Source organism: Amblyomma americanum, chromosome 10, assembly GCF_052857255.1.
Source record: "Amblyomma americanum isolate KBUSLIRL-KWMA chromosome 10, ASM5285725v1, whole genome shotgun sequence".
Classification (NCBI taxonomy): domain Eukaryota; kingdom Metazoa; phylum Arthropoda; class Arachnida; order Ixodida; family Ixodidae; genus Amblyomma; species Amblyomma americanum.
The window spans coordinates 102106596-102374095 of record NC_135506.1 but is presented as its reverse complement, the minus strand read 5'-3'; the positions used below and the strand labels follow the sequence as shown (position 1 = coordinate 102374095).

The 267500-nt window shown below is 49.2% G+C and overlaps 4 protein-coding genes, 1 long non-coding RNA gene and 1 pseudogene across 5 annotated transcripts in view; 1 reads left to right on the top strand and 5 right to left on the bottom strand.

Annotated features, from left to right (window-relative positions):
- The window catches only part of LOC144108583 (spindle assembly abnormal protein 6 homolog), a 42795-nt gene extending 29832 nt beyond the window's left edge, over positions 1–12963 (bottom strand). The window contains exon 1 of the mRNA XM_077641781.1: positions 12901–12963. The gene's annotated coding sequence lies outside the window, so the exon portion shown is untranslated. The remainder of the gene's footprint in view (positions 1–12900) is intronic.
- Positions 12964–30111: 17148 nt separating this feature from the next.
- LOC144108582 (piwi-like protein 1) lies at positions 30112–250671 on the bottom strand. The gene is made up of 12 exons (XM_077641780.1): positions 250646–250671; positions 249650–249729; positions 247510–247603; positions 246321–246498; positions 244903–245166; positions 46400–46723; positions 41166–42011; positions 40665–40805; positions 36900–37169; positions 36608–36850; positions 35439–35822; positions 30112–30622 (listed from the first exon to the last, which is right to left on the bottom strand). Exons 2-12 carry the CDS (start codon positions 249705–249707, stop codon positions 30173–30175), a joined length of 3252 nt encoding a protein of 1083 aa, XP_077497906.1. The 5' UTR covers positions 249708–249729; positions 250646–250671; the 3' UTR covers positions 30112–30172.
- LOC144107286 (uncharacterized) lies at positions 52392–131876 on the bottom strand. Its single transcript, XM_077640288.1, has 5 exons — positions 131790–131876; positions 56282–56415; positions 55791–55848; positions 54856–54935; positions 52392–52788 (listed from the first exon to the last, which is right to left on the bottom strand). Exons 2-5 carry the CDS (start codon positions 56407–56409, stop codon positions 52392–52394), a joined length of 663 nt encoding a protein of 220 aa, XP_077496414.1. The 5' UTR covers positions 56410–56415; positions 131790–131876.
- On the bottom strand, positions 212352–238296 carry LOC144107283 (piwi-like protein 1). The gene is made up of 9 exons (XM_077640282.1): positions 238268–238296; positions 233726–233787; positions 233306–233418; positions 230808–231653; positions 230307–230447; positions 224852–225080; positions 218445–218722; positions 217332–217715; positions 212352–212922 (listed from the first exon to the last, which is right to left on the bottom strand). The coding sequence occupies exons 1-9, from the start codon at positions 238294–238296 to the stop codon at positions 212470–212472; spliced, it is 2535 nt and encodes an 844-aa protein (XP_077496408.1). The 3' UTR covers positions 212352–212469.
- Positions 250672–250678: 7 nt separating the features above from the next.
- On the bottom strand, positions 250679–251557 carry LOC144108780 (uncharacterized). The gene is made up of 3 exons (XR_013309501.1): positions 251484–251557; positions 251134–251267; positions 250679–250703 (listed from the first exon to the last, which is right to left on the bottom strand). It is a non-coding gene; the product is annotated as an uncharacterized LOC144108780 (long non-coding RNA).
- Positions 251558–257317: 5760 nt separating this feature from the next.
- On the top strand, positions 257318–258350 carry LOC144106532 (uncharacterized; annotated as a pseudogene).
- Positions 258351–267500: the final 9150 nt, after the last annotated feature.

Sequence of the window (267500 nt, the reverse complement as noted above, 5' to 3'; positions counted from 1 at the left end):
TAAAAAAAGCACTGTTCTGATGCCTGACGAGAAAAAAAGGGCCTGGAGTGGGTTCTGAAACCTCTCAAACGCGGACCATGGTTAGACGGCCCGTCAATACACGGGTTTTCCACAGCCCTTTTTTAAGCTTTCGCGAATTCTCATGAACCCGAGCACCAGGCACGGAGAAACCTTGTACCCATTAGAAAACCGGCACCGGGGATCGAGCCCAGCACCTCCCGAATGCGAGGCGGATGCTCTACCAAAAGGCCATCGATTCGGTGGCCGACACTGTTAAAGAGAATCCACATACTCGTTATAAAACAATAAAAAAAAAGATTCGGCAGTGAGAGCGAGCACAATCCGCCACCGCGGCAGAGATTCCGCGGAAAAACCAAGATGAAAGCCTGATAGGTTCAGGCCAAACTTCTGGCGCCGCTTCTAGGAAGTTGCATTCCCGCGACGACAAACATGGCGGAACCCTTCGATGCAGGACGCCTCTCTTCAGACAGGATTCGACATTGTTACGATCCATTTCAGCGCGTTATTTGTTAGAATTGGGGCACCGGTCTGTCGCTTCGTCTCGTCTTGCCTATAAAAAAACGTATGAGTGATGAATTTGCTCTATTTCTTTTTTCTTAGAGTGATAATTCTGACGCCGGTTTTTGTTGACAACAGTGGTTCCCCTCTTGACGATCAGATGGCGCCACTAGGCGAAACTTATCTATGCTTCTTGAACATATCGGAGCCGTGCTAGCTGACATAAAGACCGTTTATAACGCGCAGTTCTTCCGTTTGAGACCAGATGGCGCCACCGGCTTGATCGGAACTAGTCTTCCTGTATATCCTTCCGCAGGGAGCAGAGTTGCGCGACTGTTTTCCTCGCGCCGCTCTTGACGCCATTCGTCGAGCGGCCGTCACGTGATTCTGCTGTCGACGTTTGTTTCAGTTTGAAGTGGAGGAGCCGACTTTCCAGGCGCTACGCCAGTTCCTCGCCGGCCGCAGTACCCTCTCGGCTGCCATCGTGATCGGACGCGTCCGGTGCGGTCGGCTGTGGTGTGTTCCCGCCTTTTCCATGCGCTCCAGTTGTATATATTTTGATAGTGTGCAGTGACGGCAGCCTCCAACTATGACGGGGTGCAGTGCGCCAAACTGCAAGAACCGTACCGAAAGCGGCAAAGCTTTTTACGCAGTGAACAAGCTTTGCCTAGGCTATTTAACAATTTTATTTGTTAAGAATGCCTTTAAGGTTCCACTGACAAGGATGTTAACAGTGGAGGAGAGGGGAACAAAAATAGAATGAAATATTTGAAAGCAAAATTTGATATTTAGATAAGTTTTTTTCCTTGAGTAAAAGCATGGAGCAGTCCAAAACAAAGATACAGTGTTGTGCGTTTTTATCGTGAACAATTTAAAAAATTTCCCCGCCTCAACCGCTGGATCATTTGCCGTGAAACTGCAAACAGAGCATGCGTATTATGGTAACTTTTGTATCGTAGCAAGTTTCACAACGGTGCTTACTTAGTTGAGCCATGCATGATGCGAAAACGTAATCGTCTACGTAGAGATCGGCAACCAAAACCCGCAGACGACACTTTTTCGCTGAAAGGCGGCGGTTGCGCCATCTGTTTTGGGCAGTGGAAACCGTCACGACAAGGCCGCCGAGGCGAGCATTGCAAGCAATATTCTTTAAAAAGTAAAGCCTCGTTAAATCATTTGTTCTGTTATTTTTCCGCTTAATTAGTCGAAATTGTTGTAAGCGCTTCAGTATCGAAACGACAGGAACGGCATATTCAAACGGCCCGCACTCCTTGCAACGCTCTCCTCGACGGCCTTGTCTTGACGCTTTGCGCTACCGCAAACAGATGCCGCCACAGCCGCCCTTCAGCGAAAAAGCGTCGACTGCGGGTTTTGGTTGCCGATCTCTACGTAGTTTTCGCATCATACACGGCTCAACTAAGTAAGTACCGTTGTCAAACTTCCTACGATACAAAAGTTACCATAATACGCAAGCTCTGTGTGCAGTTTCATCGCAAATGAGCCAGCGGTTGAGGCGGAGAAACTTTTGAAAGCCTTCACGATAAAAACGCACAATACTGTATTTAAGAATGCAGAGAAGATACATATAATTCAAGTAGGTCAAGAGAAAACGCAATAGGGCTTAGGGAAAAACGAGCAAATAACAGCACCAGAAAGAGATACACATCACTTTTCGAGATACTTGGAAACCCGTATACCACAATTCAGCTGCAGTGACTTGAGGCAGGGTTCTCTAACTTTCGGATGTTAAAGAAGTACGGCACGTGAGGTGTTTGGCTTGAAAAGATGACCATGACATAGGAAAAATGCAGTGGAGGGCTAGAAGTCAGAGGAACAAGTGGTATGTATATTTTGTGAAAGATAAGTGCACGAGTTTGCGATTATCTGCGCCCCAACGTGAAAGACTCCAATATCGGTGAATAATAATAATAATAATAATTGGTTTTTTTGGGGAAAGGAAATGGCGCAGTATCTGTCTCATATATCGTTGGACACCTGAACCGCGCCGTAAGGGAAGTGATAAGGAGGGAGTGAAAGAAGAAAGGAAGAATGAGGTGCCGTAGTGGAGGGCTCCGGAATAATTTCGATCACCTGGGGATCTTTAACGTGCACTGACATCGCACAGCACACGGGCGCCTTAGCGTTTTTCCTCCATAAAAACGCAGCCGCCGCGGTCGGGTTCGAAGCCGGGAACTCCGGATCAGTAGTCGAGCGCCCTAACCACTGAGCCACCGCGGCGGGGGAATATCGGTGATATACCGCTAAACGACAACAATGAATGTTCAGATTCTCATCCGGAAGGCGAGAGAATACCACCCTGGCACACCATTATCAAATTAGTTGGTTTGGTTATCAAATTAAGAAGACGAAATGGATCACACCTAGCGCAGACATGCAGCAGCGTTCCGCCGCTCACTCGCAGCGACTGCAAGATCGTCATTAGACCGAGAGGTTGGCCTTGTTATTAGACGAGCACTGCGCCATCGGGCTCCTATCTCAAGAACCTCAATAAAGTTACTTGTAGCAGCCATCCTGACTAGACTGCCGTCAATCGCGTGCTGTCTACATCAGGCGATCATTCGAATGAAGACCGAAGAAAAGGCCGCAGCTATCAGCATTAGGGATATACATATATATGGTGCTGCTCTCTGCTACCTGGAAACGATTACTTATCGAAGGTGAAACGAAGAAAATAGGATCACTGACATCGCCCAACAATAACGCAGGCGGGCGGTCTGGGAACGAAATTCCCCAATGTGAGGTGGATAAGCTCAAGCTGCCAGAAGGCCATCGCTTCGGTCTGCTAGAGCATAAAAAAAGCGCTGTTCATATGCCTGACTAGAAAAAAAAAGGGCCAGGAGTGGGTTTTGAAACCTCTCAATTGTGGACCATGGTTAGACGGCGGTACGAATCACTGGCCCGTCAACCACGGGTTTTTTTGTCCACAGCCCTTTTTCCAAGATTTCGCCAATTCCTGGAGTACCCGAGCACCAGGACAGGAGAAACTTGTACCCATTAGAAAGCCGGTGGGTTCCCGGCGGCACTGGGGATCGAACCCAGCACCTCCCGAATGCGAGGCGGATGCTCTACCACAAGGCCACCGATTCGGTAGGCGACACCTTTGAAGAGTATCCACATAGTCCTCAGAAAACAATAAAAAAAAGATTCGGCAATGAGAGCGAGCAGAATCCGCCACCGCGGCTTAGATTCCACGGAAAAACAAAGTTGAAAGCCTCACAGGTTCAGGCCAAACTTCTGGCGCCGCTTCTAGGAAGATGCATTCCCGCGACGACAAACATGGCGGCACCCTTCGATGCAGGACGCCTCTCTTCGGACACGATTAGACATTGTTACGGTCCATTTCAGCGCGTTATTTGTTAGAATTGGGGTACCAGTCTGTCGCTTCGTCTCGTCTTGCCTATAAAAAAAAACGTACGAATGATGAATTTGCTCTATTTCTTTTTTTTTATGGTGATGATTCTGTCCATTTCAGGCTTAAGAGAAGCGTCGGTTTTTGTTGACAAGAGTGGTTCCTCTCTTAACGATTAGATGGCGCCACTAGACCGAACTCAACGATGTTTCTTCAGCATATCGGAGCCGGGCTAGCTGACACGTAAAGACTGTTTCAACGCGCAATTCTTCCGTTTGAAACCAGATGGCGCCACCGGCTCGCTCAGAAGACGGCGCCATTATGGGCTGCACTCTACAGTGGAAATCAGCGGGGCTGACTTACCCAAGGCATTGGGGTTTAGGGTAGTGAAGGGAAAGTGGATTTTAAGAGGTTAGAAGTAACCAAGCGAAGGTTATCTGATTGGTGGCTAAAAGCAAGACAGGAGTAAAATTTCACAAGACATGGCTAGGTGGCTTGAGCCACCGCCCGATGTAAAGGGTTCAGAAAGGTAGAAAGGTAGAGGAAATACGTGCTGTATTGTGGATGGCATGAATTCCGACACAGATTTAAAGGTGCGGGATGCGATCGTTTGCGGGCTTCACGGAACCGAACCGCACATGGTCGTGCTGCACCTGTTTGCGCCCGTTCGCCATGCATTCTTTCGGTACGAGCGAAAGCAACAAAGACATTCACCAGCGTCAGATAGCCAATATAGAAAGACAGGTTTTGATCATGGAAAATCTGCGAGGGTTAAGTGCACAGTACAGCCGCATAAACAAGTTGTTCCGCCACTGAAACAGCACTACGTGCTTTTACTTTATCTGCAGTTGCGTCTGCCTGAGTAGCGAGACGCCATTGCACGTGAGTTGAGGTGTTCCGAAAATAGTAACAGAAGCGCCCGGGGACGAATTAGGAACGGAAAAGAAGGACGCCTGGTGTTGCTACATACCGCTACTGTAGATTGTGCAGTGCGCAGCCATGCGAACGGAAAACGTTCAGCGCGTGTATTACATGCCGTCTTGGTGCTATACTGTTGAACTTCGCTCCAAGTAGCGCTGTTTTCGTGCACCATATTCGGAATAAATCCTTTGCGTTACTGGTTGTCACTTCCTCGCTATCCATGCGAGACAGTCACTAAAAGTGACTCCGCAGGCCAGCGCTCAGAGTGGAGCTGTTACTTACCACCAACGAGACTTCGAGCTTTTTCATGTCCGAATATCGAGCGACATGTGAGACTGCAGTAATTGTGAAGTTCGTGTGAACGCCATCTCGGGAAGGCTGCCTGATGCATGGTACTGCTACTATGATGGTTAACATTTGTATGTATATTTATTTTTGTCGCTTTTCTGTCTTTAACAAAGCTCTAAAAAGCTTTTATGTTTCCTAAGCCCCATTAACAACAGGTTTAAACAAATGCGTACGATGTGCATGTGAGCGTTTTGGAGCGGTGTCTGCATGAATGTACACACTACAACAAGGGTATGCGATGCCGCATTAATAACAACAAAAAGCATTCAGAAAAGCCTTCAGCGATTGTAAAGACAAGCATTCAGGCGATCTATTCGCTGGCTCGAAGAGGCTCGAGATGCTGAGCGGCTCTCCGCGACATGAAGCCCGTTCATGTTTTCACGCCTCAACAGATCCAATTAGGGTTCCCGCATGTCATTCGAAGGTTTTGATAAAACCACGGTGCCGTGTTCCCACACCTTTACAGCCACATCAGCCGAAACACTTCCTGTTGGAAGCGAACCATCAGACGTAGCAGCTGTCGCAACGAGCTGTTAGGAGGTGTGTAATGGCGGGGTGATCACGTGATCGAAGATGGCAGCCCACAGGATACGACGCTGTAAATAATATTTTACGTAAACCTGTTGTGAATGCACAGGTTCCCTACACAAAACCACGGCCGTGGTAAAACCGTTGTACCTCTGACCCAGTAAGTCTCCGGTATGCTAAATAGCTAAAATTGGCGTAACGTCTTGCAAAATTGCTGGATTTAGCTTAACCGGCCAGCGGTAGACAGCGTCGATTAATCTATTTTTCTTACCATATCTGTGCACGCCATGGGCAGACGAGGACCGAAGATGGGGTGGCCATATCACGTCTGAACGAGGCAGCATTTCTGCGCTGCCGCGGAATGCACTTGCTGTCGCCGCCGAATGCTGAAGTGTGAACGCGCCTTTAGGGTTGTTTGACTGCGAAACGAATCACTGGTCCGTCAACCCGACTCTTTGATCCACGACCCTTTTGCCAAGCATTTTGCTTCAGATGTTCGAGCCGAGCACCATGCAAGGAGTAACCTTGTACCCATTAGAAAACCAGTGTATACCCGGCAGCACTGGGGATCGAACCCAGCGCTTCTTAAATGCGAGGCGGATGCCCTGCAAGAAGGCCATCACTGCAGTGCGTATTCGAACCCGTACGGAAGTGAATGCTCAACGATGCGTTCAGGGCGATTTTGGACTGCGAATTCCACCGCTTTAAAAGTCGTTTGTTGCCCACATTCGAGGGGAATTTCGCGCACGATGCCTTCTCCGTCAGGAACGGGCGGGCAGTCCGACAGCGTCGCGCGCGTCGTCACGGAGTGGCTGTAAGCCTTCTTCGCCACCTATTAGGCGCAAAACTAAATAGACCCATTGCTCTATTATGGGCTGCAACCGCACCTTCAGAAATTCTCGCATACGGACATCTTACGGGTTTCTAACGCCACATTATTAGAATACAAACGCGAGTGCTCGATTCTACGCGTTCGTCCCCAGAAGCAATTTTGCGTCCTATTTTTTTTTTAGCCAGGTAGTATCGCGCAGTGACCGAACGCTCCGGGTGCGCTACCTTGGACGATTAACAGCTGGGGCCCCACCCCAGCTATTGTGTTCAAAGTGTTGTGCGCGTGTTTTTTTTTTCTTCATTGACTGTTCACGTGGGCAACTTGGACAAATGTATATTATGTAAATAGTGTATTTATGACCGCCCCTTCTATCCCATCTCACGTTCGGTTCTTAATTTAAATAAGCTTATCAGCATTGCTTTTTTATCTGAAAAATGTTTTGGACCGTTTGTCAGTCGTTGCCTGTGCCATGGCCAATCCCCCCCGTAGTCGGTTCGTGTCATTAACTATACTTGAGGACAACAGCAACAACAACAATATTAGGCGCGTCCATCATATACAGTTCGATATACAATGGCTAGGAAATGAAGAGGAGCCAATCCGCCGACATCTGGCGACGGCAAAAGGAGCGGGTCATAGTAAATTTTGAGGGTACGCCTGCTGGATAAAGACCAGGTTATTGTGTGCGGAATTTCGACGACAACCCAGCCGTCTGGGATGAGATCCAGAGCCAGACTAGTCATTCCGTACAGGAAAAGGTTAGCGTCAGGTTTGTCGTGTCGATGCTTTCGGCAGCCTCGGGATTCTGAGGTAAAAGAATGGGACAGCTGAAATTTTTTGCATGCTTTGCCATTTCTGGTTGGATAGGGTCCATATTGCAGGGTGGCCAGCTCACTCCAATACAATAGGAAGAAAGACGAAAATCTACCGTTTGACTGCGTCACCAGCTTGGCTCTGTTAGGAGGACATCGTTCGACCCAGTGGCGTTCGTCCTGTTCATCGCTGCCCCGACGGCTCTGCTCTGCTGGGAACGATCGGCTAAGTTTCGGGTGGCTGATTGTGATTGTGGCATTTTCTTTCTGCGTCTTTGCGCGGTAAGGCAGTAAGCCCGGACTGTGTCCACCCAGTCTCCCGGCCAGGGGAGTTCCCTCTGGTCGGCTTCTCTGTCAACTGATCTACCGTTGGAAGCTTTTTTGCGCAGTGGTGTCGGCAGTATCCCTGTCGCGCTGGTGCCTAAGGATGGTGGTGCTATCAGGATGAACAACCCTGGTGCTGTTCGGGCCGCTCTCCAGTCGGCGACTTCTCATTATGAGTCAATCTCAAACGTTCGCCAGTTTGGACGCGGTGGGATTCTGTGCAGATCGCCAGACCTCGCCTGTGTAAGAGATTTACTAAACTCCTCATCCTTTGCCTCCCTTCGGGTAAGTTCCTTCATCCCTTCTCATCTGGCGTGCACGAAAGGTATTGTACGAGGTGTAGACTCTTCCCTGTCTCCGACAGAGACTCTTGAGCTTCTGTCGGCTGCAGGTGTTGTTGCTGTGCGCCGCTGTAGCCGGGATGTAAACAACGTGCGGATGCCCACTGAATCAGTGATTGCTACCTTTGCCGGCACTTCCTGCCCCTCTGAAACCAAGGCATGGCCTCTAATTTTTCGGGTAGACCCATTATCATCTCGGCCTCTGCAGTGTAACAACTGCTGGCGCTATGGACATAGCGCTGGCGGTTGCAAATCCAACTTGAGGTGTTGCAACTGTGGGGATGGTCATTCAACAGGCACCTGCACTGAGAAGAATGAGAAGTGTTGCCTTTGCGGTGGTGCGCACTCTGCAAACTACTCAAATTGTACCTCTCGAGCTCAGGAGATTCAAATTCTGGAAATAATTGACAGGAAACGCTTTTCGCGCCGTGACGCTATTTCAGAGGTCAAAGAACGTGCCCACGGTTATGCCGGTGTGACCGCTCGGCAAGGTGCCATGTTAGACTCAACGCTGTCCCAGGCAATTGCGGCTGCTGTGGAGGCTTCGATGTCTAAAATGGTAGAAAAGATTGTCGCAAGTGTGTCGGAGTGCTTTACAAATGTTCTAGCGACTCAGATTACACATGCCGTGCAGGCTAGTTTGGCACCTCTTTCGACAACAATTCCCTCTCCTCTTATCCGGTCTCAAATTCCAGTAGCATCACAACCCCAGGAACAAACTTCTGTCACTTCCGCTGTACCTACCTCGGGTACTTCGAGGGATGTTGATATAATGTATGATTCCGAGATGGTGGAGCCTGATGCGCGGCTTCTTAAGCGCAGTGGGTCCCCCATGTCTCATTCGTTGTCTTCCCTGGGCACCCAGCCCAAATCAAAGAAGAAGCAGCTTGGCACTAAACCCAAGGATACCATTTTGGAGCAGGCAGTTGCTGCTGCTAGACTTTCGCAACCATAGCGTCGTTGCGAGTTCTGCAGTGGAACTGTCGCTCTATTCTTTCCGCTTCCACAGATTTACACTGCCTTTCTACTCAGCTTAATCCGGATGTCATAATTCTGCAAGAAACGTGGCTTTCAACCGACAAACATTTTCATATCAAAAATTACCGGTCATTTCGCCTAGACCGCCAGTCAAGAGGCGGGGGTTTACTAACTTTAGTCTCTTCAAAATTTTGCCACAGGGCTGTGGTATCTTTTCAACAAATGTCTCCTGACTGTGAGGTTTTGGCAATAGACTTTGTACTTCCTGGGTGCTCTCCATTTTCAATAGCAAATTGTTATTTCCCCAATGGAGTCCAGGATGTTAGACCTCTGGATTTTTTACTCGTAAACTGTAAAAACCCAGTTCTCGTGGCTGGGGACTTCAATTCTCACCATGTGTCTTGGGGTTTTAGGACTAATTCATGCGGCAAGCGCCTTTGGGACTGGGTTTCTGATCACAACCTGATGTGCTTAAATTCAAGATCGGCCACTTATCTTCGCTCACACACTCAATCTGTTTTAGATCTCACGTTCATTAGTCCTGGAATTGGCGTAACGAATTGGTCGACAGTTGATAGCGGCACTTCAAGTGATCATATACCTATTCATTTTGATATCATATGTCGTGTTACTCCGGCGTCTTCTCAGTTGCGGTCACATGTAAATTATGACAGATTTCAGACGGCGTTGCGCTCTGCCCTTGCTCCAGTGTCTAACATCGCCGAGGTCCACCAATCAGCAAGCATATGTCTGGCTATTGAGGAAAGCCGTAAAAAGTCGAGTTCCTGGTGAGGCCAACAAAAGGGAATTCTTCTAACTGGTGGAATGTGGACTGTACAAGAGATTACAGGCGGAGGAAGGCAGCATGGAAAAAGCTTCTTCATAACCAATGTCCGAATAACTGGAGTGATTATAAATTTATTGCAGCCACCTTTAAACGCACAGTTTCTCGCGCAAAGGAAAAATATGACTCAGAACACTTCGATTATCTTTCAAAGGCGGGCAACCGACGTGCACTATTCGGTTTTCTACGGTCTAGAAAACAGCTCATGTCCTCTCATAATTTTCAGTCATTAGTTATGTCACCTGTAGAAGCTATCCAGGCGGTTGAATTAATAGCCACAGGCCTGCAAAAGCGGTTCTCGTCTTTACTACCTATGCGACCATTGTTGTTTGCACCAGTCGTACCAAATGATAATGCCTCACAAGTAAATCTATCAGAGCTTTCACAAGTTGTCCAGAGATTGCCAGCTGCTGCTCCTGGCCCTGATGGTGTTACCACAAAGATGCTCAAGATTCTATTTGAAGAGTCTCCCAACTCCTTATTGCACCTAATAAACTACTCTCTCAAACACGCTTGGGTACCTTCTGAGTGGAAGCTGTCCAAGGTGATCCCTTTACTTAAAAATCAGGGTGGAGGCTATGAATTGGATAATATTAGGCCAATTTCTTTAACATCAAACGTGGTAAAGTTGATAGGAAGGTTGTTACTAATTCGGGTGTCAGCCATTGTGGACCGCAAAAGTATACTCAGCCCGTGCCAACTCGGTTTCCGGCCACGGTGTTCGATATGGAATGTACATGCTGATCTTGAGAGCAGAATTCTCCTTGCTCGTCGTCAACGCCTGGTCGCGGCTTTGTTTACGTTAGATGTCGCCAAAGCTTACGACAGTGTAGAACACTCCATCCTGATACATAGGCTACAGTCTTCAATTTCCAGATTATATAGTTGCATGGATATCAGCATTTCTTCATAACAGGGAATTATTTTGCGTCCATAATGGTGTTCATTCAGAGAGGTATAGACAAACGCGAGGTGTACCGCAAGGACCTGTTCTTTCTCCTGTGCTTTTTAATATTCTGTTAAGCTCAATTCCTCTCCACCGCCATGTACGCACTTACGTCTATGCGGACGACATTGCGTTTTTTGCTGCTGCGCCGGATATACATTCTCTGTATGGTCTGTTGCAGTCATATTTGAATACACTTGAGCACTGGTTGAGCGCATTACACCTGAAGTTAAATGTTGGCAAGTGCGCTACTCTTGTTTTCCCTCTATTCACTCCTGTAGTGGTCTCTCTCACTTGCCAGTTAAAAATAATACCGCAGGTTCAATCCCTAAAATACCTAGGGGTCATTTATCACAACAAACTCACCTGGCGACCTCACATTGACCATGTCGCGGCGAAAGGGGCTCGTGCCGTGGGCATGTTACGGAGATTATGTCATCACCGGTACGGCATGCGCAGAGATGCGGCTATTAATGTTCTACATAATGTATGTCAGGCCAATTTTAGAATTTTGATCAATGTTGTTTTCAGGCTCGGCTACATATAAACTTCGCCCTCTCGTCCTTTTAGAGAGGGAAGCACTTCGCATGTGCCTCGGCCTTCCAAAATTTGTGGCTATCAATGTGCTGTACCTTGAAGCCCGCATTCTGTCTCTCTTATCACGACTTCAATTTTTAACTGTGCAATCTTACCTCAGGATCTATGAATCCCATTTCCACCGTTCCCAAAGCATTTTCTGTTCTCAGCCGACCTCCTTTTTTGGTGTCCCCTGGTCTCGTTTCAATTCCCCTCAGGTAACGTTTGTGCAAAGATCACTTCAGCCTTTAGATGAAAACATTTATGATATCCTTCCTGCGCTTCGGAATGGGCCCACTATCCACATTGTTTTCGACGACATATTCCCAAAAAATGCAAAACTTTTGCCACCGAGTATTCTAAATTGTCTTCTAGAAGATCATCTGAGGACCCTACCAACAGTTATAGCAATAGCCACTGATGCATTGCAATGCAATGAAAAAGCAGGTGTGGGAATATTTTGCTCGCATTTAGACTGGTCCTTTTCTGTGCGCCTTCCAGATTTCACCCCTATTTTTCAAGCAGAGTTTCTAGCAGTTGTACTTGCTCTACGCAAGCTAGACCCCTCTATTACAGCAGTTGCAGTAATTACTGATTCTTTATCTTTGTGTTCGTCCCTCGCTGCACAGATTGACGGTCCCATTTTATCAACTTTCTTATCCCTACTTCCTCCGCATTTGAGCCTTGTTCATTTAGTATGGGTTCCCGGCCACAGCAGTGTGACAGTAAATGAGATTGCTGATAATCTCGCAAAGGCTTCCCTCAGCGGCCCCGTGTTGCCAATCAACGCGGCTACAGTCTACATTACAGCATCTAGATTTCGGCGACGTGCGTTTTTAAGCACGCAAGACACATCACTTTTAACATCGGCGGATTATGAGCACCTTAAATATTATTGGAAGAGGAAAATTTGTTGCTCTCGGCAGTTTGAAGTATCACTGACGAGGCTGCGCTGCCGCATCCCCCCTTTAAATTTCTATTTACACAAGTCGGGTTTGGCGCTCTCTCCCCTTTGTGCATTTTGCCGTGAGCCAGGATCTATTGAACATTTTTGGCTGTATTGTCGCCGATTCAACTCACTGAGAAAAAGGTTGCTGGAGGAGCCCTTGCAGCATCTTGGCCTTAGTTTGAGCAGCCCGCTCTTGCTATCATTTGGCGCCACCACATTTGGGGTTCAGCCACAGATCTGTTTGCACCGCTGTTCAAAATTTCCTGATAGAATCTCACCGACTGCCTTGCTAAGTGTTCCAACCTTTTCTTTTCTATCAATTATTACATTTTGACTGAATCATGAATATTTATTCCCGCTCTTTATTATTATTCTTAAAATTTTAAAATCAAAACACTCATCCCTTTTCTGTTCATGACGAAAAATTCACCGGTGTTGCGCTCCCACGTGCTTTTCCTTTTTGTTAACTGCGTTCAGGTGAATAGCCACCCGATTCTTGGCCGATCCCCCAGTGTGGGTATGTGCTATCTTTTGATAGGCTAACAACAACAACAACAGCGTGGCAGTGCCGTACGCGTACGTAACGAAAGGTAACATAGGATTGTAGCTTACCTTGGTACGATGAACGATGCGACATCCAACGAGGAGTGTTTCAAAGATGTTGAAAAGAAAGACACGTCCACTGTCCCTAAGCGACTCGCTGGGTGCGCCGTGTCGATGCACAAAACGATGCAGCGAGCAGACACACAGCGCCTGTGTGTGTGTCTTCCTTTCTTGGTCCCGTCTGCTGCGCTGTTTCCATGCAGAGCAGATAGCAACTTCCCGGGAAGTACCAACGGGAAAGCGCAGTGGCTTCGGCATACCAGATGAGATGGCCGACGATCATCAAGCGGCTCCTAGAGACCGTGTAGGTCAGTGGCCCGTACAGGTGAACGCCAACAAGAGACCGAATGGGCGTGCAGGGTATGGAAGTTCCTCCAAGGTGTCGGTCAGACTTTGCGCGGCGGAGGACTTACGGAGTTGACAAGCGAGGCAGGATGGGACGTGCTTGCGTATATACCCGTACATTCCGTGCCAATAGTAACGCCGCGAAATCCGTTTGTATGTTTTCAGAACTCTAGCATGTGCACACTGAGGATCGGCATAGAATGAAGCACAAATGTCAAACTCCAAATGGCGAGGAATTCCTAGGAGCCACCGACGAACATCAGGCTTGTAGGTGGACCTTGGAGATGGCCGTCCCGGAGTGCGGAATTTGGAACTTCGCGGCGCTGTGCGCGAGAATGTTAAACCGCTGGTGATGTGGAGACAACGTTGACGACGGACCCATGCCGTCGGTCTTTCCGCTGCTGCTTAGGCGTACCAGCGACGGTAAGGGGTTCGAGAACGAGATTTGCGGCCGAGGAGCTTGCAGCATCGCTGTGAAGCTGAGCGAGAGACACAGCACCGGCGCTTTGTGATTGCGACCAGGTTGGTAGGTTGCACGGATGTCACTCGAATGCAGAGAGCCCGGCGGGCGAGGTATCCGGACGGCTCTTTAAAAGACGACAGCCAGCAAACCGTGCGATGACCCATGACGACATCAAACTGGCGGCCGTATAGATATAGGGCCGAACTATCATTAGCGCCCAAACGACAGCTAAACATTCCTCCGTAACGGAGTACTTACATTCAGCTTTGGTTAGCGCCCGACTGGCGTACGAAACGACATATCCTTGAGGTCCACGTTTAAGCTGAGCCAAGGCAACTCCGGAGGCCAAAGCCATTCGCGTCAATTTTTACCTCGCTAAGTGGAGCTGGGTCGTAGTACAGGAGTTCTGACGGTGAAGTCAGGCAACGCATCCTAGCGCTCGGCGGACCAAGTAGACAGGTCACGTGGTCTGCCAAGAAGCTTCGTCACTGGCGCAGAGACACAGAATTGGCGTACGAAGCGCTGAAAATGGGAACACGGAGCTGATAAGTTTCGAAGTTGCTTGATCGAAGTCGGTCTTGGAAACTACGCCACAGCACCGAGCTTGGCCGGTCAATGGAAATGGTCTTGGTTGGAGACGATGTGGCCAAAGGTTATCAACCCCGCCACTTCAAAGATTTAGCTGCAGGTCGGCGTCGGTTAGGCACGCCGAAAATCGCTGTAAGCGCGCGAGTTGGAAGCGGAAATCGTTGGAAAAGAAAAGTACGTTGTACTTAGCAGGGGAACGCGGGCCACTTGAGCTTGCGTAAGATGTTTTCCATCATCCATTAGAAAGTGTCTATCGCTTTACACAGGCCGAGTGACATTAGAGCAAACCCACACAGACCGTCGGATGTAACGAATGTCTTCTTATCTCTGTCAGAGGCGGCCATCGCCACATGCGCCGCCGCGGTGGCTGAGTGCCTGTAACGCTCGGCTGCTGGCCCGAAAGACGAGGCTTCGATCCTGGCGGCGGCGGTCGAATTTCGATGGGGCGAAATTCTAGAGGCCCGTGTACTGTGCACGATGTCAGTGCACGTTAAAGAATCCCAGGTGGTCGCAATTTCCGGCGCCCTTCACTACAGCGTCCCTCATAGCCGGAGTGGCTTTGGGACGTTAAACCCCCATAAACCAACACAAACCATAAACCATTGGCCCATGCCAGTAGCCAGCACTTAAGTCAAGATACGCAGAGTATTCTGTGCATTGAAGGCAGTCAAGATAAACGGGCAAGAGTGTGATTGTCCCTATGCCTAACATAGTTGAGGCGGCGCTAATCGAGACGTAATATGATAAAACTCTCATTCTTCTTACCAGTGCCAGCTGAGAATACCAAGGGCTTTGAGGGGGACGTGCGACACCACCGTGCAGAACGTTCTCAACTTGCTCACTAATCACGTGACGCTCGGCCACAGCGACAAGATATGGCCGCTGTCGAAAAGGCAGGTGAGAATCAACCGGTCTTTGCGCGACGTGGGGCAGTTGACGTCTGGCCTAAAGGTATCCGGGCAGCTGCTCACGGTGGGTCGATGGAAGTTTGTCGTCAGGCAATACATCAGACACGGAATCTGAATGCAGAGGGTTCTCTGTGGGACTGTAGGCAGTCTCGCGATCTTCGAGGTTGGAGAACAAGTAGGTTGTTTGAATAGAATCCAGCGAGCCACCACGCCGAAGGGTAAGTGTGCACGGGGACGGATTGTAAGCCACCATCTTCGTAAGACTTCTTGCGGACATCAAGGACCGCATACAACAGCGGCGGGTTCTTGCGGCGCGCAAAGGAAGCAGACGACGTAAATAAAACGGTGACTGCAGACGTAGGAGTACACGAGGGAGTAAAAAGCGTTCAATATCTTGGTGCAACTTCGGCTTCCTCAGCGACGGTGAGCTTCTGCATCCAGGTGGAATGGGTCTCAGCTGTAAGTTCGTCACGCAGCGCAGAAAATTCCACCTCAGCGCAGGCGCTATCACTCACGGATTACGTCACGTTGCGAGGAGAATTTCCATCGGAGAAGCCGGTCACGAGAACAGAACGACAGGACCGAGAACTGGACTGTGTATGAAATATCGCCAAATGACGGCCCGCGCTGCGCGTTCAGTCAGAGGTGCAGTTCGCTCTTGACTGGCAGTGCGGAGCGACAGACCGCGAAATAACGCTGTTGCTGCGCGCAGTGAGCGGCATAGCCTTTCATGAGTCATGGAAACCACGGAAGCCGTGCCGGCAAGCGCGTATATCGGCGGTCCCTCGACCGTGACTTGTATGACGCTGTGGGGGGAAAGGTGACGCCTTGAGCTCATCGAAGCTTAGGCAGTTCGTGCCTACGAAATGGCAGAACTTAGTTTTCCTCGTCAACGAAGGCAGGGAAACTGCGCATGGGTGAGAGCGAACAGCGACGAGGGGGAGGGGAACGACAAGTCGCATACGGACGCTGGGTGGTTGCTTACACAACCTGAGGCGAGGACGAACGGTGGACCGTCCTTAATCAGGGAGAGAAAGTCATTGCTTGCTGTGACAAAGGACGGTCTACTGTCAAAGACGGTTGAATGAATAAAAGAAGATAACCACACAAGTTGTGACCATCTCATTCTTCAAGTTTTTTCTGGCCCATCGGACAACGCAGACAGCCTCTTTATATACCTCACGTCCCCCTCCCCATTGGGAGAGGAGGACGTGATGTGGGAAGGATGGCGGGATGGCGCTAAAGAGGATTAACCGGTTGGCTTGCCAAGCTTAGAAAAAGAGATGCGCCAGCTAAGCAGAAAAGAATCCGGGGGGGAGGGGGGGATATCAAGCGTGGGCTAGAAATGCTGTGTGTGTATTTTTCTGAGAGGGCAGCTCCGGAGGTTGCTGGAGTTAAATATATTCTAATGACACATCTACTAAGGCTTTTTTCGCATTCCTAATTACATCCACTAAGTTTAGCAGATATTCAACATTTCGTTTTCACGCAAATAAATTTAAAAAATAGATGTTTTCCTGGCCAGAACTCAGATGATTTGTACGGGAAACACTGCACGTAATCCGCACGATGATCCCGCTCCCCGCCTAACAAAATTTTGAGGTGTATATTAAATGTTGTTGTTTGTTAGTGGCCATTTATTAATAAAATTACAATGTACGGAAAACATGTTGGTAGCCGCGGCATCTGCCATCCAAAGCTGAAGCACCTGAGCTGCGATTAGCGGGAATATAAGGACAGGGAGAGGGAAGGAGAGCGGTTAGCGATAGTAAGAGCATAGGAGTGGTGGGAAATACGCACTGTGTACCAATACCGTATAGGAAATAAATGCGGCCTCCATGGCATTTTATGGAAACACGTCATTTACAGTCACTGCTTCAGCCATTCAACTCGCGTACTAGTGTTTTCCCAGTAACGTTCGCGACCTCATTACAGCGTCATGCGAAGCATCGTCACCGGCCACCGACTGCGTTTCGGCTTCGGTTTCCTCTCTCTGCTGCTCTAAAATGGTTTGTTGTGGGGGAGAGACGGGATACTAGGGAATTCGATGCCAATGTCAACACAAAATGTTCGAAGAGCCCCCCCCCCCCTAGTTGCCGTTTATCTGTAGGTTAATCTTGAGAGCGTTCGTCAGCGCTGTGCCCTACAAGAGTGGCGGACATGTGGCGTCCTCTATTATCGCAAGTGTCACGTGGAACTTGATCGAGGGTAGGCAGCGTGAAGTGCGCGAGAACCCTGGCATGCTATCTTTGGCATCAGGACCACCAGAACCGAATCCCTCGCTATACGATGAGCACATCGAATAAGTGAATTTAGCGGTGCGCTATTATTTGTTGCAAAAGAACACAATTATGTGCTTGTGCCTGTGTTTATCTCTTTCGTCCTGTCTATTAGCGCTGTTCAGTGGGCTTCCATCAAAATGCACCAGCCCTACTCAGTCCTCTCCTTGGATTGAAAAAAAACCCCCAGATTTGCGAAATTGATACGGCAACCTCGTCACTACGGCGTCTCTAATTTCCCTGGAGCTGCTTTAATTGCGACGTTAAACCCCACAAAACAATAGAGCCGGGCAGACTGACCTTTTAATGTAGGAGCGGGTAAAAAACAACACTAGTAAACAAACACTGATTACGTTCAAGCATAAAGTCGAGAAAAGAACACTCTTGAATCAAAGCAGTCACACTTAATAACAGCGCATGAAACACATTCGCATTAAGAAGAAGCACTCACACACACGGACGAACGCTGCTCTCGCGTCTGGTTTACTGCTGCAAAACAGGCCCTGCGTCGTGAAGGCGTGCACAAATATCTGCTGCGGGTCCTTGGACCCAAGATATTACATTATTTTTGTAATATGGCGGCGTGCTTGGCCCGGTATTGCACTGCCTCCGCGATCGGCGTGGGGCATATTAACGCGCGCCTTTTCTTTCTATCTTTGCTCTCCTATCTTTAATTAAAGTCCCCTTCTTTCACCACGCGGCAGCGAGCGTGGCTCGGCTTGAGCCAGTAGGCAGGCCCGTGCACTTTCCTATTCTTTCTTCCTATCAGACACAGCAATGGGCGCACAGAATGCACTGAGAAAGACACGTGCAAAAGGAAAACCTAGAGTCGAGATGGACGCTAAGAGACGCCTTCTGACAGGGAAAAGGTCGAATTCCAGTGTGTACAAGAAAATGGCAGCATCGCTTACTCCGTTATTGCCCCATAATAAATATTGCAGTAATTGCGTAAGCGATGCTTTATTTTCTTGTACAGATCGGAATTCAACCTTTTCTATGCCACAAGATATCTCTTAGGGTGCATGTCGGCTCTAGGTTCGCCTTTGGTACGTGTCTTTATCAGTGCATTCTGTGCGCGCATTCACGGCGACGGGTTTATATGCAGCATGTCTTGTTGCCATTACAAAATTTTTAGACAATCTATAGACTGTCTATAGGCTTCTGGATATAAATTGTATAGAATCTCTATAGGCAAATCCCACTGAGAAATCTATAGGCAATATAAAACCTTTAGACAGTCTATATGAACCCGCCGCCGTCGCTCAGTGGCTGGGACGCTGGGCTACTGATCCAGAGATCCCGAGTTCGAACCCGACCTCGGCGGCTGCGTTTCGATGGAGGCGAAAGGCTAAGGCGCCCGTGTGCTGTCGTCAGTGCACGTTAAATAGCCCAGGTGATCGAAATTATTCCGGAGCCCTCCACTACGGCACCTCTTTCCTCCTTTCTTCTTTCACTCCCTCCTTAATCCGATCCTTTACGGCGCGGTTCAGGTGTCCGTCGATATGCGAGACAGATACTGCCCCATTTCCTTTACCCAAAAACCAATTTTGATTTTCTTAGACAGACATAGACAGTCTATAGATTTATGGCCACACACTTTTAGTAGACGTGTGTCTATAGACAGTCTGTAGATTACGAATAGAAAAAAAGAAATATCTATATGAAGGCAATGAGTATAACAAGTAGACAGACTGTCTATAGACCATTTTTATAAGGAATGCAGTGAACCAGCCGTGAGCGCAGCGTTCATCTGTGTGTGTGTTTTTTCTTATATGCATGTGTTTCAAGTGCGACAGTTATGTGTGATTGCTTTGTTTTCAGGTAGGGTTTCTTTATTAATTTTATACTTGAACATCATCAGTGTTTGTTTACTATGTTGTCTTTTAGCCATGCACACCCGCATTAAAAGGTTAACCTGCCAGGCTGCATCGTGTTGTGGGCTTAACTCCCCAAATTAAATCGTTTGTGCTCAAGCACGCAACCGTTAAGGTAATGAAAACACGTATGCCACTCTTGTTAGATACTTCAACAGCGCTGTTTGTGAAGGTTTTAGGGGGGAGGTGGGGTGTTAACTTCCAAAGCGACTCAGGATATGAGGGACGCTGTAGTGAAGGGCTCCAGAAATCTAGACCACCTGGGATTCTTTAACGTGCACTTACATCGCAGAGTACACGGGCCTCCAGAATTTCGCCTCCATCGAATTTCGCCCGCCGCGGCAATCAGCCGAATATCGATGGGGGCGAAATTCTAGAGGCCCGTCAATGAGAGATGCATTAAAAGAATGGGAAGGGGAGCACTGTGTAGAGATGTGGATCAATAGCGAACGCCTGGAGATCTGTACTCGTACAAGGGTGTGTCAGCCACATTCGGCCTGGAACATGGTCTGAAGAATGGTGGTGGTGGTAGTGTTTTTTTTTAAATTAAAATAATAGTAAAAAGGAAGAAAAAGATTTCTGCTAGCCCCGGCATCTGCCATCGAAACTGAAGCACCTGAGCAGAGTCAGCGGAAATAAAGGATCGCAGGCAGAATGGAGAAACTAAATGAAGGAGGTGAGGGGACCCTGAGCATTGCTGCAAATTTCATATTTAGATGTACGGTTAACCACCGTATCAATCGGTCGCTGTCGGAAGAGGGCGACCAAATTACTCTATCTGAACCTCAAAATATGCGTGACAGACGTCCTAGATGAAACTGGTAATAAATCCGATCGGACCTCGTTGACACTCTCATTTTTCGATATTGAGCGTCCTATACTGCACCAGCTGTTTTGCTTGTTTTGTGGCGCTACGCGCATGTTTATATCAATGCCGCTTATTTCCGAGCTATTAGCCCTCGCACTCCGCTGACTGAGCCAGGTTTTTATGTCAAATATATTGAAAAGGTGTTAAGGCATTAATATAACTGTTTGAATTTCAAAATTACAGTCCCATCTACTATGGCTGCCGCGCACACACATGCTTGCACAGAAACCCTTAACATTTTGTGCAGCAGCAAGACTCCTGTGCCCAACAGTTTCAAGTGGCGGACAAAAGGGAAATGATGCACGTACGTAACATTATACTATAAACCGGGCGCCGGTGATTCCATGGACGATTCCACCGACGGTGCACGCCGTCAGCATTACAAACTCACCGTCGACAAACACTACATGCAGAGAAAAATTGGACTTGGCTGATTTACCACTGCCCCACCAATTCTTGCCGATCCCTGAAGCTCGCATTCTTCGCCGAATGCAATATAATCTCCTTCGTACACCAGCAAAAATTTTATGGGGACGTTTTCGATGCACGCGAAACGAAAAGGCATCAGTGTGCTGCGCGATGTCAGTGCACGTAAAAGATTCTCAGGTGGTCAGAATTATTACGAAAGCACATCCCTTCTACGGCACCTCTTCTGATTTTCTTTCGCTCCCATCTTCCTTTTCCTTACAGCGCGGTTCGGGTGTCCACCGATATATGGGACGATTACTGCACCAGTTCCTTCCTACAAAAATTAGCTGCGATTTAACTACTGCTGAACCTGGTTAGAGCGCGAAAGCTGCGGTACATCGGGCAAGTAGATGCGGCTCTGCGTCTGGAACGTTGAGAAAATTGATTTCGAGGAAAGAAAACGACGCAGTAACTCTCTCACATATCGGCGGACACACGAACCGCACGCACCGTAAGGGAAGGGATAAAGAAGTGACTGAGAGAAGAAAGGAAGAAATAGGTGCCGTAGTGCAGGTCTACGGGATAATTTCCACCACCTGGGGATCTTTAACGCGCACTGACATCACACAGCACACGGGCGCCTTTTGCGTTTCGCGTCAATCGAAACGCGGCTGCCGGGGACGGGTTCGAACCCGGGTACTCTGGGTCAGCAGCCGAGCGCCCTAACCATTCAGCCACAGTGACGGGCAATGTACTTATGCGTTACAGCGTTCTAGACTACGATGATTTTGAGAAAAGGAAGAGCGCAAAACTTTCTCCCTTGGTCAGCCCCCCACTACAGTGCCTAGAATACTGCCGGTATATTTTAGGCACTGTACCTCCACTAAGAAACCTCTTCGTGTCTTCTTTCGATCCCTCCTTTATACATTCCCTCATGGCGCGAATCAGATGTCCGTCAAGATGTGACACAAGTACTGTGCCATTTTGTTTAAAAAAAAAACTTGTTTTTTCAGCTTGAAGCGGCGCAGCGTCTCCCCAATTGTTGCCGTTTCTGGTTTTCCCGACGGGGTCTAGGCGTCCGTCTCCGCCTCAGAGGAGAAAGGACGCGGGAAAGGTGACCACTTATGACATTTGTAAAAAATAGATAATGTGATTAGGAATACTATGTATGTTATGAGTTTATGGCATTCCTGATCGTTTATTTTTTTTCAAATGTCACTAGTGGTCGCCTTTCCTGCGTCTTTTCTTCAGTCCGCGACGTCTATGCGGCGGACTGAGGCGGAGACGGTCGCCTATACCATAAACTCGGAACATGCACAGCAATGTCATTGATCTGTGTACACAGTGCAGCAACACAAGCGGCAGAAGCTAATGTGCGCGGCACTTTTTATTGATACCAAAGTTGCATACGATAACGTGACGCATGAGGTCATACTTGATACGCTAGAGGCTGTTGTAATCGGTGGACGGGTGTATAGGTGGATCTAAAGATATTTGACATAAAGGGCATTTTTATTATGTGTGAAGAAGGCTCCATTCTCGCGCATTACACCTACCGGGTCGTGCCCCAGGGCGAAGTGCTCAGTCCTACTTTGTTTAATCTAGCACTTATAAGACTCCAGGAGTACCTACCTAATACCGTCCTTATCTCTATGCATGCCGATGACATCTGCACCTGGGCCTCCTGCGTGACGCGTCTCCAGGTGCGAGCAAGACTATACAGAGGGAAGCAACCATAACTTCCTCCTATCTCCGAGAGCAACGTCTGAGCGTGTTAGCCGAGAAGTGCGCTATAGTGGCATTTATGTGCAAAAGTATGACTCATTATCCGCTAACTATAGACGGCCATGTCATTGCCTATTGTGCATCTCATCAGGAATTGCTATAGATCGCAATTTATCATGGAGCCCGCATTGCAGCATTGTAAAGGAAAAGCTAATCTCTATCACTCACCTGCTCAGATTTAATTGCGGCAGATCATGGGGCTTGTTGATTCTATCAATGCTGCAGCTGTACAGAGCACTCGTTTTCGGATTTTTGCGGTATAGTGCACAAGTGCCTTCAAGCACATGCAAGACAAATTTGCGTGCCCTCCAAACTATACAAGCTGAGGCATTTCACACATGCCTGCGTCTCCCTTGCAGAGTATCAACAGTTGTCATCATTGAAATCGCCCAGGACTACCCACTCTCGACGTATATAACCCTTGACAACCTGCGGATCCACATACGGCGTCTAAAAAGAATTCCCCAGCACCACCTTGTGCCAGTGGTGGATCAAAGACCACACGCAGCGCTTTCAAAGGTTATACCAGCCCGCCAGTCTTCCTATCACTGTTCACCCCGACAGCACAGCCTTCCTCAGCGCTCTGGTCTGCGGGAGGCATGCGTACGCCTTACAATTGCGGGCATAACGAAAAAATCGAAGTTATTGACACCGGCCATTAAACAGCTGACACTCTACCTACTCCCCGCCGCATATAGTGACCGCACTCATGTGTATACAGATAGTTTGGTCCCAGGTACAAGTTCAACCTATGCCGTGGTCATTCCTGCGAGACAGACCTGTATTATCCAGCAAACTTCACGTTGGACAACCTCCACTGAGTCAGAATTGGCCGCTCTTCTTGCAGCTGTGCCGTACATCGGTGAACAAGCATCCCACAAATGGGCAGTGTTCTGCGACTGAAAAGCAGACCTACAGTGTCTTATTTCTGCTCTACGCCATGGCAATCGCGATCAACTCGTAGCTGAATTAAGACATCTCCAACGCCAGGCGCAGGAAGAGGGTCACGACATCGTCTGCCAGTGGATACCGGGACACTTTGGCATTGTCGGAAACGACGCAGCTGACGCTCCAGCTCGAGCGGCTCACGGCGGTGCCAACAATGTCCAGACACCATTGACAAGAGCCGGCGCAGCAAGACACTGCGAATACTTGGCCGAAGAGAGCTTTTAGCGTCATGGTCTTCTCCTCATGCCGTCTGTATGGTCTGTACCGCCTAGACCCCTTACTTACACTCAATCCTCCGTAAACCTCTCGCGCTGCGATGCTACGCTGTTGTGTCGCCTGTGGCTGGGAGTGGCGTTCACAAATGCCTACTCCCACTTAATCGCAATGGCAGACTATCGTGCGTGTGAGATCTGTGGGTGCGACGAAACTATAGAACACCTTTGTAACTGCCCTCAGTTTCAGCGTGAGCGTGCACTCCTGGCTGAAACACTCTGCCGTTTAGATCCTCGGCTCCTTACTGAAGCCATGATTCTGGGTCCTTGGAGTAAGCTTTCATCGCAGAGGACAGCTTTGAAGGCACTTTTCAAGTTCTTGAAGGACTCAGGACTGAGTGCAAGGTTGTGAACTATCAGTGTGTGCCCTGTGCACCCTGCAAGTAATGGCCCACGGACACGTGGAAAAGTGATCATCTCCCTTTGTTGTCTCCCCTTTCCATCTCTCCCTCCATTCCCATTCCCACGTGTAGGGTAGCATACCGGGCGCTGCATTGGGTAGTTAATCTCCCTGCTATTCCGTTTGTCTGTCTTTCTCATAACATACACAGATTCATAACTCAATAAACAGATTCATGCTCTGGAACAACCCGAAATACTCCAATAACAATAAAAAATGCCTGCTGTGAAACCGTGATGGGTGTATGTATGGGCAGCACATGCCATTTAGCTCAACAACATCACGGTAGAATGACAACAGATTGTCTTGAACCAGTATCTGTTTATTATAGAAAAACAGCCCATGGGCTCAAACAAAAATGTATCGAGAAATAAAAAGCGAAAGAAATAAAGCATCGCTCAAGAAGGCCTCAAGAGAGAGAGAGAGAAACAACTTTATTGCCATAGATTGGCGGGATTTAGGGCAGGTGGGCTTGGTGTGGCCCCCAGGTGGGGGCGACTTCCTGGGCCCATGAAATGAGTGCCAGTTGGATGCTCTTGTCTGGCCTTTTGAGGAGTTCGTTCCATCCATCTTCGGAGGGAGCTGGCAGTAAGGTTCGAGGGGGCGGATTTCCCGCGCAACCCCAGAGGATGTGAGCCTGGGTGGCGATTTCTCCCTGGTAACAATTTTGGCAGACGGGGTCGTATTCCCCGTCTGTGATGAGTGAAAGTCTAGAATGGCTAAGGATAGAGTGTGTCTGCAACCTGCGGAGCAAGGTGGCTTGCGCTCGGTTCAAGTCGGGGTGTGGAGGCGGGAACTGGCGTCTCATCTCTCTGTAGAGGTTGGTAATTTCGGCAAAGGTATGGGGAGCCTCGGCAAGAGCGTCTGGGTCCGTGGGGCCGGCCGCCCGGTTGGTTAGTCCTCGGGCTAGTCGGTCGACCCCTTCGTTTCCAGAGTTTCCCGCGTGGGCGGGTACCCAGACCAGGTTGATCTTATGGTCGGGAGTGCAGCCGCGAAGGATGCGTGCAGCGGGGTGGCAGATAAAACCTGCCGAGTAATTTTGTATTGCTCTTTTGGAGTCGCTGAGGACTGTGCGCGTACGTGGGTCAGCGATGGCCAGCGCGATGGCGGTTTCTTCTGCCGCTGTCGGAGAGTGAGCTACTACTGTGGCGGCGGTGACGAGAGTAGACTGTGGCGTGGCTGCACAAGCCACGTATGTGTTTGCACTTTGCCGTGCAGCATCTACGTATATTGCGTGTTCGTCGGCAAGGTATGTGGTATCTAGTGCTTGGGCTTTCAGCTGACGGCGCGTATCATGGCGGCCAGGTAGCATGTTTTTGGAGATTGGTTTTATAACTAGGCGGCTATAGACCCCTATCGGAATGGGCGTCGTGGGGTGGACGTCGCCTATGGGGTTGATGTTGAGACGGTCAAGTATGAGCCGCCCGTGTTTAGTGCGGGAGAGGCGGTGGATTTGGGCGGTCTTGTGTGCCTCTATGAGTTCTGTGAGCGTGTTGTAGATGCCGAGTTGGAGGAGGTGCTGTGTGCTGGCGTACTGAGGTAGCCCCAGTGCCGCTTTGTAAGCTGAACGTATAATGCTGTTCACAGCTTCCTCGTCCTTCCGGTGGAGGTGATAGTAGGGGTAGGAGTAGACTATCCTGCTAATGAGGAAAGCTTGCGTGAGCCGACAGAGGTCATCCTCCTTCATACCTCTGCGGCGGGTGCTGATGCGGCGGATAAGGCCGTTGATCTGGTTGGCTGTGGTGCGGAGGCGCTGAATGGCCTCCGAGTTTTGCGTGTTGTTCTGTATTAACATACCCAGAACGCGAATAGTGCGGACCGGAGGTATGGGATGTGTGTCGACTTGAAGCACAATAGGTGCTTGCGGGTCGGGGACAGGCAGGCGAGCTCGTCTGTCCCTGATGACTAGTAATTCGGACTTCGTGGAGGAGCATGTGAGCCCGTTCGCCTGTACAAAGGAGTGTACTTTATCGATTGCTGTTTGGAGGGAGTTTTGGATTTCCCCGTCAGAGCCAGAGTTGGTCCACAGGGTAATGTCGTCGGCATATATTGAGTGTTTAATGTGAGGTATCTTTTCCAGGAGCAGAGGGAGGCCTCTCATTGTAGTGTTGAAAAGGAACGGAGATAGGACTGCTCCTTGTGGTGTTCCTCGGGTGCCTAGTGTGATCTTCTCACTGTGGAGGTCTGCAATATGAAGTTCTGCTGTACGGTTATGAAGAAAGTCGGCGATGTAGTTGTAAGTGCGAGTGCCTACATTCATTTGTGAGAGGTTTGCCAGGATGGAAGCATGTGACACGTTGTCGAAAGCCTTGCTGACATCTAGGCTTAGGATGGTTCGTGTAGCTCGGATGGGTCTCGGATCGAGGATGTCGTGTTGGATTTGCCACATAATGTCTTGAGTGGAGAGGCCGGTTCTGAAGCCGATCATAGTGGGGGGGAAAAGGTCCTCTTGGTCTACGTGAGTGTGGAGTCTATTGAGTATGACGTGTTCCATGACCTTTCCCAGGCAGGACGTGAGCGAGATGGGCCGAAGGTTGCCCAGCTCGAGTCGTTTGCCTGGCTTAGGTATGAAAATCACTTTGGCATGCTTCCAAGTGTCTGGAAGGCGACCCTCATGCCAATGTTGGTTGAAGAGGTCCGTGAGTGCTTCGACGGACTGATCTTCGAGGTTACGAAGCATCTTGTTGGTTATGTGGTCGTCGCCAGCGGCCGCGGTGGTTTTAATCTGGTTGAGGGCGGCGCGGACTTCTCCTGCCGTGATGTCGGCGTCCATGTTGGTGTTCTGAGCACCCGTGTATCCTGAAGGGATGGGAATTTCAGTTTAAGTATTGATGTATTTGTCTTTCAGGGTAGCGAGGAGTTCCTCATTTGTTCCCTGAAAAGCGTGTATGACACGGGTGAGGTTCTTGTGAGATGTGGATTTGGTGTGAGTTGGGTCCAGTAAATGTCTGAGCAAGAACCACGAGTTTTTGCATCCTAACTGGCCGTTAAGACGGTTTGATGCCATTGCTCCTGACTCAGTTTGACGGAGTAAGCTTCGATCTCTCGCTCGAGGCGAACGAGACGGAGCTTGAGGGGTCGATTGTGCTTTTGGCGGAGCCAGCGAGCCCTAAGACTGCGCTGGGCCTCCCACATGTGTATTAGTTTGGCGTCGGGAGAGGGGCCATCCTCGTTCTGGGTAGTCGTGGAGGTGGCATTGGCGGTGTCTTCGAGAAGTGCGTTTGCCCATGCGTCCAGGTCGTCTATGGGGGCCGAAGTGCGTTTGGCGCGCACGTATCGGAAGGCGTCCCAGTTAGTGTGCCTGATTGTTCGGTTGGGGGCTTTGCTGTGTGTAGCCGTGAAGGTTGTGCTGAGAACATAATGGTCGCTACCTATGTTCATGCCGAGGTTTTCCCAGCGTGCGTCTGGGATGTTGCGGGCGAAAGTGAGATCGGGGCAGCTGTCCTGGGTGACACTGTTTCCAATGCGAGTAGGCCTGTCGGGGTCTAGGAGTAGTGTCAGGCCCAGTGTTTGGGCTGTCTCCCACACTTTGGCTCCCTTACGACCGCATGCTTTGCGGGGGTAGCCCCACTCGGTATGCGGCGCGTTGAAGTCACCTAAGATGAGTAGCATCCCTGTTTGTTGCAGTCGCGCAGGCCTTACGAACGAGGGTTGCCACTCGTGTGCTTTTGTCGCTAGGGGGGCTGTAGACGTTAAGGATGTGGAGCGGGGCTTGTGAGCGACTGTTCGGTAGGACCTGTACGAAAGTGTGCGGAACCTCGGGGTAACTAAGGTCTATATGATTAGCTGCTAAATTTCGGTGGACCAGGATGGCGGTGTTGGGCCGTTGGTCTGGTGTCGTTTGTTGGTTATATGCGGCGTAGCTGGTAAGTTTCGTGTCCATGTATGTTTCCTGAAGTGCGATGATGTGGGGGGTGTGCGGCTGGGCCTGCAGGGTGTGCTCCAAGGCTCGCCGCTTCGCCTTGAAGCCCCTGCAGTTCCATTGCCAAACTGTGAAGGGGGAGCTAGCCATCGCGTTTCCCGTAGGGTTCGGGGCGCTGTGATAGCGCGACGGGTGATTTAAGAATGCCGCCTGCACGTGAACGCGCGGTTGCACTCTCCGATGTGGCGACAATAATGGGTGCTGGGTAGTTAGGAGGGGTTGGCGACTGCAAGGGGGTTGCTGATGTCGGGGGATTCGTGAGGGTATCGAGCCTGGCATGAAGGGTTTGGATGTTGGCTGCCATTGTGGCGCAGCTTTCTACTAGACGGTCAATGGTGGGGGCGAGTCGAAGGAGGGCGCCCTCGAATTGGGCCATTCGCGCATCAGCTGCCTCGAATTTGGCATCTATGTCTGCTTGTGAGGAGGGGAGAGGTGCTTTACGCTTCGTGCGCTTAGGCTGCTCAGTGTCCATGCGTGGATCACCTACAGGGTCGGATGTGGGAGCGTGAGCCACCTGCTGTGGTTGCAATTTGGGGTTTGCCTGAACTGATTCTAGGCTATGAATTTTAGCGTTTGCTTTGGCCAATTGTAGCTGTAGTTCCTTGACCATATCTGCCAGCTCCCTTACCTGTGAATCTGGTGGAGAAGCGGTGACTTGTGCAGGAGTCTTCCATCCAACTTGTTCGGCTGCTTTGGTCCCCGGCCGGGCTTGAGAGCTGGCCCGAGAGCTGGGTGAGGCGGATGTGGAACGGCTGCGAGTGCGGCTGGAAGGGCTGTCGCTGCCGTCGCTGCCAAGCGGGGGGAAGGAGCCGTCCCGCAGTAGGTTGTCGTCGCCGCGTTTGCGGTCTCGGGACCGGGACTGGCGTCCGGGGTTTGCCAAGTTGGAGCCGGTATCGGTGTCAGTGACCGACGGGGAAGACTTGGGCCGAGTGGAGGACGTGAACCGGTATTTGCAGCTTCTGCTGCCTGTAGGGTGGGCACCTTTGCAGACGATGCATGAGGCTTGGCACGTGGGCGGTTGGCCAGCTGGAGGAGGGTCATGGGCTGCGCCACAGCGTCGGCAGGTCGGTTGTCGCGGGTGGGGGCACACATCCGCCCTGTGGCCTAGCTTCCGGCAGTTGAAGCATGCCTCCGGACGGCGTTTGTAGGGGTACACCTCAAAAGTGAAGCCGAGATACCTCACGTAGCGGGGTAGCTTGGCATTGGCGATAGTCACCACGAAATGTCGTGTGCGGCCCATGCGGCGTGCGGCGACTACGGGGAGATCAGGGTTTCGAGCTTGGAGCTCAGCGAGGATCTCAGAGTCGGTCTCGTGACTGTAGGCTCTGTATATGATTCCTCGAACGGAGTCATCGGGGGCTGGGGCGTACGTGGCTACCCGGATGGCATTGGAGTCAATGGTTAACGTTTGTATTTTAGCATACAGGAACGCCCGTTCTTTTTCCGGTGTGCTGATGGTAACAGTGTTGTTTGTGGGGTGGATGCGGACTTGGTCGGCGGTGATTGCAAGGCGGCCGTCGATATTGGCGGCGTTGTAGATGGCCATCGCCAATTTGGCCGGGCCGACTGCGGTGAGGTCGACGGTACCTTGCGGTCGGAAGAGGATTTTGTAGTCCTCTGTAGGCAGGCGAGGAAGTGGTCGTTTTTTAGTCGGCGGTGGTGGACGGCCGCAGGGTCGTTGGTCTGACAGGACAGTGGTGGCTGCAGGCGTTTGGGTGTTGGCCGGCGGCGTTGCCGGTGGTGGCGGGCGTCTGTAGCGGCGTTGCATTTCGAGCGCCGTCCATGTGCCATCGGCCAGCTCCGCGGCGGTAACATCCGTGCCGGTGACTGTGTACTGCATCTTTAAATGCAGGGAAGCGCCGTCGAGGCGAAGCGGGCGTCGCCGCCGCAGGTGGGAGCAGAGCACGCACTAGGCGTGCTGAGCCGTTAGGCCTAGCTCCCGCGGTCGGGCGTTGCCGCAAATCGGCCGTAAAGTTGAAGACACTCGCCTGAAAGTAGTTAAAAGTCCCACAGGTGACGCCGGATGGGTGGCGGGCCGTCCTGTGAAAAATTGGGGGCTGTAAATAGCCGGAAACTGGTGAAATCGCCGGAAAATCGCAGACCGCATATAAGATGCGTCCGCTCGCTCCGAGCGCAGTCGGCCAAAAAAACAAGAAGGCCTCAAGCCTTCTCCCACCTTCCTCACACCAGCCAACGTCGGCAAACCCCGAACGCCAGCAGCTTAGAGGTAAAAGAGGGTGGAAGAGAGGCGCGGGTGTTGCTCCGCGTGCAGCGACTGGCCCGCGAGGAAGGCCAGCTTGTGGGCGTACTGGCACGGGGCCGGCACGCGGATGGTGCCCGGCCAGTTGAAGTACAAGTCGGTCAGCTTGTAGGCCAGGCGCTGCATGTGGTCCGGCTTGAGGCCCGTCGTTTCATAGATGACGTTGTAGTGCGTCGGGGCCACGGTCCCCTGGCACACGCTCTGCGACACCAGGAAGTCGTAGCGCTCGGGGAGCGTCACCTCGCTGTCGACCACGGTGCCCGGTGGCGGGTTGGTCACGTGGTCACGTCCCGACACGAAAAAGCGCGTCGAGATGCGTTTGGTCACCACCACAAAGGCCAGCTTGTGCTCCACGCCCTGGAAGAGCGCTTGCAGCGAGGCCAGGATCTGATCGATCTCCCACACCTTCACCTGCGCCGCGCACAACAGAGACACGCTTCAGTCGCGCCCGCTGCCGCCACCAGCATCACCTGCCAGTGTATTTCTGCTGAAAGCAGAGGGCATTTGAAGTTACCAAAGAGTGGCTGCTCAAAGGCAGAGAGGTGACATAAGGTTAAAAGTGAAGGACTGAAATACGGAGAATTGTGAGACCAATTTATATCATAGTAAAAAAAATTGTGAGATTACTGTGGCACCCGCATTGAAGGAATGCGTAAGCATTGATGCCTCCTCGCCCCTCTTTGCTTAAATTAAGTACCATCATTGCCCATTTTGAGTTAATAACTTGGCGCCATGCTTCGTTTTAAAATATGGCACCAGGCTTTGCTCCGTCTTCACTTCTCGTTTTTCAGATTTGTCGGCACGCTTTAGCTCCGCCTACTTGCGGTGTTTACAAATTTTACGCCACTTTTGCTCCAGCCCAACCCACTTTCGGGACATTTTTGGCTCTAATATATTACCCTACATGGACCTCATGATTTCCCCTGCGAGATTTTTTGATGCTCAATCTAACGCAAACATTGTTTTTCTTATAACTCAATTCGTTCGAACGTTGTCGTGATAGCATATAGTGACCAGGAGCTTCACCAGGAGCTTTCACCCAAGCCCCAGTGGCAGCCGTGTTGTTGTATATTGATGGAACATGGTGGAAGCCCGCGCGCAAGTCTAATCTGCTTGTCGCCACTTGCTCGGGCTTCCAACATCGAATTTTCATGTTGCACATCATCACACAGCCCACGTCACCTCATGTGGAACCCACCAAAAAACAGTATGCTTAAACTTTCAATTACCGCACTGTACTGCCGCAAGTTTGGTCCAGAGCAAAACGTGCATGCCTGTCACATACTTTCTAGCCATGATGACCTCCTCATGAAAAATCGACCACTCACGCAGGTGCCATCTGCAATGTTTCCAATATCCGCACATTTCCTCATGCTATTCGGAACTCCCGGGAATCAAATCAGTGCGTACGTACATGCCAGATGCTCAGAGCTCCAGTCTATTGATTCCTAATCCTATTCTATTACTCCGAAATTCAGCCTACCTTGCGATAAAAAGTTACCGTTCTCAGAAGAAAATCTAAGTTTACTGTGGAATAAAATCTTTCTGTAATCACTACAACGCCTCGGCAAGAAGTTAAGCATGGTCCACTACTGCAGTTTCCTGCAGGATCAAACTTCCAACATGGAGGCCGCATCATCTCTAGCGGACACGAAATGTAAGAATACCCGTGTAGTCTACTATGTAAATGGAAGTTAAAGAACAGCTTGTAAAAATTAATTAGCCACCAGTGGTCTAAATTATCAACCTGCCCTCCACTACACCATATCTCGCAGCCTTCATGCAGCTTTGATACCCTCAGTGCCAAACGTTTTTAGGCGATTGAATATACATGTCGTCGGTCGAAAAGCCGTCGTTGTATTCGGCCCCTCGTGTCGGAAATAATGGGGGTTGCGTAAAACAAATCTTACCATGCCAAGCGTTTTCCGCAGAATGTTCCGGATTGTCTCATGATTCAGCGTTTCGCGCAGTATAGGCTTACTAAGTTCGAGTCTAGCTCACGGCAGGAATTCGAACCGGCGTTTTATAATGGGGCTGCGTAAAAAATCCTCTCATGCTAATCTGCGGTTCTAGTGATTGAGGATTCATTGGTGTGGGATGGGCAATGACGAGGTAAGGAAATAATTGAATTTAATTGAAAAACTGACATATTAAAGAAAAAAAAATGTAAAAAGCGGTGTTTGAAGATGTCAGAATTCTCAGAATGATATGTCAATGCTTGACGATGCTATTTAAGACAATTTAGGGGGTAATTGAGAAATTATTTAGTTGAAACAATTGAGAAAAATATAAAAATACGTTCAAAGGTGTCAAACTGCTAAGAATGGAAAACCTAACCCACTCCGCTATCGCATTATACCGTTAATGCGAAGTTTAAGCGTCCGGTTCAATTTTTTGATGTGATAGCATTAAATGGACCATGAAGGCGGAAACTCGCCAGCAACGTCTACGCGAAGCACCCGCCTTAAAGGGACTTCCCTCTCTTCACCCTCCACCTGTCAACTGTCCTCTTGCAGGGGAGAGAAGCAAGACGTGGGTCGATGAATGAGGATGAGGCCCATGCTCAGAATATATAGCCTCCCAGGGAACGCTGTGTGCGAAATTGAAGCTTCCTGGATCCATTCCTTCTCGCACAGCTCGGGAAGAACAACATGGTTTTCAGAGGCCCACCGGTGGCTCTGTTTGAAATGGACACCTTCCTGTGCAGAGGTATCCCTTACAAAAATTTCTTTAGACAGTCAATACAGTGTCTATGGACAAATGCTAGAGAGAAGTCTGTAGGCAATACTAATCCTATAGGCAGTCTATACACATTCTATAAATTTATGGCCATACAATTTTAGCTGACTTTTGTCTGTAGACATTCTATAGACTATGAATAGACAAAGAAATATCTATAGGAAGGCAATAGAGTCTATAACAAGTTTATAGACTATCTATAGACAATTTTTGTAAGGGATATCGCATAACCACTACCGCACTGCTCTGGTAGTGGTATGATGAATTGCCACAATCTCAGATTTTGAATAGAAAAGAAGTGGAGTAGACTGGGTAGTGGAAGACAATGGACTCAGAATTGGAATAGAAATATAATTAGAATAAAATGAAAACTGCAATAGAATGGTGAGGCGAAGAAGAATGCTGTCATATTTCGTCTGCATCAATCCAACTGATCGCTCTAAAATGTTTTTTCTTACCAGCTACGAAACACGCTATAGCAAACAGATATCAATACCTTGCAGTATGACAGGGCAAAAATGCCGAAGTCTGTCTCGCCAGGACAATTTAGCACCCACAAAATGCTTGCCAAGATGTAATGAATCCTCGCGCCCATGTATTTATTTCCAGTGGTGACGAACGCCACAAAACAGGCACACCATGTTATTATCTAGAAAGATGGTTAGACAAATTCTTTCTGCGACCTTCAATGGTCCATCCAGGTGGGAGAGATAAGATGACGCGACGCCTGCATCATCCAAGCCATGCAGTTTTCGAAGCTACATGGTGCCATATACCAGGCCATAATCACGTCTTCAAAATTCCTTTTTTCCAAAAGCTGCAAAGAGAAAGGTGGGCATGCCTCTCGACCAGTTAATGTTGGAAACTCTTGAGAACTGGCATCCCCTGCCAAGAACAGTAATAGACTCTCGATGTATTTCTACTGAAAGTCGACAGAAACTCTGAATTTTTTGAAGGGATGGCATTAGCATCGGCCAGCTACATATTTCTCATTGAGACTATCTTAATAAGCACAATAGTTATGTAGCAAGCGATTGCAATTTAGCTAAGCAGCTTACCTGTAAACCTGATTCGCTTGTACTTGGATGTTTATGGTTTATGGATTATATGGGTTTAACGTCACAAAGGGACTTTGGCTATGAGGGACACCGTAATGAAGGCCTCCGGAAATTTCGTATGTTCGCCACCACTACAGTAACAGCGCAAAATGCCTGCACTACGAACCTGCATTACAATCCATATGCACCTACATTATTTGATTTTATTTAAATAATACTGCAGAGCTCGAATGGTCCAGGAAGGTTGGGAAAAAGCTAGAAAAAATGAGTATTCATAAAGCCAAGAAATAACACAGTTCAATGGTCACAGTACAAATTTTGAGAACATATAGGCTCTGCCTTAACGATATGACGTGACAGCATAAAAGGTTGATTCCCATATGTGCAGAAGGTCATTCTGTACATTCATAGAACCATGGGACACCTCATACCCCTCCTAGTGCAGTGGTGCAGCGGTTAAGCAATGAGAAACGTGCCTTCGCCCTTGTGTGCCCCGGGTTTCTCTTTTCGAGCGACCAATCATTAACTGCCATCTGCGATGCTGGGAAGCTTGCTTCCTATCCGGTAGGCAGGTTGCGACGCCATTGCAAGGCCACATGACCTAGATGGCCCACCTGCCTCCTGGGTTGCTCTGTGGGCACCACCTGCCACAGTTATGCTCGTGACTTAAGTTTGTCAAGGAAGCGTCCGTCTGCAATGAAGGTCAAATTGACCAAAACAGTTACCACGTGACCTCGCTACATTACAGCAACAGTGGGTACATAGCGCCTGAATAGATACCTATACTTCCGACTCGTTATATACATGCTAGTATATTGGTGCCATTTTCATAAATTCTGGGGGCCACCAGCTTAATGCAGAATGTCCAAAATGGTGCCAAATGATTTGACATATTCCAGAGGATAAAACTGCTAATTGAGATGAAGCCGAAAATATGTGCGAGATTCGCACCAACGACCTTCCCAACCCAAACCTAAATTCCGATGGTGTTCAGGCGGCCATTGCGGCCGAACCGCCCGTAGGAGGGGGTTCCGGTTGGTGTCAAACGATTAGTCCTGTTGTGCTGCACACGTTTATAAAATTCATTACCTGACAAAACGAGAAAATATACTGGATATAGCCAACCTGTCATTAAATTGCAATAGTAGTTCAAAATCCATGATGTAGATGGCGTTGCTTGTGTCTTAGAAGGGCTGTTTCTGGAAAGGAAACGTCCTTGAACATTCGTATTTACTCTTGCTCATGTTTGCTGAGCACACCGTTGCAAATAAGAAGCTCCCGTAGCTGGCACTCTGAAGTCGAACACTGGGGCAGCGTTGGCGGAGAATTTTTTCGCTCACAACGCCAACGCCGGGTGTTTTGGGCAACGAGGCCTCTGACACTATCGCGTTAAAACTGCAGGTAAACAGAGTACCACCAGAAATGCTCACCTGGGGGATCTGTCCGTCAGACACCCCGTCGCGGAAGAAGATGATGCGGTCAGGCGAGGCGCCGTCATTGCACTGCGAGTACTGGCGCAGTGCGTCGCGCAGCAGCGAGGTGAGCGATTTGCCCAGCCCCTCGTGGGTATCGTAGAAGGAGATGCGCTGGTACCAGCGCGTCAGGCTCTTATTCATGCTGGCCACGAATGCGCCCGCAGAGCGATTGGGCGTGCTCGAGTCCGGGTAGGTGTCGTAGCTGATAACCATGGTTCTGGCCAGCGGGATCTCCAGGCACCAGGCCTCACCGCCCAGCTTGCAGTTCAGCTGCACCGCCACCTTGGTGGCCACAGAGCGGATGGTCTTGCGGTTGCCGATGGTGAGGGCGAGGATCACCTGGAAAGTGTACCGAAAACAGTGAGGGTCATCGTCACGATTATGCACAATACTGTGTTAGCCGTGACTTTGCTTTCCTCAGTCTACTTGCCTCATCTGACCCTACAGCTCCTTGCTACGTTAACACTTACATACACGTCGACCAACTTTCACACCTAGACAGCCCTAGCATCGCTCTTGGCGTAAGTGTTTACAGTGCTGGGAAATGATTCAACAGCTAATCTTGACAGCAATATACATTACAGTACGACAAAGTAGACAGTGATGCTCCTGGCCAGAGAATTGCTCGGTGCTCACCACGTCAAATGAAGTGATTATTCTCTTTGCGCACAGCATTCTCGCCAGTTATGAACTGGAGCCTCCAATTATACAAACGAAACCAACTGAACAACAACTGAAATGAGATAATTCTAAATTATTTGAGTCCTGGGAAGCACACAACATCACAGCACACCATACATTTTCCCTATTTTGCAGACAAGTGGCAAAGGGAACACTCATTCCAACTGATTCCAATTGTGTTTCAAGGAAGCTGGACTTGCCGCTCTCTAACAATAATAATAATAATAATACTTGTATGCATCAATTGCAACATACATGATGCTGTTGGTCTGGAGAAAAAGCTGTAATGAGCACAGCTTGACGAAGCCGCAGGCCACTGTACAATGGTCATCTTATAAGCATCGCAAGAACAGAGTCAGGAGAAGTCTTGAAAAGTAAATCCAGACTTTTTACTGGATCCCGCTACCGGCTTCGGGCGGCAAGGAACAATAGCCTCGGCCTACCTGCGTGTGGAGGCCGAGGTCGATGCAGGCCTCCTTCTTGATAAGGTCGTAGCGGTCCTTCCGGTTGTTGGGAAGCACGATCATAGCCAGCTGAATATTGCCCCCTCTTGCAAGCTGGTTCAGGCCTTGTACGAAACCTGAGGGCCGGTCGTCGTTCAGCAGCACCAGGCGCGGTTGTGCGATCTTGACGCCCATGGGTGGGCACACGGACATCAGGGTGCGCACGAACTCCGTCACGTTGGCCTCCTCGCGCCGGTGGCAGAGGACGATCCACGACTCGACGGCCACGTGCAGTGTCGCGCGTCTCGCGCGAGAAGTCGGCTGTGGCTTCGCTGTAGCGGTACGCGTTGCTGCCCTGCATCACCTTCTTGGGCGGCAGCACGCGGGCGTCGATTGTGACGAGCGAGTCGTCGAGCCGGACACCCCAGCTGTCCATATCATTGCGGATGGCCTCGTTGTTGTTGATGCGCTCCATGAACTCGAGCAGGTTCCGCACCCGTTTGGAAGGCTCCACGCGGGTGTGCTGAGCCAGGTACCGCATCACGGACACGTTGGCCCGCATCTGCGAGAGAATTGAGGGCCCTTCAGACAGCGACTGTGGTTTGTGGTATATAACCGTCCCAAATCAACTCACACTATGAGGGACGCCGTAGTGCAGGGTCTGGGGATACTTTCGACCACCTGGAGTTCTTTAACGTGCACTGACAATGCACGGCACGCGAGTCTCCACAAATTCGCCTCCATCGAAATGCGACCGCCGCGGCCAGGATCGAACCCGCGTCTTTCAGGACACCAGGCGAGCACCATGACCACTCAGCCACCGCGGTGGCGGACGGTGGCACTTATATGAGTAGCTTCAACTGTTCAGACACGGCCAACGATTTCCAGTCGGGTACCAGAAGGCCCGTATACACATTACATGCTAAACCACCTTACGGGACTTTGTAGGAGAACATGTGCTATTGGCGACCACTACACAGCGCAGGGTACGCATTCTTTAAAGTGCCCAGCCAATGCGCAAATTCATATTGGCATGCCTTAAACTGCGCTTGTTTTATGGTCCTACAAAGAACGGTAAAAGATGATGACGTTGGTCCATAAACGTTTGCAGCACCTTCAAATAAATTCAAACAAAAACATTATAAGAAGAAGAACCACAAACCGCCATTTCTGCTTTCCAACCTTTCAATATAAAATTCAGGTTTTTAGTATAAGTCTTAAGCATTTTGCAGTACCAGTTTTGTAATGCAGTAAAATCTCGCCAAGCCCGCTCAAGGCGTACTCGCATAGCAATAGGTGCGCTTAAAAAGTTGCAGCATGAAGTACCCTGCCTCCGTTCCCTTTCAGCCTCATATCCTGATGCCCGCTTAGAGCATAGTGGCTTATCGCGAACGTTTCGGTTAACGCGTACCGATCACGTAAAGGGCTGAAGGAGTATCTCATAGCGCACCCACGAGTACGCCGCGCATTGTAAGGAAGCAAGCTCCACGGGTAATACGTCGGTACGTATACTGCGTAGCACGCTTGAAGCTGCTGACATGCTCGGAGAACGAGCACTTTAGAGCGAGACGGTGGTAAGCAATCGGAGCGAAGCAATTGCTCCGAATGCTTCCGATTGCTCTTCAACGATGGGAAGCATTCGGAGCGAAGTTCCGAAGCGAAGCTCCGAATGCTTCCCACCTTCGAAGATAACGCCTGAGAAGTGCTCGTAATCGTTTACAGTGGAAAGGAACTCTAGAAACTGTCACCTTTTCAAGCTTACAGACAGATAGTGCATTTTAGGGGGCGCTATAGCGTGGTCCGATAGCGACACTGTTGCCTCTGTCACTGTGGAAACGCCATCGAGGAAGCTTAAGACGGGCTTCTCCTGTTCAAGCAAAACGGCCGGGGCCTGGCGGAGAAATAAGTGGGTGTCTAGTGGGGAAATTTAGTGCCGACTGAAACGCCCTGGAAGCTGCGCTAGTATAGCCTCGAGGCATATGAAAGAATAACAAATTTATGTGATCATGCGCAAATAAAAATGGCAGTTAATTTTCGCCTAAATTCTATAAACGTAGGAAAGGAGAACTGCATAAACTCTAGCCACTCAAATGCAACCGCATGAAAAGACACGGCACGGCATGAGCGATTGCTCATGTGACTCCGACCATAATGGCTGTCGCGCGCTGTGAGCGGACAGGCGGAGTGCGCTGGCGACGCGCTACGGGTGAGGGAATTGGCCAAGCGGTGCGCGCTAGGATTGTAAACGATGGCGGAACCGTCGGCTGTGATGGCACAAAGCCATAAACAGCGCAAGATCTTTCTCCAGGATAACCCATTTTAGTAGTGTTTTCCGACTAAAACGGTACAGTACGGTATATGGGGTTCAATGACCCACAGCAACACAAGCCATGAGCGACGCCATAATACAGGGCCCGGAATAATTTAGATCACCTGGGGTTCTAATAGCGTCCGCGTGTTCCGTCCTTGATGGAGTGACTATTATTGATGCAGTACTAAGTGCAATATGACGTTAATAGGACGTAGCATAGAAAAATACTTGAGGTGTCGCCATGCAGTCGTCACGCTCGCCTTTCGGTTTCGAACCAATCGGCGGGGCGGACTGAAGCGGACCTGCATGTTCCGTGGACACCTTTCGAATATGGCCTCAAGCGTCCATGACACGATGTAAAATGTAAATTGCAAACTGAGGGAGTTTAAGCTCCGCATTAATGTCGACCACCTGAGATTCTTTAACGCCCGCTCACATCGCACAGTACCTGGGCTCCTTTCGTGCTTCGCTTCCATCGAAGCGCGCAGACATGAGCCCAGGTCTTAGGGCTCAGTAGCCGATCGCTCTAACCACAAGGCCACCGCGGAGAGTGGAGTAGCATAGCATTCACAGCAGATGTACTCTACTCCAAACAGGACGTCTGGTACTTCAGCAGAGTAAACCAGCGAAATTCGATAGACGACGTCGCGAATGACGCAGTGGCAGATAGTAATGCACTGCGACAGCCATGTTCCCGTTGTCCCGAGCGCTGTCCTGCCTCTTATCCTGTAAGCAACAGGTGGCACTTATTCTATATTCTATATTATATATTCTATATTATATACACTGCACTGTTGCGCCGCTCACTGCACTGTCATGAGAATCGGCCGACGCCGTTGGCTGGAAGGAGGTCCTTTGACGGGGAAAAGCCGCTTCGTTCTTGAGGTGTATCCGACTGCAGCTGTGGTCATAAGAATGAGTGAGATTTGATCTAGCGACCTATCACTTGCCACCTTCTCTACCATCCCTCTCGTATTTTCCCTCCCCCTCTCCGATTATACGGAAAGCTGGATTTCACTCTTTCCACTCTGCAACCTGCCAACCGTGGCAAGCGAATTGAATTAAATTATGCTCTTAAGTCTGACGCTGAAGTAGATGACAAGGTACAATTCCGGGATTTATGAAAAAACTACAACTATATCAGCTGTCGCTGACAAAAGAGACGCAAGGCGAAGAGCCGTATAGGAATTGTTGGTCTAGAGTTCCTGGCACTATGGCTGGCAGATTAGAAGTGCCATGAGGTTTGTAAAATGACAAATTGACAAACATTTAGGTTTGCGGCGCCTTACACGAGAACACAGCTGCAACTATTGCGCTGTTCAACTAAACACAATTTCCCTTTTCCGCACCGCGCCGTCACTGCAGAGCCCTTTTGTGTCTTGCCGCTGCACCTCATCCTCTCCCAACGCACTGCATTGTATTTTCAAGTATTCACGCGCGTTTAGCGGCGCGTCAGTGGCCTGATCCCTTCAGGCCTCCTCTTTAAACCTCCTGGCTACAACCTCTCTGCAATTTTTAAATAAATGCTTTCACCACCACCACCTCCCACCACACTGCGTTGCACTTTCTAGTACTCACGCTCAACGAGTGGCGCATCAATGACCCCATTCCTCCGCGCCTCCTCCTCCTTAAACCCTCTGGATGCGCGGACGTCTACGGCCAAGTCGCGAACACAGCAGTTATGCCCATTAACCGCGGCCGCCGTAGAAAAGGAGAAACAGCACTTCATTCGAACTGACTGCCCACCTCGTCAGTGAGTCCCATCAGGACACACAGCTCCGGCACCAGGTAGATGTTCTGCTTGCGGCCGGCGCGCAAATCCTTGTCCTTGGGACGGACCACCAGCAGCGGCTGGCGCATGTGGCGGATGTGCTTCTCGTACTGGTCCTGCACATGGCATCGCCCAAAGACAGACGGGGTCGGTCGTACCTGCAGCTATACTGCTGAGCACACGATCTCTCACATACGCCGAGCTTTGCAACACATGGATAACTGTTTGTGAGGCAACGAAATGATCTGAATGACAGATAGCTGTGGTTTGGCACAGAAAGACGACATCAAGGAAAAAAAAATGCGATTCAGTCAAAGGCGGCTGAGCCAGATAGAGAGACAAACTTGGAAAAATTCGGGGACCTCTTCGGAATGGACCCTCCTGGCATAGTATATTGGAAGAACTATCTGATGTGACGGTGACGACGCCACCAGTTAATTCACCACTTTGAGCAGAACCTATAACATGCGACGTACCCGGTAGTAGTCGGCGTACGTCTTGGGCCCATCCTTGGTATCAAAGGTGCAGGCCGGGTTCTGGTCCCAGTCGATGTCGTCCACCCGGTAGGTCTTGTTATTGTACGGCGTCATGACAATGCAGCCCGCGACCCGTTTCACGCACTGGTGCTTGTAGTTCGGGACGTGCTCGATCTGAGACATGAGGTCATAGATGCTGTCGCGACGCAGCACCTTGTGCAGCGTGTCCGTCACCAACATGACGCGCGACTCGTGCTGACCAATGGCCGTGACGAGCCCCTGCCACAGCTCGAGCCCGTGCTTAGGAATGCTCGACACGGCGCGCCTTTCGAAGAAGTGCCGGTTGATCTGCACGAAGTCCAGACGCTCCAGGTTGCGGCGCATCTGCGTGTTGAACAGGCGCAGCAGCTCCGGGTGTGTCGGAGCCAGTTCCTGGACCCACTTGAAGCGGACGCAGATGATCATGCCGTCGGTGCGTCGCTGCTGGAACACCTCGGTGATGTCCTGCTGCAGCCGCGTGGGCGACTTCAAGTCAGACATGCCGTCGAACACGAGGCACTTGTTGAACATGTGCATGTGGTCCACGAGCAGGGCGCGCCGCATGCGACTAGACTCCACCGTCGGTGTGAACTCCACGTGGTACTGGTGGATGCAGAACTGGGGCATGGAGATGAGCCGGAAGTAGTTGGCCACAACATTGATGGGGCTGCCCGAAGTGCCCCTCTTGTTGTCGATGTGCGCAGGCCGCGCCTCGACGACGGCGAACTCGTCGCGGTGACGCCGGCCCACTGGGCGGCCGCCGTCGCCACTTTCGTCAGGTGTGACGGCCGGTGCGAACTGGAACTGCTGCACGAAAACACGGAGAGGGAGGGAGAGAGCTTTGCACACAAAGCCGCTGCTCACACTACGCATACACTTAAAATTACATGAATGCACTTGTCTCCTTAAGTGCGGAATTACGAAACCGTTCCCCTGTCCTCTGTTTCTTCCCTCCATTTTTCACCCGCCGCGTGGCTGAGCGGTTAAGGCACTCGATTATCGAGCCGATGTACCCTGGTGTGATCCCTCTTGGGCGGTCGCGTTTTGGTGAAGGCGAAACGCAAATGGCACCTCTGTGCTGTGTCATGTCGGTGCATGTTAAAATATACCCTGGTGGCAGAAATTATTCCGGAGATCTCCACATGGCACCTCTTGCTTCCTTTCTTATTTCACTCCCTCCTTTATCACTTCCCTTACAATGGGGTTTGTGTCCGAGATATGTGAGACAGTTACTTCGTCATTTCCTTTCCTCGAAAACCAACTTTCCCTCTATTTTTCAGTATTTTTATTATTCCTCGTCTTTTTTGTTAACATTTACTATTTCATTTTTGTAACTTCTAATTATTGTTTTTATTTCTCTGCTTTTATTTTAATGTTTCTTGTGTTGTTGTTAACTTAAATTTCATTGCCTATATGTTAACTGCTTGTGAACTGTTGCTTTGCTTTTATACATTTATTTACCACAACACTTATTGAAGTTCGTGCTAAAAATTTTCGTCCACAACTTCTGTCCACGACACTCATGAGTGAAGATAGGCTTACGTCTTAAATCATACTCCTCTTGAGGCATGCATCAACGACGTTATCTTGAATACTGCAACAACCCGTACAACTGTTACATCAGATACGCGCTGATGTAAAAGCTACTGCTCTTTTGAACTGTTACAAATAGGTGCGAGCAATATGGCTGCTAACCATATCGAACTAAGGCTCTAAAACGAGAAAGATGCCTACAGTGTGGGCATCGCATATTAAAAAGCTCAGAACAACTTTCTGGTGCTGCTGCACTTATGCAGCCACCCTCCATGAACAAGAGCCTCATGCCTGCACCCCGTGGTGCTACCACTGCGGAGGGGACCACCCCCTTTCAATGCAAGCTGCTCTGTCCCACAGCAAACGGACTGAGTTAGTATACAGGTGGCCTATGGTCACCGTATTAATCTTCACTGAATGCTGGACCGTATCTTCGCAACTGACAGCCGTTCGGACGCAAAAAAACCCACAAATTCACCATGCCCCACTCCATAGATCTCCGTTCGGACCTCAACTCAGGTGATCGCCTGCCTCATCCGCCTCTGGACACAGATCGGAAGGGGCACCGACACTCGTCCTCCCTCATACAGCAACTTGGGCTAGACTCGAAAGATTTCCAGTGCAAATCACGTCAACGCAACCCCATTCCCGATCACAGCCGACACCTTCGCCGCGGAACAAACGGACAGCAGCTGAGGTCTCACCATGCCATCCCGCATCACCTTGGTCTAGTGCGGGCTCCCCAAGTCAACACCTGCTAAGCCCGTACCGTCGCAGACCAAGTCATTTACCATCCTAGCCCTTTCCCTTGCCTTGTACCACCCAAGCTAACTTCATCAAACCACCCTTCATCAAGTACTTGCATCGAACAGTAATGTGCTGCCTTTAAAGATTGCTTGGCATCATGCGAACAACAAATCTCCTGCCCAACGCAAGGCATAACCAGCCTGAAATCCATGGTCGCGAACATTCTCAATGTCGTCAGTCTTCTCGTCTCCCGCATTGACGACATCAATAAGGCTGTTGCCGATCTTAAACACATAGTCACCACCCTTGCGGACTGCCCCACCGCCATGGGAAGTGATCTCCTAATCTCTTAAGCGCCCCACTCTTCTAACCAGGACTATATACCTAGCCTCTGTGCCCCCACAACCTTCGGTCACTGCCTCCTGGGCCCTCCACTCATGTAAAGCCCTCACCAAGGGCCCTTGAGGTATATATATTAAAAAAATAAATAAATAGATTGACTCCGCGATTTAAAGTAGCGGGTTCCTGCGTTCCACATTCTACAATAAAACTACCACAGCTAAAAATCTAGCCATGTTCCCCTTCACCAAATGGCTCCTCACCCTCCTTCACCCACTCACCCTCACCCTCCACGGCTACTGGGCTGTGCAAGCCTCCCTCCTGAATCCCCTCTTGTCTCCACCTACATACACCAAAACCAGCGCTGTGAGCAGTTGTATATGCCTGCAATTCTCGGCCCATGTCTAGTGGGATGCGCTTACTACAACCCTTCTCCAAAATATAAACCGCTATGATTTCTTAACTTTTTAAATCCCCTCACCCGATACACATACACAAGAAACACCGACTCTTCCATCCCCTGTTCACGTTCAATGCAGAGCTGGTTTCCAAATGAGAATCCCTGCAGGGGATTTCAGTGCTTCCAACGTCACTGCCTTCCGCCCGGGAAAGCTACACTTTTTACACCACCAAATTGCATTACACAATCCTCATCACATCGACGACACCAACAGGCGAAGCCACCCGGAGACCCACACTAACACCCGCCTTGTCAGTGATCACTATATGCCTCTCTCTCTCGACACCCACAAGCGGAGTCGTAAAAGAACTATCAAATTAACTCATTGGCATACTTTTTGCTGACTGCTTTTTTCGCCCAGTCCAGCACCCGAACAATTGCGACGCATGGCTCTCCACCATTAGCTACGCTCGAAAACAAGGCACAGAGCAGCAGACGATTACCACCCTGTTCAAGATCTACACCCCAACCGCCCCTTGAAACGCCGTAGGTGCCTACTAAGGCGCATTCTAGAAGCAACCAAGAAATCGAAAGCTTCCTGATAAACTCGCCTACTTCAGTACAACCATCGCCACCCGCTGCGCCAGACTCGATACATCCCACTGGAACCTTGTGCGTGACCAGATTAATGGCTCCCTCGACCAGAAGAAGGTCACCTGTTACCTGCTATGCTCTCTCCTAGGTCCACAACCGCTCCCATTTTTATCCACAAGTAGATTTCTCTCTCACCACGATCTTATTTCTTTCAAACCCTACAGGTCATCTGTCTCACATATCTCGGTGGATGCCCAAACCGGGCTGTAAGGGAGGAAAAATGAAATGAACAATTGCTCTCAAGGAAAGGAAATGACGCCTGTCTCACATTTCTCGCTGGACACCCAGATCGTGCCGTAAGAAAGAAAAATCGATCGTCAATCAATCAATCGATCGATCAACCGGTCAATCAACTTATCAATTAATTATTCACTCAATCCGCCAATCCATCAATCAATCCTAAACGCTGCCACGTTAAAATCCCTTCGATTACAGCGGGGTTCAGGTGTCCACCGAGATGCGCCATTTTTCGCTCACGGACAAAGATGCCGACGACACCGGCTTTTCTGTGAAACGAGCTCCTTACCACTGTTGCGTTAATATAAAACGGTGTTTTATTCTTCTTGCCACTCGATCTGAACGATCTGAACGTGTGAAAATTAAATTGGTTTTCAGGAAAGAAAATGACGCAGTAACTGCTCACATATCTCGGTGGACACCCGAACTGTGCCGTAAAGAAAGAGATAAAGGAGAGAGTGAAATAAGTAAGAGGTGCGGTAGTGCAGGTCCTCCGTCTCCATCTTAGCGTAGAGAAGCTTCGTTTCTAGTTGAAGCAGCTTCCCGCCGTTAGATTAATGCGCTAAGCTGTTTCATGTATATGGACGAACTTCGGCAAGGTTCTTCCGTGTCACCACTGTGAAATGCCAGATTCAGGGGCTGCTGCGGGGTTATCTTCTTTTAATTATATATATATATATATATATATATATATATATATATATATATATATATAGAGAGAGAGAGAGAGAGAGAGAGAGAGATAAAGAATTCGAGAGCGACATGCATACGCGTATAGTTACAGAGCAGCGTCACTTCGAAGTACTTAACTAGCAGTATACGACGCGAAACCCAGGTAACGGGAATTTAACAGGTGTCGTTATAGAATGAAACGCCTCCGATTGCATATCCCTTCGCTCTCTCCATACCCTACACATTCCACGCTCGCCGGACATTCTTCGGACGGTTTCCATGGCAACCAACTTTCCGTTGCGCATTACTGCTACTACGACGCAAAAGCCAGGGGTGCCCCGCGGTGGCTTATTGATTATGGCGCGCTGCTGACACGAAAGACGTGAGTTTGATCCCGGCCGCGGCGGTAGAAATTCCATGGAGGAGAAATTCTACAGGCCCGCGTACTGTGCGATGTCAGTGCACGTTAATGAACCCGAGGTGGTCAAACTTTTCGGAGCCCTTCACTACGCTCTTAGCCTCAGTCACTTTGGGACATTAAACCCCATAGACCAAGGCCTAAAACATAGGCAAGAGCCCTTTAACAGCTGTCGCCGTAAACGAGATAACTCACCTGCGGTACCACAGCTGAAGGGGCCATCGCCGCCATCTGCTGGTGGTGCGCCCCTTGTCCGATGGCCATCCTGTCGATGGAGGACGACAGGCCCGCCACACTGTCGAGGGCGGGCATCGACGGCAAGGACACCATCGCAGGCCTCAAAACACCGGGCTCCCTTGGCGCCGCTAGCGGCGCCATGGCAGCAGGAAATTGAGGCACCGTAGGTGCCGCCTGTGCTCCGGCCAATACGACCACGGTCCGTGCCCTGCCGCGCGAACGGCCGCGAGCGCGACCGACGGGCGGAGGTGCTTTATCGCCACTGTTTTTGTCCATCTGGCTCTGCAAAAAAAAGCCCGGCTGAGTTACAGCGATGCCCACCGGTACAGTGGTGTTGTATACAAGACAGCTCAAGGGCGAGACCGCTTAGGTATATGTCCTCGCCTCGTCGACTCCCAGAGCGTGAAAATGGGCAGCAGAAGCAATGCGGCGACGAACAAAGACACAATCGTCACTTTTAAAATACAAGGAGGACAAAGGGATCATATATGGGGAGGCGACTGCATAGCACCCTTACATGAGCGCTGACATTCAGCACACGCGCGCGCTTTCATCTCTTTCGGGGGATAACACAACTTGCACCTCAGCCGCCGAGGTGGCTCTGTGTTTATGGTGCTCGGCTAATGACGCGAATGACGTGGGTTCGATCCCGGCCGTGGTGGTCGAATTTTCATAGAGGGGAAATTCTAGAGTCCTGTGTACTTTGCGATGTCATTGGACGTTAAAAAACTCCGGGTGGTCGAAATTTCCGGAGCCCTCCACTCCGGCGCCCTCATAGCCTGAGTCGCTTTGGAACATTAAACCCCATAAATCAAACCAAAACAAACAAGTTTGGATCTCAAAAGGCATGATCTTCTGTTCGATGCAGCGCGACAGGACAGAGCAGCAGAGGGACAACAGCAACAAAGCTGACTCACGTGGCATCGTGCTTCAAATGGTGGCATTCACGGCTCAAGAGCGCTATCTCGGTGTCCACCTGGTTGGGTACAAGGCCCGACCGAAATATGGGTTTCCGTGTACGGCTTAGGTGATTTTCAATCGCAAATATTAATTAGGCACTACCTGCGACATTGCGTTCCGGGTAGTTCGGGTAGAGGTACAACGCGACTAAGGCGTTGACGAGAGCGTTTATTTCCTTCCCGAACGAGCACACCTCAACTGCTGCGTCAAACACTAAGATCCACAACCGCTTGGTGCTACCAGAACTCTTCGCATCAAGGATCTGACAGTCACCCGTCGCTCTATACTAAACATTTTTGTTTGACCAGCCAAAATATATAGGCATCCATGCAATCACTGAAATGCACTGCGAGGCTGATCGTTTCGGCGGATATTCCTCCTGCAAATTAATTACGACGGGATGGAGTAGACTGCGCTTATACGTGTCTGGTTCGATGGCTGCTCCTAATTTCCACCAAGAGATGTGGCTCTCAACAGCGTACCGATAGCTCAAGTACACGAGGGCGTTCCTGTGCAGATATTCCTTTTCGCCTCGTATGAAACATGCCGGGGATCCACGAACGCTGCACGTAGCTCGCAGCTAAGTATAGCGTCCAAGAGGCGGTTCACGCATGCAGCATTGCCTCACGACAAATCTGCACAACAGCAAAGCTCGGGGTGGATGCAATCGGTGATCACGTGATCGCGTAACGGAGTAGCGAATAACTCGGCAGGAGAGCCCTCTTCGAATGAAAGAACGCTAGCGACAGCTAGATGACCGACCACGTCTGTTTTAACGAGGTAGCGTATGTAATTAATGAAGCATACGAAAAAAAGCAGTGGCTGACCTGCCAAGGCCCAAAGAAAGTTTTAAGAAATATTGCGCAGCACACACACAAACAAGAAAAGACACTAAACAGGAAACCTCGGTAACTATCGGATGTTAAGGAGCGTCTACGCTAGCAAAGTAGAACGCGCAAACACCCGCGACATTCCGGGCTTACATAGGCATAACGTACAACTGCATTGAAGATTACAGGCTCGCGAAACAGTGAGAAACAAATTTAACAAGGCGGCACAAAACATTGCAGGACGCTTAAGCGTCGGCTTTAAGTGCGGAACCCGACAGTGCGTTGCAGCGCTGCCAAGGAGTCCACTTAACGCCATCGCCCGTTCGGCGCAACGCCTTGCCCATGAAACATATGGCTCGGTGTCTCTAGCAGGCTTCTGAAGAAAGCCCATCCGCCGCCCAAAGAGGTCACGAATGGGCTGCAGTGACGCTGCTCCCTGAATTGGCCCTTGTGCGTCTCCGTTGCGATTTCAGAGGAAAGAAAAGGCGCAGTAACTTCCTCACATATCAGTGGACACCTCAACCATGCCGTCAGGGAAGGGAGGAAGTTTGCAGTGAAATACAAAGGCTGTAATGGAGGCCTGCGTCCCCGCTGGCGTCGCGTTCGTTGAACACAAGAGCACACGGACGCGTACTACATCAGAGGCCCTCGGGCGGTGCGAGCACCACGACATCGCAATGGTTGCCACCCGCACAAAACATGACGCACACAGGTCGGACAACCGCTGCCTGCCCGTCTGCAAAGCCAAAAAAGGTCGCGATGTGTTGCACCCACTCTGCCGCGCGCAGGGGCGGAACCGTCATGTTACCACCGGGCACAGAGTTCGGACCAGTTGACGTTTTCAAATATTTCGTCTGCTGGTTCCCTAAATTGAAATCCATAACCCTGATGCGATGTCAGTTCATGCTAAAGAACCCCAGATCGGCGAATTTACCGAAGCCCTCCAGTACGGCGTCCCTCATAGCCTGAATCGCTTTGGAACTCCGAACTCCACAAACTCAATTCGAACATGGCGATCATACCACCTATCGTGCCTCAGTGCAAGCTATTCGCATTTACTTCATCTCTATAACAGAGATGGCTCTACGTTAAAGCAGCTGACGGCAGTTAATTGAAATGCATTATCAGACCGCGATTTTTATGGGGTGCCGTTTCAAAGTTTGCACACTCATAATTACTCATGTACGCATCAGTACAAAAGGACACTTCACGAAGTCAGAGATCACAACGCATTCACAAAATCCGCCTTCTAATCAGTTCGAACCGACGAGCCTTCGTAGCGCGTACTCACCTCGCAATCTGAGAGACCTTGATTCGATTCCCAGAGTCTACGCGATTTTTTAAGGCGAAAGCCTTTATATGCTCATGATTCGCCAGCGGGGATGTTTGCAGAAACGTGACACACTCAAACTCATGACATCAGGAAAATAAAACAATAAAAGGTCAAGAAACATTAAAAAATGAATGAAAAATAAGAACAATAAATAAAAGGAAATTGACAAGAAATAAATAAAAATAAACAGAAATTGAAATGAGAAATCGCAAAAAATAACAAGAAATAAACACAGAACACCTACTGCCGCCGTGGAAAAACTCTCGTTGTACAAAGTTCCATGCCTTCGCATTATCTCCGCGTAAGCAGACTTAAGTGCCCTAAAAAAATTTATTTTGAGACTGTCGTGTTTCGTGTAACAACGCCAACGGTCCACAACGCCGACTTTCCTGCGAAACGAGCTCCTTAAGGGCCATTGTACGATCGTTTCGGAGCGCCTTCCGCCACGTCCGCTTCGCGAGCGGTCCGCCAGTTTTCGGCCGCCAGGCGGACGTGAGGCGGAAAGGTGTTGTACGATCACTTTGGCGCTTGCGAGCGAGGCGGATGATCCCAGCATGCCAACTGGCGCGCCCGGCAGTGCCTGCCGTCTAATCGCGTGCGGCGGTACATGCATGCATGCCTGTAGCAAAACACGCAGATATCTTGCAGTAGGAATAGCCCGTATTAAATGCGGCGTACTCGAGACATCCGTTCCGTCAACGCTCTTTTTTTTTTGCCGCAGGATTTTCGTCGAAGGTACAATCGTAGTCGGCTGTGATATGTGTGGGAAACGACATGTGGACCATTTATATCCAAGAGACCGAAAAATATCGCGAACTCCTCCTCGTTCGTCGCGATGTTTTCACAACGGTCGACGATTTGCCAAAATAGCAGAAGGCTGCCCCCTCTGAAAGTTAGGCTACCCTCAGGATTTCAGAACAACGACGCTCTAGTGCTGTTTGTTTAAGTTCATAACAAGCTCTGGGATAGATGAATGTCCAAAAAAGTATCCTTACTGAGAAAGTATCCTTTCGAGCCATATTCAGCAAGGACTTTTTTCGTGATTCATTCGCTAGCTTCTTTTCCATTTACCAGATCCGCCTCCAGTACAGGAACTGTCCAGTGATGTTGGTTGTTTAGCTGTCAGTTGTGACGTCACAAGTCGCCACTGTAGCAATGGTAGAAGAGCCAAAAGATTACTACCCTTGAAAGGCCCAGTTAACAAGAGCTGACCGATGACACACTAAGAAGAAATATCGGTAACCAACTATTTAATACGTTACCCATTTAGTTCGGTACTTACCGGGCCTTTTGCACATATTAGAGCGTTTCGACATACAGTTCTTGCCTACCGTCGCTTCATCAAGCTTGTCTTCCCACTATCAGCATTCGAGCCTGTTTTTCACGCCTGAAGTTTTTTTACCTACTTTCGAGTGGAGCCCTGAAATTAGGCGTAGTTCAATGCCTATCCCACTCATTAACAAGAAACATGCGCACAAGACATTCTAAAAATTTAACGGAATTTAGATTCGATTGCGACACATTTAGGTATTTTTATTTCTGGCAAGCAGTCAGAGAATGGAACTCACTAAGAAATGATACATTCAGGAGCCCGTCACTAAATGAATTTCTACCGAATCTAAGTACATCTCTTCTTGATCGTTGTCCTGTATTATTTCTTATTGCACTATAATTAATGTAATTTCTATTGTTTGAATATTTTCCAGAAACATTTCCTTTATTTCTCGATTTGCCTCGTGCAATTGTGGCATTGTACCCTTTTATTTCGAACATCAATGCTCCTTTCAATATACTATTGGCTTGGCACTTAAAACAGTCTTGTTTTGTGGTGGCAATAAACTTTTCTTTATTTATTTTTCTAAATTCCTTCGCCTGCATTTGTATATTCTTGTGCTTTTTGCTTCTCAATTTCGCCCTTTCGTGTAACAACCTTTGACGAAGCTAACAGTATGATCTAAATAAAATAAACAATTCACCATGAGCAAATTACTGCTTCTCACAATTGTCTGCTTTTTTTTTCTGTACAGATCGGTGTTACGCAGTTGTGCGTAGCCGACATATAAACTTCACTACAAGAAAACGAGGAAAACAGGCATTACGCGAAAGAGAAGAACCAGGGTAGGATGTTTATTTTTATTGCGACAGTGTGCCTGCTGGCACAAAGTATTATTTATGAATAATACTTTCTCGGAGGTAGCCCATGAAGGCAGCCCTCGATGGAAGCGCAGTAACATCCAGTAACAGTATTTATTTTTTTTTTTGCAAAAGCGGTCCTCTTTTACAGCCGGTGACCTCTCGCAACAGGTCACCTCGAGTTCATACGTGCAGCACTGCGCAACTGTCACCGTAGCTGTATAGCAAGCCCTCGACGTTTTGCTGATCGCTGGAAACGCTTAGTTGTTGACCGCGGACCTAAAAGATACGCGAATTCTTGCGAAGATGTGCACGCAAGTATTTAGTGATATTAGAAATCATTTGCGTCAAGCCTCTGGGCAAAAAGAAGCCTAACAGTGAAAGTTAGAAATACAAATTGACTAATGAGAATTAGTTAAATAACCTGCTAGTAAGCACGTCTTAGCTGCATTGTGATGCACAGCACTGCTGACAATGTCATGCAAAAAAAAAACAGAGCTTTACAAAAGCGAAAAAATACAAGCTCATAAAAACGGACTACACGAAAGATTACCAACATTGCTGACACAATGTTAGAAATGCATTTCAATGCGTAAATAATATTACAAGCATAGCTAAGGAGCGAAAAAAGAAGGCTGTGCTTAACGTACATCCCAATAGGCTGCTCGTTAAGACTGATTCCAAGGAACAAAAACTAGCGACGTGCATCTGAAGACTTGATGTCCATTGCGACATGACACACTTTTATTTTTTTGACAGGCTTATTCCAGCTGTGTTGTCTACTTCCTTCTAAAATGTCCCCGAGGCAAAGAACATACCTAAGTGAATTAATGAACCAGTAAATAAGCAAACAAACAAGAAGATGTGATGACTTAACCCACAAGAGCAGTATTTGTGATGTATACGGCTTTGGAGACACTATGTAGTAGTCTTTATACGAACTAGCAAAAAAAAAGCATAAAAGAAAAGCAAAATGAAAGAACCATGGAACGCAAACCTTTTGATCATCTTTGGAACACAGCTCAAGGAGGTCAACAAACTTCTGTGGAAATGACAGGAAGTCCACGAGAAGGCCCTGCTGTGCCTTGAGGCTGCGAGACGAGGTGTGAATGTAGCAGCGTAAATGAAAGCCAGAAAAGCAAATATTCTGGCAAGGTTTCCCAAGTGCTTCTATTTAAGGGGTTCTAAAACATTCTTCAACAACTTTTATAATGCACAGTTCTCCCCTACAAAAGGCAAACGTTTCTTTCCCAAAATATTTCGCAAAAGAAAAATTACTTAATGAAATTTCTTTTAATTTATTTTAGACTTATCGATCTCTTGTACAGCTTTCGGCTGGCTTTGGTAGTGACACAAGCGAGTAGTCATTTTTGAAATAATACGTTTGGCACAAAAGTTGAAATTGTGCATAAAAATATTTCCTTGCTGCCACCGGGCATCCAATGCCGTTCATATACTTCTATGTGAGCTGCCTCTAGATACAGGAAGTGTCATCATAAGAACACTGTTCAAGAAAATGAAGGGTGCTTTCACTGCCATGTGGGTGAGTCATTTTAGGTGGAACAGGAAATTCAGAACATAGAGTCGCATGTGTAAAGTGGTAAAACCGTGCTGGCCCTGAAGTGTTTTCACATGTGATGTCACCAGCTCTTCATTTCTTCATCCTCACTCTCTTTTGAACTACATTCCACTTCGAAAATTGCTGCGAAAATTGTGAAAGTCAATGCTTCGGAACAGGAGTTTGAGTGTCAAGAAACCTCACAGCATCTGCACCTGCTTTTGCTGCACATATAATGACTACACGCTGCCATGTTCAAAAGCCAATGAAGGCTACTCTTTCGCTTCCTGCACCAGTTTTATCAGCTGAAACCTTTTCCTTCCATTTTCATGGTGTGCCAACCATCACCTGATGTCGCATGATGTGAACATGTTGGTGTTGCTCGCATATCTGAAGAGGACAGGGATGCCACCTAGCTCTATAATGGACGCCGTTATCTTATCACGAAGGAAAACCAGCATTTTAAAGAAAATTAAAGAAAAAGTTCCAGGCTTTTCAGACCACTTCAAACACTGAATTAGACCACAGAGAGTGATGCTGGCATGTAGAGATAATTTTCTAGGTCACTTTACTGCTTTGAATTGTCTTAGTAAGTGGGGGTAGTTCTCACTCAACATTTACCCGAGAGGCTGCCACTCTGCAGCAATTGCTGGCAGCAATAACAACGCTAGTCCTGCCAGCAGCTGGCGTAACAATTGCACACAAGACAGCTGTTGCTTCATCGAACCAATCAGGAACAGACCAAGATACCAGGCATGAAGTAGAACTTTTGCACCTAACGCTTTAACCAGTGGGGCCTGCTTATGGCAAGCAAAGGGTTTTCTGCCATTTCGAGGCATCTGATGCCTTCCATCTCCTCTAAGCGCTGCAAGAAAGTTTGGAGATTCATAAGCAGCAGGTGCTCTGATGAAGCCCAGCCCCGCATGAAGTATCAAGTCGCATGTGTCTACCTTCTTTGTAGAGACACTGCAACATTGTTTGTAACACTGTAACTTCAAGGTAATATTGTTTCTGTATTGGAATGTAATACTGTTTTCATTTTTTGTACTTCAGCCGTGACAGGCATTAGTCATTTACATATAGTTGATAAAATAGTTTACATGCACCTGTAATAAGTTGTACATTAAAAGAAACCATATTTGACAAAAAATACCTACCTATGTATCTATAGCATATATCTATAAGCCAATAGCTTGACAGACCCTCTAACGAAGGTCAAGGGTCTGCCAAGCTCTAAGTAGGTTCTCCCTCTCGACTCTTTTTCATTCTTGTTGGAAGAATAAAGCTTTTTTCCCCTCTACTTAATTGGCAATACAGCTACACATCTGCTCTTCTATGGTGCAAGAAATATAGCCAATGGTTTCAGTTTCAGTGACTTTTCAGTTTCAGACACTCTGATGCCACAGAAGCAAGGATGGAAAGGAAAGGAGGGGCTGGCAAGAGAAAGCTCAAGAGAATTCATAAACTTGGGATAAATGTTACATTGCTTGTGTTTAGCACAACAGCATGAACCAAAAAATAAGACTAAAAAGAGAAGTGAAGAAAGCTTTTAACAAACAATGGCACAAAAAAGTAAATAAAAAAGTACACAAAGACTTGCCTCTGGAAGTCTTCTTCAGTGAGAGTGAGAGTGTAGACAAAAAATGGGTCTGCATCATCTGTAAGCTGGATCTGGAGCTCCTGAAACGTGCAAAGGCCATAGATTAAAATGAAAAAGAGAATGAAAATGACCTATGGTTTAAAAGAACTTGCCGATGGGCTAGATGGTTTTCAGATTCAGATGGCATTATTAGTGCTTACAAAACACGTACACGTTTTGTTAGCATTAATAATGCCGTCTGGATAATAACAAGTAAAGCCTCAAAATTCCTTTGGCTGACACATTCTGCAGCAGAGATTACAGGCAAAGTAAAAAATTCACTTGAGGTTACCCACTGCAAAATCCATTATCGCCTCTGCACTGGTTTTGGACATCATAATGTCATTTTGGGATTATATGCAGTCAAGCTACACAATGCAGAGGTCTGTCATACGGTGATACCCACATCATAAACGTTTCCCAGAGTATACATCGAGTTGCATCCTTTAACCATTGCACACTGTAAATAAAGTCATTAAAGGGAGAAGATTAAGGTTTGGGCTTTGTCCAGTGACAATGTGCCATCCGTAGTAATATGAGCTGGTTTGACCTCAACGTGCCAAAGAGTATCTCTTCAAGGGTGTATTGCTGTCCTTTCGTTGAACCACAGAGGGGCAAAAATATGAGCCTTTGCCAGTTATGTCCCTTCTCACGAGGTGTGTCAATAGAAGAATGCATAAAACATTTACATTTGCAGAAACATAGAAAACTCCAGCGGCATATATGAGCAAACGAGCTGGGAACCTCCTGTGATGCAACCTGCTCAAATTGCTCTTTACAAATATTAAAACACGCACATATCGCCTCTACATTTTTAGTAAGAGCCATTTTATGCCCTACCTTTCTTTGCCCTTTCTATAAGAATCCAACAAGGAGAAATAAGGAGCAACACTGACCTTTCGACCAACAGTCGATGATTTGCTCTTGCGTATACTGAGGCACACGGACGAAACACTGAAAGAAAGAACAAAAAAACATAACGTGAGTATCTGTTCAATTGCAACACCTGTCCCCGGTCATGCCGGCAGATGGTTTTTCTCCGGTTCACTCCTCGCGTGATCTATTCGCTGTTACTAAGAGCAAATGCAGATCCAACCAATGGTATCCCCTAAACCTAACCCACTGACAAACAGGAAGATGTGAAAACTGCACCGACACGCCCTTATGGCGAAGCCAACCGTTGGCGTGAAGTGATCATGCTTTAATACGAGCTTTCAATGCTCTTTGAGCCCCCCATGCCGATTTTCTTCAATACGTGCCAAAAAATATATTTTATCAGCTATGCTGTCACTTCAGAAATGATTCGGGGTACCGAAAATTTCAAAAATCCTCCCTTGTGGAGAGGCGAAACCACAGCCCGGAGCTGCCGCGATCTCCCGGAACTCACCGCCGTGCCGTTGCGCAAAAATCATCCTTGAGTTGGACACTGAGTGTTCGGCAGTACAGGCTCTCATCCTGGCCCGATTCGCTGGTGCTTACGCCATCTGCCCTCCTGTACTGCGAGTCGAGGATCATCTCGGTCTGGAGAAGAACAAGAAACCATAAGAGAGCGCCAGAAGGCGACGCCAACACACAACTGAAACACGCCACCGAAGAGCGCACAGTGGATAAAGAAGGTAACACCATTTGTCGAAACACATCGAACTCATCTTTTGTACTTCCTTGCAGCGATAGGGGGGCGTTATAATGTTTGTTTTGGGCTATAAGAGGGCTGGAAAAAGCAGGAAGCGCACAAACCTTGTCAACAACTCCATCGAGAACATTGAAAAACGACACGCTTTAATCTCATTGGTTGATAAGTTGGATTGGCTATTATACCCTACTTGACTGCGTTTCGGCCGCTCTGACGGCTTTCATCGAGAAAGCATCGTGATATATAAAGAAAGCTAAAACTTTCAACAAAATTAAATTCGTCTCTATACATAACAACACAAATATAGGCCTTATATATTAATTGTAAAAATGTGTTATTTAAAAAAAACATTTTGGTAACGCATCTTGGTGACCGCAGTAGCGCTATGGCGCCACCTCCGCCCAAAGAGTAGGCGCCAAGTTCGGTTGTCACAAGATGCCTCAAGATTTTTGTTTGCTGTCCTGCGAAGTAAAGTCGAAAGATGCATATTGCGTAGCACAGGCGGTTCTGGCTGTTTGCCGGTATTATAAATAAAATGTACAAAAGAAATGCGAAGCGAAGCCGGAATCCGCGGCTCTCAACCATGCTCTAAATCGTGCATCGCCGTGAAATCTTGGCCTGATTTTACTTCTATTTCCAGCGCTAGGCACACACGGAGGCTGCACTAATTCCCAGATACCCCTACTGAGAGAGCAGCATAGCACTTGTACGTCATGAGCGCTACCTCTAGGGTCACTTTCTTGGTGAATATATATATATTGTAGTGTGGTAATCTTCATCGATATAACCACTGACATGCGTCGCGGGCTGCCGCTCTCAAGGACGAAGAAGTTGTTCGCTGCCTTGCTCTTTCGCCACGCCTGACGCTTCGCTGCGAGTCTCCCCTGAGCGGCTGGAATCATCTGGGTTCACCGAATAAACACACCCCTACAATTGGTGCAGGTGCTGCTGGGTACGTTCCCGTCCACCCTGGAACTAAGAAGCCGCACGTTACCCTCTGCTTCCAGCATGCCGGATGACACTGCCACGACATCGTCGCCCCTCCCAACCACCGTGCTGTGTTCTGGAGCTCTACGGCAGCGTGATCCGTGCTTCTTCAGTGGCACAGCCGACCAGGACGTCGACGATTGGTTGGCGGCATATGAGCGCGTCAGTAGCTACAACAGATGGGACGACGCTATCAAGCTAAGCAATGTAATCTTTTATCTGACTGACGTGGCGAACCTCTGGTTTCGCAACCATGAGGCAGACCTGCCATCTTGGTCTGCATTTAAAAAGAATTTTGCAGAAGTGTTCGGCCGCCCTGCAGTTCGCAAGCTCCGGGCAGAACAACGCTTGCGTGAGCGCACTCAGCAAGTCGATGAGTCGTTCACTAGTTATATAGAGGACATCGTGGACCTATGCAAGCGTGTCGATCCGCTAATGACTGAAGCGGATAAGATCGAGAACATCATGAAAGGCATCGCTGACGACGCGTGCCAAATGCTCTGGGTAAAAAATCCTGCCACGGTGAGTGACGTGATCAAGCTTTGCCAGAGCTACGACGTGCTTCGTAAGAAGCGCGCTTCTACCCGGCGGTCCGGTGTTAGAGACGACGCCATCTCTACACTTGCGCTGGGCGGTTCTACCCCATCAGAGGACAGCCCTTTACTTCAGCAAATCAAAGCCTTCGTTCGAGAAGAGGTCGCCCGCCAGCTATCGCTGGTCCCTCAGTTACAGGATAGTGGCCGCCTTGTTCCTGACATGGCTCCGTCTTTGGCCCCTACCATACGGCGTGCCGTTCAAGATCACATCGCTGACGTTCTTCCTCCCAGCTCCATGCTCCCGCCCAGCCCTGTGCTGCCGCCCAGCCCCGTGCCAGCGCAAGTAACGGCACCACTGACTTACGCCCAAGTTGCGGCCAGGCCGCTCATGCCATCAGCATCTCTTTCCTACCAGGCCGCTCCTTCCAACCTTCCTTCGCCTTTGCCTGGGTCTGCATTCCATGTCCCTATTCCAAGGGTACGCCAAGGCCCTACGAACCCTTGGCGTACCGCGGACAACCGACCAATCTGCTACTCTTGCGGGCTGCCGGGCCATGTCGCACGCCTTTGCCGCCAACGCCTTCCACCTTCTCGACCTGAACTATGGAACTACTCCTACAATACAGACCAGCCCTCGCCGAGAAATCCGCCCAGTTCCGAATTTGTATCTCGTGACAATCAAACGTACACAGCTCGCCGATCACCTTCCCCTCGTCGCCGTTCCCCGTCCCCACTCCGACGTTCTACCGGCACCGTTGAGGGAAACTAACAGTCGCAGTTCCCGGGGCAAGAACTGCGCTTGGTTCGAACTCTTCAAGTCCTCGGTGTTCTCCCACTAACGTAATTCAAGTGTTTGTCGACGGCGTCGCAGTACTCGCTCTAGTCGACACGGGCGCTGCCGTATCAGTCATCAGTGAAGCTCTTTGCCGTCGTCTTCGTAAGGTGACCACCGCACTTTCCGACTTTTCGCTTCGCACCGCCTCATCACAGCGCATTCATCCCTCAGCGGCGTGCACGGCCCGTGTTCTCATCGAAGACGTCTTATACACCATCGAGTTTATTGTACTGTCTCGCTGCTCACACGACATCATCCTGGGCTACGATTTCCTTTCCACTCATCATGCCGTTATTGACTGCGCCCGCGCGGAAGTTTCCTTTTTACCTCTTTGTGATACCGTCTTGTGTGACGTCCCTACCCGGCCTGCAAAACTCCTCGTCGCCAGTGACACAGACATTCCTCCATTTTCTGCTGCCCTCGTTCCACTCTCCTGTGAAAGCGTTATTAGTTCGACTGTCTTCTTCACACCTTCCGACGCCGCTTCACGCCATCCCTGCCTCCTGCTTCCATTTGCGGTCCTCAAGATCGAAGATGGCCTTAGTGCAATGTACGTCTCAAATCCATTTTCGTGCCCGTCCGTCCTGCTACGCGGCGAGTGTCTCGGTCGTATTGAAGAACTTGATCCCGCGCTTGTAAATACTCTTCCTGCAACGCCTACTTCATTAGCCGTTAATGTGCTCAGCTCTTGCGATACAGCGACCGCTTCGACACCACCCGATGTTCTTCAACAAGCTATTGACGCAGATCTCCCACCCGCACAACGCGATCAACTCGCTGCTCTTCTACAGAACTTCACTTCTGCCTTCGACCTTCCTCACACTGCTCTGGGTCGCACGTCTGTCGTTACGCACGCAATCGACACTGGTACAAACGCACCTTTACGACAGCGTCCTTATCGCGTGTCGGCCTCTGAGCGCCAAGTCATTGCTGACAACGTGGACGACATGCTTCGCCGGGGCGTCATACAGCCATCTAACAGTCCATGGGCTTCTCCGGTTGTTTTGGTCACCAAGAAAGATGGTTCCATCCGGTTTTGCGTCGATTACCGTAGGCTTAACAAAATCACGCGCAAAGATGTCTATCCTTTGCCGCGAATCGACGACGCCTTGGACTGTTTACAGGGAGCCGAGTATTTCTCCTCTTTGGATTTGCGCTCCGGCTACTGGCAGGTACCGATGGCTGATAATGACCGCTCGAAAACTGCCTTTATAACACCGGATGGATTATACGAGTTCAACGTTATGCCCTTTGGCCTCTGCAATGCCCCGGCTACTTTCGAGCGCCTGATGGACACTGTTCTTCGTGGACTCAAGTGGCAGACCTGTCTTTGTTATCTGGACGACATCGTAGTTTTTTCTGCCGACTTTTCTTCTCACCTTCTCCGCCTAAAGGATGTCCTCACGTGTCTCGCCGGCGCTGGGCTTCAGTTGAATTTGAAGAAGTGCCACTTTGCCGCTCGAAAACTCACAATTTTAGGCCACGTAGTTTCTAAGGACGGCATTCTTCCCGACCCCACCAAACTTCGCGCAGTTGCAGAGTTCCCGAAGCCAACCTCCCTGAAGCAGCTTCGGAGCTTTATCGGCCTCTGCTCCTACTTTCGACGTTTCATCTTGAACTTCGCCTCTATCATCGCTCCTCTGACCCAGCTCCTTGCCGGCAGCTCCGACCTTTCCGCCTGGACTCCAGCCTGCGATAAAGCCTTTGACACTTTACGCCGCCTTTTGGTTTCGCCGCCCATTCTACGCCACTTTGATCCGGCTGCGCCTACGGAGATCCACACTGATGCCAGCGGTATTGGGCTTGGTGCCGTCCTTACCCAACGTAAGCCTGGTTACAGCGAGTATGTTGTGGCATACGCCAGCCGAACATTGACAAAGGCAGAATCTAATTATTCAGTCACAGAAAGGGAATGTTTGGCCATTATTTGGGCTATCGGAAAATTTCGTCCTTATGTGTATGGTCGACCGTTTTACGTTGTGACCGATCACCACGCTTTGTGCTGGCTTGCCTCTCTGAAAGACCCATCCGGTCGCCTTGCTCGCTGGGCTCTTCGTCTCCAGGAGTTTGACATTCATGTCATTTATCGATCCGGGCTGAAGCATACGGACGCGGATGCTCTTTCCCGCTCGCCATTGCCTAGAGATAATTCGTCTGACCACGTCTGTGCCTACGATATGTCGACTCTTACAACTATCGACATGGCTACCGAGCAGCGGAATGACCCCTGGATCAATGCACTTTTGAATTTTCTCTCAAGTCCTACTCCCGGTCATTCCTCCAAAGCGCTCGTCCGCCAAGCACACCACTTCTCCATTCGTGACGGTCTTCTCTATCGCCGCAATTATTTGCTTGATGGACGGAAGTGGCTTCTAGTCATCCCGCGTCATCTCCGCGCCGACATTTGTGCTGCGTACCATGGTGACCCACAATGTGCTCACGGTGGCGTATTGAAAACCTACACACGCCTACGTCTGCGATTTTACTGACGTGGAATGTACCGCTTCGTAAGACATTTCGTGCGCGCTTGCGAATCTTGTCAACGCCGAAAAACTCCTCAGAAGTCCTCTGTTTCGTTGCAGCCGTTACCCTGCCCTGCTCGTCCGTTTGACCGCGTTGGCATAGATCTCTATGGCCCTCTTCCGACTACTCCTGCTGGAAACCGGTGGATTATTGTGGCAGTAGACCATCTGACTCGCTACACTGAAACATCACCGTTACCCTCTGCCTCTGCAAGAGACGTTGCTTTGTTCATTCTCAACAACTTGATTCTTCGCCACGGGACTCCGACGGAACTGCTCAGTGACCGCGGACGCGTTTTCTTGTGCGACGCTCTCGAGGCCCTACTGAAAGAATGTCGCATCATTCATCGCACCGCTACTTCTTACCACCCTCAGACGAATGGCCTGACAGAACGCTTCAACCGTACTCTGAGTGACATGCTGGCCATGTACGTCAACGACGCTCATTCCAACTGGGACCACGTTCTTCCCTTCGTAACCTACGCGTACAACACTGCGATACAGACCACCACTGGATTCTCTCCCTTTTTTCTTCTTTACGGGCGCGAGCCAACCTGCACAATGGACGCGCTTTTTCCCTACCGCCCTGATGTTTCTGAATCGACGCCACTCTCGGACGCCGCCCAGTATGCAGAAGAATGCCGTCAGCTCGCTCGTTCGCTCACAAAGGAAAATCAATGGCAACAAAAACACCATCGTGACACTGGTGAGGCGCCTTCATATGCGCCCAACTCCCTGGTGTGGCTCTGGGTTCCTGCCACAACCGCCGGCCTGTCAAAGAAGCTTCTTGCTCGGTATCACGGTCCATACCGAGTGCTTCAAAAAACATCTCCTGTGAACTACGTAGTTGAGCCCGTTACGCCATCTGCGGACTTGCGTCGCCGTGGACGCGAAATAGTTCATGTGGACCGAATCAAGCCCTACTACGATCCGTCTGTCCTTTCGGCACCATGAGTCGCCAGGATGGCTCCTTCTCTGCCCGGGGGGGAAACTGTAGTGTGGTAATCTTCATCGATATAACCACTGACATGCGTCGCGGGCTGCCGCTCTCAAGGACGAAGAAGTTGTTCGCTGCCTTGCTCTTTCGCCACGCCTGACGCTTCGCTGCGAGTCTCCCCTGAGCGGCTGGAATCATCTGGGTTCACCGAATAAACACACCCCTACAATATATATATATATATATATATGCTTGTTCTACTGGGAAAACAAAACGCTCTTGCACCATTGGCCAGCACAGGTATGCTTTTTGACATGCTGGGCGAAGTTGTACTAGTGACATGCTTTTCCAAGATCAATTGTTGCACCTTGCCTCTTGTCGAGGAACTGTCTTTCTGTCTTCGGATTGTGATCAAGGTCCATGGAGCTTGTACACTTACTAGAAGATGAGCAATGCCTTATTTGTTCAGTTCTTGAATCGATTATTTTGTACACAGAACGCATTTATGTTCTCTGAACCAGCAGCCAATACGTTTGATAATTTTTGTTCTACTGGCACGACTTCAGCAGCGTGACTTTCAAGATAACGCCTGATCTAGTTTGCAGAAATAACAAGTACGTTACCGGTACACCATTGACAGAAGGGTACCAAGTCAATATGATGGAAGGGTCGGAAGAAAAGTCAACTTGAAGTGACCAAAGCAATGACAATTGCAGTCTCGAAAGTGTATGCTGCTTCTCGGAAATCAGCCCCTGCAAAACTTTCCACCTCTGCAGTCGTGTTTAGCTGTAGGTAGGCAGTCGTCACCGCAGGTCTTCTATGGTCACCACGGAAATCAAGCAGATAACGCATGCTCTACTTGCACGATTTCTCTTAGCATTAATATCTTCTGCATCACATTAGCGAGTGACCAAAGCCAGTAGGCTGTTGACCATAGTCATGACGATTTCAACAAAATTTTTGTTGAACGTAGTTACCCGGGGCACAACACGAACTCACTGCACGAAAACACAGTGCGTTCCACGTGACAGCTGGGCGCACATAAAAACAGGCCACGGACGTGTCAACACCACACACTCCTGGGCAGCCGACGAGAGTATGTTGCACATCCCGCCGCACATATACCGCACACCGCGATTACCCAGGCCGATGGGAGCGGTACACACAGGGCACTGCAGCACAGGACTTCTCCTCACATGTGGTGGCCGAATGGCAACCAACATAGCCGCGTAGCCGCCGTCGGGGCTCCCCATCGTGGACCCGCACATATGTCTCCTGCAGCGCGATAACCTCTGGCGTGCTTTCGGTGATGCGCACGCGAAGCTCGGAGTACCGCGCTGCAAGAGATCGAACGTTCCACTGCAGGATTGGGGGGGGGGGGGGGGGGGGGTCCGTGGTGGATCCCCTGCTTCATTTCGAGCCCCGAATCATTGGAAAACACGGGAATGGAGCGACTTGAGAACGTAGCCAGATTTGCCCCTCCGCCTGGGATACGAATGTTCTTCTCATAAATCGTCACGAGGTTCTGGGATTTTGTGTTAAGAACTATGTGGATATGATATACCGCTAGACGACAATAATGAACGTTCAGATTCTCATACGGAAGGCAGAGAATATGACCCTGGAACTTGCGTATAAAATTGTTTTTTTTTTTGTTACCAAGGAGACGAAATGGATCACAACTACCTCTGGATAGATGGATGGAAGGTAGGTCGTCCCATATGAAACGGGGGGATGGCAGTTTCCACCTTGCTCAGCTTTTTTTCTCTTTATTTTCATTTAACTCTAATGTAAGTTGTTATTAAAGGTCGCCATTTTTATATACGTTTTCCTACACCTATAATCTTATGTCACCTCCCTGCTTTTGAGCCACAAACCTCCCCATCACTTTTGGCTAATTTCCACCGCAGATTCATTTACATGACCATTGTTGTCTCTAAAGCCCAGCGCCTCAGGAAGGTGGCAGCGCCTGAATCGACAGCGGGATGCATACCATATCACAAATGAGTATGAGACGTTCTATTGTTTCTAGAGATTTACCACACACAGCACATGTGCCACCTTCTTCGTTAAATTTATTTTTGAGAAAAAACGCTAAGGCGCCCGTGCGCTGTGCGATGTCAGTGCACGTTAAAGATCGCCAGGTGGTCGAAATTATTCCGAAGCCCTCCACTACCTGACCTCTTTCTTCCTTTCTTCTTTCACTCCCTCCTTTATAGCTTCCCTTACGGCGCTGTTCAGGTGTCCAACGATATATGAGACAGATACTGCGCCATTTCATTTTCCCCCAAACCAATTATTATTATTAGCTGTGCGTTGTAAGACACCCAGACCTAGCTTTAAAGGGTAGGGCACTGCCTCTTGAGTCATCATAAAACGCGTTCTTCCTGATCTGCCTGTCGCAGTATAGATTTATGTTTCTAGACTATGGTTATTTTAAAATTATATTTATCCAATTTTACATTCAGACATGCACAGCCATGACACCTTTCCGCCGTGGCACCGTTCCGCACAAGATCGCACTATCACCATCGAAGGTGAAACGAAGAAAATAGCATCACTGACATCGCTCAACAATAATGCAGGCGGGCGCGGTGTGGGAACGAAATTTCCCAATGTTTGAGTTTGAAGTTCATTTTCATTTCAAAAAGAAATGAGGGACCCGAGGCAAAAACTGAAGGTTAATTCACTTGACGGCGCTAGGGCCCCATTACATGGCAAAACAGCAATTAAGGTGTGGGTAGTAACATTTGGTGCACTTACAATTTAGGCAGTACATCCCAGTACATTTACAGACATTTTAGCTCTTACTACGCGAAGTTCAGTCTTTTTGTTGTTAAAGGTAGAGGCACAATATGAATGAGAAACATTATCAGCGAATAATAGCAATTGTACACAGCAACAAACCCTCAAAAAATCCAAAAGACACAGGAGAAACACACCTCACGAAAAGCAGAAAAATTACATTTGCGAGAGAAAGAATGAATGTATTCTTTTCTTATTTACATTTTCAATATTAACTTTATTTTCGCGAGAATAGTTTAAAAGAGTGGGTAGAGTATGTGCAAGCATTTGCTGGCCAAACGTTGTTCTTACGAAATGTACCGCCCAGTCATGAGCAGAACGCGAAGAATATGTTCGTGTAAGTGTTCGATTGGCGATCGAAAGCATTGTTGCCACAAGCTGCCACAAGGCCTTCGCTTCGGTGTGCTAGAGCATAAAAAAAAAGCACTGTTCTCATTCCTGACGAGAAAAAAAAAGGGCCAGGAGTGGGTTTTGAAACCCCTCAAATGTGGCCCATGGTTAGACGGCGGTACGAATCACTGGCCCGTCAACCACGGGTTTTGTCCACAGCCCTTTTTCCAAGATTTCGCCAAGTTCTGGAGTACCCGAGCACCAGGACAGGAGAAACTTGTACCCATTAGAAAACCGGTGGGTTCCCGGCGGCACTGGGGATCGAGCCCAGCACCTCCCGAATGCGAGGCGGATGCTCTACCACAAGGCCATCGATGCGGTAGGCGATACTTTTAAAGAGAGTCCACATAGTCGACTCAAAAAAATAAAAAAAAAAGGTTCGGCTGTGAGAGCGAGCAGAATCCGCCACCGCGGCAGAGATTCCGCGGAAAAACCAAGATGAAAGCCTGATGGGTTCAGGCCAAACTTCTGGCGCCGTCTCTAGGAAGTTGCATTCCCGCGACGACAAACATGGCGGCACCCTTCGATGCAGGACGCCTCTCTTCGGACACGATTCGACATTGTTAGGGTCCATTTCAGCGCGTTATTTGGTGAGAATTGGGGCACCGGTCTGTCGCTCCGTCTCGTCTTGCCTATAAAAAACGTACGAGTGATAAATTTGCTCTATTTCTTTTTTCTTACAGTGATGATTCTGCCCCATCCAGATTTAAGAGAAGCGTCGGGTTTTGTTGACAACAGTGGTTCCCCTCTTAACGATTAGATGGCGCCACAAGGCCGAACACACCGATGCTTCTTCAGCATATCGGAGCCGTGTCCGTAAAGTCTGTTTACAACGCGCAGTTCCTCTGTTTGAGACCAGAGCTGCGTTCCAATACTCTAGACGTCTAGCAATAACAATAATTAAAAACGTGTTTTCAACAAGTTTACACATTTCTTCTGCAATGACTTTGCGCGTAAACCGGACTGGTGGCTGTGCCTATCGGTCAGTCTACTTGTAGCAGACGGGACCGCTCTCCGAAGACGACGCTAAAGTGATATGCGATTATTCTTTTATTATTGATGCTAAACTGTACATGCTCCTCGAACGTGCTCGTCCAGATGGTCCTGTAAACATAAGAAAGAATACGAAATACCGTAATCAATATGCGCAAAATGCGATACGGCTAATATACACTGCAACAGGAAAACACATACGTGACATTAAACCTGCTGTCTGCCCTACGTGGCACTCGGAGACAGCGAGAGACCTAAATACAGCAGCGATCTTTAATCCTGCAAAGACAAAAATCAATTCGCAACATGCCGGTGTATTTGTTCTGAGAGTGTAAAGATAAAAAAGAATGCACGCTAAAGAGTTGGTGCAACTAATACAGCAACAGAAGAACACATTTGTTAACCGTGACGCCAGCCGTCTTAACGCCCGTCGAGGACACCAACGACAGCGACGAGTATTCTCTAAAATCAAGGTGCTAATTAAGGTGCATCGTCAGATGCCGGATCACGTAAACAGACCTACAGCGTCCGCTGCTTTAGCAAAGCTCTCAACTGCACGATTTTCTCCTGCGTGATTCACTGCTAGGAATCACACGTCCACGAAGATTAATTAGCCACTAGTTTGCGTACCAAATAACATAATGGAATGACTCACATTTTTCCTTTCCTATACTCCGTCTACAGTCCGACGCCCGCAAGAGCACGACTCGCTCATCCGCGTACATCAGCTCCGCCATCTTTAGACAGCAAGTTAGCCTGCATCGATGTGGACTTCGGCGAAGCAGTCTCAATGGAACGCGTCCCAAGATGGCGGCTGTCCGGCTAGACGTCTAAGTAGCCGTCTACTTTGGAGTATTGGAACGCAGCCCAGATGGGCCACCGGCTTGATTGGACCAAGGCGCCATTAAGGACGTAGTAAGTCGCTGGCGTGTACGTGTCGACGCAGCAGTGAAAATATCGAGCATTTGTTCAGAATGCGCTCCCTCTACGAAGATGTAGAAATTGTAGAGGAACTACGGGCTGTGTTGTGGATTGCAGGAATTCCGACGCAGAGTTAAAGGGGCGGGATGAGATCGTTTGCGAGCTTCACGGAACCGAACCGCACAAGGCCGTACTGCACCTGTTCGCGCTCGTTCGCCATGCACATCTTACGGAAAGGGCGAAAGCAACAAACACATTCTCCAGCCTCAGACAGCCAATTTTGAAAGACCAATATAAAGAGCCAATAGAGATATAGACAGTCACTAAAAGTGACTCCGCAGGCCAGCGCTCAGAGGGAAGATGATTACTTAACACGAACGAGACCTCGATCATTTTAGTGCCCCCGGGGTATCGTGCGACATGCGAGACTGACATAATTGCGAACTTCGTATAGCATGAACGCGTTGCCGTGCACGCGTTATAACAATTATGACGCGGAATCTTTCGAAACGATTGCACGCCAGTTCGTGTAGGCGGCTTGATGCATGGTAGAGCTACCACGACAGTTAGCACTTGCGTGTCTATTTTTCTCGCCTTTCTTGGTTTAAGAAACCAGTAGAAAATATTCTAGGTTTCCTAAGCACCGTTAACACGTTGTAAACAAACGCGTACGATGTGCACGTGAGCGTTTTGGAGCGCGCTGTCTGCATGAATGTACACACTAGGACAACGACACGCGCTGCCGCAAGAACATTAGTAATAACAACAAAAAACATTCAGCAAAATGTTCAGCGGATGGAAACACAAGCATTCAGGCGATCTATTCGTTGGCTGGAAGAGGCTCGAGAGCCGATCATGTTTTCGCGCCTCAATGGCTCAAATTAGGATTCTCACATGTGCTTCGGAGCTGCAGAAAAACGAAGGTGCCATCTTACCACTCTTTTAGAACCATATCAGCCAAAACACTTCCTGTCGGAGCAGAACCATCAGGCGCAGCAGCCGTCGCGGCGTGCAGTTAGGAGGTATAAGGCGGCGTGATCACGTGATCAAAGATGGAAGTCCACATGATTCGACGCTGTAAAGAGCATTTTACGTCAGCTTGTCGTGAATGTGCAGGTTCCCTACATAAAACCATGACCGTGGTGAAACCGGTGTATGTCTCACATAGGAAGTGTGGTATGCTAAATTTCTAGAAATGGCGTATCGTCCGGCAAAATTGCAGCATTTACCTTCACCGGGCAGCGGTAGGGTAGCGTCGATTAACATCTTTTCTTGCCATATCTATGTATGCCATGAGCAGACGACTAGTGGCGACGTGGTGCTTGTCACGTGAGAACGAGGCAGACTTCCGGCGGCCGCGGATTTCGCTCGCTCTCGCCGACGAATGCCCAAGTGTGAACGCGCCATTAGGGTTGCTTGACGGCGGAACTAATCCATGGCGCGCTGACCCAACTCTTTGTTCCACGACCTTTTCCCAAGAACATCATCATCAGCAGCATCTCTGCACCCCCTACAGGGCAAAGGCCTCTCCCATGTCTCCCCGATTAACCATGTCCTTTGCCAGCTGCGCACACCCTATGCCTGCAAGCTTCTTAATCTCATCCTCCCAAATAATCTTCTTACGCCCCCTGCTACGCTTGTCTTGTCTTGGAATCCACTCCGTTACCCCTAACAACCATAGGTTATCACACCTTCGCATTACATGCCCTGCCCAAGCCCGTTTCTTCCTCTTGATTTTACGAGGATCTCATGTTTGTTCCCGCAACCACTCTCCCCCTTTGGGTCCCTTAACGTTAAGCCTGTCATTCTTCTTTCCACAGCTCAGTGCGTTTCTCTTAACTTAAGCTCAACCCTTTTCGTTACCCTCCACTTTTCTGCCCCTTATGTGAGTACCAGAAAGATACAGCTATTGTACGCTTTTCTCTTGAGGAATATTGGTAAATTGCCATTCATAATCTGACATATGCGCTCCAGCCCATTCTAATCCTTCAAGTTATTTTCCTCTCCCGATCCGGATCAGCTGTCACTACCTGCCTTTATAGTAGGTGTATTTCTTTACCGCTTCCAGCACCTCGTTGGCAACTGTGAACTTCTGTTCTCTTGCTAGACTATGTAGAGCATTACTTTGGTTTTCTGCATGCTAATGCTTAGACCGGCTGTTCTGCTCTGCCTGTCTAACTGACTGATCATAATTTTCAGTTCACCTAGCTCCTGATCGAGTGACTAAGCAAGAGAATGTCATCAGCAAATGGCAGAATATTTAGGAATTCTCCTTTAAGCCTTATTCATAACTGTTCCCATGCAATTCAGTCCCGGAATTACGGGACCATCTGCCACGAATTTCTATCGAATTCGACAAACGATTCCATTTTTATTGCTCTATAGAGAAGCACTGTCGGATAACACCGCTAAGCTAGGCCTAACCTCCTGCCCCTTACTCGGGCCAACTAGGAGGCCCAAGCGATGACAGGCCTCAACGTGCAAGAGTCCAATATCGGTGATAAACCGCTAAACGACAACAATGAATGTTCAGATTCTTATCCGGAAGGCGAGAGAATACCACCCTGGCACACCATTATCAATAAATTAGTTTGTTTGGTTATCAAGAAGACGAAATGGATCACACCTAGCGCAGATATGCAGCAACGTTCCGCCGCTCACTCGCTGCGACTGCAAGATCGTCATTAGACCGAGAGGTTGGCCTTGTTATTAGACGAGCACGCCGCCATCGGGCTCCTATCTCAAGAACCTCAATAAAGTTACTCGTAGCAGCCATCCTGACTAGACTGCCGTCAATCGCGCGCTGTCTACATCAGGCGATCATTCGACCAAGACCGAAGAAAAGGCCGCAGCTATCAGCATTAGGGATATACATATATATGGTGGTGCTCACTGCTACCTGGAAACGATTACTATCGAAGGTGAAACGAAGAAAATAGGATCACTGACATCGCCCAACAATAACGCAGGCGGGTGGTGTGGGAACGAGATTACCCAATGTGAGGTGGATATGTTCTAGCTGCCGCAAGGCCTTCGCTTCGGTGTGTTAGAGCATAAAAAAAGCAATGTTCTCATGCCTGACCAGAAAAAAAAGGGCCAGGAGTGGGTTTTGAAAAACCTCTCAATTGTGGACCATGGTTAGACGGCGGAACGAATCACTGACCCATCAACACACAGGTTTTGTCCACAGCCCTTTTTCCAAGCTTTCGCCAATTCCGTCCAACCCGAGCACCAGGACAGGAGAAACTTGTACCCATTAGAAAACCGGTGGGTTCTCGGCGGCACTGGGGATCGAACCCAGCACCTCCCGAATGCGAGGCGGATGCTCTACCACAAGGCCATAGATTCTTTTTTTTATTTATTGCCTGGCTTTGACCCATAACATTTACACAAAAAACACTCAACAAAAACACACAAAACGCCATGTACATACGACACTGTCGTGGTCAGCCATCATGAGTCTGGCTTCGTCATACTAAAATTCATGAAGCATACAGAGCGGCTCTAGCCTCGAGAGCCACTCGGCAGGCTCCGCAGCTGCTTTCTGGATGGCCAGAAAGCAGTCCATTCTTTCCCGAAAATAAATTCGGGCAGGTCGTGCGTCTTTGTCACAATAATAGCCAGCCATTCTGGAGCGCCATATACTGTGGAGGCCCAAGAGCATTATGAGATCAAATAGTACCCCATCCTCATTGTCTGTGCTTAAATAACGAATTCCCTGCGCGTCAAGTGGTAGCTCTTTCTTTATTGTCCTTTGTAACACATCCCAAAAATAAACCCCTTCCCAGCAATGCAAGAAAACATGGTCTATTGTTTCGGGCTGTTTACAAATTAAGCAGTTCGATCCCCACGGTAAAAAGAAATCCTTTCCTTCCAAAAACTTTTTAACTGGGAGTGTCCAGGTGTGTAATTTAAAAAAGAAGGTCTTTACTCCTGGTGGCACCTGCATTTTCTTTACCCTTTTTAAAACATCAGCTCCAGGACCTCCACTGTACAAGGCCCTGTACATAGGCTCTGGGAAAACAATATCACAAAGATCATGGTACAACTTCTTTCTTTTAGTTTTATACAAATAATCGCTAGAAAAACGCGCTGAAAGAAACCTAACACTTGCTACAATCTCTTTGTAGTAACCAAAAATTCCACCCGAGAGCTCTTCTGTGGTAACAACAAATCGGGCAGCAATCGCCGCAGCCTCACCTGACACACGGTGCGCAAGAACGGGTCTGAGACGTCGCAAAAAACAAAAAAACGGTTCACCAGCTGCCTTAAAAAGAGGTGCCCTAGCCCCAACCCCCCGTCTTTTACCCGCCGGAACAGGTTCGTTCGGCTGCAACGTTCCCATTCGGAAGCCCATATAAAGACGGCAAAAATCCGGTGTAACTTCTGAATGTGCACCCGAGAGCAATGCAAAACCTGCATCGCATACCAGAGCTTGCTAATAAAAAACAGGTTGCAGGCTGTAGCTCTGGCGAAAATGGAGAGATTGGTGCCTTTCCATTTTCCAGCTCTGTCACGTGCTTCTTTCGTTTGCTGTTTCCAATACTCCTCGCTTTCGCGATAAGCATCGAGCGGAACGCCCAAATACTTGCCCGGTGTCGTCGTCCACGGTACGTTGGCAAAATGGTCCGGGTGGGATGGCCACCATCCATGGCAGAGTCCGAGGCATTTGGACCAATTAACCCCGCTACCGGTGACTTCGCTGAACTCGCGTACACACCCGACAGCTTCGCTTATGCTCTCCTGATCAACCGTGAATACAGCAACGTCGTCAGCATACGCCAGCAGCTTAACTTCAGCAGCTTGCAACCTAAAGCCATTAATACTATTGTCTTCTAATATTTTCCTACACAGTGTTTCGATGTAAATACAAAATAAGAGAGGGCTGGGGGGGCAGCCCTGACGCACCGAACGCTGCACGCTAATGGGGGCCCCCAGGCACTTGTTAACAATCAATCTTGTCGTGCAGTTTCGATACGCCAGGGCTACACCCTCGCGGATAACTGAACCGACATTCACATGGTCTAAAACGGAAAACAAGATTTCATGAGAAACACAATCAAAAGCTTTTTCGAGATCAATCTGAAGCATAGCCACCCGCCCATTAATTGCATCGCAGGTTTCAAGTACACTGCGTGCTTTGTGAATGTTGGAAAAAATCGATCGCCCTTTTATTCCACATGTCTGGTGGGGTCCAACAATTTCCTTTATCACTGTCTGTAGTCTTCGCGCCAATACCTTCATAAAAATTTTGTAGTCCACATTAGTGAGTGCTATCGGTCGATATGCGGTAACAGATTTTATTTCTCTATATCATCAGTTTTCGGTATGAGTACCGTATGGGAGGTCCCAAAAGACGGAGGCAAAAAGTGTATTCCATAGGCTTCGTTAAACATTGTACATAGCACCGGGGCAATTTCATGCTTAAATTCTTTATAAAATGCCGCACTGGATCCATCTGGTCCTGGTGATTTTCCGAGGTTTAATTCATCTATCGCATGCCCTACTTCGTTTTCAGTTATTTCTAGTTCCATTTTCTTTTTCCTTTCTTCGTCCAGCTGTGGCATTGCACCAAGAAACTGATGCTTAAATGCAACTGCGTCTGCCGGATGCCACGAAAAAAGCCTCTGGTAGAATTGTGTAAAGGCTGCTTCGATGTGGTCATTGTCTGCCGATAAGATACCCCCCATTCTATTTTATCGATGTGATTACTTTCAGCTGCATTGAAGTGAAAGGACAAAGCCATCGATTCGGTGGCCGACACTGTTAAAGAGAATCCACATACTCATTATAAAACAATAAAAAAAAGATTCGGCAGTGAGAGCGAGCACAATCCGCCACCGCGGCAGAGATTCCACGGAAAAACCAAGATGAAAGCCTGATTGGTTCAAGACAAACTTCTGGCGCCGCTTCTAGTAAGTTGCATTCCCGCGACGACAAACATGGCGGCACCCTTCGATGCAGGACGCCTCTCTTCAGGCAGGATTCGACATTGTTACGGTCCATTTCAGCGCGTTATTTGTTAGAATTGGGGCACCGGTCTGTCGCTTCGTCTCGTCTTGCCTATAAAAAAACGTATGATTGATGAAATTGCTCTATTTCTTTTTTCTTAGAGTGATGATTCTAACGTCGGTTTTTGTTGACAACAGTGGTTCCCCTCTTGACGATCAGATGGCGCCACTAGGCGAAACTTAACGATGCTTCTTGAACATATCGGAGCCGTGCTAGCTGATAAAGACCGTTTATAAGGCACAGTTCTTCCGTTTGAGACCAGATGGCGCCACCGGCTTGATCGGAACTAGTCTTCCTGTATATGCTCCCGCAGGGAGCAGACTTGCGCGACTGTTTTCCTCGCGCCGCTCTTGACGCCATTCGCCGAGCGGCCGTCACGTGATTCTGCTGACGACGTTTGTTTCAGTTTGAAGTGGAGGAGCCGACTTTCCAGACGCTACGCCGGTTCCTCGCCGGCCCCAGTACCCTCTCGGCTGCCATCGTGATCGGACGCGTCCGGTGCGGTCGGCTGCGGTGTGTTCCCGCCTTTTCCATGCGCTCCAGTTGTATATATTTTGATAGTGTGCAGTGACGGCAGCCTCCAACTATGACGGGGTGCAGTGCGCCAAACTGCAAGAACCGTACCGAAAGCGGCAAAGATTTTTACGCAGTGAACAAGCTTTGCCTAGGCTATTTAACAATTTTATTTGTTAAGAATGCCTTTAAGGTTCCACTGACAAGGATGTTAACAGTGGAGGAGAGGGGAACAAAAATAGAATGAAATATTTGAAAGCAAAATTTGATATTTAGATAAGTTTTTTTCCTTGAGTAAAAGCATGGAGCAGTCCAAAACAAAGATACAGTGTTGTGCGTTTTTATCGTGAACAATTAAAAAAATTTCCCCGCCTCAACCGCTGGATCATTTGCCGTGAAACTGCAAACAGAGCATGCGTATTATGGTAACTTTTGTATCGTAGCAAGTTTCACAACGGTGCTTACATAGTTGAGCCATGCATGATGCGAAAACGTAATCGTCTACGTAGAGATCGGCAACCAAAACCCGCAGACGACACTTTTTCGCTGAAAGGCGGCGGTTGCGCCATCTGTTTTGGGCAGTGGAAACCGTCACGACAAGGCCGCCGAGGCGAGCATTGCAAGCAATATTCTTTAAAAAGTAAAGCCTCGTTAAATCATTTGTTCTGTGATTTTTCCGCTTAATTAGTCGAACATGTAAGCGCTTCAGTAGAAGCAGACGAAACGACACGAACGGCATATTCAAACGGCCCGCACTCCTTGCAACGCTCTCCTCGACGGCCTTGTCTTGACGCTTTGCGCTACCGCAAACAGATGCCGCCACAGCCGCCCTTCAGCGAAAAAGCGTCGACTGCGGGTTTTGGTTGCCGATCTCTACGTAGTTTTCGCATCATACACGGCTCAACTAAGTAAGTACCGTTGTCAAACTTCCTACGATACAAAAGTTACCATAATACGCAAGCTCTGTGTGCAGTTTCATCGCAAATGAGCCAGCGGTTGAGGCGGAGAAACTTTTGAAAGCCTTCACGATAAAAACGCACAATACTGTATTTAAGAATGCAGAGAAGATACATATAATTCAAGTAGGTCAAGAGAAAACGCAATAGGGCTTAGGGAAAAACGAGCAAATAACAGCACCAGAAAGAGATACACATCACTTTTCGAGATACTTGGAAACCCGTATACCACAATTCAGCTGCAGTGACTTGAGGCAGGGTTCTCTAACTTTCGGATGTTAAAGAAGTACGGCACGTGAGGTGTTTGGCTTGAAAAGATGACCATGACATAGGAAAAATGCAGTGGAGGGCTAGAAGTCAGAGGAAGAAATGGTATGTGAAAGATAAGTGCGCGAGTTTGCGATTATCTGCGCCCCAACGTGAAAGAGTCCAATATCGGTGATATACCGCTAAACGACAACAATGAATGTTCAGATTCTCATCCGGAAGGCGAGAGAATACCACCCTGGCACACCATTATCAAATTAGTTGGTTTGGTTATCAAATTAAAAGACGAAATGGATCACACCTAGCGCAGACATGCAGCAGCGTTCCGCCGCTCACTCGCAGCGACTGCAAGGTCGTCATTAGACCGAGAGGTTGGCCTTGTTATTAGACGAGCACTGCGCCATCGGGCTCCTATCTTAAGAACCTCAATAAAGTTACTCGTAGCAGCCATCCTGACTAGACGCCGTCAATCGCGTGCTGTCTACATCAGGCGATCATTCGAATGAAGACCGAAGAAAAGGCCGCAGCTATCAGCATTAGGGATATACATATATATGGTGCTGCTCTCTGCTACCTGGAAACGATTACTTATCGAAGGTGAAACGAAGAAAATAGGATCACTGACATCGCCCAACAATAACGCAGGCGGGCGGTCTGGGAACGAAATTCCCCAATGTGAGGTGGATAAGCTCTAGCTGCCAGAAGGCCATCGCTTCGGTGTCCTAGAGCATAAAAAAGCACTGTTCTCATGCCTGACGACAAAAAAGGGCCAGGAGTGGGTTTTGAAACCTCTCAATTGTGGACCATGGTTAGACGGCGGTACGAATCACTGGCCCGTCAACCACGGGTTTTGTCCACAGCCCCTTTTCCAAGATTTCGCCAATAGACTTGAGTCTCTGCGCATCCCGAGCACCAGGCACGGAGAAACCTTGTACCCATTAGAAAACCGGTGGGTTCCCGGCGGCACTGGGGATCGAACCCAGCACCTCCCGAATGCGAGGCGGATGCTCTACCACAAGGCCACTGATTCGGTAGGCGACACCCTTGAAGAGTATCCACATAGTCGTCAGAAAACAATAAAAAAAATTCGGCAGTGAGAGCGAGCAGAATCCGCCACCGCGGCTGAGATTCCACGGAAAAACAAAGTTGAAAGCCTGATGGGTTCAGGCCAAACTTCTGGCGCCGCTTCTAGGAAGTTGCATTCCCGCGACGACAAACATGGCGGCACCCTTCGATGCAGGACGCCTCTCTTCGGACACGATTCGACATTGTTACGGTCCATTTCAGCGCGTTATTTGTTAGAATTGGGGTACCAGTCTGTCGCTTCGTCTCGTCTTGCCTATAAAAAAAACGTACGAATGATGAATTTGCTCTATTTCTTCTTTTTTTTATGGTGATGATTCTGTCTATTTCAAGCTTAAGAGAAGCGTCGGTTTTTGTTGACAAGAGTGGTTCCCCTCTTAACGATTAGATGGCGCCACTAGGCCGAACTCATCGATGCTTCTTCAGCATATCGGAGCCGGGCTAGCTGACACGTAAAAACGGTTTATAACGCGCAATTCTTCCGTTTGAAACCAGACGGCGCCACCGGCTCGCTCAGAAGACGGCGCCATTATGGGCTGCACCCTACAGTGGAAAGCAGCGGGGCTGACTTACCCAAGGCATTGGGGTTTAGGGTAGTGAAGGGAAAGTGGATTTTAAGAGGTTAGAAGTAACCAAGCGAAGGTTATCTGATTGGTGGCTAAAAGCAAGACAGGAGTAAAATTTCACAAGACATGGCTAGGTGGCTTGAGCCACCGGCGATGTGAAGGGTTCAGCCGTATCCATCCATCCAAATCACTGGCATGTACGCGTCGACGCAGCAGTGAAAATATCGCGTGTTTCTTCAGAATGTGTTCTCTCTACGGAGATGTAGAAAGGTAGAGGAAATACGTGCTGTATTGTGGATTGCTTAAATTCCGACACAGATTTAAAGGTGCGGGATGCGATCGTTTGCAGGCTTCACGGAACCGAACCGCACAAGGTCGTGCTGCACCTGTTTGCGCCCGTTCGCCATGCATTCTTTCGGTACGGGCGAAAGCAACAAAGACATTCGCCAGCGTCAGATAGCCAATATAGAAAGACCGGTTTTTGAACTTGGAAATTGTAATAGGATTAAGTGCACAATATAGCCGCATAAACAAGTTATTCCGCCACTGAAACAGCACTACGTGCTTTTACTTTATCTGCAGTTGCGTCTGCCTGAGTAGCGAGACCCCATTGCTCGTGAGTTGAGGTGTTCCGAAAATAGTAACAGGAGCGCCAGAGGACGAATTAGGAACGGAAAAGAATGACGTCTATAGTGTTCCCACATACCGCAACTGTAGATTGTGCAGTGCGCAGCCATGCGAACGGAAAACGTATAGCGTCAGTCCTTGTATTACATGCCGCCTTGATGCGGCATACTGTTGAACTTCGCTCCAAGTAGCGCTGTTTTCGTGTACCATATCCGGAATAAATCCATCGCGTTACTGCTGCTGTGCTGGGTGGTTGTCACTTTCTCGCTATCCATGCGAGACAGTCACTAAAAGTGACTCCACAGGCCAGCGCTCAGAGTGAATATATAGACTGCCGTCAATCGCGCGCTGTCTACATCAGGCGATCATTTGAATGAAGACCGAAGAAAAGGCCGCAGCTATCAGCATTAGGGATATACATATATATGGTGCTGCTCTCTGCTATCTGGAAACGATTACTATCGAAGGTGAAACGAAGAAATAAGATCACTGACATCACCCAACAATAACGCAGGCGGGCGGTCTGGAAACAAAACTCCCCAATGTGAGGTGGATAAGCTCTAGCTGCCAGAAGGCCAGCGCTTTGGTGTGCTAGAGGATGAAAAAAGCACTGTTCTCATGCCTGAAGAGGAAAAACCTCTCAAATGTGGACCATGGTTAGACGGCGGAACGAATCACTGGCCCATCAACACACGGATATGTCCACAGCCCTTTTTCCAAGCTTTGGCCAGTTTCTGGAAAACCCAAGCACCAAGCCAGCAGAAACGTTGTACCCATTAGAAAACCGGTGGGTGCCCGGCGGCACTGGGGATCGAACCCAGCACCTCCCGAATGCGAGGCGGGTGCTCTACCACAAGGCCAGCGATTCGATGCGCAACTCCCTTAAAGCGTATCCACATAGTCGTTATGAGCCAATTAAAAATGATTCGGCAGTGAGAGCGAGCAGAACCCGCCACCGCTGCAGAGATTCCGCGGAAAAACCAAGATGATGGGTTCAGGCCCAACTTCTGGCGCCGCTTCTAGGCAGTTGCATTCCCGCGACGACAAACATGGCGGCACTCTTCGATGCAGGACGCCTCTCTAGAGCACTGTAGCCTCTCTTCGGGCAGGATTCGCCATTGTTACGGTCCATTTCAGCGCGTTATTGGTTAGATTTGGGGCACCGGTCTGTCGCTTCGTCTCGTCTTGCCTATAAAAAAAAAACGTACGAGTGATGAATTTATCCTATTTCTTTTTTCTTACAGTGATGGTTCTGCCCATTTCAGGCTTAAGAGCAGCGTCGGTTTTTGTTGACAACAGTGGTTCCCGTCTTGACGATTAGATGGCGCCACTAGAGCGAGCTCATCGACGTGTCTTCAGAATATCGGAGAGCTATAGCTGAAATAATAATAATAATTGGTTTTGGGGGAAGGAAATAACGCAGTATCTGTCTCATATATCGTTGGACACCTGAACCGCGCCGTAAGGGAAGGGATAAAGGAGGGAGTGAATGAAGAAAGGAAGAAGAGGTGCCGTAGTGGAGGGCTCCGGAATAATTTCGACCACCTGGGGATCTTTAACGTGCACTAACATCGCACAGCACACGGGCTCCTTAGCGTTTTTCCTCCATAAAAACGCAGCCGCCGAATATAGCTGAAACGTAAAAACTGTTTACAAAGCGCAGTTCTTGCGTTCGAGACCAGATGGCGCCCCTTGCTTGCTCGGAACGTGGCGCCATTGAGGGCGGAGTACGTCGCTGGCGTGTACGCGCCGACGCAGCGGTGGAATGTGTTCCGAATGTGTTTTCTCTGCGAATATGTAGAAAGGCAGAGGAAATACGTGCTAGGGTTGTGGATTGCAGGAATTCCGACACAGTGTTAACGGTGCGGGATGCGATCGTTTGCGATTCTGAACGTAAAAGCGCAAAAAACACAAGGACACAGACTAAGGCAGACAACACGAGCGCTTACTTCCAACTGATTTTATTTCATGCAAGAAGCGAAATTTATACTCTTGATAAGTGTCTGCACATGCTTACAGGGCAATTACCGCAAAGTTATGACTGATACCAGTTATCATGTAACACATATGAAAGATGTCAGATATGCCATCTCTTTTTGTGACAGCAGAGTTGATGGAGCACTTATGCAATCATCCCCAGCTCGCGCTATCTCCAAAGCTTCCACAATTTCTCGGGTAATTTGGCATTTGTGCACGTAAAGGACTTTGCACTTGTGAAAGAGAGGACGACAACCCTCTTTACTTTTACTTTTGCACTTTAAACAATGAATGCTCATGTGCCCCCCTTTTTTGTTGTTCACAACGTAGTCATGCTCGCTCAACCGCTCGTTCAGGCATCGTCCCGTTTGGCCTATATAGTATTTTCCACATGATAAGGGCACTTTATAAACAACACCTTCACTGCATCTCACAAACGGCTTTTGATGCCTGATTTTGCAACCAGTTTTTCTTTGGTTTCCTGAAGTACTTTGCTTACATAATGACATCAGCTTATTTGGGGCAGAGAACACCACGTCAACGTTTGCCCTGTTACCAATTTTTTTGAGATTGTGTGAAATCTTATGTTTATAAGGAATGACTGCAAATTTCTTATTGGCTTTTGTCTCTTCCGGCTCGTCCTGGCACTTGGCTTCCCATTTTTTCTTTTTGACAAGTCCTTCCGCTACAGAAACCAGCAGGTGTAACGGATAACCCACATCTTGCAATTTGTTGGACTGCAGGAGAAGGCTTTCTTCGATTGCATGTTCACAAGACTTCTTTGTACAGTTAAGAAACCCTAAACGAGCTATGTTTCTTTTTATAAGCTTTGAGTGCGCGGAACTGAAGGGTAAGGGCATTTTTCCATCCCTGGGATGATAAATCCAGCAAGTGTGGTCTTCTAGAAAAGTTAACCTGATATCGAGAAAGCGTATGCTACTGTTCTCTGGCATTTCATGCGTGACTACAAGAGGAGATAGGCTACACTTGAAATGATCTAAAACCTTTTCTACCGCCTCATTGAGATTGATTGCAGTGGTGTCTAAGAAGATTAAAAAATCGTCGACAAAACGAAAAACTTTTAACACCCCTACGTCTTCAAGGCAGGCTAAAAGCCTTCTGTCACATTCAGCTAAAAACAGGTCACTTAACAAAGGAGCTACGCTGGACCCAATACATATTCCTTGCTTCTGCAAAAACAGATCGTCGGCCCACTTTACAAACGTAGAATTGAGATATGTACTTAATAGCTCCAAAAAACCCCCAACACTCACTCCCACTGAATTCTGGAAAGCAATGGGGCCAGCGTTCTCAATACATCTTTCAACGCACTGCAATAATCCGTTTTTCGGCAAAGAATAGTAAAGGTCTTTGACATCGACCGAGAAGGCAAACATGTTCTTTCCATCGCTTTGCTTTAGAAAATCAATTACATTTCCTGAATTTTTTATCATGAAAGGGTCATCAACAACTAGCTGTTTTAGACATTTCTGTAGAAAGTCAGAGACTGGTTTTTGCCAGGTGCGCGCTTCCGAAACGATAATTCTTAAGGGGCATTCCATTTTGTGTGTTTTAGCGGAAAAGAACATGTTAAGACTTAGATCACTGGCCTTTTCTACGGACTGAGCTAAGCGGGTTAAATTCAAGGAGATGCACAACTTTTTTGCTTTCAATCTTACTTTTGACAAATTTATACCTTTTTGCCTATCAAACACTTTCTCAACAGCATGACTGACTTTTTCATGAAAAAGGACCTTAGGCATCACAGCAAAACCACCTTCCTTATCACAAGGAAGAAGACATAAATCGCCTTGCTTCAGGAATTTCAAAACACTTGAAGGGGAAACTTGAGGCTTTGTCTTCAGACACTTCTTTAGAACGTCGACACCCTGCGAGACGCAGCTCCCTTGATCACTCGTAGGTGCATGTTTGGAGACTGTTCGGACCATGGCCAAGAGTTCCGGTTTTGATTTCTTTTGCTCCACAGCGAACTTGGGCCCCAGCTGAAGTGTACGGCGTACCTCTTCGGGAAGTGTTACCTCCCCAAACGTATGGACGTGGTTTTGCGACCTAGACAGCCGTGGAGGGACCAGTTTGCGAAGCCCTGGCAGGACAGTACTCCATAAAAACTCAGAAACCTGGTCGAGCGTTCGATTGAATTGTTTCCATTTACTTTTGGCACTCGGCAGGCTCTCACCTGTGAAAATCCTTGCTTGCAAGCAATCCTTGTACAGTCTTGCTTGCCTTCTCCACTCCGCTCGAAGTATCTTGAGAATCCTTCTGCCATGGCTGACCGAAGGTGGAAGGGATCCAAACAGGGCTAAGATAGTCGGGGGCAGCACGTTGCAGCGAATACAGAAGGAGAGAGCACGAGCTTGGCAGATGGCGTTTGCGGTGAGGGAAACCAGAAGATTCGAATACTTGTTCACACATGAAAAAGAGCCCATTGTACTAGAAATGTAATTCAATAATGGCTGCATTTGGGCGAGTTGGTTTTCCATTCTGAACGTAAAAGCGCAAAAAACACAAGGACACAGACTAAGGCAGACAACACGAGCGCTTACTTCCAACTGATTTTATTTCATGCAAGAACCGAAATTTATACTCTTGATAAGTGTCTGCACATGCTTACAGGGCAATTACCGCAGAGTTATGACTGATACCAGTTATCATGTAACACATATGAAAGATGTCAGATATGCCATCTCTTTTTGTGACAGCAGAATTGATGGAGCACTTATGCAATCATCCCCAGCTCGCGCTATCTCCAAAGCTTCCACAATTTCTCGGGTAATTTGGCATTTGTGCACGTAAAGGACTTTGCACTTGTGAAAGAGAGGACGACAACCCTCTTTACTTTTACTTTTGCACTTTAAACAATGAATGCTCATGTGCCCCCCTTTTTTGTTGTTCACAACGTAGTCATGCTCGCTCAACCGCTCGTTCAGGCATCGTCCCGTTTGGCCTATATAGTATTTTCCACATGATAAGGGCACTTTATAAACAACACCTTCACTGCATCTCACAAACGGCTTTTGATGCCTGATTTTGCAACCAGTTTTTCTTTGGTTTCCTGAAGTACTTTGCTTACATAATGACATCAGCTTATTTGGGGCAGAGAACACCACGTCAACGTTTGCCCTGTTACCAATTTTTTTGAGATTGTGTGAAATCTTATGTTTATAAGGAATGACTGCAAATTTCTTATTGGCTTTTGTCTCTTCCGGCTCGTCCTGGCACTTGGCTTCCCATTTTTTCTTTTTGACAAGTCCTTCCGCTACAGAAACCAGCAGGTGTAACGGATAACCCACATCTTGCAATTTGTTGGACTGCAGGAGAAGGCTTTCTTCGATTGCATGTTCACAAGACTTCTTTGTACAGTTAAGAAACCCTAAACGAGCTATGTTTCTTTTTATAAGCTTTGAGTGCGCGGAACTGAAGGGTAAAGGCATTTTTCCATCCCTGGGATGATAAATCCAGCAAGTGTGGTCTTCTAGAAAAGTTAACCTGATATCCTGTTAACCTGAAGTTAACCTGAAGTTAACCTGCGGTAATTGCCCTGTAAGCATGTGCAGACACTTATCAAGAGTATAAATTTCGCTTCTTGCATGAAATAAAATCAGTTGGAAGTAAGCGCTCGTGTTGTCTGCCTTAGTCTGTGTCCTTGTGTTTTTTGCGCTTTTACGTTCAGAATGGAAAACCAACTCGCCCAAATGCAGCCATTATCGTTTGCGAGCTTCCCGGAACCGAACCGCACAAAGACGCACTGGGCATGTTCGCGGCCGTTCGCCATGCACCTTTTCGGTACAGGCGAAAGCAACAAACACATTCGCCAGCGTCATGTAGCCAATATAGGAAGAAAGATTTTTGATCTAGGAAAATGTTCTAGGATTAAGAGCACAATATAATAGCCGCATAAACAAGTTGTTCCGCCACTGAAACCGTCACTTCGTGCTTTCGCTTGCTTTGCGGTTGCCTCTGCCTGTGTAGCGAGACCCCATTGCTCGTCAGTTAAGGCGTGCGGCCATTGGTAACAGGAGCACCCGAGGGCGAATTCGGAACGGAAAAGAAGGACGTCTTGTGATCCTGCATACCGCTACTGTAGATTGTGCAGTGCACAGCCGTGCGGACGGAAAACGCTTACCTACCTTCAGTCCGTGTATTACATGCCGCCTAGGTGCTAGTGTTGAACTTAGCTCCATGTAGCGCAGTTTTCTTCGACCATATTCGAAATAAAGCCTTTGCGTTACTGCTGCTGTGCTGGGTGCTTGCCACCTCCTCGCGTCCCATGGGAGACAGTCACTAAATGTGACTCCGCAGGCCAGCACTCAGAGTGAAGCTGTTACCACTAACGAGACCTGGAGCATTTTCGTGTCCGGGTATCAAGCGACATGTGTGACTGGCATAACTGTGTGAACTTCGTATATAATATGAATGCGTTGCCGTGGGCGCGTTATAAAAATTATGTTGCGGCGCAATCCTTTAAAACGATCGCACGCCATTTCGTGAAGGCTGCTTGATGCCTGGTACTGCTACCATGATGGTTAATATTTGTATGTCTATTTATTTTTGTCGCTTTTCTGTCTTTAACAAAGCCCTAAAAAGCTTTTAGGTTTCCTAAGCACCATTAACAACAGGTTGTAAGCAAATGCGTACGATGTCCATGTGAGTGTTTTGGAACAGTGTCTGCATGAATGTACACGCTAGGACAACGACATGTGATGCCGCAGGAATAACAACAAAAAGCATTCAGAAAAGCCTTCAGCGATTGTAAAGACAAGCAATCAGGCGATCAATTCGCTGGCTCGAAGAGGCCCGAGAGCTGAGCGGCTTTCCGCGACATGAAGCCCGATCATGTTTTCACGGCTCAAAAGATCCAATTATGGTTCCCGCATGCAATTCGAAGGTTTTGCCAAACCACAGTGCCGTGTTCCCACACCTTTACAGCCACATCAGCCGAAACACTTCCTGTTGGAAGCGAACCATCAGACGTAGCAGCTGTCGCAACGAGCAGTTAGGAGGTGTGTAATGGCGGGGTGATCACGTGATCGAAAATCGCAGCCCACATGATACGACGCTGTAAAGAATATTTTACGTAAACCTGTTGTGAATGCACAGGTTCCCTACATAAAACCACGGCCGTGATAAAACCGGTGTACGTCTGACCTAGTAAGTCTCCGGTATGCTAAATTTCTAAAATAGGCGTAACGTCTGGCAAAATTGCTGGATTTAGCCTAACCGGCCAGCGGCAGACAGCGTCGATTAATATCTTTTTCTTGCCATATCTGCGCACGCCATGAGCAGACGACGACTGAAGATGGGGTGGTCATCATGTCTGAACGAGGCAGCATTTCTGCAGCCGCGGAATGCGCTTGCTGTCGCCGCCGAATGCTCAAGTGTGAACGCGCCTTTAGGGTTGTTTGACGGCGAAACGAATCACTGGTCCGTCAACCCGACTCTTTGATCCACGACCCTTTTGCCAAGCATTTTGCTTCAGATGTTCGAGCCGAGCACCATGCAAGGAGTAGCCTTGTACCCATTAGAAAACCAGTGTATACCCTGCAGCACTGGGGATCGAACCCAGCGCTTCCCAAATGCGAGGCGGATGCCCTGCTAGAAGGCCATCACTTCAGTGCGTATACGAACCCGTAGGGAAGTGAATGCTCAACGATGCGTTCAGTGGGATTTTGGACTGCGAATTCCACCGCTTTGAAAGTCGTTTGTTGCCCACATTCGAGGGGAATTTCGCGCACGCTGTTTTCTCCGTTAGGAACGCGCGGGCAGTCCGACAGCGTCGCGCGCGTCGTCACGGAGTGGCTGTACGCCTTCTTTGCCACCTATTAGGCGCAAAACTAAACAGACCCATTGCTCTATTATGGGCTGCAACCGCACCTTCAGAATATTCTCGAATACGGACATCTTACGGGTTTCTAATGCCACATTATTAGAATACAAACGCGAGTGCTCGATTCTAAGCGTTCGTCCCCAGATGCAATTTTGCGTCCTATTTTTTTTTTATCCAGGTAGTATCGCGCAGTGACCGAACGCTCCGGGTGCGCTACCTTGGACGATTAACAGCTGGGGGCCCCACCCCAGCTATTGTGTTCAAAGTGTTGGGCGCGTGTGTTTTTCTTTTCTCCATTGACTGTTCACGCGGGCAACTTGGACAACAGTATTATGTAAATAGTGTATTTATGACCGCCCCTTCTATCCCATCTCACGTTCGGTTCTTAGTTTAAATAAGCTTATCAGCATTGCTTTTTTTATCTGAAAAATGTTTTGGACCATTTGTCAGTCGCTGCCTGTGCCATGGCCAATACCCCGCAGTCGGTGCGCGTCATTAACTATACTTGAGGACAACAGCAACAACAACAATATTAGGCGCGTCCATCATAGTTCGATATACAATGGCTAGGAAATGAAGGGGAGCCAAACCGGCGACATCTGGCAACGGGAAAAGGAGCGGGTCATAGTAAATATTGAGGGGACGCCTGCTGGATAAGGACCAGGTTCTTGTGTGCGGAATTTAATTCGACAGCAATCCCGCCGTCTATGATGAGATCCAGAGCCAAACTAGTCATTCCGTACACGAAAAGGTTAGCGTCAGGTTTGTCGTACGTGTCGATGCTTTCGGCAGCCTCGGGATTCTGAGGTAAAAGAACGGGACAGCTGACGACATTTTTTGCATGCTTTGCCACTTCTGGTTGGATAGGGTCAGTATTGCAGGGTGGCCAGCTCACTCCAATACAACAGGAATAAAGACGAAAATCTATCGTCTGACTGCGTGGCAGTGCCGTACGCGTACGTCACGAAAGGTAACAGGATTGTAGCTTACCTTGGTACGATGAACGATGCGACATCCAACGAGGAGTGTTTCAAAGATGTTGAAAAGAAAGACACGTCCACTGTCCCTAAGCGACTCGCTGGGTGCGCCGTGTCGATGCACAAAACGATGCAGCGAGCAGACACACAGCGCCCGTGTGTGTGTGTCTTCCTTTCTTGGTCCCGTCTGCTGCGCTGTTTCCATGCAGAGCAGATAGCAACTTCGCGGGAAGTACCAACGGGAAAGCGCAGTGGCTTCGGCATACCAGATGAGATGGCCGACGGTCATCAAACGGCTCCTAGAGACGGTGCAGGTCAGTGGCCCGTACAGGTGAACGCCAACAAGAGACCGAATGGGCGTGCAGGGTGTGGAAGTTCCTCCAAGGTGTCGGTCAGACTTTGCGCGGCGGAGGACTTACGGAGTTGACAGGCGAGGCAGGATGGGACGTACTTGTGTATATTCCCGTACATTCCGTGCCAATAGTAACGCCGCGAAATCCGTTTGTATGTTTTCAGAACTCTTGCATGTGTACACTGAGGATCGGCATATAATGAAGCACAAATGTCAAACTTCAAATGGCGAGAAATTCCTAGGAGCCACCGACGAACATCAGGCATGCAGGTGGACCTTGGAGATGGCCGTCCCGGAGTACGGAATTTGGAACTTCGCGGCGCTGTGCGCGAGAATGTTAAACCGCTGGTGATGTGGAGACAACGTTGACGGCGGACCCATGCCGTCGGTCTTTCCGCTGCTGCTTAGGCGTACCAGCGACGGTAAGGGGTTCGAGAACGAAACTTGCGGCGATCTTGCAGCATCGCTGTGAAGCGGAGCGCGAGACAGAGCACCGGCGCCCCTGTGATTGCGACCAGGTTGGTAGGTTGCACGGATGTCACTCGAATGCAGAGAGCCCGGCGGGCAAGGCGTCCGGACGGCTCTTTAAAAGACGACAGCCAGCAAAGCATGCGATGACCCATGACGACATCAAACTGGCGGCCGTATAGATATAGAGCCAAGCTATCATTAGCGCCCAAACGACAGCTAAACATTCTTCCGTAACGGAGTAGTTACATTCAGCTTTGGTTAGCGCCCGACATTCGTACGAAACGACGTATTCCTGAGGTCCACGTTTAAGCTGAGCTAAGGCAACTCCGGAGGCAGAAGCCATTCGCGTCAATTTTTACTTCGCTGAGTAAAGCTGGGTCGTAGTGCCGGAGTACTGACGGTGAAGTCAGCCAACGCTTCCTCGCGTTCGGCGGACCAAGCAGACAGGTCACGTGGTCTGCCAAGAAGCTTCGTCAGGGGCGCAGTGATAGACGCAGAATTGGCGTACGAAGCGCTGAAAATGGGAACACGGAGCTGATAAGTTTCGAAGTTGCTTGATCGAAGTCGGTCTTGGAAACTACGCCACAGCACCGAGCCTGGCCGGTCAACGGAAATGGTCTTGGTTGGAGACGATGTGACCAAAGGTTATCAACTGCCTGGCTCCACCCCGCCACTTCTCAGATTTAGCTGCAGGTCGGCGTCGGTTAGGCACGCCGAAAATTGCTGTAGGCGCGCGAGTTGGAAGCGGAAATCGTTGGAAAAGACAATGGTGTTGTGTAGGTAGCAGAGGAACGCGGGCCACTTGAGCTTGCGTATGATGTTTTCGATCAGCCATTAGAAAGTGTTTATCGCTTTACACAGGCCGAGTGACATTAGAGCAAACCCGCAATGACCGTAAGCCGTAAGATTGTTGGATACTTCAACAGCGCTGTTTGCGAAGGTTTTAGGGGGGAGGGTGGGGTGTTAACGTCCAAAGCGACTCAGGCTATGAGGGGCGCGTAATGAAGGGCTCCAGAAATTTACACCACCTGAGATTGTTTAACGTGCACTTACATAGCAGAGTACACGGGCCTCTAGAATTTCGCCTCCATCGAATTTCGACCGCCATTCTTGAGGCCCGTCATTAGAGATGCATTGAAAGAATGGGAAGGGGAGCACAGTTAGAGATGTGGAACAGCAGCGAACGCCTGGAGATCTGTACTCGTACAAAGGTGTGTCAGCTACATTCGGCATGGAACATAATCTGAATAATGCTGCAAATTTCATATTTGGATGTACGGTTAACCACCGCATCATTAGGTCGTTGTCGGAAGTTGGCTAGCAGCAAATATTACTCTATCGGGGTCTCAAAATGCGCGTCAAAAGTGTCCGGACTCCGCACTGGCAATGGAACCGATCGGGTCTTGTTGCGACTCTGGCATTTTTCGATATTGAGCGCCCTACACTGCACTAGCTGCTTTGCTTGTTTTGTGGCGCTACTTGCGTGTTTATATGAAAACCATTTATTTCTGACCTATTAGCCCTTGCACTCCGCTGACTGAGTCAGCTTTTTATGTCAAATATAGATGAAAAGGTGTTAAGGCATTAATATAACTGTTTGAATTTCATATGACGTGGTTCGGGTGTCCACCGAGATGTGGGACGATTACTGCACCAGTTCCTTCCCACAAAAATTAGCTGCGATTTAACTACTGCTGAACCTGGTTAGAGCGCGAAAGCTGTGGTACATCGGGCAAGTAGATGCGGCTTGGCGTCTGTAACGTTGAGAAAATTGAAAATTGATTTTGAGGAAAGGAAACGACGCAGTGACTCTCGCATAACGGCGTACAATATTGAACCGCGCCGTAAGGGAAGGCATAAAGGAGGGAGTGAAAGAAGAAAGGAAGAGAGAGGTGCCGTAGTGGAGGGCTCCGGAATAATTTCGACCACCTGGGGATCTTTAACGTGCACTGACATCGCACAGCGCACTGGCGCCTTTCACGTCGAGAGCCGGTGCGCCGAGAGCCGTGTTTAACGCTCCTTTCCGTTTTCTATCGCTGTGCAAATTCGTTGTCTTTTCTACTCCTTTACTATTTCCACCTCCCCGTTTTGCTCTGCGTTTTTCTGTGCTTTATTCAGCCACTGCCCCTGTGAGAGCTGCTGCGCGGTACATTATACGGCCACTTGCCCCCACTCTCAAGTTTGCTATGAGGGCGGAGTTTATACATCCTCGCCCGTCTTGTGTCCTTATATTGACAATGTTTCATTGTAAGCCTGCCCTGACGAAGGGAATACCATTCCCGAAACTGTTGCACAATAAACCTTTAAAACGAACAGTCGCGTTTGTCGTAATACTGTACTTACACACACACACACACACACACACACACACACACACACACACACACACACACACACACACACACACACACACACACACACACACACACACACACACACACACACACACACACACACACACATACACACATACACACACACACACACACACACACACACACACACACACATATATATATATATATATATATATATATATATATATATATATATATATATATATATATATATATATATATATATATATATATATATACATGCTTATTTTACGGGGCTAACAAAATTCCCTTGCACCACTGGCCAGCACACGTATGCTTTTTGACATGCTGGGCGAAGTTGTACTAGTGATATGCTTTTCCAAGATCAATGGTTGCACCTTGCCTCTTGTCGAGGAACTGTCTTTCTGTCTCCGGATTGTGATCAAGGTCCATGGAGCTTGTACACTTACTGGAAGATGAGCAATGGCTTATTTGTTCAGTTCTTGAATCGATTATATTGTACACAGAACGCATTTATGTTCTCTGAACCAGCAGCCAATACGTTTGATAATGTTTGTTCTAGTGAAACGACTTCAGCAGCGTGACTTTCAAGATAACGCCTGATCTTGTTTGCAGAAATAACAAGCAAGTTACCGGTATAAAAATGACAGAAGGGTACCAAGTCAATATGATGGAAGGGTCGGAAGAAAAGTCAACTTGAAGTGTCCAAAGCGATGACAATTGCAGTCTCGTAAGTGTGTGCTGCTTCTAGGAAGTCAGCCCTTGCAAAACTTTCCACCTCTGCAGTCGTCTTTAGCTGTAGATAGGCAGTCGTCGCCGCAGATGATTTGGCGCGGGGCACAACACGAACTCACTGCACGAAAACACAGCGCGTTCCACGCGACAGCTGGGCGCACGTAAACACAGGCCACGGACGTGTCAACACCACACACTCCTGGGCATCGGTTGTCGCCGCCGCCGAGCAGACGAGAGTATGTTGCGCACATCCCGCCGCACATACACTGCACACCGCGATTACCCAGGCCGATGGGAGCGGTCCACACCGGGAACTGCAGCACAGAACATCTCCTTACATGTGGTGGCCGAATGGTAACCAACATAGCCGGGTAGCCGCCGTCGGGGCTCCCCATCGTGGACCCGCCCATATGTCTCCTGCAGCGCGATAACCTCCGGCGTGCTTTCGGTGATGCGCACGCGAAGCTCGGAGTACCGCGCTGCAAGAGATCGAACGTTACACTGCACGATTGTGGGGGTCCGTGGTGGATCCCCAGCTTCATTTCGAGCCCCGAATCATTGGAAAACACGGGAATGGTGCGACTTGAGAACATAGCCAGATTTGCCCCTGCGCCTGGGATACGAATGTTCTTCTCATAAATCGTGACGAGGTGCAGTGATTTTGCGTTTAGAACTATGTGAATGATATACCACTAGACGACAATAATGAATGTCCAGATTCTCATACGGAAGGCGAGAGAATATGACCCTGGAACTTGTGTATAAAATTGATTTTTTTTTTGGTTACCAAGGAGACGATATGGATCACAACTACCGCTGGATAGATGGACGGAATGTAGCTCGACCCATATTTTCGAAACGGTGTGATGGCAGTTTCCACCGTGCTCAGCTTTTTTCCCTCTATTTTCATTTAACTCTAATGTAAGTTGTTATTAAAGGTCGCCATTTTTATATACGTTTTCCTACACCTCTAACCTTATGTCACCTCCCTGCTTTTGAGCCATAAACCTCCCCATCACTTTTGGCTAATTTCCACCGCAGATTCATTTGCATGACCATTGTTGTCTCTAAAGCCCAGCTCCTCAGGAAGGTGACAGCGCCTGAATCGACAGCGGGATGCATACCATATCACAAATGAGTACGAGGCGTTCTATTGTTTCCACAGATTTACCACACACAGCACATGTGCCACCTTCTTCGTTAAATTTATTTTTGAGAAAAAACGCTAAGGCGCTCGTGTGCTGTGCGATGTCAGTGCACGTTAAAGATCGCCAGGTGGTCGAAATTATTCCGAAGCCCTCCACTACCTGACCTCTTTCTTCCTTTCTTCTTTCACTCCCTCCTTTATAGCTTCCCTTACGGCGCTGTTCAGGTGTCCAACGATATATCAGACTGATACTGCGCCATTTCCTTTTCTCCCAAACCAATTATTATTATTAGCTGTGCGTTGTAAGACACCCTGACCTAGCTTTAAAGGGTAGGGCACTGCCTCTTGAGTCATCATAAAACGCGTTCTTCCTGATCTGCCTGTCGCAGTATAGATTTATGTTTCTAGACTATGGTTATTTTAAAATTATATTTATCCAATTTTACATTCAGACATGCACAGCCATGGCACCGTTCCGCCGTGGCACCGTTCCGCACAAGATCGCACTATCACCATCGAAGGTGAAACGAAGAAAATAGCATCACTGACATCGCTCAACAATAATGCAGGCGGGCGCGGTGTGGGAACGAAATTTCCCAATGTTTGAGTTTGAAGTTCATTTTCATTTCAAAAAGAAATGAGGGACCCGAGGCAAAAACTGAAGGTTAATTCACTTGACGGCGCTAGGGCCCCATTACATGGCAAAACAGCAATTAAGGTGTGGGTAGTAACATTTGGTGCACTTACAATTTAGGCAGTACATCCCAGTACACTTACAGACATTTTAGCTCTTACTACGCGAAGTTCAGACTTTTTGTTGTTAAAGGTAGAGGCACAATATGAATGAGAAACATTATCAGCGAATAATAGCAATTGTACACAGCAACAAACCCGCAAAAAATCCAAAAGACACAGGAGAAACACACCTCACGAAAAGCAGAAAAATTACATTTGCGAGAGAAAGAATGAATGTATTCTTTTCTTATTTACATTTTCAATATTAACTTTATTTTCGCGAGAATAGTTTAAAAGAGTGGGTAGAGTATGTGCAAGCATTTGCTGGCCAAACGTTGTTCTTACGAAATGTACCGCCCAGTCATGAGCAGAACGCGAAGAATATGTTCGTGTAAGTGTTCGATTGGCGATCGAAAGCATTGTTGCCACAAGCTGCCACAAGGCCTTCGCTTCGGTGTGCTAGAGCATAAAAAAAAAGCACTGTTCTCATTCCTGACGAGAAAAAAAAAGGGCAACCATTCGCTGGCCAAACGTAGTTCTTACGAAAGGTACCGCCCAGTTATGAGCAGAACGCGAAGGATATGTTCGTGTAATTAAGTGCTAGATTGGCGATCGAAAGCATTGCTGCCACAAGCTGCCACAAGGCCTTCGCTTCGGAGTGGGTTTTGAAACCTCTCAATTGTGGACCATGGTTAGACGGCGGTACGAATCACTGGCCCGTCAACACACAGGTTTTGTCCACAGGCCTTTTTCCAAGACTTCGCCAATAGACTGAGTCTCTGTACATCCCGAGCACCAGGCACGGAGAAACCTTGTACCCATTAGAAAACCGGTGGGTTCCCGGCGGCACTGGGGATCGAACCCAGCACCTCCCGAATGCGAGGCGGATGCTCTACCACAAGGCCAGCGATTCGGTAGGCGACAACCTTGAAGAGTATCCACATAGTCGTCAGAAAATATTAAAAAAAGATTCGGCAGTGAGAGCGAGCAGAATCCGCCACCGCGGCAGAGATTCCGCGGAAAAACCAAGATGAAAGCCTGATGGGTTCAGGCCAAACTTCTGGCGCCGCTTCTAGGAAGTTGCACTCCCGCGACGACAAACATGGCGGCACCCTTCGATGCAGGACGCCTCTCTTCGGACACGATTCGACATTGTTACGGTCCATTTCAGCGCATTATTTGGTGAGAATTGGGGCACCTGTATGTCGCTCCGTCTCGTCTTGCTTATAAAAAACGTACGAGTGATAAATTTGCAATATTTCTTTTTTCTTACAGTGATGATTCTGCCCCATCCAGGTTTAAGAGAAGCGTCGGGTTTTGTTGACAACAGTGGTTCCCCTCTTAACGATTAGATGGCGCCACAAGGCCGAACACATCGTCCTTGTTCGTCCTTCTTCTTTTCTGTCTTCTTTTCCTTGGCTAAAAACGTGCCGTTGCGCTGAAGAACTATGAACTTCAATCAACAATACCAACTAGCCCAAGAACTAACTCTACTGAAGTACATTTCTTCAGCATATCGGAGCCGTGCTAGCGGACACGTAAAGACTTTACAACGCGCAGTTCTTCTGTTTGAGACCAGATGGCGCCACCGGCTTGATTGGACCATGGCGCCATTAAGGACGTAGTAAGTCGCTGGCGTGTACGTGTCGACGCAGCAGTGAAAATATCGAGCATTTGTTCAGAATGCGCTCCCTCTACGAAGATGTAGAAATTGTAGGGGAAATACGGGTTGTGTTGTGGATTGCAGGAATTCCGACAATTAGTGTAAGGTGCGGGATGAGATCGTTTGCGAGCTTCACGGAACCGAACCGCACAAGGCCGTACTGCACCTGTTCGCGCTCGTTCGCCATGCACATCTTACGGAAAGGGCGAAAGCAACGAACACATTCTCCAGCCTCAGACAGCCAATATTGAAAGACCAATATAAAGAGCCAATAGAGATATAGACAGTCACTAAAAGTGACTCCGCAGGCCGGCGCTCAGAGGGAAGATGATTACTTAACACGAACCAGGCCTATCATTTTCGTGTCCGGATATCGTGCGACAATCGACTGACATAATTGAGAACTTCGTATAGCATGAACGCGTTGCCATGCACGCGTTATAACAATTATGACGCGGAATCTTTCGAAACGATTGCACGCCAGTTCGTGTAGGCGGCTTGATGCATGGTAGAGCTACCACGACAGTTAGCACTTGCGTGTCTATTTTTCTCGCCTTTCTTGGTTTAAGAAACCAGTAGAAAATATTCTAGCTTTCCTAAGCACCGTTAACACGTTGTAAACAAACGCGTACGATGTGCACACGAGCGTTTTGGAGCGCGCTGTCTGCATGAATGTACACACTAGGACAACGACACGCGCTGCCGCAAGAACATTAATAATAACAACAAAAACATTCAGCAAAATGTTCAGCGGATGGAAACACAAGCATTCAGGCGATCTATTCGTTGGCTGGAAGAGGCTCGAGAGCCGATCATGTTTTCGCGCCTCAATGGCTCAAATTAGGATTCTCACATGTGCTTCGAAGCTGTAGAAAAACGAAGGTGCCGTCTTCCCACTCTTTTACAACCATATCACCCAAAACACTTCCTGTCGGAGCAGAACCATCAGACGCAGCAGCCGTCGCGGCGTGCAGTTAGGAGGTAAGGCGGCGTGATCACGTGATCAAAGATGGCAGTCCACATGATTCGACGCATTAAAGAGCATTTTACGTCAGCTTGTCGTGAATGTGCAGCTTTCCTACATAAAACCATGACCGTGGTATAACCAGTGTATGTCTCACATAGGAAGTCTCTGGTATGCTAAATTTCTAGAAATGGCGTATCGTCCGGCAAAATTGCAGCATTTACCTTCACCGGGCAGCGGTAGGGTAGCGTCGATTAACATCTTTTCTTGCCATATCTATGTGTGCCATGAGCAGACGACTAGTGGCGACGTGGTGCCTGTCACGTGATAACGAGGCAGACTTCCGGCGGCCGCGGATTTCGCTCGCTCTCGCCGACGAATGCTCCAGTGTGAACGCGCCATTAGGGTTGCTTGACGGCGGAACGATTCCATGGCGCGCTGACCCAACTCTTTGTTCCACGACCTTTTCCCAAGAACATCATCATCAGCAGCATCTCTGCACCCCCTACAGGGCAAAGGCCTCTCCCATATCTCCCCGATTAACCATGCCCTTTGCCAGCTGCGCACACCCTATGCCTGCAAGCTTCTTAATCTCATCCGCCCAAATAATCTTCTTATGCCCCCTGCTACGCTTGTCTTCTCTTGGAATCCAGCTCCGTTACCCCTAACAACCATAGGTTATCTTACCTTCGCATTACATGCCCTGCCCAAGCCCGTTTCTTCCTCTTGATTTTTACGAGGATCTCATGTTTGTTCCCACAACCACTTTCTCCCTTTGGGTCCCTTAACGTTAAGCCTGTCATTCTTCTTTCCACAGCTCAGTGCGTTCCTCTTGACTTAAGCTCAACCCTTTTCGTTACCCTCCACTTTTCTGCGCCTTATGTGAGTACCAGAAAGATACAGCTGTTGTACGCTTTTCTCTTGAGGAATATTGGTAAATTGCCATTCATAATCTGACATATGCGCTCCAGCCCATTCTTATCCTTCAAGTTATTTTCCTCTCCCGATCCGGATAAGCTGTCACTACCTGCCCTTATAGTAGGTGTATTTCTTTACCGCTTCCAGCACCTCGCTGCCAACTGTGAACTGCTGTTCTCTTGCTAGACTATATAGAGCATTACTTTGGTTTTCTGCATGCTAATGCTTAGACCAGCTGTTCTGCTCTGCCTGTCTAACTGACTGATCATAATTTTCAGTTCACCTAGCTCCTGATCGAGTGACTAAGCAAGAGAATGTCATCAGCAAATCGCAGAATATTTAGGAATTCTCCTTTAAGCCTTATTCATAACTGTTCCCATGCAATTCAGGTCCCGGAATTACGGGACCATCTGCCACGAATTTCTATCGAATTCGACGAACGATTCCATTTTTATTGCTCTATAGAGAAGCACTGTCGGATAACACCGCTAAGCTAGGCCTAACCACGTGCCCCTTACTCGGGCCAACTAGGAGGCCCAAGCGATGACAGGCCCCAACGGGCAAGAGTCCAATATCGGTGATAAACCGCTAAACGCCAACCAACAATGAATGTTCAGATTCTTATCCGGAAGGCGAGAGAATACAACCCTGGCACACCATTATCAATAAATTAGTTGGTTTGGTTATCAATTAAGAAGACGAAATGGATCACACCTAGCGCACACATGCAGCAGCGTTCCGCCGCTCACTCGCAGCGACTGCAAGATCGTCATTAGACCGAGAGGTTGGCCTTGTTATTAGACGAGCACTTTTCCATCGGGCTCCTATCTCAAGAACCTAATTAAAGTTACTCGTAGCAGCCATCCTGACTAAACTGCCGTCTATCGCGCGCTGTCTACATCAGGCGATCATTCGATCAAGACCGAAGAAAAGGCCGCAGCTATCAGCATTAGGGATATATATATATATATATATATATATATATATATATATATATATATATATATATATATATATATGGTGCTGCTCTCTGCTACCTGGAAACGATTACTATCGAAGGTGAAACGAAGAAAATAGGATCACTGACATCGCCCAACAATAACGCAGGCGGGTGGTGTGGGAACGAAATTTCCCAATGTGAGGTGGATATGCTCTAGCTGCCGCAAGGCCTTCGCTTCGGTGTGTTAGAGCATAAAAAAAAAGCAATGTTCTCATGCCTGACCAGAAAAAAAAGGGCCAGGAGAGGGTTTTGAAAAACCTCTCAAATGTGGACCATGGTTAGACGGCGGAACGAATCACTGACCCATTAACACACGTGCTTTGTCCACAGCCCTTTTCCCAAGCTTTCGCCAATTCATTCCAATCCGAGCACCAGGCACGGAGAAACCTTGTACCCATTAGAAAACCGGTGGGTTCCCGGCGGCACCGGGGATCGAACCCAGCACCTCCCGAATGCGAGGCGGATGCTCTACCACAAGGCCATCGATGCGGTAGGCGACACTTTTAAAGAGAATATATATATATATATATATATATATATATATATATATATATATATATATATATATATATATATATATATATATATATATATATATATATATATTCTTCACGATTAGATGGCGCCACTAGGCCGAACTCATTGATGCTTCTTCGGCATATCGGAGCCGTGCTAGCTGACACGTAAATACTGTTTACACTTGGCCTCCGCGATCAGCTCCGGCGGCGCGCCGTTGCTCAGGCCGTCCCATTCGGCGCATAGCGCAGCGGAGAAGTGTAATTATGCTAACTCCGTAACACGCCGCGAGGTGGCGACCTTAGCCCAAGGCTAAAAAAAAAATGTATCAGGGCCTGTAGAGATACAGCGGCCCCGGGCTTAGGCAAGGATGTCCTTTATCCCCTTTGTTGTTCATGTTGTACCTGCAAGGGTTGGAGACCAAGCTAGAGGGGAGCGGACTAGGCTTCAACCTTTCTTTTTTCAAACAAGGGGAATGGATTAAACAGTCTTTACCGGGACTAATACACGCGGACGATATAGTGCTAATGGCTGAAAACAAGGAAGACTTGCAGAAGTTGATAGACATATGCGGTACAGAGGGAGATAGATTAGGTTTCAAGTATAGTAAGGAAAAATCTGCAGTCATGATATTTAATGAAGACGGCGGCGAGCATAGAATGCAGGAGGTCATGCTAGAGGTAGTCGATGAGTACAAGTATATTTGGGTGGGGATAAATAATAGTGTTGAGTATCTGACAGGGCATGAAAGATATGTAATGAATAAAGCTAGTAGGAATGCAGCTGCCATGAAAAATAGAGCACTGTGGAACTACAATAGGTATGAGGTGGTAAGAGGGATCTGGAAAGGGGTGATGGTCCCTAGCCTGACCTTCGGGAATGCGGTCCTGTGTATGAGGCCAGATGTTCAAGCAAGGCTGGAAATTAGGCAACAGGGAGTAGGGAGGTTAGCTTTGGGAGCACATGACAATACACCAAATCAGGGGGTACAGGGTGATATGGGATGGGCGTCTTTAGAGAGCAGAGAGGCTAGCAGTAAGATAGCATTTGAGGAAGGATTGAGAAAAATGGGGGAAAAGCGGTGGGCTAGGAAAGTTTTCAGATACCTGTATATAAAGAATGTTGACACGAAATTATGGAGAAAGCGAACTAGAAAATTGACAGGCAAATATCTGGACAGCAGTAAGGGGGCAAATCTGCAATTATTGGTTAAGAAAAAGGTTAATAATAATAATTGGTTTTTGGTGGAAAGGAAATGGCGCAGTATCTGTCTCATATATCGTTGGACACCTGAACCGCGCTGTAAGGGAGGGGATAAGAGAGGGAGTGAAAGAAGAAAGGAAGAATTAGGTACCGTAGTGGAGGGCTCCGGAATAATTTCGACCACCTGGGGATCTTTAACGTGCACTGACATCGCACAGCACACGGGCGCCTTAGCGTTTTTCCTCCATAAAATCGCAGCCGCCGCGGTCGGGTTCGAGCCCGGGAACTCCGGATCAGTAGTCGAGCGCCCTAACCACTGAGCCACCGCGGCGGGGCTTAAGAAAAAGGTTAAAGAAACAGAGAGTGCTCTGTGGAAAACAGGGATGGTGACGAAATCGGCAGTGGGAACATACCGAACCTTTAAACAGGAAATTGCCAAAGAAAATATCTATGATAATTGTAGGGGATGCTCTTTGTTATTTGAGGCCAGGACTGGAGTTTTGCTGACTAAGACAAGTACCACGAGATAGACACTTTGTGCACATTGCGTGTGGAGAGGAGGAGGAAACGGCTGAACGCTGGATAATTTCATGTAAAGGGCTTCACCCTACAGTGGAATGCAGCGGGGCTGATTTACCCAAGGCATTGGGGTTTAGGGATAGTGAAGGGAAAGTGGATTTTAAGAGGGTATAATTAACCAAGCGCAGGTTATACGATTGGTGGCTAAAAGCGAGACAGGAGTAAAATTTCACAAGACATGGTTAGGTCGCTTGAGCCACCGCCCGATTTAAAGGGTTCAGCCGTATTCATCCATCCATCCATCAAGCGGCGCTAGCCTGGCCGGCACTGCCTTCGATTTAAGTGGCGACATCAACTCTGCTGGCACGTTTTCACGCAGAAGAACAGTGAATACGAAGTCCATTTCTTTCGACTTCTTCTTGCAGCTACAAAGAAGTCGAGGTACGTTGTTAAACAGTTACGGATTGCTTTTGCATGTAGTTTTTGTGGTCGTCCAAAAGTCGACTGGGGCAACCGAGGCTTTACAGCGCAACATTTCGTCCAGATTGCATGCCATCGTGCTGAATGTTTTTTTTTGTGTGTGTGTGTGTCGCAAAAGATGCCACGCTGTATGACAAAACTCAGGTATGCTTTTTGTGCCTTTCACTCAAAGTACTAGGCAGCTACTTTACAGCGAAGCTCTCTCTGGCTCGAACAACATAATCAGTTACGATAAGCGCTCGTGCATTTATACGCCACCACGAGAGTCAGAAGTTCTGAACTCTGCTTTTTTGCTCTTGAAGCGAGAACTTTTTGCTGGGCTTTGTTTTGCTGTGCTGCATGTGTTTCTGGTAGGTGCGAGTGGTTTCGTGTAACTAATGTGATACCGCAATTAAATTATTTGCTGTGTGATGAAAACTGCGTCGGTTCTCTGTCATGAGCTTCGCACCACAATCCTAACTGCTTCTGTATTTTCCAGATAATTGTACTGCTGCGTATCTTTCTGCCACTCTGACAGAAAAAAAAAAACTTGGAATAAGTTTTCACGAATTTCCCTCGAATGATGACTCTGAAGGCCATATCAAGAAAAGATTTTGTCCAAATGACAAGTCTGCTAGCAATGTCGTCTGCAGCCTTCACTTTTTAGATTCGGATTATACTTTGACGCCTGAAACGGGATGCTGTTCCGAGCGTGTTCGCGGGTTACCCAAGCTACATGCAGCCACAAAAAAAGACGTAAGTTGGAGCGATTGACGCAGAATTCTTCTCCAAACCAAGAAAGGGCGTCAAATGTATCGAGCGGCCCTGATGAAGCTGCTGGTTCAGCCTGTGGTCGCAAAAAAGCACAGCTAGGCCATTCGGCAACTTCTGGCTGCTCGTTTCCTGTAGTGTATGAAGATAGCCTGATTCATGCACCCTTGTTAGGAGATGAAGAAGCACGCCCTAAAGGTGCAGGATATGGGAAACCAAGTGCACAAGATGCAGTCGGTGAATTACAGCAGTCTATATAGTGAGGCACTTGATTGCGCAACGCAAACTACCGATGACCTTCTTCCGCGCAAGCAGTCGGATTCAAGAAATATAAACCGAATGAGAGTGCAATTGTTCAGGAAAGCAGATGCTATCGGGAGACTGCAGCGAGAAAACAGCCGACTAAAAAAGATCAGTGGTTTTGAAAACCACACTTCCACTCGGCGTTGAGAAAGTGCTTGGACAAGGTCGGCACAGCCCAGTTCTGCTTATTTTGAGGGAATGCACTTTGAGTGGCGACATGATAAATGTCATATTTGGTTTATGCACAAGCTTAATTTGTCTTTACATGCTGTCTAAAATTTGCTCTGCGGAACTTTAAAAAAAAAGCTGTTTTTTTTGTGCTCTCACAAATGGGAATACATTGCAGAATGTCTAGCTCTCATATACTAATATGGGTATGTTCTATTTCAGTGCAGCGGCCCCCATCAACCATAGCAAATGCCAGCATCGCTCATGTGGCTGGGTTCGTGGCGAGAGCAGCTGAGGAGCGAAGAACATGCAGCTTCTGCCCTCCCTCCACCAACCAGTCGGATGGACCCGGCCAGTCCCGTGCTGATGGGGCTTATTGACCTGCAATCAAGGGGTATGGGCTGACATTCCCAAAGTCAGAATTTGTCACGGTCCTTGTGACCGTTAAGAAGGCTGTTGACATTGCCCTGCCGCACATAAAAAAAAAGCAACGTGCGTCAGCAGCTGGCTGAACTGTTATTGTCTCGACTAGAGCAGTGCCGCCTTTTCGTTTGCCCGGCAAGGGATGACCACGCCGCAAGCACACTATCTGTAGTGTTTGATAAGTTCATGAGGCCACTCTATAGCCAACGTCGGCGCTACTGTGACAGACCTGGGCTGCTTACCGCAAAAAGCGGGCCTGCAAGCTACTGCACAGGAGAGTGCTCCGTGTTTAAAATAAACACAATGTAAAAACGGATGCCGAACAATATGGCTCCGATTTCGTCTTTGTAAATAAAATGTCATTTATCCTCAAATGGTTTTATCTGTCCTCCTGCCAAGATGCAGCTTCGGCGCTTTAAACCCTCTTTTTTGCTTGCCGCGCACGAAAGAAAAAAAAAACGGGACTAAATTCTCCTCAGTTCCAACCATACACAACGTAAAAAACCTTATGCATTGCAGACTTATTTGGGGATACTGCTAGCCTCTTTCGAGGCTTTAGCAGGATTGGGGTATAATATGATACATTTGAACACGTCACAAAAGAGCCATCCACAAGGAAGCCCAACATTTGAGTGGGACAATGCATTCAGTGGCATCTGCAAATCACATTTGTACAATTTCTAGAGGAAAACTGACAGAATTCCTTGATCTCTATATATCAAAAGTAATTTCAGGCTCTAAACTAATATGTAAAAGAACTGCATAATTAAAATAATCCTCTCCGCTCAACTGTAAAATGTTCCGTGTTTTGAAACCATGCGCGGCTACAGAAATAAATAAAATTGTTTGCGTGTTGTGAAACGAACCCTCTTATGACGATCTGCCTCACCCCGGGCCTAAATTGCCTAATTGCACCAGTCAGCGACTTGTGCTGTGCGATAATTTAGTAGTGCGCGTCGCACACAGACTGCGAAAACTGCGTTTTCGTCCTCTGCGCCCGTCCGGATCAGGGAAAGCGAGCCTTGGGCTGCGCGCGCCACGGTGCGGCGAGAGGTGCAGTCACACCGCTTTCTCCGATTACGCTCTCTCCGTACGAATGGGACGGCCGGAGCAACGGCGCGCCGCCGAAGCTGATCGCGGAAACCACGGTTACAACGCACAGTTCTTCCATTTGAGACCAGATGGCGCCAGCGGCACAAGATTGCGCTATCACCACCGAAGGTGAAAAGAAGAAAATAGCATCATAGACATCGCTCAACAATAATGCAGGCGGGGGGTGTGGGAACGAACTTTCCCAATGTTGAAGTTTTTTTTCATTTCAAAAAGAAATGAGGGACCCGAGGCAAACAGTGAAGGTTAATTCACTTGACGGCGCTCGGGCCCCATTACATGGCAAAACAGCAATTAAGGTGTGGGTAGTAACATTTGGTGCACTTACAATTTAGGCAGTACATCCCAGTACATTTACAGAAATTTTAGCTCTTACTACGCAAAGTTTAGTCTTTTTGTTGTTAAAGGTAAAGGCTCAATATGAATGACAAACATGATCAGCGAATAATAGCAATTGTACATAGCAACAAACCCGCAAAAAATCCAAAAAACACAGGAGAAACACACGTCACGAAAAGCAGAAAAATTACATTGGCGAGAGAAAGAATGAACGTATTCTTTTATTTACATTTTCAATATTAATTTTATTTTCGCGAGAATTGTTTAACAGAGCGGGCAGAGTTTGTGCAAGCATTTGATTGCCAAACGTCGTTGTTACGAAAGGCACCGCCCAGTTATGAGCAGTACGCGAAGGATATGTTCGTGTAATTAAGTGTTAGATTTGCGATCGAAAGCATTGCTTCCACAACTGCCATAAGGCCTTCGCTTCGGTGTGCTAGAGCATAAAAAAAGCACTGGCGAGAAAAAAAAAAGGGTCAGGAGTGGGTTTTGAAACCTCTGAAATGTTGACCATGGTTAGACGGCGGAACGAATCACTGGCCCGTCAACACACGGATTTTGTCCACAGCCCTTTTTCCAAGATTTCGCCAATAGAGAGACTCTGATGCTACCCGAGCACCATGCACGGAGAAATCTCGTACCCATTAGAAAACCGGTGGGTTCCCGGCGGCACTGGGGATCGAACCCAGCACCTCCCGAATGCGAGGCGGATGCTCTGCCACAAGACCATCGATTTTTTTTTCTTTATTGCCTGGCTGTACACAAAAAACACTCAACAAAAAACACACAAAACGCTATGTACATACGACACTGTCGTGGTCAGCCATCATGAGTCTGGCTTCGTCATACTAAAATTCACGAAGCATACAGAGCGGCTCTAGCCTCGAGAGCCACTCGGGAGGCTCCGCAGCTGCTTTCTGGATGGCCAAAAAGTAGTCCATTCTTTCCCGAAAATAAATTCGGGCAGGTCGTGCGTCTTTGTCACAATAATAGCCTGCTATTCTGGAGCGCCATATACTGTGGAGGCCATCGATTTGGTGGGCGACACTGTTAAAGAGAATCCACATACTCGTCATAAAACAATAAAAAAAGATTTGGCAGTGAGAGCGAGCACAATCCGCCACCGCGGCAGAGATTCCGCGGCAAAACCAAGATGAAAGCCTGATGGGTTCAGGCCAAACTACTGGCTCCGCTTCTAGGAAGTTGGATTCCCGCGACGACAAACATGGCGGCACCCTTCGATGCAGGACGCCTCTCATTGGACACGATTCCACATTGTTACGGTCCATTTCAGCTCGTTACTCGGTGAGAATTGGGGCACCGGTCTGTCGCTCCGTCTCGTCTTGCCTATAAAAAACGTAAGAGTGATGAATTTGTGTGTTTCGTTTTTCTTAGAGTGATGATTCTGCCCATTTCAAGCTTAAGAGAAGCGTCGTTTTTCTTGACATCAGTGGTTCCCCTCTTAACGACTAGATGGCGCCACTAAGCCGAACTCATCGATACTTCAGCTTATCAGAGCCGTGCTAGCTGACACGTAAAGACTGTTTACAACGCGCAATTATTCCGTTTGAGACCAGATGGCGCCACCGGCTTGATCGGAACAAGGCGCCATTAAGGATGTTGTAAGTCGCTGACGTGTCCGCGTCGACGCAGCAGTGAAAATATCGCGTATTTCTTCTGAATGCGTTCCCTCTACGAAAATGTAGAAAGGTAGAGGAAATACGGGCTGTGTTGTGGATTGCAGGAATTTCGACGCTGAGTTAAATGTGCGGGATGAGACCGTTTGCGAGCTTCACGGATCCGTCGTACTGCATCTGTTCGCGCTCGTTCTCCATGCACTCTTACAAAAAGGGCGAAAGCAACAAACACTTTCGCCTGTCTCACACAGCCAATATAGAAAGACCGGTTTTTGATCTTGGAAAATGTTATAGGATTAAGTGCACAATATAGCCGAATAAACAAGTTGTTCCGCCACTGAAACAGTCTATTCGTGATTTTCCTTTATCTGCAGTTGCGTCTGCCTGAGTAGCGAGACCCCATTGCTCGTGAGTTGAGGTGTTCCGAAAATAGTAACAGAAGCGCCCGGGGACGAATTAGAAGCGGAAAAGAAGGACGTCTTGTGTTCCTACATACCGCTACTGCAGATTGTGTAGTGCGCAGCCATGCGAACGGACAACGTTTAGCGTCAGCTCCTTGTATTACATGCCGTCTTGGTGCTATACTGTTGAACGATCGTTCCAAGTAGCGCGGTTTTCGTGTACCAGATCCGGAATAAATCCATCGCGTTACTGCTGCAGTGCTGGGTGGTTGTCACTTCCTCGCTATCCATGCGAGACAGTCACTAAAAGTGACTCCACAGGCCAGCGCTCACAGTCGAAGCTGTTACAGTTACCACCATCGAGACCTCAAGCATTTTCATGTACGAATATCGAGCGATATGTGAGACTGCAGTAATTGTTAACTTCGTATATACTATGAACGCGTTGCCATGGGCGCGTTATAAAAATTATGTCGCGGAATCCTTTAAAACGATCGCACGCCAACTCGTGAAGGCTGCCTAATGCATGGTACTGCTACCATGATGGTTAACATTTGTATGTATTTATTTTTGACGCTTTTCTGCCTTTAACAAAGACCTAAAAAGCTTTTAGGTTTCCTAAGCACCATTAACAACAGGTTGTAAACAAATGCGCACGATGTGCATGTGAGCGTTTTGGAGCGGTGTCTGCATGAATGTACACACTACGACAACGGTATGCGATGCCGCAGGAATAACAATAAAAAGCATTCAGAAAAGCCTTCAGCGATTGTAACGACAAGCAGTCAGGTGATCTATTCACTGGCTCGAAGAGGCTCGAGATGCTGAGCGGCTCACCGCGACATGAAGCCCGATCATGATTTCACGCCTCAACAGATCCAATTGGGGTTCCCGCATGTCATTCGAAGGTTTTGCCAAACCACAGTGCCGTCTTCCCACAGCTTTACAACCACATCAGCCGAAACACTTCCTGTCGGAAACGAGCCATCAGACGTAGCAGCTGTCGCTACGAGCAGTTAGGAGGTGTGTAATGGCGGCGTGATCACGTGATCGAAGATGGCAGCCCACATGATACGACGCTGTAAAGAATATTTTACGTAAACCTGTTGTGAATGCACAGGTTCCCTACATAAAACCACGGCCGTGGTAAAACCGGTGTACGTCTGACCATGTCTGACCCATGTCTTGTGAATGCCAATATTGCCATGTCTTGCGATGGATGGATGAATGGATGGAGGGATGGATGGATGGATACGGCTGAACCCTTTACATCGGGCGGTAGCTCAAGCCACCTAGCCATGTCTTGTGAAATTTTACTCCTGTCTTGCTTTTAGCCACCAATCAGATAACCTTCGCTTGGTTACTTCTAACCTCTTAAAATCCACTTTCCCCTCACTATCCCTAAACCCCAATGCCTTGGGTAAGTCAGCCCCGCTGCCTTCCACTGTAGGGTGAAGCCCTTTACAGAAAAGTATCAAGTGTTCAGCCGTTTCCTCCTCCTCTCCGCACGCAATGCACAAAGTGTCTATCTCCTGGTACCTGACTCTATACGTCTTAGTCCGCAAAACTCCAGTCCTGGCCTCAAACAGCAAAGAACTTCCCCTACAATTATCATAGATATTTTCTTTGACAATTTCCTGTTTAAAGGTCCGGTATGTTTCCAGTGCCGATTTCGTCAGCATCCCTGTTTTCCACAACGCTCTCTCTGTTCCTTTAACCTTTTTCTTAACCGATAAATGCTGATTTGCCCCCTTACTGCTGTCCAGATATTTGCTTGTCAATTTTCTAGTTCGCTTTCTCCATTTCGTGTCAACATTCTATATATACAGGTATCTGAAAACTTTCCTAGCCCACCGCTTTTCCTCCATCCTTCTCAATCGTTCCTCAAATGCTATCTTACTGCTAGCCTCTCTGCTCTCGAAAGACGCCCATCCCATATCCCCCTGCACCCCCTGATTTGGTGTATTGCCATGTGCTCCCAAAGCTAACCTCCCTACTCCCCGTTGCCTAATTTCCAGCCTTGCTTGAACATCTGGCCTCATACACAGGACCGCATTCCCGAAGGTCAGGCTAGGGACCATCACCCCTTTCCAGATCCCTCTTACCACCTCATACCTATTGTAATTCCACAGTGCCCTATTTTTCATGACAGCTGCATTCCTACTAGCTTTATTCATTACATATTTTTCATGCTCTGTCAGATACTCAGCACTGTTATTTATCCACACCCCAAGATACTTGTACTCATTCACTACATTTAGCACGAACTCCTGTATTCTATGCTCGCCGCCCTCTTCATTAAATAGCATGACTGCAGATTTTTCCTTACTATACTTGAAGCCTAATCTATCTCCCTCTGTACTGCATATGTCTAACAACTTCTGCAGGTCTTCCTTGTTGTCAGCCATTATCACTATATCGTCCGCGTATATTAGTCCCGGTAATGTCTGTTTAATCAATTCCCCTTGCTTGAAAAAAGATAGGTTGAAGCCTAGTCCACTCCCCTCTAGCTTGGCTTCCAAACCTTGCAGGTACAACATGAACAACAAAGGGGACAGAGGACATCCTTGTCTAAGCCCCCGCTGTATCTCTACAGGCCCTGATAGATTTTTTTCCCATTTTATGAGCACTCTGTTACCTCTATATATATCTTTTAAAAGGTTAATTACTCCATTTTCCACATCCAATGTGCCCAATATGTCCCACAAATGCTCCTGAGTAACGTTGTCATAGGCTCCCCTAATATCCAGAAATGCTAGCAATAAGGGCCTATGTTCCTTTTCCGCCATTTCTATACACTGTGTCAATGAAAATAGATTGTCCTCCAACCTCCTTTGTTTCCGGAACCCATTCTGTAGTTCCCCTAACACCCCCTCGTTCTCCACCCAAGCCTGCAGTCTATCCTTTATAATTTGCATCACCACCCTGTAAACCACAGATGTCACTGTTATGGGGCGATATTTACTTACGTCTGCTTTGTCCCCCTTTCCCTTATATATCATGTTCATTCTACTTAATCGCCATTCATCGGGGACTTTCTCATCCACTATCATTTTGTTCACTACCTGTATTAATGTTTGCTTGGATTTTGGTCCTAACTTCTTTATCAACATAATCGGGATCCCATCTGGTCCTGTTGATTTGCCACTAGGAACCTTCTTCTCTGCCCTTTCCCACTCTCCTTGCTCAAGTGCAGCTATTGCTGTAACCGGTCTATCCTCCTTCGATAAACTATGTACCACGTGCTTTGCTGAAAATTTTTCCGTCATCCTTGTTCCTATGTGTTTTATTGCTTCATCCCCTTCTAGTCGAATACCCTCATCTGTAACAATAAACCTTTGTTCTAGCATAGTTTTATTACTCATTGCATTTAGATGTTTCCAGAATTTTTGGGCTGCTTTTCTATCCTTTTTATTTACTTTTGACATCCATTGGGCACCCTTTCTTCTAATTTTCTCATTAATCAAATAGGATGCGTCCCTTCTACACTTTATGAAGGTATCCCATTTTCTGTCTACTTCGGGTTTTGGTTCCCCCCTCTTCTTGGAATATCTGTGTTCTCTGGATGCTTCCTTGCGCTTTTCTATTGCCCTCTTGACCTCCTCATCCCACCAACTCTTGGGTTTGCGTCTTTTCCCTTTTAACTTTACTCGCACCTTAGCTAGCTCTAGCTCCAGTAATCGAGCTAATTTGGTATAAGTCCATTCTGTTTCACTATCCTCAAAAATTACTTTCTCGATTCTTTTGGCTGCTACTTCCAATTGCTTTTCTGAGTAAAAATTTCCCCCTGATTGTTCATCTTGCTTCAGTCCTACATTGCTTTTTCCTCTGAAGCTCAACTTGATACGCTTGTGGTCACTACCTAGACTTCTGGAACCATCTTCATCTATGCTCATTACCCCTAATCTGTTATACATCCTCTGTGACATTAGTGCATAATCTATCGTCGAGTGCAGACTCCCCGCCTCCCATGTTATGAGCCCTTCACACTTCTCGGTGCTGTTGCATACAACTAAATCATGCCTGTCACACATGTCCTGCAGCATGCTTCCTGTCGAATCCGTGTACCCATCCAGGTCTTCTATGTGTGCATTCATGTCACCTAATATAATTATCTCGCCCTGTCCTCCTAGCTCATCATTGTCGCTTGCAATACATTCTAACATTTTCCTGTTTTCCTCTCTGGCATTGACCCCTGTCCACAGGTATACAAAGCCAAGGAGTGTTAGCTTGCCTGCCACTGTTCCTTTTAGCCATAAATGTTCCCTGCATCCCAGTCTAACCCTTTGAAAATTCATACTTTTATGAATGAATGCCCCAATTCCACCTCCCTTTCTGCTGCCCTCTGTTCTATTGCAATATTCCCATGCGTAGTCTGGGTTACAGGGTGGTTGCTCCATGTCTCTAAGATGTGTTTCCGCTAAACCATATACCATTAATTCCTCTTGTCTTAACTGTTCTTCTATTTCCTCCCATTTCAGTCTATTCCTGCCACCTTGCATGTTAATGAAACCTATATCTGAATTAACTTGGCCCTGGCGCTTGCGTCTCTTTCTTTTCCTATGGTTCCATTGTCCGTTTGATCTTAATTCTTCCTTCTCTACACTGGTTCCATCAGAGCTCTGGGTCCCCCCAAAAAAGCTGTTGCCTGGCGACCTATCCTACTACCCACCTTCTTGCCAGTGGCACCACCGTAGTGGATGCCATCCTGTGCAAAAGGGTGGGGCCTAACCTCATACACTTCCCTGTTCACCTCCATCACCTCGTATCTTAGTCGTCGACTCAATAGCCTAATTACCCGATTAGTCTCCACGACCCTCCTTTCCTTTTCGCGAGCCTGTCTCTGGACCTCTGGGATTGTGCATATGGTCACATGCACACTCCCAGAGGCCTCTCTAAGCCTACGCATCCCCACCTCCAACTGCGTCTCAAGATTCTGGCTCCTCCCCTGCAGTACATCATTGAGACCAGCATGGATGACCACAAGGTGTTCGCCATCCATGCTGCCCACCACCACCTCCCGGGCTCTGGCCATTGCATCCACCATGCACTTTCCCGACTGAGCCTCCACCTGCACCCGCCTGTCTGCCTTCACTGCCGTCAGAACGCCTCCCTCAACCCTCGCTACATTCGAGTCCCCGACCACAAGAACTCTCCTGCGCCCCAAACGTTCGCTTCCTAATTCCATCTGTTGGCCTCCGGATCGCTCTAGCTGCCTCTCCTGCCGCTGTACGCTATTGTCGCGAGTTTCCATGCCCGTTTAACCTTTTTCATTGCGTTCTCATTTTTCTCACTCGATGCTCGCTGCACTACAGCACTGTACGATTGACGAGCCTCGTCCCCCGCCTGACACTTCTCCGAACTGGGGTGCCCAGCCGGCCGCGACCTGAGCGCTTCAACCTGTTTTTCTAGTTAGATCCGCTTTTCCCGCTCTTCTTTAATCTCGCCCACCATTCGCTTCAACAGGGCGGCATTATTCTCCTCCTTTTTAATCAAATCGGCGACCTGAGCTTCCAGCTTAATCCGTGCCTCTCGTTCGACCTGCCAGTCCGCATTAAGTGCATTAAACCCAGCTTCCCATTCCCCTTTTAACGCATGAACGGCGTCCCCAAACCGCTTGCACATCTTACACACGAAGCTAGCCTCATCCGCCTCGGCTAAGCTCCCGAACCCAGTCTCATCTAAGTAACACCAACGGTCGCACTCCTGGCACTGTACTAACTCCCCGTCCTCGTCCTCCTTAACTTTCCTAGCTTGCCGACCCATCGTCCGGCCGGCTACGCCTTGTGAAAGCCCGCCAAAATTCCTATGCCGATAGCCCTCGACCCTGCGCAACGTAAAAACCCGCTAAAAATTATTCTCACACACCTCCGCTGGCCTCCCTACCCTTAACTCGGTTTAAAACTACCGCCCGACAGCATGTATAAAGTGTAAATACCAAAAACACTTAGCTTCGGACGTAGTCGCTGCAGCTCCCAGCCACGTTGCTCCCAGCGTCCTCGTGGGCACCGCATCTTGGGCTGCGCGCGCCACGGTGCGGCGAGAGGAGCAGTCACAACGCTTTCTCCGATTACGCTTTCTACGTACGAATGGGACGGACGGACGGACGGACGGATGGACGGATGGACGGATGGATGGACGGATGGATGGATGGATGGATGGATGGATACGGCTGAACCCTTTAAATCGGGCGGTGGCTCAAGCCACCTAGCCATGTCTTGTGAAATTTTACCCCTGTCTTGCTTTTAGCCGGAGCAACGGCGCGCCGCCGAAACAGATCGCAGAGGCCATGGTTACAACGCGCAGTTCTTCTGTTTGAAACCAGATGGCGCCACCGGCACCATATCGCACTCACCATCGAAGGTGAAACGAAGAAAATAGCATCACAGACATTGCTCAACAATAATGCAGGCGGGCGGTGTGGGAACGAACTTTCCCCATGTTGAAGTTTCTTTTCATTTCAAAAAGAAATGAGGGACCCGACGGCGCTCGGGCCCCATTACATCGCAAAACAGCAATTAAGGTGTGGGTAGTAACATTTGGTGGACTTAAAATTTAGGCAGTACATCCCAGTACATTTACAGACATTTTAGCTCTTACTACGCAAACTTTAGTCTATTTGTTGTTAAAGGTAAAGGCACAATATGTATGAGAAACATGATCAGCGAATAATAGCAATTGCACATAGCAACAAACCCGCAAAACATCCAAAAGACACAGGAGAAACACACCTCAGGAAAAGAAGAAAAATTACATTTGCGAGAGAAAGAATGAATGTATTCTTTCCTTATTTACATTTTCAATATTAACTTTATTTTCGCGAGAATTGTTTAAAAGAGCGGGCAGAGTATGTGCAAGCATTTGCTGGCCAAACGTCGTTGTTACGAAAGGTACCGCCCAGTTGTGAGCAGTACGCGAAGGATATGTTCGTGTAATTAAGTGTTAGATTGGCGTTCGAAAGCATTGTAGCCAAAAGCTGCCACAAGTCCTTCGCTTCGGTGTGCTAGAGCATAAAAAAGAGCACTGTTCTCATGCCTGACGAGAAAAAAAAAGGGGGGGCCAGGAGTGGGTTTTGAAACCTCTCAATTGTGGACCATGGTTAGACGGCGGAACGAATCACTGACCCGTCAACACACGAATTTTGTCCACAGCCCTTTTTCCAAGATTTCGCCAATAGACTGAGTCTCTGTTCATTCCGAGCACCAGGCACGGAGAAATCTTGTACCCATTAGAAAACCGGTGGGTTCCCGGAGGCACTGGGGATCGAAACCCAGCACCTCCCGAATGCGAGGCGGATGCTCTACCACAAGGCCACCGATTCGGTAGGCGACACCCCGTGAAGAGTGTCGACATAGTCGTCAGAAAACAATAAAAAAAAAGATTCCGCAGTGAGAGCGAGCAGAATCTGCCATCGCGGCAGAGATTCCGCGGAAAAACCGAGTTGAAAGCCTGATGGGATCAGGCCAAACTTCTGGCGCCGTTAATAGGAAGCTGCATTCCCGCGACGACAAACATGGTGGCACCCTTCGATGCCGGACGCCTCTCTTCGGACACGATTCGACATTGTTACGGTCCATTTCAGCGCGTTATTTGTTAGAATTGGGGCACCGGTCTGTCGCTTCGTCTCGTCTTGCCTATAAAAAAAACGTACGAGTGATGAATTTGCTCTATTTCTTTTTTCGTAGAGTGATGATTCTGCCATCGGTTTTTGTTGACAACAGTGGTTCCCCTCTTGACGATTAGATGGCGACACTAGGCCGAACTCATCGACGCATCTTCAGAATATGGGAGACCTACTAGCTCAAACGTAGACTGTTTACAAAGCGCAGTTCTTCCGTTCGTGACCAGATGGCGCCACTGGCTTGCTCGGAATGCGGCGCCATCGAGGGCGGGGTACGTCGCTGGCGTGTACGCGTCGACGCAGCAGTGGAATATGTTCCGCATGTGTTTTCTCTGCGAATATGTAGAAATGCAGAGGAAATACGTGCTAGGGTTGTGGATTGCAGGAATTCGGACACAGAGTTAAAGGTGCGGGATGCGATCGTTTGCAACCTTCCCGGAACCGAACCGCACAAGGACGCACTGGCCCTGTTCGCGGCCGTTCGCCATGCACCTTTTCGGTACAGGCTAAAGCAACAAACACATTCGCCAGCGTCATATAGCCAATATTGGAAGAAAGGTCTTTGATCTAGGAAAATGTTCTAGGATTAAGTGCACAATATAGCCGCATAAACAAGTTGTTCCGCCACTGAAACCGTCACCACGTGCTTTCGCTTGCGTTGCGGTTGCCTCGGCCTGTGTAGCGAGACCCCATTGCTCGTTAGTTAAGGCGAGCGGCCATTGGTAACAGGAGCACACGAGGGCGAATTCGGAACGGAAAAGAAGGACGTCTTGACATCCTGCATACCGCTACAGTAGATTGTGCAGTGCACAGCCGTGCGGACTGAGAACGCTTACCTACCTTCAGTCCGTGTATGACATGCCGCCTTGGTGCTAGTGTTGAACTTAGCTCCAAGTAGAGCAGTTTTCTTCGACCATATTCGAAATAAAGCCTTTGCGTTACTGCTGCTGTGCTGGGTGCTTTCCAACTCCTCGCGGTCCATGGGAGCTTAGTCACTAAAAGTGACTCCGCAGGCCAGCACTCAGAGTGAAGCTAGCTGTTACCACCAACGAGACCTGGAGCATTTTCGTGTCCGGGTATCAAGCGACATGTGTGACTGGCATAACTGTGAACTTCGTATATAGTATGAATGCGTTGCCATGGGCGCGTTATAAAAATTATGTCGCGGAATCCTTGAAAACGATCGCACGCCATCTCGTGAAGGCTGCTTGATGCATGGTACTGCTACCATGATGGTTAACATTTGAATGTCTATTTATTTTTTTCGCCTTTCCGTCTTTAAGAAAGCCATAGAAAATCTTTTAGGTTTCCTAAGCACTATTAACCACACGTTGCAAACAAATGCGCACGATGTGCATGGAAGCGTTTTGGAGCGGAGTCTGCATGAATGTACACACTACAACAACGACATGTGATGCCGCAGGAATAACAACAAAAAGCATTCAGAAAAGCCTTCTGCGATTGCAAAGACAAGCAGTCAGGCGATCTATTCGCTGGCTCGAAGAGGCCCGAGAGCTGAGCAGCTTTCCGCGACATGAAGCCCCATCATGTTTTCACGCCTCAAAAGATCCAATTAGGGTTCCCTCATGTCATTCGAAGGTTTTGCCAAACCACAGTGCCGTGTTCCCACACTTTTACACCCACATCAGCCGAAACACTTCCTGTTGGAAGCGAACCATCAGACGTAGCAGCTGTCGCAACGAGCAGTTGGGATGTGTGTAATGGCGGCGTGATCACGTGATCGAAGATGGCAGCCCACATGACACGACGCTGTAAAGAATATTTTACGGAAGTCTTGTTACCTACATAGGAATGCACAGGTTACCTACAGAAAACCACGGCCGTAGTAAAACCGATGTACGTCTGACCTAGTAAGTCTCCGCTATGCTAAATTTCTAAAATAGGCGTAACGTCTGGCAAAATTGCTGGATTTAGCCTAACCGGGCAGCGGTAGACAGCGTCGATTAATCTCTTTTTCTTGCCATATCTGTGCACGCCATGAGCAGACGACGACCGAAGATGGGGTGGCTATCACGTCTGAACGAGGCAGCATTTCTGCGGCCGCGGAATGCTCTTGCTGTCGCCGCCGAATGCTCAAGTGTGAACGCGCCTTTAGGGTTGTTTGACGGCGAAACAAATCACTGGTCCGTCAACCCGACTCTTTGATCCACGACCCTCTTGCCAAGCATTTTGCTTGAGATGTTAGAGCCGAACACCATGCATGGAGTAACCTTGTACCCATTAGAAAAGCAGTGTATACCCGGAAGCACTGGGGATCGAACCCAGCGCTTCCCAAATGCGAGGCGGATGCTCTGCTAGAAGGCCATCACTGCAGTGCGTATTCGAACCCGTACGGAAGTGAATGCGTTCAGTGGAATTTTGGATTGCGAATTCCACCGCTTTGAAAGTCGTTTGTTGCCCACATTCGAGGGGAATTTCGCGCACGCTGCCTTCTCCGTCAGGAACGCGCGGGCAGTCCGACAGCGTCGCGCGCGTCGTCACGGAGTGGCTGTAAGCCTTCTTCGCCACCTATTAGGCGCAAAACTAAATAGATCCATTGCTCTATTATTGGCGCTGCAAGCGCACCTTCAGATATTCTCGAATACGGAAACCTTACGGGTTTCTAACGCCACATTATTAGAATACAAACGTGAGTGCTCGATTCTACGGGTTCGTCCCCAGAAGCATTACTATCATATTTTTTTTTTTTAGCCAGGTAGTATCGCGCAGTGAACGAACGCTCCGGGTGCGCTACCTTGGACGATTAACAGCTGGGGGCCCCACCCCAGCTATTGTGTTCAAGATGTTGTGCGCGTGTTTATTTTTTCTTCATTGACTGTTCACGCGGGCAACTTGGACAAATGTATATTGTTATGTAAATAGTGTATTTATGACCTCCCCTTCTATCCCATCTCACGTTCGGTTCTTAGTTTAAACAAGCTTCTCAGCATTGCTTTTTTATCTGAAAAATGTTTTGGACCATTTGTCAGTTGCTGCCTAGCTGTGTCATGGCCAGTACCCCGCAGTCGGTGCGCGTTATTAACTCTACTTGAGGACAACAGCAACAACAACAATATTAGGCGCGTCCATCATATTTCGATATACAGTGGCTAGATTGGATTGGATTGGAAAACATTTAATTCGTCAGAAAAGGCAGAATGCAGACGATCCGTGCTAGGTGGCGATCAGTCCACGGCTGACAGCGACCCGGGTAGCCCATTCAATGACCCGGGTTTGAACTCCCAAGTCTGAGCTGACCGACACGGCCTCCCACTTCTCGAGAGTAGGAACCTGCATTAGAGATTTCGGGGGCGGCTCCTCTTTACAATTCCACAATAGGTGATCATAAGTGGCTAAATAAGCACATAATGTACATGCAGGGTCGTATTCACCGGGGAAGAATTTTGACAACAGGTAAGGCGTCATGAAGGATCGCGTCTGGAGTCGCCTCCAAGTGGTCTACTGCTCCTTATTAAAGGCTTTGTCTGCAGGAGGGAATATCCTCCTTTCAAGTTTAAAATGATTAGAAATATCGTGAAAAGATGATAGGCCGTCCTTCGAAAAACTCTCAGCAACGACAGCGTCCCCTGCTCGGCTGACGAATCCTCGAGCTGTTATGTGTGCCGCTTCGTTACCAGGGTTCCCCGAGTGAGCCGGGACCCATATCAATTCAATAATTTTGTCTAAGTTTTTGGTTTGACCCAATATGCTCATTGCTGCCTAAGAAATTCTGCCCCTCGCATAATTGCGTATGGCACATTTAGAGTCGCTGAGTGTGGTAGTAGCTTCTGTGTTAATGATAGCAAGGGCGATTGTCGCCTCTTCTGCCGTTTCCGAGGATTTCGTTATGGTAGTGCCGGAGACTATCAGTTTACCTTGCGTATCCACCGCCGTTAGAGCGAACGCTTGTTTCTGGGGATATTCTGCGGCATCTACATATACTGCATGTTCATCTTGGTTGTATATGTTGTGTAGAGCTTTTGCCCTAGCCGCCAAAGGAGCGGGTCATAGTAAACCTTGAGGGGACGCCTGCTGGATAAGGACCAGGTTATTGTGTGCGGAATTTAATTCGACGGCAATCCCGCCGTCTAGGATGAGATCCAGAGCCAGACTAGTCATTCTGTACAGGAAAAGTTTAGCGTCAGGTTTGTCGTACGTGTCGATGCTTTCGGCAGCCTCGGGATTCTGAGGTAAAAGAACGGGACAGCTGACGACATTTTTTGCATGCTTTGCCACTTCTGGTTGGATAGGGTCAGTATTGCAGGGTGGCCAGCTCACTCCAATACAATAGGAAGAAAGACGAAAATCTATCGCCTTACTTCGTGGCAGTGCCGTACGCGTACGTCACGAAAGGTAACATAGGATTGTAGCTTACATTGGTACGATGAACGATGCGGCATCCGACGAGGAGTGTTTCAACGATGTTGAAAAGAAAGACACGTCCACTGTCCCTAAGCGACTCACTGGGCTTGCCGTGTCGATGCACAAAACGATGCAGCGAGCAGACACACAGCGCCCGTGTGTGTCTTCCTTCCTTGGTCCCGTCTGCTGCGCTGTTTCCATGCAGAGCAGATAGCAACTTGGCGGGAAGTACCAACGGGAAAGCGCAGTGGTTTCGGCATACCAGATGAGATGGCCGACGATCATCAAGCGGCTCCTAGAGACCGTGCAGGTCAGGGGCCCGTACAGGTGAACGCCAACAAGAGACCGAATGGGCGTGCAGGGTATGGAAGTTGCTGCCAGGGGTCGGTCAGACTTCGTGCGGTGGAGGACATACGGAGTTGACAGGCGAGGCAGGATGGGACGTGCTTGCGAATATACCCGTACATTCCGCGCCAATAGTAACGCCGCGGAATTCCTTTGTATGTTTTCAGAACTCTAGAATGTGCACACTGAGGATCGGCATGGATTGAAACACAAATGTCAAACTGCAAATGGCGAGGAATCCCTAGGAGCCACCGACGAACATCAGGCATGTAGGTGGACCGTGGAGATGGCCGTCCCGGAGTACGGAATTTGGAACTTCGCGGCGCTGTGCGCGAGAATGTTCAACCGCCGGTGGTGTGGAGACAACGTTGACGACGGATGTATGCCGTCGGTCTTTCCGCTGCTGCTTCGGCGTAGCAGCGACGGTAAGGGGTTCGAGAACGAGATTTGCGGCCGAGGAGCTTGCAGCATCGCTGGGAAGCGGAGCGCGAGACAGAACACCGGTGCCCCTGTGATTGCGACCAGGTTGGTAGGTTGCACGGATGTCACTCGAATGCAGAGAGCCCGGCGGGCGAGGCGTCCGGACGGCTCTTAAAAAGACGACAGCCAGCAAAGCGTGCGATGACCCATGACGACATCAAACTGGCGGCCGTATAGATATAGGGCCGAACTATCATTAGCGCCCAAACGACAGCTAAACATTCCTCCGTAACGGAGTAGTTACATTCAGCTTTGGTTAGCGCCCGACTGGCGTACGAATCGACATATCTTGAGGTACACGTTTAAGCTGAGCCAAGGCAACTCCGTAGGCCGAAGCCATTCGCGTCAATTTTTACTTCGCTAAGTGGAGCTGGGTCGTAGTGCCGGAGTACTGACGGTGAAGTCAGCCAACGCATCCTCGCGTTCGGCGGACCAAGCAGACAGGTCACGTGGTCTGCCAAGAAGCTTCGTCACGGGCGCAGTGATAGACGCAGAATTGGCGTACAAAGCGCTGAAAATGGGAACACGGAGCTGATAAGTTTCGAAGTTGCTCGATCGAAGTCGGTCTTGGAAACTACGCCACAGCACCGAGCTTGGCCGGTCAATGGAAATGGTCTTGGTTGGAGACGATGTGGCCAAAAATTATCAACTGCCTTGCTCCACCCCGCCACTTCTCGGATTTAGCTGCAGGTCGGCGTCAGTTAGCCACGCCGAAAATTGCTGTAGGCGCGCGAGATGGAAGCGGAAATCGATGGAAAACACAAGGGTGTTGTGTAGGTAGCAGAGGAACGCGGGCCACTTGAGCTTGCGTAAGATGTTTTCCATCATCCATTACAAAGTGCCTATCGCTTTACACAGGCCGAGTGACATTAGAGCAAACCCGCAAAGACCGTCGGATGTAACGAATGTCTTCTTATCTCTGTCAGAGGCGGCCATCGCCACATGCGCCGCCGCGGTGGCTGAGTGCCTGTAACGCTTGGCTGCTGGCCCGAAAGACGAGGCTTCGATCCCGGCCGCGGCGGTCGAATTTCTATGGAGGCGAAAATCTAGAGGCCCTTGTACTGTGCACGATGTCAGTGCACGTTAAAGAATGCCAGGTGGTCGCAGTTTCCGGCGCCCTTCACTACGGCGTCCCTCATAGCCGGAGTCGCTTTGGGACGTTAAACTCCCATAAACCATTGGCACATGCCAGTAGGCAGCACTTAAGTCAATAGACGCACAGTATTCTGAGCATTGAAGGCAGTCAAGATAAACGGGGAAGAGTGTGATTGTCCCTATGCCTAATTAACATAGTTGAGGCGACGCTAATCGACACGTAATATGATAAAACTCTCATTCTTCTTACCAGTGCCAGCGGAGAATACCAAGGGCTTTGAGGGGGACGTGCGACACCACCGTGCAGAACGTTCTCAACTTGCTCACTAATCACGTGACGCTCGGCCGCAGCGACAAGATATGGCCGCTGTCGAAAAGGCAGGTGGGAATCGACCGGTCTTAGCGCGACGAGGGGCAGTTGACGTCTGGCCTAAAGGCATCCGGGCAGCTGCTCACGGTGGGTCGATGGAAGTTTGTCGTCAGGCAACGTATCAGACACGAAGTCCGAATGCAGAGGGTTCACTGTGGGATTGTAGGCAGTCTCGCGAACTTCGAATTGGGAGAGGAAGTAGGCAGTTTGAATAGAGTCCAGCGAGCCGCCACGCCGAAGGGTAAGTGGACACGGGGACGGATTGTAAGCCACCATCTTCGTAACACTTCTTGCGGACATCAAGGACAGCACACAACAGCGGCGGGTTCTTGCGGCGCGCAAAGGAAGCAGACGACGTAAATAAAACGGTGACTGCAGACGTGGGAGTACACGAGGGAGTAAAAAGCGTTCAAGATTCCGGTGAAACTTCGGCTTCCTCAGCGGCGGTGAGCTTCTGCATCCAGGTGGAATGAGCCTCAGCTGTAAGTTCGTCACGCAGCGCAGAAAATTCCACCTCAGCGCAGGCGCTATCACTCACGGATTACATTACGTTGCGAGGAGAATTTCCATCGGAGAAGCCGGTCACGAGAACAGAACGACAGGACCGAGAACTGAACTGTGTATAAAATATCGCCAAATGACGGCCCGCGCTGCGCGTTCAGTCAGAGGTGCAGTTCGCTCTTGACTGGCAGTGCGAAGCGACAGACCGCGAAATGACGCTGTTGCTGCGCGCAGTGAGCGGCATAGCCTTTCATGAGTCATGGAAACCACGGAAGCCGTGCCGGCAAGCGCGTATATCGGCGGTCCCTCGACCGTGACTTGTATGACGCTGTGGGGGGAAAGGTGACGCCTTGAGCTCATCGAAGCTTAGGCAATTCGTGCCTACGAAATGGCAGAACTTAGTTTTCCTCGTCAACGAAGGCGGGGAAACGGCGCATGCGTAAGAGCGAACAGCGACGAGGGAGAGGGGAACGACAAGTCGCATACGGACGTTGGGTGGTTGCCTACGGATTCTGAGGCGAGGACGAATGGTGGACCGTCCGTAATCAGGGTGAGAAAGTCATTGCTTGCTGTGATAAAGGACGGTCTACTGCCAAAGACGGTTGGATAAATAAAACAAGATAATCGCACAAGTTGTGACCATCTCATTCTGTGTGTTTTTCCTGGCCCATTAGGCAACGCAGACAGCCTCGGTCTTATATACCTCACGTCCCCCTAACCATTGGGAGAGGAGGAAGTGATGTGGGAAGGATGGCCGCTAAAGAGGATTAATCGGTTGGCTTGCCAAGCTTAGATAAAGAGATGCGCCAGCTAAGCAGAAAGGAATCCGGGGGGGGGGGGGGGGGGATAGCAAGGGTGGGCTAGAAAGGCTGTGCGTATTTTTCTGAGAGGGCAGCTCCGGAGGTTGCTGGAGTTAAATATATTATAATGACACATCTACTAAGGCTTTTCACGCATTCTTAATTACACCCACTAAGTTTAGCAGATACTCAACATTTCATTCTCGCGGAAATAAATTTTAAAAATAGACGTTTTCCTGGCCTGAACTCAGATGATTTGTACGGGAAACACTGCAGGTAATCCGCACGATGATCCCGCTCCCAGACCCGCCGCGGTGGCTCAGTGGTTATGGCGCTCGACTACTGATCCGGAGTTCCCGGGTTCGAACCCGACCCCGGCGGCTGCGTTTTTATGGAGGGAAAACGCTAAGGCGCCCGTGTGCTGTGCGATGTCAGTGCACGTTAAAGATCCCCAGGCGGTCGAAATTATTCCGGAGCCCTCCACTACGACACCTCCTTCTTACTTCCTTCTTTCACTCCCTCCCTTATCCCTTCCCTTACCGCGCGGTTCAGGTGTCCAACGATATATGAGACATATACTGCGCCATTTCCTTTCCCCAAAAACCAATTATTATTAATATTGTTAGACTCACACACAAACACACACGCACACACACACACACACACACACACACACACACACACACACACACACACACACACACACACACACACACACACACACACACACACACACACACACACAATTATGCGCTTGTGCCTGTGTTTATCTCTTTCGTCCTGTCTATTAGCGCTGTTCAGTGGGCTTCCATCAAAATGCACCAGCCCTACTCAGTCCTCTCCTTAAATAATAATAATAATAATAATAATAATAATAATAATAATAATAATAATAATAATAATAATAATAATATTAATTGGTTTTCGGTGGAAAGGAAATGGCGCAGTATCTGTCTCATATATCGTTGGATACCTGAACCGCGCCGTAAGGGAAGGGAAAAAGGAGGGAGTGAAAGAATAAAGGAAGAATAAGTGCCGTAGTGGAGGGCTCCGGAATAATTTAGACCACCTGGGGATCTTTAACGTGCACTGACATCGCACAGCGCACGGGCGCCTTAGCGTTTTTCCTCCATAAAAACGCCGCCACCGCGGTCGGGTTCGAACCCGGGAACTCCGGATCAGTAGTCGAGCGCCCTAACCACTGAGCCACCGCGGCGGGTTCCTTAGATATTAAAAAACAGATTTGTGAAACTGATACGGCAACCTCGCCACTACGGCGTCTCTAATTTCCCTGGAGCTGCTTTGCGACGTTAAACGCCACAAAACAATACAGCCGGGCAGACTGCAGCCTTTTAATGCGGGAGCGGGTAAAAAACAACACTAATAAACAAACAGTGATTACGTTCAAGCATAAAGTCGAGAAAAGAACATTCTTGAATCAAAGCAGTCACACTTAAGAACAGCGCATGAAACACATTCGAATTAAGAAAAAAAAAACATTCACACACACGGACGAATGCTGCACTCGCGGCTGGTTTACTGCAGCAAGACAGGCCCTGCGTCGTGAAGGCGTGCACAAATATCTGCTGCGGGTCCTTGGACCCAAGATATTACATTATTTTTGGAATATGGCGGTGTGCTTGGCCCGGTATTGCACTGCCTCCGGGATCGGCGTGGGGCATATTAACGCGCGCCTTTTCTTTCTATCTTTGCTCTCCTACCTTTAATTAAAGTCCCCTTCTTTCACCACGCGGCAGCGAGCGTGGCTCGGCTTGAGCCAGTAGGCAGGCCCGTGCACTTTCCTTTTCTTTCTTCCTATCAGACACAGCAATGGGCGCACAGAATGCACTGAGAAAGACACGTGCAAAAGGAAAACCTAGAGTCGAGATGGACGCTGAGAGACACCTTCTGACAGGGAAAAGGTCGAATTCCAGTGTGTACAAGAAAATGGCAGCATCGCTTACTCCATTATTGCCCCATAATGAAGATTGCAGTAATTGCGTAAGCGATGCTTTATTTTCTTGTACAGATCGGAATTCAACCTTTTCTATGCCACAAGATATCTCTTAGGGTGCATGTCAGCTCTAGGTTCGCCTTTGGCACATGTCTTTATCAGTGCATTCTGTGCGCGCATTCACGACGACGGGTTTATATGCAGCATGTCCTGTTGCCATTCCAAACATTTTTAGACAATCTATAGACTGCAGTCTCTAGGCTTCTGCATATAAATTCTAAAGAATCTCTATAGGCAAATCCCACAGAGAAATCTATAGGCAATATAAAACCTATAGACAGTCTATATGAACCCGCCGCCGTCGCTCACTGGCTGGGACGCTCGGGTACTGATCCAGAGATCCCGGGTTCGAACCCGACCGCGGCGGCTGCGTTTCGATGGAGGCGAAACGCTAAGGCGCCCGTTTGCTGTCGTCAGTGCACGTTAAAGATCCCAGGTGATCGAAATTATTCCGGAGCCCTCCACTACGGCACCTCTTTCCTCCTTTCTTCTTTCACTCCCTCCTTAATCCGATCCTTTACGGCGCGGTTCAGGTGTCCGCCGATATGTGAGACAGATAATGCACCATTTCCTTTACCCAAAAACCAATTTTGATTTTCTTAGACAGACATAGACAGTCTATACATTTATGGCCACCACTTTTAGTAGACGCGTGTCTATAGACAGTGTGTAGATTACGAATAGACAAAAAGAAATATCTATATGAAGGCAATGAGTATAACAAGTAGATAGACTGTCTATAGACCATTTTTATAAGGAATGCAGTGAACCAGCCGTGAGTGCAGCGTTCATCCGTGTGTGTGTTTTTTCTTATATGCATGTGTTTCAAGTGCGACAGTTATGTGTGATTGCTTTGTTTTCAGGTAGGGTTTCTTTATTAATTTTATACTTGAACATCATCAGTGTTTGTTTACTATGTTGTCTTTTAGCCATGCACACCCGCATTAAAAGGTTAACCTGCCAGGCTGCATCGTGTTGTGGGCTTAACTCCCCAAATTAAATCGTTTGTGCTCAAGCACGCAACCGTTAAGGTAATGAAAACACGTATGCCACTCTCGTTGGATACTTTAGGGGGGGGGGGGGTGTTAACTTCCAAAGCGACTCAGGCTATGAGGGACGCCGTAATGAAAGGCTCCAGAAATCAAGAACACCTGACATTCTTTAACGTGCACTTCCATCGCAGAGTACACGGGCCTCTAGAATTTCGCCTCCATCGAATTTCGACCGCCGCGGCAATGATCAGCCGAATATCGATGGAGGCGAAATTCTAGAGGCCCGTCAATGAGAGATGCATTAAATGAATGGGAAGGGGAGCACAGTGTAGAGATGCGGATCAGTCGTGAACGCCTGGAGATCTGTACTCGTACAAGGGTGTGTCAGCTACATTCGGCCTGGATCATAATCTGAAGAATGCTGCAAATTTCATATTTGGAAGTACGGTTAACCACCGCATCAATCGGTCGTTGTCGGAAGTCAGCTAGCACCAAATTACTCTATCGGGGCCTCAAAATGCGCGTCAACAGTACCCGGACTATGTACTGGCAATGGAACCGATCGGGTGTTGTTGCGACTGTCATTTTTCGATATTGAGCGCCCTATACTACACTAGCTGCTTTGCTTGTTTTGTGGCGCTACTTGCGTGTTTATATGAAAACCGTTTATTTCTAACCTATTAGCCCTTGCACTCCACCGACTGAGTAGCTTTTTATGTCAAATATAGAAGAAAAGGTGTTAAGACATTAATATAACTGTTTGAATTTCATATGACGTGGTTCGGGTGTCCACCGAGTTGTGGGACGATTACTGCACCAGTTCCTTCCTACAAAAATTAGCTGCGATTTAACTACTGCTGAAGCTGGGTAAAGCGCGAAAGCTGTGGTACATCGGGCAAGTAGATGCGGCTTGGCGTCTGTAACGTTGAGAAAATTGAAAATTGATTTTGAGGAAAGGAAACGACGCAGTGACTCTCTCGCATATCGGCGTACAATTGAATAATAGAGAGTTTTAGTATCACGTACGTAGAGGCTTCACGTACGTAGAGCTCTTACGGGTGACCAGTGCGCATGCGCAGAACGCAAAGGGTATGAGCGAGTCTCACGTACGTACGTGAGATTCGGATTTTTACGTTGCGGTCTTTGCGTTGCTTGCGTACCTAGCGTTGACAAACATGGCGGCACCCTGCCCGCCGCTTCGCGGCGATAACAGCTTCGTCGCTAATCCCTCGAGGCGATATGGTGTTCTAAACTGCTGTATTCGCCTTCGATTTGCCCATTCTTACCCTCGCATAAGGTTTCAAGCGACAAATAGCTTTTGGTTTTCAGACAGAAGGGCGATTTTTCAGCTGCTAAGCCTGGCGAAGTAGCGTTGGTCGTCGTCATAGCAACGGTCTCGCTATGAATGGCTTCGCTTAATGACTTGTCTTGGGTGATTTTGGCTACAACCAGTGTCTGTGTTTCTTAGTAGATGGCGCTAGGCGTAACGCGCGGCGTGTTTCGCGTACGTGTAACTATAAGGGTTTCAAACCACCTGCGTGCACGCTACGTAGACTTCTCACGTTTGCGTACGTGAACCCTCTACGTACGTGAAACTAAAACTCTCTAATAATACTAGAGAGTTTTAGTTTCACGTACATAGAGGGCTCACGCACGCAAACGTGAGAAGTCAACGTAGCCTACGTAGTCGAGGAACTGTCTTTCTGTCTTCGGATTGTGATCAAGGTCCATGGAGCTTGTACATTTACTGGAAGATGAGCAATGCCTTATTTGTTCAGTTATTGAATCGATTATATTGTACACAGAACGCATTTATGTTCTCTGAACCAGCAGCCAATACGTTTGATAATTTTTGTTCTAGTGACACGACTTCAGCAGCGTGTCTTTCAAGATAACGCCTGATCTAGTTTGCAGAAATAACAAGTTACCGGTACACCATTGACAGAAGGGTACCAAGTCAATATGATGGAAGGGTCGGAAGAAAAGTCAACTTGAAGTGACCGAAGCGATGACAATAGCAGTCTCGAAAGTGTATGCTGCTTCTCGGAAATCAGCCCTTGCAAAACTTTCCACCTCTGCAGTCGTCTTTAGCTGTAGATAGGCAGTCGTCACCGCAGATGATTTGGCGCGGGGCACAACACGAACTCACCGCACGAAAACACAGCGCGTTCCACGCGACAGCTGGGCGCACGTAAACACAGGCCACGGACGTGTCAACACCACACACTCCTGGGCATCGGTTGTCGCCGCCGCCGAGCCGACGAGAGTATGTTGCACATCCCGCCGCACATACACTGCACACCGCGATTACCCAGGCCGATGGGAGCGGTCCACACCGGGCACTGCAGCACAGGGCATCTCCTCACATGTGGTGGCCGAATGGCAACCAACATAGCCGGGTAGCCGCCGTCGGGGCTCCCCATCGTGGACACGTACATATGTCTCCTGCAGCCCGATAACCTCCGGCGTGCTTTCGGTGATGCGCACGCGAAGCTCGGAGTACCGCGCTGCAAGAGATCGAACGTTCCACTGCAGGATTGTGGGGGTCCGTGGTGGATCCACTGCTTCATTTCGAGCCCCGAATCATTGGAAGCCACGGGAATGGTGCGACTAGAGAACATAGCCAGATTTGCCCCTGCGCCTGGGATACGAATGTTCTTCTCATAAATCGTCACGAGGTGCAGGGATTTTGTGTTTAGAACGACTCGAAACTATTCCTTGCTCCGTCATACATGTTCTTGCTGTGGAGAGAAAGCTTTCCAAATGCGACGCAACCCGGGGTTAAGCACGGATCATCTGCGCACTTCTCAAAGCCGACAGCTTGTTCCAGCTCGCAGAAATGTCACTTTGCAGCAAGCATCTGTGAGGACATGCGAGGATGCGCTCCAACTGTCAAACCGCAATATCCCGTCGAACACCACGCAGCCATGCAAAGGTCTCCTCCGATGCGCAATCAATATTCCGGAACGATCTGTCACGAATTTCAATCAAATTCGACGAAAGATTTCATTTTTGCTGCTCGAAGTACTGTCGGACCGAACCGGTAATCTGTAGGCCTATCCCCCAGCGCGTTACTCGTACCAAGCGTAGGCGGCACACGGGATGACTGACCCCAACGTGCAAGTCCAATGTGGATGATATGCCGTTAGACGACAATAATGAACGTTCAGATTCTCATACGGAAGGCGAGAGAATATGACCCTGGAACTTGCGTATAAAATTGTTTTTTTTTGGTTACCAAGGAGACGAAATGGATCACAACTACCGCTGGATAGATGGATGGAATGTAGGTCGTCCCATATGAAACGGGGTGATGGCAGTTTCCACCGTAGTCAGCTTTTTTCTCTTTATTTTCGTTTAACTCTAATGTAAATTGTTATTAAAGCTCGCCATTTTTATATACGTTTTCCTACACTTCTAACCTTATGTCACCTCCCTGCTTTTGAGCCACAAATCTCCTCATCACTTTTGGCTAATTTCCACCGCAGATTCATTTACATGACCATTGTTGTCTCTAAAGCCCAGCGCCTCACGAAGGTGAATGCGCCTGCATCGACAGCGGGATGGATACCATATCGCAAATGAGTATGAGACGTTCTATTGTTTCTACAGATTTACCACACACAGCACATGTGTCACCTTCTTCGTTAAATTTATTTTTGTAGCTGTGCGTTGTAAGACACCCTGACCTAGCTTTAAAGGGTAGGGCACTGCCTCTTGAGTTATATCATAAAACGCTTTCTTCCTGATCTGCCTGTCGCAGTATAGATGTATGTTTCTAGACGATGGTTATTTTAAAATTATATTTATCCAATTTTCCATTCAGACATGCAGAGCCATGGCACCGTTCCGCACAAGATCGCACTATCACCATCGAAGGTATGTGAAACGAAGAAAATAGCATCACTGACATCGCTCAACAATAATGCAGGCGGGCAGTGTGGGAACGAAATTTCCCAATGTTTAAGTTTGAAGTTTATTTTCATTTCAAAAAAAGAAAATGAGGGACCCGAGGCAAAAACTGAAGGTTAATTCACTTGACGGCGCTCGGGCCCCATTACATGGCAAAACAGCAATTTAGGTGTGGGTAGTAACATTTGGTGCACTTACAATTTAGGCAGTACATCCTAGTACATTTACAGACATTTTAGCTCTTACTACGCGAAGTTCAGTCTTTTTGTTGTTACAGGTAGAGGCACAATATGAATGAGAAACATTATCAGCGAATAATAGCAATTGTACACAGCAACAAACCCGCAAAAATTCCAAAAGACACAGGAGAAACACACCTCACGAAAAGCTAAAAAATTACATTTGCGAAAGAAAGAATGAAATTATTCTTTTCTTATTTACATTTTTAATATTAACTTTATTTTCGCGAGAATTGTTTAAAAGAGTGCAAGCATTTGCTGGCCAAACGTCGTTCTTACGAAAGGTACCGTCCAGTAATGAGCAGAACGCGAAGAATATGTTCGTGTAAGTGTTCGATTGGCGATCGAAAGCATTGCTGCCACAAGGCCTTCGCTTCGGTGTGCGAGAGCATAAAAAAAAGAACTGTTGTCATGCGCCTGACGAGAAAAAAAGGGCCAGGAGTGGGTTTTGAAACCCCTCAAATGTGGACCATGGTTAGACGGCGGTGCGAATGACTGGCCCGTCAACCACGGGTTTTGTCCACAGCCCTTTTTTTAAGATTTCGCAAATTTCTGGAGTACCCGAGCACCAGGACAGGAGAAACTTGTACCCATTAGAAAACCGGTGGGTTCCCGGCGGCACTGGGGATCGAACCCAGCACCTCCCGAACGCGAGGCGGATGCTCTACCACAAGGCCAACGATTCGGTAGGTGACACCCTTGAAGAGCACGACCAGCTTTGTGTTGAAGAGCACGACCGGCTTTATTAACTTAAAGCCGGTCGTGTTGAAGAGTATCCACATAGTCGTCAGAAAACAATAAAAAAAAGATTCGGCAGTGAGAGCGAGCACAATCCGCCACCGCGGCAGAGATTCCGCGGAAACACCAAGTTGAAAGCCTGATGGGTTCAGGCCAAACTTCTGGCGCCGTTTCTAGGAAGTTGCATTCCCGCGACGACAAACATGGCGGCACCCTTCGATGCAGGACGCCTCTCTTCGGACATGATTCTACATTGTTACGGTCCATTTCAGCGCGTTATTTGTTAGAATTGGGGCACCGGTCTGTCGCTTCGTCTCTTCTTGCCTATGAAAAAAAAAAAAACGTACGAGTGATGAATTTGTTCTATTTCTTTTTTCTTAGAGTGATGATTCTGACACCGGTTTTTGTTTACAACAGTGGTTCCCCTCTTGGCGATTAGATGGCGACATTAAGCCGAACTCATCGACGCATCTTCAGAATATGGGAGACCTACTAGCTGAAACGTAGACTGTTTACACACCCCGCCGCGCGCGCGTGATCGAGGCGGCCGTGGTTTACAAAGCGCAGTTCTTCCGTTCGTGACCAGATGGCGTCACTGGCTTGCTCGGAATGCGGCGCCATTGAGGGCGGAGTACGTCGCTGGCGTGTACGCGTCGACGCAGCAGTGGAATATGTTCCGAATGTGTTTTCTCTGCGAATATGTAGAAATGCAGAGGAAATACGTGCTAGGGTTGTGGATTGCAGGAATTCGGACACAGAGTTAAAGGTGCGAGATGCGATCGTTTGCGAGCTTCCCGGAACCGAACCGCACAAGGACGCACGGGCCCTGTTCGCGGCCGTTCGCCATGCACCTTTTCGGTACAGGCTAAAGCAACAAACACATTCGCCAGCGTCATATAGCCAATATTGGAAGAAAGGTCTTGAATCTAGGAAAATGTTCTAGGATTAAGTGCACAATATAGCCGCATAAACAAGTTGTTCCGCCACTGAAACCGTCACCACGTGCTTTCGCTTGCGTTGCGGTTGCCTCTGCCTGTGTAGCGAGACCCCATTGCTCGTTAGTTAAGGCGAGCGGCCATTGGTAACAGGAGCACCCGAGGGCGAATTCGGAACGGAAAAGAAGGACGTCTTGAGATCCTGCATACCGCTACTGTAGATTGTGCAGTGCACAGCCGTGCGGACTAAAAACGCTTACCTACCTTCATTTCGTGTATTACATGCCGCCTTGGTGCTAGTGTTGAACTTAGCTCCAAGTAGCGCAGTTTTCTTCGACCATATTCGAAATAAAGCCTTTGCGTTACTGCTGCTGTGCTGGGTGCTTGCCACCTCCTAGCGTCCCATTGGAGACAGTCACTAAAAGTGACTCCGCAGGCCAGCACTCAGAGTGAACCTGTTACCACCAACGAGACCTGGAGCATTTTCGTGTTGGTATCAAGCGACATGTGTGACTGGCATAACTGTGAACTTCGTATATAGTATGAATGCGTTGCCATGGACGCGTTATAAAAATTATGTCGCGGAATCCTTGAAAACGATCGCACGCCATCTCGTGAAGGCTGCTTGATGCATGGTACTGCTACCATGATGGTTAACATTTGAATGTCTATTTATTTTTTTCGCCTTTCCGTCTTTAACAAAGCCATAGAAAATCTTTTAGGTTTCCTAAGCACTATTAACCACGCGTTGTAAACAAATGCGCACTATGTGCGTGGAAGCGTTTTGGAGCGGAGTCTGCATGAATGTACACACTACAACAACGACATGTGATGCCGCAGGAATAACAACAAAAAGCATTCAGAAAAGCCTTCAGCGATTGTAAAGACAAGCAGTCAGGCGATCTATTCGCTGGCGCGAAGAGGCCCGATAGCTGAGCGGCTTTCCCCGACATGAAGCCCGATCATGTTTTCACGCCTCAAAAGATTCAATTAGGGTTCCCGCATGTCATTCGAAGGTTTTGCTAAACCACAGTGCCGTGTTCCCACACCTTTACACCCACATCAGCCGAAACACTTCCTGTTGGAAGCGAACCATCAGACGTAGTAGCTGTCGCAACGAGCAGTTCGGAGGTGTGTAATGGCGGCGTGATCACGTGATCGAAGATGGCAGCCCACATGACACGACGCTGTAAAGAATATTTTACGGAAGTCTTGTGAATGCACAGGTTACCTACAGAAAACCACGGCCGTAGTAAAACCGGTGTACGTCTGACCTAGTAAGTCTCCGGTATGCTAAATTTCTAAAATAGGCGTAACGTCTGGCAAAATTGCTGGATTTAGCCTAACCGGGATGCGGTAGACAGCGTCGATTAATCTCTTTTTCTTGCCATATCTGTGCACGCCACGAGCAGACGACGACCGAAGATGGGGTGGCCATCACGTATGAACGAGGCAGCATTTCTGCGGCCGCGGAATGCTCTTGTTGTCGCCGCCGAATGCTCAAGTGTGAACGCGCCTTTAGGGTTGTATGACGGCGAAACGAATCACTGGTCCGTCAACCCGACTCTTTGATCCACGACCCTCTTGCCAAGCATTTTGCTTCAGATGTTCGAGCCGAGCACCATGCATGGAGTAACCTTGTACCCATTAGAAAACCAGTGTATACCCGGCAGCACTGGGGATCGAACCCAGCGCTTCCCAAATGCGATGCGGATGCCCTGCTAGAAGGCCATCACTTCAGTGCGTATACGAACCCGTACGGAAGTGAATGCTCAACGATGCGTTCAGTGGGATTTTGGACTGCGAATTCCACCGCTTTGAAAGTCGTTTGTTGCCCACATTCGAGGGGAATTTCGCGCACGCTGCCTTCTCCGTCAGGAACGCGCGGGCAGTCCGACAGCGTCGCGCGCGTCGTCACGGAGTGGCTGTAAGCCTTCTTCGCCACCTATTAGGCTCAAAACTAAATAGATCCATTGCTCTATTATTGGCGCTGCAAGCGCACCTTCAGAAATTCTCGAATACGGAAATCTTGCGGGTTTCTAACGCCACATTATTAGAATACAAACGCGAGTGCTCGATTCTACGGGTTCGTCCCCAGAAACATTACTATCATATTTTTTTTTTAGCCAGGCAGTATCGCGCATTGAACGAACGCTTCGGGTGTGCTACCTTGGACGATTAACAGCTGGGGGCCCCACCCCAGCTATTGTGTTCAAAGTGTTGTGCGCGTGTTTTTTTTTCATTGACTGTTCACGCGGGCAACTTGGACAAATGTATATTGTTATGTAAATAGTGTATTTATGACCTCCCCTTCTATCCCATCTCACGTTCGGTTCTTAGTTTAAACAAGCTTATCAGCATTGATTTTTTTATCTGAAAAATGTTTTGGGCCATTTGTCAGTCGCTGCTTAGCTGTGTCATGGCCAGCACCCTGCAGTCGGTGCGTGTCGTTAACTATACTTGAGGACAACAGCAACAACAATATTAGGCGCGTCCATCATAGTTCCATATACGATGGCTAGGAAATGAAGGGGAGCCAAACCGGCGACATCTGGCAACGGCAAAAGGAGCGGGTCATAGTAAATCTTGAGGGGACGCCTGCTGGATAAGGACCAGGTTATTGTGTGCGGAATATCGACGGCAATCCCGCCGTTTAGGATGGGATCCAGAGCCAGACTAGTAATTCTGTACAGGAAAAGTTTAGCGTCAGGTTTGTCGTGTGGATGCTTTCTGCAGCCTCGGGATTCTGATGTAAAAGAACGGGACAGTTGACGACATTTTTTGCATGCTTTGCCACTTCTGGTTGGATAGGGTCCGTATTGCAGGGTGGCCAGCTCACTCCAATACAATAGGAAGAAAGACGAAGATCTATCGTTTGACTGCGTGGCAGTGCCGTACGCGTACGTCACGAAAGGTAGCATAGGATATTAGCTTACCTTGGTACGATGAACGATGCGACATCCGACGAGGAGTGTTTCAACGATGTTGAAAAGAAAGACACGTCCACTGTCCCTAAGCGACTCGCTGGGCGCGCCATGTCGATGCACAAAACGATGCAGCGAGCAGACACACAGCGCCCGTGTGTGTGTCTTCCTTTCTTGGTCCCGTCTGCTGCGCTGTTTCCATGCAGAGCAGATAGCAACTTCGCGGGAAGTACCAACGGGAAAGCGCAGTGGCTTCGGCATACCAGATGAGATGGCCGATGGTCATCAAGCGGCTCCTAGAGACCGTGTAGGTCAGTGGCCCGTACAGGTGAACGCCAACAAGAGACCGAATGGGCGTGCAGGGTATGGAAGTTCCTCCAAGGTGTCGGTCAGACTTTGCGCGGCGGAGGACTTACGGAGTTGACAGGCGAGGCAGGATGGGACGTACTTGCGTATATTCCCGTACATTCCATGCCAATAGTAACGCCGCGAAATCCGTTTGTATGTTTTCAGAACTCTAGCATGTGCACACTGAGGATCGGCATGGAATGAAGCACAAATGTCAAACTCCAAATGGCGAGGAATCGCTAGGAGCCACCGACGAACATCAGGCATGTAGGTGGACCTTGGAGATGGCCGTCCCGGAGTGCGAAATTTGGAACTTCGCGGCGCTGTGCGCGATAATGTTCAATCGCTGGTGATGTGGAGACAACGCTGACGACGGACCCATGCCATCGGTGTTTCCGCTGCTCTTTAGGCGTACCCGCGACGGTAAGGGGTTCGAGAACGAGATTTGCGGCCGAGGAGCTTGCAGCATCGCTGTGAAGCGGAACGCGAGACAGAGCACCGGCACCCCTGTGATTGCGACCAGGTTGGTAGGTTGCACGGATGTCACTCGAATGCAGAGAGCCCGGCGGGCGAGGCGTCCGGACGGATCTTTAAAAGACGACTGCCAGCAAAGCGCGCGATGACCCATGACGACATCAAACTGGCGGCCGTATAGATATAGGGCCGAACTATCATTAGCGCCTAAACGACAGCTAAACATTCCTCCGTAACGGAGTAGTTACATTCAGCTTTGGTTAGCGCCCGACTGGCGTACGAAACGACATATTCTTGAGGTTAACGTTTAAGCTGAGCCAAGGCAACTCCGGAGGCCGAAGCCATTCGCGTCAATTTTTACTTCGCTAAGAGGAGCTGGGTCATAGTGCCGGAGTACTGACGGTGAAGTCAGCCAACGCTTCCTCGCGTTCGGCGGACCAAGCAAACAGGTCACGTGGTCTGCCAAGAAGCTTCGTCACGGGCGCAGTGATAGACGCAGAATTGGTGTACGAAGCGCTGAAAATGGGAACACGGAGCTGATAAGTTTCGAAGTTGCTTGATCGAAGTCGGTCTTGGAAACTACGCCACAGCACCGAGCTTGGCCGGTCAATGGAAATGGTCTTGGTTGGAGACGATGTGGCCAAAGGTTATCAACTGCCTGGCTCCACCCCGCCACTTCTCAGATTTAGCTGCAGGTCGGCGTCGGTTAGGCACGCCGAAAATTATTGCTGTAGGCACGCGAGTTGGAAGCGGAAATCGTTGGAAAAGACAAGGGTGTTGTGTATGGGTAGCAGAGGAACGCGGGCCACTTGAGCTTGCGTATGATGTTTTCGATCATCCATTAGAAAGTGTTTATCGCTTTACACAGGCCGAGTGACATTAGAGCAAACCCGCAAAGGCCGTCGGATGTAACGAATGTCTTATCTCTGTCAGAGGCGGCCATCGCCACATGCGCCGCCGCGGTGGCTCAGTGCCTGAAACGCTCGGCTGCTGGCCCGAAAGACGAGGCTTCGATCCTGGCCGCGGCGGTCGAGTTTCGATGGAGGCGAAAATCTAGAGGCCCGTGTACTGTGCACGATGTCAGTGCACGTTAAAGAATCCCAGGTGGTCGCAATTTTCGGCGCCCTTCACTTACGGCGTCCCTCATAGCCGGAGTCGCTTTGGGACGTTTAAACCCCCATAAACCACAAACCATAAACCAATGGCACATGCCAGTAGCCAGCAACTTAAGTCAATAGACGCACAGTATTCTCAGCATTGAAGGCAGTCAAGATAAACGGGGAAGAGTGTGATTGTCCCTATGCCTAATTAACATAGTTGAGGTGGCGCTAATCGACACGTAATAGGATAAAGCTCTCATTCTTCTTACCAGTGCCAGCGGGAGAATACCAAGGGGCTTTGAGGGGGACGTGCGACACACACCGTGCAGAACGTTCTCAACCTTGCTCACTAATCACGTGACGCTCGGCCACAGCGACAAGATATGGCCGCTGTCGAAAAGGCAGGTGGGATCGACCGGTCTTAGCGTGACGAGGGGGCAGTTGACGTCTGGCCTAAAGGTATCCGGCAGCTGCTCACGGTGGGTCGATGGAAGTTTGTCGTCAGGCAACGTATCAGACATAGAATCCGAATGCAGAGGGTTCACGGTGGGATTGTAGGCAGTCTCGCGAACTTCGAGGTTGGAGAGCAAGTAGCCTGTTTGAATAGAGTCCAGCGAGCCGCCACGCCGAAGGGTAAGTGGACACGGGGACGGGTTGTAAGCCACCATCTTCGTAACACTTCTTGCGGACATCAAGGACCGCATACAACAGCGGCAGGTTCTTGCGGTGCGCAAAGGAAGCAGACGACGTAAAATAAAACGGTGACTGCAGACGTGGGAGTACAGGAGGGAGTAAAAAGCGTTCAAGATTCCGGTGCAACTTCGGCTTCCTCAGCGACAGTGAGCTTCTGCATCCAGGTGGAATGGAATGGGTCTCAGCTGTAAGTTCGTAACGCAGCGCAGAATATTCCACCTCAGCGCAGGCGCTATCACTCACGATTGCGTTACGTTGCGACGAGAATTTCCACCGGAGAAAGCCCGTCACGACAACAGAACGACAGGACCGAGACTGGACTGTGTATAAAATATCGTCAAATGACGGCCCGCGCTGCGCGTTCAGTCAGAGGTGCAGTTCGCTCTTGACTGGCAGTGCGGAGCGACAGACCGCGAAATGACGCTTATTTTGCGCGCAGTGAGCGGCATAGCCTTTCATGAGTCATATTGCAAACCACGGAAGCCGTGCCGGCAAGCGCGTATATCGGCGGTCCCTCGACCGTGACTTGTATGACGCTGTGGGGGGAAAGGTGACGCCTTGAGCTCATCGAAGCTTAGGCAATTCGTGCCTACGAAATGGCAGAACTTAGTTTTCCTCGTCAACGAAGGCAGGGAAACGGCGCATGGGTGAGAGCGAACAGCGACGAGGGAGAGGGGAACGACAAGTCGCATACGGACGCTGGGTGGTTGCCTACACAACCTGAGGCGAGGACGAACGGTAGACCGCCCGTAATCAGGGTGAGAAAGTCATTGCTTGCTGTGATGATAAAGGACGGTCGACTGTTAAAGACCGTTGGATGAATAAAATAAGATAACCGCTCAAGTTGTGACCATATCATTCTGTAAGTTTTTTCTGGCCCATTTGGCAACGCAGACAGCCTCGGTCTTATTATACCTCACGTCCCCTCCCCATTGGGAGAAGGTGAAGTAATGTGGGAAGGATGTTGGGATGGCCGCTAAAGAGGATTAACCGGTTGGCTTGCCAAGCTTAGATAAAGAGATGCGCCAGCTAAGCAGAAAGGAATCCGGGGGGAGGGGGGGGGGATATCAAGCGTGGGCTAGAAATGCTGTGTGTGTATTTTTCTGAGAGGGCAGCTCCGGAGGTTGCTGGAGTTAAATATATTCTAATGACACATCTACTAAGGCTTTTCTCGCATTCCTAATTACATCCACTAAGTTTAGCAGATATTCAACATTTCGTTCTCACGCAAATAAATTTAAAAAATAGATGTTTTCCTGGCCAGAACTCAGATGATTTGTACGGGAAACACTGCACGTAATCCGCACGATCGTCCCGCTCCCCGCCTAACAAAATTTTGAGGTGTATATTAAATGTTGTTGTTTGTTAGTGGCCATTTATTAATAAAATTACAATGTACGGAAAACATGTTGGTAGCCGCGGCATCTGCCATCCAAAGCTGAAGCACCTGAGCTGCGATTAGCGGGAATAAAAGGTCAGAGTGGGGTGAGCGTTAGTAAGAGCATAGTAGTGGGGGGAAATACGCACTATGTATACCAATACCGTATAGGAAATAAATGCGGCCCTCCATGCCATTTTATGGAAACTCGTCATTTACAGTCACTGCTTCAGCCATTCAACTCGCGTACTAGTGTTTTCCCAGTAACGTTCGCGACCTCATTACAGCGTCATGCGAAGCATCGTCACCGGCCACCGACTGCGTTTCGGCTTCGGTTTCCTCTCTCTGCTGCTCTAAAATGGTTTGTTGTGGGGGAGAGACGGGATGCTAGGGAATTCGATGCCAATGTCAACACAAAATGTTCGAATAGCCCCCCTAGTTGCCGTTTATCTGTAGGTTAATCTTGAGAGCGTTCGTCAGCGCTGTGCCCTACAAGAGTGGCGGACATGTGGCGTCCTCTATTATCGCATGTGTCACGTGGAACTTGATCGAGGGTAGGCAGCGTGAAGTGCGCGAGAACCCTGGCATGCTATCTTTGGCATCAGGACCACCAGAACCGAGTCCCTCGCTATACGATGAGCACATCGAATAAGTGAATTGAGCGGTGCGCTATTATTTGTTGCAAAAGAACACAATTATGTGCTTGTGCATGTGTTTATCTCCTTCATTTCATTTTAATACCTTAAAGACCCACTAGGGGTATTACATAAGGGGTGGGTACATACAGTCAAATGAACAAGTGTTATGTTGAAAAATGGTTGGTAACAGCTTCGGCGAATGTGGATGGGCATGAGATGGTAGCGATGTCATTGGAGAGGTCGTTCCAGTCTACAGAAACACGGTGAAAAAAAGAAGCGGCACAGGTAACAGTACGGGCACGGGGGCGAAACACTTGGAAAGGATGACGAATGTGGTGGGATATGCCGGCTGGCGGGGCAATGTAGGGAGCGCAGCGCAGCGAACTATGGAAAAATTTATGGTATAGGCAGAGGCTAGAAATACGACGACGAAGTGAAAGGGGCGCTAAACTGGATTCCGCTTTTAAAGATGTTACACTGATATCGTACGAATAGGAGGAATGAATGAATCTGGCTGCTCTGTTTTGAAGTGACTCGAGTGCATTGATAAGGTAAACTTGATGAGGGTTCCAAACTGGCGATGCGTAATCTAACTTTGACCTGACAAGAGATTTATATGCTAGTAATTTTACCTGTTGTGGGGCGTGGCGAAGATGACGTCGTGAGAATCCGAGAGTTTTATAAGCCGAGGAAATGACGTTAGTAACGTGTGTAGCCCATGATAAGTTGTTACACAGTGTGACGCCTAGGTATTTGTATGATGAAACGGACTGCAGGTGAACGTTAGCGACTACATATGGGAAATCAAGCGGGTTACGGCGGCGTTGGAAGGACAAACGTTTACATTTATGAGGGTTCAGTTCCATTAGCCAACGGTCGCACCATTCCTGTATGCGGTTTAGGTCATCTTGAATGTATGTTGGGTCGGAGGCGTTAGTAACTGTGCGATAAACGACGCAGTCGTCCGCAAACATGCGAATATTAGAGCACACATTGGTCGGTAAGTCATTAATATAAATTAGGAATAGAAGCGGGCATAGTACAGAACCTTGAGGGACGCCTGATGTTACTGGTAGCGGATTGGAATTTTGATTGTTAACAACGACAAACTGTGAGCGATTAGTCAGGAATTCTTCTATCCATTTTACTATGTCGGGGGGCAAGTTCAAACGGGAAAGTTTTAGGATTAAGCGTTTATGAGGTACCTTGTCAAATGCTTTTGCAAAATCCAGGAAAATGGCGTCGGTCTGTAGGTTAGAATCGAGATTAGCATGTAAATCATGAATGAATAGGGCTAGCTGCGTTTCACAAGAAAAACCTTTCCGAAAACCGTGTTGAGACGAATGGAAAAAATTGTTCGAGTCGAGGAAGTTTATAATATGAGTATAGATGACGTGTTCCATTAGTTTGCAGGGCACACTAGTAAGGGAAATGGGTCGGTAATTTAACGGCGAATCTTTGTTACCTGATTTGTAGACTGGAACGACCTTTCCAGTTTTCCAATCGTCCGGTAGTTGTCCTGTTGAGAGTGACTGGGTAAAAAGTAAGCATAAGAACTCGGCACAAATATCATTAGTGTTCTTTAGAAGTTTCGAGTTAATATTGTCTACACCAGATGAAGATGAGATTTCCATGTTTCTAATTAAGGACGCAATACCCAGTGAGGAAAATGCGACTACCGGCATAGCATGCTCAAAGAGTAAATTAGATGTATGAAGTTGCGTATCGGTTTCATTAGTAAAGACGGATGAGAACGCTGCGTTGAATAAAGTAGCGCACTCAGAGTCGGTCATAGCCATGCCTGATTCGTCTTTGAGGGTAATCGTGTGTTCATGATGAGGGTTAACGGCTTGCCAGAACTTCCTGGGGTTATCGCTGAGCATATTAGGAAGGTCTTGATGAAAGAAGTTGTGCTTGGCGTTATGGATAGCAGATTGATACGATTTTTCCGCAGCGCGGTACTTCGCCCATGCGCTTTGCGCTCCATGGGCTCTTGCTGAGCGGAACAGGCGTTTCTTTTTATTTTCCAACCTTTTAAGACTTTTAGTAAACCATGGTTTGTGTGGATTAGCGTGGAAAGTTATTTGGGGAATGAATTCATTGACTAGGGCATCAAGTTTATTCTTAAATGCTAGCCAGTTCTCATGAATACTTCGTGAATGAAAACTTGAGGAAAAACTTACGAAAAACGTTGTCAGTTCGGCATTCATTATATCATAATTACCTTTGTTGTAAAGGCGGATTGTTTTATTGTATTTTGGGCGCCTAATTGCTTTAAGATCGATGTTGACATGCATAGTTTTGTGATCACTAATCTCAAGGAGGTACGTAATGGGCTGAACGCTATCTGGGCAATTAGTCAGTAATAGGTCTAAAATGTTCGCACAGTTTTGTGTTACGTGCGTAGGTTTGGATATTACTTGAGTAAGGTTAAAATTGTAGCAGAAATCTAGAAATTCCCTTGCTTCGCCATTATTAGTTGTCGGTGCGGGCTGGTGCTGCCAATCAATATTAGGAAAATTAAAGTCGCCAAAGAGGAAGATGTGTGCGTTAGGGTGCCTCGTGATAAGTTTACTTACGGAATTATTAAGCTGACAGGAAAAATCACGAGAGTTATGTGGAGCCCTATAACAGACACCGAGTAAAATCGTGTGTGGTACAGCGTGGTAGTGGAGCCATAAGATTTCCAGGTCGGACGAGTCGTCAATTATCGACATTGATAACTGCTGGCTCACCGCTATCAGTACTCCCCCTCCTCGTGAGTCCTGTCGGTCTTTCCGAAAGACTTGGAAGTCTGGCAAGTCAGTTAGTACTTCGCTATCTGCGATGGCACTGTTCAACCTGGTTTCGGTTAGTATCAGTAGATTGCTGCTAGATGACAAGACAATATTGGAAATAAGTTCGCGCTTGGAAAGGAAACTACGTATGTTGGTGAACACAGCGGACAGGGGAATATTATTGGGGCGGGTTTTAGTTGTTTGCGAAGAGATGATTGCTAATCTGATTGTGGTGTAGCAATTGTTATTTCTTTCACAGTTTGCGCGATCTCATCAAAAATGTAGCGCCTGGGACCGATATGCGAGGTTTTATAGCGTAGGGCAAATTTGTCGGAATTAGCTTTAGCAAAGGTGACAAGCTGCTTGCGGACGCTACGAACTCTGTGGGAGAAGTCATCGCCGACACTGAATTTCGTTCCTTTAAATTTGCGGCCGTTAGAGAGTACTGTGTCTTTTGTTTTGTACGAAATAAATTTGACTATTATTGGTCGAGAGCGGTTGGGTTCATGGCGGCCGAGTCGGTGGGCACGTTCTACTTCCTCAGCATGAATGGTTAAGCTCAAGTGTTGAGCGCAGTGACGAATGACCTCTCCCTCAGAGTCCGCAAACGTTTCGGAGGGGTTAGAATCCGGAATTCCATAAAATATGAGGTTGTTACGGCGAAATCTATTTTCACTATCGTCAATGCGGGCCTCAAGGGTTTCAATCTGACGAGATAGCCGAGTATTTTCAGATTTTATAATTTCTAACTCAAATTTTATGGCTGTCATGGCTTCCAAATGTGTCTCAAGATCGGTCATGCGCTTACTTAAACCAGCTATAGCACCGTCAGTGGATATAAGCTGGTTTTTGAGACCTTGCACTTCGGAGATTAGTTGAGTTTGACCGGCGGATAACTTTTTTAGTTCTGCGAATACAGCCTCGAGATTGTTAGGTCCTGGGTTAGTTTCAATATCGCCTGCCAAGATCAGCAAGCAGCGAACAACATCAGCGCATTCAAGCACAAGAAAAATGCAGCATTAGCGCTGTTCAGTGGGCTTCCATCAAAATGCACCAGCCCTACTCAGTCCTCTCCTTGGATTGAAAAAACCCCCCAGATTTGCGAAATTGATACGGCAACCTCGTCACTACGGCGTCTCTAATTTCCCTGGAGCTGCTTTAATTGCGACGTTAAACCCCACAAAACAATAGAGCCGGGCAGACTGACCTTTTAATGTAGGAGCGGGTAAAAAACAACACTAGTAAACAAACACTGATTACGTTCAAGCATAAAGCCGAGAAAAGAACACTCTTGAATCAAAGCAGTCACACTTAATAACAGCGCATGAAACACATTCGCATTAAGAAGAAGCACTCACACACACGGACGAACGCTGCACTCGCGTCTGGTTTACTGCAGCAAGACAGGCCCTGCGTCGTGAAGGCGTGCACAGATATCTGCTGCGGGTCCTTGGACCCAAGATATTACATTATTTTTGCAATACGGCGGTGTGCTTGGCCCGGTATTGCACTGCCTCCGGGATCGGCGTGGGGCATATTAACGCGCGCCTTTTCTTTCTATCTTTGCTCTCCTATCTTTAATTAAAGTCCCCTGCTTTCAGCACGCGGCAGCGAGCGTGGCTCGGCTTGAGCCAGTAGGCAGGCCCGTGCACTTTCCTTTTCTTTCTTCCTATCAGACACAGCAATGGGCGCACAGAATGCACTGAGAAAGACACGTGCAAAAGGAAAACCTAGAGTCGAGATGGACGCTGAGAGACACCTTCTGACAGGGAAAAGGTCGAATTCCAGTGTGTACAAGAAAATGGCAGCATCGCTTACTCCGTTATTGCCCCATAATAAATATTGCAGTAATTGCGTAAGCGATGCTTTATTTTCTTGTACAGATCGGAATTCAACCTTTTCTATGCCACAAGATATCTCTTAGGGTGTGTGTCAGCTCTAGGTTCGCCTTTGGCACGTGTCTTTATCAGTGCATTCTGTGCGCGCATTCACGACGACGGGTTTATATGCAGCATGTCCTGTTGCCATTACAAACATTTTTAGACAATCTATAGACTGCAGTCTCTAGGCTTCTGCATATAAATTCTAAAGAATCTCTATAGGCAAATCCCACAGAGAAATCTATAGGCAATACAAATCCTATAGACAGTCTATATGAACCCGCCGCCGTCGCTCACTGGCTGGGACGCTCGGGTACTGATCCAGAGATCCCGGGTTCGAACCCGACCGCGGCGGCTGCGTTTCGATGGAGGCGAAACGCTAAGGCGCCCGTTTGCTGTCGTCAGTGCACGTTAAAGATCCCAGGTGATCGAAATTATTCCGGAGCCCTCCACTACGGCACCTCTTTCCTCCTTTCTTCTTTCACTGCCTCCTTAATCCGATCCTTTACGGCGCGGTTCAGGTGTCCGTCGATATGCGAGACAGATACTGCCCCATTTCCTTTACCCAAAAACCAATTTTGATTTTCTTAGACAGACAGACAGTCTATAGATTTATGGCCACGCACTTTTAGTAGACGTGTGTCAATAGACAGTCTGTAGATTACGAATAGAAAAAAAGAAATATCTATATGAAGGCAATGAGTATAACAAGTAGACAGACTGTCTATAGACCATTTTTATAAGGAATGCAGTGAACCAGCCGTGAGTGCAGCGTTCATCTGTGTGTGTGTGTTTTTTCTTATATGCATGTGTTTCAAGTGCGACAGTTATGTGTGATTGCTTTGTTTTCAGGTAGGGTTTCTTTAATAATTTTATACGTGAACATCATCAGTGTTTGTTTACTATGTTGTCTTTTAGCCATGCACACCCGCATTAAAAGGTTGACCTGCCAGGCTGCATCGTTTTGTGGGCTTAACTCCCCAAATTAAATCGTTTGTGCTCAAGCACGCAACCGTTAAGGTAATGAAAACACGTATGCCACTCTTGTTAGATACTTCAACAGCTCTGTTTGTGAAGGTTTTAGGGGGGAGGTGGGGTGTTAACTTCCAAAGCGACTCAGGCTATGAGGGACGCTGTAGTGAAGGGCTCCAGAAATCTAGACCACCTGGGATTCTTTAACGTGCACTTACATCGCAGAGTACACGGGCCTCTAGAATTTCGCCTCCATCGAATTTCGACCGCCGCGGCAATGATCAGCCGAATTTCGATGGAGGCGAAATTCTCGAGGCCCGTCATTAGAGATGCATTGAAAGAACGGGAAGGGGAGCACAGTGTAGAGATGTGGATCAGTAGCGAACGCCTGGAGATCTGTACTCGTACAAAGGTGTGTCAGCTACATTCGGCATGGAACATAATCTGAAGAATGCTGCAAATTTCATATTTGGATGTACGGTTAACCACCGCATCAATAGGTCGTTGTCGGAAGTTGGCTAGCAGCATATATTACTCTATCGGGGTCTCAAAATGCGCGTCAAAAGTGTCCGGACTCCGTACTGGCAATGGAACCGATCGGGTCTTGTTGCGACTCTGGCATTTTTCGATATTGAGCGCCCTACACTGCACTAGCTGCTTTGCTTGTTTTGTGGCGCTACTTGCGTGTTTATATGAAAACCATTTATTTCTGACCTATTAGCCCTTGCACTCCGCTGACTGAGTCAGCTTTTTATGTCAAATATAGATGAAAAGGTGTTAAGGCATTAATATAACTGTTTGAATTTCATATGACGTGGTTCGGGTGTCCACCGAGATGTGGGACGATTACTGCACCAGTTCCTTCCCACAAAAATTAGCTGCGATTTAACTACTGCTGAACCTGGTTAGAGCGCGAAAGCTGTGGTACATCGGGCAAGTAGATGCGGCTTGGCGTCTGTAACGTTGAGAAAATTGAAAATTGATTTTGAGGAAAGGAAACGACGCAGTGACTCTCGCATAACGGCGTACAATATTGAACTGCGCCGTAAGGGAAGGCATAAAGGAGGGAGTGAAAGAAGAAAGGAAGAGAGAGGTGCCGTAGTGGAGGGCTCCGGAATAATTTCGACCACCTGGGGATCTTTAACGTGCACTGACATCGCACAGCGCACTTGCGCCTTTCGCGTCGAGAGCCGGTGCGCCGAGAGCCGTGTTTAACGCTCCTTTCCGTTTTCTATCGCTGTGCAAATTCGTTGTCTTTTCTACTCCTTTACTATTTCCACCTCCCCGTTTTGCTCTGCGTTTTTCTGTGCTTTATTCAGCCACTGCCCCTGTGAGAGCTGCTGCGCGGTACATTATACAGTCACTTGCCCTCACTCTCAAGGTTGCTTTGAGGGCGGAGTTTATACATCCTCGCCCGTTTTGTGTCCTTATATTGACAATGTTTCATTGTAAGCCTGCCCTGACGAAGGGAATACCATTCCCGAAACTGTTGCACAATAAACCTTTAAAACGAACAGTCGCGTTTGTCGTAATACTGTACTTACACACACACACACACACACACACACACACACACACACACACACACACACACACACACACACACACACACACACACACACACACATGTATATATATATATATATATATATATATATATATATATATATATATATATATATATATATGCTTATTTTACTGGGCTAACAAAATTCCCTTGCACCATTGGCCAGCACAGGTATGCTTTTTGACATGCTGGGCAAAGTTGTAATAGTGATATGCTTTTCCAAGATCAATGGTTGCACCTTGCCTCTTGTCGAGGAACTGTCTTTCTGTATTCGGATTGTGATCAAGGTCCATGGAGCTTGTACACTTACTGGAAGATGAGCAATGCCATTTTTGTTCAGTTCTTGAATCGATATTGTACACAGAACGCATTTATGTTCTCTGAACCAGCAGCCAATACGTTTGATAATTTTTGTTCCAGTAACACGACTTCAGCAGCGTGACTTTCAAGACAACGCCCGATCTAGATTGCAGAAATAACAAGTTACCGGTACACCAATGACAGAAGGGTACCAAGTCAATATGATGGAAGGGTCGGAAGAAAAGTCAACTTGAAGTGACCAAAGCGATGACAATTACAGTCTCGTTAGTATATGCTGCTTCTCGGAAATCAGCCCCAGCAAAACTTTCCACCTCTGCAGTCGTGTTTAGCTGTAGGTAGGCAGTCGTCGCCGCAGAAGATTTGGCGCGGGGCACAACACGAACTCACTGCACGAAAACACAGCGCGTTCCACGCGACAGCTGGGCGCACGTAAACACAGGCCACGGACGTGTCAACACCACACACTCCTGGGCATCGGTTGTCGCCGCCGCCGAGCAGACGAGAGTATGTTGCGCACATCCCGCCGAACATACACTGCACACCGCGATTACCCAGGCCGATGGGAGCGGTCCACACCGGGAACTGCAGCACAGAACATCTCCTTACATGTGGTGGCCGAATGGTAACCAACATAGCCGGGTAGCCGCCGTCGGGGCTCCCCATCGTGGACCCGCCCATATGTCTCCTGCAGCGCGATAACCTCCGGCGTGCTTTCGGTGATGCGCACGCGAAGCTCGGAGTACCGCGCTTCAAGATATCGAACGTTCCACTGCACGATAGTGGGGGTCCGTGGTGGATCCCCTGCTTCATTTCGAGCCCCGAATCACTGGAAAACACGGGAATGGTGCGACTTGAGAACAGCCAGATTTGCCCCTGCGCCTGGGGGGGGGGGGGGGGGGGGCGCTGCGAGCGCGAGCGACAACGGACGAACTCCACGTGAGCTCCGCTGATTTCGTGTTTTTACCCTAGGCAGTGAGACCCTACAATACTTCCGTTGATATCACCGGTTTCCTGAAGACGAGCGGAATCCAGGGACACCAACCAGAAGTACGTACAACAAGTTTTGACCATTTTTGGTCAACTTTTCCCCGTGACCAAGCCAGATGCCTCGCTAGGCCTACTGCGCCGCGCCGAAGAATACGGAGCTCTGCGTCGCAGTGGCGTTCGCTACCTGCGTCGCAGCAGCGTTCGCCAGCTGGGCTGCGCCGTGGACCGTGCCCGCGCGCCGTAGGTCGCCATGAGGGTCACCGTAGAAGGCATCCCAATTTCTCGAGAAGAATTAGCAGCCAGTGATTGGTTGACTAAAGTTAACAAGCTCCGGGAAGCGCGAACAACATCAGGGCCTGCCGTGCCAGCTTTCCCTGGAGACAAAGCGGGACCGAACCAAGCGTCCCAAATCGACAATGGGCTACGTGCGAAGACGGAAGCTGAACTCACGCCTCGGCAACGAGGACGCTTACTAGCCAAAAAATCTGTAGCATCGAACCAGCCTCGCTTACCCAGCAACGCTCTCAAGCTAATTGTGCGCCCACGGGGCGGACTGCTAATCTCCAAGATTACAACCTACCAACTACTGGAAGCAATTTGCACTGCTGCTCGCTTCCCCAGGGACGCTGTTCGTCACGAAGACCTAATACAAGCTAACCTGATCCAGAATACTTTCGCGTACTGCACCCCAGTCGTCGAAAGAGCTGAACGGATGATGCAACTCAAAGAGATCACCGTTGACAACAAGGCGTATGAGATATCCGTCTACTGCGCTCCAGATGATAGCTCGAGCCGTGGTGTGATTCGCGGCGTCGACCTCCGACTGGATCGAAATACAATCCAAGCAGAGTTACAAGACAACCGTAACCGTAACCTCGAAAAGCCAATGGCCACACTCCCTTCGTCTCCCCCGCATCCGCAGGGATCATATGAATCAGTACCTATGGATATCGCTCCTCCCAACCGATCCGCACAAAAACGCAAAGCAACGTCCGACACCGACTCACCCGCGGAGGGTTGGCAAGCGCGTTTTGCCAAAGTTGAGGAAAGCTGCAACCTCAGTCAAACTCGCATCAAAGCTTTAGAAGCACACATCGAACGCTCACTCCACACAATCGGCTCACAAGTCACGCAACAATTTGACATGCTGAACAAAGCTATAGAAGCACAGGGCAAACTCCTCGCTGCCGTGGTACCCGCGGCCCCTGCGCCGACACCCGTTCAAACCCCACAACTATCCCCGCCTAATCATGGCGAGCAGCTCGGGTAACACCACCATCTGGCAGTGGAACTGTCGTGGGTTCGCGCGTAAGCGTCCGGTCCTCCAGCAGTTCCTCGCCGCGAGTGATCGCCCCGAACTAATAGCTCTCCAGGAATGCGACAAGAACACGAAACTTGCCGGTTACAGTACATACCTATCGGAACGAGTAAAACCTCGAATAGCTACTCTCGTCAAACGTAACCTCACTGTCCTCCAACACAATTTAGATCCAACTTTCCCCGAATACGTTTTCTTAGAAATATTACCCCGACCCTCGCGTAAACGTTGCACTAGTCTGTTTATAATTAATGTCTACAGCCCTCCCCGAGCTCATAAGGATATTTTCGGTCCGCTTTTCCTCAAAGCCCAGCAGCTGGCGCAGGGGCAACCCCTCCTCATTCTCGGTGACTTTAATGCGCATCACCGCGCTTGGGGCTACCACTATGACTCCGCTAAAGGTCGACGCCTTTGGAATGACTGGCATATGAACCAGCTGACTCTTATCACGGACTGTAGCAAAATGGTGGTTTGAGCTAGTTGGTACATATTCACAATTTCACCAGCGCTGCGACTAGGAACAAGAACAGAGAAGGAAGACTTGTGAATATGTACCAACTAGCTCAAACCACCATTTTGCTATAGCGCTTGTCCTTGTCTTCCTTCTCTGTTCTTGTTCCTAGTCGCAGCGCTGGTGAAATTGTGATTATCACGGACGTGTCCTACCCCACTAGACACGGTACGGGCCTACATCGTGATACAACGCCGGATCTGGCCTTTACGACCTCCGGAGTTAAAGCGACTTGGTGTCACACTCACGAAAACTTTGGGAGTGATCACTTCATACTCGAAATCGTAATACACGAGCCCACCAGGCAATGTACGCGGCCAGCTCAGGTGATTGACTGGGACTCCTTCCGGAAGCACAGGAACCAGCAGGACATACCTCCCGCTATAACTGATATCAAGGCGTGGACAACCGAAATTGTCAAACAAGTGGCCGACGCCACTCAAACCGTCGAGTTAGAGGACAGTATCCCACACTGCGACCGCTACTACGCCCATCTGTGGGAGCGCAAGAAGTCGCTCGAAGCTCTACTTGCCACTCGGAAATGGGACCGCAATATCCGACGTAGACTGGCGCGCGCACATACGAATATCGAGAAATATGCAATAGAACTCACTCGACAGAGCTGGCACAACATATGTGACCAGATGAACAACACTCCAAACGCTCGTAAGACGTGGAACCTCCTTCGACATTTACTCGACCCAGAAGGAGGCAAGCTCCAAACACGCCAACAGCTCGAGCGAATCTTCCACCAGTATCCTGGCACGTCTGACGAGCTTAAACAAGAGCTTATAAATACTTACATCCGCCCTGAACCAACAACCAACCTCCCTTTCTATCAGGGCGCGGAAAATCTCTGTCTAGACGCTCCGATCACTTTAGCGGAGGTCCGAGCAGAACTCAATCGCCTCAAGACGACTTCGGCGGCCGGTCCTGACCGCATTTCAAATAAAATGCTTAGGAATCTAGACGACGCATCCATTCATGCTCTTACCGACTATTTTCAAGAATGTTGGGCCAGCGGTACCATCCCTCAAGAGTGGAAATGCGCCAATCTAGTCCTCATCCCCAAGCCAGGCAAACCACCAACCTTGGCCAACCTCCGTCCCATCTCTCTCACGTCCTGCGTTGGGAAGCTGATGGAACACGTTATCCAGACCAGACTCTCACGATACCTTGAAGACAACCATCTTCTACCAGACACTATGTTCGGCTTCCGCCCTCATTTAGCAGCCCCGGACATTATGCTTCTTCTCCATCATCAGGTAGTCATGAGACGTACACTAGACACAAAAGTCATCGTCGGCCTCGATGTTGCCAAGGCATTCGACAACGTCCTCCATGAAGCGATTCTTCAACAACTTCAAGCTCTCGGTGTCGGACATCGCATGTATGCGTACATCCGAAACTTTCTCACCGACCACACAGTGCAACTTAAAGCCGGCACGGGAGATCCTTCCATCATCTCTCCGGGAAACCGTGGCACGCCGCAAGGCGCCGTACTTTCGCCGATGCTTTTTAACGTCGCACTGATAGGCCTGCCGAAGCTACTGGCCGACATCCCCCACCTGCATCACAGCATTTATGCTGACGACCTCACACTTTGGATCACGCGCGGCAGTGACGGCCAGATTGAAGAGACTTTACAGACCGCGATCGAACGGATCGGAGATTATCTAAGTACAGTTGGCCTCACGTGCTCGGCGACAAAATCCGAGTATATCATTATTCCTTCCCCGGGACGACGCCCTTCAAAGATACTTCCGGACATCAACCTCCAGGTGCAAGGAAACCCGATTCCTCGAACAGACAACATCAGGATCCTGGGCTTGCATCTACAGGCCAACGGCAGCAACAACATCACGATCCAACGCATCGACCAGTCGGTTGTGCAGATCGGACGCCTCCTTAAGCGAATCTCCAACAAGCATCATGGCATGCGAGAGTCCAACCTCCTGCGCCTCGTTCAAGCTTTCGTCTGCTCCCGCATCACCTACTCTGGACCCTACTTACGTCTCACTCGTGCCGAAAGCGAACGGCTAGACGCGTCACTTCGAAAAGCATACAAGACGGCCCTAGGTCTTCCCATGTCCACAGCTACCCATAAGCTCATGGCTCTCGGAATCTCCAATACCGTGAGCGAACTGATCGAAGCAACCCTCACCGCCCAGTATGAGCGGCTCTCACTCACACACGCTGGCCGAGCGGTACTGCAGCAAGTTGGGATCTCCCCGCCGAGATCGGCCCCAAGTTACGCTGAACTTACATCGGAATATCGCCTAAATCTCCGCATTCCTCCCATTCCCAAACGGATGCACCCGGAACACCACGCCGAGAGACGGGCCGACCGGGCTCGTCAGTTCGAGAAACGCTTCAGCGGACGTCCGGACGTCACGTATACGGACGCCTCTTACCATCCATCGAGGCCAGCGATGGTGGCGGTAGCTCTCGCCCCTCACCGCAGCTGGTACACAGCCTGCAGCATTCGCAATGCAGAAACAGTCACCGCAGCTGAGGAGGTTGCCATTGCGCTCGCGCTAGCCGACCCTAATACCAAAATCGTCATCAGTGACTCTCAACAGGCTATTCGCAATTACGATGCTGGCCGTATCTCTTGCCAGGCGTTACACATTCTACGTTCTACAGCACCCTCTTCCACATCTCGCTTACTTCTTTGGGCTCCAGCCCACGAGTCGCTCAGCGGAAACGCCCAGGCACACACTCTCGCTCGAGATCTCAGCTGCCGAGCCGAGAGTATGATCAGCCACCCTGCTTCCGCTGACACTAATATCCCACGCGGTTCACTATCTCTACTCACCACTTACACGGACATACTCCAGCACTACAGACTCCAAAGGTGCACATATCCTCCCGCACACCGCGATCTAACAAGGCGCGAGGCCGTCCAATGGCGCAAACTACAAACTGGCAGCTTCCCACACCCCCTCTTATACAGCAGGATCTTTCCGGAACAGATAGCCCCCATGTGTAAACACTGCTCAACTCCGGCCACACTCATACACATGGTGTGGACTTGTCCACATTACAACAGAGACAACGCAAACACCCCAGAGACGTGGGAGTCTCTCCTGTGTACTTTCAAGCCAGCAGACCAACGCTGGCTTATCCAGCGCGCGGTGGAGGCCGCGGAATCCCAAAGGATCCCCGCCGACCTCCTCTAAGTCAGCGCAACCGGTCCTTTGACTGGTCCCCTGTTTTTGGGCGCAATAAAAGAGTTTACCTACCTACCTACCCCTGCGCCTGGGATACGAATGTTCTTCTCATAAATCGTCACGAGGTGCAGTGATTTTGCGTTTAGAACTATGTGAATGATATACCGCTAGACGACAATAATGAATGTTCAGATTCTCGAACGGAAGGCGAGAGAATATGACCCTGGAACTTGTGTATAAATTTTTTTTTTTTTTGGTTACAAAGGAGACGATATGGATCGCAACTACCGCTGGATAGATGGACGGAATGTAGGTCGACCCATATTTTCGAAACGGAGTGATGGCAGTTTCCACCGTGCTCAGCTTTTTTCCCTCTATTTTCATTTAACTCTAATGTAAGTTGTTATTAAAGGTCGCCATTTTTATATACGTTTTCCTACACCTCTAACCTTATGTCACCTCCCTGCTTTTGAGCCATAAACCACCCCATCACTTTTGGCTAATTTCCACCGCAGATTCATTTACATGACCATTGTTGTCTCTAAAGCCCAGCGCCTCAGGAAGATGACAGCGCCTGAATCGACAGCGGGATGCATACCATATCACAAATTAGTACGACGCGTTCTATTGTTTCTACAGATTTACCACACACAGCACATGTGCCACCTTCTTCGTTAAATTTATTTTTGAGGAAAAACGCTAAGGCGCTCGTGTGCTGTGCGATGTCAGTGCACGTTAAAGATCGCCAGGTGGTCGAAATTATTCCGAAGCCCTCCACTACCTGACCTCTTTCTTCCTTTCTTCTTACACTCCCTCCTTTATAGCTTCACTTACGGCGCTGTTCAGGTGTCCAACGATATATCAGACTGATACTCCGCCATTTACTTTTCCCCCAAACCAATTATTATTATTAGCTGTGCGTTGTAAGACACCCAGACCTAGCTTTAAAGGGTAGGGCACTGCCTCTTGAGTCATCATAAAACGCGTTCTTCCTGATCTGCCTGTCGCAGTATAGATTTATGTTTCTAGACTATGGTTATTTTAAAATTATATTTATCCAAATTTACATTCAGACATGCACAGCATGGCACCGTTGCGCCGTGGCACCGTTCCGCACAAGATCGCACTATCACCATCGAAGGTGAAACGAAGAAAATAGCATCACTGACATCGCTCAACAATAATGCAAGCGGGCGCGGTGTGGGAACGAAATTTCCCAATGTTTAAGTTTGAAGTTTATTTTCATTTCAAAAAGAAATGAGGGACCCGAGGCAAAAACTGAAGGTTAATTCACTTGACGGCGCTAGGGCCCCATTACATGGCAAAACAGCAATTAAGGCAGTACATCCCAGTACATTTACAGACATTTTAGCTCTTACTACGCGAAGTTCAATCTTTTTGTTGTTAAAGGTAGAGGCACAATATGAATGAGAAACATTATCAGCGAACAATAGCAATTGTACACAGCAACAAACCCGCAAAATATCCAAAAGACACAGGAGAAACACACCTCACGAAAAGCAGAAAAATTACATTTGCGAGAGAAAGAATGAATGTATTCTTTTCTTATTTACATTTTTAATATTAACTTTATTTTCGCGAGAATTGTTTAAAAGAGTGCAAGCATTTGCTGGCCAAACGTCGTTCTTACGAAATGTACCGTCAAGTAATGAGCAGAACGCGAAGGATATGTTCGTGTAAGTGTTAGATTGGCGATCGAAAGCCTTGCTGCCACAAGGCCTTCGCTTCGGTGTGCGAGGGCATAAAAAAAAAGAACTGTTGTCATGCGCCTGACGAGAAAAAAAGGGCCAGGAGTGGGTTTTGAAACCTCTCAATTGTGGACCATGGTTAGGCGGCGGAACGAATCACTGGCCCGTCAACCACGGGTTTTGTCCACAGCCCTTTTTCCAAGATTTCGCCAATTTCTGGAGTATCCGAGCACCAGGACAGGAGAAACTTGTACCCATTAGAAAACCGGTGGGTTCCCGGCGGCACTGGGGATCGAACCCAGCACCTCCCGAATGCGACGCGGATGCTCTACCACAAGGCCACCGATTCGGTAGGCGACACCCTTTAAGAGTATGCACATAGGCGTCAGAAAAAAATAAAAAAAGATTCGGCAGTGAGAGCGAGCAGAATCCGCCACCGTGGCAGAGATTCCACGGAAAAAGAAAGTTGCAAGCCTGATGGGTTCAGGCCAAACTTCTGGCGCCGCTTCTAGAAAGCTGCATTCCCGCGACGATAAACATGGCGGCACCCTTCAATGTAGGACGCCTCTCCTCGGACACGGTTCGACATTGTTACTGTCCATTTCAGCGCGTTATTTGTTAGAATTGGGGTACCAGTCTGACGCTTCGTCTTGTCTTGCCTATAAAAAAACGTACGAATGATGAATTTGCTCTATTTCTTTTTTTTAGGGTGATGATTTTGTCCATTTCAGGCTTAAGAGAAGCGCCGGTTTTTGTTGACAAGAGTGGTTCCCCACTTAACGATTAGATGGCGCCACTAGTCCGAACTCATCGATGCTTCTTCAGCATATCGGAGCCGGGCTAGCTGACACGTAAAGACTGTTTCAACGCGCAATTCTTCCGTTTGAAACCAGATGGCGCCACCGGCTCGCTCAGAAGACGGCGCCATAATGGGCTGCACCCTACAGTGGAAAGCAGCGGGGCTGACTTACCCAAGGCATTGGGGTTTAGGGTAGTGAAGGGAAAGTGGATTTTAAGAGGTTAGAAGGAACCAAGCGAAGGTTATCTGATTGGTGGCTGAAAGCAAGACAGGAGTAAAATTTCACAAGACATGGCTAGGTGGCTTGAGCCACCGCCCGATGTAAAGGGTTCAGCCGTATCCATCCATCCAAGTCGCTGGCATGTACGTGTCGACGCAGTAGTGAAAATATCGCGTATTTCATCAGAATGTGTTCTCTTTACGGAGATGTAGAAAGGTAGAGGAAATACGTGCTGTATTGTGGATTGCATGAATTCCGACACAGATTTAAAGGTGCGGGATGCGATCGTTTGCGGGCTTCACGGAACCGAACCGCACAAGGTCGTGCTGCACCTGTTTGCGCCCGTTCGCCATGCATTCTTTCGGTACGGGCGAAAGCAACAAAGACATTCGCCAGCGTCAGATAGCCAATATAGAAAGACCGGTTTTTGAACTTGGAAAATGTTATAGGATTAAGTGCACAATACAGCCGCATAAACAAGTTATTCCGCCACTGAAACAGTCACTACGTGCTTTTACTTGCTCTGCTGTTGCGTCTGCCTGAGTAGCGAGACCCCATTGCTCGGTGAGTTGAGGTGTTCCGAAAATGGTAACAGAAGCGCCCGGGGACGAATTAGGAACGGAAAAGAAGGACGTCTGGTGTTGCCACATACCGCTACTGTAGATTGTGTAGTGCGCAGCCATGCGAACGAAAAACGTTTAGCGTCAGTCCGTGTATTACATGCCGCCTTGGTGCGGCATACTGTTGAACTTCGCTCCAAGTAGCGCTGTTTTCGTGGACCATATTCGGAATAAATCCTTTGCGTTACTGCTGCAGTGCTGAGTGGTTGTCACTTCCTCGCTATCCATGCGAGACAGTCACTAAAAGTGACTCCGCAGGCCAGCGCTAGGAGTGAAGCTGTTACTTACCACCAACGAGACTTCGAGCTTTTTCATGTCCGAATATCGAGCGACATGTGAGACTGCAGTAATTGTGAAGTTCGTGTGAACGCTATCTCGTGAAGGCTGCCTGATGCATGGTACTGCTACTATGATGGTTAACATTTGTATGTATAATTATTTTTGTCGCTTTTCTGTCTTTAACAAAGCTCTAAAAAGCTTTAAGGTTTCCTAAGCACCATTAACAACAGGTTGTAAACAAATGCGCACGATGTGCATGTGAGCGTTTTGGAGCGGTGTCTGCATGAATGTACACACTACAACAATGATATGCGATGCCGCATTAATAACAACAGAAAGCATTCAGAAAAGCCTTCAGCAATTGTAAAGACAAGCATTCAGGCGATCTATTCGCTGGTTCGAAGTGGCTCGAGATGCTGAGCGGCTTTCCCCGACATGAAGCCCGATCATGTTTTCACGCCTCAACAGATCCGATTAGGGTTCCCGCATGTCATTCGAAGGTTTTGATAAAACCACAGAGCCGTGTTCCCACACCTTTACAGCCACATCAGCCGAAACACTTCCTGTTGGAAGCGAAGCATCAGACGTAGCAGCTGTCGCAACGAGCAGTTAGGAGGTGTGTAATGGCGGCGTGATCACGTGATCGAAGATGGCAGCCCACATAACACGCTGTAAAGAATATTTTACGCAAGTCTGTTGTGAATACACAGGTTCCCTGCATAAAACCACGGCCGTGGTAAAACCGGTGTACGTCTGACCAAGTAAGTCTCCGGTATGCTAAATTTCTAAAATTGGCGTAACGTCTAGCAAAATTGCTGGATTTAGCCTAACCGGGCAGCGGTAGACAGCGTCGATTAATCTCTTTTTCTTGCTATATCTGTGCACGCCATGAGCAGACGACGACCGAAGATGGGGTGGCCATCACGTATGAACGAGGCAGCATTTCTGCGGCTGCGGAATGCGCTTGCTGTCGCCGCAAGTGTCAACGCGCCTTTAGGGTTGTTTGACGGCGAAACGAATCACTGGTCCGTCAACCCGACTCTTTGTACCACGACCCTTTTGTCAAGCATTTTGCTTCAGATGTTCGAGCCGAGCACCATGCATGGAGTAACCTTATACCCATTAGAAAACCAGTGCATACCCGGCAGCACTGGGGATCGAACCCAGCGCTTCCCAAATGCGAGGCGGATGCCCTGCTAGAAGGCCATCACTTCAGTGCGTATACGAACCCGTACGGAAGTGAATGCTCAACGATGCGTTCAGTGGGATTTTGGACTGCGAATTCCACCGCTTTGAAAGCCGTTTGTTGCCCACATTCGAGGGGAATTTCGCGCACGCTGACTTCTCCGTCAGGAACGCGCAGGCAGTCCTACAGCGTCGCGCGCGTCGTCACGGAGTGGCTGTACGCCTTCTCTGCCACCTATTAGGCGCAAAACTAAACAGACCCATTGCTCTATTATGGGCTGCAACCGCACCTTCAGAATATTCTCGAATACGGACATCTTACGGGTTTCTAAGGCCACATTATTAGAATACAAACGCGAGTGCTCGATTCTAAGCGTTCCTCCCCAGAAGCAATTTTGCTTCCTATTTCTTTTTTTAGCCAGGTAGTATCGCGCAGTGACCGAACGCTCCGGGTGCGCTACCTTGGACGATTAACAGCTGGGGGCCCCACCCCAGCTATTGTGTTCAAAGTGTTGGGCGCGTGTGTTTTTCTTTTCTTCATTGACTGTTCACGCGGGCAACTTGGACAAATGTATTATGTAAATAGTGTATTTACGGCCTCTCCTTCTATCCCATCTCACGTTCGGTTCTTAATGTAAACAAGCTTATCAGCATTGCTTTTTTTATCTCAAAAATGTTTTGGACCGTTTGTCAGTGGTTGCCTGTGTTATGGCCAATCCCCCCCTTAGTCGGTGCGCGTCATTAACTATACTTGAGGACAACAGCAACAACAACAATATTAGGCGCGTCCATCATAGTTCGATATACAATGGCTAGGAAATGAAGGGGAGCCAAACCGGCGACATATGGCAACGGCAAAAGGAGCGGGTTATAGTAAATCTTGAGGGGACGCCTGCTGGATAAGGACCAGGTTCTTTTGTGCGGAATTTAATTCGACAGCAATCCCGCCGTCTATGATGAGATCCAGAGCCAAACTAGTCATTCTATACAAGAAAAGGTTAGCGTCAGGTTTGTCGTACGTGTCGATGCTTTCGGCAGCCTCGGGATTTTGAGGTAAAAGAACGGAACAGTTGACGACATTTTTTGCATGCTTTGCCAGTTCTGGTTGGATAGGGTCCGTATTGCAGGGTGGCCAGCTCACTCCAATACAATAGGAATAAAGACTAAAATCTATCGTCTGTCTGCGTGGCAGTGCCGTACGCGTAAGTCACGAAAGGTAACATAGGATTGTAGCTTACCTTGGTACGATGAACGATGCGACATCCGACGAGGAGTGTTTCAAAGATGTTGAAAAGAAAGACACGTCCACTGTCCCTAAGCGACTCGCTGGGCGCGCCGTGTCGATGCACAAATCGATGTAGCGAACAGACACACAGCGCCCGTGTGTGTCTTCCTTTCTTGGTCCCGTCTGCTGCGCTGTTTCCATGCAGAGCAGATAGCAACTTCCCGGGAAGTACCAACGGGAAAGCGCAGTGGTTTCGGCATACCAGATGAGATGGCCGACGGTCAACAAGTGGCTCCTAGAGACCGTGCAGGTCAGTGGCCCGTACAGGTGAACGCCAACAAGAGACCGAATGGGCGTGCAGGGTATGGAAGTTGCTGCAAGGGGTCGGTCAGACTATGCGCGGCGGAGGACTTACGGAGTTGACAGGCGAGGCAGGATGGGACGTACTTGCGAATATACCCGCACATTCCACGCCAATAGTAACGCCGCGGAATCCCTTTGTATGTTTTCAGAACTCTAGAATGTGCACACTGAGGGTCGGCATGGAATGAAACACAAATGTCAAACTGCAAATGGCGAGGAATCCCTAGGAGCCTCCATCCTACATCAGGCATGTAGGTGGACCTTGGAGATGGCCGTCCCGGAGTGCGGAATTTGGAACTTCGCGGCGCTGTGCGCGAGAATGTTCAACCGCTGGTGATGCGGAGATAACATTGACGACGGACGTATGCCGTCAGTCTTTCCGCTGCTCCTTAGGCGTACCGGCGACGGTGAGGGGTTCGAGAACGAGACTTGTGGCCGAGGAGCTTGCAGCATCGCTGTGAAGCGGAGCGCGAGACTGAGCACCGGCGCCCCTGTGATTGCGACCAGGTTGGCAGGTTGCACGGATGTCACTCGAATGCAGAGAGCCCGGCGGGCGAGGCGTCAGGACGGCTCTTTAAATGACGACAGCCAGCAAAGCGTGCGATGACCCATGACGACATCAAACTAGCGGCCGTATAGATATATGCATGGCCGAACTATCATTAGAGCCCAAACGACAGGTAAACATTGCTCTGTAACGGAGTAGTTACATTGAGCTTTGGTTAGCGCCCGACTGGCGTACGAAACGACATATCTTGAGGTACACGTTTAAGCTGAGCCAAGGCAACAACGGAGGTCGAAGCCATTCGCGTCAATTTTTACTTCGCTAAGTGTTGCTGGGTCGTAGCACCGGAGTGCTGACGGTGAAGTCAGCCAACGCATCCTCGCGTTCGGCGGACCAAGCAGACAGGTCACGTGGTCTGCCAAGAAGCTTCGTCACGAGCGCAGTGGTAGACGCAGAATTGGCGTAGAAGCGCAGAAAATGGGAACACGGAGCTGATAAGTTTCGAAGTAGCTTGATCGAAGTATGTCTTTGAAACTACGCCACAGCACCGAGCTTGGCCGGTCCATGGAAATGGTCTTGGTTGGAGACGATGTGGCCAAAGATTATCAACTGCCTTGCTCCACGCCGCCACATCTAAGATGTAGCTTCAGGTCGGCGTCGGTTAGGCGCGCCGAAAATTGCTGTAGGAGCGCGAGCTGGAAGCGGAAGTCGTTGGAAAAAACAAGGGTGCTGTGTAGGTAGCAGAGGAACGCGGGCCACTTGAGCTTGCGTAAGATGTTTTCCATCATCCATTAGAAAGTGCCTATCGCTTTACACAGGCCGAGTGACATTACAGTAAACCCACAAAGACATTCGGATGTAACGAATGTCTTCTCGGTCAGAGGCGGCCATAGGCACATTAGGCGCCGCGGTGGCTCAGTGCCTATAACGCTCGGCTGCTGGCCCGAAAAACGCGGCTTCTATCTTGGCCTCGGCGGTCGAATTTCGATGGTGGCGGAATTCTAGAGGCCCGTGTACTATGCACGACGTCAGTGCACGTTAAAGAACCCCGTGTGGCCGCAATTTCCGGCGGCCTTCAATACGGCATCCTTCATAGCCGGAGTCGCTTTGGGACGTTAATCCCCCATAAACCACAAACCATAAACCATTGGCACATGCCAGTAGGCAGCACTTAAGTCAATAGACGCAAAGTATTCTGAGCATTGAGGGGCAGTCAAGATAAACGGGGAAGAGTGTGATTGTCCCTATGCCTAACATATATAGTTGAGGTGGCGCTAATCGACACGTAATATGATAAAACTCTCATTCTTCTTACCAGTGCCAGCGGAGAATACCAAGGGCTTTGAGGGGGACGTGCGACACCACCGTGCAGAACGTTCTCAAATTGCCCACTAATCACGTGACGCTCGGCCGCAGCGACAAGATATGGCCGCTGTCGAAAAGTCAGGTGAGATTCCGACCGGTCTTAGCGCGACGAGGGGCAGTTGACGTCTGGCCTTAAGGCATCCGGGCAGCTGCTCACGGTGGGTCGATGGAAGTTTGTCGTAAGGCAACGTATCAGACACGGAATCCGAATGCAGAGGGTTCACTGTGGGATTGTAGGCAGTCTCGCGAACTTCGAGGTTGGCGAGCAAGTAGGCAGTTTGAATTGAGTCCAACGACCCACCACGCCGAAGGGTAAGTGGACACGGGGACGGATTGTAAGCCACCATCTTCGTAAGACTTCTTGCGGACATCAAGGACCGCATACAACAGCGGCAGGTTCTTGCGGCGCGCAAAGGCAGCATACGACGTAAATAAAACGGTGACTGCAGACGTGGCAGGACACGAGGGAGTAAAAAGCGTTCAAGATTCCGGTGAAACTTCGGCTTCCTCAGCGACGGTGAGCTTCTGCTTCCAGGTGCAATGGGTTTCACCTGTAAGTTCGTAGCGCAGCGCAGAAAATTCCACCTCAGCGCAGGCGCTATCACTCACGGATTACGTTACGTTGCGAGGAGAATTTCCATCGGAGAAGCCGAACAGAACTACAGGACCGACAACTGGACTGTGTATAAAATATCGTCAAATGACGGCCCGCGCTGCGCGTTCAGTCAGAGGTGCAGTTCGCTCTTGACTGGCAGTGCAGGGTGGCAGGCAGGGTGGGCTAGAAAGGCTGTGCGTATTTTTCTGAGAGGGTAGCTCCGGAGGTTGCTGGAGTTAAATATATTCTAATGACACATCTACTAAGGCTTTTCTCGCATTCCTAATTACATCCACTAAGTTTAGCAGATACTGAACATTTCATTCTCGCTGAAATAAATTTTAAACATAGACGTTTTCCTGGCCTGAACTCAGATGATTTGTACGGGAAACACTGCAGGTAATCCGCACGATGATCCCGCTCCCAGACCCGCCGCGGTGGCTCAGTGGTTATGGCGCTCGACTATTGATCCGGAGTTACCGGGTTCGAACCCAACCGCGGCGGCTGCGTTTTTATGGAGGAAGAACGCTGAGGCGCCCGTGTGCTGTGCGATGTCAGTGCACGTTAAAGATCCCCAGGTGGTCTAAATTACTCCGGAGCCCTCCACTACGGCACCTCCTTCTTACTTCCTTCTTTCACTCCCTCCCTTATCCCTTCCCTTACGGCGCGGTTCAGGTGTCCAAAGATATATGAGACATATACTGCGCCATTTCCTTTCCCCAAAAACCAATTATTATTATTATTAGACTCACACGCGCGCACGCGCACGAGCACACACACACACACACACACACACACACACACACACACACACACACACACACACACACACACACACACACACACACACACACACACACACACACACACACACACACACACACACACACACACACACACACACACACACACACACACACACACACACACACACACACACACACACACAATTATGCGTTTGTGCCTGTGTTTATCTCTTTCGTCCTGTCTATTAGCGCTGTTCAGTGGGCTTCCATCAAAATGCACCAGCCCTACTCAGTCCTCTCCTTAGATATTATTAATAATAATAATAATTGGTTTTCGGTGGAAAGGAAATGGCGCAGTATCTGTCTCATATATCGTTGGACACCTGAACCGCGCCGTAAGGGAAGGGAAAAAGGAGGGAGTGAAAGAATAAAGGAAGAATAGGTGCCGTAGTGGAGGGCTCCGGAGTAATTTAGACCACCTGGGGATCTTTAACGTGCACTGACATCGCACAGCACACGGGCGCCTTAGCGTTTTTCCTCCATAAAAACGCAGCCGCCGCGGTTGGGTTCGAACCCGGGAACTCCGGATCAGTAGTCGAGCGCCCTAACCACTGAGCCACCGCTGCGGGTTCCTTAGATAATAAAAAACAGATTTGCGAAACTGATACGGCAACCTCGCCACTACGGCGTCTCTAATTTCCCTGGAGCTGCTTTGCGACATTAAACCCCACAAAACAATACAGCTGGGCAGACGGACCTTTTAATGCAAAACCGAGTAAAAACAACACAGTAAACAAACACTGATTACGTTCAAGCATAAAGTCGAGAAACAACACTCTTGAATCAAAGCAGTCACACTTAATAACAGCGCATCAAGCACATTCGCATTAAGAAGAAGCACTCACACACGACGAACGCTGCACTCGCGTCTGGTTTACTGCAGCAAGACAGGCCCTGCGTCGTGAAGCGTGCACAAATATCTGCTGCGGGTCCTTGGACCCAAGATATTACACTTATTTTTGGAATATGGCGGTGTGCTTGGCCCGGTATTGCACTGCCTCCGGGATCGGCGCGGGCCATATTAGCGCGCGCCTTTTCTTTCTATCTTTGCTCTCCAATCCTCTAAGTCTCCTACTTTCAGCACGCGGCAGCAAGCGTGGCTCGGCTTGAGCCAGTAGGCAGGCCCGTGCACTTTCCTTTTCTTTCTTCCTATCAGACACAGCAATGGGCGCACAGAATGCACTGAGAAAGACACGTTCAGAAGGCAAACCTAGAGTCGAGAACGACGCTAAGAGACACCTTCTGACAGGGAAAAGGTCGAATTCCAGTGTGTACAAGAAAATGGCAGCATCGCTTACTCCGTTATTGCCCCATGATGAAGATTGCAGTAATTGCGTAAGCGATGCTTTATTTTCTTGTACAGATCGGAATTCAACATTTTCTATGCCACAAGGTATCTCTTAGGGTGCATGTCAGCTCTAGGTTCGCCTTTGGCGCGTGTCTTTATCAGTGCATTCTGTGCGCGCATTCACGACGACGGGTTTATATGCAGCATGTCCTGTTGCCATTACATTTTTAGACAATCTATAGACTGTCTATAGGCTTCTGCATATAAATTTTATAGAATCTCTATAGGCAAATCCCACAGAGAAATCTATAGGCAATATAAAACCTATAGACAGTCTATATGAACCCGCCGCCGTCGCTCAGTTGCTAGGACGCTCGGGTACTGATCCAGAGATCCCGGGTTCGAACCCGACCGCGGCGGCTGCGTTTCGATGGAGGCGAAACGCTAAGGCGCCCGTGTGGTGTCGTCAGTGCACGTTAAAGATCCCAGGTGGTCGAAATTATTCCGGAGCCCTCCACTACGGCACCTCTTTCCTCCTTTCTTCTTTCACTCCCTCCTTAATCCGATCCTTTACGGCGCGGTTCAGGTGTCCGTCGATATGCGAGACAGATACTGCCCCATTTCCTTTACCCAAAAACCAATTTTGATTTTCTTAGACAGACATAGACAGTCTATAGATTTATGGCCACACACTTTTAGTAGACGTGTGTCTATAGACAGTCTGTAGATTACGAATAGAAAAAAAGAAATATCTATATGAAGGCAATGAGTATAACAAGTAGACAGACTGTCTATAGACCATTTTTATAAGGAATGCAGTGAACCAGCCGTGAGTGCAGCGTTCCTCTGTGTGTGTGTGTTTTTTCTTATATGCATGTGTTTCAAGTGCGACAGTTATGTGTGATTGCTTTGTTTTCAGGTAGGGTTTCTTTAATAATTTTATACGTGAACATCATCAGTGTTTGTTTACTATGTTGTCTTTTAGCCATGCACACCCGCATTAAAAGGTTGACCTGCCAGGCTGCATCGTTTTGTGGGCTTAACTCCCCAAATTAAATCGTTTGTGCTCAAGCACGCAACCGTTAAGGTAATGAAAACACGTATGCCACTCTTGTTAGATACTTCAACAGCTCTGTTTGTGAAGGTTTTAGGGGGGAGGTGGGGTGTTAACTTCCAAAGCGACTCAGGCTATGAGGGACGCTGTAGTGAAGGGCTCCAGAAATCTAGACCACCTGGGATTCTTTAACGTGCACTTACATCGCAGAGTACACGGACCTCTAGAATTTTGCCTCCATCGAATTTCGACCGCCGCGGCAATGATCAGCCGAATTTCGATGGAGGCGAAATTCTTGAGGCCCGTCATTAGAGATGCATTGAAAGAATGGGAAGGGGAGCACAGTGTAGAGATGTGGATCAGTAGCGAACGCCTGGAGATCTGTACTCGTACAAAGGTGTGTCAGCTACACTCGGCCTGGAACATGGTCTGAAGAATGGTGGTGGTGTTTTTTTTAATTAAAATAATAGGAAAAAGGAAGGAAAAGATTTTTGCTAGCCCCGGCATCTGCCATCGAAACTGAAGCACCTGAGCAGGGTCAGCGGAAATAAAGGATCGCAGGCAGAATGGAGAAATTAAATGAAGGAGGTGAGGGGACACTGAACATTGCTGCAAATTATATATTTAGATGTACGGTTAACCACCGCATCAATCGGTCGCTGTCGGAAGATGGCGAGCACCAAATTACTCTATCCAAACCTCAAAATATGCGTCTGCAATGTCCTAGATGGAACTGGTAATAAAACCGTTCGGACCTCGTTGACACTCTCATTTTTCGATATTGAGCGCCCTCTACTGCACTAGCTGCTTTGCTTGTTTTGTGGCGCTACGCGCATGTTTATATAATGCCGCTTATTTCCGAGCCATTAGCCCTCGCACTCCGCTGACTGAGCCAGCTTTTTATGTCAAATATATATCAAAAGGTGTTAAGGCATTAATATAACTGTTTGAATTTCAAAATTACAGTCCCATCTACTATGGCTGCCGCGCGCACACATGCTTGCACAGAAACCCTTAACATTTTGTGCAGCAGCAAGACTCCTGTGCCCAACAGTTTCAAGTGGCGGACCAAAGGGAAATGATGCACGTACGTAACATTATACTATAAACCGGGCGCCGGGGATTCCATGGACGATTCCACCGACGGTGCACGCCGTCAGCATTACAAACTCACCGTCGACAAACACTACATGCAGAGAAAAATTGGACTTGGCTGATTTACCACTGCCCCACCAATTCTTGCCGATCCCTGAAGCTCGCATTCTTCGCCGAATGCAATATAATCTCCTTCGTACACCAGCAAAAAATTTTTTGTATGGGAACGTTTTCGATGCACGCGAAACGAAAAGTCATCATTTTTGTATGGGAACGTTTTCGATCCACGCGAAACGAAAAGGCATCAGTGTGCGGCGCGATGTCAGTGCACGTAAAAGATTCTCAGGTGGTCAGAATTATTACGAAAGCACATCCTTTCTACGGCACCTCTTCTGATTTTCTTTCGCTCCCATCTTCCTTTTCCTTACAGCGCGGTTCGGGTGTCCACCGATATATGGGACGATTACTGCACCAGTTCCTTCCTACAAAAATTAGCTGCGATTGAACTACTGCTGAACCTGGTTAGAGCGCTAAAGCTGCGGTACATCGGGCAAGTAGATGCGGCTTGGCGTCTGGAACGTTGAGAAAATTGATTTTGAGGAAAGGAAACGACGCAGTAACTCTCTCACATATCGGCGGACACATGAACCACACCGTAAGGGAAGGGATAAAGAAGTGACTGAGAGTAGAAAGGAAGAAACAGGTGCCGTAGTGCAGGTCTCCGAGATAATTTCGACCACCTGGGGATCTTTAACGCGCACTGACATCACACAGCACACGGGCGCCTTTTGCGTTTCGCCTCAATCGAAACGCGGCTGCCGGGGTCGGGTTCGAACCCGGGTACTCTGGATCAGCAGCCGAGCGCCCTTACCATTGAGCCACAGCGACGGGCAATGTACTTATGCGTTACAGCGTTCTAGACTACGATGATTTTGAGAAAAGGAAGAGCGCAAAACTTGCTCCCTTGGTCAGCCCTCCACTATAGAATACTGCCGGTATACTTTAGGCACTGTACCTCCACTAAGGCACCTCTTTCTTCTTGTCTTCTGTCGGTCCCTCCTTTATCTTTTTCCTCATGGAGCGATTCAGGTGTCTGTCAAGATGTGACACAAGTACTGCGCCATTTTCTTTCTCCAAAAAAACTTTTTTTTTTCAGCTTGCAGCGGCGCAGCGTCTCCACAAATGTTGCCGTTTCTGGTTTTCCCGACGGGGTCTAGGCGACCGTCTCCGCCTCAGACCGCCGTATAGACTTCGCGGAGAGGAGAAAAGACACGGGAAAGGCGACCACGTGTGACATTTAAAAAAAAAAGATAATGTGATTCGGAATACTACGTATGTTATGAGTTTATGGTATTCCTGATCACGTTTATTTTTTCCAAATGTCGCAAGTGGTCGCCTTTCCCGCGTCTCTTCTCCTCTCGGCGACGTCTATACGGGAAACTGAGGTGGAGACGGTCGTCTAGATAATAAACTCATAACATGCACAGCAACGTCATTGATCTATGTCCACAGTACACCAACAGAAGCGGCACAAGCTAATGTGCACGGCAGTTTTTCTTGATATCAAAGGTGCATACGATAACGTGACACATGAGGCCATCCTTGATGCGCTAGTGGCTGTCGGAATCGGTGGCGATTCCGACATGGCGATGGCGATCACTATCTACTCGTAGCTGCATTAAGACATCTCCAACACCAGGCGCAGGACAGACAGACAGACAGACAGAAAAACTTTATTCAGCAAGTGAGTTTTAGACCCAGCTGAGTCCCTGGGCCACTGCGAGGTCCCGCACTACATCAAGTAGGTCATGCCGGGACATGACGTCGGCAGCCCGAGTCACCTCAGCAAGCTGCGATGTCGGGTCTGCAGGCATAAGCAGGACCTCCCAGTCCTCCCAGCTCGAGATGGCGTGCTGTCCCCGCGGGGGAGGGTCGGCATGGCAGCCGAAAAGGATATGGGAGAGTGTGGCGTGGGGGTCACCACATAGGGAGCATGCAGGGGATGTGCCGCAATAGTGGGATAAAAGCTAAGGGGATGACAGAGAGCGGGTCTGGAGGCGTCTGGAGAGGATCTGTTGGGAGTGCGTTAGAGAGGGGTGGAGAGGAGGTAAGTCCGACGGTCCAAACGGGGTGTTTGCGTGAGCTCCGCAAAGGTGTGCGCCCGCTCCTTCGAGAATCCTGGATCGAGACTGTCCTGAGCCCGGCAAATCAGACCTCGGGCCCATTTATCGGCAGCCTCGTTTCCAGGGTTCCCAGAGTGAGCCGGCACCCACTGAAGCTCTACCCTGCGCGGTAAATTTTGGGTAGGTGTGTTCAACAATTGCCAGGCAGGGGCGTGAATCCTGCCCCTGGCAAAGTTGGACAGAGCCGTTTTGGAGTCGCTGAAGATGTATTGGGCGTCCGAATGTGCAAGGGCTAGTGCGATGGTGGTCTCCTCTGCCTCCTCAGGCGTAGAGCCCGAGGGAAGACGGTGAGTTGGGGGTTGAGGTAGGGTTGGATTGTAGGCAACTGCTACCGCTTCATGCGCTGTACATGCGGCATCTACCCAAACGGCGTCGTGGGCTTGCCCATAGTACATATGGAGGGCATTAGCGCGAGCTACGCGGCGAGGGATGTGATATTGGGGATGGACGTTTCGAGGAAGTGGTTTCACAACGAGAGGTGTATGGATGTGTCGAGGGATGGGTATAAGGGTTGACTGGTTAGCGGGTATGTTGATGCGAAGGGAGGAGAGTATATGGCGGCCAGTGGCGCTCGTGGCAAGTCTAAGGTACTGTGTCTGAAGGTGCGCGTCAACTACTTCCTGAATGGTGTTATGCATGCCTTGTGCAAGAAGTTTGGCTGTGCTAGTGCTACGAGGTAGGTTTAGGGCTGCCTTAGCCGCAAGGCGGATCATTGCGTTCAAGCGCTCGGTTTCTGTGCGGTTCAATTTGAGATATGGGGTTGCGTATAGAATGCTGCTAAGCGTAAATGCGTGCACTACATTCATGTTGTCCGCTTCGTCTAAACCCTGGTTAAGGGAGGACACTCGGCGTAGAAGGTGCGTCACGGATTGCGTGGAGGCCTTGAGCCTTTTAAGGGCATGTTCATTTCGTCCAGAATCCTGCAAGTGGAGGCCAAGGATGCGGATGGCGGGTGTGATGGGGATAGGGGATCCTTTTAAATTGACTTGGATGGGCGAGTTAGCGCTAGATTTTGGCCTAATTAGGAAGAGCGCGGACTTAGATGGGGGACATTCGAGCACGATGGATGACGCGTGAGAGGAGATGGTTTCTGCTGCTAACTGAAGAGTTTCCTCAATTTCCCCGTCAGAGCCATGAGTGGTCCATGTGGTAATATCATCAGCGTACAGGGTATGCTTTAGGTGTGGGATTAGAGCCAGTTTGTGAGCTAGGGGGATGAGAGCAACGTTAAAGAAAAGGGGAGAAAGGACCGCCCCTTGAGGGGTTCCGAGCTCTCCGAGTGTATAAGGAGATGTGGTAATCTGATCTATGTGCAGGGAGGCAGTGCGGCCCGAGAGAAACGCACGAGTGTAATTGTAGGTTTTAGGGCGTACCTGTAGAGCCTGCAGTTCTTGTAAGATGGCATCGTGTCGAATTCTGTCAAATGCCTTGGTGAGGTCAACTGCCAGGATAGCTTTAGTGTGGTGGGGGATGGTATCATCAAGCACGTCATGCGCAATTGGAAGTAAGGCGTCCTGCGCAGATAGATGCGCACGAAATCCGAGCATACTGTGGGGGAAAAGGTGGTTGTCTTCCATGTACGTTGTTAGCCGAGCAAGAATTATGTGCTCGAAGACCTTGCCTAGACAGGATGTAAGAGAAATAGGGCGGATGTTGTCTAGGGAGATAGGCTTGTGGGGTTTTGGAATAAAAATAATTTTTCCATGCTTCCACGAGGCAGGGAGAGTACCTGCCTCCCAACATTCGTTAAAGTAGTTGACTAAGTCAGAGATGGAAGCATCGTCAAGATTTCTGATAGCTGCATTGGTAATTTGATCATCTCCGGGAGCGGTATTCCGTAATTTCAATAGGGCGGCGCGAAATTCTGATTCTGTAATAAGGGCGTCAAGTTCGGGCTGGGGTGGGCCTCCATAATCAGGATACATGCAAGGGAGACCGAGGGTTGTATAGGTGCATTTTACCTGGGCGAGGAAGGCGTCGGTGTCCTGTCGATGGTTGTGAGCGAGGCGGCGAATGCTAAGGCGCGTCTGAGATTTGGATTGCGTGGGGTCTAGCATGTGCCGTAATAGATGCCAAGCGCGGATTGTGGAGAGATCTCCGCGGAGACCGTCACAAACCTGAGCCCAGTTCGCTTTGCAAAGAGTGGCACTACATTGTATTATTTGGGATTGAATTTGGGCAAGTTTGAGTTTTAGTCGCCTATTGTGCTTCTGAGTCTTCCACCTTTGCGTTATGTTGTCCTGTGCTTGGAGGAGGTGGGCGAGCTTGCTGTCAATAACAGGGGTGTCTGGCGTAGAGTCGAGCGTTTGAGTGTGTTGGCGAATGTCTTTTTGCAACTGAATAATCCAGGTGTCTAGTTCGAAGGGGGCTTGTGTTGGCTGCGCTTCTCTAAATTTGCGGAGCGCGTCCCAATTAGTGTGCTTAATGGTAAATTTAAGCGCTGATATCGGCGATAGTTTAGCGTTATTCGAATTAGGTGATGATCGCTGCCTAGTGTGGAGAGCATTCTTTCCCACTGCAGGTGGTCCAAGTTTCTGCCAAGCGTGAGGTCTGGGGTAGTATCGGCAGTAACACTGTTACCAATCCGCGTAGGTAAGCTGAAATCATTAAAGATGGTCAGGTGGAGCGCCAGCGTCTCATTGTACAAAACTGTGCCTCTGTGGTTGGTGCGCCGATAGCCCCAGTCCACGTGAGCGCAAATAAAATCTCCGGCAATAAGTAGGGGGTTTGATCCGGCCAACTGGGTTGCGGATTTGAGAAGTGAGGGGAGTAAGTTAATTGGCTGACGTGGGAGAAGGTAGCAGTAAGAACAGGCTTGATTTTGCAGGTGTGGGCGGTAAGACTTCAATAAGGCTGTTAGCGATAGGGGAGGTAATTACGTGCTCCACGTAATGCAAGGATTTACATACATATGAGACCACCCGAGGAAGATCAGTGGGGTCTGAGGGGATAAAAGCGTATCCTGGCAGCTGCCTGCAAACATTGGCGTCCTGAATGGCGATAATGTCTGGTGGGGATGACGAACTTGCTATATTTTGCTCCAGAGGATCGCGCTTTCGCCGAAAGCTCCTGCAATTCCAATGAATAATCTGTAAAGAATTAAGGCCCGTCGGAGGAGCCATGCTGTTCGGTAGTGAGGGGAAGGAGGGGTGTGGAGAGTGGGACTGTGGGAGGATAGTCTGTTGAGAGTCCAGGAGTGAGGCGAGTTAAGCGCTCCTCTACCTTGGTCATGATGCTACATATGACACTATCCATTAGACGCGTAATGGTAGATTCAATCATAAGCTGGCACTGTGCAGTGAGCTGCGCAGTAATGCGCTCTGTGAGCCTGGCTTCCAAGTTTTGGGCGAAGGCCTGAAATTTGGCGTCTAGGTCTATTGGTTCGACTGGGCTCTCATCAGGCCTTCTTTTTTCAGGGGGAGGTTGAGCGGGTTGGGCGGGTTGGGTGGTGAAGGGGAGGGGGGTGGTGGATGGGGAGATACAGCAGAGGTGGCGGTAGAGAGGGCTGCCCTGAGCTGCTTTACCTCCTCTCGCAGAGCCCTCACGTCCGGGTCCTGGGAGGTCCTGGTGTTCGTCCCGGCAGCCTTGCAGGCCCATGTTGCAGTAGACGAGGGGTTGTTTTCAGCGGAGGAAAGTAGTTCTTGTTAGTTTGCAGCGGAGGAAAGTCATCCTTGTTAGGGGGCATTGCCTTCTGGGGCGATGGGTTGCGTGGTTGGGCGGTGCGATTTCTAGCCATGCACGAGCCGGTGCCCGTGAGGTGCTGGCCTCCACAGAGAATGCAGGTCGGGGTGCAGGAGGGCACATCTTGCGGTTCATGCTTGTCTCCGCACCATGGGCAGAGACCAGTCTTGGGGTGCGGGCACATGTCATACCTATGGCCCGGCCGACGACAGTTCGTGCACGCGTCTAGACTTCCCTTGTACGGCGTGCATCTGTACACTACACTCATGTAGCGTATGGTATGCGGGACTGGTCCGTGCGCAAAGGTGATCAGAACGGAATGAGTCCTACCCATTCTGCGGGCTGCAATGATTTCAGCGTACGGGTTACGGGTCTGGAGGTCCCGTAGCATCTGCTCCGGCGTCTCCTCCCAGTAGGCTTGCGAGATGACTCCACGCACAGCAGCCGCCGGCGGTGCAATGTAGGCTGCGACAGGGTAAGCGGTCTCTTGGAGGACCAATTCCTTGAGCTGGACGAGGTGAAGGGCGGTTGTCTCGTGCGGGGTAGCGACCGTGAAGGTGTTATTCGTAGGCTGGATCCTCAGGTGAATATCCCCGAGGTCACGGCCAGCAGCGCTGACTTGCAGGGCTTGCAGGAGTGACTGCGCCATGGTGCCTTTCAAAGCGAGGCCTCCTCTTGGTCGGTAAACGACCCGTATAGTGCCGGGAGGGAGTGAAGCAAGTTGTTTGCTTCGGTGTGCGACTGCGTGCGTCGCGCGCAGCTGTTCTTGTTGAGGCCTGTATGTAGGCTTGAAAGTCACAGGGGTAGCGGACGCGGACGCAGTAGGCGTAGATTGAACAGACGCTGCTTGATGGGATATGGCCAGCGTTTTCGCGCTTGAGATTTCACCCTTGTACGCGCGGAGTATCGGGGTCCACTCACTGGGACGAAGGTCTTCCCTCTGCGCTTGCACCTCCATGGTTGCTGGGGGTAGGTGTGCTGCCGGTGAGTGAGGAACGCAGCGCGCCGGCGAGGCTCGCCTCTATGAGGCGAGGCTTAGCGCAGCGGCACAGCAGGCGGAGACGTTTTCACTTGCCAGCTCTTGTAAATAATCGCGCACATCCAAAATATGATAACGGTTAGGGCCCGTGTACCTTCCTAGATCCGTTTGGCTCAAAGAGGCACGAGAGCTGAGCGGCTCTCCGGGACATGAAGCCCGGTCTTGTTTTCGCGCCTCAATGGCTCAAATTAGAATTCTCACATGTGCTTCGAAGCTGTAGCCAAACGAAAGTGCCGTCTTCTTACTCTTTTACAACCATATCAGCCAAAACACTTCCTGTTGGAGCAGAACCATCAGACGCAGCAGCCGTCGCGACGTGTAGTTAGGTGGTGTGTAATGGCGGCGTGATCACGTCATCGAAGATGGCAGCCCACATGATCTGGCGCTTTAAAGAGCATTTTACGTCAGCTCTTTGTGAATGCGCAGGTTCCCTACATAAAACCACGGCCGTGGCAAAACCGGTGTACGTCTCACCTAGTAAGTCTCCAGTATGCTAAATATCTAGAAACGGCGTAACGTCGGGCAAAATTGCTGTATTTAGCGTAAACGGCCGGCGGCAGACAGCACGATTGACCTCTTGTCTTGCCATATCTGTGTACGCCATTAGCAGACGACGAGCGGCAACGTGCTCGCCGTCACGAGTGAACGAGGCTGCATTTCTGCGGCCGCGGATTTCGCTCGCTGCCGCCGCCAAATGCACAAGTGTGAACGCGCCTTTAGGATTGTTTGACGACGGAACGAATCACTGGCCCGTCAACCCGACTATTTGATCCACGACCCTTTTGTGAAGCATTTCGCCCCAGATGCTCGAGCCGAGCACCAAGCCAGGAGAAACTGCCCATCAGAAAACCGGTGGGTACCGGCGGCACTGGGGATCGAACTCAGCACTTCCGAATGCGACGCGGATGCTCTGCAAGAAGGCCATCATTTTAGTGAGCGTTCGAATAAATACGGAAGTGAATGCTTATCGATGCGTTCAGTGGGTTTTTGGAGTGCGAATTCCGCCGCTTTGGACTCGTTTGTTGCCCACATTCGACGGGAATTATGCGCACGCTGCCTTCTGCGTCAGGAACGCGGGGCAGTCCGAAAGCGTTGTGCGCGTCGACACGGAGTGGCTGTACGCCTTCTTCGCCGCCTACTGGGCGCAGAACTAGACCCATTGCTGTATTGTCGGGTGCAAGCGCACCTTCAGAAATTCTCTGGGGCATAAACGTTACTAACTCGACATTGGTGGAATACACACGCGAGCGCTCGATTATATACGCGTTCGTGGCCAGAAGCAATTTTGCGTTCTATTTTATCCTCGGCACCACTGTGAGGGCATACATACGCTTGATATACTTCTGAAATTTTCAGTAAAGAGGCTTCTCGGGGGCGCGTCTTTGGCGCCATCGTTTATCAGCTGAGTGCTGCAGACGGCTCGCACGCTCGAATCTATGCCCACGGGAATCACTCGGACAGCACGAACCGTTTTCTAAATTCAAAAAGACAGCCTTTCATGTATAAGGAAATGGATTTTGGCACTTCTAGCTTTCTTTTCCTTATTATCCCGACTGACATGCGTGGATATTAATATCCCTGCCGGAATGTGCCGAAAATACATTAGTTGAAGGCTTCAGCTCTGCAGATGTAATTTCCTCCTCCAAAACAGGCGCGGTCGCCAAGGCCGTTGCACTTAAAAGCACGACACGAGCACAGTTTTATTTCGAGCCCCGAATCATTGGAAACCACGAGAATGGTGTGACTTGAGGGCGTAGCCAGATTTGCATCTGCGCCTGCGATACGACGGTTCTTGTCATAAATCCTCACGAGATGCAGGGATTTTTTGTGTAGAACAAGTCGAAACTAGCCCTTGCTCTGTCATACAAGTTCTTGCAGTGTAGAGAAAGCTTTCAAAAATGCCACGCAACCCGCGGGTAAGCACGAATCATCTACGCACTCCTCAAAGCCGACAGCTTGTTCCGGCTTGCAGAAATGTCAATGTGCAGCAAGCATTACCCGTAGAACACCGCAGACCTGCAAGGGTCTCCTTCGATGCGCAATCAATAATTCGGAACGATCTGCCGTGAATTTCTATCAAATTCGAAGAACGATTCCATTTTTACTGCTCGAAGCACGTACTTTCGGACCACACCGCTAATCTAGGCCTTACCCCCCCTCCCCGCGCCGTACTCGTACCGAGCCTATGCCGCACACGCATGATTTACCCCGACATTGACGAGTCCAATATGGATAATATAGCGCTAACCGACAATAATGAATGTTCAGAATGTCACTACGGAAGGCGAGAGAATACGACCCTAGTACACGATTATCAAACTGGTTGGTTTGGTTATCAAGGAAACGAAATGGATCACAACTACCGCTGGATGGGCGGATGGAAGGTAGGAGCGTCCCCTTTGAAACCGGGTAATGGCAGTTGGCACCATTCTCAACTTTTTCCCCCTTTATTTTTGTTTAACTGCGATGTAAGTTGTCATTAAAATCCGCCAATTTCTTTAAATACGGCTTCCTACAGCTTTAACCTTACGTGTCCTCTTTGGTTTTGAGCCTCCAATCTTCCAATCGCTTTTTGATAATTTCCGCCGCAGATTTGTATGACTATTGCTTTCGCTAAACTCAAGGGCCTCAGGAAGAGTGACTGTGCCCGCTTCGACATCGCAATGGATACCATCGCATTTTAGTATGAGGTGTTCTAGATCTATTGTTTCTACAGATTTACCACACACAGCACGTGTCACCTTCTTCGTTAAATGTATTTTTGTAGCTGGCGTTGTAAGACACCCTGACCTAGGTTTAAAGGTTAGGGCACTGCCTCTTGAGTTATCATAAAACGCTTTCTTCCTGATCTGCCTGTTGCAGTACAGATATATTTCTAGACTATGGTTATTTTAAAATTACATATATTCAATTTTCCATTCAGACATGCACAGCCACTTCACCGTTCCGCCGTAACACCGATCCGCACAAGATCGCACTATCACCATCGAAGGTGAAACGAAGAAAATAACATCACTGACAACGCCCAACAATAACGCAGACGGGCGGGGTGGGAACGAAGTTCCCCAATGTGAGGTGGATATGCTCTAGCTGCCACAAGGCCATCTCTTTGGTGTGCTAGAGCATAAAAAAAAACACTGTACGAGAAAAAAAGGGCTTTGAAACCTCGCAATTGTGGACCATGGTTAGACGGCGGAACGAATCACTGGCCCGTCAACACCCGGATTTCGTCCACAGCCCTTTTACCAGGATTTCGCCAATTATCTGGGCAACCCGAGCACCAGGCAAGGAGAAACCTTGTACCCATTAGAAAACCGGTGGGTTCCCGGCGGCACTGGGGATCGAACCCAGCACCTCCCGAATGCGAGGCGGGTGCTCTACCACAAGGCCAGCGATTCGATGGGCGCCACCTTTAAGGAGTATCCACATAGTCGTCATAAAACAATAAAAAAAAGATTCGGCAGTGAGAGCGAGCACAATCCACCGCCGCGGCTGAGATTCCGCTGAAAAACCAAGATGGAAGCCTCATAGGTTCAGGCCAAACTTCTGGCGCCGCTTCTAGGGAGTTGCATTCCCGCGACGACAAACATGGCGGCACCCTTCGATGCAGGACGCCTCTCTTCGGACACGATTCGACATTGTTACGGTCCATTTCAGCGCGTTATTTGTTAGAATTGGGGCACCGGTCTGTCGCTTCGTCTCGTCTCGTCTTGCCTATAAAAAAACGTACGAGTGATGAATTTGCTCTATTCCTTTTTTCTTAGAGTGATGATTCTGACATCGGTTTTTGTTGACAACAGTGGTTCCCCTCTTGACGATTAGATGGCGACACTAGGCCGAACTCATCGACGCATCTTCAGAATATGGGAGACCTACTAGCTGAAACGTAGACTGTTTACAAAGCGCAGTTCTTCCGTTCGAGACCAGATGTCGCCACTGGCTTGCTCGGAATGCGGCGCCATTGAGGGCGGAGTACGTCGCTGGCGTGTACGCGTCGACGCAGCAGTGGAATGTGTTCCGAATGTGTTTTCTCTGCGAATATGTAGAAAGGCAGAGGAAATACGTGCTAGGGTTGTGGATTGCAGGAATTCCGACAGAGTGTTAAAGGTGCGGGATGCGATCGTTTGCGAGCTTCCCGGAACCCAACCGCACAATGACGCACTGGCCCTGTTCGCGGCCGTTCGCCATGCACCTTTTCGGTACAGGCGAAAGCAACAAACACATTCGCCAGCGTCATGTAGCCAATATTGGAAGAAATGTTTTTGATCTAGGAAAATGTTCTAGGATTAAGTGCACAATACAACCGCATAAACAAGTTGTTCCGCCACTGAAACCGTCACCTCGTGCTTTCGCTTGCGTTGCGGTTGCCTCTGCCTGTGTAGCGAAACCCCATTGCTTGTCAGTTAAGGCGTGCGGCCATTGGTAACAGGAGCACCCGAGGGCGAATTCGGAACGGAAAAGAAGGACGTCTTGTGATCCTGCATACCGCTACTGTAGATTGTGCAGTGCACAGCCGTGCGGACGGAAAACGGTTGCCGTCAGTCCGTGTATTAGATGCCGCCTAGGTGCTAGTGTTGAACTTAGCTCCATGTAGCGCCGTTTTCTTCGACCATATTCGAAATAAAGCCTTTGCGTTACTGCTGCTGTTCTGGGTGAATGCCACCTCCTCGCGGTCCTTGGGAGCTCAGACATTAAGAGTGACTCGATTCGCAGGCCATCGCTCAGAGTGAAGCTGTTACCACCAACGAGACCTGGAGCATTTTCGTGTCCGGGTATCAATGCGACATGTGTGACTGGCATAACTGTGAACTTCGTATATAGTATGAATGCGTTGCCATGGGCGCGTTATAAAAATTATGTCGCGGAATCCTTCAAAACTTATCGCACGCCATCTCGTGAAGGCTGCTTGATGCATGGTACTGCTACCATGATGGTTAACATTTGAATGTCTATTTATTTTTTCCGCCTTTCCGTCTTTAACAAAGCCATAGAAAATGTTTTAGGTTTCCTAAGCACTATTAACCACACGTTGTAAACAAATGCGCACGATGTGCATGGAAGCGTTTTGGAGCGGAGTCTGCATGAATGTACACACTACAACGGCATGTGATGCCGCAGGAATAACAACAAAAAGCATTCAGAAAAGCCATCAGCTATTGTAAAGACAAGCAGTCAGGCGATCTATTCGCTGGCTCGAAGAGGCCCGAGAGCTGAGCGGCTTTCCGCGACATGAAGCCCGATCATGTTTTCACACCTCACAAGATCCGTTTAGGGTTCCCGCACGTCATTCGAAGGTTTTGCCAAACCAAAGTGCCATGTTCCCACACCTTTACACCCATATCAGCCGAAACACTTCCTGTCGGAAGCGAACCATCAGACGTAGTAGCTGTCGCAACGAGCAGTTCGGAGGTGTGTAATGGCGGCGTGATCACGTGATCGAAGATGACAGCCCATAGAGTCTTTATTTAGTGTCTCTAACAGCCCACATTATACGACGCTGTAAAGAATTGTTTACTTAAGTCTGTTGTGAATGCATAGGTTCCCTACATAAAACCACGGCCTTGGTAGAACCGGTGTACGTCTGACCTAGTAAGTCTGCGGTATGCTAGATTTCTAAAATTGGCGTAACGTCTGGCAAAATTGCTGGATTTAGCTTAACCGGGCAGCGGTATAGACAGCATCGATTAATCTCTTTTTCTTGCCATATCTGTGGACGCCATGAGCAGACGAGGACCGAAGATGGGGTGGCCATCACAACTGAACAAGGCAGCATTTCTGCGGCCGCGGAATGCGCTTGCTGTCGCCGCCGAATGCTCAACTGTGAAAGCGCCTTTAGGGTTGTTTGACGGCGAAACGAATCACTGGTCCGTCAACCCGACTCTTTGATCCACGACCCTCTTGCCAAGCAATTTGCTTCAGAGGTTCGAGCCGAGCACCATGCAAGGAGTTACCATGTACCCTTTAGAAAACCAGTGTATACCCGGCAGCACTGGGGATCGAACCCGGCGCTTCCCAAATGCGAGGCGGATGCCCTGCTAGAAGGCCATCACTTCAGTGCGTATTCGAAACCGTACGGAAGTGAATGCTCAACGATGCGTTCAGTGGGATTTTGGACTGCGAATTCCACCGCTTTGAAAGTCGTTTTTTGCCCACATTCGAGGGGAATTTCGCGCGCGCTGCCTTCTCCGTTATAGAACGCGCGGGCAGTCCGACAGCGTCGCGCGCGTCGTCATGGAGTGGCTGTAAGCCTTCTTCGCCACCTATTAGGCGCAAAACTAAATAGATCCATTGCTCTATTATGGGCTGCAACCGCGCCTCCAGAAATTTTCGAATACGGACATCTTACGGGTTTCTAACGCCACATTATAAGAATACAAACGCGAGTGCTCGATTCTAAGCGTTCGTCCCCAGAAGCAATTTTGCGTCCTATTTCTATTTTTTTTTGCCAGGTAGTATCGCGCAGTGACCGAACGCTCCGGGTGCGCTACCTTGGACGATTAACAGCTGGGGGCCCCAACCCCAGCTATTGTGTTCAAAGTGTTGTGCGCGTGTTTATTTTTTCTTCATTGACTGTTCACGCGGGCAATTTGGACCAATGTAGTGTTATGTAAATAGTGTATTTATGACCTCCCCTTCTACCCCATCTCACGTTCGGTTCTAAACTTAAATAAGCTTATCAGCATTGCTTTTTTTTATATGAAAAATGTTTTGGACCATTTGTCAGTCGCTGCCTGTGCCATGGCCAATACCCCGCAGTCGGTGCGCGTCATTAACTCTACTTGAGGACAACAGCAACAACAACAATATTGGGCGCGTCCATCATAGTTCGATATACAATGGCTAGAAAATGAAGAGGAGCTAAACCGGCGACATCTGCCGGTCGCAAAAGGAGCGGGTCATAGTAAACCTTGAGGGGACGCCTGCTGGATAAGGACCAGGTTATTGTGTGCGGAATTTAATTCGACGGCAATCCCGCCGTCTAGGATGAGAAACAGAGCCAGACTAGTCATTCTGTACAGGAAACGGTTAGCGTCAGGTTTGTCGTACGTGTCGATGATTTCTGCAGCCTCGGGATTCTGAGGTAAAAGAGCGGGATGGCTGACGACATTTTTTACATGCTTTGCCACTTCTGGTTGGATAGGGTCCGTATTGAAGGGTGGCCACCTCACTCCAATAAAATAGGAAGAAAGACGAAAATCTACCGTTTGAATGCGTGGCAGTGCCGTACGCGTACGTCACGAAAGGTAACATAGGAGTGTAGCTTACCTTGGTACGATGAACGATGCGACATCCGGCGAGGAGTGTTTCAACGATGTTGAAAAGACAGACACGTCCACTGTCCCTAAGCGACTCGCTGGGCGCGGCGTGTCGATGCACAAAACGATACAGTGAGCAGACACACAGCGCCTGTGTGTGTGCCTTCCTTTCTTGGTCCCGTCTGCTGCGCTGTTTCCATGCAGAGCAGATAGCAACTCCGCGGGAAGTACCAACGGGAAAGCGCAGTGGTTTCGGCATACCAGATGAGATGGCCGACGATCATCAAGCGGCTCCTAGAGACCGTGCAGGTCAGTGGCCCGTACAGGTGAACGCCAACAAGAGACCGAATGGGCGTGCAGGGTATGGAAGTTGCTGCAATGGGTCGGTCAAACTTCGCGCGGCGGAGGACTTACGGAGTTGACAGTCGAGGCCGGATGGGACGTACTTGCGAATATACCCGTACATTCCGCGCCAATAGTAACGCCGCGAAATCCCTTTGTATGTTTTCAGAACTCTAGCATGTGCACACTGAGGATCGGCATGGAATGAGGCACAAATGTCAAACTCCAAATGGCGAGGAATCCCTAGGAGCCACCGACGAACATCAGGCATGCAAGTGGACCTTGGAGATGGCCGTCCCGGAGTACAGAATTTGGAACTTCGCGGCGCTGTGCGCGAGAATGTTCAACATCTGGTGATGTGGAGAAAACGTTGACGACGGACGTATGCCGTTGGTCTTTCCGCTGCTGCTTAGACGTACCAGCGACGGTAAGGTGTTCGAGAACGAGACCTGCGGCCGAGGAGCTTGCAGAGCACCAGCGCCCCTGTGATTGCGACCAGGTTGGTAGGTTGCACGGATGCCACTCGAATGCAGAGAGCCCGGTGGGCGAGGCGTCCGGACGGCTCTTTAAAAGGCGACAGCCAGCAAAGCGTGCGATTACCCATGGCGACATCAAACTGGCGGCCGTATATATGTATGCATGGCCGAACTATCATTAGCGCCCAAACGACAGCTAAACATTCCTCCGTAACGGAGTAGTTACATTCAGCTTTGGTTAGCGCCCGACTGGCGTACGAAACGACATATTCTTGAGGTCCACGTTTAAGCTGAGCCAAGGCAATTCCGGAGGCCGAAGCCATTCGCGTCAATTTTTACTTCGCTAAGAGGAGCTGGGTCGTAGCACCGGAGTGCTAACGGTGAAGTCAGCCAACGCATCCTCGCGTTCGGCGGACCAAGCCGACAGGTCACGTGGTCTGCCAAGAATTAACTTAAGCTTCGTCACGGGCGCAGTGATAGACGCAGAATTGGCGTACGAAGCGCTGAAAATGGAAACACGGAGCTGACAAGTTTCGAAGTTGCTCGATCGAAGTCGGTCTTGGAAACTGCGCCACAGCACCGAGCTTGGCCGGTCCATGGAAATGGTCTTGGTTGGAGACGATGTGGCCAAAGATTATCAACTGCCTGGCTCCACCCCGCCACTTCTCACATTTAGCTGCAGGTCGGCGTCGGTTAGGCACGCCAAAAATTGCTGTAGGCAAGCACGCGAGTTGTAAGCGGAAATCGTTGGAAAAGACAAGGGTGTTGTGCAGGTAGCTGAGGAACGCGGGCCACTTGAGCTTGCGTAAGATGTTTTCCATTATCCATTAGAAAGTGCCTATCGCTTTACACAGGCCGAGTGACATTAGAGCAAACCCGCAAACACCGTCGGATGTAACGAATGTCTTCTTATCTCTGTCAGAGGCGGCCATCGCAACATGCGCCGCCGCGGTGGCTGAGTGCCAGTAACGCTTGGCTGCTGGCCCGAAAGACGAGGCTTCGATACCGGCCGCGGCGGTCGAATTTCTACGGAGGCGAAAATCTAGAGGCCCTTGTACTGTGCACGATGTCAGTGCACGTTAAAGAATGCCAGGTGGTCGCAGTTTCCGGCGCCCTTCACTACGGCGTCCCTCATAGCCGGAGTCGCTTTGGGACGTTAAACCCCCATAAACCATTGGCACATGCCAGTAGCCAGCACTTAAGTCAATGGACGCACAGTATTCTGAACATTGAAGGCAGTCAAGATAAACGGGGAAGAGTGTGATTGTCCCTATGCCTAATTAACATAGATGAGGGGGCGCTAATCGACACGTAATAGGATAAAGCTCTCATTCTTCTTACCAGTGCCAGCGGAGAATACCAAGGGCTTTGAGGGGGACGTGCGACACCACCGTGCAGAACGTTCTCAACTTGCTCACTAATCACGTGACGCTCGGCCACAGCGACAAGATATGGCCGCTGTCGAAAAGGCAGGTGGGAATCGACCGGTCTTAGCGCGACGAGGGGCAGTTGACGTCTGGCCTAAAGGTATCCGGGCAGCTGCTCACGGTGGGTCGATGGAAGTTTGTCGTCAGGCAACGTATCAGACATAGAATCCGAATGCAGAGGGTTCACGGTGGGATTGTAGGCAGTCTCGCGAACTTCGAATTGGGAGAGCAAGTAGGCAGTTTGAATAGAGTCCAGCGAGCCGCCACGCCGAAGGGTAAGTGGACACGGGGACGGATTGTAAGCCACCATCTTCGTAAGACTTCTTGCGGACATCAAGGACCGCATACAACAGCGGCGGGTTCTTGCGGCGCGCAAAGGAAGCAGACGACGTAAATAAAACGGTGACTGCAGACGTGGCAGGACACGAGGGAGTAACAAGCATTCAAGATTCCGGTGCAACTTCGGCTTCCTCAGCGGCGGTGAGCTTCTGCATCCAGGTGGAATGAGCCTCAGCTGTAAGTTCGTCACGCAGCGCAGAAAATTCCACCTCAGCGCAGGCGCTATCACTCACGGATTACGTTACGTTGCGAGGAGAATTTCCATCGGAGAAGCCGGTCACAAGAACAGAACGACAGGACCGAGAACTGGACTGTGTGTGAAATATCGTCAATTGACGGCCCGCGCTGCGCGTTCAGTCAGAGGTGCAGTTCGCTCTTGACTGGCAGTGCGGAGCGACAGACCGCGAAATGAGGCTGTTGCTGCGCGCAGTGAGCGGCATAGCCTTTCATGAGTCATGGAAACCACGGAAGCCGTGCCGGCAAGCGCGTATATCGGCGGTCCCTCGACCGTGACTTGTATGACGCTGTGGGGGGAAAGGTGACGCCTTGAGCTCATCGAAGCTTAGGCAGTTCGTGCCTACGAAATGGCAGAACTTAGTTTTCCTCGTCAACGAAGGCAGGGAAACGGCGCATGGGTGAGAGCGAACAGCGACGAGGGGGAGGGGAACGACAAGTCGCATACGGACGCTGGGTGGTTGCTTACACAACCTGAGGCGAGGACGAACGGTGGACCGTCCTTAATCAGGGAGAGAAAGTCATTGCTTGCTGTGACAAAGGACGGTCTACTGTCAAAGACGGTTGAATGAATAAAAGAAGATAACCACACAAGTTGTGACCATCTCATTCTTCAAGTTTTTTCTGGCCCATCGGACAACGCAGACAGCCTCTTTATATACCTCACGTCCCCCTCCCCATTGGGAGAGGAGGACGTGATGTGGGAAGGATGGCGGGATGGCGCTAAAGAGGATTAACCGGTTGACTTGCCAAGCTTAAAGAGATGCGCCAGCTAAGCAGAAAAGAATCTGGGGTGTGGAGGGTGGGATGGCAAGCGTGGGCTAGAAAGGCTGTGTGTATTTTTCTGAGAGGGCAGCTCCGGAGGTTGCTGGAGTGAAATATATTCTAATGACACATCTACTAAGGCTTTTCTCGCATTCTTAATTACATCCACCAAGTTTAGCAGATATTCAACATTTCATTCTCGCGCAAATAAATTTCAAAATAGATGTATTCCTGGCCTGAACTCAGATGATTTGAACAGGAAACACTGCACGTAATCCGCACGATGATCCCGCTCCCCGCCTCACTAACAAAATTTTCAGGTGTATATTAAATGTTGTTGTTTGTTAGTGGCCATTTATTAATAAAATAACAATGGACGGAAAACATGTTGGTAGCCGCGGCATCTGCCATCCAAAGCTGAAGCACCTGAGCTGCGATTAGCGGGAATAAAAGGTCAGAGTGGGGTGAGCGTTAGTAAGAGCATAGTAGTGGGGGGAAATACGCACTATGTATACCAATACCGTATAGGAAATAAATGCGGCCTCCATGGCGTTTTATGGAAACACGTCATTTACAGTCACTGCTTCAGCCATTGAACTCGCGTACTAGTGTTTTCCTAGTAACGTTCGCGACCTCATTACTGCGTCATGCGAAGCATCGTCACCGGCCCCCGACTGCGTTTCGGCTTCGGTTTCCTCTTTTTGCTGCTCTAAAATGGTTTGTTGTGGGGGAGAGACGAGATACTAGGGAATTCGATGCCAATGTCAACACAAAATGTTCGAATAGCCCCCCTAGTTGCCGTTTATCTGTAGGTTATTCTTGAGAGCGTTCGTCAGCGCTGTGCCCTACAAGAGTGGCGAACATGTGGCGTCCTCTATTATCGCAAGTGTCACGTGGAACCTGATCGAGGGTAGGCAGCGTCAAGAGTGAGAACCCTGGCATGCTATCTTTGGCATCAGGACCACCAGAACCGAGTCCCTCGCAATACAATGAGCACATCGAATAAGTGAATTGAGCGGTGCGCTATTATTTGTTGCAAAAGAACACAATTATGCGCTTGTGCCTGTGTTTATCTCTTTCGTCCTGTCTATTAGCGCTGTTCAGTGGGCTTCCATCAAAATGCACCACCCCTACTCAGTCCTCTCCTTGGATTGAAAAAACCCCCCAGATTTGCGAAATTGATACGGCAACCTCGTCACTACGGCGTCTCTAATTTCCCTGGAGCTGCTTTAATTGCGACGTTAAACCCCACAAAACAATAGAGCCGGGCAGACTGACCTTTTAATGTAGGAGCGGGTAAAAAACAACACTAGTAAACAAACACTGATTACGTTCAAGCATAAAGTCGAGAAAAGAACACTCTTGAATCAAAGCAGTCACACTTAATAACAGCGCATGAAACACATTCGCATTAAGAAGAAGCACTCACAAACACGGACGAACGCTGCACTCGCGTCTGGTTTACTGCAGCAAGACAGGCCCTGCGTCGTGAAGGCGTGCACAAATATCTGCTGCGGGCCCTTGAACCCAAGATATTACATTATTTTTGGAATATGGCGGTGTGCTTGGCCCGGTATTGCACTGCCTCCGGGATCGGCGTGGGGCATATTAACGCGCGCCTTTTCTTTCTATCTTTGCTCTCCTATCTTTAATTAAAGTCCCCTTCTTTCACCACGCGGCAGCGAGCGTGGCTCGGCTTGAGCCAGTAGGCAGGCCCGTGCACTTTCCTTTTCTTTCTTCCTATCAGACACAGCAATGCGCGCACAGATTAATGCACTGAGAAAGACACGTGCAAAAGGAAAACCTAGAGTCGAGATGGACGCTAAGAGACACCTTCTGACAGGGAAAAGGTCGAATTCCAGTGTATACAAGAAAATGGCAGCATCGCTTACTCCGTTATTGCCCCATAATAAATATTGCAGTAATTGCGTAAGCCATGCTTTATTTTCTTGTACAGATCGGAACTCAACCTTTTCTATGCCACAAGATATCTCTTAGGGTGCATGTCGGCTCTAGGTTCGCCTTTGGTACGTGTCTTTATCAGTGCATTCTGTGCGCGCAGTCACGGCGACGGGTTTATATGCAGCACGTCCTGTTGCCATTACAAAATTTTTGGACAATCTATAGACTGTCTATAGGCTTCTGCATATAAATTTTATAGAATCTTTATAGGCAAATCCCACAGAGAAATCTATAGGCAATACAAATCCTATAGACAGTCTATATGAACCCGCCGCCGTCGCTCAGTGGCTAGGACGCTCGGGTACTGATCCAGAGATCCCGAGTTCGAACCCGACCTCGGCGGCTGCGTTTCGATGGAGGCGAAAGGCTAAGGCGCCCGTGTGCTGTCGTCAGTGCACGTTAAAGAGCCCAGGTGATCGAAATTATTCCGGAGCCCTCCACTACGGCACCTCTTTCCTCCTTTCTTCTTTCACTCCCTCCTTAATCCGATCCTTTACGGCGCGGTTCAGGTGTCCGTCGATATGCGAGACAGATACTGCCCCATTTCCTTTACCCAAAAACCAATTTTGATTTTCTTAGACAGACATAGACAGTCTATAGATTTATGGCCACACACTTTTAGTAGACGTGTGTCTATAGACAGTCTGTAGATTACGAATAGAAAAAAAGAAATATCTATATGAAGGCAATGAGTATAACAAGTATAGACATGTCTATAGACCATTTTTATAAGGAATGCAGTGAACCAGCCGTGAGTGCAGCGTTCATCCGAGTGTGTGTTTTTTCTCATATGCATGTGTTTCAAGTGCGACAGTTATGTGTGATTGCTTTGTTTTCAGGTAGGGTTTCTTTAATAATTTTATACTTGAACATCATCAGTGTTTGTTTACTATGTTGTCTTTTAGCCATGCACACCCGCATTAAAAGGTTGACCTGCCAGGCTGCATCGTTTGGTGGGCTTAACTCCCCAAATTAAATCATTTGTGCTCAAGCACGCAACCGTTAAGGTAATGAAAACACGTATGCCACTCTTGTTAGATACTTCAACAGCGCTGTTTGTGAAGGTTTTAGGGGGGAGGTGGGGTGTTAACTTCCAAAGCGACTCAGGATATGAGGGACGCTGTAGTGAAGGGCTCCAGAAATCTAAACAACCTGGGATTCTTTAACGTGCACTTACATCGCAGAGTACACGGGCCTCCAGAATTTCGCCTCCATCGAATTTCGCCCGCCGAGGCAATAATCAGCCGAATATCGATGGAGGCGAAATTCTAGAGGCCCGTCAATGAGAGATGCATTAAAAGAATGGGAAGGGGAGCACAGTGTAGAGATGTGGATCAGTAGCGAACGCCTGGAGATCTGTACTCGTACAAGGGTGTGTCAGCTACACTCGGCCTGGAACATGGTCTGAAGAATGGTGGTGGTAGTGTTTTTTTTAAATAAAAATAATAGTAAAAAGGAAGAAAAAGATTTCTGCTAGCCCCGCCATCTGCCATCGAAACTGAAGCACCTGAGCAGAGTCAGCGGAAATAAAGGATCGCAGGCAGGAATGGAGAAACTAAATGAAGGAGGTGAGGGGACCCTGAACATTGCTGCAAATTTCATATTTAGATGTACGGTTAACCACCGTATCAATCGGTCGCTGTCGGAAGAGGGCGAGCACCAAATTACTCTATCGGAACCTCAAAATATGCGTGACAGACGTCCTAGATGAAACTGGTAATAAATCCGATCGGACCTCGTTGACACACTCATTTTTCGATATTGAGCGCCCTACGCTGCACTAGCTGCTTTGCTTGTTTTGTGGCGCTACGCGCATGTTTATATCAATGCCGCTTATTTCCGAGCTATTAGCCCTCGCACTCCGCTGACTGAGCCAGGCTTTTATGTCAAATATATTGAAAAGGTGTTAAGGCATTAATATAACTGTTTGAATTTCAAAATTACAGTCCCATCTACTATGGCTGCCGCGCACACACATGCTTGCACAGAAACCCTTAACATTTTGTGCAGCAGCAAGACTCCTGTGCCCAACAGTTTCAAGTGGCGGACAAAAGGGAAATGATGCACGTACGTAACATTATACTATAAACCGGGCGCCGGTGATTCCATGGACGATTCCAACGACGGTGCACGCCGTCAGCATTACAAACTCACCGTCGACAAAAACTACATGCAGAGAAAAATTGGACTTGGCTGATTTACCACTGCCCCACCAATTATTGCCGATCCCTGAAGCTCGCATTCTTCGCCGAATGCAATATAATCTCCTTCTTACACCAGCAAAATTTTTTTTGTATGGGAACGTTTTCGATGCACGCGAAACGAAAAGGCCATCAGTGTGCTGCGCGATGTCAGTGCACGTAAAAGATTCTCAGGTGGTCAGAATTATTACGAAAGCACATCCCTTCTACGCACCTCTTCTGATTTTGCTTTCGCTCCATCTTCCTTTTCCCTACAGCGCGGTTCGGGTGTCCACCGATATATGGGACGGTTACTGCAACCAGTTCCTTCCTACAAAAATTAGCTGCGATTTAACTACTGCTGAACCTGGCTAGAGCGCGAAAGCTGCGGTACATCGGGCAAGTATATGCGGCTTGGCGTCTGGAACGTTGAGAAAATTGATTTTGAGAAAGGAAACGACGCAGTAACTCTCTCACATATCGGCGGACACATGAACCACACCGTAAGGGAAAGGGATAAAGAAGTGACTGAGAGTAGAAAGGAAGAAACAGGTGCCGTAGTGCAGGGTCTCCGGAATAATTTCGACCACCTGGGGATCTTTAACGTGCACTGACATCGCACTGCACAACGGGCGCCTTAGCGTTTTCCTCCATAAAAACGCAGCCGCACCGCGGTCGGGTTCGAACCCGGGAACCTCCGGATCAGTAGTCGAGCGCCCTAACCACTGAGCCACCGCGGCGGGGTCGGGTTCGAACCCGGGTACTCTGGATCAGCAGCCGAGCGCCCTAACCATGAGCCACAGCGACGGGCAATGTATTTATGCGTTACAGCGTTCTAGACTACGATGATTTTGAGAAAAGGAAGAGCGCAAACTTGCTCCTTGGTCAGCCCTTCCACTACAGTGCCTAGAATACTGCCGGTATATTTTAGGCACTGTACCTCCACTAAGGCACCTCTTTTCTTCTTGTCTTCTGTCGGTCCCTCCTTTATCCATTCCCTCATGGCGCGAATCAGATGTCCGTCAAGATGTGGACACAAGTACTGTGCCATTTTCTTTAAAAAAACGTTTTTTTTTCAGCTAGAAGCGGCGCAGCGTCTCCACAAATGTTGCCGTTTCTGGTTTTCCCGAGCGGGTCTAGGCGACCGTCTCCGCCTCAGACCGCCGTATAGACTTCGCGGAGAGGAGAAAAGACGCGGGAAAGGCGACCAGCGTGTGACATTTGAAAAAAAAAAGATAATGTGATTGGGAATACTACGTTTGTTATGAGTTTATGGTATTACTGATCACGTTTATTTTTTCCAAATATCGCAAGTGGTCGCCTTTCCCGCGTCTTTTCTCCTCTCGGCGACGTCTATACGAGAAACTGAGGCGGAGGACGGTCCTCTAGATCATAAACTCATAACATGCACAGTAACGTCATTGATCTATGTCCACAGTACACCAACAGAAGCGGCACAAGCTAAATGTGCACGGCAGTTTTTCTTGATATCAAAGTGCATACGATAACGTGACACACGAGGCCATCCTTGATGCGCTAGTGGCTGTCGGAATCGGTGGCGATTCCGACATGGCGATGGCGATCACTATCTACTCGTAGCTGCATTAAGACATCCCCAACACCAGGCGCAGGACAGACAGACAGACAGAAAAACTTTATTCAGCAAGTGAGTTTTAGACCCAGCTGAGTCCCTGGGCCACTGCGCGGTCCCGCACTACATCAAGTAGGTCATGCGGGGACATGACGTCGGCAGCCCGAGGGACCGCAGCAAGCTGCGATGTCGGGTCTGCAGGCATAAACAGGACCTCCCAGTCCTCCCAGCTCGAGATGGCGTGCTGTCCCCGCGGGGGAGGGTCAGCAGGGCAGCCGAAAAGGATATGGGAGAGTGTGGCGTGGGGGTCACCACATAGGGAGCATGCAGGGGATGTGCCGCAATAGTGGGATAAAAGCTAAGGGGATGACAGAGAGCGGGTCTTGAGGCGTCTGGAGAGGATCTGTTGGGAGTGCGTTAGAGAGGGGTGGAGAGAAGGTAAGTCCGACGGTCCAAACAGGGTGTTTGCGTGAGCTCCGCAAAGGTGTGCGGCCCGCTCCTTCGAGAATCCTGGATCGAGACTGTCCTGAGCCCGACAAATCAGACCCTCGGCCCATTTGTCGGCAGCCTCGTTTCCAGGGTTCCCAGAGTGAGCCGGCACCCACTAAAGCTCTACCCTGCGCGGTAAATTTTGGGTAGGTGTGTTCAACAATTGCCAGGCAGGGGCGTGAATCCTGCCCCTGGGCAAAGTTGGACAGAGCCGTTTTGGAGTCGCTGAAGATGTATTGGGCGTCCGAATGTGCAAGGGCTAGGGCGATGGCGGTCTCCTCTGCCTCCTCAGGCGTAGATCCCGAGGGAAGACGGTGAGTTGGGGGTTGAGGCAGGGTTGGATTGTAGGCAACTGCTACCGCTTCATGCGCTGTACATGCGGCATCTACCCAAACGGCGTCGTGGGCTTGCCCATAGTAAATATGGAGGGCATTAGCGCGAGCTACGCGGCGAGGGATGTGATATTGGGGATGGACGTTTCGAGGAAGGGGTTTCACAACGAGAGGTGTATGGATGTGTCGAGGGATGGGTATAAGGGTTGACTGGTTAGCGGGTATGTTGATGCGAAGGGAGGAGAGTATATGGCGGCCAGTGGCGCTCGTGGCAAGTCTAAGGTACTGTGTCTGAAGGTGCGCGTCAACTACTTCCTGAATGGTGTTATGCATGCCTAGTGTAAGAAGTTTGGCTGTGCTAGTGCTACGAGGTAGGTTTAGGGCTGCCTTAGCCGCAAGGCGGATCATTGCGTTCAAGCGCTCGGTTTCTGTGCGGTTCAATTTGAGATATGGGGTTGCGTATAGAATGCTGCCAAGCGTAAATGCGTGCACTACTTTCATGTTGTCCGCTTCGTCTAAACCCTTGTTAAGGGAGGACACTCGGCGTAGAAGGTGCGACACGGATTGCGTGGAGGCGTTGAGCCTTTTAAGGGTATGTTCATTTCGTCCAGAATCCTGCAAGTGGAGGCCAAGGATGCGGAGGGCGAGTGTGATGGGGATAGGGGATCCTTTCAAATTGACTTGGATGGGCGAGTTAGCGCTAGATTTTGGCCTAATTAGGAAGAGCGCGGACTTAGATGGGGGACATTCGAGCCCGATGGATGACGCGTGAGAGGAGATGGTGTCTGCTGCTAACTGAAGATTTTCCTCAATTTCCCCGTCAGAGCCATGAGTGGTCCATGTGGTAATATCATCAGCGTACAGGGTATGCTTTAGGTGTGGGATTAGAGCCAGTTTGTGAGCTAGGGGGATGAGAGCAACGTTAAAGAAAAGGGGAGAAAGGACCGCCCCTTGAGGGGTTCCGAGCTCTCCGAGTGTATAAGGGGATGTGGTAATCTGATCTATGTGCAGGGAGGCAGTGCGGCCCGAGAGAAACGCACGAGCGTAATTGTAGGTTTTAGGGCGTACCTGTAGAGCCTGCAGTTCTCGTAAGATGGCATCGTGTCGAATTCTGTCAAATGCCTTGGTGAGGTCAACTGCCAGGATAGCTTTAGTGTGGTGGGGGATGGTATCATCAAGCACGTCATGCGCAATTGGAAGTAAGGCGTCCTGCGCAGATAGATGCGCACGAAATCCGAGCATACTGTGGGGGAAAAGGTGTTTGTCTTCCATGTACGTTGTTAACCGAGCAAGAATTATGTGCTCGAAGAGCTTGCCTAGACAGGATGTAAGAGAAATGGGGCGGATGTTGTCTAGGGAGATAGGCTTGTGGGGTTTTGGAATAAAAATAATTTTTCCATGCTTCCACGAGGCAGGGAGAGTACCTGCCTCCCAACATTCGTTAAAGTAGTTGACTAAGTCAGCGATGGAAGCATCGTCAAGATTTCTGATAGCTGCATTGGTAATTTGATCATCTCCGGGAGCGGTATTCCGTAATTTCAATAGGGCGGCGCGAAATTCTGATTCTGTAATAAGGGTGTCAAGTTCGGGCTGGGGTGGGCCTCCATAATCAGGATACTTGCAAGGGAGACCGGGGGTTGTATAGGTGCATTTCACCTGGGCGAGGAAGGCGTCGGTGTCCTGTCGATGGTTGTGAGCGAGGCGGCGAATGCTAAGGCGCGTCTGAGATTTGGATTGCGTGGGGTCTAGCATGTGCCGTAATAGATGCCAAGCGCGGATTGTGGAGAGATTGCCGCGGAGACCGTCACAAACCTGAGCCCAGTTAGCTTTGCAAAGAGTGTCACTACATTGTATTATTTGGGATTGAATCTGGGCATGTTTGAGTTTTAGTCTCCTATTGTGCTTCTGAGTCTTCCACCTTTGCGTTATGTTGTGCTGTGCTTGGAGGAGGTGGGCGAGCTTGCTGTCAATAACAGGGGTGTCTGGCGTAGAGTCGAGCGTTTGAGTGTGTTGGCGAATGTCTTTTTGCAACTGAATAATCCAGGTGTCTAGTTCGAAGGGGGCCTGTGTTGGCTGCGCTTGTCTAAATTTGCGGAGCGCGTCCCAATTAGTGTGCTTAATGGTAAATTTAAGCGCTGAGATCGGCGATAGTTTAGCGTTATTCTAATTAGGTGATGATCGCTGCCTAGTGTGGAGAGCATTCTTTCCCACTGCAGATGGTCCAAGTTTCTACAAAGCGTGAGGTCTTGGCTAGTATCGGCAGTAACACAGTTACCAATCCGCGTAGGTAAGCTGAAATCATTAAAGATGGTTAGGTGGAGCGCCAGCGTCTCATTGTACAAAACTGTGCCTCTGTGGTTGGTGCGCCGATAGCCCCAGCCCACGTGAGCGCAATTAAAATCTCCGGCAATAAGTAGGGGGTTTGATCCGGCCAACTGGGTTGCGGATTTGAGACGTGAGGGGAGTAAGTTAATTGGCTGACGTGGGAGAAGGTAGCAGTAAGAACAGGCTTGATTTTGCAGGTGTGGGCGGTAAGACTTCAATAAGGCTGTTAGCGATAGGGGAGGTAATTACGTGCTCCACGTAATGCAAGGATTTACTGACATATGTGACCACCCGAGGAAGATCAGTGGGGTCTGAGGGGATAAAAGCGTATCCTGGCAGCTGCCTGCAAACATTGGCGTCCTGAATGGCGATAATGTCTGGTGGGGATGACGAACTTGCTATATTTTGCTCCAGAGGATCGCGCTTTCGCCGAAAGCTCCTGCAATTCCAATGAATAATCTGTAAAGAATTAAGGCCCGTCGGAGGAGCCATGCTGTTCGGTAGTGAGGGGAAGGAGGGGTGTGGAGAGTGAGACTGTGGGAGGATAGTTCGTTGAGAGTCCAGGAGTGAGGCGAGTTAAGCGCTCCTCTACCTTGGTCATGATGCTACATATGACACTATCCATTAGACGCGTAATGGTAGATTCAATCATAAGCTGGCACTGTGCAGTGAGCTGCGCAGTAATGCGCTCTGTGAGCCTGGCTTCCAAGTTTTGGGCGAAGGCCTGAAATTTGGCGTCTAGGTCTATTGGTTCGACTGGGCTCTCATCAGGCCTTCTTTTTTCAGGGGGAGGTTGAGCGGGTTGGGCGGGTTGGGAGTTGAAGGGGAGGGGGTAGTGGATGGGGAGATACAGCAGAGGTGGCGGTAGAGAGGGCTGCCCTGTGCTGCTTTACCTCCTCTCGCAGAGCCCTCACGTCCGGGTCCTGGGAGGGCCTGGTGTTCGTCCCGGCAGCCTTGCAGGCCCATGTTGCAGTAGACGGGAGGGTCGTTTTCAGCGGAGGAAAGTAGTTCTTGTTAGTTTGCAGCGGAGGAAAGTCATCCTTGTTAGGGGGCATTGCCTTCTGGGGCGATGGGTTGCGTGGTTGGGCGGTGCGATTTCTAGCCATGCACGAGCCGGTGCCCGTGAGGTGCTGGCCTCCACAGAGAATGCAGGTCGGGATGCAGGAGGGCACATCTTGCGGTTCATGCTTGTCTCCGCACCGTGGGCAGAGACCAGTCTTGGGGTGCGGGCACATGTCATACCTATGGCCCGACCGACGACAGTTCGGGCACGCGTCTAGACTTCCCTTGTACGGCGTGCATCTGTACACTACACTCATGTAGCGTATGGTATGCGGGACTGGTCCGTGCGCAAAGGTGATCAGAACGGAATGAGTCCTACCCATTCTGCGGGCTGCAATGATTTCAGCGTACGGGTTACGGGTCTGGAGGTCCCGTAGCATCTGCTCCGGCGTCTCCTCTCAGTAGGCTTGCGAGATGACTCCACGCACAGCAGCCGCCGGCGGTGCAATGTAGGCTGCGACAGGGTAAGCGGTCTCTTGGAGGACCACTTCCTTGAGCTGGACGAGGTGAAGAGCGGTTGTCTCGTGTGGGGTAGCGACCGTGAAGGTGTTATTCGTAGGGTGGATCCTCAGGTGAATATCCCCGAGGTCACGGCCAGCAGCGCTGACTTGCAGGGCTTGCAGGAGTGACTGCGCCATGGTGCCTTTCAAAGCGAGGCCTCCTCTTGGTCGGTAAACGACCCGTATAGTGCCGGGAGGGAGTGAAGCAAGTTGTTTGCTTCGGTGTGCGACTGCGTGCGTCGCGCGCAGCTGTTCTTGTTGAGGCCTGTATGTAGGCTTGAAAGTCACAGGGGTAGCGGACGCGGACGCAGTAGGCGTAGATTGAACAGACGCTGCTTGATGGGATATGGCCAGCGTTTTCGCGCTTGAGATTTCACCCTTGTACGCGCGGAGTATCGGGGTCCACTCACTGGGACGAAGGTCTTCCCTCTGCGCTTGCACCTCCATGGTTGCTGGGGGTAGGTGTGCTGCCGGTGAGTGAGGAACGCAGCGCGCCGGCGAGGCTCGCCTCGATGAGGCGAGGCTTAGCGCAGCGGCACAGCAGGCGGAGACGTTTTCACTTGCCAGTTCTTGTAAATAATCGGGCACATCCAAAAGATGATAACGGTTAGGGCCCGTGTACCTTCCTAGATCCGTTTGGCTCAAAGAGGCACGAGAGCTGAGCGGCTCTCCGGGACATGAAGCGCCCGATCATGTTTTCGCGCCTCAATGGCTCAAATTAGGATTCTCACATGTGCTTCGAAGCTGTGGAAAAACGAAAGTGCCGTCTTCTTACTCTTTTACAACCATATCAGCCAAAACACTTCCTGTTGGAGCAGAACCATCAGACGCAGCAGCCGTCGCGACGTGCAGTTAGGAGGTGTGTAATGGCGGCGTGATCACGTGATCAAAGATGGCAGCCCACATGATCCGGCGCTTTAAAGAGCATTTTACGCCAGCTCTTTGTGAATGCGCAGGTTCTCTACATAAAACCACGGCCGTGGCAAAACCGGTGTACGTCTCACCTAGTAAGTCTCCAGTATGCTAAATATCTAGAAACGGCGTATTGTCGGGCAAAATTGCTGTATTTAGCGTAAACGGCCGGCGGCAGACAGCACGATTGACCTCTTGTCTTGCCATATCCGAGTACGCCATTAGCAGACGACGAGCGGCAACGTGCTCGCCGTCACGAGTGAACGAGGCAGCATTTCTGCGGCCGCGGATTTCGCTCGCTGCCGCCGCATAATGCACAAGTGTGAACGCGCCTTTAGGATTGTTTGACGACGGAACGAATCACTGGCCCGTCAACCCGACTATTTGATCCACGACCCTTTTGCGAAGCATTTCGCCCCAGATGCTCGGGCCGAGCACCAAGCCAGGAGAAACTGCCCATCAGAAAACCGGTGGGTACCGGCGGCACTGGGGATCGAACTGAGCACTTCCGAATGCGACGCGGATGCTCTGCAAGAAGGCCATCATTTTAGTGAGCGTTCGAATAAATACGGAAGTGAATGCTTATCGATGCGTTCAGTGGGTTTTTGGAGTGCGAATTCCACCGCTTTGGACTCGTTTGTTGCCCACATTCGACGGGAATTATGCGCACGCTGCCTTCTGCGTCAGGAACGCGGGGCAGTCCGAAAGCGTTGTGCGCGTCGACACGGAGTGGCTGTACGCCTTCTTCGCCGCCTACTTTGCGCAGAACTAGACCCATTGCTGTATTGTCAGGTGCAAGCGCACCTTCAGAAATTCTCTGGGGCGTAAACGTTACGAGTTACTAACTCGACATTAGTGGAATACACACGCGAGCGCTCGATTATATACGCGTTCGCGGCCAGAAGCAATTTTGCGTTCTATTTTATCCTCGGCACCACTGTGAGGGCATACATACGCTTGATATACTTCTGAAATTTTCAGTAAAGAGGATTCTCGGGGGCGCGTCTTTGGCGCCATCGTTTATCAGCTGAGTGCTGCAGACGGCTCGCACGCTCGAATCTATGCCCACGGGAATCACTCGGACAGCACGAACCGTTTTCTAAATTCAAAAAGACAGCCTTTCATGTATAAGGAAATGGATTTTGGCACTTCTAGCTTTCTTTTCCTTATTATCCCGACTGACATGCGTGGATATTAATATCCCTGCCGGAATGTGCAGGAAATACATTAGTTGAAGGCTTCAGCTCTGCAGATGTAATTTCCTCCTCCAAAACAGGCGCGGTCGCCACGGCCGTTGCACTTAAAAACACGACACGAGCACCGCTTTATTTCGAGCCCCGAATCATTGGAAACCACGAGAATGGTGCGACTTGAGGGCGTAGCCAGATTTGCATCTGCGCCTGCGATACGACGGTTCTTGTCATAAATCCTCACGAGATGCAGGGATTTTTTGTGTAGAACGAGTCGAAACTAGCCCTTGCTCTGTCATACAAGTTCTTGCAGTGTAGAGAAAGCTTTCAAAAATGCCACGCAACCCGCGGGTAAGCACGAATCATCTACGCACTCCTCAAAGCCGACAGCTTGTTCCGGCTTGCAGAAATGTCAATGTGCAGCAAGCATTACCCGTAGAACACCGCAGACCTGCAAGGGTCTCCTTCGATGCGCAATCAATAATTCGGAACGATCTGCCGTGAATTTCTATCAAATTCGAAGAACGATTCCATTTTTGCTGCTCGAAGCACGTACTGTCGGACCACACCGCTAATCTAGGCCTTACCCCCCCTCCCCGCGCCGTACTCGTACCGAGCCTCTGCCGCACACGCATGATTTACCCCAACATTCAAGAGTCCAATATGGATGATATAGCGCTAACCGACAATAATGAATGTTCAGAATGTCACTACGGAAGGCGAGAGAATACGGCCCTAGTACACGATTATCAAACTGGTTGGTTTGGTTATCAAGGAAACGAAATGGATCACAACTACCGCTGGATGGGCGGATGGAAGGTAGGAGCGTCCCCTTTGAAACCGGGTGATGGCAGTTGGCACCATTCTCAACTTTTTCCCCCTTTATTTTTGTTTAACTGCGATGTGTGTTGTCAATAAAATTCGCCAATTTCTTTAAATACGGCTTCCTACAGCTTTAATCTTACGTGTCCTCTTTGGTTTTGAGCCTCCAATCTTCCAATCGCTTTTTGATAATTTCCGCCGCAGATTTGCATGACTATTGCTATCGCTAAACTTAAGGGCCTCAGGAAGAGTGACTGTGCCCGCTTCGACATCGCAATGGATACCATCGCATTTTAGTATGAGGTGTTCTAGATCTATTGTTTCTACAGATTTACCACACACAGCACGTGTCACCTTCTTCGTTAAATTTATTTTTGTAGCTGGCGTTGTAAGACACCCTGACCTAGGTTTAAAGGTTAGGGCACTGCCTCTTGAGTTATCATAAAACGCTTTCTTCCTGATCTGCCTGTTGCAGTACAGATATATTTCTAGACTATGGTTATTTTAAAATTACATATATTCAATTTTCCATTCAGACATGCACAGCCACTTCACCGTTCCGCCGTAACACCGTTCCGCACAAGATCGCACTATCACCATCGAAGGTGAAACGAAGAAAATAACATCACTGACAACGCCCAACAATAACGCAGACGGGCGGGGTGGGAACGAAGTTCCCCAATGTGAGGTGGATATGCTCTAGCTGCCACAAGGCCATCTCTTTGGTGTGCTAGAGCATAAAAAAAACACTGTACGAGAAAAAAAGGGCTTTGAAACCTCGCAATTGTGGACCATGGTTAGACGGCGGAACGAATCACTGGCCCGTCAACACCCGGATTTCGTCCACAGCCCTTTTACCAGGATTTCGCCAATTATCTGGGCAACCCGAGCACCAGGCAAGGAGAAACCTGGTACCCATTAGAAAACCGGTGGGTTCCCGGCGGCACTGGGGATCGAACCCAGCACCTCCCGAATGCGAGGCGGGTGCTCTACCACAAGGCCAGCGATTCGGTGGGCGCCACCTTTAAGGAGTATCCACATAGTCGTCATAAAGCAATAAAAAAAAAAGATTCGGCAGTGAGAGCGAGCACAATCCACCGCCGCGGCTGAGATTCCGCTGAAAAACCAAGATGGAAGCCTCATAGGTTCAGGCCAAACTTCTGGCGCCGCTTCTAGGGAGTTGCATTCCCGCGACGACAAACATGGCGGCACCCTTCGATGCAGGACGCCTCTCTTCGGACACGATTCGACATTGTTACGGTCCATTTCAGCGCGTTATTTGTTAGAATTGGGGCACCGGTCTGTCGCTTCGTCTCGTCTCGTCTTGCCTATAAAAAAACGTACGAGTGATGAATTTGCTCTATTCCTTTTTTCTTAGAGTGATGATTCTGACATCGGTTTTTGTTGACAACAGTGGTTCCCCTCTTGACGATTAGATGGCGACACTAGGCCGAACTCATCGACGCATCTTCAGAATATGGGAGACCTACTAGCTGAAACGTAGACTGTTTACAAAGCGCAGTTCTTCCGTTCGAGACCAGATGGCGCCACTGGCTTGCTCGGAATGCGGCGCCATTGAGGGCGGAGTACGTCGCTGGCGTGTACGCGTCGACGCAGCAGTGGAATGTGTTCCGAATGTGTTTTCTCTGCGAATATGTAGAAAGGCAGAGGAAATACGTGCTAGGGTTGTGGATTGCAGGAATTCCGACAGAGTGTTAAAGGTGCGGGATGCGATCGTTTGCGAGCTTCCCGGAACCCAACCGCACAATGACGCACTGGCCCTGTTCGCGGCCGTTCGCCATGCACCTTTTCGGTACAGGCGAAAGCAACAAACACATTCGCCAGCGTCATGTAGCCAATATTGGAAAAAATGTTTTTGATCTAGGAAAATGTTCTAGGATTAAGTGCACAATACAACCGCATAAACAAGTTGTTCCGCCACTGAAACCGTCACCTCGTGCTTTCGCTTGCGTTGCGGTTGCCTCTGCCTGTGTAGCGAAACCCCATTGCTTGTCAGTTAAGGCGTGCGGCCATTGGTAACAGGAGCACCCGAGGGCGAATTCGGAACGGAAAAGAAGGACGTCTTGTGATCCTGCATACCGCTACTGTAGATTGTGCAGTGCACAGCCGTGCGGACGGAAAACGGTTACCGTCAGTCCGTGTATTAGATGCCGCCTAGGTGCTAGTGTTGAACTTAGCTCCATGTAGCGCCGTTTTCTTCGACCATATTCGAAATAAAGCCTTTGCGTTACTGCTGCTGTGCTGGGTGAATGCCACCTCCTCGCGGTCCTTGGGAGCTCAGTCTTTAAGAGTGACTCGATTCGCAGGCCATCGCTCAGAGTGAAGCTGTTACCACCAACGAGACCTGGAGCATTTTCGTGTCCGGGTATCAATGCGACATGTGTGACTGGCATAACTGTGAACTTCGTATATAGTATGAATGCGTTGCCATGGGCGCGTTATAAAAATTATGTCGCGGAATCCTTCAAAACTTATCGCACGCCATCTCGTGAAGGCTGCTTGATGCATGGTACTGCTACCATGATGGTTAACATTTGAATGTCTATTTATTTTTTCCGCCTTTCCGTCTTTAGCAAAGCCATAGAAAATGTTTTAGGTTTCCTAAGCATTATTAACCACACGTTGTAAACAAATGCGCACGATGTGCATGGAAGCGTTTTGGAGCGGAGTCTGCATGAATGTACACACTACAACGGCATGTGATGCCGCAGGAATAACAACAAAAAGCATTCAGAAAAGCCATCAGCTATTGTAAAGACAAGCAGTCAGGCGATCTATTCGCTGGCTCGAAGAGGCCCGAGAGCTGAGCGGCTTTCCGCGACATGAAGCCCGATCATGTTTTCACACCTCAAAAGATCCGTTTAGGGTTCCCGCACGTCATTCGAAGGTTTTGCCAAACCAAAGTGCCATGTTCCCACACCTTTACACCCACATCAGCCGAAACACTTCCTGTCGGAAGCGAACCATCAGACGTAGTAGCTGTCGCAACGAGGAGTTCGGAGGTGTGTAATGGCGGCGTGATCACGTGATCGAAGATGACAGCCCATAGAGTCTTTATTTAGTGTCTCTAACAGCCCACATTATACGACGCTGTAAAGAATTGTTTACTTAAGTCTGTTGTGAATGCACAGGTTCCCTACAATAAACCACGGCCGTGGTAGAACCGGTGTACGTCTGACCTAGTAAGTCTGCGGTATGCTAGATTTCTAAAATTGGCGTAACGTCTGGCAAAATTGCTGGATTTAGCTTAACCGGGCAGCGGTATAGACAGCGTCGATTAATCTGTTTTTCTTGCCATATCTGTGGACGCCATGAGCAGACGAGGACCGAAGATGGGGTGGCCATCACAACTGAACAAGGCAGCATTTCTGCGGCCGCGGAATGCGCTTGCTGTCACCGCCGAATGCTCAACTGTGAAAGCGCCTTTAGGGTTGTTTGACGGCGAAACGAATCACTGGTCCGTCAACCCGACTCTTTGATCCACGACCCTCTTGCCAAGCAATTTGCTTCAGATGTTCGAGCCGAGCACCATGCAAGGAGTTACCTTGTACCCATTAGAAAACCAGTGTATACCCGGCAGCACTGGGGATCGAACCCGGCGCTTCCCAAATGCGAGGTGGATGCCCTGCTAGAAGGCCATCACTTCAGTGCGTATTCGAACCCGTACGGAAGTGAATGCTCAACGATGCGTTCAGTGGGATTTTGGACTGCGAATTCCACCGCTTTGAAAGTCGTTTTTTGCCCACATTCGAGGGGAATTTCGCGCGCGCTGCCTTCTCCGTTATAGAACGCGCGGGCAGTCCGACAGCGTCGCGCGCGTCGTCATGGAGTGGCTGTAAGCCTTCTTCGCCACCTATTAGGCGCAAAACTAAATAGATCCATTGCTCTATTATGGGCTGCAACCGCGCCTCCAGAAATTTTCGAATACGGACATCTTACGGGTTTCTAACGCCACATTATAAGAATACAAACGCGAGTGCTCGATTCTAAGCGTTCGTCCCCAGAAGCAATTTTGCGTCCTATTTCTATTTTTTTTTTTTCCCAGGTAGTATCGCGCAGTGTACGAACGCTCCGGGTGCGCTACCTTGGACGATTAACAGCTGGGGGCCCCAACCCCAGCTATTGTGTTCAAAGTGTTGTGCGCATGTTTATTTTTTCTTCATTGACTGTTCACGCGGGCAATTTGGACAAATGTATTGTTATGTAAATAGTGTATTTATGACCTCCCCTTCTACCCCATCTCACGTTCGGTTCTAAACTTAAATAAGCTTATCAGCATTGCTTTTTTTATCTGAAAAATGTTTTCGACCATTTGTCAGTCGCTGCCTGTGCCATGGCCAATACCCCGCAGTCGGTGCGCGTCATTAACTCTACTTGAGGACAACAGCAACAACAACAATATTGGGCGCGTCCATCATAGTTCGATATACAATGGCTAGAAAATGAAGAGGAGCTAAACCGGCGATATCTGCCGGCCGCAAAAGGAGCGGGTCATAGTAAACCTTGAGGGGACACCTGCTGGATAAGGACCAGGTTATTATGTGCGGAATTTAATTCGACGGCAATCCCGCCGTCTAGGATGAGAAACAGAGTCAGACTAGTCATTCTGTACAGGAAAAGTTTATCGTCAGGTTTGTCGTGTGGATGCTTTCGGCAGCCTCGGGATTCTGAGGTTTAAAAAACGGGACAGCTGACGACATTTTTTGCATGCTTTGCCACTTCTGGTTGGATAGGGTCCGTATTGCAGGGTGGCCAGATCACTCCAATACAATAGGAAGAAAGACGAAAATCTACCGTTTGAATGCGTGGCAGTGCCGTACGCGTACGTCACGAAAGGTAACATAGGAGTGTAGCTTACCTTGGTACGATGAACGATGCGACATCCGACGAGGAGTGTTTCAACGATGTTGAAAAGACAGACACGTCCACTGTCCCTAAGCGACTCGCTGGGCGCGGCGTGTCGATGCACAAAACGATACAGTGAGCAGACACACAGCGCCTGTGTGTGTGTCTTCCTTTCTTGGTCCCGTCTGCTGCGCTGTTTCCATGCAGAGCAGATAGCAACTTCTTGGGAAGTACCAACGGGAAAGCGCAGTGGTTTCGGCATACCAGATGAGATGGCCGACGATCATCAAGCGGCTCCTAGAGACCGTGCAGGTCAGTGGCCCGTACAGGTGAACGCCAACTAGAGACCGAATGGGCGTGCAGGGTATGGAAGTTGCTGCAAGGGGTCGGTCAGACTTCGCGCGGCGGAGGACTTACGGAGTTGACAGGCGAGGCAGGATGGGACGTACTTGCGAATATACCCGTACATTCCCTGCCAATAGTAACGCCGCGAAATCCCTTTGTATGTTTTCAGAACTCTAGCATGTGCACACTGAGGATCGGCATGGAATGAGGCACAAATGTCACTCCAAATGGCGAGGAATCCCTAGGAGCCACCGACGAACATCAGGCATGCAGGTGGACCTTGGAGATGGCCGTCCCGGAGTACAGAATTTGGAACTTCGCGGCGCTGTGCGCGAGAATGTTCAACATCTGGTGATGTGGAGAAAACGTTGACGACGGACGTATGCCGTCGGTCTTTCCGCTGCTGCTTAGACGTACCAGCGACGGTAAGGTGTTCGAGAACGAGACTTGCGGCCGAGGAGCTTGCAGAGCACCGGCGCCCCTGTGATTGCGACCAGGTTGGTAGGTTGCACGGACGTCACTCGAATGCAGAGAGCCCGGCGGGCGAGGCGTCCGGACGGCTCTTTAAAAGACGACAGCCAGCAAAGCGTGCGATTACCCATGGCGACATCAAACTGGCGGCCGTATATATGTATGCATGGCCGAACTATCATTAGCGCCCAAACGACAGCTAAACATTCCTCCGTAACGGAGTAGTTACATTCAGCTTTGGTTAGCGCCCGACTGGCGTACGAAACGACATATTCTTGAGGTCCACGTTTAAGCTGAGCCAAGGCAATTCCGGAGGCCGAAGCCATTCGCGTCAATTTTTACTTCGCTAAGAGGAGCTGGGTCGTAGCACCGGAGTGCTGACGGTGAAGTCAGCCAACGCATCCTCGCGTTCGGCGGACCAAGCAGACAGGTCACGTGGTCTGCCAAAAAGCTTCGTCACGGGCGCAGTGATAGACGCAGAATTGGCGTACGAAGCGCTGAAAATGGAAACACGGAGCTGACAAGTTTCGAAGTTGCTCGATCGAAGTCGGTCTTGGAAACTGCGCCACAGCACCGAGCTTGGCCGGTCCATGGAAATGGTCTTGGTTGGAGACGATGTGGCCAAAGATTATCAACTGCCTGGCTCCACCCCGCCACTTCTCACATTTAGCTGCAGGTCGGCGTCGGTTAGGCACGCCAAAAATTGCTGTAGGCGCGCGAGTTGGAAGCGGAAATCGTTGGAAAAGACAAGGGTGTTGTGCAGGTAGCAGAGGAACGCGGGCCACTTGAGCTTGCGTAAGATGTTTTCCATTATCCATTAGAAAGTGCCTATCGCTTTACACAGGCCGAGTGACATTAGAGCAAACCCGCAAACACCGTCGGATGTAACGAATGTCTTCTTATCTCTGTCAGAGGCGGCCATCGCCACATGCGCCGCCGCGGTGGCTGAGTGCCAGTAACGCTTGGCTGCTGGCCCGAAAGACGAGGCTTCGATCCCGGCCGCGGCGGTCGAATTTCTATGGAGGCGAAAATCTAGAGGCCCTTGTACTGTGCACGATGTCAGTGCACGTTAAAGAATGCCAGGTGGTCGCAGTTTCCGGCGCCCTTCACTACGGCGTCCCTCATAGCCGGAGTCGCTTTGGGACGTTAAACTCCCATAAACCATTGCCACATGCCAGTAGCCACCACTTAAGTCAATGGACGCACAGTATTCTGAACATTGAAGGCAGTCAAGATAAACGGGGAAGAGTGTGATTGTCCCTATGCCTAATTAACATAGTTGAAGTGGCGCTAATCGACACGTAATATGATAAAACTCTCATTCTTCTTAGCAGTGCCAGCGGAGAATACCAAGGGCCTTGAGGGGGACGTGCGACACCACCGTGCAGAACGTTCTCAACTTGCTCACTAATCACGTGACGCTCGGCCACAGCGACAAGATATGGCCGCTGTCGAAAAGGCAGGTGGGAATCGACCGGTTTTAGCGCGACGAGGGGCAGTTGACGTCTGGCCTAGAGGCATCCGGGCAGCTGCTCACGGTGGGTCGATGGAAGTTTGTCGTCAGGCAACGTATCAGACATGGAATCCGAATGCAGAGGGTTCACGGTGGGATTGTAGGCAGTCTCGCGAACTTCGAATTGGGAGAGGAAGTAGGCAGTTTGAATAGAGTCCAGCGAGCCGCCACGCCGAAGGGTAAGTGGACACGGGGACGGATTGTAAGCCGCCATCTTCGTAAGACTTCTTTCGGACATCAAGGACCGCATACAACAGCGGCGGGTTCTTGCGGCGCGCAAAGGAAGCAGACGACGTAAATAAAACGGTGACTGCAGACGTGGCAGGACACGAGGGAGTAACAAGCATTCAAGATTCCGGTGCAACTTCGGCTTCCTCAGCGGCGGTGAGCTTCTGCATCCAGGTGGAATGAGCCTCAGCTGTAAGTTCGTCACGCAGCGCAGAAAATTCCACCTCAGCGCAGGCGCTATCACTCACGGATTACGTTACGTTGCGAGGAGAATTTCCATCGGAGAAGCCGCGGTCACGAGAACAGTACGACAGGACCGATAACTGGACTGTGTATAAAATATCGTCAAATAACGGCCCGCGCTGCGCGTTCAGTCAGAGGTGCAGTTCGCTCTTGACTGGCAGTGCGGAGCGACAGACCGCCAAATGACGCTGTTGCTGCGCGCAGTGAGCGGCATAGCCTTTCATGAGTCATGGAAACCACGGAAGCCGTGCCGGCAAGCGCGTATATCGGCTGTCCCTCGACAGTGACTTGTATGACGCTGTGGGGGGAAAGGTGGCGCCTTGAGCTCATCGAAGCTTAGGCAATTCGTGCCTACGAAATGGCAGAACTCAGTTTTCCTCGTCAACGAAGGCAGGGAAACGGCGCATGGGTGAGAGCGAACAGCGACGAGGGGGAGGGGAACGACAAGTCGCATACGGACGCTGGGTGGTTGCTTACACAACCTGAGACGAGGACGAACGGTGGACCGTCCTTAATCAGGGAGAGAAAGTCATTGCTTGCTGTGACAAAGGATGGTCTACTGTCAAAGACGGTTGAATGAATAAAAGAAGATAACCGCACAAGTTGTGACCATCTCATTCTTCAAGTTTTTTCTGGCCCATCGGACAACGCAGACAGCCTCTTTATATGCCTCACGTCCCCCTCCCCATTGGGAGAGGAGGACGTGATGTGGGAAGGATGGCGGGATGGCGCTAAAGAGGATTAACCGGTTGACTTGCCAAGCTTAAAGAGATGCGCCAGCTAAGCAGAAAAGAATCTGGGGTGTGGAGGGTGGGATAGCAAGCGTGGGCTAGAAAGGCTGTGTGTATTTTTCTGAGAGGGCAGCTCCGGAGGTTGCTGGAGTGAAATATATTCTAATGACACATCTACTAAGGCTTTTCTCGCATTCTTAATTACATCCACCAAGTTTAGCAGATATTCAACATTTCATTCTCGCGCAAATAAATTTCAAAATAGACGTTTTCCTGGCCTGAACTCAGATGATTTGAACAGGAAACACTGCACGTAATCCGCACGATGATCCCGCTCCCCGCCTCACTAACAAAATTTTCAGGTGTATATTAAATGTTGTTGTTTGTTAGTGGCCATTTATTAATAAAATAACAATGGACGGAAAACATGTTGGTAGCCGCGGCATCTGCCATCCAAAGCTGAAGCACCTGAGCTGCGATTAGCGGGAATAAAAGGTCAGAGTGGGGTGAGCGTTAGTAAGAGCATAGTAGTGGGGGGAAATACGCACTATGTATACCAATACCGTATAGGAAATAAATGCGGCCTCCATGCCATTTTATGGAAACTCGTCATTTACAGTCACTGCTTCAGCCATTCAACTCGCGTACTAGTGTTTTCCTAGTAACGTTCGCGACCTCATTACTGCGTCATGCGAAGCATCGTCACCAGCCCCCGACTGCATTTCGGCTTCGGTTTCCTCTTTCTGCTGCTCTAAAATGGTTTGTTGTGGGGGCGAGACGGGATCCTAGGGAATTCGATGCCAATGTCAACACAAAATGTTCGAATAGCCCCCCTAGTTGCCGTTTATCTGTAGGTTAATCTTGAGAGCGTTCGTCAGCGCTGTGCCCTACAAGAGTGGCGGACATGTGGCGTCCTCTATTATCGCAAGTGTCACTTGATCGAGGGTAGGCAGCGTCAAGTGCGCGAGAACCATGGCATGCTATCTTTGGCATCAGGACCACCAGAACCGAGTCCCTCGCTATACAATGAGCACATCGAATAAGTGAATATAGCGGTGCGCTATTATTTGTTGCAAAAGAACACAATTATGCGCTTGTGCCTGTGTTTATCTCTTTCGTCCTGTCTATTAGCGCTGTTCAGTGGGCTTCCATCAAAATGCACCAGCCCTACTCAGTCCTCTCCTTGGATTGAAAAAAACCCCCAGATTTGCGAAATTGATACGGCAACCTCGTCACTACGGCGTCTCTAATTTCCCTGGAGCTGCTTTAATTGCGACGTTAAACCCCACAAAACAATAGAGCCGGGCAGACTGACCTTTTAATGTAGGAGTGGGTAAAAAACAACACTAGTAAACAAACACTGATTACGTTCAAGCATAAAGTCGAGAAAAGAACACTCTTGAATCAAAGCAGTCACACTTAATTACAGCGCATGAAACACATTCGCATTAAGAAGAAGCACTCACACACACGGACGAACGCTGCTCTCGCGTCTGGTTTACTGCAGCAAGACAGGCCCTGCGTCGTGAAGGCGTGCACAAATATCTGCTGCGGGTCCTTGGACCCAAGATATTACATTATTTTTGGAATATGGCGGTGTGCTTGGCCCGGTATTGCACTGCCTCCGGGATCGGCGTGGGGCATATTAACGCGCGCCTTTTCTTTCTATCTTTGCTCTCCTATCTTTAATTAAAGTCCCCTTCTTTCACCACGCGGCAGCGAGCGTGTCTCGGCTTGAGCCAGTAGGCAGGCCCGTGCACTTTCCTTTTCTTTCTTTCTATCAGACACAGCAATGGGCGCACAGAATGCACTGAGAAAGACACGTGCAAAAGGAAAACCTAGAGTCGAGATGGACGCTGAGAGACACCTTCTGACAGGGAAAAGGTCGAATTCCAGTGTGCACAAGAAAACGGCAGCATCGCTTACTCCGTTATTGCCCCATAATAAATATTGCAGTAATTGCGTAAGCGATGCTTTATTTTCTTGTACAGATCGGAATTCAACCTTTTCTATGCCACAAGATATCTCTTAGGGTGCATGTCGGCTCTTGGTCCGCCTTTGGTACGTGTCTTTATTATATAGTGCACTCAGTGCGCGCATTCACGACGACGGGTTTATATGCAGCATGTCCTGTTGCCATTACAAACATTTTTAGACAATCTATAGACTGTGTATAGGCTTCTGCATATAAATTCTATAGAATCTCTTTAATTTGGACCACCTGGGGTTCTTTAACGTGCACTGACGCACACGGGCGCCTTAGCGTTTTTCCTCCATAAAAACGCAACGCCGCGGTTCGGTTCGAACATGGGAACTCCAGATCGAATTATTCCGGAGCCCTCCACTACGGCGCCCTTCTTCCTTTCTTCTTTCACTCCCTCCTTTATCCCTTCCCTTACGGCGCGGTTCAGGTGTCCAACGATGCATGAGACAGATACTGCGCCATTTCCTTTCCCCCAAAACCAATTATTATAGAATCTCTATAGACTGCATATAAATTCTATAGAATCTCTATAGACAAACCCCACAGAACAATCTATAGGCAAAACAAATCCTTTAGACAGTATATATCAACCCGCCGCCGTCGCTGAGTGGCTAGGACGCTCGGCTACTGATCCGGAGTTCCCGGGTTCGAACCCGACCGCGGCGGCTGCGTTTTTATGGAGGAAAAACGCTAAGGCGCCCGTGTGCTGTGCGATGTCAGTGCACGTTAAAGATCCCCAGGTGGTCGAAATTATTCCGGAGCCCTCCACTACGGCACCTCTTCTTCCTTTCTTCTTTCACTCCCTCCTTTATCCCTTCCCTTAAGGCGCGGTTCAGGTGTCCAACGATAAATGAGACAGACACTGCGCCATTTCCTGTCCCCCCAAAAAACCAATTATTATTATTATTATTAGGCAGACATACAGTCTATAGATTTATGGCCACACGCTTTTAGTAGACGTGTGTCTATGGACAGTCTGTAGATTACGAATAGCCAAAAGGAATATCGATATAAAGGCAATGAGTATAACAAGTCCATAGACTGTCTATAGACCATTTTTATGAGGAATGCAGTGAACTAGCCGTGAGTGCAGCGCTCATCCGTGTGTGTGAGTGTTTCTTCCTAACAAGAATATGTTGCATGTGTGGCTGTTATGTGTGATTGCTTTGTTTTCAGGTAGAGTTTCTTTAATAATTTTATACTTGAACATCATCAGTGTTTGTTTACTATGTTGTCTTTTAGCCATGCACACCCGCATTAAAAGGTTGACCTGCCAGGCTGCATCGTTTTGTGGGCTTAATTCCCCAAATTAAGTCATTTGTGCTAAGGCACGCAAACGTAGGTAATGAAAACACGTATGCCACTCTCGTTGGATACTTCAGCAGCGCTGTTTGTGAAGGTTTCAGGGGGGGGGGGGTGTTAACGTCCAAAGCGACTCAGGCTATGAGGGACTCCGTAATGAAGGGCTCCAGAAATCTATACCACCTGAGATTGTATAACGTGCACTTACATCGCAGAGTACACGGGCCTCCAGAATTTCGCCTCCATCGAATTTCGACCGCCGCGGCAATGATCAGCCGAATATCGATGAGGCGAAATTCTAGAGGCCCGTCAATGAGAGATGCATTAAAAGAATGGGAAGGGGAGCACAGTGTAGAGATGTGGAACAGCAGCGAACGCCTGGAGATCTGTACTCGTACAAGAGTGTGTCAGCTACACTCGGCCTGGAACATAATCTGAAGAATGCTGCAAATTTCATGTTTGGATTTACGGTTAACCACCGCATCAATCGGTCGTTGTCGGAAGTTGGCTAGCAGCAAATTACTCTATCTGGGCCTCAAAATGCGCGATAACAGTACCCGGTCTACATACTGTCAATGGAACCGATCGGGTCTTGTTGCGACTCTGTCATTTTTCGATATTGAGCGCCCTATACTGCACTAGCTGCTTTGCTTGTTTTGTGGCGCTACTTGCGTGTTTATGTGAAAACCGCTTATTTCTGACCTATTAGCTCTTGCACTCCGCTGACTGAGTCAGCTTTTTATGTCAAATATAGATGAAAAGGTGTTAAGACATTAATATAACTGTTTCAATTTCACATGACGTGGTTCGGGTGTCCACCGAAATGTGGGACGATTACTGCACCAGTTCCTTCCCACAAAAATTAGCTGCGATTTAACTACTGCTGAACCTGGTTAGAGCGCGAAAGCTGTGGTACATCGCTCAAGTAGATGCGGCTTGGCGTCTGTAACGTTGAGAAAATTGAAAATTGATTTTGAGGAAAGGAAACGATGCAATGACCTTCTCGCATATCGGCGTACAATTGAACCGCGCCATAAGGGAAGGAATAAAGGAGTGACTGAGAGAAGAAAGGAAGAAGCAAGTGCGGTAGTGCAGGTCTCCGGGATAATTTCGACCATGGTAAAAGAATGCAGCGCGAAAAAAACAAGGACGAACAGATGTGGACAGGACAAGGCGCTTTGTCCTGTCCACATCTGTTCGTCCTTGTTTTTTTCGCGCTGCATTCTTTTACCATGTTCACTGACCAACAAGCCCAAACAGCCGCTTTAGTTAATTTCGACCACCTGAGGATCTTTAACGCGCACTGACATCAAACAGCGCAGGGGCGCCTTTTGCGTTTCGCGTCAATCGAAACGCGGCTGCCGGGATCGGGTTCGAACCCGGGTACTCTGGGTCATTAGCGGAGCGCTCTAACCATTGAGCCACAGTGACGGGCAATGTACTTATGCGTTATAGCGTTCTAGACTACGATGATTTTGAGAAAAGGAAGAGCGCAAAACTTGCTCCCTTGTTCAGCCCTCCACTACAGTGCCTAGAATACTGCCGGTATATTTTAGGCACTGTACCTCCACTAAGGAACCTCTTTCTTCGTGTCTTCTTTCGATCCCTCCTTTATCCATTCCCTCATGGCGCGAATCAGATGTCCGTCAAGATGTGACACAAGTACTGTGCCATTTTCTTAAAAAAAAACGTTTGTTTTTTCAGCTTGAAGCGGCGCAGCGTCTCTCCAATTGTTGTCGTTTCTGGTTTTCCCGACGGGGTCTAGGCGTCCGTCTCCGCCTAGCTCCGTGCGCTGCAGTTTGGCGCGCGCGAGTGGCGCCACCTGGTTAACAGCGGTGGCGAAAGGCGGACGCAGCCAACGCAGCTCTCTGGTTCAGTTTGCAGTGAGCGAGGCGAGCGGTGAGGTGTTTCGTCCGAAGCCGAAAACAAACTTGGATAATAACGGGTGCTCTACCTACTGCTGTGTTTACCCAATGTCATAACAGCTATAAAAACACCGCAGTCAAGGTACCGAATATATTTAAACGCTTTTCTTGGACATTGTGCATGCTCGCTCATGCACAGAGGGTATGCTGGAAATGAGTGCACTGTGGAATTAAATTCATGAGAGTGAACTGGGAAAGGGTTTACATTGACTGGGGTGTTTCGAACGTGACATCATTGGCAGGAGCTGCTTTATGTCTTTATGTAGAGCGAAGGAATGCGTTCAGTCAGTTACAGGAAATGGTCTACGGTGAAGTTCTTGGAGCTAGCATCTGAAGTTTAAGTCTTCGTTTGTTATGCTCATCTGCGGTTCAGCGTGTCAATTTTGTTTCTAGTTTTTTTTTTCGTGCGTGTGTATATGCAGTGGGAGCGACGTCGTACTTCTGAGAGTGCTTATGTCGTTTCTCACATTTTTTCACCTAAGCTTTTTTGTATTTATTTGCATCATTTTATTTCCTTCAGTGGCTTAAAATTTTGTGTCTTTATTTGTTGGATTTATGAGATCTCAAATCCTGTTCTAGACGAATAAAAAAAACAGAGTGGTTCAAATTTCTCTCTATATATATTTTTTGGATTTCACAACATCACTAAACCCTTAATTTTGGGAATTAATCTCTTTGATTTTAATTATGTTTATCGTCCCAATGCAACGAAGACTATAAGGGGCGCCATAGTAGGAGGTTCCAGATAATTGCAACCACTTGGAGTTCTTTAACGGGCACTGACATCGCGCAGTACGCGGGCCTCTATAATTTTGCCTTCACCGAAATGCGACCGCCGCAACCAGGATCGAACACGAGTCATTTGGGTCAGCAGCTGAGCTCCATAACCACTGAGCCACCGCGGCGGCCTTTCTATAGTTAAGTATTTATCAAAAGAGAAATACGACCAAAATAATTCATGTAATTGGTGTCTTCATGAAATTCCTGAAATTAAAGTCCTGTGGAAGATACTTAGCAAGAAAGACATCGTTTTTTTTCCTTAGAGCTATGCTTCTCTGAGAGGAATACACAAAGTAAAGAAGTGTCGATCCTGCAGGATGTAGAGCACTATAATCTGATATATATGTGTAGTAAGTTTGCGTTTTTCGCATTTCTAGCCGACCATTCACATAGTCGATGTCACAGTGGATGTAAATTACATAGCTGATTTCATTATTTCGGTCAGAGCCTTGTTTCTCAAACTGTAATAATAATTGGTTTTGGGGGGAAAGGAAATGGCGCAGTACCTGTCTCATATATCGTTGGACACCTGAACCGCGCCGTACGGGAAGGGTAAAGGAGGGAGTCAAAGAAGAAAGGAAGAGAGAGGTGCCGTAGTGGAGGGCTCCGGAATAATTTCGACCACCTGGGGATCATTAACGTGCACTGACATCGCACAGCACACGGGCGCCTTAGCGTTTTTCCTCCATAAAAACGCAGCCGCCGCGGTCGGGTTCGAGCCCGGGAACTCCGGATCAGTAGTCGAGCGCCCTAACCACTAAGCCACAGCGGCGAGGCCCTCTCTCAAACTGTAAAGGTACTTAATTAATCTCAATAAGCTCAACTGCACTGCCAGATATTGCAGTGCCGTCGGGACTGCAACACAATCATGGTTGCTCGGAATCGGTGATCAGCCCAACCTGAAAGCAATTGAAACGAAATGCAGCAGTGGTGGCGTCAAGGCTTTCAATGCGTTGAAATCCGCAGAGAAGCAGGCGTTGACTTAGAATGGCATCGCGGTCAGTGCGCGTCTGCTATGCGGCGCAGGGCGACCACGGCCAGTCTCGAGGAGGGCGCGCGCGCTCTCCCTTCGAGAGACCGGCCGTGACTGAGCGTCCGGTTAACGCGACGAGTGCCACGAGGCGGCGCTGGCGATGTGGTCGCTGCTGGCGCCACCATACCAGCGCACGGAGCCCGGAGAGGAGAAAGGACGCGGGAAAGGTGACCACTTGTGACATTTGTAAAAATAGATAATGTGATTAGGAATACTATGTATGTTATGAGTTTATGGCATTCCTGATCGTTTATTTTTTTTCAAATGTCACTAGTGGTCGCCTTTCCTGCGTCTTTTCTTCTGTCCGCGACGTCTATGCGGCGGAGACGGTCGCCTATACCATAAACTCGGAACATCCACAGCAATGTCATTGATCTGTGTACACAGTGCAGCAACACAAGCGGCAGAAGCTAATGTGCGCGGCACTTTTTATTGATACCAAAGTTGCATACGATAACGTGACGCATGAGGCCATACTTGATACGCTAGAGGCTGTTGGAATCGGTGGACGGGTGTATAGGTGGATCTAAATCTATTTGACCAAAAGGGCATGCTTATTATGTGTGAAGAAGACTCCACTCTCCCGCATTACACCTACCGGGTCGTGCCCCAGGGCGAAGTGCTCAGTCCTACTGTGTTTAATCTAGCACTTATAAGACTCCAGGAGTACCTACCTAATACCGTCCTTATCTCTATGCATGCCGATGACATCTGCACCTGGGCCTCCTGCGTAACGCGTCTCCAGGTGCGAGCAAGACTACAGAGGGAAGCAACCATAACTTCCTCCTATCTTCGAGAGCAACGTCTGAGCGTGTTAGCCGAGAAGTGCGCTATAGCGGCATTTATGCGCAAAAGAATGACTCATTATCCGCTAACTATTGACGGCTATGTCGTTGCCTATCATGCATCTCATCGTTTTTTAGGAATTGCTATAGATCGCAATTTATCATGGAGCCTGCATTGCAGCATTGTAAAGAAAAAGCTAATCTCTATCACTCACCTGCTCAGATTTAATTGCGGCAGATCATGGGGCTTGTTGATTCTATCAATGCTGCAGCTGTACAGAGCACTCTTTTTCGGATTTTTGCGGTATAGTGCACAAGTGCCTTCAAGCACATGCAAGACAAATTTGCGTGCCCTCAAACTATACAAGCTGAGGCATTTCACACATGCCTGCGTCTCCCTCGCAGAGTATCAACAGTTGCCATCATTGAAATCGCCCAGGACTACCCACTCTCGACGTATATAACCCTTGACAACCTGCGGATCCACATACGGCATCTAAAAAGAATTCCCCAGCACCACCTTGTGCCAGTGGGGGATCAAAGACCACACGCAGCGCTTTCAAAGGTTATACCAGCCCACCAGTCTTCCTATCACAGTTCACCCCGACAGCACAGCCTTCTTCTGCGCTGTGGTGTCTTCAGGAGGCATGCGTACGCCTTACAATTGCGGGCATAACGAAAAAATCGAAGTTATTGACACCGGCCATTAAACAGCTGACACTCTACCTACTCCCCGCCGCATATAGTGACCGCACTCATGTGTATACAGATAGTTCGGTCCCAGGTACAAGTTCAACCTATGCCGTGGTCATTCCTGCGAGACAGACCTGTATTATCCAGCAAACTTCACGTCGGACAACCTCCACTGAGTCAGAATTGGCCGCTCTTCTTGCAGCTGTGCCGTACGTCGGTGAACAAGCACCCCACAAATGGGCAGTGTTCTGCGACTGAAAAGCAGCCCTACAGTGTCTTATTTCTGCTCTACGCCATGGCAATCGCGATCAACTCGTAGCTGAATTAAGACATCTCCAACGCCAGGCGCAGGAAGAGGGTCAGGACATCGTCTGCCAGTGGGTACCGGGACACTTTGGCATTGTCGGAAACGACGCAGCTGACGCTCTAGCTCGAGCGGCTCACGGCGGTGCCAACATTGTCCAGACACCATTGACAAGAGCCGGCGCAGCAAGACACTGCGAATGCTTGGCCGAAGAGAGCTTTTAGCGTCATGGTCTTCTCCTCCTGCCGTCTATACCGCCTAGACCCCTTACTTACACTCAATCCTCCGTAAGGCCTCTCCCGCTGCGATGCTACGCTGTTGTGTCGCCTGTGGCTGGGAGTGGCGTTCACAAATGCCTACTCCCACTTAATCGCAATGGCAGACTCTCGTGCGTGTGAGATCTGTGGGTGCGACGAAACTATAGAACACCTTCTTTGTAACTGCCCTCGGTTTCAGCGTGAGCGTGCACTCCTGGCTTAAACACTCTGCCGTTTAGATCCTCGGCTCCTTACTGAAGCCATGATTCTGGGTCCTTGGAGTAAGCTTTCATCGCAGAGGACAGCTTTGAAGGCACTTTTCAAGTTCTTGAAGGACTCAGGACTGAGTGCAAGGTTGTGAACTATCAGTGTGTGCCCTGTGCACCCTGCAAGTAATGGCCCACGGACACGTGGAAAAGTGATCATCTCCCTTTGTTGTCTTCCCTTTCCATCTCTCCCTCCATTCCCATTCCCACGTGTAGGGTATCATACCGGGCGCTGCATAGGGTAGTTAATCTCCCTGCTATTCCGTTTGTCTGTCTTTCTCATAACATACACAGATTCATAACTCAATAAACAGATTCATGCTCTGGAACAACCCGAAATACTCCAATAACAATTAAAAAATGCCTGCTGTGAAACCGTGATGGGTGTATGTATGGGCAGCACATGCCATTTAGCTCAACAACATCACGGTAGAATGACAACAGATTGTCTTGAACCAGTATCTGTTTATTATAGAAAAACAGCCCATGGGCTCAAACAAAAATGTATCGAGAAATAAAACGCGAAAAAAATAAAGCATCGCTCAAGAAGGCCTCAAGCCTTCTCCCACCTTCCTCACACCAGCCAACGTCGGCAAACCCTGAACGCCAGCAGCTTAGAGGTAAAAGAGGGTGGAGGAGAGGCGCGGGTTGCGCTCCGCGTGCAGCGACTGGCCCGCGAGGAAGGCCAGCTTGTGAGCGTACTGGCACGGGGCCGGCACGCGGATAGTGCCCGGCCAGTTGAAGTACAAGTGGGTCAGCTTGTAGGCCAGGCGCTGCATGTGGTCCGGCTTGAGGCCCGTCGTGTCATAGATGACGTTGTAGTGCGTCGGGGCCACGGTCCCCTGGCGCACGCTCTGCGACACCAAGAAGAAGTCGTAGCGCTCGGGGCGCGTCACCTCGCTGTCGACCACGGTGCCCGGTGGTGGGTTGGTCACGTGGTCACGACCCGACACGAAGAAGCGCGTCGAGATGTGCTTGGTCACCACCACGAAGGCCAGCTTGTGCTCCACGCCCGGGAAGAGCGCTTGCAGCGAGGCCAGGATCTGATCGATCTCCCACACCTTCACCTGCGCCGCGCGCAACAGAGACACGCTTCAGTCGCGCCCGCTGCCGCCACCAGCATCACCTGCCAGTGTATTTCTGCTGAAAGCAGAGGGCATTGAAGTTACCAAAGAGTGGTTGGACGATTGGTGGCTCAAAGGCAGAGAGGTGACATAAGGTTAAATGTGAAGGACTGAAATACGGAGAATTGTGAGACCAATTTATATCATAGTAAAAAAAATTGTGAGATTACTGTGGCGCCCGCATTGAAGGAATGCGTAAGCATTGAGGCCTCCTCGCCCCTCTTTGCTTAAATTAAGTACCATCATTGCCCATTTTCAGTTAATAACTTGGCGCCATGCTTCGTTTTAAAATATGGCACCAGGCTTTGCTCCGTCTTCACTTCTGCTTTTTCAGATTTGTCGGCACGCTTTAGCTCCGCCTACTTGCGGTGTTTTCAAATTTTGCGCCACTTTTGCTCCAGCCCAGCCCACTTTCGGGACATTTTTGGCTCTAATAAATTACCGCACATGCACCTCATGATTTCCCCTGCGAGATTTTTTGATGCTCAATCTAACGCAAACATTGTTTTACTTATAACTCAATTCGTTCGAACGTTGCCGTGATAGCATATAGTGACCAGGAGCTTCACCAGGAGCTTTCACCCAAGCCCCAGTGGCAGCCGTGTTGGTGTATATTGATGGAACATGGTGGAAGCCCGCGCGCAAGTCTAATCTGCTTGTCGCCACTTGCTCGGGCTTCCAACATCGAATTTTCATGCTGCACATCATCACACAGCCCCCGTCACCTCATGTGGAAACCACCAAAAAACAGTATGCTTAAACTTTCGATTACCGCACTGTATTGCCGCGAGTTTGGTCCAGAGCAAGACGTGCATGCCTGTCACATACTTTCTAGCCATGATGACATCCTCATGGAAAATCGACCACTCACGCAGGTGCCATCTGCAATGCTTCCAATATCCGCACATTTCCTCATGCTATTCGGAACTCCCGGGAATCAAATCAGTGCGTACGTACATGCCAGATGCTCAGAGCTCCAGTCTCTTGATTGCTAATCCTATTCTATTACTCCGAAATTCAGCCTGCCTTCCGATAAAAAGTTACCGTTCTCGGAAGAAAATCTAAGTTTACTGTGGAATAAAATCTTTCTGTAATCACTACAACGCCTCGGCAAAAAGTTAAGCGTGGTCCACTACTGCAGTTTCCTGCTGGATCAAACTTCCAACATGGAGGCCGCATCATCTCTAGCGGACACGAAATGTAAAAATACCCGTGTAGTCTACAATATAAATGGAAGTTAAAGAACAGCTTGTAAAAATTAATTAGCCACCGGTGGTCTAAATTATCAACCTGCCCTCCACTACACCGTATCTCGCAGCCTTCATGCAGCTTTGATACCCTCAGTGCCAAATGTTTATAGGCGATTGAGTATACATCCCGTTCAGTCGAAAAGCCGTTGTCGTATTCGGCCCCCCGTGTCGGAAATAATGGGGGTTGCGTAAAACAAATCTTACCATGCCATGCGTTTTCCGCAGAATGTTCCGGATTCTCTCTTATGATTCAGCGTTTCGCGCAGTATAAACTTACTAAGTTCGATTCTGGCTCGCGGCAGGAATTCGAACCAGCGTTTTATAATCGGGGCTGCGTAAAAAATCCTCTTATGCTAATCTGCGGTTCTAGTGATTGAGGATTCATTGGAGTGGGATGGGCGATGCCGAGGTAAGGAAATAACTGAATTTAATTGAAAAATTGACATATTAAAGAAAAGAAAAAACGTAAAAAGCGGTGTTTGAAGATGTCAGAATTCTCAGAATGATATGTCAATGCTTGACAATGCTATTTAAGACAATTTAGGGGGTAATTGAGAAATTATTTAGCTGAAACAATTGAGAAAAATATAAAAATACGTTCAAAGGTGTCAAACTGCTAAGAATGGAAAACCTAACCCACTCCGCTATCGCATTATACCGTTAATGCGAAGTTTAAGCGTCCGGTTCAATTTTTTGATGTGATAGCATTAAATGGACCATGAAGGCGGAAACTCGCCAGCAACGTCTACGCGAAGCACCCGCCTTAAAGGGACTTCCCTCTCCTCACCCTCCACCTGTCAACTGTCCTCTTGCAGGGGAGAGAAGCCAGACGTGGGTGGATGAATGAGGATGAGGCCCATGCTCAGAATATATAGCCTCCCAGGGAACGATGTGTGCGAAATTGAAGCTTCCTGGATCCATTCCTTCTCGCACAGCTCGGGAAGAACAACATGGTTTTCAGAGGCCCACCGGTGGCTCTGTTTGAAATGGACACCTTCCTGTGCAGAGGTATCCCTTACAAAAATTTCTTTAGACAGTCAATACAGTGTCTATGGACAAATGCTAGAGAGAAGTCTGTAGGCAATACTAATCCTATAGGCAGTCTATACACATTCTATAAATTTATGGCCATACACTTTTAGTTGACTTTTGTCTGTAGACATTCTATAGACTATGAATAGACAAAGAAATATCTATAGGAAGGCAATAGAGTCTATAACAAGTTTATAGACTATCTATAGACCATTTTTGTAAGGGATATCGCATAACCACTACCGCACTGCTCTGGTAGTGGTATGATGAATTGCCACAATCTCAGATTTTGAATAGAAAAGAAGTGGAGTAGACTGGGTAGTGGAAGACAATGGACTCAGAATTGGAATAGAAATATAATTAGAATAAAATGAAAACTGCAATAGAATGGTGAGGCGAAGAAAAATGCTGTAATATTTCCTCTGCATGAATCCAACTGATCCCTCTAAAATGTGTTTTCTTCCCAGCTACGAAACACGCATTAGCAAACACTTATCAATACCTTGCAGTATGAGAGGGCAAAAATGACGAAGTCTGTCTCGCTATGACGTTTTAGCACCCGCAAAATGCTTGCCAGGATGTAATGAATCCTCGCGCCCATTTATTTATTTTCACTGATGACGAACGCCAAAAAACAGGTACACCATGTTATTATCTAGAAAGATGGTTAGAAAAATTCTTTCTGCGACCTTCAACGGTCCGTCCAGGTGGGAGAGATAAGATGAGGCGACGCCTGCATCATCCAAGCCACGCAGTTTTCGAAGCTACACAGTGCCATATACCAGGCCATAATCACGTCTTCAAAATTCCTTTTTTCTAAAAGCTGCAAAGAGAAAGGTGGGCATGCCTCTCGACCAGTAAATGTTGGAAACTCTTGAGAACTGGCATCCCCTGCCAAGAACAGTAATAGAGTCTCGATGTATTTCTACTGAAAGTCGACAGAAACTATATTTGAATTTTTTGAGGGATGGCATTAGCATCAGCCAGCTACATATCTCATTGAGACTATCTTAATAACCACAATAGTTATGTAGCAATAGATTACAATTTAGCTAAGCAGCTTACCTGTAAAACTTATTCGCTTGTATTTGGATATTTATGGTTAATGGGTTATATGGGTTTAACGTCACAAAGGGACTTTGGCTATGAGGGACACCGTAATGAAGGCCTCCGGAAATTTCGTATGTTCGCCACCACTACAGTAACAGCGCAAAATGCCTGCACTACGAACCTGCATTACAATCCACATGCACTTACATTATTTGATTTTATTTAAATAATACTGCAGAGCTCGAATGGTCCAGGAAGGTTGGGAAAAAACTAGAAAAAATGAGCATTCGTAAAGCCAAGAATTAACAATACAGTTCTATGGTCACAGTACAAATTTTGAGAACATTTAGGCTCTGCCTTAACAATATGACGTGACAGCATAAAAGGTTGATTCCCATATGTGCAGAAGGTCATTCTGTACATTAATAGAACCATGGGCCACCTCATACCCCTCCTAGTGCAGTGCCAAATGATGCGACATATTCGAGAGGATAAAACTGCTAATTGAGATGAAGCCGAAAATATGCGAGAGATTCGCACCAACGACCTTCCCAACCCAAACCGTACATTCTGAGGGTGTTCAGGCGGCCATTGCGGCCGAACCGCCCGTAGGAGGGGGTTCCGGTTGGTGTCAAACGATTAGTCCTGTTGTGCTGCACACGTTTATAACATTCATTACCTGACATAACGAGAAAATATACCGGATATAGCGAACCTGTCTGTAAATTGCAATAGAAGTGCAAAATCCATGATGTAGATGGCGCTGCTTGTGTCTTAGAAGGGATGTTTCTGGAAAGGAAACATTCTCGAACATTCGCATTTACTCTTGCTCATGTTTGCTGAGCACACCGTTGCAAATACGAAGCTCCCGTAGCTAGCACTGTGAAGTCGAACACTGGGGAAGCGTTGGCGGAGAATTTTTTCATTCACAATGCCAACGCCGGGTGTTCTGGGTAACGAGGCCTCTGACGCTATCGCGTTAAAACTGCAGGTAAACAGAGTACCACCAGAAATGCTCACCTGTGGGATCTGTCCGTCGGACACCCCGTCGCGGAAGAAGATGATGCGGTCGGGCGAGGCGCCGTCGTTGCACTGCGAGTACTGGCGCAGTGCGTCGCGCAGCAGCGAGGCGAGCGATTTGCCCAGCCCCTCGTGGGTGTCGTAGAAGGAGACGCGCTGGTACCAGCGCGTCAGGCTCTTATTCATGCTGGCCACGAATGCGCCCGCAGAGCGATTGGGCGTGCTCGAATCCGGGTAGGTGTCGTAGCCGATAACCATGGTGCTGACCAGCGGGATCTCCAGGCACCAGGCCTCGCCGCCCAGCTTGCAGTTCAGCTGCACCGCCACCTTGGTGGCCACAGAGCGGATGGTGTTGCGGTTGCCGATGGTGCGGGCAAGGATCACCTGGAAACAATGAGGGTCATCATCACCATTATGCACTGTACTGCGTTAGCCATGACTTTGCTTTCCTGAGTCTACTTGCCTCATCTGACCCTACAGCTCCTTGCTACGTTAACACTTACATACACGTCGACCAACTTTCACACCTAGACAGCCCTCGCGTCGCTCTTGGCGTATGTGTTTACAGTGCTGGGAAAAAAGGCAGCAGCTAATCTTGACAGCAATATACATTACAGTACGACCAACTAGACAGTGATGCTCCTGACATGAGAATTGCTCGGTGCTCACCACGTCAAATGAAGTGATTATTCTCTTTGCGCACAGCATTCTCGCCAGTTATGAACTGGAGCCTCCAATTATACAAACGAAACCAACTGAACAATAACTGAAATGAGGTAATTCTAAATTATTTGAGTCCTGGAAAGCACACAACATCACAGCACACCATACATTTCCCCTATTTTGCAGACAAAGGGCAAAGGGAACACTCATTCCAACTGATAATAATAATAATAATGCTTGTTTGCATCAAACGCAACATACATGATGCTGTTGGTCTACAGAAAAAGCTGTAATGAGCACAGCTTGACGAAGCCGCAGGCCCCCTGTACAATGGCCATCTTGTGAGCATCGCAAGAACAGAGTCAGGAGAAGTCTTGAAAAGTAAATCCAGAATTTTTACTGGATCTTGCTACCCGCTTCGGGCGGCAAAGAACAATAGCCTCGGCCTACCTGCGTGTGGAGGCCGAGGTCAACGCAGGCCTCCTTCTTGATCAGGTCGTAGCGGTCCTTCCGGTTGTTGGGAAGCACGATCATAGCCAGCTGAATATTGCCCCTTCTTGCAAGCTGGTTGAGGCCTTGTACGAAGCCTGAGGGCCGGTCATCGTCCAGCAGCACCAGGCGCGATTGCGCGATCTTGACGCCCATGGGCGGGCACATGGACATCAGGGTGCGCACGAACTCCGTCACGTTGGCCTCCTCGCGCCGGTGGCAGAGGTGGTGGTGGTAGTGGTTTTATTAAAAATAATAGTAAAAAGGAAGGAAAAGATTTTTGCTTGCCCCGGCATCTGCCATCGATACTGAAGCACCTGAGCTGGGGCAGCGGAAATAAAGGACAGCAGGCAGAATGGAGAAATGAAATGAAAGAGGTGAGGGGACAGGAGTAGAGGACAGGGGGAGAAGTAATATGTACAAACTATTTACACAATAAGTAATGTGTCCAGGTTGTGCGCGTGATTAGTTCAGTTTAGAGAAATTAAATCACACACGCGCACAGCACTGTGTAGGTTACAACTGGAGTGGGGCGTCCAGTTATTAATCGTTCTAGGTAGAACTCGCGGAGCGTTCGGTCACTGCGTGTAACTACCTGACGGAGAACAGACGGGACGTCAAGCCCGTGTGTTCGAGGAATGCACAGAGGCTCACCAAAGTTCGCTCACGAGTGCGCGCACTGCCCTGCGGCCACAATAGCGTCTTGATGGAGTCTGGTAGTATGCCCTGCGCCCTATAGGCCGCGAGCATATCGCGACGAGCATCGGCGAACGCGGAGCAGCGAAGGAGCAGATGTTCTAGTGTTTCCACTGCACCGCATCCGTCACACACATCACTCGTCGCGATTCCGTGACGCACCCGTCGTTCCCCGGGCCACACGCAGCCGATGCGCGCGCGGAGGATCATTGCACGTTGCGACCGTGTAAGTGCGCGACAGCCGGTGACACTGTCGATGCGCTCACCTCCCGCGATGCGTGGGTCGGGGTGCTGCTTTCGGAGATGGTCGTGAATTACCGCACGCACGTCCTCCAGCGCAAGGGGCAGATCGCTGGCAGGTAGTTGGTGTGCAGCGGTCGCGAGGTCGTCAGCTTCTTCGTTGCCGGCGATGCCGCAGTGACCGGGCACCCACTGTGCACGCACGGCACAGCCTCTCTGCGCGAGGCGCTCGATGCGCGAGCGAATTTCCCGCACTAGTGGGGTACCGCGGCCGTTAGATTGCAGGCGGCTGAGGGCGGCGCGGGAGTCGCACAGCAGAGCACTCCTGGGCGGCGGAGGGCCGAGGGTGAGCAGCAGGTCCAGCCCGAGCCGGATCCCCATCAACTCCGCCGTGGTGGAGGAGCCCAGGAAGGTTGCGTGTTGCTGGCTGTGCAGTCGCAGGGCGGGGATGGTGGCCGCCGCAGCAAGGGAGCAGCTGTCGCGGGCCACTGAGCCGTCGGTGTACACGAGGAGATGGTCCTGGAGCTCCTCGTGTATGACGGCTCTGGCCAGCTGCTGCACAGCGCAGAGGGGTGTGCTCCGCTTTCCCGCGATGCCGACGATCTCTCGCTGTACCTCCGAGGCAGCAGGCCAGGGCGCACAGGAGCCGTAGGGGAATGGGCCTTGGGTCAATTGCTCATACTCGAGCAGCGCCGCGCCCATTCGTGAGCGCGGGTGCGAGCGCATACGCTGCAGCAGCGAGCCGCCGTCCGGTGCGCGGTGAAGCCGGTCGATGTGATTCAGTGCCCTGCGCGCTGCTTGGAGCTCAAGGGGCCACGCTCCTGCCTCGGCCAACGTTGCGGCGCACTGCGAGTTTTTGGGCAGGCCTAGGCACACGCGCAGGGACTTGCGGTGCTGAAGCTCGAGCTTCTTCCAGCACGGCTTGCGCACCGTGACGAGCGGCAGCGCATAGAGCACCGCCCCCAAAGCTGCGGCATTGTATAGACGCAGCGCGGCTTGCTGGGAGATGCCCTGGCCTCGAGCGGTGAGCTTGTGCACGGCGGCGGTGATCCTCTTCATCTGCAGACAGGCCTTGGTCGCCGCGGGGCGGAAGGAAAGGCGCCAGTCGATGTCCAGGCCAAGGTACCGCACCGATTTACGCCAAGGAATCGGAGTCCCGTCCAGTGACAGTGGCGCAAGGTGCGCGCGCGAGCGCGAAACGCAGGCCATGGCCACCGATTTGTCCGCGCTCAGTGACAGACCAAGGCCGCGCAATCTGGCATCGATTGCGGTCAGGGCTCCCTGAAGGCACCCCCGCACGCGGAACGCCTCGCCCGGTGGTCCCCGGCACCACAGAGCTATGTCGTCTGCATATATGGACATGTACACATGGTGTCGCCCGCTCGTGGGGAGGGAGGCCGGCACCACCGACATGGCCACATTAAACAGAAATGGTGATAGGACAGAGCCCTGCGGCACGCCCATGTCGACCGGGCGAGGCTTGGAGAGCTTACCCCCTACTCGTACGCGCATGGTGCGCCCGCTCAGGAAGCCATGAACGTATCGCAAAAGGCGCCCGCTCACACCGGCCCCCTCAAGCACCGCGAGAATTGGTGCGCGGTGAACGTTGTCAAAAGCGCCCGAGACGTCCAGTAGCAGCAGCAGCGCAACCTGGCCTGCTGCCCTGGCATGCTCCAGCGCTGTAACAACGTCCGATATAGAATCAGCCGTGCACCGCATCCCACGGAAACCCGTCTGCCGCTCGTCAAACAAATCAGCCTCCGCAGCCCGCTCGTTCAGACGCTGCAACGCCATATGCTCCATGAGCTTACCTGCCGCCGATGTTAATGCCACTGGCCGGTATCCGCTCAGCTCCGTAGGTGGGCGCCCTGCCTTTCGGATGGGACAAACGACCGCGGTTCGCCAATCCTCCGGAAGCTCCCCGCGTTCCCACACCAGGTTGATCTGCTGCAGGAGGATCTGTCGTTGCTGCGCATCCAGGTTTCGCAGCATTTGGTATGTCACCCCGTCCGGTCCGGGCGCCGAGCGGCGGCGGCAGCGCTGCAGCGCATTGTTCAATTCCGCCGCGGTGAACGGCGCATCACATGGACCTTCCGAGGCGACGGGCGAGGGACTGGCGTCGCTTCTGGGGCTCTCAGGAGCAGCTATGTTAGCGGCGTTTGCGGGGCTGGGCGGCGCGAACCGATCGGCAAACCGCTCTGCCAATTCTACAAAGCTGAGCCCGCTGGAGATTGCGAGGGCGGCCAGCGGTTGACGGTTTGCCTGTGGTTCGGTGATGCGCCGCAGGGTGTCAAACAGCCTCCGCGAGCTGACATCTTCCTCCATCCTTTGGCATAGTGAAGCCCACTGCCGGCGGTATAGCTTGTTGGCGTGGCGGCGCGCTGCTGCGTCCAAGCGGTTGTAGACAGTCCAGTCGGCGGCTCTGTCAGTCCGTCGCGCCCGTCGCTCTGCGCGATCTCTCTTCTCGCGCAGATTGAGCAGCTTCATATCAGGTGTGGGCTGCCCTGCCCTTACCTCTGCTCGTTGGGTGGCTGCGAGAGCGCTTCGGACTAGACTTGAAAAGAAATCTGCGCCAGTGGCCGCCGCCTCGTCGACCGCCCGCCTGAACGCACTCCAGTTGGTAATGGAGTAGGCACGTTTGGGGCGCGCCTCCATCGCAGTGGGTTCAATTAGGATGGAGTAATGATCCGAGCCCCAGAGAGATGGTGATCGGCGCCATGTCGCCTCGATGCCTCTGGATGCGAAGGCAACGTCGATGCAGGAGCCGGTTGTTCCGCGTCGTCGAAAGGTGGGCTCGCCGGTGTTCAAGGGGGTGAGTCCCAGCTGCGTTGCTGCGTCGTGCAGGTCGTCTCCCCGCGCGGAGTGGCGCGCACTGCCCCACGCACTATGGTGGGCGTTAAAATCACCACAGATGATTTGGCGCGGGGCACAGCACGAAGACACAGCACGAAAACACAGCGCGTTCCACGCGACAGCTGGACGCACATAAACACTGGCCACCGACGTGTCAACACCACCGACGCGCACTGTCACCACCACGCACTCCTGGGCATCAGATGTCGCCGCCGCCGAGCCGACGAGGGTGTGCTGGACGTCCTGCCGCACGTATATCGCGCACCTTGATTTCCCGGGGCGATGAGATGTGACACAACAGGGCACTGCAGCACAGGTGGGTTCCTCGCACGTGGTGGCTGAGTGGTAGCCAATGTAGCCAGGTAGCCGCATCTGGGGCTCCCCGTCATGTGAACGTACGTACGTCTCCTGCAGCGCGATAACTTCCGGCGAGTCCTGTGCGATGCGAACTCGCATTTCGGCGTACCGCGCCGCAAGTGAGCGCACGTTCCACTGCAGGATGGATGGTATGCGGGAGGGAGTCCGGCGGCTAGCCATCATGCTGGCTTATCTGTGCGGGAGCACCCGCTGCTTCTAAGCAAGCCCGGTGTCCATCGGTGCCCTCCGGGAAAAGTGCGCTGAGGGCGCGCAACGCCAGCTTTAGGCGCGCGATCTCCGCGTCCCGTGCGTCAGGGGGCTGGCCGTGAGAAGCGGCCGCAGGCTCAGGCCGCGCTGCACGGGACGCCGGGCAACCGGATCGCCGCTGCCGCTGCCGGCGCTGCCGTTGCTTCTGTGTCTGCTGCTGCTGCTGCTGCTGCTGGGGTGTTCCCCTGACGACCTGCGCATAAGAAAGAGCGCGCGGCGTCTGCTGATGTTGCTGGGCTGGGGCCGCTGTCTCAGCCTGGACGACGGCTCGGACAACCCGCCTGGACATCGGGGCCATGGATGTGGCCATTAAAGTGGCCACGTGACGCTCTCGCTGCCAGTGCGGGCACGCTGGGTCAATGGCTGCGTGCCGCCCCCCGCAGTTAATGCAGCGGGGCTTGCTCGCGCAGGTACCAGGCTCGTGTGGCCCGCCGCAGCGCGTGCATCGGGCAGGAGCACGACACACCTCAGTGGCATGCCCCAGGCTGGCGCACTTGGCACACTGGAGCGGCCGGGGACGGCAGGGGCGGACCGCGAGCCTGCGCTTGAATATGGTGATGAACGCCGGGGGTGTCGGCGCCGCAAAACGGAGAGCTAGTGTGCTGCCCGACAGAGACGCCGACACCATCGGTACCGTTGACTCCGCCGCCGCTAGCAGCTCCTCCGCCGTCCTGCGCCCGTCCACACCGAAGACCAGGCCGGAGCTTTGATTCCGAGGAGGAGGCTCCTTGGCGCAGACCGGCACGCCGCGGATGACGGCCGTGGCTAGCAGGGCCTGGAGAGCATCGCTGCTCCCCGCGTCCACTGCCACCACATTCCGCCGCATGTTTACCCGGACGGCGAGGACGCCCGGGCGGGATCCGATCTCCTCGGCCAACTCCCAGCCCTGTTCCCTGGTGAAGGCGGTGCCCCGGTTCGCCGGCCGAAACAGCACCGTCCCCACCAGGCTGGACGGGACCTCCACGGCAGCCGCGGCTCGCTCCAGGGCAGCTCTCCGACGCCGCTGCGCCTTGGTAGTGATAATGCGCCACGGGACCAGGCTGGCCCCAGCATCAGCGTCGCCGCTGCCTGCGGGGCATTGCCGCGGCGCGCCGCGGAGTTGGGCGGGCTCGGTGCCAGCAGACGAAGCCCCAGCCGCAGCCTGGTCTCGTGCGGCGGGATTTGGTGAGGTCGCACCCGTTTTTCTTCCGGACGCCGTCGCCCCACCAGCAACAGCAGCAGCATCAACAGCAGGCTGGAGGTGGGCTCCATGGGGCTCCTGCTGGGAAGGCCCTGCTCCTTCGAGTGTGGAGGGAGAGGGAGCAGTGACGGTGGGGGTCCTTCGAGCTTCCCGCTTGGCCACCGCGATGTCCCTTTTGGTTTCCGGGTCCCTCTCCTCCTCGGACCCCGTTGAGCGTCGCCGTTTCCGGAGAGCAGACTCGTCCATTGGGGTGCACATGCTCTCCTCGGCTGCAGGTGTCCGCGGTGAGCCCGCAGCAGCAGCATCAGGGGGAGAGGGCATCACAGCTGGTTCCCCAGGAGCAGCAATGGCGGCAGGAAGCGCAGGGGTGGCCGGCAATGGCGGGGAGGGAGCCGCCATGGAGTTCTGCGTCTGGTGAGCGAGCGCCATGGCGTCCCGCAAGGCTAGAACGCGTGGGTCCGCCGGCGACACGTCCAAGGTCCCGATGACGGACTCGAGGTTCTCCGAGGTGGTGATGAGCGCCGCCGTCAGGCACCTCACCGTGTCCCGCAGATCAGCGATCTCGGCCTGCATTCGCCGAATGGTGCTGGACGACCTTCCTCTGGACGGCGTTCGTCTCCGTGATCGTGAGCGAGAGCGGCCTGCCCTGCGTTGCTGATTGTCACCGCCAAACACAGGCCTTCGCTCGTTCACGGTGTCTGTGGCCTCCATGGGGAGACCCCGCAACGCCGCGAAGCCTTAGGCCCAGCGTCCGAAGGAGCAGAGAGCTAAAAACCCCGGTGGCAGAGGACGATCCACGAATCGACAGCGACGGCCACGTGCAGCAGCCGGTCGCGCGTCTCGCGCGAGAAGTCGGCCGTGGCCGCGCTGTAGCGGTACGCGTTGCTGCCCTGCATCACCTTCTCGGGCGGCAGCACGCGGGCGTCGATTGTGACGAGCGAGTCGTCGAACCGGATACCCCAGTTGTCCATATCATTGCGGATGGCCTCGTTGTTGTTGATGCGCTCCATGAGCGTACCCGAAGGCCCGTATACACATTATGTGCTAAACCACCTTACGGGACTTTGTAGGAGCACATGTGCTATTGGCGACCACGACACCTAGCGGGCTATGCATTAAGTGCCCACCAAGTGCGTAAATTCATATTGGCATGCCTTAAACCAAAGAACGGTAAAAGATGCTGATGCCCTCCCATCCACGAGCCCGTTGCTCCACAAACGTTTGCAGCACCTTCAAATCAATTCAAACAAAAACAATATAAGAAGCAGAACCACAAACCACCATTTCTGCTTTCCAACCTTTCGATGTAAAATTCAGATTTTTAGTATGTCTTAAACATTTGCAGCGCTTGTATTGTAATGCAGTAAAACCACGCCAAGCCCGCTCAAGGCATACTCGCTGCTTAAAAAGTTGCAGCATGAAGTACCCTGCCTCCGTTCCCATTCAGCCTCATATCCTGATGCCCGCTTACAGCGTAGTGGCTTATCGCAAACATTTCGGTTAATGCGTGCCGATCCCGTAAAGGGCTGAAGGAGTATCTCATAGCACACCCACGAGTACGCCGCGCATCGCAAAGAAGCAAGCTTCACGGGTATTATGCCGATACGGTTACTGCGTATACTATAGCACGTTTGAAGCTGCTGACACGCTCGGAGAGCGATCTCTTTAGACCGAGACTGTGGTAAGCAATTGGAGCGAAGCATTTGATTCGCTCCGATGCTTCCGAATGCTCTTCAACGGTGGGAAGTATTCGGAGCGAAGTTCCGAATGCTTCCCACCATCGAAGATAACGCCTGAGAAGTGCTCGTAACCGTTTACAGTGGAAAAGAACTGTAGAAACTGTCACCTTTTCAAGCTTAGAGACAGATAGTGCATTTTAGGCGGCACTATAGCGTGGTCCGATAGCGACACTGTTGCCTCTGTCACTGTGGAAACGCCATCGAGGAAGCTTAAGACGGGCTTCTCCTGTTCCAAGCAAAACGGCCGGGGCCTAGCGGAGAAATAAGCGGGCGTCTAGTGGGGAAATTTAGTGCCGATTGAAACGCCCTGGAAGCTGCACTAGTATGGACCTCCTTCTCCCCGCGACGTCACGAAGATGCGGTGGCGCTGATGTTAGCAGCGACTTTCGCATGGTAGGCAAAACAGGTTCCGCTTGCCCGTGCCTACCGCAGCTGCCGCAGGTACCGGCGGCTGCTTCAAGCCTGTGCACTGCAGAAGCAGCATATATTGACCAGCTGCATCACTGCTGGATCCGCGTAGTAGCATAAAAAATATTAAATTAGCCTCGATCGGTTTCTCGCGCATAAATGCCGCATTCGGAAACTGGCTAACAGGCATTGGGCCACGGTAGTAAAGCGCGAAGTCTGGGAGTCGATGGGCACTGCCACTCAATGCACTTAATAGCATGCAAGTTACTGCGTTCATTCACCTGAACTTCAGGATAGTAGGCTGATAATTGCTCAAGGAAAAAAAAAGACATGTAGCTGCACACGTACTTATCACCTTGAGCCGGAGTGCATGGGGCGTCGACTGGTTCACTCGCCCCCAAGGAATGCGTTTTTTGTTAATAGCACACCATGTTTAAATGGCGCGTTTTGTGATATTTAATATTTACCTGAAACTGTTTCTTGATATGACGACGTAATTATTTCATTCGAGTAGAAAGAAGTCTGGTAAGTTGTGTCAATCTTGCGCGGTCGCGTTGGTGTGCTTAGAATAGCACGTACCTTAAGTGTGCTAAACGCCATATGCTTTTTCATTGTATCATGAATGTGTCATGTTTCATGAGGTAATACATGATCGCGAAGCATGTTTGGAAAGAAGCAGCCGCAGGCGTGCTACTAACAGACACGTGGCGAGATTGAGAGGGGACGCGGCATGAAAAATGTTTTCGTTATTCATGCATGCGATATGTAACTAAACTTGGTGCAAATATGAAATTCCTACGCTAGTTTCAGTCATTCCTTTTATATATAGCTATACCTGGTGCAGTTCTGGGTAATTACAATTAACACCGTCGTCAAGTCTCCCCAAGCTAGGTCTCAAATAATTGAGTAGATAGTGCGCAGTTTTTTTATGCCAGCATGTGCATAAAGCCCTGTTCTGTATGATGACGCGATTAGTTCTTTTTCTATATGATCAGTACTTATGCATGCATAGTTACATGAAAACGTTTCTTACAAAAAATAACTAACACAATACTGCATGTGTAGGGAAAAAAATCGAGAGATTTATTACGCTCCTCAACGTCTCAGGAATAGTTTGCGACAAATGGAATCATTTGATTTTCATGCGAATTACGAAGGTGAGTGATCGAGTCGCAGAAAATGTGAGAGGTCAGAAAACGAACCTTAAAGTTTATTCCCTCCTTTATGGCATCTTCGTTTTCGCTTTGGTCAAAGAAATGCGGCACTGAAATCAAAGAAATTACCTCACAATTTCAGGCGACCACACTTCTAAAGAGCGTAATTTATTAATTTGTACTCAATATTTTGCTATAATATTTCGTCACGAAACTAGACTTCAGGGCTAGGAAAGAAAATAATTCTAGAAATCAAAACTTTTCATCAAATCGACCAGCTTAACAAGAGGACAAGTTGGCCTGGCTGGTGCGTGGTCATGCGGCTAAAAACAGCGCTAAGCGAGACAGGAGATCGGGGACACGACGCTGTCCCCACTTTTCGCGCAGCGCGACACGTACGTATGTCAGCAGACGATGAGCGCATGTCTGCTCCGACGAAACAACGCCAGCACTTCCCCTCACTACTGTCCCGAAGTAAAATCATTCCGGCTAGTGCAGAGTGTCAAAACTTGTTTTATTCAATGCCTAGCGCATAAATAAACAGCAGGAACGCTTTCTACATGTTTACTACTAACCATATATACAATACACAGTGTCAAGCTATTTCTCTTTATAGGCCGCACGTGGACAACGCGAGCTCGTGTACTTCGACAAATTACAAAGTTGGAAGCATCGACCAATGCTATGATTCGCAGAAACTGGAAACGCGCCTACAAGCCTTGAAAACACGCGCACAACACCTATCCGCGACGCCACTCCCCGACCTTTTGCCTACCACGAGCTCGCTAGCGACTGCAGCGCCACCTCGTCTGTTTACAAACATGCAGGAGGTCCATAGCCTCGAGGCCTATAATAGAATAACAAATTTATGTGGTCATGCGCGAATAAAAATGGCAGTTAATTTTCGCCTAAATTCTATAAACGTGGGAAAGGAGAACTGCATAAAGCCTAGCCACTCAAATGCAACCGCACGAAAAGACACGGCACGGCATGAGAGATTGCTCATGTGACTCCGACCATAATGGCTGTCGTGCGCTGTGAGCGGACAGGCGGAGTGCGCTGGCGACGCGCTACGGGTGAGGGCATTGGCCAAGCGGTGCGCGCTAGGATTGTAAACGATGGCGGCACCGTCGGCAGTGATGGCACAAAGCCACAAACAGCGCAAGATCTTTCTCCAGGATAACCCATTTTAGTAGTGTTTTCCGACTAAAACGGTACAGTACGGTATATGGGGTTCAATGTCCCACAGCAACACAAGCCATGAGCGACGCCATAATACAGGGCACGGAATAATTTAGATCACCTGGGGTTCTAATAGCGTCCGCGTGTTCTGTCCTTGATGGAGTGACTATTATTGATGCAGTACTAAGTGCAATATAATATGACGATAATGGGACGTAGCATAGAAAAATACTTGAGGTGTCGCCATGCAGTCGTCACGCTCGCCTTTCGGTCTCGAACCAATCGGCGCGGCGGACTGAAGCGGACCTGCCCGTTCCATGGACACCTTCGGAATACGGCCTCAAGCGTCCATGACACGATGTAAAATGTAAATTCTAAACTGAGGGAGTTTAAGCTCCGCATTTATGTCGACCACCTGAGATTCTTTAACGTCCGCTCACATCGCACAGTACCTGGGCTCCTTTCGTGCTTCGCTTCCATCGAAGCACGCAGACATGAGCCCAGGTCTTAGGGCTCAGTAGCCGATCGCTCTAACCACAAGGCCACCGCGGAGAGTGGAGTAGCATAGCATTCACAGCAGATGTACTCTACTCCAAACAGGACGTCTGGTACTTCAGCAGAGTAAACCAGCGAAATTCGATAGACGACGTCGCGAATGACGCAGTGGCAGATAGTAATGCACTGCGACAGCCATGTTCCCGTTGTCCCGAGCGCTGTCCTGCCTCTTATCCTGTAAGCAACAGGTGGCACTTATTCTATATTCTATATTATATATTCTATATTATATACACTGCACTGTTGCGCCGCTCACTGCACTGTCATGAGAATCGGCCGACGCCGTTGGCTGGAAGGAGGTCCTTTGACGGGGAAAAGCCGCTTCGTTCTTGAGGTGTATCCGACTGCAGCTGTGGTCATAAGAATGAGTGAGATTTGATCTAGCGACCTATCACTTGCCACCTTCTCTACCATCCCTCTCGTATTTTCCCTCCCCCTCTCCGCTTATACGGAAAGCTGGATTTCACTCTTTCCACTCTGCAACCTGCCAACCGTGGCAAGCGAATTGAATTAAATTATGCTCTTAAGTCTGACGCTGAAGTAGATGACAAGGTACAATTCCGGGATTTATGAAAAAACTACAACTATATCAGCTGTCGCTGACAAAAGAGACGCAAGGCAAAGAGCCGTATAGGAATTGTTGGTCTAGAGTTCCTGGCACTATGGCTGGCAGATTAGAAGTGCCATGAGGTTCGTAAAATGACAAATGGACAAACATTTATGTTTGCGGTGCCTTACACGAGAACACAGCTGCAACTATTGCGCTGTTCAACTAAACACAATGTCCCTTTTCCGCACCGCGCCGTCACTGCAGTGCCCTTTTGTGTCTTGCCGCTGCACCTCATCCTCTCCCAACGCACTGCATTGTATTTTCAAGTATTCACGCTCGTTTAGCGGCGCGTCAGAGGCCTGATCCCTTCAGGCCTCCTCTTTAAACCTCCTGGCTACAACCTCTCTGCAATTTTTAAATAAATGCTTTCACCACCACCACCTCCCACCACACTGCGTTGTACTTTCAAGTATTCACGCTCAACGAGTGGCGGATCAATGACCCCATTCCTCTGCGCCTCCTCCTCAAACCCCCTGGACGCGCGGACGTCTACGGCCAAGTCGCGAACACAGCAGTTATGCCCATTAACCGCGGCCGCCGTAGAAAAGGAGAAACAGCACTTCATTCGAACTGACTGCCCACCTCGTCAGTGAGTCCCGTCAGGACACACAGCTCCGGCACCAGGTAGATGTTCTGCGTGCGGCCGGCGCGCAAATCCTTGTCCGTGGGACGGACCACCAGCAGCGGCTGGCGCATGTCGCGGATGCGCTTCTCGTGCTGGTTCTGCACATGGCATCGCCCAAAGACAGACGGGGTCGGTCATACCTGCAGCTATACTGCTAAGCACACGATCTCTCAGATACGCTGGGCTTTGCAACACATGGATAACTGTTTGTGAGGCAACGAAATGATCTGAATGTCAGATAGCTGTGGTTTGGCACAGAAAGACGACATCAAAGAAAAAAAAACGCGATTCAGTCAAAGGCGGCTGAGCCAGGTAGAGAGACAAACTTGGAAAAATTCGGGGACCTCTTCGGAATGGACCCTCCTGGCATAGTATATTGGAAGAACTATCTGATGTGACGGTGACGACGCCACCAGTTAATTCACAACTTCGCACAGAACCTATAACATGCGACGTACCCGGTAGAAGTCGGCGTACGTCTTGGGCCCATCCTTGGTATCAAAGGTGCAGGCCGGGTTCTGGTCCCAGTCGATGTCGTCCACCCGGTAGGTCTTGTTGTTGTACGGCGTCATGACAATGCAGCCCGCGACCCGTTTCACGCACTCGTGCTTGTAGTTCGGGACGTGCTCGATCTGAGACATGAGGTCATAGATGCTGTCGCGACGCAGCACCTTGTGCAGCGTGTCCGTCACCAACATGATGCCCGACTCGTGCTGACCAATGGCCGTGACGAGCCCCTGCCACAGCTCGAGCCCGTGCTGAGGAATGCTCGACACGGCGCGCCTGTCGAAGAAGTGCCGGTTGATCTGCACGAAGTCCAGGCGCTCCAGGTTGCGGCGCATCTGCGTGTTGAACAGGCGCAGCAGCTCCGGGTGTGTCGGGGCCAGTTCCTGGACCCACTTGAAGCGGACGCAGATGATCATGCCGTCGGTGCGCCGCTGCTGTAACACCTCGGTGATGTCCTGCTGCAGCCGCGTGGGCGACTTCAAGTCAGACATGCCGTCGAACACGAGGCACTTGTTGAACATGTGCATGTGGTCCACCAGCAGGGCGCGCCGCATGCGACTAGACTCCACCGTCGGTGTGAACTCCACGTGGTACTGGTGAATGCAGAACTGGGGCATGGAGATGAGCCGGAAGTAGTTGGCCACAACATTGATGGGGCTGCCCGAAGTGCCCCTCTTGTTGTCGATGTGCGCAGGCCGCGCCTCGACGACGGCGAACTCGTCGCGGTGACGCCGGCCCACTGGGCGGCCGCCGTCGCCACTTTCGTCAGGTGTGACGGCCGGTGCGAACTGGAACTGCTGCACGAAAACACGGAGAGAGAGGGAGGGAGAGAGCTTTGCACACAAAGCCGCTGCTCACACTACGCATACACTTAAAATTAAACGAATGCACTTGTCTCCTTAAGTGCGGAATTACGAAACCCTTCCCCTGTCCTCTGTTTCTTCCCTCCATTTTTCACCCACCGTGGTGGCTGAGCGGTTAAGGCATGCGATTATCGAGCTGGAGTACCCTGGTGTGATCCCTCATGGGCGGTCGCGTTTTGGTGAAGGCGAAACGCAAATGGCGCCTCTGTGCTGTGCGATGTCGGTGCATGTTAAAATATACCCGGGTGGCAGAAATCATTCCGGAGATGTCCACATGGCACCTCTTGCTTCCTTTCTTATTTCACTCCCTCCTTTATCACTTCCCTTACAACGCAGTTTGTGTCCTCATTTCCTTTCCTCAAAAACCAACTTTCCCTCTATTTTTCAGTATTTTTATTATTCGTCGTCTTTTTTGTTAACTTTTACTATTTCATTTTTGTAACTTCTAATTATTGTTTTTATTTATCTGTTTTTATTTTAATGTTTTTGTGTTGTTGTTAACTTAAATTTCATTGCATATATGTTAACTGCTTGTGAACTGTTGCTTTGCTTTTATACATTTATTTACCACAACACTTATTGAAGTTCGTGCTAAAAATTTTTGTCCACAACTTCTGTCACGACACTCATGAGTGAAGATAGGCTTACGTCTTAAATCATACTCCTCTTGAGGCATGCGTCAACGACGTTATCTTGAATACTGCAACAACCCGTACAACTGTTACTTCAGATACGCGCTGATGTAAAAGCTACTGCTCTTTTGAACTGTTACAAATAGGTGCGAGCAATATGGCTGCTAACCATATCGAACTAAGGCTCTAAAACGAGAAAAATGCCTACAGTGTGGGCATCGCATATTAAAAAGCTCAGAACAACTTTCTGGTGCTGCTGCACTTATGCAGCCACCCTCCATGAACAAGAGCCTCATGCCTGCACCCCGTGGTGCTACCACTGCGGAGGGGACCACCCCCTTTCAATGCAAGCTGCTCTGTCCCACAGCAAGCGGACTGAGTTAGTATACAGGTGGCCTATGGTCACCGTATTAATCTTCACTGAATGCTGGACCGTATCTTCGCAACTGACAGCCGTTCTGACGCAAAAAAACCCACAAATTCACCATGCCCCACTCCATAGATCTCCGTTCGGACCTCAACTCAGGTGATCGCCTGCCTCATCCGCCTCTGGACACAGATCGGAAGGGGCACCGACACTCGTCCTCCCTCATACAGCAACTTGGGCTAGACTCGAAAGATTTCCAGTGCAAATCACGTCAACGCAACCCCATTCCCGATCACAGCCGACACCTTCGCCGCGGAACAAACGGACAGCAGCTGAGGTCTCACCATGCCATCCCGCATCACCTTGGTCTAGTGCGGGCTCCCCAAGTTAACACCTGCTAAGCCCGTACCGTCGCTGACCAAGTCATTTACCATCCTAGCCCTTTCCCTTGCCTTGTACCACCCAAGCTAACTTCATCAAACCACCCTTCATCAAGTACTTGCATCGAACAGTAATGTGCTGCCTTTAAAGATTGTTTGGCATCATGCGAACAACAAATCTCCTGCCCAACGCAAGGCATAACCAGCCTGAAATCCATGGTCGCGAACATTCTCAAAGTCGTCAGTCTTCTCGTCTCCCGCATTGACGACGTCAATAAGGCTGTAGCCGATCTTAAAGACATAGTCACCACCCTTGCGGACTGCCCCACCGCCATGGGAAGTGATCTCCTAATCTCTTAAGCGCCCCACTCTTCTAACCAGGACTATATACCTAGCCTCTGTGCCCCCACAACCTTCGGTCACTGCCTCCTGGGCCCTCCACTCATGTAAAGCCCTCACCAAGGGCCCTTGAGGTATATATATTAAAAAAATAAATAAATAGATTGACTCCGCGATTTAAAGTAGCGGGTTCCTGCGTTCGACATTCTACAATAAAACTACCACAGCTGAAAATCTAGCCATGTTCCCCTTCACCAAATGGCTCCTCATCCTCCCCCACCCACTCACCCTCACCCACCACGGCTACTGGGCTGTGCAAGCCTCCCTCCTGAATCCCCTCTTGTTTCCACCTACATACACCAAAACCAGCGCTGTGAGCAGTTGTATATGCCTGCAATTCTCGGCCCATGTCTAGTGGGATGCGCTTACTACAACCCTTCTCCAAAATATAAACTGCTATGATTTCTTAAGTTTTAAAATCCCCTCACCCGATACGCATACACAAAAAAACACCGACTCTTCCATCCCCTGTTCACTTCAATGCAGAGCTGGTTTCCAAATGAGAATCCCTGCAGGGGATTTCATTGCTTCCAACGTCACTGCCTTCCGCCCGGGAAAGCTACACTTTTTACACCACCAAATTGCATTACACAATCCTCATCACATCGACCACACCAACAGGCGAAGCCACCCGGAGACCCACACTAACAACCGCCTTGTCAGTGATCACTATATGCCTCTCTCTCTCTCGACACCCACAAGCGGAGTCATAAAAGAACTATCAAATTAACTCATTGGCATACTTTTTGCTGACTGCTTTTTTCGCCCAGTCCAGCACCCGAACAATTGCGACGCATGGCTCTCCACCATTAGCTACGCTCGACAACAAGGCACAGAGCAGCAGACGATTACCACCCTGTTCGAGATCTACACCCCAACCGCCCCTTGAAACGCCGTAAGTGCCTACTAAGGCGCATTCTAGAACCAACCAAGTAATCGAAAGCTTCCTGATAAACTCGCCTACTTCAGTACAACCATCGCCACCCGCTGCGCCAGACTCGATACATCCCACTGGAACCTTGTGCGTGACCAGATTAATGGCTCCCTCGACCAGAAGAAGGTCACCTGTTACCTGCTATGCTCTCTCCTAGGTCCATAACCGCCCCCATTTTTATCCATAAGTAGATTTCTCTCTCACCACGATCTTATTTCTTTCAAACCCTACAGGTCATCTGTCTCACATATCTCGGTGGATGCCCAAACCGGGCTGTAAGGGAGGAAAAATGAAATGAACAATTGCTCTCAAGGAAAGGAAATGACGCCTGTCTCACATTTCTCGCTGGACACCCGGATCGTGCCGTAAGAAAGAAAAATCGATCGTCAATCAATCAATCGATCGATCGATCAACCGGTCAATCAACTTATCAATTAATTATTCACTCAATCAGCCAATCCATCAATCAATCCTTAACGCTGCCACGTTAAAATCCCTTCGCTTACAGCGAGGTTCAGGTGTCCACCGAGATGCGCCATTTTTCGCTCACGGCCAAAGACGCCGACGACACCGGCTTTTCTGCGAAACGAGCTCCTTACCGCTGTCGCGTTAATATAAAACGGTGTTTTATTCTTCTTGCCCCTCGATCTGAACGTGTGAAAATTAAATTGGTTTTCAGGAAAGAAAATGACGCAGTAACTGCTCACATATCTCGGTAGACACCCGAACTGCGCTGTAAAGAAAGAGATAAAGGAGAGAGTGAAATAAGAAAGAGGTGCAGTAGTGCAGGTCCTCCGGAAATTTTTCGCGAACTGGGGATCTTTAATGTGCACTGACATCGCATAGCACACGGGCGCCGTTTGTGTTTCGCCGCTATCAAAACACGGCCCCTGCGGTCGGTTTCGAACACGGGAACTCCGGCTAAGTAGACGAGCGCCTTAACTACTGAGCCACCGCGGCGGGTTACCGTGAACATATTTTGAATGTGAACGACTGTGCGCCACAGCCTCAGAGATCTGCGACTATAAAAAGTACCGACTATCCTCATTTTGCCACAGACGGCAAAGGCGACACCTGCGCTCCACGTCTCCATCTTAGCGTAGAAAGGCTTCGTTTCTAGTTGAAGCAGCTTCCCGCCGTTAGATTAATGCGCTAAGCTGTTTCATGTATACGGACGAACTTCGGCAAGTTGTCTTCCGTGTCACCACTGTGAAATGCCAGATTCAGGGGCTGCTGCGGGGTTACCTTCATTTATATATATATATATATATATATATATATAGAGAGAGAGAGAGAGAGAGAGAGAAATGAAGAACTTGATAGCGGCATGCATACGCGTATAGTTACAGAGCAGCGTCACTTTGAAGTTCTTCACTAGCAGTATACGACGCGAAACCCAGGTAACGGGAATTTATAAATTACGCTTTTTAGAAGTGTGGTCGTCAAAAATTGTGAGGTAATTTCTTTGATTTCAGTGCCGCATTTCTTTGACCAAAGCGAAAGCGAAGATGCCATAAACGAGGGAATAAACTTTAAGGTTCGTTTTCTGACCTCTCACATTTTCTGCGACTGGATCACTCACCTTCGTAATTCGCATGAAAATCAAATGATTCCATTTGTCGCAAACTATTCCTGAGACGTTGAGGAGCGTAATAAATCTCAATTTTTTTCCCTACACGTGCAGCATTGTGTTAGTTATTTTTTGTAAGAAACGTTTTCATGTAACTATGCATGCATAAGTACTGATCATATAGAAAAACTAATCGCGTCATCATACAGAACAGGGCTTTATGCACATGCTGGCATAAAAAAACTGCGCACTATCTACTCAATTATTTGAGACCTAGCTTGGGGGGACTTGACGACGGTGTTAATTATAATTACCCAGAACTGCGCCAGGTATAGCTATAAATAAAAGGAATGACTGAAACTAGCATAGGAATTTCATATTTGCACCAAGTTTAGTTACATATCGCATACATGAATAACGAAAACACTTTTCATGCCGCGTCCCCTCTCAATCTCGCCATGTGTCTGTTAGTAGCACGCCTGCGGCTGCTTCTTTCCAAACAAGCTTCGCGATCATGTATTACCTCATGAAACATGACACATGCATGATGCAATGAAAAAGCATATGGCGTTTAGCACACTTAAGGTACGCTATTCTAAGCACACCAACGCAACCGCGCAAGATTGACACAACTTACCAGACTTCTTTCTACTCGAATGAAATAATTACGTCGTCATATCAAGAAACAGTTTCAAGTAACTATTGAATATCACAAAACGCGCCATTTAAACATGGTGTGCTATTAACAAAAAAAAACGCATTCCTTGGGGGCGAGTGAACCTGTCGGCGCCCCGTGCACTCCGGCTCAAGGTGATAAGTACGTGTGCAGCTACATATGTCTTTTTTTTCCTTGAGCAATTATCAGCCTACTATCCTGAAGTTCAGGTTAATGAACGCAGTAACTTGCATGCTATTAAGTGCATTGAGTGGGAGTGCCTATCGACTCCCAGACTTCGCGCTTTACTACCGTGGCCCAATGCCTGTTAGCCAGTTTGCGAATGCGGCATTTATGCGCGAGAAACCTATCGAGGCTAATTTAATATTTTTTATGCTACTACGCGGATCCAGCAGTGACGCAGCTGGTGAATATATGCTGCTTCTGCAGTGCACAGGCTTGAAGCAGCCGCCGGTAACTGCGGCAGCTGCGGTAGGCACGGGCAAGCGGAACCTGTTTTGCCTACCATGCGAAAGTCGCTGCTAACATCAGCGCCACCGCATCTTCGTGACGTCGCGGGGTGAAGGAGGTCCATAGCGTCAAAAGGCGGTTCACGCACGCGGCATTGCCTCACGACAAAGCTGCACAACAGCAAAGCTCGGGGTGGATGCAATCGGTGATCACGTGATCGCGTAACGGAGTAGCGAATAACTCGGCAGGAGAGCCCTCTTCGAATGAAAGAACGCTAGCGACAGCTAGACGACCAACCACGTCTGTTTTAACGAGGTAGCCGAATTAAATTAATGAAGCATACGAAAAGAAAGCATTGCCTGACCTGCCAAGGCCCAAAGAAAGTTTTAAGAAATATTGCGCAGCGCACACACAAACAAGAAAAGACACTAAACAGGAAACCTCGGTAACTATCGGATGTTAAGGAGCGTCTACGCTAGCAAAGTAGAACGCGCAAACACCCGCGACATTCCGGGCTTACATAGGCATAACGTACAACTGCATTGAAGATTACAGGCTCGCGAAACAGTGAGAAACAAATTTAACAAGGCGGCACAAAACATTGCAGGACGCTTAAGCGTCGGCTTTAAGTGCGGAACCCGACAGTGCGTTGCAGCGCTGCCAAGGAGTCCACTTAACGCCATCGCCCGTTCGGCGCAACGCCTTGCCCATGAAACATATGGCTCGGTGTCTCTAGCAGGCCTCTGAAGAAAGCCCATCCGCCGCCCAAAGAGGTCGCAATGGGCTGCAGTGACGCTGCTCCCTGAATTGGCCCTTGTGCATCTCCGTTGCAATTTCAGAGGAAATAAAGGGCGCAGTAACTTCCTCACATATCAGTGGACACCTCAACCATGCCGTCAGGGAAGGGAGGAAGTTTGCAGTGAAATACAAAGGCTGTAATGGAGGCCTGCGTCCCCGCTGGCGTCGCGTTCGTTGAACACAAGAGCACACGGACGCGTACTACATCAGAGGCGCTCGGGCGGTGCGAGCACCACGACATCGCAATGGTTGCCACCCGCACAAAACATGACGCACACAGGTCCGACAACCGCTGCCTGCCCGTCTGCAAAGCCAAAAAAGGTCGCGATGTGTTGCACCCACTCTGCCGCGCGCAGGGGCGGAACCGTCATGTTACCACCGGGCACAGAGTTCGGACCAGTTGACGTTTTCAAATATTTCGTCTGCTGGTTCCCTAAATTGAAATCCATAACCTTGATGCGATGTCAGTTCACGCTAAAGAACCCCAGATCGGCGAATTTACCGAAGCCCTCCAGTACGGCGTCCCTCATAGCCTGAATCGCTTTGGAACTCCGAACTCCACAAGCTCAATCCGAACACGGCCATCATACCACCTATCGTGCCTCAGTGCAAGCTATTCGCATTTACTTCATCTCTAAAACAGAGATGGCTCTACGTTAAAGCAGCTGACGGCAGTTAATTGAAATGCATTATAAGACCGCGATTTTTATGGGGTCCCGTTTCGAAATTTGCACACTCATAATTACTCATGTGCGCATCAGTACAAAACGACACTTCACGAAGTCAGAGATCACAACGCATTCACAAAATCCGCCTTCTAATCAGTTCGAACCGACGAGCCTTCGTAGCGCGTACTCACCTCGCAATCTGAGAGACCTTGATTTCATTCCCAGAGTCTACGCGATTTTTTAAGGCGAAAGCCTTTATATGCTCATGATTCGCCAGCGGGGATGTTCGCAGAAACGTGTCACACTGAAACTCATGGCATCAGGAAAATAAAACAATAAAAGGTCAAGAAACATTAAAAAATGAATGAAAAATAAAAACAATAAATAAAAGGAAATTGACAAGAAATAAATAAAAATAAACAAAAATTGAAATGAGAAATCGCAAAAAATAACAAGAAATAAACACAGAACACCTACTGCCGCCGTGGAAAAACTCTCGTACAAAGTTCCATGCGTTCGCATTATCTCCGCGTAAGCAGACTTAAGTGCCCTAAAAAAATTTATGTTGAGACTTTCGTGTTTCGTGTAACAACGCCAACGGTCCACAACGCCGACTTTCCTGCGAAACGAGCTCCTTAAGGGCCGTTGTACGATCGTTTCGGAGCGCCTTCCGCCACGTCCGCTTCGCGAGCGGTCCGCCAGTTTTCGGCCGCCAGGCGGACGTGAGGCGGAAAGGTGTTGTACGATCACTTTGGCGCTTGCGAGCGAGGCGGATGATCCCAGCATGCCGATTGGCGCGCCCGGCAGTGCCTGCCGTCTAATCGCGTGCGGCGGTACAGGCATGCATGCCTGTAGCAAAACACGCAGATATCTTGCAGTAGGAATAGCCCGTATTAATTGCGGCGTACTCGAGACATCCGTTCCGTCAACGCTCTTTTTTTTTTTTGCCGCAGGATTTTCGTCGAAGGAACAATCGTGGTCGGCTGTGATATGTGTGGGAAACGACATTTGGACCATTTATATCCAAGAGACCGAAAAATATCGCGAACTCCTCCTCGTTCGTCGCGATGTTTTCACAACGGTCGACGATTTGCCAAAATAGCAGAAGGCTGCCCCCTCTGAAAGTTAGGCTACCCTCAGGATTTCAGAACAACGACGCTCTAATGCTGTTTAAGTTCATAACAAGCTCTGGGATAGATGAATGTCCAAAAAAGTATCCTTACTGAGAAAGTATCCTTTCGAGCCATATTCAGCAAGGACTTTTTTCGTGATTCATTCGCTAGCTTCTTTTCCATTTACCAGATCCGCCTCCAGTACAGGAACTGTCCAGTGATGTTGGTTGTTTAGCTGTCAGTTGTGACGTCACAAGTCGCCACTGTAGCAATGGTAGAAGAGCCAAAAGATTACTACCCTTGAAAGGCCCAGTTAACAAGAGCTGACCGATGACACACTAAGAAGAAATATCGGTAACCAACTATTTAATACGTTACCCGTTTAGTTCGGTACTTACCGGGCCTTTTGCACATATTAGAGCGTTTCGACATACAGTTCTTGCCTACCGTCGCTTCATCAAGCTTGTCTTCCCACTATCAGCATTCGAGCCTGTTTTTCACGCCTGAAGTTTCTTTACCTACTTTCGAGTGGAGCCCTGAAATTAGGCGTAGTTCAATGCCTATCCCACTCATTAACAAGAAACATGCGCACAAGACATTCTAAAAATTTAACGGAATTTAGATTCGATTGCGACACATTTAGGTATTTTTATTTCTGGCAAGCAGTCAGAGAATGGAACTCACTAAGAAATGATACATTCAGGAGCCCGTCACTAAATGAATTTCTACCGAATCTAAGTACATCTCTTCTTGATTGTTGTCCTGTATTATTTCTTATTGCACTATAATTAATGTAATTTCTATTGTTTGAATATTTTCCAGAAACATTTCCTATATTTCTCGATTTGCCTCGTGCAATTGTGGCATTGTACCCTTTTATTTCGAACATCAATGCTCCTTTCAATATACTATTGGCTTGGCACTCAAAACAGTGTTGTTTTGTGGTGGCAATGACTTTTCTTTATTTATTTTTTTAAATTCCTGCGCCTGCATTTGTATATTCTTGTGCTTTTTGCTTCTCAATTTCGCCCTTTCGTGTAACAACCTTTGACGAGGCTAACAGTATGATCTAAATAAAATAAACAATTCACCATGCGCAAATTACTGCTTCTCAGAATCGTCTTTTTCTTTCTGTCAAGATCGGTGTTGCGCAGTTGTGCGTAGCCGACATATAAACTTCACTACAAGAAAACGAGGAAAACAGGCATTACGCGAAAGAACCAGGGTAGGATGTTTATTTTTATTGCGACAGTGTGCCTGCTGGCACAAAGCATTATTTACGAATAATACTTTCTCGGAGGTAGCCCATGAAGGCAGCCCTCGAAGGAAGCCCAGTAACATCCAGTAACAGTATTTATTTTTTCTTTTTTTGCAAAAGCAGTCCTCTTTTACAGCCGGTGACCTCTGGCAACAGGTCACCTCGAGTTCATACGTGCAGCACTGCGCAACTGTCACCGTAGCTGTATAGCAAGCCCTCGACGTTTTGCTGATCGCTGGAAACACTTAGTTGTTGCCCGCGGACCTAAAAGATACGCGAATTCTTGCGAAGATGTGCACGCAAGTATTTAGAGATATTAGAAATCATTTGCGTCAAGCCTCTGGGCAAAAAGAAGCCTAACAGTGAAAGTTAGAAATACAAATTGACTAATGAGAATTAGTTAAATAACCTGCTAGTAAGCACGTCTTAGCTGCATTGTGATGCACAGCACTGCTGACAATGTCATGCAAAAAAAAGCAAAGCGCTGTTGTAAATCAGAAAGCCTTTTTTTTTCAAATTGCTGTTAGACTTGGGTGAAACATCCTGCAGGAATTCTGAAAGGCGCCTTCGAATTGCCCCTGCCGCTGCTGACCTATGATACGCTAACCAGATGCATTGCAGAGCTTTTTCAGGATATACTTTTTCAAGAGCTTTTTCAGGTCACGATATACATTTGGCTTGGGACTCACTGTGCTTTCTGTGTATTTTAGCGCGCCATGGCGTAAAGTTCTTGCCCAGAGTCTCTGTAAACTTAGCGGTACGGCGAATTCGATGAGGTAGCAAGCAAAACTTGCACTTAAGGCGGTTGTGGAGATGCCACTGTGCGTGCGTCTTGCAAGTGGCACTGGATTCTTGAAAGAACTGCTTTCTGAGACTGCATGCCGGAAATCACATCGGTAAGAATGTTGTGCGTGTGTTCAAACAGGACTTATCGGAACAATGCAATATCATTCTCTCTCATGTGGCTCACACAGCTGGGCCTAAGAGACTCGTACCCGTTATAGAAGGCTATCGCCAGCCGAGTGGCAGCAGTGAACAACGCTGGCTGGAGCTTTCGCTGCGCTATGATTGTGCCTCTGACATTTATATTGCTCACAAACTACCCTTGCGATGTATACATATTGTAATGACGCAGACTTCAAGGTGATCGATCACGAAGGCATGAAAATAGGTCCACGCCAATGCTCGGAGTGCCTCCTTCCAGTGCAATTGGCGGCTACGTTCTTGAGTTGTATCTGAGTACAGTAGCTATAGGTTAATTTGGACCGCAACACTTTCTACGAAAACTCAGAAATAATTGCTCTGAAATTGTGAAAATATTTTTAGTAAACCATAGCCTTGCAACGAAAGCAAATTACAAAGTTTTTTTTGAAATCCACATGCCAGGTCATTTGAAATGGAAGAAGCTCACACTTTCAGTTACATTTTACGTGCCTGCCAGCAACTGGCCCAGGACCTTTCGTTCTGAATAAACTCACTCATATATGTGGCATTATTTCATGCGCCAGAATATCGCAAAATTCTCGTAACCTAAGCAGAAATTCATTCATTTGTCTGACATTGGGGCGTCGTCCATTTTAAACACTTCACCCGGTCATGGTTTACAGAATTATGAATTTAGGTTTCTTGCACACTCTGAAATGTCTTCAGGCACAAATTTTCAGAAATGATAAAGCATATGGCATTACGTATTTATCTATTCACAGGATAAATTTGAGCTTGAGGCGTAATTTTGCTTCTGACAAACGCCTACTTTCCTTCGTCTGAATGGGCGCCTGATTTCTTACGGTGTTTTGTAAACAGCAAAACATGAAAAACAAACAAAAAACGCCAAGCAGGAAAACCATGTAGGCATCTATTTTTGCAGAAACATGTAACAGTGCACGAGGATATATCTCGCGTCTTCAACATCAATGTCGCGCTTTCTTGTTTCTTCTGCGAGTCAGCCTCACCAAAGAGTACACCGTCGTGTCCGGTTCATTCTGGAACTTGCTGAGCAGTTCAATAGGGTGCTGAAGGCTGGCATACTAGACATTAGCACATTGACTCAAGAGCAAAAATGAACAATACACTTCTTTCAGAACGTTTCAGGCGTAATTGCATTGCGTGCTATCCACTAATGCCGTTTATGTTTGCAGATACTTTCTTAATAAACATTAATTCATTGGTCGCTCATCTGTCTGATCTCAGGCTGACTCACTTTACTTACGTGTTCGCACTGAATGCCCAAACTTTTTGCACACATTAATAAACCTTACGCGATACGAGTCATTTGGAAACCTCTATAGACCATCACAATTAGGAGCCTATCACGCACTGAACATCCACCTTCAGTCCTCGCAATCACTTGTTCACATAGTTTTTTTTTGTGCTCTAAAGAAGTTTGAAAATCCCACTCTGGCCAGACTCGTGCTCTGCCTATGAAGGGCTTTTTTAGATACTGCGATTTGTACCTGCCATCTTTTGATTGTGCGTTTATTTGTGCTTTCGTATTACAGTCGAACCTCGTTATCACAAAACGGTTTATAACGAAGTAATGGATATAACGAAGGAATGACGATTTTTCTCGCAAGCTCAGTCAACGCAGGCTATAACGAAGCTACGGCTATAGCGAAGTAATCACCGGGCGCCTTCAAATTCGTTACAATAAGATTCAACTGTATCTCAGGTTCCGCGAATTGTTTTGATTTGTTTCCACATTTTTTATCTCTTTCCCCCATAGCTTGATTCGGGGCTGTATGTCAAAAACAAACAAACAAACAAACAAGCCAACAAAAATATGTGCAGCTATGCCATCGAACGGTGCCCTCGCATTGCTACCATTTTGACTTTCCACCAGAGCTGGTTCAGCCCTTCATAAAAAATTAAGCGATAGAAAGTAAGGTCTGGAAGCAAGGAGAGAATGGGGGCTGTTAGAACAGGAGCATAGAAAGCATTATTGAGCATCTTCGCAAAGACCAAAAACGGTTTGAACAGCGCCTCAAGCATAGAAAATTAGTTGAGCGTTTAAGCGGAATGGCGCAAAAGCCTTCAAATGGATCGCGATTTCAGCAGATGCTGCGTTTTCAGGAAAAATAACCGCAGGGAAAAAAAGATATCTTTTTTTTTGGTCCCTCTTGTTGTGGTGCGGACGTTTTGTTGGCTTCTTTCAAATCTCGGGCCCTAGTTATTATTCGGGATGGCGGATAGGAACAACGTGCCCATTCCCATTGTATTCAGCGGTAGAGATGATGAAAGCGGCCAGGGCGGAGGTGACGGCCACTGGCGAGCAGAACTGCTTCTGCAAGGCCAGCTTCATCGAGTGTCTGATTCCGAGCCTGAGGCTTCAGAAGATGACCACCCCGGCGGCGATTTGTAGCAGCGTATTGTCGACTCCAACATGGGGAGTCATGACGTCGGTTGGAATGATTTTATTTCTGTCGCTGACGACGCCGGCACCGCAGAACCGTGCACGGACGAGGACATTGTTTCGGAAGTGCGGGACGAGAGCGACGCGGAGGAATCGGATGAGGATGAATCTTCGGAGGCAACACCCATAAGCGCGCCCGTAGCAATGGGCTACATAGAGGGCCTCAGATAACTTGTCTATGCCAAGGGCCTCAGCGAAGAGCACCCTTCTCCTTTAAATAAACTGGAAACCTCCCTCATCGCATCTGCGCTGCAAAAACAGACGTCCATCACGGACTTTTTTGCTAAGAAAAAATTTTATTTTTTGACAAGCAACTCTCTTTAAAACTGTGCCACTTACTACAAACTTCGGCATATAAGGAACGGACGCCGCGTGACGCTCATGTTCGTTATAAGCGGGCTCGACTGTAGAATGAACTTCAGCTAGTAGTCAGCACCTACCTTTGTCTTTTTTGATGCCTTGCTTCTGCGCCTGCCTGTTTTAACGCTGCTAATTTTAATGACTGGCCCCCCTTTTGTTGGTTTGCTAACCTTGCGTGCACTCTCCTTCTCGGCTGCCGGTTCGTGCTTGTGGCGCTCCCTCGCGGCTGTGTGCTCCCGTTTGTGCTGTTCTTTTTCGATCATGAGCTCCTGCTCGTGCTGCTCCCGCAGCGAAGCAAGCTGGGAGGCATGGAGGGAGCGGATATGCTCCAGCTCCCGTGACCGTTCCGTCGCCACCTCTTGGTACTGGTGCAAGCGTGCGTGGAAGTCCGTCTCAGAGCTCCTCAGTGCCGCCTCGAGCCTTCTGTTTTCGTCCTGCAATGGGGGAGGATCGCAAGGGTAAAATACCAGCCAGCGTCCACAGTTAAAAAAATAGGTTTCAAGAGGGATGCTGGTACTATTGTGGTTTGTTCAGTGGAAAAGAGTACATTTATTGCTAGAAAATGTGGAGTTAAAAAATTGGTAGGGTCTTAAGTTAGTTAAACCGAGTAGAAGTGCGAAAACATGAGTTCATTTTTCGCCTCTTCCTTCTGGCATATGCCTGTGAGCACAACACCGCTTCTCGCACGCTCTTCATCGTCACATCCTCTCTCCACTCGGCGGCAGCTGGCGCTACGCCCTCGTCCCATTGGCTACAGCTGGCGCGACGCTCCTCTGAACTTACCTGAGCTTCCTCCCAGTGTCTGCAGCTTGCGCAACGCTCCTCTAATCTAACCCAATTACCCAAGTTATTCTGAGGCTTCACACAAGGTTCTTCATTGGTTTTTACCCCGTTAAGTAGTACTTTTGCACAAAAATGCAATATTTTTTCCCCTAATTCGATTCAAGCTCCAGACATTGATGATGACTTTGAGGGCATTGGAGTGGTTGTCAATGGCATGTGCTTGGTGCAGTGGTGTAGCCACAGATGTCTAGAAAGAAAAATTCCACCACAGTACACTGGTATCGAAGGGCGCAAACCATGTAATAATGCGATGAGTTCTGTGTCACTTTCTTTCAAGTGGTAATTTGTTTACTGCCATACGCATGCAACACAGTCATTTTCTGTTCATCACGTGGGGTCCACTATTTTGGGCAGGCTCACTAGACGTGCATAGATCGTTTCAGAACAGTTGTCAAGCGTAACCACTTCTGCAATGTCTGGAACTGCCTTGGGCACTGTAACTGTACTATTTAGCATGTTCCAAGTTGTGTTTAAATACAGTGCAGTCAACAGTGTCATGGCCATTCTCATTCCGATAACAGCCAGGCATGCAAATTATTGTCACTACTATCTCTGCCATCGTGCGTTGTTTCGTTTAAGGCACATATTTGCCCAATAAAGATGAGTTTGGTCAGGAGGCAAGAGGCAAACTAGAGAAAAATGAGCAGGAATATGTTAACTAATAATGGGCGCGATGCAGGAGCTCATGCCTGCACCTATGGCTTCGCAGACAAATCCCAAACGTGCATGGCTTCGAAGCCCATACCTTGAGCAGGCGCATGGCTGTCGTCAAATGCTTGCGGATGACCACGTCTGGTGCAGGAGACAGCTTGAGTGAGGTGGACGAGGTGCTTGAATGGGTTGGCCTCAACAATGTCCAAGATGGCCGGGTCCGAGCCGGTCCGACTGTGCACCACCAACGATAGCACGAACCGGGGACTCTCCTTGCACAAAGAAAAAGCAAATGCAAAAGCAGTTTGATGTTTGAATATCTAATTATTTTATGTGCCCTCAAGTGCTGTGGAATTGTACAAAACAAAAAAGAAAAGGTACCAAGAAGTGCCAAAACTGCTTTGTAAAAGGCGTAGTGGCTTCAGCCAGAGAGCAAAATGAAAAAAAAAGAGGGGGGGGGGGGGCGTGAGGGATCAGAAACTAGATTCAAAAACAAAAACAAAACATAAGAAGGAAATAGCACACAAAATATAAGGAAGTGAAATGCAAAATAAAACATACTAAATCAATGTATGCAATGCAGGAAAAGAAAAAGAAACTGCGGGGAATGGGGCAGGAAATGATACAACTTTATAACTTTATTGTAAAAAAAGAACACCCTCATTCAACAAGAACGCCTTTGAAAGAAGAAAGCAGTAATGCTGCCAAGCTGTATGCCAGCAGAAGCCAGCGATGCAATTCATTTTCTTTTTTAAGGACATTACTAGCTCTGGCAGGACTGGGATCTTTACAAAAGCGAAAAAGTACAAGCTCATAAAACCGGACTAAATGAAAGGTTACCAACATTGCTGACACAGTGTTAGAAATGCATTTCAATGCGTAAATAATATTACAACCACAGCTAAGCAGCGAAAAAAGAAGGCTGTGCTCAAGGTACATCCCAATAGGCTGCCCATTAAGACTGATTCCAAGGAACAAAAACTAGTGACGTGCATCAGAAGATTTGATGTCCATGGTGCGACATGACACACTTTTATTTTTTATGTCAGGCTTATTCCAGCTGTGTTTTCCACTTCCTTTTAAAATGTCCCCGAGGCAAAGAACACACCTAAGTGAATTAATGAACCAGTAAATAAGCAAACAAACAAGAATATATGATGACTTAACCCACAAGAGCAGTATTAGTGATGTATACGGCTTTGGAGACACTAGTAGTCTTTATACGAACTAGTAAAGAAAAAGTATAAAAGAAAAGCAAAATGAAAGAACCATGGAACGCAAACCTTTTGATCATCTTTGGAACACAGCTCAAGGAGGTCAACAAACTTCTGTGGAAATGACAGGAAGTCCACGAGAAGGCCCTGCTGTGCCTTGAGGCTGCGAGACGAGACGTGAATGTAGCGGCGTAAATGGAAGCCAGAAAAACAAATATTCTGGCAAGGTTTCCTATGTGCTTCTATTTAAGGGGTTCTAAAACATTTTTCAACAACTTTTATAATGCACAGTTCTCCCCTACAAAAGGCAAACGTTTCTTTCCCAAAATATTTCGCAAAAGAAAAATTACTTAATGAAATTTCTTTTAATTTTAGACTTAGCAATCTCTTGTACAGCTTTCGGCTGGCTTTGGTAGTGACACAAGCGAGTAGTCATTTTGAAAATAATACGTTTGGCACAAAACTTGAAATTGTGCACAAAAATATTTCCTTGCTGCCACCGTGCATGCAATGTCGTTCACATACTTCTATGTGAGCTGCCTTTAGATACAGGAAGTGTCATCATAAGAACACTGTTCAAGAAAATGAAGGGTGCTTTCACTGCCATGTGGATGAGCCATTTTAGGTGGAACAGGAAATTCAGAACATAGAGTCGCATGTGTAAAGCGGTAAAACTGTGCTGGCCCTCAAGTGTTTTCACACATGATGACACCAGCTCTTCATTTTTTATCCTCACTCTCTTTTGAACTACATTTCACTTCGAAAATTGCTGCAAAAATTGTGAAAGGCACTGCTTTGGAACAGGAGTTTCAGTGTCAAGAAACCTCACAGCATCTGCACCTGCTTTTGCTGCACATGTAATGACTACACGCTGCCATGTTCAAAAGCCAATGGAGGCAACTCTTTTGCCACCTGCACCAGTTTTATCAATTCAAACCTTTTTCTTTCATTTTCATGGTGTGCCAACCATCACCTGATGTCGCATGATGTGAACATGTTGGTGTTGCTCGCATATCTGAAGAGGACAGGGATGCCACCTAGCTCTATAATGGACACCGTTATCTTATCACGAAGGAAAACCAGCATTTTAAAGAAAATTAAAGAAAAAGTTCCAGGCTTTTCAGACCACTTCAAACACTGAATTAGACCACAGAGAGTGATGCCGGCATGTAGAGATAATTTTCTAGGTCACTTTACTGCATTGAATTGTCTTAGTAAGTGGGGGTAGTTCTCACTCAACATTTACCCGAGGTGCTGCCAGTCTGCAGCAATTGCTGGCAGCAATAACAACGCTAGTCCTGCCAGCAGCTGGCGTAACAATTGCACACAAGACAGCTGTTGCTTCATCGAACCAATCAGGAACAGACCAAGATACCAGGTATGAAGTAGAACTTCTGCACCTAACGCTTTAAACCAGTGAGGGCTGCTTATGGCAAGCAAGGGGTTTGCTGCCGTTTCGAGGCCTCTGATGCCTTCCATCTCCTCTAAGCGCAGCAAGCAAGTTTGGAGATTCACAAGCAGCAGGTCCACTGATCAAGCCCAGCCCCGCATGAAGTATCAAGTCGCATGTGTCTACCTTCTTTGTAGAGACACTGCAACATTGTTTGTAACACTGTAACTTCAAGGTAATATTGTTTCTGCATTGGAATGTAATACTGTTTTCATTTTTTGTACTTCAGCCGTGACAGGCATTAGTCATTTAGATATAGTTGATAAAATAGTTTATGTGCACCTGTAATAACTGAAAAGAAACCATATTTGACAATAGATACCTACCTATGTATCTATAGTATATATCTATAAGCATAAAGTTTGACAAACCCTTTAACGAGGGTCAAGGGTCTGCCAAGCAGCTTCTCCCTCTCAACTCTGTTTCATTCTTATTGGAAGAATAAAGCTTTTTCCCCCTCCACTTAATTGGTAACACAGCTACACATCTGCTCTTCTAGGGTGCAAGAAATACAGCCAATGGTTTCAGTTTCAGTGACTTTTCAGTTTCAGACACTCTGATGATACAGAAGCAAGGATGGAAAGGAAAGGAGAGGCTGGCAAGAGAAAGCTCAAGAGAATTCATAAACTTGGGATAAATGGTACATTGCTTGTGTTTAGCTCAACATGAACCAAAAAATAAGACTAAAAATAGAAGTGAAGAAAGCCTTTAACAAACAACGGCACAAAAAAGTAAATAAAAAAGTACACAAAGGCTTGCCTCTGGAAGTCTTCTTCAGTGAGAGTGAGAGTGTAGACAAAAAATGGGTCTGCATCATCTGTAAGCTGGATCTGGAGCTCCTGAAACATGCAAAGGCCATAGATTAAAATAAAAAAAGAATGATAATGACCTATGGTTTAAAAGAACTTGCAGATGGGTTAGATGGTTTTCAGATTCAGATGGCATTATTAGTGCTTACAAAACACGTACACGAAAGAAAAGGAAGGACACAGGAAGCGCCAGTCCCGCGTCCTTCTTTTTTGTTCGTGTACGTGTTTTGTTAGTACTAATAATGCCGTCTGGATAATAACAAGTAAAGCCTCAAAATTCCTTTGGCTGACACATTCTGCAGCAGAGATTACAGGCAAAGTAAAAAATTCACTTGAGGCTACCAACTGCAAAATCCATTATCGCCTCTGCACTGGTTTTGGACATCATAATGTCATTTTGGGATTATATGCAGTCAAGCTACACAATGCAGAGGTCTGTCATACGGTGATACCCACATCATAAACGTTTCCCAGAGTATACACTGAGTTGCATCCTTTAACCATTGCACACTGTAAATAAAGTCATTAAAGGGACAAGATTAAGGTTTGGGCTTTGTCCAGTGAGAATGTGCCATCCGTAGTAATATGAGCTGGTTTGACCTCAACCTGCCAAGTAGTATCTCTTCAAGGGTGTATTGCTGTCCTTTCGTTGAACCACAGAGGGGCAAAAATATGAGCCTTTGCCAGTTATGTCCCTTCTCACGAGGTGTGTCAATAGAAGAATGCATAAAACATTTACATTTGCAGAAACATAGAAAACTCCAGCGGCATATATGAGCAAACGAGCTGGGAACCTCCTGTGATGCAACCTGCTCAAATTGCTCTTTACAAATATTAAAACACGCACATATCGCCTCTACATTTTTAGTAAGAGACATTTTATGCCCTACCTTTCTTTGCCCTTTCTATAAGAATCCAACAAGGACCAATAAGGAGCAACACTCACCTTTCGACCAACAGTCGATGATTTGGTCTTGCATATAGTGAGGCACACGGACGAAACACTGAAAGAAAAAAAAAACATAACGTGAGTATCTGTTCGATTGCAACACCTGTCCCCGGTCATGCCCGCAGATGGTTTTTCTCCTGTTCACTCCTCGCGTGATCGATTCGCTGTTACTAGGAGCAAATGCACATCCAACCAATGGTATTCCCTAAACCTAACCCACTGACAAATAGGAAGATGTGAAAACTGCACCGACACGCCCTTAAGGTGAAACCAACCGTTGGCGTGAAGTGAACATGCTTTAATGCCAGCTTTCAACGCTCTCTGAGCCCCCATGTCTATTTTCTCCAATACGTGGAAAAAAAATATATTTTTATCAGCTATGCTCTCACTTCTGAAATGATTCGGAGTACCGAAAATTTCAAAAAGCCTCCTTTATGGAGAGGCGAAACCACAGCCCGGAGCTGCCCCGATCTCCCGGAACTCACCGCCGTGCCGTTGCGCAAAAATCATCCTTGAGTTGGACACTGAGTGTTCGGCAGTACAGGCTCTCATCCTGGCCCGATTCGCTGGTGCTTACGCCATCTGCCCTCCTGTACTGCGAGTCGAGGATCATCTCGGTCTGGAGAAGAACAAGAAACCATAAGAGAGCGCCAGAAGGCGACGCCAACACACAACTGAAACATGCCACCGAAGAGCGCACAGTGGATAAAGAAGGTAACACCACTTGTCGAAACACATCGAACTCATCTTTTGTACTTCTTTGTAGCGATAGGGGGGTGTTACAACGCTTGTTTTGGGCTTTAAGAGGGCTGGAAAGAGCAGGAAGCGCACAAACCTTGTCAACAACTCCATCGAGAACATTGAAAAACGACACGCTTTAATCTCATTGGTTGATAAGTTGGATTGGCTATTATACTCTACTTGACTGCGTTTCGGCCGCTCTGACGGCTTTCATCGAGAAACCATCGTGATATATAAAGAAAGCTAAAATTTTCACAAAAATAAATTCCTCTTTATATTAACAACACAATTATAGGCATTATATATTAATTGTAAAAATATTTTATTTAAAAAAAAACATCTTGGTAACACATCTTGGTGACCGCAGTGGAGCTGTGGCGCCACCTCCGCCCAGGGGTTAGGCGCCAAGTTCGGTTGTCAGAAGATGCCTCAAGTTTGTGTTTGCTGTCCTGCGAAGTAAATTCGAAAGATGCCTATTGCGTAGCTCAGGCAGTTCTGGCTATTTACGAGCATAGAAACTAAAAGTACAAAAGAAATGCGAAGCGAAGCCGGAATCTGCGGCTCTCAACCATGCTCTAAATCGTGCATCGCCGTGAAGGCTTGGCCTGATTTTACTTCTATTTCCAGCGCTAGGCACACACGGAGGCTGCACTAATTCCCGAATACCCCTACTGAGAGAGCAGCATAGCACTTGTACGTCATGAGCGCTACCTCTAGGGTAACTTTCTTGGGGAATACATATATATACACATGATTGTTCTACTGGGCAAACAAAACGCCCTTGCACCATTGGCCAGCACAGGTATGCTTTTTTACATGCTGGGCGAAGTTGTACTAGTGATATGCTTTTCCAAGATCAATTGTTGCACCTTGCCTCTTGTCGAGGAACTGTCTTTCTGTCTTCGGATTGTGATCAAGGTCCATGGAGCTTGTGCACTTACTGGAAGATGAGCAATGCCTTATTTGTTCAGTTCTTGAATCAATTATTTTGTACACAGAACGCGTTTATGTTCTCTGAACCAGCAGCCAATACGTTTGATAATGTTTGTTCTAGTGACATGACTTTAGCAGCATGACTTTCAAGATAACGCCTGATCTAGTTTGCAGAAATAACAAATACGTTACCGGTACACCATTGACAGAAGGGTACCAAGTCAATATGATGGAAGGGTCGGAAGAAAAGTCAACTTGAAGTGACCAAAGCAATGACAATTGCAGTCTCGAAAGTGTATGCTGCTTCTCGGAAATCAGCCCCTGCAAAACTTTCCACCTCTGCAGTCGGGTTTAGCTGTAGGTAGGCAGTCGACACCGCAGGTGATTTGGCGCGGGGCACAACACGAACTCACTGCACGAAAACACAGCGCGTTCCACGCGACAGCTGGGCGCACGTAAACACAGGCCACGGACGTGTCAACACCACACTCCTGGGCATCGGTTGTCGCCGCCGCCGAGCCGACGAGAGTATGTTGCACATCCCGCCGCACATACACTGCACACCGCGATTACCCAGGCCGATGTGAGCGGTCCGCACAGGGCACTGCAGCACAGGACATCTCCTGACATGTGGTTGCCGAATGGTAACCAACATAGCCGGGTAGCCGCCGTCGGGGCTCCCCATCGTGGACCCGCACATATGTCTCCTGCAGCGCGATAACCTCCGGCGTGCTTTCGGTGATGCGCACGCGAAGCTCGGAGTACCGCTCTGCAAGAGATCGAACGTTCCACTGCAGGATTGTGGGGGTCCGTGGTGGATCCACTGCTTCATTTCGAGCCCCGAATCATTGGAAACCACGGGAATGGTGCGACCTGAGAACGTAGCCAGATTTGCCCCTGCGCCTGGGATACGAATGTTCTTCTCATAAATCGTCACGAGGTGCAGGGATTTTATGTTTAGAACTATGTGGATATGATATACCGCTAGACGACAATAATGAATGTTCAGATTCTCATACGGAAGGCGGGAGAATATGACCCTGGAACTTGCGTATAAAATTGTTTTTTTTTGGTTACCAAGAATACGAAATGGATCACAACTACCGCTGGATAGATGGATGGAATGTAGGTCGACCCATATTTTCGAAACGGAGTGATGGCAGTTTCCACCGTGCTCAGCTTTTTTCCCTTTATTTTCGTTTAACTCTAATGTAAGTTGCTATTAAAGCTCGCCATTTTTATATACGTTTTCCCACACACCTTATGTCACCTCCCTGCTTTTGAGCCACAAACCTCCCCATCACTTCTGGCTAATCTCCTCCGCAGATTCATTTGCATGACCATTGTTGTCTCTAAAGCCCAGCGCCTCAGGAAGGTGACAACGCCTGAATCGACAGCGGGATGCATACCATATCACAAATGAGTATGAGACGTTCTATTGTTTCTACAGATTTACCACGTGCACACATGTGCCACCTTCTTCGTTAAATTTATTTTTGAGGAAAAACGCCACGGCGCCCATGTGCTGTGCGATGTCAGTGCACGTTAAAGATCTCCAGGTGGTCGAAGCCCTCCACTACCTGACCTCTTCCTTCCTTTCTTCTTTCACTCCCTCCTTTATAGCTTCCCTTACGGCGCGGATCAGGTGTCCAACGATATATGAGACTGATACTGCGCCATTTCCTTTTCCCAAAAACCAATTATTATTATTAGCTGTGCGTTTTAAGACACCCTGACCTAGCATTAAAGGGTAGGGCACTGCCTCTTCAGTCATCATAAAACGCGTTCTTCCTGATCTGCCTGTCGCAGTATAGATTTATGTTTCTAGACTATGGTTATTTTAAAATTATATTTATCCAATTTTACATTCAGACATGCACAGCCATGGCACCGTTCCGCCGTGGCACCGTTCCGCACAAGATCGCACTATCACCATCGAAGGTGAAACGAAGAAAATAGCATCACTGACATCGCTAAACAATAATGCAGGCGGGCGCGGTGTGGGAACGAAATTTCCCAATGTTTGAGTTTGAAGTTTATTTTCATTTCAAAAAGAAATGAGGGACCCGAGGCAAAAACTGAAGGTTAATTCACTTGACGGCGCTAGGGCCGCATTACATGGCAAAACAGCAATAATGTGTGGGTAGTAACATTTGGTGCACTTACAATTTAGGCAGTACATCCCAGTACATTTACAGACATTTTAGCTCTTACTACGCGAAGTTCTTTTTGTCTTTTTGTTGTTAAAGGTAGAGGCACAATATGAATGAGAAACATTATCAGCGAATAATAGCAATTGTACACAGCAACAAACCCGCAAAAAATCCAAAAGACACAGGAGAAACACACCTCACGAAAAGCAGAAAAATTACATTTGCGAGAGAAAGAATGAATGTATTCTTTTCTTATTTACATTTTCAATATTAACTTTATTTTCGCGAGAATTGTTTAAAAGAGTGGGTAGAGTATGTGCAAGCATTTGCTGGCCAAACGTCGTTCTTACGAAATGTACCGCCCAGTCATGAGCAGAACGCGAAGAATATGTTCGTGTAAGTGTTCGATTGGCGATCGAAAGCATTGCTGCCCCAAGCTGCCACAAGGCCTTCGCTTCGGTGTGCTAGAGCATAAAAAAAAAGCACTGTTCTCATTCCTGACGAGAAAAAAAAAAGGGCCAGGAGTGGGTTTTGAAACCCCTCAAATGTGGACCATGGTTAGACGGCGGTACGAATCACTGGCCCGTCAACCACGGGTTTTGTCCACAGCCCTTTTTCCAAGATTTTGCCAATAGACTTGAGTCTCTGAGCAACCCGAGCACCAGGCACGGAGAAACCTTGTACCCATTAGAAAACCGGTGGGTTCCCGGCGGCACTGGGGATCGAACCCAGCACCTCCCGAATGCGAGGCGGATGCTCTACCACAAGGCCACCGATTCGGTAGGCGACACCCTTGAAGAGTATGCACATAGTCGTCAGAAAACAATAACAAAAAAGATTCGGCAGTGAGAGTGAGCAGAATCCGCCACCGCGGCAGAGATTCCGCGGAAAAGCCAAGATGAAAGCCGGATGGGTTCAGGCCAAACTTCTGGCGCCGTTTCTAGGAAGTTGCATTCCCGCGACGACAAACATGGCGGCACCCTTCGATGCAAGACGCCTCTCTTCGGACACGGTTCGACATTGTTACTGTCCATTTCAGCGCGTTATTTGGTGAGAATTGGGGCACCGGTCTGTCGCTCCGTCTCGTCTTGCCTATAAAAAACGTACGAGTGATAAATTTGCTCTATTTCTTTTTTCTTACAGTGATGATTCTGCCCCATCCAGGTTTAAGAGAAGCATGATTTAGTAGAGTGGTGAGCTGGGCGAGTCGGTACATGATTGAAGAAGGAAACCAGCGCAAAAGACGAAGGCACAGGAACAAGGAACACAGGACACCGCTGGACTATCGACTGTATTTATTTGAGAAACGATCACATTTATACCCTTCAGTTATCAAGCAAGCTTGCGCACACATGACAGATTAACAGACAAGGTAAATAGCAGCATCACATACAACCGCGTGAGTTCATAAATCTAATTTCTTTATCAAAATAGACTAACCGTCGTGTCACTTACACATAGGTGTCTTTGATTTACGATATGGTATGCCTCTAGAATTTCACGTGCTTGGCTCTTAGTTTTACCGCGTCCAAAATCGTAGTCTTCTTGAAGAGCGGAATGCATTTGTGCTTTCTGCAATGTTTTGGCAAATTCGCCCCGTCATCTGTGGAAAGCAATATTTCACGTTCTCTGAGCCGGGTGTCTGAGCAGTCTACATGTCCATGTATTGGAACTTGTCTACTGCTCACGCCGCCTCGCGGCATAATAATGTAACTAAAGCTTATGAACAGTTGTACTATTATTTTTCACAAACTGAGCAATAACGATAATTAAAAACGTGTTTTCAACAAGTTTACACATTTCTTCTGCAATGACTTTGCGCGTAAACCGGACTGGTGGATGTGCCTATCGGTCAGTCTACTTGTAGCAGACGGGGCCGCTCTCCGAAGACGGACGCTAAAGAGATATGCGATTATTCTTTTATTATTGATGCTAAACTGTACATGCTCCTCGAACGTGCTCGTCCAGACGGTCCTGTAAACATAAGAAATAATACGAAAGACTGTAATCAATATGCGCGAAATGCGATACGGCTAATATAAACTGCAACAGGAAAACACATACGTGACATTAAACCTGCTGTCTGCCGTACGTGGCACTCGGAGACAGCGAGAGACCTAAATACAGCAGCGATCTTTAATCCTGCAAAGACTAAAATCAATTCGCAACAAGCCGGTGTATTTGTTCTGCGAGTGTAGAGATAAAAAAGAATGCACGCGAAAGAGCTAGTTGATGCAACTAATACAGCAACAGAAGAACACATTTGTTAACCGTCACGCCAGCCGTCTTAACGCCCGTCGAGGAAACCAACGACAGCGACAAGTATTCTCTAAAATCAAGGTGCTAATTAAGATCCGACATCGTCAGATGCCGGATCACGTAAATAGACCTACAGCGTCCGCTGCTGTAGCAAAGCTCTCGACTGCACGATTTTCTCCTGCGTGATTCACTGTTCGGAATCGCACGTCCACGAAGATTAATTAGCCACTAGTTTGCGTACCAAATAACATAATGGAATGACTCACATTTTTCCTTTCCTATACTCCGTGTACAGTCGACGCCCGAAAGAGCACGACTCGCTCATCCGCGTACATCAGCTCCGCCATCTTTAGACAGCAAGTTAGCCTGCATCGATGTGGACTTCGGCGAAGCAGTCTTATGAGACTGCTTCGCCAAGAAATAGAACGCGTCCCAAGATGGCGGCTGTCCGGCTAGACGTCTAAGTAGCCGTCTACTTGGGACTTTGGAACGCAGCCTAGGATGATATAGTGCTAATGGCTGACAACAAGGAAGACTTGCAGTAGTTGATAGACATATGCGGTACAGAGGGAGATAGAAATTAGGTTTCAAGTACAGTAAGGAAATATCTGCAGTCATGATATTTAATGAAGAGGGCGGCGAGCATAAAATACAGGAGTTCATGCTAGAGGTAGTGGAGGAGTACAAGTATTTTGGTGTGTGGATAAGTAACAGTGCTGAGTATATGACAGAGCATGAAAAATATGTAATGAATAAAGCTAGTAGGAATGCAGCTTTCATGAAAAATAGGGCACTGTGGAACTACAATATGTATGAAGTGGTAAGAGGGATCTGGAAAGGGGTAATGGTCCCTAGCCTGACTTTCGGTAATGCGGTCCTGTGCATGAGACCAGATGTTCAAGCAAGGTTAGAAATTAAACAACAGGGAGCAGGGAGGTTAGCTTTGGGGGCACATGGCAATACACCAAATCAGGTGGTACAGGGTAATATGGGATGGGCGTCTTTAGAGAGCAGAGAGGCTAGCAGTAAGATAGCATTTGAGGAAGGATTGAGAAAAAGGGGGGAAAAGCAGTGGGCTAGTAAAGTTTTCGGATACCTGTATATAAAGAATGTTGACACGAAATTATGGAGAAAGCGAACTAGAAAATTTACAAGCAAATATCTGGACAGCAGTAAGGGGGCAAATCAGCAATTATCGGTTAAGAAAAAGGTTAAATAAACAGAGAGAGCTCTGTGGAAAACAGGGATGCTGACGAAATCGGCACTGGGAACATACCGGACCTTTAAACAGAAAATTGCCAAAGAAAATATCTATGATAATTGTAGGGGAAGCTCTTTGTTATTTGAGGCCAGGACTGGAGTTTTGTGGACTAAGACGTATAGAGTCAGGTACCACGAGATAGACACGTGCATTGCGTGCGGAGAGGAGGAGGAAACGGCTGAACACTTGATACTTTTCTGTAAAGGGCTTCACCCTACAGTGGAAAGCAGTGGGGCTGATTTACCCAAGGCATTGGTGTTTAGGGATAGTGAAGGGAGAGTGGATTTTAAGAGGTTAGAAGTAACCAAGCGCAGCTATGTTATTCGATTGGTGGCTAAAAGCAAGACAGGAGTAAAATTTCACAAGACATGGCTAGGTGGCTTGAGCCACCGCCCGATTTAAAGGGTTCAGCGTATTCATCCATCCATCAAGCGGCGCTCGCCTGGCCGGCACTGCCTGCGATTTCAGTGGCGACATCAACCCTTCTGGCACGTTTTTCACGCAGAAGAACAGTGAATACGAAGTACATTTCTTTCGACTTCTTCTTGCAGCTACAAAGAAGTCGAGGTACGTTGTTAAACAGTTACGGATTGCTTTTGCATGTAGCTTTAGTGGTCGTCCAAAGCTGACTGGGGCAACCGAGGCTTTACAGCGCAACATTTCGTCCAGATTGCATGCCATCGTGCTGAATGTTTGTGTGTGTGTGTGTGTGTGTGTGTGTGTGTGTGTGTGTGTGTGTGTGTGTGTGTGTGTGTGTGTGTGTGGTGTGTGTGTGTGTGTGTGTGTGTGTGTGTGTGTGTGTGTGTGTGTGTGTGTGTGTGTGTGTGTGTGTGTGTGTGTGTGTGTGTGTGTGTGTGCGCGTGTGCGTGCGTGTGTGTGTGTGTGTGTGTGTGTGTGTGTGTGTGTGTGTGTGTGTGTGTGTGTGTGTGTGTGTGTGTGTGTGTGTGTGTGTGTGTGTGTGTGTGTGTGTGTGTCGCAAAAGATGTCACGCTGTATGACAAAACTCAGGTATGCTATTTTGTGCCTTTCACTCAAAGTACTGGGCAGCTACTTTAGAGCGAAGCTCTCTCTGGCTCGAACAACATAATCAATTACGATAAGCGCTCGTGCATTGTTTATACGCCACCACGAGAGTCAGAAGTTCTGAGCTCTGCTTTTTTGCTCTTGAAGCGAGAAGTTTTTGCTGGGCTTTGTTTTGCTATGTTGAATGTGTTTCTGGTAGGTGCGAGTGGTTTCATGTATAAGCTAATGTGATCGCACAATTAAATTATTTGCTGTGTGATGAAAACTGCATCGGTTCTCTGTCATGAGCTTCGCACCACAATCCTAACTGATTCTGTATTTTCCAGATAAATGTACTGCTGCGTATCTTTCTGCCACTCTGACAGAAAAAAAAAACTTGGAATAAGTTTTCACGAATTTCCCTCGAATGATGACTCTGAAGGCCATATCAAGAAAAGATTTTGTCCCAAATGACAAGTCTGCTAGCAGTGTCATCTGCAGCCTTCACTTTTTAGATTCAGATTATACTTTGGCGCCTGAAACGGGATGCTGTTCCGAGCGTGTTCGCGGGTTACCCAAGCTACATGCAGCCACAAAAAAAGACGTAAGTTGGAGCGATTGACGCAGAATTCTACTCCAAACCAAGAAAGGGCGTCAAATGTATCGAGCGGCCCTGATGAAGCTGCTGGTTCAGCCTGTGGTCGCAAAAAAAGCACAGCTAGGCCATTCGGCAACTTCTGCCTGCTCGTTTCCTGTAGTGTATGAAGATAGCCTGATTCATGCACCCTTGTTAGGAGATGAAGAAGCACGTCCTAAAGGTGCAGGATATGGGAAACCAAGTGCACAAGATGCAGTCGGTGAATTACAGCAGTCTATATAGTGAGGCATTTGATTACGCAACGCAAACTACCGATGACAAGCTTCTTCCGCGCAAGCAGTCGGATTCAAGGAATATAAACCGAATGAGAGTGCAATTGTTCAGGAAAGCAGATGCTATCGGGAGACTGCAGCGAGAAAACAGCCGACTAAAAAGAAGCTCAGTGGTTTTGAAAATCACACTTTCCCCTCGGCGTTGAGAAAATTAAGTGCTTGGACAAGGTCGGCACAGCCCAGTTCTGCTTATTTTGAGAGGATGCACTTTGAGTGGCGACATGATAAATGTCATATTTGGTTTATGCACAAGCTTTGGCTCTATACATGCTGTCTAAAATTTGCTCTGCGGAACCTTTTTATAGGTTAGTGCCAAAATTAAGCTGTTTTTTTTTGTGCTCTCACAAATGGGAATACATTTCAGTGCAGCGGCCCCCATCAACCATAGCAAATGCCAGCATCGCTCATGTAGCAGCTAGGGTTCGTGGCGAGAGCAGTTGAGGAGCGGAGAACATGCAGCGAGCGGAGAACATGCAGCTTCTGCCCTCCCCTCCACCAGTCTGATGGACCCAGTCGATCCCATGCTGATGGGGATTATTGACCTGCAATCAAGGGGTGGGCTAACATTCCAAAATCAGAATTTGTCACGGTCCTTGTGACCGTTAAGGAGGCTATTGCCCTGCCGCACATAAAAAAGACAACGTGCGTCAGCAGCTGGCTGAACTGTTATTGCCTCGACTAGAGCAGTGCCCCCTTTTCGTTTGCCCAGCAAGGGATGACCACGTACGCTGCAAGCACACTATCTGTAGTGTTTGATCAGTTCATGAGGCCACTCTTAGCCAACGTCAGCGCTACTGTGACAGACACACAATGTAAAAACACAATGTAAAAACGGATGCCGAACAATATGGCTCCGATTTTGTCTTTGTAAAAAAAATGTCATTTATCCTCAAATGGTTTAATTTATCTGTCCTCCTGCCAAGCTGTAGCTTCGGCGCTTTAAACACTCTTTTTTGCTTGCCACGCACGAAATAAAAAAAAGGAGACCAAATTCGCCCTCAGCTCCAACCATACAGAACTTAAAAAAACCTTATGCATTGCAGGCTTTTTATTTGGGGATACTGCTAGCCTCTTTCGAGGCTGTAGCAGTATTGGGGTATAATATGATACATTAGAACACGCCACAAAAGAGCCATCCACAAGGAAGCCCAACATTTGAGTGGGACAATGTATTCAGTGGCATCTGCAAGTGTTGAAAGCTAAATAAATTACGTGCATGTAAGTACAAATCACAATTGTACCATTTCTAGGGAAAAACTGACAGAATTTCTTGATCTCTATATATCAAAAGTAATTTCAGGCTATAAACTAATATGTGGTGGTGGTAGTGGTTTTATTAAAAATAATAGTAAAAAGGAAGGAAAAGATTTTTGTTAGCCCCGGCATCTGCCATCGATTACTGAAGCACCTTAGCTGGGGCAGCGGAAATAAAGGATAGCAGGCAGAATTAAAATAATCCTCTCCGCTCAACTGTAAAATGTTCCGTGTTTTGAAACCATGCACGGCTACAGAAATAAATAAAATTGTCTGCGTGTTTGTGAAACGAACCCTCTCATGACGATCCGCCTCACCCCGGTCCTAAGTCTGCGTCATAATTTAAAAAAGCAATTGCCTAATTGCACCAGTCAGCTACTTGTGCTGTGCGATAATTTTCTAGTGCGCGTCGCACACAGACTGCGAAAACTGCGTTTTCGTCCTCTGCGCCCGTCCGCATCAGGGAAAGCGAGCCTTGGGCTGTGCGCGCCACGGTGCGGCGAGAGGAGCAGTCACACCGCTTTCTCCGATTACGCTCTCTCCGTACGAATGGGACGGACGGACGGACGGATGTATGGATGTATGGATGGATGGATGGATGGATGGATGGATGGATGAATGGATGGATGGATGGATGGATGGATGGATGGATGGATGGATGGATGGATGGATGGATGGATGGATGAATGGATGGATGGATGGATGGATGGATGGATGGATGGATGGATGGATGCATGCATGCATGCATGCATGGATGGATGGATGGATGGATGGATGGACGGACGGACGGACGGACGGACGGACGGACGGACGGACAGATACGGCTGAACCCTTTAAATCGGGCGGTTGCTCAAGCCACCTAGCCATGTCTTGTGAAATTTTACTCCTGTCGCTTTTAGCGGAGGAACGGCGCGCCGCCGAAGCTGATCGCGGAGGCCACGGTTACAATGCCGCAGTTCTTCCGTTTAAAACCAGATGGCGCCACCGGCACCAGATCGCACTCTCACCATCGAAGGTGAAACGAAGAAAATAGCATCACAGACATCGCTCAACAATAATGCAGGCGGGCGGTGTGGGAACGAACTTTCCCAATGTTGAAGTTTCTTTTCATTTCTGAAAGAAATGAGGGACCCGACGGCGCTCGGGCCCTCATTACATGGCAAAACAGCAATTAAGGTGTGGTATTAACATTTTGTGCTCTTACAATTTAGGCAGTACATCCCAGTACATTTACATACATTTTAGCTCTTACTACGCAAAGTTTAGTCTTTTTGTTGTTAAAGGTAAAGGCACAATATGAATGACAAACATGATCACGGAATAATAGCAAATGCACATAGCAACAAACCCGCAAAAAATCCAAAAGACACAGGAGAAACACACCTCACGAAAAGCAGAAAAATTACATTTGCGAGAGAAAGAATGAATGTTTTGTTTTCTTATTTACATTTTCAATATTAACTTTATTTTCGCGAAAATTTTTTAATAGAATGTGCAGAGTATGTGCAAGCATTTGCTGGCCAAACGTCGTTGTTACGAAAGGTACCGGCCAGTTATGAGCAGAACGCGAAGGATATGTTCCTATAATTAAGTGTTAGATTGGCGATCGAAAGCATTGCTGCCACAAACTGCCACAAGGCCTTCGCTTCGGTGTGCTAGAGCATAAAGAAAAGAACTTCTCATGCCTGACGAGAAAAAAAAGGGCCAGGAGTGGGTTTTGAAACCTCTCAAATGTGGACCATGGTTAGACGGCGGAACGAATCACTGGCCCGTCAACACACGGGTTTTGCCCACAGCCCTTTTTCCAAGATTTCGCCAATAGACTGAGTCTCTGAGGCAACCCGAGCACCAGGCAAGGAGAAACCTTGTACCCATTAGACAACCGGTGGGTTCCCGTCGGCACTGGGGATCGAACCCAGCACCTCCCGAATGCGAGGCGGATGCTCTACCACAAAGCCATCAATTCGGTAGGCGACATTGTTAAAGAGAATCCACAGACTCTACATAAAACAATAAAAAAAAGATTCGGCAGTGAGAGCGAGCACAATCCGCCACCGCGGCAGAGATTCCGCGGAAAAACCAAGATGACAGCCTGAAGTGTTCAAGCCAAACTTCTGGCGCCGCTTCAATGAAGTTGCATTCCCGCGACGACAAACATGGCGGCACACTTCGGTGCAGGACGCCTCTCTTCGGACACCATTCGACATTGTTACTGTCCATTTCAGCGCGTTGGTGAGAATTGGGGCACCGGTCTGTCTTTCCGTCTCGTCTTGCCTATAAAAAACGTACGAGTGATAAATTTGCTCTATTTCTTTTTTCTTACAGTGATGATTTTTCCCATTTCAGGCTTAAGAGAAGCGTCGATTATTTTCGACAACAGTGGTTCCCCTCTTAACAATTAGATGGCGCCACTAGGCCGAACTCATCGATGCTGCTTCAGCTTATCGTTGCTGCTGCTGCTGCTGCTGCTGCTGCTGCTGCTGCTGCTGCTGCTGCTGCTGCTGCTGCTGCTGCTGCTGCTGCTGCTGCTGCTGCTGCTGCTGCTGCTGCTGCTGCTGCTGCTGCTGCTGCTGCTGCTGCTGCTGCTGCTGCTGCTGCTGCTGCTGCTGCTGCTGCTGCTGCTGCTGCTGCTGCTGCTGCTGCTGCTGCTGCTGCTGCTGCTGCTGCTGCTGCTGCTGCTGCTGCTGCTGCTGCTGCTGCTGCTGCTGCTGCTGCTGCTGCTGCTGCTGCTGCTGCTGCTGCTGCTGCTGCTGCTGCTGCTGCTGCTGCTGCTGCTGCTGCTGCTGCTGCTGCTGCTGCTGCTGCTGCTGCTGCTGCTGCTGCTGCTGCTGCTGCTGCTGCTGCTGCTGCTGCTGCTGCTGCTGCTGCTGCTGCTGCTGCTGCTGCTGCTGCTGCTGCTGCTGCTGCTGCTGCTGCTGCTGCTGCTGCTGCTGCTGCTGCTGCTGCTGCTGCTGCTGCTGCTGCTGCTGCTGCTGCTGCTGCTGCTGCTGCTGCTGCTGCTGCTGCTGCTGCTGCTGCTGCTGCTGCTGCTGCTGCTGCTGCTGCTGCTGCTGCTGCTGCTGCTGCTGCTGCTGCTGCTGCTGCTGCTGCTGCTGCTGCTGCTGCTGCTGCTGCTGCTGCTGCTGCTGCTGCTGCTGCTGCTGCTGCTGCTGCTGCTGCTGCTGCTGCTGCTGCTGCTGCTGCTGCTGCTGCTGCTGCTGCTGCTGCTGCTGCTGCTGCTGCTGCTGCTGCTGCTGCTGCTGCTGCTGCTGCTGCTGCTGCTGCTGCTGCTGCTGCTGCTGCTGCTGCTGCTGCTGCTGCTGCTGCTGCTGCTGCTGCTGCTGCTGCTGCTGCTGCTGCTGCTGCTGCTGCTGCTGCTGCTGCTGCTGCTGCTGCTGCTGCTGCTGCTGCTGCTGCTGCTGCTGCTGCTGCTGCTGCTGCTGCTGCTGCTGCTGCTGCTGCTGCTGCTGCTGCTGCTGCTGCTGCTGCTGCTGCTGCTGCTGCTGCTGCTGCTGCTGCTGCTGCTGCTGCTGCTGCTGCTGCTGCTGCTGCTGCTGCTGCTGCTGCTGCTGCTGCTGCTGCTGCTGCTGCTGCTGCTGCTGCTGCTGCTGCTGCTGCTGCTGCTGCTGCTGCTGCTGCTGCTGCTGCTGCTGCTGCTGCTGCTGCTGCTGCTGCTGCTGCTGCTGCTGCTGCTGCTGCTGCTGCTGCTGCTGCTGCTGCTGCTGCTGCTGCTGCTGCTGCTGCTGCTGCTGCTGCTGCTGCTGCTGCTGCTGCTGCTGCTGCTGCTGCTGCTGCTGCTGCTGCTGCTGCTGCTGCTGCTGCTGCTGCTGCTGCTGCTGCTGCTGCTGCTGCTGCTGCTGCTGCTGCTGCTGCTGCTGCTGCTGCTGCTGCTGCTGCTGCTGCTGCTGCTGCTGCTGCTGCTGCTGCTGCTGCTGCTGCTGCTGCTGCTGCTGCTGCTGCTGCTGCTGCTGCTGCTGCTGCTGCTGCTGCTGCTGCTGCTGCTGCTGCTGCTGCTGCTGCTGCTGCTGCTGCTGCTGCTGCTGCTGCTGCTGCTGCTGCTGCTGCTGCTGCTGCTGCTGCTGCTGCTGCTGCTGCTGCTGCTGCTGCTGCTGCTGCTGCTGCTGCTGCTGCTGCTGCTGCTGCTGCTGCTGCTGCTGCTGCTGCTGCTGCTGCTGCTGCTGCTGCTGCTGCTGCTGCTGCTGCTGCTGCTGCTGCTGCTGCTGCTGCTGCTGCTGCTGCTGCTGCTGCTGCTGCTGCTGCTGCTGCTGCTGCTGCTGCTGCTGCTGCTGCTGCTGCTGCTGCTGCTGCTGCTGCTGCTGCTGCTGCTGCTGCTGCTGCTGCTGCTGCTGCTGCTGCTGCTGCTGCTGCTGCTGCTGCTGCTGCTGCTGCTGCTGCTGCTGCTGCTGCTGCTGCTGCTGCTGCTGCTGCTGCTGCTGCTGCTGCTGCTGCTGCTGCTGCTGCTGCTGCTGCTGCTGCTGCTGCTGCTGCTGCTGCTGCTGCTGCTGCTGCTGCTGCTGCTGCTGCTGCTGCTGCTGCTGCTGCTGCTGCTGCTGCTGCTGCTGCTGCTGCTGCTGCTGCTGCTGCTGCTGCTGCTGCTGCTGCTGCTGCTGCTGCTGCTGCTGCTGCTGCTGCTGCTGCTGCTGCTGCTGCTGCTGCTGCTGCTGCTGCTGCTGCTGCTGCTGCTGCTGCTGCTGCTGCTGCTGCTGCTGCTGCTGCTGCTGCTGCTGCTGCTGCTGCTGCTGCTGCTGCTGCTGCTGCTGCTGCTGCTGCTGCTGCTGCTGCTGCTGCTGCTGCTGCTGCTGCTGCTGCTGCTGCTGCTGCTGCTGCTGCTGCTGCTGCTGCTGCTGCTGCTGCTGCTGCTGCTGCTGCTGCTGCTGCTGCTGCTGCTGCTGCTGCTGCTGCTGCTGCTGCTGCTGCTGCTGCTGCTGCTGCTGCTGCTGCTGCTGCTGCTGCTGCTGCTGCTGCTGCTGCTGCTGCTGCTGCTGCTGCTGCTGCTGCTGCTGCTGCTGCTGCTGCTGCTGCTGCTGCTGCTGCTGCTGCTGCTGCTGCTGCTGCTGCTGCTGCTGCTGCTGCTGCTGCTGCTGCTGCTGCTGCTGCTGCTGCTGCTGCTGCTGCTGCTGCTGCTGCTGCTGCTGCTGCTGCTGCTGCTGCTGCTGCTGCTGCTGCTGCTGCTGCTGCTGCTGCTGCTGCTGCTGCTGCTGCTGCTGCTGCTGCTGCTGCTGCTGCTGCTGCTGCTGCTGCTGCTGCTGCTGCTGCTGCTGCTGCTGCTGCTGCTGCTGCTGCTGCTGCTGCTGCTGCTGCTGCTGCTGCTGCTGCTGCTGCTGCTGCTGCTGCTGCTGCTGCTGCTGCTGCTGCTGCTGCTGCTGCTGCTGCTGCTGCTGCTGCTGCTGCTGCTGCTGCTGCTGCTGCTGCTGCTGCTGCTGCTGCTGCTGCTGCTGCTGCTGCTGCTGCTGCTGCTGCTGCTGCTGCTGCTGCTGCTGCTGCTGCTGCTGCTGCTGCTGCTGCTGCTGCTGCTGCTGCTGCTGCTGCTGCTGCTGCTGCTGCTGCTGCTGCTGCTGCTGCTGCTGCTGCTGCTGCTGCTGCTGCTGCTGCTGCTGCTGCTGCTGCTGCTGCTGCTGCTGCTGCTGCTGCTGCTGCTGCTGCTGCTGCTGCTGCTGCTGCTGCTGCTGCTGCTGCTGCTGCTGCTGCTGCTGCTGCTGCTGCTGCTGCTGCTGCTGCTGCTGCTGCTGCTGCTGCTGCTGCTGCTGCTGCTGCTGCTGCTGCTGCTGCTGCTGCTGCTGCTGCTGCTGCTGCTGCTGCTGCTGCTGCTGCTGCTGCTGCTGCTGCTGCTGCTGCTGCTGCTGCTGCTGCTGCTGCTGCTGCTGCTGCTGCTGCTGCTGCTGCTGCTGCTGCTGCTGCTGCTGCTGCTGCTGCTGCTGCTGCTGCTGCTGCTGCTGCTGCTGCTGCTGCTGCTGCTGCTGCTGCTGCTGCTGCTGCTGCTGCTGCTGCTGCTGCTGCTGCTGCTGCTGCTGCTGCTGCTGCTGCTGCTGCTGCTGCTGCTGCTGCTGCTGCTGCTGCTGCTGCTGCTGCTGCTGCTGCTGCTGCTGCTGCTGCTGCTGCTGCTGCTGCTGCTGCTGCTGCTGCTGCTGCTGCTGCTGCTGCTGCTGCTGCTGCTGCTGCTGCTGCTGCTGCTGCTGCTGCTGCTGCTGCTGCTGCTGCTGCTGCTGCTGCTGCTGCTGCTGCTGCTGCTGCTGCTGCTGCTGCTGCTGCTGCTGCTGCTGCTGCTGCTGCTGCTGCTGCTGCTGCTGCTGCTGCTGCTGCTGCTGCTGCTGCTGCTGCTGCTGCTGCTGCTGCTGCTGCT

Bases quoted from the DNA above. Each gene is read 5' to 3' on its own strand.
- LOC144108582 (XM_077641780.1), bottom strand. From the start codon at position 249,707: ATGATGCAGACCCATTTTTTGTCTACACTCTCACTCTCACTGAAGAAG. The intron at 36,851-36,899 runs GCACGTGGCCGT...CGGCGCGAGGAG, and splicing joins CGCGCGAGACGCGCGACACT to GCCAACGTGACGGAGTTCGT. The intron at 30,623-35,438 runs GTGAGCATTTCT...TGCGCGGCGCAG, and splicing joins CTGACGGACAGATCCCCCAG to GTGAAGGTGTGGGAGATCGA.
- LOC144107286 (XM_077640288.1), bottom strand. From the start codon at position 56,409: ATGATCCTCGACTCGCAGTACAGGAGGGCAGATGGCGTAAGCACCAGC. The intron at 54,936-55,790 runs GTCAGTGTTGCT...TGCACGTTTCAG, and splicing joins CATCGACTGTTGGTCGAAAG to GAGCTCCAGATCCAGCTTAC. The intron at 52,789-54,855 runs GCAAGTCTTTGT...CTCGTCTCGCAG, and splicing joins ACTGAAGAAGACTTCCAGAG to CCTCAAGGCACAGCAGGGCC.
- LOC144107283 (XM_077640282.1), bottom strand. From the start codon at position 238,296: ATGACGGTTCCGCCCCTGCGCGCGGCAGA. The intron at 217,716-218,444 runs GTAGGCCGAGGC...CATTGTTTCCAG, and splicing joins ACCTCGGCCTCCACACGCAG to GTGATCCTTGCCCGCACCAT. The intron at 212,923-217,331 runs GTGAGCATTTCT...CGCGCGGCGCAG, and splicing joins CCGACGGACAGATCCCACAG to GTGAAGGTGTGGGAGATCGA.